At 51.2% G+C, this 270143-nt stretch overlaps 8 protein-coding genes and 1 long non-coding RNA gene across 23 annotated transcripts in view; 5 read left to right on the top strand and 4 right to left on the bottom strand.

Moving 5' to 3' along the window:
* Window positions 1-8165, bottom strand: part of SNTA1 (syntrophin alpha 1) — a 13272-nt gene extending 5107 nt beyond the window's left edge. Inside the window, exons 1-2 of the mRNA XM_071446735.1 lie at window positions 7857-8165; window positions 5435-5620 (exon numbers count right to left, since the gene is read on the bottom strand). Of these exons, the coding sequence (XP_071302836.1) occupies window positions 5435-5620; window positions 7857-8121 (451 nt within the window). The 5' untranslated portion in view covers window positions 8122-8165. The remainder of the gene's footprint in view (window positions 1-5434; window positions 5621-7856) is intronic.
* Window positions 8166-34620: 26455 nt separating this feature from the next.
* On the top strand, window positions 34621-97357 carry CBFA2T2 (CBFA2/RUNX1 partner transcriptional co-repressor 2). Of its 5 annotated transcripts, none has more exons than XM_071446634.1 (11): window positions 34621-34703; window positions 79357-79500; window positions 82595-82836; window positions 84391-84480; window positions 85183-85364; window positions 85983-86236; window positions 86870-86955; window positions 89097-89292; window positions 91537-91605; window positions 92350-92537; window positions 94883-97357. In XM_071446634.1, exons 1-11 carry the CDS (start codon window positions 34676-34678, stop codon window positions 95168-95170), a joined length of 1767 nt encoding a protein of 588 aa, XP_071302735.1. In that variant the 5' UTR covers window positions 34621-34675; the 3' UTR covers window positions 95171-97357. The 5 variants fall into 5 exon arrangements, with proteins under 5 accessions (XP_071302735.1, XP_071302733.1, XP_071302734.1 ...); XM_071446632.1 differs by having other exon boundaries at window positions 92347-92537; XM_071446633.1 differs by having other exon boundaries at window positions 91534-91605.
* A 1900-nt stretch (window positions 97358-99257) lies between these two features.
* On the bottom strand, window positions 99258-131001 carry NECAB3 (N-terminal EF-hand calcium binding protein 3). 2 transcript variants are annotated; one of them, XM_071446636.1, is made up of 13 exons: window positions 130780-131001; window positions 124482-124506; window positions 123248-123356; window positions 116584-116609; window positions 115248-115345; window positions 104587-104723; window positions 103956-104077; window positions 103477-103556; window positions 102889-102942; window positions 102128-102240; window positions 100564-100641; window positions 100230-100321; window positions 99258-99465 (listed from the first exon to the last, which is right to left on the bottom strand). In XM_071446636.1, the coding sequence occupies exons 1-13, from the start codon at window positions 130870-130872 to the stop codon at window positions 99437-99439; spliced, it is 1056 nt and encodes a 351-aa protein (XP_071302737.1). In that variant the 5' UTR covers window positions 130873-131001; the 3' UTR covers window positions 99258-99436. The 2 variants fall into 2 exon arrangements, 1 of the variants encoding a protein (XP_071302737.1); XR_011682221.1 differs by lacking the exons at window positions 99258-99465; window positions 100230-100321 and adding an exon at window positions 101012-101515 and having other exon boundaries at window positions 100569-100641; window positions 130780-130915.
* Window positions 106576-107852, top strand: ACTL10 (actin like 10). Its single transcript, XM_071446842.1, has one exon. The coding sequence runs from the start codon at window positions 106716-106718 to the stop codon at window positions 107850-107852; it is 1137 nt and encodes a 378-aa protein (XP_071302943.1). The 5' UTR covers window positions 106576-106715.
* A 6030-nt stretch (window positions 131002-137031) lies between the features above and the next one.
* E2F1 (E2F transcription factor 1) lies at window positions 137032-142443 on the bottom strand. Its single transcript, XM_071446637.1, has 7 exons — window positions 141917-142443; window positions 141125-141215; window positions 140349-140568; window positions 139883-140035; window positions 139652-139766; window positions 138703-138907; window positions 137032-138285 (listed from the first exon to the last, which is right to left on the bottom strand). Exons 1-7 carry the CDS (start codon window positions 142109-142111, stop codon window positions 138011-138013), a joined length of 1254 nt encoding a protein of 417 aa, XP_071302738.1. The 5' UTR covers window positions 142112-142443; the 3' UTR covers window positions 137032-138010.
* PXMP4 (peroxisomal membrane protein 4) lies at window positions 141197-157442 on the bottom strand. 10 transcript variants are annotated; one of them, XR_011682222.1, is made up of 6 exons: window positions 157283-157442; window positions 156877-156939; window positions 156153-156351; window positions 154052-154311; window positions 150476-151772; window positions 149913-150077 (listed from the first exon to the last, which is right to left on the bottom strand). XR_011682222.1 is itself a non-coding variant. In XM_071446643.1 (5 exons), exons 1-5 carry the CDS (start codon window positions 157396-157398, stop codon window positions 141212-141214), a joined length of 642 nt encoding a protein of 213 aa, XP_071302744.1. In that variant the 5' UTR covers window positions 157399-157442; the 3' UTR covers window positions 141197-141211. The 10 variants fall into 10 exon arrangements, 7 of the variants coding, with proteins under 7 accessions (XP_071302744.1, XP_071302740.1, XP_071302739.1 ...); XR_011682224.1 differs by having other exon boundaries at window positions 150863-151772; XR_011682223.1 differs by having other exon boundaries at window positions 149913-150291; window positions 150877-151772.
* LOC139599383 (uncharacterized) lies at window positions 150635-152140 on the top strand. Its single transcript, XR_011682225.1, has 2 exons — window positions 150635-150736; window positions 151138-152140. It is a non-coding gene; the product is annotated as an uncharacterized lncRNA (long non-coding RNA).
* Window positions 157308-179379, top strand: ZNF341 (zinc finger protein 341). Its single transcript, XM_071446629.1, has 15 exons — window positions 157308-157899; window positions 161823-161933; window positions 162974-163161; window positions 164229-164381; window positions 165281-165505; window positions 166679-166874; window positions 167735-167819; window positions 168784-168974; window positions 170249-170436; window positions 171361-171569; window positions 174193-174289; window positions 175304-175436; window positions 176210-176321; window positions 177085-177155; window positions 178305-179379. Exons 1-15 carry the CDS (start codon window positions 157869-157871, stop codon window positions 178802-178804), a joined length of 2490 nt encoding a protein of 829 aa, XP_071302730.1. The 5' UTR covers window positions 157308-157868; the 3' UTR covers window positions 178805-179379.
* Window positions 179380-184862: 5483 nt separating this feature from the next.
* CHMP4B (charged multivesicular body protein 4B) lies at window positions 184863-214192 on the top strand. Its single transcript, XM_071447087.1, has 5 exons — window positions 184863-185184; window positions 208390-208567; window positions 209260-209374; window positions 209882-210008; window positions 213369-214192. Exons 1-5 carry the CDS (start codon window positions 184989-184991, stop codon window positions 213434-213436), a joined length of 684 nt encoding a protein of 227 aa, XP_071303188.1. The 5' UTR covers window positions 184863-184988; the 3' UTR covers window positions 213437-214192.
* Window positions 214193-270143: the final 55951 nt, after the last annotated feature.

Genomic DNA, 270143 nt, shown 5'->3' with positions numbered 1-270143 from the left:
GAGATCTCCCACCCATCTTCCCTTGAGGTCACAGCCCCAAGGCTGCCAGAGCTCCAGGAGTGTTTGAACAATGCTCTCAGGGGTGCACAGGGTGAGATTGTTGGGATGTCTGTGCAGGGCCGGGGCTTGGACTGGATGATCCTGGTGGGTCCCTTCCAACTCGGCCGCTTCTGTGCTCTCCCCTTTCATTGCTATCCCATGAGCTCCCTAAACCCCCTAAACCCCGATAGGCCGGCAGGAGCTGCGTGGAGCTGGAGCCCCGCGGGTGCTGAGCGGGACACAGCTATAAATGGCCACGGTGCTGTGCCACGTGGGCCGGGTCACCCCGCGGTGGCCCCGGGGCCAAGGCGGCGGCGGGGGGCCACCAGCCTCGTGCCCCGCGCCTCCCGTTACAAAAATAGCCACGTTCCCGCAGGCATCCGAGCCGCGCTGCATCTCACCCGAGCCATTAATCTTGGCAGCGGGGACCTGCCATTATGCCGGTGCCTGGGAACTAATTGGAGTTCAGAAAGATGCCATTGAGCCGCTGAAACCCGAGCGGCGTCCCTGCGCCAGCCCCTGGCTCCCCGGGCACGCGGGGGACGTCACCGGCATTAGCTGGGCGGTGGCGGGGTCACGTCCCGAGGGAGCCGCGGAGGACAGGGGCAGTGCCCAGTGCGGGACAGGCCACGGAGAATGAGGCAAAAGGCAGGGTCTGATGTCTCGGCTACGTGGCTTTAAGGAGGCTTCAGGCTGGTCGCAAAGCACGGGGGGTCCCGAGCGAGCACGGGGAGCTGGGAGGTGCTGGAGGCTGTGACACTGCCTGGCCAAGGCCAGGTCACCATCCCATGAGAGCTGCTGTCCCCTCCAGTGACCCCAGCACTGGCTTCACAGCGGGCTGACTTACACTCCTGCCAGTCCCTTCACTGCAGTTGGTATTGAATGGATTAATTAATTACCTCCATCTCATTAAAGCAAACAACTCAGACCATATCATGCATCGCCTCTGCTAGTGGTAACTGTAATTCTTGAACTGTTTTTTGTTTTTAATTACCACCTTGCAGTGCTGGGGTTCCTGCCTGCTCCCTGGCAGCCTGCACCCTCCAAAAACCCCTGGGCAGCAACACTGCCTGGCTGCTGTTGATTGAAGTCACCTGCAGCAGGCACACAGCCCTGGGGGGCTGCTGGGCTAATCCATGTGGCCACCAAAGCCATGTGGGCTCTCCAGGGAGGGAGCCTGTCCCACTGATCCTCTCCAGAACAGAGGACAGGGGACAAATAGGACCTACCTTTAACTGCTCAGGGCTTTGCACCAAGGAAAACTTTATTTTAGGGTTTTAGGGAACAGCTAAAGTCTCTGGGTGCGCAGCCACCCATCCCATGCCAGGATGGTGCCTCTGCAGGGGCCCAGGTGGTGGCACAGGGGCTCCCAATCACTGGAGCATCCCATGTGTCCTGAACCCTGGAGTGAGCTGCACCAGGGACATGTTTAACCAAAGGCCCTGGCTCTGCCTCTGTGTTGCAGCTATTTTTTTTCTCCCTGGTATGCCAGAAAGGGGCAGAACCATCAAAATTCCTTGGTTTGACTTCTGGGGTAGAAATTCTCCCTCCCCATCAGCCCATTCCTCACAAGGATGGAGAACAATCACAAACCAACCACTCCTGGCACCCTGGATCCTGAGTCAGCACAACCTGCCCCATGCATCCTCACTGCTCAGAGCCAAGCCTGACCCCACAGAGCTTCACTGAGGAGCCACAATGATTCCTCCAGGCAGGAAAACAGACATGGACACCCAGAGCAGGGTCAAGAACACCCTCTCACTGCTTGGGTCACCAGCACACTCTGCTTCAGCCTGGAGATCATGGTGTGGATTCAAAGAGGAGGTTCCAGATTCCATTTCTGGTCAGGAGTAGGATGGTGCTGCTGTTTCTTCTGCCATAATCTTCCCAACAGCATCCACACAGCTCAACAAGGCCATCATATCAGGAAATCTTCCATAGAGCTCCTGGAGATTGAGTGCTGGCCCTACAGAGATGCTAATCCCACCTCCAGCTGGTCCCTCTCTGCCTCAGGATTAATGAGCCAAAATTGGCATGTTAAACTGGAGGGCTGAGCAAACCCACACCCCAAACAGACACCCTGAAATGACCTGCCAGCTCCAACCCCATGCTCTGATGTGCTTCCAGAGCAGCCAGCACAGTCCCCAGCACCCACCCTGGGACCATGCCCTGCCCCTGGCTCCAAGCATGAACACGGCAGCAGCTCCTGCCCCAGCTGCCCCAGCTCAAGTCCTTCTACCCCAGGGAGGAAGATGCCATAGGGTGCTGCAGGGTGAGGCTGCTGCTGTCCCTCCTGCCCCAGGATCCTGTTCCAGCACTCAGTGCCACATTCCATGCCCCAGCTCTTTGCTAAACATTCCCCAGTGCTGCACTGTCAGCAGGGAGATCATGGGACAGCCCTCTGTGTTTCCAGGGAGGAGAAACAAACCCAGGAAACTCCCCAGGGAAAGCAAAGCTTCAGAGCAGAGAGGTGTGGAGGTGGCAGATGTGCCCCATCACCTCTTGGCATCATCCCCAGGGCAGATCCAAAGCCCTCCTTCCCACAGTTATGGCAACCAGCACTCTGGAGAATCCCCAGCCCCACTCTCTCCCAGCACCCATTTTTCTGAATTTCAAACTTCCAAGCAATTTCTTGACCAAGCAAGTCCTAAAGAGCAGAGACAGCCCCAGGAGCACCCCTGTGGCAAATAAGTTATGGATGTGAGATGTCCACAGCTCCCCCAACTCCTCCTCCCCACTGTTTCCAGTTCTTCCCCCAGGACAATACAGCACAGGGGCCTCACCAGGAAAACCACTCCTGACCCCAGAGCCCTTCCCAGGGCAGCTGGAAGGATGTTCACCAGCCCTCCCCCTACCACGGAGTCTCTGCCATGGAGATTCCAAGCAATGAAAATAAGGGCAAAAAAAAAACAAGGGAAAAATAAGGCAAGGGAGAACGACTCTCCCTGAAATAACAATGTAATATAAATACAGTCCAACTCCTCCTGTAAATACCAAGAGAGTAGTTTGGCACATTCAAAAAGAATCTTGGCAGGACACAGGGAGAGGTATCTGCATGTCCTCACGCCTGGGCAGCAATGACACCCAGGAGCCTGAGGCCACACTGAGCAGCCCAGGGTGAAATCTGGCATGGGGAGGCACTGCTGATGCTCACATTAGAGCACATCACCACCTCCCAGCTCTGCCACTTTGGGGAGTCTCTCCTCACTGCTCTCTGAGGAGGTGCCAGCTCTCCCAGTTTTGTTACCTGCTGCAATGCCACCTGCAAACCTCCCAAAAAACTCCAAACCCTAGCAACGACTGCAGCCAGGAGCAGCAAGGAGTGAACAGACACTGGCTGTGCCAAATACACTGGTTTAGCACTCAGAGCACCATAAGGAAAGCTGGAGTCACACCTGGCAGCATGTGGGGAGCAGAAAGTGGCTAAGTAATGTTAAAGTGCTCTTTTTAAAGCTCAGCCTTCTCCAAGCAGGAGAAGGCAGCAGAGGGTATGCAATTTAACACCCTTCAGGCACTTGAGGCCACCCCCTGCCCCTTGCCCTATCACCTCTCCCTGGGGCAGGGTGTTTGGAAGCCAGCTCCTGGAGAGCCACAGGGGTGGCAGGTACAGGCAGGGCCACCATCTCCACAGGGCAGGGACAGCCTGACCATGGCACAGCCCCATGGCAGAGCTGCACTGTGCCAGCAAACCCAAAACCAGGGAGGGCATGGAGATGGACCACGTTTATCAGTGACATCAGTGATCAGACAAGCAGCAGAGATCCCTTCCCTGCTTTGCCTGGACCCCAAACAACATCAGATACAAACTCATCCCAGAGCTCCAGAGTGCTCTAGTGGGAGCACAGCCCCAGTCTCCTCCCAAGGGTACCTGCTGGGAGTTTGAATTTATTAAGAAGCCCAGCAGGTCATACCTGAGCTCAGCAAGCTACAGCAAAGGCCCTGCCTGCAACTGCCTCCCAGGAGGGGGACCTGGATCCCAGGGGATGGAGGAGGAGCAGGAGGGCTTCAGGGAGGAAATTCTTCTCTCCAGAAAGGGCAGCTCCTCTCCACCTCTGGCAGGAGCTCTGGCAGAAGGGAAACCCACACCAAAGGATGAACAGAAAATAATGGAAGGAGGGTGGTCCAAGAGCAGCGGCTCCAGGCAGGAATTTCACAGACTCACAAAGAAAGAAGCTCTTGTATTTTTCTTTGGTCAGAAAAAAACAACAAAACCACCCCACCACCAACCCTATCTGCTCCCAGCAGCTGTGCAGAGCAGCACATTCCTCCAGCTGAACCGTGGTCCTCAGGCTCCCAGGAGAGGAGGAACCCACAGCAGAAAGGGCTGAGCAAAGCTAAAAATGAAAATCTGGAGCTGAGACAATCTGGGGAAGGCACAGAAAAGCTGGAGCCACGGTGGTCGCTGGCAGCACAGCACACAGAACTGCTTTGTTCAGGGACAGCCCCGAGCACTGCCCCCAAACCAAACCTCCCTTTGGGCTCTGGGAAGGGTCTCTGGTGCCAGGACCCCCCTGTTAAACAGGGTGACCCCAGGGCCTGGTTGGAAGTGAGGGGAGGGGAAGGCTCTTTTCCTGAGGGACAGATCTGGGATGCTCATCCCAGCCTGGCCAAGCTGGCAGAGGGTGGGCAAACATGGACAGATGTGAGGTGAAGGGTAGCCAAAGAATGGAGTCTCTCCCTCAGGACTCCCGTGGTCCCAACCCATCAACCCTCACCCAGTCCTCAAGCAGGGCTTGAGGGACTCCTACAGTGTGCAGCCCCCTCAGGGCTGGGACACACCAGGGACCATCTGTCTGGTACTGAGAGGGAAGGCAGGGAACAGCCTGCTCCAGGGTGGTGAAGGCTGCATCCCTGGCATGGCTGTGGCCTCAGCTTCCAGGGATCCCCTCAGTGGGCAGCATCCCCTGGATGGGGAGTTCCTGAGCAGGCCCTGCCCCACCCTCCACCTGCCCAAAACCCACCCAGCAAACCCCAAGGTGCTCAGCAGGAGTGGGCCCTCCCCACTGGCATAAACCTACAGCAGCCAGGGATGTGGGTTTAAATTAAAACCTCGAGAAAAGCAGAAAATGTTTTCTCTTGCCCCAAGAACTGCAGACGTGGGGGTGATGCTGTGCAATGAAAGAATCCCAAATCCCAAATCCCAGAAACTTGTCCCACACCTCCCACTGCTGCCTGCCTGAGGTCCCACAGCGGGGAGACAGAGCCTCTGGGCACGGAGACAGGGAGATCCCAGCAGTTACCTCCAGCTCTCCGGATGAGCAGACAAATTACTCTGCATATGTTGTTTTCCATTTGAAAGAGTATGCAAATGCAGCTGCAGATGAGATGCCACCCCTGTGTCATCCCCGTACAGGAAGGAGAACCCTTCTGCCCCCATCACATCCTTGTCTCCTACCTTCCAAGATCACTTCCTTGCCCGTCTTCTTCAAGGCCTGCACGGCCTCGTCGTGGGTGGCCTCGGACAGGTCGGTGCCATTGACGGCGAGGATGGCATCCCCCACGAACAGCGCCTCCGTCTGGTCGGCTGCCAGCCCCTTAAAGATCTTGGAGATCAAGATGGGCATTTTATTCTCTCGGCCACCTTGAAACAGAAGAGACAGGGAGCGGTTGTGGCTGTAGGAGCGCTTGGAGGGGTGGGTGGGGAGGGGGATGCTCTGGTACCAGATGGTCCCAGCAAGGCTGAGCCTTTCTGCTGGCACTCAGTGCACTGTGCCAGGTCAGCCCACTCCCCCAGATACCCACAGGACACCTGTACCAACCATAGCTGCCAAAGTACCATGATGCTGTACAGCTGATGAAGTGATTGCTCCAAAACCACTCAGATTGGTCACAGATTATTCACAGAGCGAACACATAACCTGGCCATCTCCCCATCAGTTTTGGCAGGAAAGTGTATCGTTATTTGCATTATTAATCATGTGTGCTGAGCGACTATCCTGGCTCCAAGGACTTCATGATCTCAACACATAAGACAGCTGAATGCTTTTGGAGAGGCCAAAGAGCCAGGGAGAGGTGAACCAATCTGGCTGCATGTTCCTGTCCACACAGCAGCCCTGATACCGGCTGCTCCCCGCCGTCCTGACTAAAAGAATGCTATTCAAACTCCCTGCGGCTTCAGGAGATCAATTTGCACATCGACTTTTGAACCCGCGGGGAGATCTGAGCTGCCTCCGTGCCAGGGCTCAGGGATGCAGCAGCCACTGCCCGTGGCAGCCTGTGGGGATCAGCAGTGCCCGATGTGCCCTGTGCCCGGGGACAGCCTGTCCCGAGGAGTCTCCAAGAGATAATCCTCATCCCAGAGGGAGATGCTGAGCCCAGCCCGCTGTCACTGCCCGCCCCGGGCTGCTCCCAGCCGGTGCCACAGGCATTTCCTCGCTCAGTCGCTGCCAAGCCAGCGAGGGCTCCGGTTATCAGCTGTCAGAGGCCCCGGCGGGGGCTGCTCCGTCCTTGCACCAGAGCTAAGAACCTCTGCCAGCCCGGCTCCCGCTCGGCTCCCCGCTGTCCTGCCAGCCCCAGGCCACGTCCTGTGGCAGGACACTCGTCCCCCCGGGTGACACCCTGCGTGAAACACGGCTGGCCCATGAACAGTGACATGCCAGCAGCCCGGTGAGGAGCGATGCCCTGCCCTACAAGGCTGCCCCACCCTCCACAGCACCTTCCACTGCCCAGTTTTGATGGCAACTACTTCTTTTCCACATACGTCACTGGAAAAGTAAAGTTTTAACTGAACCAAGGGAAGCTTCTCCTTTCCTGGGAGAGCCACAGAGCAAGCAATAACTTGGCAGCCAAGGGGCGGTTACGAAAGGGGGTTTGTGCTTCCCAAAAAAAGGGCTGGCACGCTGGGGCACCCTGCAGACACGGCCAGCAGTGTCGATCCAGTTCCAGCACCCGCACATTCGCATTGCAAAACCTCCCCGCTTCAAGAGGGAGCCGGAGGCTGCGTCTGTGTCCCCTCAGAGCTGGAAGGAGAAGCCACGTCAGGAGGCGAGAGCTGCCCTGTCAGTGCCCCCGGGGCGGCCGAGCCCGCTGCCTCTCACAGCCACGCTCCGTGACAGCCCTGTCCCTGTCTCCCCGCTGCCCTTTTCATCCTGCTTTCACAGCTCCCTACACGCTCGGAGCCGCGTGAAAATCAAAGGCAGGCAGAAAGGCAGGAACGCCATCACTGCCCTAAGAAGTTTCCAGCCTGAAGTTCAGGCGAGTCACCAAGGAGCGGGATAGCTCGGGAGGGAAAACAGCCATTGAACAGGGAGGCTTCCCGGGAGCACACATCTTCAGTCAAACCCGAGCGCGCTGCTTTAACACCGCACCCAGCGCCGGCAGATCTCCAGGGGCTTTTACATCGCTCCCTTCGTTTTGCTGACAGTTTTAAAGGGGCATTTCCCAACTAAGGAGCACGGTGGGACAAGGACACGCCGGCCCAGCCCTCACTTTGGCTGCAAAAGGGCAACTTTGGTGTAACCGGGTGCCCCCCTGCACCCCAGCTGCCCCGTGAGACAGCACCATACCCGTGTGTCCCCTTCGGCTCACAAACCCTGAGGGCCCTCACCCCGGCGGGGGCACGGCGGGCAGGCACTGGCCGGTCACTCCTCACCCCAAATCATCGCTCTTTCCGTAGGCTGGCAATGGTTCGGGTCCCGTCACTGCCACGTATCCCCCTCCCCGTCCTGAGCTGGGGCTGGGGGCTGTGAGGATCCCGACCCCAGCCTCGCTCCCCGCGGGGTCCGCTCCGAGCGAGCCGCGGGACGGCAGCAGCAACAGGTCCCGGTGCCGATGCCCGTCTCCCCCCGCCGCCCCGGGACCCCCGGGCCCGGCCTCACCTTTGATGCTGATGCCGAGCCCCCCCACGTCCTGCTTGACGACGCGCACGGTGCGCCTGATGTTGGCGAGCGCCTCGGGCGCGGCGGAGCCCGGCTCGCCGCCGTTCAGCTGCGCCGCCGGGGCCTCGGGGCCGGGCCCGGGGCCGTCTGCAGGGCTGACCCCCAGCACGTCCTCGGCCAGGGTGAGCAGGACGCGGAGCCACTGCCCGCTGGGGCCGCGCAGCTCCAGCAGCCCGGTGCGCGGGGCGCGCCTGCCCGCCGCCATCTTCGCGCGCTCCGCGTCCCACACCGCCCCGCGCCGCCCCTCAGCGCCCCGCGCACCGCCCGTCCCACACCGCCCCTCACCGCCCCTCACCGCACCGCCCGTCCCCGTCCCTCACCGCTCCGCACCGCCCCTCAGCGCCCGTCCCACACCGCCCCTCACCGCACCGCCCGTCCCACACTACCCGTCCCACACCGCCCCTCACCGCACCGCCCGTCCCACACCGCCCCTCACCGCCCCTCACCGCACCGCCCGTCCCACACCGCCCCTCACCGCCCCGCACCGCCCGTCCCTGTCCCACGCCGCCCTCACCGCCCGTCCCACACCGCCCCTCACCGCCCCGCACCGCCTATCCCCGTCCCACACCGCCCCGCACCGCCTGTCCCGCACCACCCCTCAGCGCCCCGCACCGCCTGTCCCTGTCCCGCACCGCTCCGCCCATTGCCCCGCACCGCCTCTCCACACCCGGCACAGCCTCTCCCATCACCGCTCCGCACCGCCCCTTAGTTCCCCGCACCGCTCCACGCCCCGTCCCTCCACACACCGCCCGCCGGACCGGGACGGAGCCCCGGGAGAGAGCGGGATCCCGGCCTCGCCCCGGACAGGGCACCGGGATGCTCCCCAGCGCTCCCCGCACCAACTGTGGACGGGGCACCAGGAGGGGACGCGGCTCCCCAGTGCTCCCCATCATGGAATGGGGCACAGGGAAGAGCACAGCTCCCCGGTGCTCCCCGCTCCATCCTGGGACAGGCACCGGGAAGATACGATGCTCCCAGTGCTCCCCAGGACTCCCTCCTCCAGCCCGGATGGAGGGGCTCCAGAGGGACATGGTGCTCCCCAGCGCTTCCCACGCCTGCCCACGAGGGACACAACTCTCCTCTCCACCCTGGGATGGGCACAGGGAGGGACACACGGCTCCCCACTGATCCTAGGACAGGCACCTGGAGGGGCCAGCACTCCTTAGCTCTCCCCATTCCAGCCTTCTCCCCAGCCTATTGGGATGGGGCAACAGGAGAGACACGGCTCTGGCCTGGATGGAGCATGGGGAGAGACCAGGACACCAAGGCTCCAGTGCTCCATCCTGGGATGGGGCTCTGGAAAAGCCTGGTTCTCCCCTCACCATGTGGGGATGGGGCATGAGAAAGGACACTGCTCTCCAGAGCTCCCCAGAGCTCCTCAGTGCTCCTCAGTGATCCCCAGAGCTCCTCAGAGCTCCTCAGTGCTCCTCAGTGATCCCCAGTGATCCCAAATACTCCTCAGTGATCCCCAGTGCTCCTCAGTGATCCCCAGTGATCCCCAGTGCTCCCCAGTTCTCCCCAATGCTCCCCAGTGCTCCTCAGTGATCCCCAGAGCTCCTCAGAGCTCCTCAGTGCTCCTCAGTGATCCCCAGTGCTCCCCAGTGCTCCCCAGTGCTCCCCAGAGCTCCCCAGTGATCCCCAGAGCTCCCCAGTGCTCTTTGTTCTGGCCTGACACAGGGCACCAGGAGAACCTGGTGCTTCCCAGTGCTCCCACCCCATCCTGGGACTGGCATGGGGAGGGACACAGGCCCTGGACAGTTGCTTGTCCCCAGTCTGGCCCTGGACATTTTGGGTGTCCCTGTGCTGGGCTGTCACAGGAGGAGCAGTGGGAGCTGGGCACAGAGCTGTGGCTCATCCCAGCAGCCACAGCCAGGGCAGGAACCTCCCAAGAGTGCCAATGGGTTAAACAAGAGCCAGGCAGGGGGAGATGGTGTCTGCAGACATTCAGACGGGTCTGCATTGCTTTTTCCTTACTTGCCCTGGTTCTTGAAAACCAGAATATTTTTACTTTCTTGGCAGATACCCATTTTTACTGCATTAATTAGGAGTAGAAAATACCTCCAGGAGTAGCAAACCACTCTTGGCACATCCCCTCTGCCCCTTGCAGAGTGCTTCAAGCAGCTCCAGGAGCCTCTGGGACAGGACTACTGAGGTCTCAGCCCCTCTGGAAAGCACAGGGATTTGTAAGAATTCTGTAACATTTTTGGCTGGCTGGGAAGGGGGTGGAGAGAAGCTCTGGGCACCTGAGGCAGGGGGGCTGCAGCATGTGCTGCTCAGCACAGCCCTCCCTGGCCAGGGGCTGTGGCCAGCCCTGAGCATCAGCCTCACACAGAGGAGAAAAATGCTCCCTGGGCTCCCTCCCACGCAGCAGCAGCTGTGGAATTTCTTGAGGTTGCAGCAGAGGAAACCCTGAAGGTTACTTCTTTACAAAACAGGCGCTTTACATATCCCTGATTTTCTCTTTGCTAAAATGTCCGGGGTTTAAGTGACACTTTGCCTTTGCAGTATGGTGCTGCTCACTGTGGCAAGCACTTCTACATCACCCCAAGGGTATTTCCCTCTGATCCCACCCCCTGTCCAGCCCCATTCTGGCTGCCAGTGCCTCTTGGTTTGGGAGCAGCAAGGGGAATTTGGTCTTTCAGTCCCCAAGTGCACACAGAGCTCATTCCCCCTGAGCCACATGCCCTGGGAGCACTCACTTTATTTTCCAGCTAGGGAGCTGCAATCAGCAATTTGTCCAGCTTTTTTTCATTCCCAAGAGCTGCTTTTGATAATTTCAGCCTCTAAGGGCCCATTCCCATCTGAGCCAGCAGTGGGATCACTAAATATCTCTCTCAGTGCAGCAGAACTCAGTGCTCGTTTGGGTTGTTCCCTTTCATTTCTCACTCTGTGCCCCGAGGCACGGATGCTGATAAGCATGGCCTGGATGCATGGAAGCCATCCAGATGGTTCCAACCTTTCCCTGTGCTGCTGCTGGGATGGAGAAAGCACCATGGTCCTTGGATCCAGGTCACAGCACTCTGACTTCACCTCCTTTGGGAAAACAGCCTCACCCTGTGAGTGCAGCGAGGCTGAGCCTCAGTGACCCCAGCAGAGAGAGAGCACATCCCCAGCCACCACTTCTGCCCTGCTTCAGCAATTAATATTCCTATGATGCAGCAATTAATATTCCTATGACAACTTAAGTGGAATAGAGACCCCAGGCAAGTACTGCAGGTGGTGTCTTCTAATGGAAACAGGGAATCCAAAGTGCCCTTAAGACCCTGGTCCCAAACTGGGAGGCTCACCCTGAGCAGGGAGTCCATCAGGAGGGGACAAATCGGGCTGACAGACTGGTGGAGGACTGGGGGCTTGGCTCCAGGTTTAATCAAACACAGGAACCATTTGCTGGCTCCTCTGCACAGCTGGGCCTGGCAGGAGCTGTGGCTGAGAAACTGGGACATGCCAGGATGTTCTTGGAGGTCTCAGTGTCCCCCAAGCAGAGGTGCTGCTGTTTTGGGGTTTTCCTGCAGGCTTGTCTCCCCCAGGCTTCCCCACTTCTTTTTATCCCTTTCCTGTCCCAGGGCACACGGTGAGCACCGGGAGCCCAGCACATGGAGTGGTCCCAGCTCGATTGGAGCCTCCCAAGACACCACGAGGACAATTCCGTGCCGTGGAGCTGCAGGACAGGCGCTGGGATGGGACGGGAGGGCAGAGGGCGGAGGCTCCGGCCGGGGCTGGCCCGCAGCAGTGAGTGAGTGAGCCGCAGCTTCCAGGCATGCCAGCGGCGTTCGTCAGGGCTCCTGTGAAAGCGAGCAGGCGGGGGAGGAGTTGCTTGAAAAATTGCTATTCACAGAAATAGAAACTTCCCGCAGAAACACGCGTGCGTCGGTGACAAAAGCCCAGCTGGGAATTTCTCCTGGCAGCAGGAGCAGTGGGAGGGAAAGGGGCTGGGGAGTGCAGGAGGCTGAGGTGCAGGACTGGGGGTGCTGCCAGGGCCCTGACCTTGGCCCTGAGGGAAATTGCTGCTTTTTAGCTGGAAAAAGCATCTCTTGGCTCCATTATCCTCCAAACGGTCCCCAGGAGCAGGAGCTGGCAGTGTGGCAGCCATGGGCTCTGTGCCCCCCACTCTGAGCCATCCCCTCCAGCAGAGCTTCCTCCGTGGCTGTTGGGATCCTGCAGAGAGTGCTGAGGCCCTGGCACAGGGTGCCCAGAGAAGCTGGGGCTGCACCTGGATCCCTGGAAGTGTCCAAGGCCATGTTGGATGAGGCTTGGAGCACCCTGGGATAGAGGAAAGTGTCCCTGCCCATGGCAGGGGGTGGGATGGGATGAGATGAAATTTAAGATTCCTTCCAATCCAGACCATTGTGGGATTCCACACTTCCCCAGCTGATTTCATGGCAGGTTTCAGCCATCCTGGCATTTTCTCTGCCTATTCTCTCCAGCCCCCTGAACCCTGCCGTTGAGCAGCTATTATTAGTCCCATTTCTTGGCATAGCCAGGAGCTGTGTCAAAGCCCACCAGTCTATTTATAGAGTGCTGTGAGCTGGTTTGTTACTTGTGTTAATTGAATTAATCCCTTCTGAAGAAAAGACTTGAAGAGCTCAAGTTCAGTCTCTGGGACAACATTCCCAAACTGTGGGGATCCAGGCAGCATCTCAGGCTGCTGGATACCCTGACAATTCTTAGCCCTCAGCACCAGGGAAGGGCTGCTGAGCTCAGTGTTCCAGGAATTCATGGAAGGGGATGATACCAACCCTGCCCTGCAGGACTGAGACTCGTGAAACCCTGCAAGGGATGGAAGGGAAATAGCTTTTATTATCTAGATAGATTTTAGTCTTGATATTAACAGATTTAGATATGCAATATGTACTTAACAGATGGGTTCATCCATCACTATGCAGAAAACATAGAAAAAAATGTGATTCTAAAGTACCTGACTTTAGAATCACTGGGATTTCCAAGTCCTTTAGAGTGTTTCTGTCTGCTTTGGGGCATAATTAGTCCGTACAAAGTTTCTTCCATCTCATGCAGGCTCTTCCCTTATGTATTCCTGTTAGATAACCACAATCAGCTGGGCTTTCACAGTGGCAAAATGCTTATGCCACTGCATGGCAGCTCCTATGTTATCAGGGCAGGATCATTTAATCAATCAAGGAACAAGAGACTGCATAGGAAAAAGCAGCACCCAGAAGCTAAAATGATTTCAGAAAGGCAAAAGTTGTTGCACATTAACACCCAGTCACTACCCCTGCAGCTTTGGCTCTCTGATGCTCTTAATACCAAGTGGTATCAGTAGCTGGGGTGTCAATCAGATAATGGACATAAATTATTAATAAAATCAGCACATGACCTGCAGAATGTAAAATCCACCATCATGTTTGCAGTTTGACTGGGCCATTTTTTGGTTTAATTCACAACTTGCAAATGAAAATGCTGTTTCCTTCCTGCCTGGCACTGGGAATAAGCACCTCTTGCACTGCAGAGTTGGTCAGATACACTGCCCATGAATCTGGATTCTGCAGCTCTCCTGGAGTTTTTATAACTCGACAGGTAGAGCTTTGATAAATGTCACCTCTCTCTGCTGCTGCCACCTCTCTCTGATGGCCTGTCAACGTGACACCACCAAGGCTGTGGACACCCCATGCCCAGAGGTGTGCAAGGCCAGCTTGGATGGGGCTTGGACAGCCTGGTCTGGTGGAAGGTGTCCCTGCCTGTGGCAGGGGGGTTGGACTGGGTGAATTTTAAGGTCCCTTCCAACCCAAACCATTCTATGATTTATTATTCCAAGAGGTTGTCTGTTGTCTGGGGCACAAGGAGACCTTGATGGATGTGATTTCATTCCCTGACTCAGAGGACATTGCAGGAAGAGCTTCCTGTGCTAAGCCCATAAGAGAGGCACGGGAGGGATGGAAGAGACTTCTATCCCAGGAAAAGGCTGTGTTTGAAGCCTGAGGGACGTTTCTCCATTTCTAGCTGGAAAGCCACCTTCAGCATCAGGGTTTTGAGTTAAGTGCATCCTTCAGTGCGGCTGCACCTTCCCTGCAAGGCCCCATCCCCGCGGGGCGCTCCTGGCAGGTGCTGGGTTACAGCCCCACGCTCCAGGGACCTTCTCCTTCCCAGGAGCGGGGCCGGGGCCGTGCCCGGGCCGAGATTCAGCGTCGCTCCCTGGGAAGAGCTGCAGGATCTCCCGCTGTCAGCAGATGCCAGCAAAGAGCCGCTGTGCAGCCACCGGCGCTGCCGCGGGCTGCGGGTGGCCGGGGACCCCCGGGCACCTTCTGTCCCCACCCCACCGTCCGGCTGGGCGCTGCCTGCCGAGGGACAAAGCCCTGCGGGGATCCGGGGACTTTGCCACCAGCTGAGAACCCCCAGGCTCAGCTCACGAACCGTAGCGTCTGCGGCTGCTGCAGAACTGGTGGCACAAGCAGAGGGAGGGGACAGGGTGACCCTCTGGCCATGTCACCACTTGGTGCCACACGGGGGGCAGGGGACACGCTGCCCGCTCAGCCTGCTGGCTTTGACAGTCACAGACTGGTTTGGGATGGAAGGGACCTTAAAAACCATCTAATCCAACCCCCTGCCATAGCAGGGACACACTTCTGCTAAACGAGGCTGCTGGAAGCCCCAGCCAAGCTGGCCCTGAAGTCCCAACTCTGCGGCATCCACATCTTCTCTGGGAAACCGTGTCCTGTGTCTCAGTACTGCCGTTGTACCAATATTCCCTCTTTATCTGGGCTAAGAGGGTACTGGGGAGGAATCCTCACCTCTCCTCACTGCTCTCAGTTATTTTGGGCTCTGGGTCGGCCCCAGCGCCGTTTTTGGGGGGCGGTGTCCAACAGGATCCTCCCACATGCCCTGACTTTCTGCTCAGCACCCAGGGCACAAACCCCACCCTCCTCTCAACCCACCCTCCCCTTCCTCACCCAATTCCTCTCCTAAACACTTGGGAGGCACCTCCTGCTCCCTCCCAGCTTGGCAGGCGTGTGTGACGCCCCTGCTCCACAACAAGAGCTATTTTTATCTTTAAATATTCACTCTCCCCCGGCTCAGCCTCGTGCACTCCCCGTGTCCCCAGTTCCTGGCTGGGTCCCTGCTGCAGCTGGGATCAGGCTCTGCTCGTGTCCCCAGGCACCCTGCAGCTGAGGGGGATGCAGGAGGAGCCCATCCACTGCCCCATAAAAAGCTCTTTTCCAGCCTGACAAGTAGCTGGAACTTGTTTTACAGGAGGATGTACACATACATATATGGTTCCTGATATTTCCCCTTCCCTCCCTGCTATTTTCCTCTTCCTCGTGGTCTTCTCAGGTCTCTCAAGTGAGCTCAGGGCTGACCAGGAGAGCAGTGCTGGCAGCTTTGCCAGATCTTTTTCATGGTGAGGGAAGGGTGATAGACCTGGAAAAGGCTCAGTTCCTTGGATATGGATGCCAGGAAGGGTCTGTGATCACTCCCCATCCTCTCCTGAGTTGCTGGACCCCACATGCCTCGAGGGAGCCCAGCACTGTCCCATGCCCTGGGGACACACTGCCCATTTCAGTGCTGCTTTGTGGGGCACCCTCAATCAAACACCAGGGCAGCAGCTCAAACCCACAAGGCTCCAGGAAGGCTGAGCAAGGGGATACCTCTGTATTCCAGGGTACAATCCTTAGGGGGGTTTTGCAGGGGCTGGAGGGGCTGCAGAAAGGGAATGGGGGGGCATCAACCCTGCTGTGAGCTCCCCATCAGCTCATGGCATCTCCAGAGGAGTCCCCTGGCATGAGGGGATGGCAGGGGTGACCCCCAGTGACCCCCCCAGGGGAAGGACACCCGTGACCATCCCCCCTGCCCCAGGCTGGCCCCCTCTCACCTCTGCTCCAGCCCTTTGCTCCTCTCCAAAGGGAGGTTTTAATTTCCCCTCTTGGCTGGCGAAACCCTATCCCGAGCAATTCCCCAGCCGTTCCTCCCAATCGCAGTAACTACCTCATTACTTTGATATTAATAGAATTCATATGGCCTGCAGGAGATAATTGAAATTAGCCTCGTGGTGAGGGGGAGCCGAGGGGCCTGGGGCTGAGCTGTGGCAGGGGGTGAGCCCTGACCCCTGGCTGGTTCCTGGCCTCCAGAGTGGGTCCTGGGGCCAGCAGTGCCCACAGGGATGAAGTATTGCCTGTGGTTTGTACAAAACTGGGGAGCATTGACACAAACAGGAGGATGGACACCCATCCCGCTGTCCATCAGACTGTGAGGATGCCCAGCCAGCCCCTGTCCTGGCTATCAAACCTTTGACCCTCCCACTGTCCCCTGTCTTGTCCCAGCTCCATGCAATAACCCCCATCAGCATCTCCATTGCCATTCTTGCTGGGACCAAAAAAGGGGGGGAAGAAGGGTTCATTATGTGCATAAGCACAAAGGCAGAGCGAGCATGGCTGTCACAGGCCATGCCACTGCCCGGCAGGACCCTGAGGGAGCCGTCCCGCCGCCCCTCCGGGCCCGGTCCCTGCGGCTCCCACCCCACCTGCTCCCCGTCAGATGGGAGGTGACCCCCACAAAGGCCTGGCCGCGTCTGCCCCCCTCGGGCTTTGCCCTGACACGTGTCACCTTAACCTCTTCCTCGGGACCAGCTGCTGCCAGGGGAGCCTCCTTTGTGGCCCCGGCGAGCGGCAGACGAGTCTCCCTCCCCATCTGGCCGGCGAGGCCTCGTCTGTTGGAGACCCCTGCCCCGGCTGCTAACGGCGTTAACCTCGCCCTGCCCCGCTGCCACCCCCTCAACTGTCACCGAGCGCCCCAGGTCCCCAGGCTGGGGACAGACTGCATCCCACAGGGACTTATCCCACCCCTGGCACCTCAGCGGGCATTCCTGGCTGCACCTCTGCCCCTGCCTGAGGGTACCCCGGGCATCCCTTCCTGCCCCTCCAGCCTCCTCTGTCTGCACGGATCGGGCAGGACAAGGCAGGACGAGGAATTTGCCTCCAGGGGCTTCAAAAATTCCCGCACACCTGTGACTGCAGATGGGGCCAGTCCAGCCTTGGGGCTCAGGTCCAGCACAGGGGCTCCATCCCAACCCCAACCACCGACCCACATCCCTGTGTCCCTTGTTGGGTCCAGCATGAGCTCCCATGAGGAGTGGGGGATGTGCCCGGGGTGCCCGGCAAGCAGGGGATTATCGGGGATGGTGTGTGAGGAGCAGCAGGGTCAGGAATGCAGCATGAAGGAACAGCAGAATAGGTGAGGGAACAGGAGAGTGGCAGCGTGGATTCGGTGAAGGAGCCGAGGCAGGGTCTGGCATTCTCTGGCTGCCCTCTCAGAGAAGTCCCCGGGCCAGGACAAGGCAGGCGAGACTCCCCCTCCGCCCTTCCCTCCCTCCTCCCCAGCCAGCCATCCCCGAGGGGTTCTTATCTGCCGCTAATGCTTCGCAGCAGCCGCCCTCTCCAAAGCTTGTGGGCTTGGCAAGATGCTCCGAGACTGCATTTGCTCCAAATGGATTGTATCAGGGGGAGAACAAAGCACTGGAGAGTTTTCAAAGCGAACTTGTGATCGCAGCCCGCGGCACAGGCGGCCAGTCCCCTCTGCTGGCACCTCACAGGGGACACTCCAGGCTCTGTCCCAAAGCCCACAGGCAGTGGCTGCTGCCCCTCAGCCCAATGTCCCAGCCCTGGCTCTGCTATCCCCAGTGGTGCCCAGGCAGGGGCCATTCAACAAGTGCTGGCCAGAAGACAATGGCTCCATTTTCACCAAAAAATATTCTGCTGCAAAATCTGGCCTTGATCCAGCAGCAAATGAAAAAAATAGGTTGGTTTTTTGTTTTTGTTTTTTTTTTTTTCTTTCCTGCTGCAGAATTTCTTGGAAAGCTGGTATGGGGCAGGCACTGGAGCACACGCTGACCTTGGCATCATGCCCTTGCCCACTTGTCTCCCCATCCCTGGTGCAGGAAGCTCCAGCCAGAGCAGCTGGCAGAGTGGATTTTTTTTCTCTAACCCCCTCAAGAGCCTGGGGAGAAAAAGGGAAATATTCTGTCCTCTGTTGATGTGAACATAAATTGCAATCACAGTCAGGAAGGGTGATAGTGGAGAGCATCCCCTGCCCAGTCTGTCCCTTTGGAAAGGGATACAGGTGATGGCAGGACTGACCCAGGGCATGAACCAAGGAGTGCTCCATGCTCATGGGGAGGTGTCCCAAGGAAGCACTGGCACACAGGGAACCTTGTCAGGAAGGGCTAGAGCAGAAGGAACCAAGGAATGAGACCAGTAAGTCATGTTGGCTTGGCTTTCCCTCAGATCCTCAGAAAAGGTGGTGTCAGCAGTGAGTCAGCTCCTGGAAGTATGTGAAATCATAATTGAAGAATGCTGAGAAAACAGCAAAATCCCACAGGAAAAAAAAAAAAATTGTGGGGTAAAAATATCCCGAACAATCTTCAAGCAAAAGCAAGTGGGGATCCTGGAGCCTCAGTGCTGGGCAGAGTCATGAAAGAGAAGGAGTTTAGCAACTGGACACATTTCAGGGAGCAAAGGGATAACTGCAGGATTGCATCAGGGCTGGGGAAGAAGGAAAAGCCAGCCCTGGGGCAGTGGCACTCTGCTCTGGGACACTCACAGGGCACCACATGGCCCCACAGGGGATCCCAGAGGCTCTCCAAATGCATTCCCAGCCTGTGGGAAGTGTCACAAGGATTCCTCTGGACAAGGGTCACAGAGAATCTGAGGAAACAACGGATCTGCCCAAGGCCAGGCTCTGTAAGTGTGGCTGTCACATCTTGAGGGACACAATCATCTGTGCCACTTTAGCAGGAGGGACAGGGCAGGGGCTGGGCCAGGAGGCTCCAACATCCCCATGGCCATGGCAAAAGAGACTCAGAGCAGGCAAGGAGCCTTCTGCAGAAGGCATGGGGTGGTTCACTGGGAGCCAGAGGGGAAAAAGGGGAAAATCAAGCAAAATTGTCACAAATTCAGAAACTCCAAGGAAAAGGAGGTCTGTGTGTCCTGTGGGGAGATGCTGAGAGGGGAAGAGGAGCTCAGGGGGAACACTCCTGGATGGTGGGACTGGGGAGAGGAGTCCTGCCCATTGCTGCTGGGGATCAAAACCAACCACAGCCTTCCAGCCCTCCTGGAGAGCTCCAACACCTGGCCAGGAAGGGGAGCTGGGCTCAAAGGCTGCACCAGGGATGTACAGTCCTGGTGAAAATGCAGGGAAACGACAGAGCCAAACTCCAAGCAGCAGAGAAATGGCAGCAGAGTGAACTTTGACAGAGTGTCCATGTAAACAGGGCTGTGAAACCTCCCCCTGCACACTGGAGAGAGCCCAAGGGTAGGGAAAAAACAGATGGAAACTCCACCAAAACCCAGCCCAGGTGGGTACCACAGGTACCAGCAGGGCCTCAGGCTTCTGTCCCATCAGCAGCACCACGAGCTGCATCAGGTGAGATCAGGGCACAGCTGGGGGTGGGAATTCATCCATGCAGACACAACCTCCCCTGCCCTCTGGGACAGCACCTCCTGCCTGTGTGTCCCCATGGGAGTGAGAGCTGAGCACCAAAACATGGCTGAAGAGACCCAGGTGGCAACAGGGACTGTGCTGGGGGCCAAACAAGTGTGAAACAGCAAGAAAAAAGTTATTTTGTTATCACAGATAAATCAAACAGTCCACCTCATTCAGTGTACCCTTCAAAGTGTGTGCACTGCATCAGACAAAAAGGATGGCAGTAAGGGCTGTGTCACAGCAGTGATGGCTGTGTCACAGGGGCTCCCAGCCCACACTAAGAGCAAGCACAGGTAGGAGGAGCACCCTAGCCTGCACTGCCCCTGGGTGAAGGCACTGCAGTGGTGATGCTGCACTGTCACAGCTCTCATTGAGGATGCTGCTGAGACCTGACACCACATTCCCTGTGCTCCCCTCTGCAGGTGGCCACTGCCCACAGCTCTGGGAGGGAGCAGAGCCCCTGGCACAGCTGGCCTGAGCTCTGGCTTGCTGCTGGATCCTCGCTGGGCTCCCAAGAGCTAACAGCAATGAGAAACTTTGGGACAGGGAGTCAGGGGATGTCCTCCTCCGGTGGCTGGAGCCCCAGTGTCACCATCTGTGCTGCAGATGTCCCCCCCAAACTGTCCTGGCCCCACAGAGCTCTTTGCCCTTGACAGGGAGGATGAACAAAGAGATTTTGCATAATCCCCCATGATCTGCATAATGCACAGCCCCAAAACCTGCTGCTCTCACCCGCCACAGTGCAAGGAGCTGCTGGACCTTCCTCTCTCTTCTCAGCCTGATTCCTCTTCCCTGGTGATGTCCCAGTGCCAGGAGTGAAATCCTGCATTAGGGACCCACAGCCCAACATGTTTGGGGTGCTGCTGGAGGCACCCACATCCCAACAGGAAGCTTTTGCTCCAGCTGGGGAGAGAAAAAACGTGAAAATGTGCAGAGATATTTTCACAGGAACACTTTGAGGGTGCTCATGGCTCGTCCTGAAAGGTGACCTCTACTCACCCCATCACCTCTATCCCACCCCCAGGGAAGGAAAATCCTGCTGGAGCTCAGGTGCTGAGCTTTAGCTGGAGCTGAGCACTTCAGAGCCACAAAATCCTGCTGCCTCGAGCGAGGAAAGAAATCCTCTCTGGGTGATGGCTGATTTTGCTTAAAAACACAAAAGCAAAGCAAAAAGTAAAGCCCAGCAGTCCCTGCAGCCAATGGCTGTGGTGCAGTGCCTGGATGTGTTTGCAGGGCTGGGAATGGCACATCCAGCACAGCCCTTTCCCTCAGCGCCGTGCACAGTGACGCTGTGACAGATACACCATGCAGTGGTGCCACATGGAAGTGGCCAGGCACAAAATCACCAGAAATCATCCAAAAATCATCTCCAAGGAAGAGTCCATCCAGTTGGGAATCACCTTGGGATTCTCCCAAGCTCCTGCTCACCGCAGGATGGGCACAAGCAGAGCTGGCAGCATCGCAGCATCTCCAATGACACCACCCGTAGGCTCCAAAATGTTGGGGAAAAAATAAATATAGCTCAAAGGAGACTCAGAGATCGAAGGGAAATGGCCATTAGCAACCCTCCATCTGCAGTAAAGAGCCAGCCATGTCCGGCACTCCGGATCTAATGGGTTTTTAATATTCTCGTGGCACGCACTGGGGTATAGATGGGAAGAGACACTTGGAGGTCTTGCATGAGCACCAGTACTCGGGGGGCTGCTCACAGAGTTCAGGCTCATCCTTTCCCTGCCAGCTGCCTCAGAGATGTAGATGTTTCAATTATTCTGTCAAGCTGCATATTCCAAATTGAGGCCAGAGAAGTGTCTCTGTCTTATATAGAAAGAAAGGAAAAAATATATCCCTAAAAGGAAAAGAAATGAACTCAGAAATTAATAAGGCTGATTGACAATGCTGCTTTGGAAACTCTGGTACCATATGGCATCCTTGAATGGCTGCAGTGCTGTTAGGATGGAGCTGACCAGCTGGAGAGTTACTGTGGGTTGTTTGTAATTGTAATAATGGATATCAGATGGCTGGTGTGGAGCAGTTTATAAATGAGAACAGACAATGAGCCGCACTGTTTGTCAGGAAATCATTGCTGATATGGGCTTTGTGCTCCCCACCACTCCCGGGTGGAGCTGCCTGCTCCCAGGGCACCCTGGGCTGCCCCTGGGTCCGGCTCTGGCCGGGAAAGGCACAATCCTGGGGCAGGTACTGCATGGCTGATCCACCAGGGTGGTCCAGCCAGGACTCCCAAAACCACCCCCTCGCCCTCCTGATGCCATGGGCAGAGCCCCAGGTGCCACTGGGACACGGCAGCAAGGCTGATGTCCTTCTGCTAAAGATGTGGGGTGCAGCCAAGGGGCCTCCCTGCAAAGCAAAAAGGATCCAACAGGATCCACCAGAGCCTCTGGAGCCAGTCAGGACCACAGGGCTGCTGGGGGCTCGGATACTGACACTTCCAGATTGGTTTTTGTGCTGAACAGCCGGAAAAATCATGACATTTCAGAATTTGCCAGTTAATGGATTTTTTTTTTTTTTAAAGTCAGTAACAGTGAAATTCATTATTTCAATTTCTGCTGATTTCCAACTCCACGGTTGAGCACATAAAGCGAAGCCTGTGTTTGGAACGAAAATGTCACACACTTGTTCGCTCCTCTTTTCCAAAACGAACTTCCATCCAAATTGACACAGGACATTGCCCAGCTGGAATGTCCCCTTGCTCCAGCTGAAGCCACCCTGTGCCACATGGCCCAGCAGCCTAGGGCAGCGAGCCCCAGCCCAGAGAACCTAGGGCAGGAGAGAGCTGGGAGAGAAGGCTGGGAGAGAAAGCTGCCTTCAAGGCTCAGATATTACAACTATTGTTAATTCCTGAGTGGTCCTGGATTATATTTTTTACCCTAAAAGCTGTTAAAAAATGATTATTTTTTACCCCAAAAGCTATTAAAAAAGAAGTGATAACCAAACTGCATTGTGCATATTTCCTCATCACCTGAAGCCCGTTGGCAGTGCCAGATGATGTTGCCTGGCAGGACAGGCACACCCACGTGTCCATCCACACTCAAACCCAAGCACAGCTGGGCGGTCCAGCAGGTCTTATTTTGGGATCATCAGCCCCTGGGCAGGGATGGAAGGATCCTGGCACTGCTGGGCCTCCTCCTGCTCGCCTTCAGGCTGATGGCATCTCTGGAGAGGGGGCCAGGGCACGGCAGCAGGCAGAGCTTTCTAGGAAAGCCATCTCCATGGGAAGGAGGCCAGGCCTGGAGCTGCGGCCAGGGCACGTGCCAAGCGCTGGGCAGAGCATCCCCAAGCTGCCATGCCCCTCTGCAGGGCATCTCCACAGCCTGGAAACGCTCCCACTGCTCCTTCTGGCTGCACAGAGAGACTGCAGGTGCTCAGGGAACCCCCAGCCAGGACAGCAGCTGCCCTGGGCCCTCCTGGGCCTGGGGGCACAGGGAAGGCTAGGCAGAGGTGCTGGAGGTGCAAGGGAACAGCCTGGGGGGGATCATATCCAACACATCACCCTCAGCTAAACCCCTCCCTCGGCTCCATCCTTTTCAGCCCTCCCTACCTGTAACAGAATTGCTGCTCTCTGGTTTGGTTTGGATAAGAAATTAAATCTCTCATATCTATCTATATCTATATCTATATCTATATCTATATCTATATCTATATCTATCTATCTATCTATCTATCTATAGCTATAGCTATATTCTACATAGATATTATATATTATATTATAAACATTATATATTCATATTTAAATGTTTTATATTCTTATAGATAAAGGTTTCTTTTATATTATTCTTCGTAGTATAAAATTATTCCTTGGAAACCCCAGGGTGCTGAAATCCTCACGCAAAACACTTGGTGAAGCTGGACACAGGCAGGGCAAAGTAACTGAAGTTCATGGTCAAAATCAGCAGGCAGAAAACCTTCTTCTAATTCATCACCTATAACCAAGCTCTGTGGATAATTCCCTGAAGAAATATGGAGTCCTGCTCCCTGCCAGTTCTGAAAACATCCCTGTTTATATGGGGCATGGCTCCTCCTCAAAACTCCAGTATTTGTTTTTTCCAGTTCAGAGAGGATTATTTGAATCTGCCTATTAGCAACCTTGGTTTTTAGACTTTCATGTAAAATGCAACTTACCCATTCATTTTAATAGCAGAGATTACAGGTCTGGTTTTTATATATCAACCACTACTCAGGGAAAATTGACACCCCATTACCACGCACCAAACATCATAATTGAGTTTTAATTTATTTGTAAAGGGGTCCTGAGGTGTGGTGCAGACACAGGAGTGTTTTGGACACCCCCTTTTGGAGCTGGACCTGAGAAGCAGGAGGGCTGATGGCATTCCCCAGACCCACCCATGGTGTCCTGTCCCCATGTCCCCACAGACTGCCAGCGACCTGATCACATCCTCCCAGGTTTAGCCTGAAGTTGTCACTCAGTAGAAAAACTCCCCCTCTTTTTCCAGCTCCACTTTAGCTGACTTCATCAGCAAAGGGAGCTGATTGTAGGAAGGTGTCCTAGGGTGATGTTGTGATGCTTGTATCCCCATTTGTGTGTTCTGTTCCTGCTGGATATCATGTTCTGTGCCATCAAGACTGACTTTGGAGAGCGAAGTTTTGTTTTGGTTTTGTTATCAGCCGCTCCCCCATGGCTGGTGGGACACACAGACAGGGCAGTACACGGTGCTGCTTTTGCTTTTTGCTTTTGTTTTTTGCTTTGCTTCTGCTTTGCTCCTGCTTTTGCTCCTGCTCATTAGTTAGTTTAGCTGAGCAGTCCGAATTTTCCTGGACTGTTTTTCCTTTCCCTTTCTTGGAACCCCTCGAGCCTGCTCTGGTCTGGGACCTGGCAAACACCGAGAGTTTGCACCTTGTGGCTGCAGCAGCTGCCCCAGCACCAGATGGACTGATAACAAAGTGACCACCTCCAAAAGAGACTTTGTGAATTTGTCATCTTTGTCAGAGCAGTGACAGAGTGGTGTCACCCGGTATTGTTCATTTTGTGTGCTGGGGGTGCTGTGCCTGTTAAATAAACAGGTTCTTTCCACTTCTCTCCAAGGAATCCTTCCCAAACCGGCTGTGGGCAGGGGCTGTGTGGGTTTGCTTTCTGGAGGGGCCCCTTTGGAGGCTTTCTCCCAAGTTTTCCCTAAACTGGGACAGAAGTCGGGGAGCAGCCAGGGCCGGTCCTGCCGGGGTGGGGCTGTCACAGCGCCTTGGTGGCATCGCCAGCCCCGCTGCCCAGCGCTGAGCCGCAGCTCCCGTGTGACACCGGCGGGGCTGATGGGTTCCTTAGCGCTGCTATCACCTTTTAAATCACCGCCCCTGCAAGCCCTGACAAGCACTGTCAGCAGTTCCAATGCAAAGAGGATTAGGTTTCAAAAGAAAGAGGTATTCAACACGAACACAAACACACTCGTTTTTCCAGCACAGCCACTCTGGAAAGGCTGAACACCCCAGGCTGGCTGCAGCCCCTCCCTGGCACCCTAAACTTCATGTGGTTTAGTGAGCTCAGCTTGCCTTGCTGTCACTTTTGGGGTGTCATCTGTTTGATCAGCCCCCATCACCCCTGTGCCCGTGGCAGGGCCCCATGGCAGCCAGGCTGGTGTCGTTGCTGGTTTTTGCTTTACAGGGGTGACAGAGCCTGCCCACATCCTCCCACCCACGCACTGTTGCTGGGTTTGCTTTGCCCTGCCTGGCAGGTAACAACCCCCAGAAGTGCTGTCACTTTGTCATCCCACAGCAGGTGTCCCATGTCCCCTCACACAGGGTGCAATATCTGTGGGATCTATGTGCTCCTGGAGGGATGGATTTGGGATTCCCAGCTCTGCTCCGAGCCCTGTGCATCCCTGGCCTATCAGTATCCCATGTCTCCTTTCTCCCCTTCCATGGGAGGTTGAAAATTCACCAAGAATCTGCTGGAGGGAGTTGAAAATCCAAAGCAGGAGCCAGCTGAGCACCAGAACAGGCACATGGTGGCTGTGAGCATGGACCCTGCACAGCCACACCACCCCAAAATCCTCTGGGAAAAGTGCACCCAGAGGCAGAGGCAGGATTGTGAGGGGATCAGAACCTTAGCCAAGAGGGAAGAATCAGCCTGAGCTGGGAGGAGGAGGATGGAAGCATCATGGGATGAAGGTGTGTTAGGAGCAGAGGGCTCAAATAAAATCCAACAGGGAATGATGGTAGAAGTCATGAGCTGCAAAATGCACCAAAGATTCCTTCTGCTTCAGACATCTACAGAAAATATCCTATTAAACCCAAAATCAGGCTCCTACCCCAGCCTCTACTCATTTGCTGTTTACTGCCACACACCTCCACAGTGGCAGCTGACTTTTGCTTTGTGGCTGTGGCCGCTCACATCCTGTTGCTGGAAAATGGTAAAAAATGTTTTAAAATAACCTAGCAAACCCCATAAACTGCTGGGTGCTCACATGAGGATGGGCATGGCCACAATGGAGGAGCAGCAGAAGCCCCAGACATCCCCAAGCCTGGCTGTGCTCTGGCAGGGGCCGTGGTGGTGATTTCCAAAGCCATCGCTCCTTAGGGAAACAATGGGATTTCCCCGCAGGTGCAGGTCTGGCTGGAAGGGGAGCACAGCGGCCAGGCTGGTGGCGATGCTGCCACCCGAGGAGCACCACGGGACTGCCCTTCTGCCTGCCCAGGGCCCCTGTGGACCAGGGACTGCTCTGAGCATCCCCAAACCTCCGTCCCCAGCCCATCTGCCGCTGCAATCCCGCTCCCCGCCTGCGACTCGGGGTGGCTCCTGCTCCTCATTAGAGGTCGCAGCCCCTGAGCAAAGATTAATCTGGCACTTGTGCGAATTTATCTGCTTGAAAAGAGAGGGACTGGCTCTGACCTCGCAGTCTGGAGACTGGTGGGGAGTTTACTGTCCCCTGAGCTGTCAAGCCAATTCCCTGCAGTACCAAGCTGTTGTTCTTGGCATCTGCTAGGCAGAAAGGCTGTGAAACACCCCAAATATCTGTTTGTTTTAAAAGGTAAATATTAATTTCAGGATGCTGTTTACATAAGCAGACTCTTGCAGCTTGAACTCACTGCCTTTTGCTGGTGTCACATGGCATTAGTGTGTATTTAACATTTATTTAACTCTCCTTGGCCCTGCTCGTGCCAGATGGCAGGCAGCCTGCACGGCCAGGCAGGGCTGAGCTTGGGGCTGCTCTGAGCGTGACAAGGGGCTGGGTTGAGGCTGCAAATTTAAAAGTTTGAGCAGTTTTGTGGCTGCAGGTTCCTGAATGACACCAAAACACGCTGTGGGTTTGTGTCCCCGAGGCTGGGTGGTGTCCCTGCCTCCAGACAGCAAAAGCAAGGCAACCAGGGAATCACCCTCTGACAAGTCCAAACCTGTGTGAGGGCTGGCCTTTCCTCAACTCTTGCCAGGCACTGGAGTCTGATCACCTTGGCCTGATCCTGCCTGGCACTGAGCTCCCTCACTGCTCCCTTGGGAGCAGATCTGTGGATCCCAGCAGCCATCCCAGTCTGCTTGCACTGGGTGGGACGCCCAGAGCTGAAACCCTGAGCTGCACAAGCTGGGGGGTGCCTGGCCAGCCCGTGACATGGACGAGCTGATGACATGGCACAGGAGCTGATGACATGGCACAGGAGCTGCTGGCTGGCTCCTGGGGTCCTGAGCAGTGAATTTGCTCCTCTCAGGGAGATGCTGAGAGATCTCACAGAGTCATGCACAGCCCTGATGCGCAGCCGCAACTGCTGAGTGCTCACACGTCCTGCCTCTCCAGTCACTCACTCTCCCAGCACAGGGCATTTTTTGGGTAATGCAGCACTGACGGTGTCACTGCTTTCTCAAACAATGAAGAAATGCAGCCAGATGGCCTCTGGAAAACAAATAAGATATTCAAAACAGTATCAGCCTCTTTATGGCTGCAGCAGGCACCCATCAGCTTGAATATACAAATGAGGAAGATCTGAGATGGTTTCAGGGACAGGATTACAGCTTCTGAGCTGGGCTGGACACCCTCATGCTCAAACATTGGTGTTTGAAGAAAGGGACCAGCATGGTAAATAATGTCCCAAGATTTTATCACAGAATTATTGCCTGTTTGGGCTCGACAGCCGCTGTGTGCTCTGTCTCCCACCTGCTGAACAGGTCTCATCCCACCCACCCCCTCCTCCTGAAGTTTTTGCTCAATGAGATCCCATCCCCTCCCCCTGGACACAGTGCCTCTCCTGGCAGTGCTGACCACTCACACTGTGCCAGGAGAAACTCTGACCAGCCACCAGGCCTGACCTTGGGAAACTCCAGACCTCCCTTCTGGCACCATCTGCCTCGCTCTCCTTTCACTCAGTTCTCACCCTGTTAATGATGCCTGCACTGAACTTTCTCTTTTCCTTGTTTGGAAAACCAGTTCCCAGTGAAGGGAGCAAGCAGGGTGCTCTGGCCTGCCCTGTGAGAGAAATCCTTTATCTCATTTCTCACTCATTTCTATGACAGTAATGGCTTTTTTTCAGCATTTTTAGAGCTACAAATTCTGTGAGATGAGAGATTTCCAGACAACGCTCCCTCTTGCTTTTGTTTTTGCTGTTCTTTGACCAAAGCCATCAATCCTTGCCACAGATCTGCCCTCCCTGTAGAGGAAATGGAAGGGCAGAGCTGGTGTGGGAACTGGGAGGGGGCAGGATTGGGGTGAGGAAGGGCAGGACAAGGCTGGGGGGAGCAAGGCTGGCCATACATCTTTGCCTGACAGAGCTTGTTCCACCCAGGGCCACAGCCATCAGCTGAGACCTTCCCTCCCTCCAGCTCAGCCTGCAGCCCCCTGTGTCATGTTGGTTTTATTCAAGGCTACGAGGTCTCATAAAATGAGAGAATTAGAATAAGTTTGAGTTTAAAGATCATCTCATTCCCATCATGGGCAGGGACACCTTCCACCATCCCAGGGTGCTCCAAGCCCTGTCCAGCCTGGCCTTGGACATTTCCAGGGATCCAGGGGCAGCCCCAGCTGCTCTGGGCACCCTGTGCCAGGGCCTCAGCACCCTCACAGGGAAGAATATTTTCCCAGTATCCCAATCTAAGCCTGTTCTCTTTCAGTTTGAAGCCATTCCCCATTGTCCTGTCCCTCCAGGCCCTTGTAAACAGTGTCTCTTTATCTTTCTTACAGGCTCCCTTCAGGTACTGAAAGGACACAATCATCCTCTCTTCTCCAGGCTGTTTCCAGGATTGTTTCCAGGAACAATCCCAGCTCTCTCAGCCTTTCCTCACAGCAGAGCTGCTCCATTCCTCTGATCACCTTGGTCTGGACATGATCACTCCCCTGGACTGGCTCCAGCAGCCCCATGTCCCTCCTGCCCATGCTGTTCCCTTTGGTAGAACTTCTGCATGAGCTGAAGGATGGGGACCAAACCCAGAATGGTGCTTTTGATCAGTGCTCAGGGAGGGGTAAGGATGTGGCAGGACAGAAAACAGAACTGAAAAACCCCATCCTCAGAGCACAGCTCACTCAGCATGGCACGAGCTGAGCTGTGGGATGGCAGCAAATAACCAGAGAAGAGTCCAAGCACCTGCTCATGCAGCAAGCACCATTCCCTGTGCACCTGATAGAGAATTCACCATGGAAAAAGTGTCTGTGACCCGACTGCCTGAGATCCAATTCAATGTTCCAAGGAGAGGGGAAGAAGCTCTTGTCTTTTAGAGGGCATGTATGAATATTTTCGTGGTTTGCTGGCCATACATACATACCCTGTATAGTGGCTGTGTATTTATAGTCCTAAAAATGCTGTTTGCAAAACTGTGGCTGCTCACTGGGGTGTGATAGAGGTATATAAATACTGAGACATATATATCTATTATATATCTACCTCTCCAGCATGTGTGTCCCCACACATTGCACTGAGTTAGGTCTTTTTCTTGTCCCAAATACATGGTGTGTTCAAGTGATAAAAAGAAAAGGGTTCCAAATGAGGTCCACATGCCTGTAGAGTCTCTTGTCTCATCCACCAGCCTATTTCAAGGACATACAGCAGCATCAGCTGAGTGAACAGGTGTTGCTCAGTTGGATGCAGCACAGAAATCCAGACTCATAAAGCCTGGGTGGGTTTTTTTCTCTTGGAGCAAATAAACCCTGCTCTGTCTACCAATGTACCAGCAGAGGAAAAATTGCATCTGCCACCTTCATGTGATGGCTGTTCTTCCACAGAGCTTGAGACAAGCTCAGCTCTCTATACAGCTAAAATCTGGGGAGGTGGAGGTGGGGAAGGAGAGCTCCCTGCAGGGCAGGCTGTGGCAGAGGGCATCTCCATGAGGTGTGCCCCCCTTGCTCACAGAACATCAGGGTCTGGAGCTCATCCTCCCTGCAAGGACCATGCCCACAACTCACCCATGACCTGGTATTGCAATGCTGTGAGGGCCCTGCTGAGGGGAGAGAATGATGCATCTGACTCCATGGATAGCAGAAGGGTAATTCATTATTTTATTGTACTATATTATTCTATACATCTAAAACTGAACCTGCCAAGCACTCAACCCTGCTCACACTGCACTGCATCTCGTGACTGTCACCCAACAGTCCCCACACACACCTGGCACTGATGGGCCAAGGAAACAAAACACCATCATTTTGGATAAACAATCTCCATACTGTATTCTACTTTTGCATAACACAGGCACAGCAAATGATAAGAATTATGGTTTTTTCTCTCAGGTTCAGAGAATGTGAATCCCAGAAATATTCTTGGGAAGAATTGTGCCTTGCTTTTCTCTGTGAAGAGAAATGTGGGGCTACGACCTGGCACCACTCATCTCAGGTCTGAGAAAGAGCACAGAGATCCCATTCCCTGCTCACCATCTCCTCTCCCTAGAAGACACTTGCTGGAGGAGCAGCAGGATGGCCTCATTTCAACCATGACCCTGCTTTTGTGGGGAAGTCACATAAACCTATGGAAATGTCCCCAGAACTGCTGTCCTGAGCAGCTACACCCTTCATCAGCATTGAGGCCTGCCAGACCAAGCTTCAGTGTAGCTTTCCCTGGTATTCCAGGGCTATTATTTAGACAATCCTCTCCTCTTTGGGGTTTCCAAAGAAGCTGTTCCATCTTTAGAAACCAAGCAGCAATGCAGACCCTGTCATGGAGCTGCCCTGTGCCCTCCATGGCTTCAGCAAAGCTGTGGAAGAGAAAGGAAGATGAAAATACATTTGCTGCTCCTTCAAAGCTTTCCCCGGCACATCCCAGTGCTCTGCTTTGCTCTCCCAGTCCTCATCACCCTCTCCTCAAGCTGAGCAGTGACACTTCACACCAGGGCTGGTCTCTCAGGGTTGTGGTGCTCTGGAGGGATGGGACACGGAGCAGGGCAGCAACAGCCCCACACTGTCACCACAGCAGCTCCATCAGCACAAAGAGGGCTCCAGCCTGGGGGAGCCTCAGGGAGGTGCCAGGGAGATTCAGGTGTCTTGGGAAGCTGCTCCCATCATGGTGGGCTAGCCACTCTCCAAGGAGCTTCACAGGCTTTAAGGAGCAGCTAAATAAAAACAAAGCCCTTATCGGCGCCCCACACAATGGCCCTTTCTGCCTGACCGGTGTCAAGCTGGCTCCAGCGAGGCTGTGGATGACACAGGAATGAAGTGGTGGCAAACACAGGCCAGAGCCAAGCTGCAGCCAGCAGGGCAGGAGATAAGAGCAGCATGGGGAGTATGGGCTCTGGCAGAGAGGGGCTGGGGAGGAGGCAAAGCCACAAAGTTAAAACCAGGACAATGGCACTGCATGGATGGTCCTGTTGTTCTAGTGTAAATTTGGATCTGCTCCATCCTGGGCCATCTGGGCCCAAGAGATTCCTGCTCCTGGCCAGCAAACTCCAACGGAGCCTGTGGCTTGCTGAGCATCAGGGGTGAAACTGCTGAGCTGCAGGGCTGGGGCTGCTGCCAGCAACCACAGCCCAGAGCTGGGGCAGGTCACACCAGTCTGCTGGGAGCATGGTCCTGCTGGAAACTGCACTCCTGACCCCTGTGCCCCTTTGTCCCCTGTTGGGGAAGATGAAACAGGAAAGCCTTATAAACATAATTGCCTGGCAAAAGATTTTGAGACTATGGAAACTATAAGTGAGATTGAAATGAAAGCAAGCTTTGAGATCCCTCAGTTACTGAACAACTGGAAAACAATGGTGTGGCCGGCTGAAGGTGATCCCCTTTTGATGGAACAACACCCTCTGCTTGCAGACAGGCCCAAGGGTCAGAGCAGACCCCACTGGCTGGGCAGAAGGGGTCCAAAAAGGAGTTTTTAGGGTTTAAAATGTAACACAGGATGGTGATGTAGTGATTCTTACAGGCTGTATGGAAATGCTATAGGATTTGTATCTTGTACTAGATTGGTTAGTGAGAATCAGAATATTCAACACAGAAGAAGATTTATGGTATTGTAATGGGAACTTTGCTCTCTTAGCCTTTTACTCCCTTACCCTTTTACTCTCTTTCCCTCTCATCCTCTCTCCCCCTCTCTTCTCTCAGGCCTGCTCTGAGCTGTGGCTGGCAGCTCCCAGCAGGGCCCTGCCCCCAGGCCCTTTGCAATAACCCCCAAGTTCCAGCCCTGGCTGCAGAGATCTCTCGTGTCCGTCTGTCCTGACCGTCCCACCCCCATCGCTCCTACAGTCCCGAGGAGAGCTCACAGATCTCAAGGCCTTGGTTATACAGGCAGTGACTTGAGGGCATGGACAGTGCCCTAGGGCAGCCAGGTTGATCTCCTGCCACATCCCAAGAGCTCTCTTTCACTGGAGTGAGCTCTTCCCAGGCTGAAGCAGCGCATCCATAGCCACACTGGTACCAGCATGACTTGGTAACTGGTGAGGACAATTCCCTAGGGCAGGAGACTGGGTCCTGACCCTGCTTCCAGGACCTGCTGGGAAGGGAAACCCCAGCTATAACCCAATTTGCAGGCACGTATCTTCCTCCTACACCTACTCCCAAGTCTTTTGGGGCATTCCTGACCTAGCTGGCATATTTTCAGCTTCCCAGAGAACACCTAAAATGGCAAATCCCTCCAGGATGGGAGCAAAGATGTGCTTCATTTTCAGATGCTGATTGGACTTCAGCATAAAGAAAATGTTCTTCCCCAGAGGGTGCTGGCACTGCCCAGGCTGCCCAGGGAATGGGCACGGCCCCGAGGCTGCCAGAGCTGCAGGAGCTGCCAGGGATGCCCAGGGTGGGGCTGTTGGGGGGTCTGGGCAGGGCTGCCATGGGTGATCCTGGGGGTCCCATCCAGCACAGGGATATTCCATGATTCTGTGAGGCTGCAGCCTTGACAAGCCCTGAATAGAAGTCTCTGAATAGTGAAACTTTCATGATCCCAACCTCTGGCATTTCCAGGTTTTGAGGTATCCAAACAGTGAAAGCTTTGGCTTGTAGGAGTGGAAACACATCTCACCTTTGCCAAGGGTGTCTGACTGCAGCACGACTCCCTAGGACACACTGGGGATGTGATTTAGAGCTGGACTTGGAATATGGGAAGTGCCAGGAGAGAGCAAAACCACTTTGGTAACAGCACCTTGTGGCAGCTGCTCTCTGCACAGAGAGCCACAGGCACACAGCTTTCCCAGGCACTGTCCTGGGGAAGGCTGTGAGAAGATCAGAGAAAAGAATGAGAAACAATTTTTATCTCCACTCGCTGCACCTGTTGTTGTGAACATGTAGAATGTGTTATGGAGATTTGTTTACCAAAGGGTGATTTCTGAATTAGCCAGTGGTGATGGTGTTTGGATTTCAAGGACCAATTAGGTCCAAACTGTATTGGACTGCCTGTAAGGCAATGGGTTTCTCAATAAATATAGTATAATAAATTAGTGATTGATCAGCCTTCTGCAATCATGGAGTCAATGCTAATTATTACCTGGCCAGGGCTGTCAGGCTACAACACCTGAGGAGCTGAGACTGGGATGGGGACAAACCTGTCTGTCCTCAGGTATTGTAACACTTTGGGGACTACAGGTATTGTAAAACCTTTGGGGGTTGTGCACAGGTAATTTAACATCTTTTGGAGGTGTACAGGTATTGTAACAGCTTTGGGGATGTGTGTAATGGTCTTTTAACATCTTTCGAGGGTTTACAGGTATTGTAGCACCTTTATGGATCTGTGTACAGGAATTTTTACATCTTTTGGGGGTGTAGAGGTATTGTAGCACCTTTGGGGATGTGTGTACAGGAATTTTAACAGCTTTTGGGGTGTGTACAGGTATCGTAACAGCTTTGGGGATGCGTGTAAAGGTCTGTTAACATCTTTTGGGGACATGTTTAGAGGACTTGTAATATCTTTTGGGTGTACAGGTATGATAGCACCTTTGGGGACATGTATAGAGGAATTTTAACATCTTTTGGGGGCTTACAGGTAGTATAGCTCCTTTGGGGGACGTGTATAGAGGAATTTTAACATCTTTTGGGGTGTACAGGTATTATAGCACCTTTGGGGACATGTATAGAGAAATTTTAACATCTTTTGGGGTGTACAGGTATTATAGCACCTTTGGGGACACGTATAGAGGAATTTTAACATCTTTTGGGGGCATACAGGTATTATAGCTCCTTTGGGGATGTGTATAGATGAATTTTAACACCTTTTGGGGGTGTACAGGTACTGTAGCACTTTTGGGGATGCGTGTACAGGAATTGTAACACCTTTGGGGTTGTACAGGTATTATAGCACTTTTTTGAAGGTGTATATAGGTATTTTAACATCTTTTGGGGTTGTACAGGTACTGTAGCACCTTTGGGGATGTGTGTACAGGAATTGTAACACCTTTGGGGTCGTACAGGTATTGTAGCACCTCCTGCCCTCCTCAGAGCCTCCTGCCCTCCGCTCGGCCCCTCCTGCCCTCCTCAGAGCCCCCTGCCCTCCGCTCGGCCCCTCCTGCCCTCCTCGGAGCCCCGTGCCCTGCTCGGAGCCCCCTGCCCTCCTCTCGGCCCCTCCTGCCCTCCTCGGAGCCCCCTGCCCGGCTCGGAGCCCCCTGCCCTGCTCGGAGCCCCCTGCCCTCCGCTCGGCTCCTCCTGCCCTCCGCTCGGCCCCTCCTGCCCTGCTCGGAGCCCCCTGCCCTCCGCTCGGCTCCTCCTGCCCTCCGCTCGGCCCCTCCTGCCCGGCTCGGAGCCCCCTGCCCTCCGCTCGGCTCCTCCTGCCCTCCGCTCGGCCCCTCCTGCCCGGCTCGGAGCCCGCTGCCCTGCTCGGAGCCCCCTGCCCTCCGCTCGGTCCCTCCTGCCCTGCTCGGAGCCCCCTGCCCTCCGCTCGGCCCCTCCTGCCCGGCTCGGGGCGGGCCGGGGAAAGCCGCGCCCCCGCTCTCGTCACGGCGAGGGCCGGGCCGGGCCGGGCAGGAGGCGCCGAGGATCCGGGCCATGGTGGGGATCCCGGGAAGCTGCCAGTGTAAGAGCCGGGAGCGGGGCACGGGCGGGAGGCAGCGCCGGGCCGGGCCGGGGGGAGCGGGCCGAGCCCCCGAGCGGGCCGGGGGAAGGGGACTCGCGCTTTGTGTCATAGTCCATAATTGCACCTCTGATTAATGTGTGTTTCTCAGCGTGCGGGTTCACTGCCCCGCAGTGTGGGCCTGGGGACCCCCAGCCGCAATCCCAGCCCGCAGTGCCCGGGTTTGTGCGGGATTTCCTGGCTGGAGGGGTTCCGGAACAAGGGGTGCAGCCCCTCGGCAGGGCTGGGGCCGGCAGAGCCCGACCGCGGTGCTGCAGCCAAAGCGGGCTTTGCTTTGCACCCTCCTGGCACTGCCCGCATTGCCAGCCCAGCCCCGGAACACCTCCGTGAGGGGTCTGGGACACTTTTGGAAACAGCCACAGTGAAATATCCACGGCAGAGCTGGGCACGAGTGTTTGCCCTGCTGCAAACTGCGGGCACACAGCGACCTGGCACCCGCGTGTGCGAGCCCTGTGCACGTAAATGCTGCTCCCAGCAGCGCCTCTCCTCCGTGCAGCTGGGAGGGTGGCAGTGGGGAGCTGGATCTTCATCCCCCTTTGCGTTAATTTGCCCAAAATCCCGCGTTTGTTGCCAGAAGTGTTGTGCCCTCCGAAAGCTTTGAGGTTGGTAAGAGAGCACGTGGTGCTTCTCACCGTATTTCAGCTTCCTGAGAGTTTTTGTGGCCTGTGCTGGTTTGTCCACGATTGGGATGGAAATTGAGCCATCCTGGATGGGGAGTGAGGTACCAGATGGAGCCGGGATGTCTGTGTGTGCAATGGCCATCACACATGGGCTGGATCACGGCCCCTCGGTGACTCTGTGGCTAAGCCATTGCTCAGGAAAGGGAGAAAAGCAGTTAAAAACTCACCCCAAAGCTCAGGAAATTCAGGAATCTTCAAATGAAGTGTGATTGCTCATAGGGAAGCAGTGTAAAGATAGATGCTGATGCTAATGTGGAAACCACTCTGAAAGCTGCATTCCCGATTTGGAGAAGGAATTACCAAGTGACGGAAGTTGGTTTTATACTTTATGGTGCTGCATAGGGCAGAATGTGCGGAGATGATGGGGTGAAGCTGTTCCCCCTCGAGGCAGTGGGAAATATGAGTCTGTGGAGGCGTGTGGAGTTGAGCCAGCTGGTGTCCCAGGTGCCTGGAGAGCACCATGGTGGCAGAGCCGTGTCCACGTCCACGTGGCTTTGGAGAGCCCGGGCACCTGGCTCCTGACCTTCATCTTGTCAGCTCTGAAGAAAAGGCCCCACAGAAGGAGCTTGGGTGAGATCATGTGTTTTACCCCTGCCGTCCAAAGTCTGTGCCCAGTCTCCTTTCCCCAAGCTCCCTTTGAAGTCAGTCACAACAGGCACTGCTGAGGGTGATTCATCTCTCCAGTCTTGGACACCTCTCTCTGAATGAGACAAATTCCTCACTGGAGGTGCCTGGGCTTTTTCATTGACTGCAAGGGGAGTGCAGGAGAGCCTGGCTGAGGCTTTGGCAGTGAGGAGCTGGATGAAACCAATCCCACCCAGTGTGTCTGCTCATGGTGCAGCTCAGCGGTGTGTGCAGAGACTGGTCACATTCCCCCCTGCTTCCCTCACACTGAGCACAGGGAGGAGAGTCACACCTTTGAAATCCTGCTAAAAATGTTTGAAGCTAAGGGAGACAGGGATCTTGTGCCTCAGTCATAGCTTCAGGGTGGGTACATGAAACTGGTTCCTCTCAGCTGGGACACTTTCTGCAACATGGGATGAGTTGTTTGAATATTTTATTGGATCCTGCCAGGAATGTATAGATGTGTATGTGGCTGTTGAGTTTTGCAATATTAAAGCATGTCTGAAATTAGGAAGAAATTCCTTCCTGTGAGGGTGGGCAGGCCCTGGCACAGGTGCCCAGAGCAGCTGTGGCTGCCCCTGGATCCCTGGCAGTGCCCAAGGCCAGGCTGGACAGGGCTTGGAGCAACCTCGGACAGTGGGAGGTGTCCCTGCCATGGCAGGGTGTGGAACAAAGTGATCTTTCAGGTTCTTTGCAGCCCAAACCAGTCTATTATTCTGTGATTAGGGCTTTTCATCTGGTTCCTGCTGACAGAACTGAGCAAACAATCACTGACCCAATGGCAGCAAGGACAGCAAGGCGCCTGGCAGGAGAGGGTGAGGGCACCTGGAATGCTTGGAGTGACTCAGTGGGAGCTAAAGTGAAGTTTTTTACTCAGTTTAATGTGTCTGTGGCCCAGCATCCATTGGGGAATGCTAAGGATAAGGCTGGTGAGCCCTGCAGCTGCTTTATAAAGATAAGCACACAGATATGTGCTGAAGTTATCAGGACCTTTGTGGATAGATCAGGTGAGGATGCCCTGTTAGTGCCAGCTATTGAACACTTGCACGAGACATCACTCAATTCTTGGGCCCAGTGTCAGCCCAAGAACACTGTTGGGGTTATCCCAAAAGTGAATAATCAGCTGTAGACTCATAATCTTTATAAATCTAATCATCTGCATAGCCCAACGATTTCTGATTTTTACAGATCCTGGCAATGTCAGGATGTTGCTTGATTTCTTTGGGTGTGTGTTACAGGGAAGTGGATCAGTGCTCAGTGTGAAACTAACAATGGGGAAGGAAAGAAGAAATGTGGGACTGCTTTGAAACTTTGGGATGTTCCCGTTCATTTAAGGCACATACTGGCTCTCATGAATATGCTCTTCTTATGTGGATATTTCCAATGGCCAGAAATTGAAATGCATCATTCAGGGACTTGATTTTCATATGCTGTAAAATGAAAGGCTTTACGTGTTCCTCTCCCTTTGTGCCAGTGTTCAGGAGAATGAAATAAATTGAAATTTTAAAGCAGTCAGGGAAAAGAAAAAGAGTTTTTCGATTTGCTGGCACTCTGAGGATTGAAAAGAGTTTGTACTTGAGGAAGGGCTTGTGGAGTGGACTCTTTTGGAAGCAGGACTGGAGTGGAATAGTGAGCAGAGTGCTTTCCATCATCCTGAGCTGCCAAGGAGTCACAGGCACCTCAAGAGGCTGTCATGAGCCACTGGAGAAGGGGGGAACTGCTCAGGTTTCCCTCTTGCTGGCAAGAATCAGAGGTGAACTCTTCCCCTTCAGAAGAAGGAGGTGGCTGTAAGACCCAGAAAGGTGAGAAGTGAATCCACCTCTCCCTCTCTGACGTAAAAAGTCCCAGGGGAAGGGTTTCTACCCAGGCTTAAAATTCTCCTGTGTCCCTGTCACCTTCCCATCTCTTTGTGCCACATCCTCTGTGCGTGCACACCCTTGTTTCATTCAGCTACAACATATCCTGGACATAATTTTGGCTGTATTTGTGCACTCCAGGTTAATCAACCCTGACTTTGGAAGTCAATTAAAATGTTCTTTACTCCATTTCATGAGAGAGCAGTACTAACTTCTACAGGTAGCAGTTTTTCTGGGACTGCACTTGGAGGTCAAAATCTGCACATTTTCCTCAATGACATGCTTGGCACACTTGGGATAATTTAAAGGATCAGACTGTTCAGGCAGGGATTTTCTCCAGTGTAGATTTATGTTGGTATTTAAGGTTGTCATTGCTCACAGCCCTCAGCCTTGGGTAGCAAGGGTGTTTTCACAAGATACTTGGCATGCTCTTGGCTTGGCTTTGGGGCCATAGGTGACACTTCAAAGCTCGCTAAAAATACTTGAAAAATATTACAGAATTCTCTCATTACAGGTACATTACAGGAAAATGCAGGATTAGCCTTTTTTAGCCTGTGGATATAAAATAATCAGACAAATACTTCATGAATGCTTGCAGACTTATTGCTATAAGATTGGACTGGATAGACACACCATTTGTTTGCATCAATACCAGCTTCTCCCTGCTTATCTGTACTTTTTAATCCTCATGGTCTCTTGGGAGTTGGCTTTCACTCCCTAGCAGTGCACCTGGTTGCTGCAGCAGGAAGTTTCTCCAAATCTGTCACCTGACACGCTCCCACCTGGCCTTTGTGTGTGTTTGATCCCGCCTTTTCTGCCAGGAGGCAGCAGGAGGAGGAGGAGAAGAGGGATAAAGCCCTAAAGGAGATACAGCAGGGGGGCTGTACGTGTTTGGGGTGTGTGGGAGTGGGCTGGGGAGGGGTGGCTGGGTCGAGCAGTTCCTGGCACTGGTGGGACTGGGCTGGTGGCACACAGCAGCCTGGCAGCGCTGAGGAACCAGTCCAGGCACCCTTCCTAACCCCCACCTGGTCAGCAGAGACTCTTCAGTCGCCTTAACAGCAGTGGTGAGCACACAAACGGGCTTGACAGCTCATTGCATCCCGGCTATCTTTTGTTTGTTGGTAAAAACCAAATATTTGCTTTCTGCTTTAAAGCTGTGCATGCGGAGCCTCTCTGGATCTGGCTGCCGGTGTTGGATCAAACAGAGGTGGAACGGTGGCTGTAGTGTGGGGTACAGCTGTAGGGTCACACCTGGGCAGGCAGAACTCCTGGTTGTCTGCTTGGGGCACAGGCAGCTTCCTTTTCTTAGGTGGGTATTGTGGGCTGCAGAATTTTGTGGCTGTATTCCTGAGAGAGCGAGCACTTCCCTGGGTCTTGGCTAAGCAGAAAGTTAATTTAACACTTTTTCAGAGTGTGGGGACAGCTCAGCCTGCGGCATTTCCAGGTGCAGATGAGATTAATTTGCTTATCTTAGTTGAGGGCAGGTAGTTGTGCAGGGGAGGTACCAGAGCCAGGATGTTAAAACATAAAGAAGTCAAATGTTCCTCTGTTCCTCCCCCGTTTGTGCGAGCTCGTTTGCATGAAAACACCCGTCTGGCAGATCTGCTGCAGGAGCCTTCCCTCCATCTCCTCCTCCTCTTCCTTCAGGATTAGCTTTGTTGGGGGCCAAGAAGCCACCGATGAATTGTGACTGGAAAGGGCTGAACTTGAAGGGAAGGTGAAAAAAATCCTTCGAAACATTTGCAGCCCTGGCAGCGGGTCCGCGGGTCGCTGATGGGGTTTATCCTCTGACATCATGAGGATCTCTGACATTTCTAGCTTAGAAACAATAACTCGCCTTATCCGTCGTCATGTTTTTCTAATTAAAGACAAAGCTTGGTAAATATTTTTTAAATGATTGAATTTCCCAAGTATGGAAAACACATGTCGGGAGTCAGGCTGGCTGCGTCCGACGCGCCTTTTCCCACCGCGTCCCTCGGAGCACGCAAGTGCAAATACAGATTTAGAGCTGCGGGTGACCCGTTTATCTGAGATGATTGGCAAAGATTTATAAACCAGGAGGGGATTTACTTTGCTCTCCCTCCCTCCTCTTCCCCCTTCTTCCCCCACCTCCCCGACCCCCGTCTCAGAAATAGGAAATTGGGATCACATTAAACCCTAATTGGTTTGGCTCCAGCGCTGGTTCGGTGGCTGCCAAATAGTTAATTTATTGCGTGAGAGTTTGGCCATGTGTTGAGAGGCAAATTTGCTCGAAGCAAGGCATCTCTGTAAACTCTACATCCATTCCTGTGCCAGGTCCTGTTTACAGCATCTCCAGAGTGGGGTGCAGGGGTTGCTTTCCGTGCCCATCGCGGCAGGACAGCTCAGGGGGACCCCGCCTCCCTCGCTCCCCTGCCAAAACGCTTTCAGGAATTGTTGCCTAAAAGAGCTTAAAGTGGTTTTAGCTGGACTTGGCGCTCGACGTTTGGAAACTGCCAGCTAGATAAGACGTGGGAGGCTCTCAGGAGAATAAATGCATCTGTTTGGGAGATAGCAGCAGGCCTGGGCTGTCACCGCGGAGCAGGGCCAGGTGGGGAGTCCCCGGGGGTGGCAAGATGGCTTTTCCTGCATTATGTCAGCAGGGCAAGTGGGAAGCTGGCATATCTGGCTGCCCCGCTGAAGTCCTCCTCATTCCTGCCCTTCTCCACGTGGCTGTCGGACATCCAGGATTTGTTGTCACTTGCCCACAGACCCATGGCACCTAGTGGTGTTTGGCTCCTGTGAAGTTTTCTGGAAGATGGGCTCCAGCAGAAGAGTTTGCAGAGGTTTGCAGGACAAGCAGCCCTTGCTCAGGCCGTCACTGCCTTCCCCAGCACTTGACAGGGAATTATTTGGATTTGAGAGGATACAGCAGCCAGAGTTAAAGACTCACTGCTAGCACGTCTCTGGTGTGGAGTATGATTTGAAAGAGGCTGTGTAAGGAATAAATCCATGGCTGTGGCATTTTGTTTCGTTCCTCGCTGAGTTAAATAACAAACTTTGTGTAAGTGAGCTGCTTCCAGCTCCGAGGCAACAGAATTATCACTGCCGTGCTCAGCAGAGCCCTTTCTGTGTCAGCTGCTATTTCCATTGTGAACTTGATACCTGAAGGCTCAATATTGTGACCCTTTAATTTTCAGCTGCTGAAACGTCTCCTGTGAGCTGGCTAAAGGGGAAGAGCTCAGAGGGGAACTTGCAGTGGTTATGCAGTAGGAGCAGTGTGTTTCTTTGGCTATTTCTAAAGTGCTCAGTGTTTAGAAGAAATTGATAGGTAGTAGCAGAGCACATTTAGCAATACTTTTCTTTCTGTAGCTCTTGCTTCCTGGGACGTAATAAAATCCATTAAGTTCTATTTATGATCAAAGGCCCAGTATAGTAATAGTTTTATTTGGATAATTATGGCTGTTCTACCAATAATGAAAATACTGCACACTTGCAAATACTGCAGTGCTTAGAGGGGTGCAAGGTTGGCACAGCCAAATGTTTGCAAGTTGTGCTGAGGAGTCAGAGAGATACCAGTTAAAAGCATCTTGGATCTCGCTGAGTCCCTGTAGGAAGGCATGTCCTGCCCACAGGTGCCACGTTGGGCCATTCTGCCCTGGCTTTTCCAGCCATTCCATGCCTAACCCCTGCAGCAGGGTTAGGCAGACCAGAAGGGGACAAATTGGGCAGATATCAGAAACAAGTGTGTTTTGTTTTGGAGAGAACCTTTTCATCCCCAGGTCTGAAGGCAGGTTCAACATTCAGCTGGGAGCAGCCACTCCCCGCTTGTGCATCTCCTGCCTCGTTTGAAATGCAGCCACTTCTGGGATGAGCTGCTGTAATTACTTTAAAGCACATCGTACTTCCACCACTTTTGGCAGGAAGGAAGGAGGAATACTGTACTCCATCGCCAGACAAAATAGAAATCAACAATTGGGATTTTTCTCAAAGAGCAGATCTATCTTCTGTGCCATTAAACCCGAGTTGGATGGGAGCCTTGTACCCATTTTGCTTTCCCGGTGCGAGTGTGGCGTTCTGCAGCTCACAGCCACGTTCATGGGAAGATTTAAAGCAGCAAATTCTAGCCAGGAATTCTTTCTAGCACTTTGCTTTCCTTCTGCTGTTTGCCTCCCTCTTCACACTACAGATGCTGATGGATCACCTTCAGTGGTGAGTAACGGGATATGCTGTGCTTCAGTGCTGCTGGGAACGCGTGTGTGTCCTCAGGAATGTTCTTGCAGAGAGGCACTGCCTGTGTGGCACAGCTCCTGACCTGTGCTGCTCCAGGACTGGCAGTGCCTTGTTCTTGTGGCTCTGCAAGTCTGCTCACACTGGAACTGTGAGTGGATCACCTGCATCCCTTTACTGGTGTTTATTCACCCCTCTGCTGCAAAACACCTGACTTCAGATCACTGCCCTTGGCCCAGCTGAGTTTCCACATTCCACAATGCACTGGTGGTGTCCTTTTATCTCCCCAAGGGGGTGATTTTTTTTTCCATGAAAGCTTGGTTTTCCCTCTTTATCTAGGCATGCTGAGCACCTAGAAGTTAATTTGATGGAATCTTCTGAGGGAGAGTCTTGGTTTTGCAGTGCACTACTCCAGAAACATTCCCAGGTGCTTATCTGTTTTCTTCTTGAATATTTGAATATTTGTCTTTTTTTTCCTGTGTGGTGTTGATTTTAGCAAGAGGGAGAATAAAACCTCTTTGTGCATGTGAATAGGTAAATAACTGTTAGAGCACACAAACTGTTGAGCAGGTGATTTTTAGATAGTTCTAGTACCAGTTTTATTTAAGTTTTCAATCACTGTAGTTACTGTGTTCATCAGATTGTATTTCCCATTTAATAATTACAGCAGTTTCCCTCGAGCCCTGTACTTCTAATTAAGAAAGCTGAGTTTGAGATAAAACTAATGGAATTAAATTTGTTATGTTTTTATGGTAAAATATGCTCAGAAAAGAACACTTGTAGGATCAGTCACTGCTCCTGAGCATTGTTTACCACATCTTGATCCTCCATCAGTGCTGAGGATTTTCCTGGTGGCATAAGGACACTAGAACACCAAAGACCAGGAGCTGATCCATGCAGGAATTCTTGCCTTCAGTCTCACAGGTATCAAACAAACAAAGTTAGTTTGGTTGGCACAGAATCTCCCCTTTTCCCTTGTGCCTGTGTAGGGATTGCCTCAGTTTCCACCAGCACTGCATTTTGCTGTCCTGCTGCTGCTCCTGCTGGTCTGAGGTGGCCCAGGAAGCTCTGGAGAACCTGGCAGCACCACTCAGAGCTGGTCCAGCTTCAGGTGGGCTCTGGGCAGGTGTGACCCCATCCCCATCCAGGCTCTGAGAGCCTCTTCTGGTGAAGGGCAAGCCAGGGGACAGCTCTGCCTGAGCACATGCAGCACACCAGGAATTTAGATCTGTCCAAAAAGCCCTGCTGCTCCAAGGATGGAGATGCACCTCTTCACACCTGTTTTATAACACAGGAGCAAAATATTCAGGGCATCTAAATAGTTTATGGCCTGACAAACAAATTCTGGCAGTGGGAGCACGAGTTTCCATCTCATTAAATTGTTGGCAAAGCCCTGGTAATTCCAGTCACTGATACAGCACAGGAATTATCCCTCAACACGACTGGTCGTGTCAGGTCAGAGCATCACTGCTTTTTCTCAGCAGTTGTGTGTTTGTACTTGAGGGGAAAAGAAAGTGTTGAAATGCCAATTCATTGGGCTCTTCTCTGGAGCTGCAGCAAGGTCTTGTGAGGTCAGAAAAAAGTGTTTGTGGATTTCTACACCTAAGTTGTAATGAAGAATTGTTCTCAAATTTTTTTTTTGTCATACAAAACCTGACACAGATTCCCAGTTTGGCAGAGGCTCTGAGGTTTATCTTGGAGCTCAGCAGCTGTTCTGCAGCCCAAGACACAGTTCCTGCCATCTCCCAGCTCTTTGTTGGGCTGTAGGGGGTTACTTGACCTTTGGAGCCCTGACTGGGGCAGGTCAGTTATATCATGGCCATTCCCATTTGGGGACGTGTGCTGTGAGCTGGAGAAAAGCAGTGGGAGATGCCAGTGTCCTCTGGCTCCTGTGGCAGGCAGAGGATGAGCTGTTTTGTTGATGGGGTGGCACACATGTCCAGAGGCATGGGAAATTTGCCTCCAGCACTGTTCCAGATTTGATGGTGCCTTGCAAGCAAGAGGGAGCAGTTTGCTCTCCCTGCCCTGTGTTACCTTCCTCAGCTTGGAGACAGCCACATGCAAAATTCATTTTCGAGGTCGGTCACCCGGTCCCAGAGACTAAGGAATGTTGTAGTAGGGCTTTTATAAGATTGATATGCTTTATCAAAGGTCCTATAGTTTTCTCATTAAAGCAGGATTATCCTGCTGGGATTAGCTGTTCTGCATGGGTGAGGAAGACAGGCACTCTGCATTTTCATAGTGAGATGCACTGAGGAACACGAGAGCAGGGGGGCCCAGGGATGCAGGTGTTTGGAAACGGGGCCCAAGAGGGGCTTTTACAAATGTTGCCTTGATTTGACTTGACTCCTGAGCACGTGGGAGAACAGCAGCAGGCTGCACCTCCAGCACTCCTTAGCATCCAAATATCCCAGGCCTGAGACTCCTCCTGGCATTTAACAGCTTCCTCAGTGCAAACCTCAGGGAGTGAATTTGCAGCTTTTCCATATGCTGAAACAAACAGGCAGGGAAACCTTTTAATTTGCACAAGGATCTTCTGTCGTCGATGGAAGTTGACCCTGCAGGCTTTCTGGAACTGATTCCTGTCAGTTTGGCCTTGCAAGATTTAATTTAACCCTTGAATTTTCTCCTTTTCCCCCAACATTTTATTACATAGACTCCCAGAATGGTTGGGTTGGAAGGGACCTTAAGGACCATTATGTTCCAAACCCCTGCTGTGGGCAGGGACACCTTCCCCCATCCCAGGTTGCTGAGAGCCCATTCCAACCTGGCCTTGAGCATTTCTCATGGATTTTTTTTTCCTGTGTGACTACAATACTGAATTCAGCTCAAGTCACTTGAAAATTACTGCTTAAGTAACAAACAGCTTCTTTTGCTGGTTCTTTGGTGACCATAAATGTCTGGATCTTGTTGGGAAGTGGGTTTGGGGTTTTTTTAATGCACTGTCTGCCTCTCTAGTTTGTAGTCTTATAGTTATATACCCTTGTGTTCTTAATAGAAATATTATTAATATTTATGTTCTTAATAGAAATATTATTAATATTGCCATCACTGAGCAAGAACTTGGAGGAAAATGGTACAAAGAAATGCTGAAGCAGCACTGCTAACCAGGTAATTGTATGACACTGCTGCTTAGTTGTAAGGAGTCTCCAAGAGGAATGAACTGTTGGACTAAAAGCCTGCTCAGACTCTAGTATTGACTTGAAGAGGGATGTTACTTGATGTGACTGCAGTAAAAATCCCTTAAAAAACAGCCCTAGGACTTCTCTTGCTCTGCTCATCATGACATTCCCTACAGGATGGGTATTTGTCAAATGTTTTTCTAGAGAAGTGAATTTCCAAGTATTCACCAGGTCAGGCATCAGCAGTGAACAGGACAGGAGTCTCCCTTCCTGTGTCCCAGGGGAGCCTCCTGCCAGCCTGGAGCCCCTCAGGGACCTGGACTCATGTGCAGCTCCTGTGGTTGGGTTGGTGCAGCCCAAAGCTGCTGTGTGAGAAATGCAGCTGTTGCAGAGGTACAGTCAGTGGAGCATGCAGTGGTGCTGTACTCTGAGCAGGACCTGTGCTGGATTTTTCCCTCCTTTCCACATCTTCAGGAGGTTCTTGGTGCCTGGTCAGTGCAAAGCTGCCCAGCTGAGCTTTTCAGATTCCCTGGGCTCAAGGGGAGCAGATTATGAACCACAAGCACAGCACTTAAAACTCTGATAAGGCCTTAAATAGGGCAGGAGCTGCTGTAGCTGTGCTCTCCCCCTGGAAGCAGAGCAGGGCTGTGGCTCACCAGGTGTTTGCCTTCAGCTGCAGCTGCTCCATCTGCAGCCCCAGGTGGAGACGTTTGGGGCATGGGGAAAACACAGCTGGGAGAAGTTAAGAGCAGCCCTGGGAGGGGCTGGCTCACCTGGGCAGAGCAGGCTCAGGGCAATAAACTCAGCTTCACCTTGGCCACAGCCCTGGGTAGCATTAATCAAACGAAGAGGAAGTAAATGTCTTTGAGCTGCTTTAGTTTTGTTGGGTTTTTTTTTCCCCCCACTAGTCACAGCCAAATCAAATTAGCTCTTCCCAGAATGCTGCAGTTTAGCTGCCTCTGCCATCAACTCCAACCTCACTTTAGAGGAGCTTTGCTGATGAATCTCTCTTTTTTTATCTCCTGCTTGAGGTTTTTATTGTTTTTTTTTTAAGTTGTCTTTTTCTTCTCCCTGAGTTTTGTTTTTTTTTAATATAACTCATGCTGTAGAAAATGAAGATTTTTGATGACTTTTGAAGTTTCAAGTTTAGTAAACCTGAGGTTTGGATTGAAGGTAATAATTTTCTTGTTTTTTCCTTCTCTGTGCATGGAAATTAATTTCACCATACAGGTGTTTAGGTTCTCCTGGCTCTTGAAGTTGTCTGAACAAGTATGTCCAGGGTGTGGGGTAGAAGACACCTGCCTGCTTTGATGGGAGGCTTTCAGCAAATGTTCCTTTCAGCCTATTGCAAAATCTTCCCTTTGAGCTTCCATCCTCCAGCACAGGGCTGGTGACACCTGGGTGTGAAATGCTTGGATCCAGGGCAGGCAGCTCCTCACTAATGGTTTCCTGATAAGGACTCAGGGTGGAAAAATAAATTTTGGAAGCTTTGCATGATACTCTCCTCCCTATCTCTCTGATTTTATGGGAATTTTGTTCTTAGTGCTGCTGGTTGGTGTGAAAAGAGCACTCAAAGGAATGAGTGCAGTTCTGGGTGAGGGGGTCACCCTAAATCTATGCTGGGCACCCCTGTGGTGGTGTTGGAAGGACCTGATGCCTGCACCAGGTCTGAGTTTCCTCTTCAGCTCAGTTTTTTCCAGCTTTTGCATGTTAAATGCTGGAAGTTGGTAAGGCTGGGTGGGCTGAGTGCTTTGTCAGCTTGGTTTTCTCCAGCCCTTTGTCTGGGGAGAAGCTGAGTGTGGCTTTTTGAGACTTGGTTTTCTGTACCTGTTGTGAGTTGTTGAATGAGTTTGTGTCACAGGGATCTTGTGATTGAATCATCCTTCTGTTGGAAAATGTCCATCTGTCGAGGCAGAAGCTTTCCTTGGGAGCAGTGTGTTCCCTCTCAGGAGATCAGATACCACCCTAAGCACTCCATAGCTGTCTTTGCTAAACTCTGCAGCGTGGCCTAAATAAATATTTGGGTCTTTGGCATCCTGGTAGAGCTCTGGCTGCTTGACCTCTGGCTGTCCTCATGTCCTCTTGTTTTGTGTAATTTTGGAACAAATACTGGGGTTTTTTGTGTAGTTTCAGTTTTGGTTTTTGGTGTTTTTTTGGTTTTTGTTTTTTTAATAACCATATGAAAGGGGAAGATTTTAAATCCAGCTTTCACAAGATAGGGCTGTTTAGGCCCAGGGCTCCAGTTTGTGAAGGCAGTAAACAATGTCCTCAGCTCCATCTGGGGCTGAGTTTGGGGATGGATGGATCCTGGCAGGTCCTGGTGGATCCAGCAGCACCACCAGACACACTGTGGTCCCATTAATGCCTTTACTGGGAGAGGAGGGCCCACCCCAGTGTGACCAGCTGAGCTTGGCTGTGACTCCTGGAGGAACAGTGTAATGGGAATGACAGAAGAGTTGGGCCAGAAGAGAAAAATTCATGTTAGCCTGAATATAGCTTTTCATCCTCTTAAAATTCTTCTGCTTCTTTGAAGTGTGAATCCCAGATGCTACAAAAGTATTTTTCCAGACACGGCTGTGCTGTCTTGCTGTGCATTTTCCACCAAATTGCTGAATTACTGTTCTCCTTCTGGTCTTCAGTTTTTTTTTTTTCTTTTTTTCATAGCTTTATCTATTTGTCTGTATGTTTTACATGGCCAAAACTCATTCCTGTCTCCCCTACCCATCTGAGCACTCCCCCACGAGGCAGCATTCTCACCAGGCTGTGGTGGAGGACAGGAATGCTGGCTTTTTTTCCAGGAAACTTGTAAACACCAACTTCCTGTTGACACGAGCTGTAAATCTGCAAATAGGCTCTGCTTCCGGCAGGAGGGGAAGGTAATAAAATTTCAGGTCCTTGTTCACTGTGCCTGGTCCTCCTTGAGCTGCATCCAAACACTCCAGAGCACAGAGAACCTGCTGATTGCTCTGTACCTCTGGAAATGAGTCTTGCCTTTGATTTTTTTTCTCCTTCAGGCACCCAAACAGATGCAATGCTAATAGAAGCCAATTGGAGAATGTCAAAACCCCGATGACTCCAAAATGATGCTTCATTTGCTTGTTTTCCCCTTTCCTTTCTCACTGCCTCTCCCACCACTGAGCTGATCTTCAGTTTTGGGGAGTTAACTCTGTCTTACATCCACACCAGGCATTTTGGGATAATGAACTGGCCCAAATCTGGCCAGCCATTAATTTCCCCATGGCTCACCTTTTTGGGAGGTTGATGCACACTTTAATTCTGGGAGGGTAGCAGGGTCAGGTAGCAGACACCTGGGCAGGTGGCTGAGCTTGCTCAGCAGATTGCAATGGTTGGGATGACAGTGATGATTTTCAGGATCAGGTGTTGGGGCTACTGAGGCAGATGAGGAGCCTGGAGATGGTGGAAGCAGACAGTGGAGAAGGGAATCAAACATGTGAAAAACACCAATCACTTGTTTTTAAATTTTTAAAAGTTTAATAGTAATAAAATTGCTATAAAACTAGTAATACAATTAGAGTAATAATAATTTGGACAATTTGAATTAGGACAATATGAGACAATAGAGACAAAGAGTTATGGACAGTCCAGGTACCTTTTCAGGGCAGCACGAGCCCGAAAAAGGACACACATTAACAAAGGATTAACCCTTAAAAGCAACAGCCTGTTGCATATTCATACACCTCATCCATGATGCATAAATTCCATTCAAACACAGGATTCTGTCTGGGCAGTGTCAGCTTCTTCCTCTGAATCCTAACAGTGCCTTTCGTTTCTTCTGATAAGAGGGCAATAAATTCTCTTTCTCTGAAAGATTCAGGTGTCCTGTGGCTGCTATTTCTCTGCAAGTCCTTTCTTTAAAAAAAGTATCTCACATAGCATAGTTTCTATTTTAACATTTTTTAGAACCTAAAACTATATTTAACACACTACTTAAGAGAATTAATACAACATTACTTTCTAACGCAACACATATAATATTCATTTGAATATTTGCAAAAAGCCAATCATAAAATACATGCATTTTTCATAAAAAAAGAGATTAAAACCATAGTAGTGGAAACAAAAAGGATACAAAAAGGAAGAAGTGGTTACAGGACACGGCAACAAGGAGCACCAGGCAGGTGCAACCTCCTAAAGGGAGGTTTAGACAGGTGGGGTCGGTCTCTTCTACTGGGCAGCACTGACAGAACCAGAGGACACAGTCTCAAGCTGTCAGGGAAGGTATAGGTTGGATATTACGAAGAAATTTTTCACCCAAAGAATAATAAAGCACTGGAATGCTCTTCCCAGGGAGGTGGTGGAATCACCATCTCTGGGTGTGTTTAAAAAAACACTGGCCATGGCACTGGGTGCTATAGTCTGGTTGAGGTGTTAGTGCATAGGTTGGACTCAATGACCTTAGAGGTCTCTTCCAACCTCATTATTCTGTGATTCTGTGATCCCTACCCTCAGATGGGCCTGGCAGTGCTTCTGAGTGGAGACAACACAGTGTGATCCCAGAAGCAAAGATGCTGCCCTGCCCACAGCAGCCTGGGATTTGGAGAGGAGGAACAGCAACATCCTTGCCCTCCTGGTGAATTGGGTTTGCATGGCCAGGTTTTGGTGGTGGGAGGGTACAGGGATGGTATTTTCAGAAGTTTCCCCCTTGAGAAGGAGGGAAGGGTGGGGGAAGGAGGTTTTGAAGATTGATTCCGCTTCTCATTACCCTGCTCTGATTTTGTGTGGCCAGCAGGAGCAGGGAGCTCGTTCCTCCCCTGTACTCAGCTCTGGTGAGGGCACACCTCGAGTGCTGTGTCCAGTTCTGGCCCCTCAGCTTGGGAAGGATGTTGAGGTGCTTGAGCACATCCAGAGGGGGCAACAAGGCTGGTGAGGGGCTGGGAACACAAACCCTGTGAGGAACGTTAGAAGGAACTGGGGCTGTTCAGCCTGGAGAAGAGGAGGCTTAGAGGTGACCTTATTGCTCTCTGCACCTTCCTGAAGGGAGGTTGAGGACAGGTGGGGGTCAGTGTCTTCCACCAGGCAGCACTGACAGAACCAGAGGACACAGTCTCAAGCTACAGCAGGGAAGGTACAGGTTGGTTATTAGGAAGAAATTTTTCACTGAAAGAATAATAAATACTAGAATGCTCTCCCCAGGGAGGTGGTAGAATCACCATCTCTGGATGTGTTTAAAAAAAACACTGGCCATGGTCTGGTTGAGGTGTTAGGGCATAGGTTGGACTCGATGCTCTTAGAGATGTCTTCCAACCTCATTACTGTGTGATGAAAGGAGAGCGTGGATGGAGGCTGGGCTCTCACTAAGCATCCCATGAATGAATCTCCTGTGCTGTGGCTGATGTCCAGCCCTGTCCCCTGCGCTCCCCGCCCGGGCTGGCTCTGCCTTGGCTCCGCCTTGGCTCCGTGCCCTGCCGAGCGCTGCAGCCGGGATGGGAGGCACATGGCAGCGGTGAAAGGGGAGCCTCTCGCCGCCCCTGAGCCTGGGTGGGCGTGCTGGGCCTTTCGTAAACTAATAGCTCCCAGCAGTGCTCCTAAATCAGACTTTGTGGAGCCGGCAGCGCGGCGCTGGAATGCCGGGCCAGGCGCAAAGGGCTGCGCTGGGCTCTTTCTTCTTTCTGCTCCCCCCCAAAGGCAGCGTTTGTTAGGTCTAAAGGGTCAGCGGGAAGCAGGAGAAGGGAGCTGGCAAAGAAAAATGGGGGAAAAGTAAATGGAGGAAAAAACTAGCCAAAAACCACCTTTGAACTGTGGTTTTTGTGATTGGTTGAGGCTGGAAGGAAGGGAGCCCTGCTCGGTGCTAAACTGGGATGCTACTGGGAAGCCTTGCTTAAAATGCACAGTTGGTGGTTTTGCTGGGTGTAATGAACAAAACTTGAGATTTATTTTTTTTTTAAAGGGAGATGGGAATTTGGATATTCTTAATCAAGGTTACCAGGTTAGTGACATCTAATTAATGAGAAAATAACCCTCCTTGGTGGCTGTGTGGTGGCGAGGTACCACTTTCCTCCTCTGAAGCACTGGGAAAGGAGCAGAGCCCCAGCAGCCCCCACAGATAAGGGCCTGGAGCAGAGGGAAGCTCAGGGTGAAATTGGGAAAAAGAGCATGAGATAAAGAAGGAAAAGTTCTTTCTGTTAAAAGAGCCTGAGATAAAGAAGGAAAATCCATTCTCAGGGGAAGAGCCAGGGGTTGTGGCAAGGAAGGCACCAGTGGAGGGAGGTGCTGGAAGCAAACTGGGATATAGTGAGCCTGCTGTAGGGAAGGGGCTTGAGATCCATCACCTGCATTTTATTGCTCACAGTGGCCCCTGGGATGAGGGAAAAACCCCAAATTCTGCTGCTTTGTTAGGCTTTAACCTGTGCTTTCTTAATTGTAAATGGTCTTCCACATCTGCTGGTGAGAGCACTGGGAGCCTGGAGTAGGGTGCCTGATCCAGGACAGGGCTCTCAAAGCCATCACCTCACGTGAAAAAGGGAGGATTTTGGCTTTCAAAGCTTATCTGCACCCAAAACAGGTGCTAAAGAGGATGGTCTTGCAAGAACTGGGGCAAAACTGTCAGATGTAGACAGGAAATTGGGTTTTCTAAAGTAGGGGAGAGGTGGCTGAGAGCTGCAGCAGAGCTGCATCCACACAGCCTCCAGTGCCAGGAAAGCTCCTGGTCTGGGTGTTGGGCAACTAAAGTTGAGAATCACTGAAATGACAATTGGAGGGGAGTGGATGTATGTATTTGAACAAATCTCTGTAATCAAATGGCACTGCTATTGATCTGGAAAATACTGTCAAGCTGCAGGGCTGTTGGACTAGAATTAATCCTCTGCAGGCTGGATTTTACTCTCTCTCCAAATAGGATTACTCATTTTTTCCATATTTCTGTGTTTGGTTTAAATACCCGTGACAGCTACAGAAGCTTGGATTTCTAATCAGAGCAAGGGTGTTAGATTTAGGAATTGGTTTGTTGTTTTAGAGGGGATATTTTTGCATAGGACATCAGTTCCTTCATGTTTTTTCTTTACTTATGTGGCCACAGGAATAAAGCATCATGTGCTTAGGTGATGTGTGTTCCCTCCCTTAATGGCTGGCCAGGAGTAGTTTCAGTAACTTCCTCAGATTGTGTTTAATTCCTTGTTGCATCTTTGCTCCCCCTGATTGTTTGGGGGATTTTTTTTTTTTTGGCAATGTCTGATTGTGGATGTTCTGGGTGTAAAGTTCTTCCAGCTCAGTTAAGGCCAACTTTTAATGTGGTTTTCCCCCTCTATGGGGAGGATTAAAATGGCACAAAAGCCAAACACTGCTCATGTTCACTCCTGAAGGAGGCAATGTGATTGGATTTGGATTTTGTTGAGGGCTGGAGCTCTTCTGCTCTGGGGAGAGGCTGGGAATGCTGGGGACGTCCAGCCTGGAGAAGAGAAAGTTCCAGGGAGACCTCAGAGCCCTTTCCAGTGCCTAACAGGGCTCCAAGAGAGCTGGAGAGGGACTGGAAGATCTGGGTGTGCCTTAGCAGGGTTAGATGGGATTTTAGGAGGGAATTGTTCCCTGTGAAGGTGAGCAGGCCCTGGCACAGGTGCCCAGAGCAGCTGTGGCTGCCCCTGGATCCCTGGCAGTGCCCCAGGCCTGGTTGGACATTGGGGCTTGGAGCAGCCTGGGACAGTGGGAGGTGTCCCTGGCAGGGCATGGAATGAGATGAGCTTTAAGATCCCTTCTAACCCAAACCTTTCTCCATGATTCTGTGACAAATTAAGCTTGTTAACATAATCTGCCACGTGCTAATTCAAATAATGGATGTATTGAAAAGAGGATGTTTGTTAAATGTGATAAATTTGGCAGGAATGGAGAGGTCTAAACTCTATTTTGGGGCTTGAGCTTGAACTCAAGTCACTGAGTGTCCCTTGCAACCCCACCAGCATTGCTTCAAAGAGAGCAGTCCCTTCTTGGCTCCACTGTCTTGTAAGGCATAAAGAAGGCAATAAAATGTTTGACTTTCCTGCCAGACCTGAGCCTGGAGGAGGAGGAGGATCCCAATTGGTTTCCATCAGATTCCAGTTAGCATGAATTTACAGTTCCTACTTAGCCTGATAAATGGCTTTGGCTGCCTTAGTGCATTTGGATTTATTTTTCTGTGCAATGGAAAGTGGTCAGCTTAAAAAGGCAAAGGCTTTCCAGGGTTGCCTTGAATTCAAGAGAAGCTTCTTTCTGAGGTAAGAACACAGCAGGCAAAAAATAAATCCAAGGCACATCATGAACTATCTGTGGAATAGCAGAGAATCAGAAGCAGTTTGGGTCTCTTGTGCTTGCTGTGGCAATGGGCTGTGATAGGCATAAAAATTCCACTGCAAACTGGAAAAATTCTTCAGATTTCCTTGCTTTCCTCAGAAACCACACTGAGCAGCAGGTATCAATAGCTCCCAGTGTTCAAACTTTGCTTGCATCGTTCTTTCCATGGAACATTCCCAGGAGAAGAAAGCAGAAGCAGATTAGCATGATGAGCTGGGGAAAGAAGTTCTCTCCATGCTGCCTGCACTTCTGCTTCCTTCCACTGTGCTGGTGATGTCTGGGCTGCAACATCTGCTTCAATGCATTTTTAGGAGCAGACAAGCCTCTTGGGAACAGTGAGAGGGGTCAGTAGATGGCATGTGGATGGACTCCCTGTCCCAGGTTGGATGGGGTTGGAGCAACCTGGGGCTGCCCCTGGATCCCTGGCAGTGTCCAAGGCCAGGCTGGACAGGGCTTGGAGCACCCTGGGATAGTGGAAGGTGCCCCTGCCCATGGCAGGGGGTGGGATGAGCTGTAAAGTCCCTTCCAACCCAAACCACTCTGGCATTTTGTGGTTCTATACTTCATGGACCTGCCTCTGAACTTAGGGATAGGTCATGGTTTGGGTGAGCTGAGCACTTGGATCATATGTAAGACATGATCCATGAGCCTTTCAAAGAAGGTTTGGCAATGACTTCCACTCAGGGCACCCTGCTGTCCGTAGTTTTTGTACCTGGAGAACCCAAAGGCACCCATCCATCTTTCTTACTCTAATGGTGAGCCATGACGTCTGCCTTATTCCCTAGCAAGAAGTGGGGATGTCTTCCCTGAGGATGGTGGGGTTTTAGGCACTGGGCTGTGGACATGGTGACAAAGAGTTATGTGCCTTTTGATAAAGGTTTATAAAGTCTTTGTAACTGTACTTAAAATACTTGCAGTGACCTGAGTTCTTGACGTTTCAAAGTGCTTTAGGTTGTAAAAACATTGAAGAGATTTATTTAGCCATGGTTGACAAAGGGTAGTTAGAACCCAGTTGTCACATTTGGGGACAGCTTTTGTTTGTGTGAAGTGTTACAAGCTGTTCAGGTCCTTAAACTGAAATATGGTTAAAAAAGCAGGCAAGGGAACACCTCATGCTGGTTACCTATTTCACATAAAGCTCCTTTATCCCACCCCCAGGATGTCCCTGTGCCTTCTGAGGGTGCTTCTCTTATGGCTTTGACCCAAAGACCTGACAGATCCCAGGTGGCATCTGGAGTTCACTGCCCGGTTCAGGCTGCTCTGGGGGTGGTGGGACAGGGCAGCACAGGGAGCAGCAGTGTCTGATGCTGGATTCTTAACTCTGGGAGCACAGGGCTGCATCCATCTGCCTGGGACCATCTCCACTGGGGACAGAGCTGCAACATGAGCTTGCTTCTTGGAAGACATCAGAGAATCCACATGAGAGCCACCGCTGTCGCCACGGCCTGGCTGGGGATGGCTCCTGTTGGGGACCTCACAGCGTGAGGTGCCAGGGAGCCAACCATCAGATGCAAGTCCATAGGAAAATAACTTTATTAGTTCTGGTGTTGGTGGAGCTGCTTGGGTTGTGCCTCCCTTCATTGTCTGTGTAATTTAGAGATGGTTTTTCCATCTCAGCTTATGAAATATTGAGAGCTTCGCTATTTTGCGCAACCTCCATCAGAAGTGTCAGAAGCCCCAGCGAGCTGAACTTTCTGAACCTGAATGATTTATTGATGTGTCTTGCCAGCAGCCCCTCCAGTGGGGACTGGGGTGCTGGGAGGCACTGTTGGATCTGCCTGTTCCCACCCTGTTTTGCTGCCTGAGCATCATCTCATGGGATGCTCCAGGTGTTTGTGTGCTGATACTTGAATGTGATTCACTTCTTTTCTCCTAACTGCAGCATGTGGAAACCTCACCTTTTGGGTGAGGTTTGGAGGAGGGAGAGCTGCTGTAAACCTGTGTCCCCTCTGCCTGCAGCCAGGCTGCTCTTCTCAGAGTGATGTGTTTGCCCAGCCAGGGAAGCAGCAGCTTCATGTGCTCTTACAACAGCCCAAAAATCTCCTGCCCAAATTGCCCCCCAATTATCACACACCATCCTCTGCAGCAGGAGATTGTGGCCCCTGTGTTCATGGACTCATGCCGTGCCTGCTTGCAGAATGCTTTTTAATGCTTCCTTTAAAGCACTTTTCTCCCTTTACAGCCTTTTCTCCCTCCCAAAGGGAAGCAGAGGTACCTTAAACTAATTAGGAATAAGCAGCAGAGAAGCCAGGGTGAAGGGTTAGGTGAGATGCCGGGGGGCAGTACCTCCAGAAGGTTTATGGGCACTGCAGTTAGCAGAAGCCTGCCAGAGCCATGGGAATTTCAGAAAAAGGAGCATTTTGCTGCCTGTGAACAAGTAACTATCCTGTCGTGCCTACACCAACTGTGGAGAATTTGGCATGTATGATTTTTGGACTTGTGAAAAAGCAGCATCCCCCAGCTTGAGCAGTGTCAGGCTCTTAGTTTGCTGGCTGGGGAAATATTGAGGTCCCTGGCTCTCTAAAAAAGTAGCTGGAGAGAGAGGTGTTGTTGACTGCAGAGATTTGGAAAGGATCAAGTCCTGAACCTGCTAAGCTGTAAGGACTGGAGCAGTGGATCCCTTCTGAGATGTTAAAATGTGCCTGTGCATGGTCTGCAGGCAAAAAGCAGGCATTGCTTCTTCTCCTGGGGTGTAAATTCTGCCTGTGCATGGTCTGCAGGCAAAAAGCAGGCATTGCTTCTCCTTGTAGGGTGTAAAATGTGCCTGTGCATGGTCTGCAGGCAAAATGCAAGCACTGCTGCTCCTCGTGGGGTGTAAACTGTGCCTGTGCATGGTCTGCAGGCAAAATGCAACCATTGCTTCTCCTCCTGGGGTGTAAACTGTGCCTGTGCATGGTCTGCAGGCAAAATGCAAGCACTGCTGCTCCTCGTGGGGTGTAAACTGTGCCTGTGCATGGTCTGCAGGCAAAATGCAAGCACTGCTGCTCCTCGTGGGGCAGTTTGAGGGGAGCTGGCAGTGGGCTGGTGTGGAGCAGGCTGGTTTGGGCACTCTGGAGGGGGGGTTGTCCCTGCTCGGGGCAGTCCCCGGCAGGCAGGGCCGTGGCCAGGAACGCTGTTGTGTAAATCCGTGTTTGCCCAGCGCCGGGCTGGCGGTGAATGGTGCGGGGCTGATGGGATTAGTCAGGGGCCTCCTGTTAATATCTGTTGTTGACGCCGCACCTCGGGGAGAGCCTGTCAGGATTACCAGGAGGTTTGTAGGTGGCACAGCAGCCACGGCTGTGCATTAATGGGAGGGGGGAAATGGTCAAATGTGGTCCTGCCCAGCGGGTTCCTGCTCCGGGCCTCCCTCAGTGCTCTGAGATCTCTGGTGGAGTTTACTCCCGGTATAAAACATTTCGGATTTACATTTTCCTTTAACACTTCCTCTTCGAGCCGGGTAGTATGTTACACATTTAATTGCTCTTCCTTTGAATTTTCCAGTCCGCGTTTGGTACCCTTGCAACATCAGTATCTTGTTATCTTGTTGTTGCTTCTAATTGCTACCACATGCCAGTTTTCCAGCGCCGCAAACTCCAGCCTTGCTGGGGACGGGGAGGGGGGAGTTTGCAGCCAAGATTTACGTGCATGGGGAAACCTTCGGAAAATTAACCAAGAGCTCATCCCGGTTTCCAAACGCGGGGCTGGGGCAGAGGCTGCCGTGAAAGGCGGCTCTGGGGAGGGGGGCGGCGAAGCTGCTTCTGCCTCGCAGTTCCTGCCGGCCATAAACAAATTCGGTGTATTTAACAAGTTAATGTCAGGCGGGCGGCGAGGCGCTGGTAGGTGTGTGCCTGGTGACATCAGCTGGCGAGCAGCCTGGCAGCAGCGCGGCGCAGGCAGGGAGCAGGCAGCGAGCCGAGGGTGTGTTGCCTCTAAGCTGGGTATTCTGGCAAGGTGGAGAGCTGGTCTGTTTGGCAGGACCTTCCCATCTGGGATCCATCTGTGTTTCCCTGGAATCGGACAGGCGGCTCCAGGCAGTGAGAAATCGCAGATGTGCGGGACCTGACACATGTCCAGCTAATGAAAGGAGAAGGCAGGCTGGGCTCCGGCTGCGCTCGAAGATCACGGGCGGAGGAGGAGGAGGAGGAAGAGCGCTTTTCTTTCTATTTGAAAGAAACGAGGTGTATTGCACAGCAGCTGGATTCTTGCAACCTCGCTGGCTAGGGTAAGCAAAGAACGGGATTATTTTGAAGCGGGGCGGCGGGGGATGCTCGGGGGCATGCTGAGCCCTGCGAGGTTTGGGGAGCGCCTTGGCTTGTGCAGGAGGGCTGGGGAGAGCTCCGAGCTCCGGCTCGGCACCAGGTACGGGCACAGGCGGGGAGCGGCGGCCGCAGCGCTCTGCCAGCCTTGCCTCGCTCCTCTGCAGTGCTGGGGAAAACTTCAATAGCCCAGCCGGCTGCATGCGAGGATTCTGCAGCTGAAAAAACACTAAACTCTCTCTGAGGAGAGCTGCGGTACAGCTCGTTCTGGGTTGCTATGGAATGGGTATTTTTTTTTTTTATTCCTTCCCCCCCCACCACCCCCTCCGTGAGCAGAGGGCTGGGATTTGGCGTTTTCTGGGGAAATGGCAATGCAGGAAGGGGTTTGTGTGTTTTAGCAGAACGTGGTTTTTTGCTGTGCCTGGGCTTACTCTGGTTTCTGCATGCCGGTATTGAAGCTGGGGGGGGGGGGGTGTAAACTGCAGAGGTGGATTTCTTCCATTGGCTCCCAAATTTCCTTAATTTCCCCCGTGTTTTCAGGGCTTCTCTGCATTGTGTCAGAGGCTGCTCCCTTTTTGTCTTTGCACTCTTTGAGCAGCAACTGATGCTCCCAGCATCTAAATCTCCCAGATCAATCTTGTGATACCAGAACACACCTCCCCTATATATTTTCACTGTCGGGCTGTAGACAGGCTGTATTTTCTCTTTTTCTTTTGTAATCCCTGGACCTTGCATATTTAGTTTAAACCTGCCCTTTTGCCCCCTCCCTGTGTTTTGGGAAGGTTCAGCAGTTGAAATTACTCCTCTGACCCTCTGGTGTAGCTTGTTGTAGAGATCCCTCTGTTGCATGTTTAAGCTGCTCCCCCAAATATGATCAGCTTTTTCTGCTCCCTACACCACTCAGCTCCTGTGCAACGATACTCAGTCCATTTTATGTGCTGGAGAAATCCTGCCCAGCCACAGGCAATGCACCAAAATCAGCACTCAAAGTTTGGGGAGCTGAAATGTGGCTGAGCATTGCTTGCTGTCAGGCTGGAAAAAGAGAGAGGAATATTTGCTGGGCTGCCTGCTTGGTGCAGGATGATTCTCTTTGGTGTTGCTTTGTCCAGGTTAGCTTTAAACATGCCAAATGATGGGGGTTCCTGAGGGAGAGCCTGGGTGGGCTCCCTGGCAGCTTGCTTGGGCTGCAGCTCTGTGCTTGGTCAGTTTGGCCGCTCCATGGGCCACCCTAAGGTTTTCCTTCTCTTGCAGCATGTAAGCATTTGGGTAGAGGCTTTAAAAAATACTATCTATTATAAATCTGCTTCTAGAGACACAATAAACACCTCCTGTGTGTCCCTGGAGAGGAGGCAGAAGGAGTGTGCGCGCTTCAATGTCTCAAAGTGCACCAGCACAAAGGAGTTTGAAACCCCAAAAACGTCCAGCAAAGCCATACAGGCTGTGATGATATCTAGGAGCAAAGAGCAGTGCTCCTCTGCTGCAGCTCTCCTGGAGACTTCCCGAGTTTGTGAAGGCAGTGCAGGGTGTTGGAGCAGCTGCTGCTGCGGTCTCCTTGCGGGCTGAGCCCTGATTAAGCAAACGGAAGTTCTGCCGGCATCAGGGCAGCACGATTTGCCCATTAAATAACTAATTTAGTAGAGTCTTGCTCAAGCCCTGCAGGAAACTTTCTTTTTTTCCTCTGGCTCCTTTATTTTTAAAAAGGATTTAGGGTGCCTGATGAGCCGAGTGCTTAGATGAGAGAGGTGGTTGTATTTTGGGGAAGAGGGTGGCTTGAAACTCTGTCACCAGACCTAATAATTTTATAGAAATAGTACAGGACATCCAAGTGAAGACACTTTTTCCCCCCTGCTATTGTCTGCTGGATGACATGATTTTCACTATTAATATGGAAAAGATGTTCTGTCTGATTTTTGGAACTACCTGGGCTTCATCTAAATGACTGTGTATCTTTCACAGCCAGGTAGCCCAGCCCATCCAGCAGTTAGAGAAACACACAAATAATGCAAAACTCAGAGACTCCAGTGTGGGAAACAAGGAAAAAAGAGTAAAGCAAAGGCAGTTTGAGCAAATACTGCCAACAGGAAAGTGCAGCTAAGCCAAGAGAAGGATTTGAAGGGTTTGAGGAAGGAGCAGAATTGCTAAAGGCAAGGAGAATAGATTGTTAATCTGAGAACTCTATTAGACAGGGAATGCCCCCAGGAAAAGAGCAGAAACTCCATTTAATAGTGAAAATGCCAAGCCAGGCTCTGCTCTGCCCAGGGACTGGAGCCACAGCCCCTGCTTACTTCCAAGATGCTGCTATTTTTGCAACTTGCATCTGCTGGTGTTGCAGAGGCTTGTTTAAACCTGCCAAAGCAAAGGGAGCTTGCTCACGTGAATCCTGGGTCAGGCTGTTGGGTTTGGGTTTTTTTTCTGATTTATTCTTCTCAGTCTTATAGGACCAGGGTCCCCAAGAGAGTGGGATTTCACTTAATGCTGCCTTTCCTGCCACATGGAGTGTGAGTCCCAAATGATTTTACTGCTGCTTTACAGAGCTTTGTCTTGCATCACCCACGGCGCAGTTTGGCTTGTAGAGGTTATCACTGGTTTGACAGGTTTGTGTGGTTTAACTGCAGGAGCTGAGTTTTCAAGTCAATCAGTCCTCCAGTCCCCAGATTGACCCATAAATGCAGTAACCACCAGCAGCATTTAGCAGGAGGCAGTGCTCTCCCACGGTTATGGGATGGGATAGGGGAGCCAGGTGGCCTCTTGTTTTTCCCAGATCTGATTTTTTAAGGTTTGGACAAAAAACAAGATTTGTTTGACGTGTATGTGTGATGTTTATAGTGTAGCTGGAGAGCTGAACACAGTCATTTGAGGACTTGGGCACATGCAGCAGATTTAAGTCAATGCTGGCTAGTTTTTAAATCTGAGCAGAAGATGGTCATAATCTGTTGCCTGTTGGGTTTTTTCCCATTATAAGAACTGGCTTATCCATACTTGTTCTGGGCTGGATTGTAAGCTTGCCTTTATCTAGTGACTATTTCCATATCTGATTGCTTGTTAGGAGCTAGGTATGAAATGTGTTTCGACAGACACTCCAGAGCAGTCCCCGGGGGCAGCGTCACTGCAGGTCTCTGGGAGTCTGTTCAACTTTTATTTTTATGATGGAGACTGCCTTAATTCATGCAGCGTTCAGAGAATGGCTGGAAAAACCTTTGTTTAGAGCAGGAGCAGCAGCCAGGAAGAAATGGTGAGCAGTGATCCCACAGTTAAAGTGCAGCACGGAGAGGCTTGGGTTCAGTTCCTGGGTCTGCAAGCAATTTTCTGAGGCAGGACCTTGACCTTAGCACGGCTTTGTGTGTCAGCAGCTTATGTCCAACAGGACAATAGCGATTTCAGAGGTTTCAAAGCATTTTAAAGTGTAACTATCATGCCTTTTATTGGGCTGGGCAGTGGCATTTTTATAAGCTAAGCTGAAGGTTTTAGAATAATGCGTATTGAATTTCCTCGGGCGCGCTGCCGGCCGCGGGATTCCCATCTCTGCTGCCTGCAGGATTCCCATCTCTGCTGCTGCAGCACCACTTGGGCTATTGAAGGGGGACACTCACAGGTGGCCAGAAGAACCATTTAGAAGAGCCAACACTTGCAGATCTTCAAAGCCAAGAGTCAGTTTTCCTTCCTCTCCTCGTCTGTAGCAGCGGGATGCCGCAACCTGCCGGCGGGATGCTGTGCAACCATCCCTTTCACCAAAAAAAAAAAAACAAAAAACCAACCAACCAAACCCTGGAAAGCCCCAAAAGTGTGGCTAACGGATGTGGAGGGAGGATGAGGAGGGCTGCAGCTCGGACCTGTTGCAGGGGGAGGGCATTGTGTGAACAGATGTGCCGGGCGCTGCCACTCCGTGCGCTGCCCGCAGCGCCAGGTGCAGCCATTGTTCCGCTGCTCCCCATTCAGCCGCTCCGCGCCCGCTCCCGCATTGTTCCTCCAGGAAATTAGCATTAAAAACCCATCCCAAACCCCCACGTCCCTCAACTGCAGGTGACTGTTATTGGCCCCAGCTGCCACCCTTGTGCTTGATTACTTCCATATGGGGCTGTGGCAAGATGTAGGATCCACTTATTGATTTTTTTTTAATATTTTTCCTCTTTTTTTTTTTTTATTCCCAGCCTTTCCCCCCCCCCCCGCCCCACACAGACCCTTCAGCTTCAACAAAACCCTGAAATCTATTAAGCCCCCCAATAGGCTCCAGTTGCTGTTACAACTGGGATGAACATTTTACAAGCAAAGCTAATTACACCCTCTCTGCTTTCTTCCTTTCTTCAGCCCCCACCCCATAAATGTAAAATAACCAGAGGGCAATTGGTAGTAAATTAAATCTTTGCAGTGTCCTGAGAGGAGGTTTCCTTGCTAGCAGGAAGAAGTCTGCTGGGCTTTAGATGTTTTGTTATCTGGGTTTGGGCTTGTTTTTTGGCTTTTTTTTTTTAACTAGAAAATGGGGAACTCTGGCATACTGCTGTGACACACCTATTAAAGGGACACACAGATCCCAGCCTGGGTCTGCATAGGAAAGGAAAACACAATTTAACAAGTGGGATGTTAATTTGTGAGTGTAGTCAGCTGTTGAGAGGAGCCAAGGAGAAACTCCATGCCAACTGAGGTTACAAATTTCTAGGAGCAATGTGATTTTCTCCTGGTACCATTTATCTACAGGGCAGCAGGTTCCATAAAAGTCCAAACCTCCTAAAATATCCCCTGGGGTAGTGCTGGCATGGAGCATCCTGGGTTTTCCTCAAGACAAGATGGGCTGCAGTTGGTAAGAGGAGGAGGGAGGGAGCATCCCTTGCTGCCCTACCTGGGAAATGCCCCTGCTTTTCAAAGGCATGGTGGGAGCACAGGTGGGTCACATCCTGTGACGTGCCATCAGCCCACACAGCCCTGACCCATTTGTGCCAGGCAGGAGAAAAGGAGGGTGGCAGCTCATGCCTGTGCTGGAAGCATCAGGCAGAGCTTGCCTCTGTGCCCCTCCTGGAGGCACCAGGCAGAGCTTCCCTCTGTGCCCACCCTGGAGGCATCAGGCAGAGCTTCCCTCTGTGCCCATCCTGGAGGCATCAGGCAGAGCTTCCCTCTGTGCCTGTGCTGGGGCCATCAGGCAGAGCTTCCCTCTGTGCCCATCCTGGAAGCATCAGGCAGAGCTTCCCTCTGTGCCCATCCTGGAGGCACCAGGCAGAGCTTCCCTCTGTGCCCATCCTGGAGGCACCAGGCAGAGCTTCCCTCTGTGCCCATCCTGGAGGCACCAGGCAGAGCTTCCCTCTGTGCCCATCCATGCTGGAGGCACCAGGCAGAGCTTCCCTCTGTGCCCATCCTGGAGGCACCAGACAGAGCTTCCCTCTGTGCCTGTGCTGGAGGCACCAGACAGAGCTTCCCTGTGTGCCCATCCTGGAGGCACCAGGCAGAGCTTCCCTCTGTGCCCATCCTGGAGGCACCAGGCAGAGCTTCCCTGTGTGCCCCTCCTGGAAGCATCAGGCAGAGCTTCCCTCTGTGCCCATCCATGCTGGAGGCACCAGGCAGAGCTTCCCTCTGTGCCTGTGCTGGAGGCACCAGGCAGAGCTTCCCTCTGTGCCCATCCATGCTGGAGGCATCAGGCAGAGCTTCCCTCTGTGCCCATCCTGGAGGCACCAGGCAGAGCTTCCCTCTGTGCCCATCCATGCTGGAGGCATCAGGCAGAGCTTCCCTCTGTGCCCCTGCCCGAGCAGCCTGGATGCCAAAGCCCTGACCCAGGCCTGAGGTAGGTTGGTGGCACCTCTCTGGAGAAGTGTTGGGTTTCCCTCACCCAGCTGGGGCCCCCAGGGCTGTGCTGGTGGGGTTTGTGCTGGAGGCTCTTGCCAGAGCAGCTCCTGAGGGGATGGATGGTGGTCCTTGGAGCACCATGGAGATGTTCCTGCTGCTGCCTGGGCCTCAGGGGCTGCTGAAGGTGACACCTACAGGAGCCTTGTCAGCCTCAGCTCTTCCAGCTTGGGAGGCCATTCCTCAGGGAATCATCACCTTTTGTGGCTTTGCATCCTTGCTGGTGCCCCAGCAGCCACTTCCATGGGGTCTCTCTTGTTCCTGCTGGTGATGCACTGAGCAGTTTGTGCAGAGAGCTGGCAGTGGTGCTGCAGTGTCCCATGGTGGTACACATGCAGGAAAGCAAACCCCTAACTGGAAATGATCCTAGGAATGCCCTCTCTGCTCACAGAGACATGGAATATATATCCATAATGGAGAATGACATTTTATTCAGCACTGCACTGAGAGCTTGCTCAGATACAAAAGTCTTTAGGGACAGTTGGAGCTTGGTTGGTTGATCTCAAGATTACAGATGCAAACTTACTTATGGATGGGGAGTGGACTTGGCCTGGGGCTTTGTGTCTCACCATTGGTGTTCCACCATTTGCCAGGCTGACCTTCAGCACGAGCTGCATCCTGTCTTTGACAGGTGGGACCCGCCAATGTAGATTGTGAGGATTTAAAATAAAAATTCTGCTTGCTATCTGAGAATATTGTTCAGCTGAAGTACTTGCTTTATTCACTGTACTTCCCTCCTTCCTGATCCAGCCCTCTCCTGGCTTGGCTGCCTGGCAGTGACCACCCAGATCTTCCTGGGAGGCATCTGTGCAGGTGCAGTGGTGGGAAAGGTGGTGGACTTCCAAAAAAATTCCAACTTTTTAGGGGGATGTGTGCAGCCTGGGGGAGCACCAGGCCTTACACCAGGTACAGCAGGTCAGAATGTGGATGAAGGAGGCAAGGCAACCTCATGGAATATCTCGAGTGATTTTCCTCAGACTTGTTTTAAACCCTTCAAAGTCAAATCTCAAACTTAGGGGGTTTCTTCTCCCTAATTAAATTAACAGGCCATATGGTGTTTACTGTGAGTGCCTGCAATATGGAAGGAGCTACCTCCTGGATCACTTTCTTTTTTCAAAAGCTGCTGCTTTACCTGATGTCACTGTTCTGAAATGTTCTTTTCAGCAGAGGGCATGAGGGGTTATTTCTGCCACCTCAGTGCTCTTGGTGTCACCTTCTGATCCCAGGGTTGAGCTGTACCATAACTTGTTTCTGCAGCTTTCTTTGGTTTTTCTTGGCTTTTGTCAGGCCATTTTGCTGCTTAGTGGGGACTGTGTATAAGTCAGGGGTTTTTTCATGCTTTTTCACATGCAGGTGATGATTCTTGTTCTTGGAGCTGAGGAGAATAGAAAACAGCTCAGGGTGGGTTTTTTGAGGGGTGCTGCTGTTTTCTATTAACAACTGCTACAGTTTTTTTTCATTGAAGGTAACATGACTATCTCAGGAATATGTCAAACTGCAAGTTTTGTAGAGTTTTGTTCTTTATTAATGGGTTAGTTTTAAAGAACTTAGTTTGCATGTGCTGCTTTTATCTTTGCATGAGATGTGGAGGAGGAAGTGAAGACCTTGAGGAAGAAAAATCACTGGGTTTTTATAAGATCCTTGCAGTTAGCTGAAGAGGAAATAGGGTAAGAATCTCTAAACTTGTAGGAGAAGTCAAGGAATGGAAAGTTTCAGATTTTGCTGTCTGTTTTGAGCTGCCCTCACCCATTTAGTAGAGTTTTTTTGTAATCATCACTTGTGTTTGAGTGCACTTGCTGTGAGCTCACCCTGCCTCTCTCCAGTGGTGTAATTTAACCTTTCTCTGCAATTTTTAACTTCTTGGTGCCTCTTTTCCATGGGAGCTGGGTGACCCTTCATCTCCAGCCAGTCTCAGCTTGTTGTGGGGTGTCTGAGCTCCCAGGAACAGATCCATTTGTGGCCACTGAAAACACCCTGCCACATTAGCATATTCCTGCAACGTATGCTCCAAGGGTGTTTCTTTGCAGAGAAGCCTATCTAAAGATAGCATCGTGAAGTTCTGTGTTGTCAACCAGGGACACTTGATCTAAAAAACAACATTTGATACACAGACAAGGTTTGCAAGTGCCATCTGGATTCTGGGAGATGAGCTAGGTTGTCTCTGTTTTGCATACACTCACCAGGAAAAAAAAAACAAGCATGTGCAGGCGGATGAATTCTTCAGAATCACCTGAGCAGAACTGTTTAGTCCACATGGGTGTCCTCAGTGACATGGGACACCTGTGTAATGCCATACCACTGGCTATCATGTCCCTCTGGACCTTCTTAGGGTGCTGGAAATAATTCTGTACTTCAGTGATATGTTATTGAAACCCAGGTGGGATCAATTGAAATTCTCACACCAGCAGTATTTTAATCTCCTTTCCAGCATACTGCAAGGCAGAACCTGCAAATGATGCATTTCCCTGCAGAAACGGGCATCTTTTTAGGGAGATAGGGATGCAGGGAACACAGATGTCTTTGTCTGCCTCCAGTTCTGCCTGGTGAAGAGGCTGTCCTCAAACCCATGCCAGCACTGAGAGAAACCTGAACACCATGAAAACCTAAAGTAGCCCTAGAGGGATGGACAGCAAACTCCTTGTCCACATCTTCCCAGGGATATGTAGCTTATAGAATGTATCTTCCTTCAGGGCCTATTTCTTGACTTTCTAGTTATCCTCTCATATGCAAATCTAATTTGCCTAATGGGCTGGTGAGTGTAATTGAAAGGCAGCCTGCACTTACACGATAGTGAAAAGTCTCACCTGTGCCCAGGCACAGATGGGGCTCTGCCTCACTGCTGCATCATTAGAGGAAATTTATAGGCACGGTGTCACAGGCTTTGCTGTGACCAGGGAAGGAAAATGGCAGTTTAGAACAAACTTGGAGGTTTGCTGCGTCGTTCTGTGCCCTGGTCTCACAATTTTGAGCTTTTTGGGTTTTTGTCTTTCCCCTGTGCTCCAGTTGGTGGGGAGCAGGTTAATGCAGATTACTGGTAACTATCTGAGGACAACCCTAAGAATGATGAATTAGAAAGTCTTGTCTGTGCTGTGTTGCTGTGTGATGGGTTGAAAGTGAGTGCAGCAGCAGCTGAGCCAGCCTTCCCTCTCCAGTCCCTGTGCATCACTGAATCTCCAGAGGTTATCCATGGAAATTCTCCACCTCTGCTGCTCATGAGAGGGAGGGGAAGGAGGCACACAGAAACAGTCACTGCTGTGCTTCCTGAGCAGACCAAGAAGTTGTGGGTCCCCCATCCCTGGCAGTGTCCATGTTCCAGTTGGACAGGGCTTGGAGTGACCTGGTCTGGTGGAAGGTGTTCAGGGGTTTGGAACAGAGTGATCTTCAAGGTCCCTTCCAACCCAAACCATTCCATGATTCTAAACACTGAACTTTGATGGTTCTCCTGTCCATCCTCACCTCTCTGTGCCTGGACTCTGCAGGGGATGCTGCCTCTTGGGGCTCCAGGTGTGTACAGACCCCTCTACACCATCAGGGCCCCACACCCCTCCAAACACACCCTGAGTGTGTTCCTCCTGTGCTTCCAGCTCTGGGGAATGGTGGAAATTTCCCACAGGCTGGTCAGGCTTGGGGCACAGAGGAGAAGCCATTTGTGTAGTGGTGTGAGGAGTGTTTTTAAGAGGCAGAATTGTCATCTTGGCAGGGCTCCTGTGTGTGCCACTGATGGCAGGGACTATTGGCTGGGCAGCACTGAATGCACTTAGCGCCCAAGTGAATGAAGTGAGCTCTCCACAGAGCCAGGGAGCTGGGGACTCATTAGTGAGGCTTGGCTACCTCAGCAATAGCAGCAGGGCACTCAGAGGGGTGTTGGTGTGGGCAGCAGTGCCAGGGCTGCTGGCAGAGCCAGCCTGGCTGTGGGGCAAGGGACACTCCTGCTCGGGGTCATCCCAGAGCACGTGGCACAGGGTTGTGTCCAGACAGTTCTGGAACACCTCCAGTGAGGGAGATATTTGCCCTCCCTGAGCATTCCCACACAGTAAAGAAGTTCTCATGCTCAGGTGTGACTTCCTGGGCATCGTTTCCTGCCCATTCCTCTTGTCCCCACAGAGCAGAGTCTGTCCCTGCTGTGACCCTTCCCTGCAGACACTCACTGACAGAGGGATGGAGTCCCCTCTGGCACTTGGAAATAGTGAGGGTGGAAGAGATTTCTCAAACCTTTCCCAAGTTCCTCCTTGATTTCTTGGACAACTTCCCCACTTTTGGACAAAGCCTGGTGGAGCTTTAGCCCTGGGCTGGCTGGCAGTGATGAGCTCCTGCTCTTCAGCCTCCATCTGGAGAAGGGAGACTCTGTGTTAGAGTCTGCTTTATATTTGGAAATGCTATGACTTCAGACACCCAAGGGGGATGTTTTTCTGTATCCTTCCTTGATTGCTTCATTTTGGGTTTGTGGTAGAACTTGGTTAGTGGTTTGTTTTGCACTGCATTTGGTTTCTGTTTTGTTTTTTGCTGAAATGACCATTGTTTTCATCTAAACTGGCCCATCTGACTATGAGTTTCTGGACTGCTTCCTTCTCCAGATGGTCAGGATTTGTACCTGGTCTGTGCTTAACAAACAGGTTTGTTGTTAGTTTGGGGTTTTTTTTCCTAGTTTATAATAAGCTTTTGTAATAGCTTGGGTGTCCTTGGTATTATTTGTGCCTCTCTGCGGTCACGTTGGTTGTTATGGATTAAATGTGGTTTTCTGCCTTGAGATCTCACTTCTTTCAGAAGTGCCCTTGTTTGTTTTTTGTTTTTTTTTTAATTGCTGTTATTTACAGTTATTGGTAGTGGTGCTTGAGCTGCTAGCACTGCTGCTTTGTGTCTGCCTGGTATGCAGAAACTTTTTTATCCCAGATTGTGCTTTACTCATTTGGAGTACTCTCTACTCACTGGATACCCCTGCTCTTAAACCCCAGAGCTGCTGCTCCTGTTCTCCTTAGCCCAGATCTCTGTGCTCAGTGATATTCATGATGCTCTAAGAAATCCAGATTTGCTCAGTACTGGTTGTTTTCTGAGGTCAGTGCTGGTTTTAAGGTTCATTTATAGTGTTGGGCACCAAACCATCAAGCAGCAGCATTTGGAAGATGGAGGACAGCAAGAGGGATGTCTTCTTAAATGGTTTTAAAGCTTGACTTTAAACTCCTCCTGTATGTCTTTAGTAATCAGGTTTAAAGCTCCCAAATCTTCAGTCACTGGGTGATTTTAAGGTGGGTTTGATTTCATCCTTTTATTTTGAAAGATGTAATGATTTTTCAGGCTGTTCCCTTTTTTCCTTGTGTTGCTTGAACTTCCAAGGTGCTCCAGGCTGGCTCTGCCCTGCTGTGCAGATCCTGGGGTGTGTCAGTGTGGGATGGGGACCTGTCCAAGTCATGGACAGTGCCTGTGTTTGTTGTACCCAGCGAGGCAGGAGCACTGTGGATCTCAGGGATCCTGGGGGAAGGACATGATGGCACAGACAAGGCTGTCCCTCCTGAAGGAGCTGCTGTGGCTGAGGGATTTCTGGGTTCTCTGATGACAAAAAACTGGAGTAAACCTTGCTGCCCTCATAACAATCTGTGGGAGCTTTTGTACAGACCATGCACATCTCTGTAGGAACTTGTCCTGTGTGTGGCCAAACTTATTCCCAGCAGCTAACTGGGAGCAGAGGTACAGAGGTAGGCAGGATCTGAAGTGCCAGGAGCTGTGGGATTGGGATCTGAGCTCACCTGGCACTGTGATAAGGGGTATCACATCGTCCCTCAGCTGCTTGGGGTTAAAACTGCACCAGGCAGTGCAGTGGCCTCTGCTCAATGGGATGCTTTTCTCAGAGGAAACTCCCAAAATTATTATCCTTGGAGAGGCAGGGATCCTGCACTGTGGTGGGGAGCCTTCAGCAAAGGGGCTCACTGTGCTGACCCAGAAACAGCATCCTTCTCAGCACCTCCTCAGTTTCTCATGGCTAGAACATGTCCTCCTTTTACACAACTTTTCCTACTGGAACTGAGAGCTGGGACATAAAACACCAGGCAGTGAAAAAGGAGGCTCACCCACCTTTTGGGTGGGTGACCATCACTTTTGGGATGAGCCAGGCTCACAGTGCAGAAGCTGCAGGATTCCCTTGGGAAGGGGTTGTCCTGGGGAAGCCATGGGAATGCCAGACCTGCAGTGCTGCCCTGGGTTTCCTGGAGCAGTGAGCAGGGAGCAGGGCAGTGCTGCAGAGTGGCAGCTGTGGCCTCACTGCACTGGTGGCCAGCAGCTCCTGCTGGGCTCTGCTCTGTGCTCATTGCCCTCTCCTCAGCTCTTCTGGTAAAGCTGTGCAGTGAGGAGGCTCAGGGTCCTAATGGAGCTTGTGGGGTGGTGGTGGGATGAATTTGTGCCTTAAATCTCTTATGATGGATTTTTCAACCACAAACACTGCTCGGCCACCTCTAATTGCAGCATCTGTGTGAGAGGTGCAGGAGAAGCTGCAGAGCAGCCAGAACCCCCTGGGAATGCTCCCCTGGGAGGAGAGAACCCTGTAACCCTCCCTGAGGCTCCTCCAGAGCTGCTCCTGGGAAGCCCAGCAAGGGCTGCAGTGGTGGTGGCCCCGTGCTGGCTCCTCCTTGGGGAGCTGTGGGTTCCCTGTGAGTTCCCTGGGTCACTCCTCAGAGCCTGCTCCAGCAGCTCTGCTTTTCCCAAGCCTGTTTAAATCAGTGGATGCATTCCCATTGACTGTTTGGAGCTGCAGAGAGCCCCTTGGAGCTAATTAGTAATTAGAGGATGCCAATTAACCACGGTTCCCCAGGCTCTGCTGCTTTGCTGGTACTGCTGGGTTGGAGAAGGAGGGAACAAAATGGAGCCCAGTGTGAATGTGTTTCATCTGGAGAGCAGGAGAAGGGTGGAGCTGCTTGTTAAATGGCCAGCAGTCCAAGTTTTAAAAGGATTTATGAGGGCTAGATAAAATCATGTCCTAAAGGCTGTCTCGAAGCCTCTGTTAAGGTGGAAAATGTTTTCTAAACTTAGAGCTTGTTTCACTGTGTTTTCCCTCTTTTGGACCTCCCAGAATTTTACAGGTACAAAAGTTCCAGCTTTATTTACTCCATGGTGTTTAGCCTAGGCAGAATGAAAAACAGATTTGCACTCTCAAAATTACAGTGCTCAGTTGTTCTTGTGTATAACCTGTGGATTATGGGCCTGCCCACCTTTGGAAATGTGGTCCCTAAACTGTGGCAGAATTTAAGGAATGCTTCTAAGGGAAATGGGTTTTTACTGCCATTGCCAGGGGAGACTTGGTCATTCAACCATGAGTTTCCCACTTGTTGGATCACTGCTTACTCTCTGGTGTAAACTTGGTGTTCACTGGACCCCAGAGGGGTGAATCCAGGACCTTGATGCTCTGGGCAGGGAGCAATTTCAAACCTTTTAGGAGTGTAACCCCTTAAAGCCAACTCTAAAATGAATTTTTCTATCTAAAAATAGCTGAGATGGTAAAAGTGCTGCTTTTATTTTATTTTTTTAATACAAACGTAATTAACTCAACTCTTACTTTCACTCTACACAGCATTTACAACAAGCAAAACCCAAACTCTCTTTTGCCCTGACATCTCACTTCCCCACGTGTAGAAGCACCGCAGAATAATCATGAAATACAAACACCCAATCTTTGCTAGCAGGCTGCTGCTCCAAGCCTTTCTCCATGGTATCCCCTCCTGTACGTGTTGTGTCTGGGCTCCACCAGCCTCAGGAGCCGTAAATCTTCCTGGTGTTTTCTTCCCTGAGGCAAATGAGACACAGATGTTCCCATCTGGAAACTTTGCTCCCGCCACCGTTGTTCTGCTCAGAGTCAGAGGCTTTGGAGAGCAGTGCAGCAAGCTGAGACTTTGAAGATGTCATTTTTTGCCATGATTGTGATAATTGCCCGTTTGATATCTGTAACTGCTTTCATTTTTCATTCCCAGTGCTTTAGCCCAAGGAGTAGATAGTGCGGAGGAGGAAATATTGCTTAATATTGTTATGGGAGTGGGTGATTTAAAAAAAAAAAAAAAATAGTCTTGATTCTGTGATGTTAAATGGAACAAGGAATTAATGAAAAATTACCAAAATACTTAGCAGTATCTAAGCAAATGAATTAGTGAGGAATTCTGGCTTTGCTGAACGAGTGCCCTGTCCCAGGTTATAGCCCAGCCAAAGGGATGGTTTGGGGAGGCTGCATCACTCCCTTCAATCCCCAAAGTGCTTCCTATCCAAAAACTGCAATGCAGGCCTTGGTTTCCAGGAATGTTTTCTCCTGGGCTATATTCCAGGAGTGTATGCCTCCCTCTGGGATGGCTGTCTCTGATGAGAGCAGAGCAATCAGCTGGTGAGGATGAGGAGGGTTCCATGACCCAGGGCAGCTCGGGCTCCCTGGCAGAGCTCACAGCATCCCTTTGAGACAGTGATGAGCAAAAGCTGCTGCCAGGGACATCAAGGGATGGACTTGGGTCCCCAGAATTTACTGGTAGGGATGCTGGTGGTGTGGGAAGGGAATGGCTGTGGTTACAGCAGCCACAGCTCCTGGGTGGAAATGGCTGTCAGGGTAAATATTCCCTGCCTCCTTCATGGAAGGAGAGCAGGAGAGTGGGGATTACCACAACAGGGTGGTTTGTGTTCTTCTAGAAGCAAGATGAGTTTGGGGGCTTGATGTACAACAGCTGTGGGGTGTGTTGGATGTGATAGTTTGTGGGGTGAATCCCACATGCAGGGCTGGTCCTGGCCGGAGTCTGTGGCCCCAGAGGAAGGCTCTGGAGGCAGGAGTGCCCTGCAGGCAGGTTTGTGCTGCTGGGTCTGCCATGGCCGTGGCACAGGCAGAGCTGGAGCTGCCGCCGCCTTGTCTGCCTGGGAGCTGCCCCAACTCCAACCTGTGCTACTGCTGAGTTCCTAGAGCCAGGCACATTAATAGGATTTTATAAAAATCACTGAAGGGCAAGACGGATAAAGATCTGCAGTCTGCCTTCAGGAATAAATTATTAATCTTATTTCCCTTATTAACTGCTTTCTGGACTGCTTGTGAACGATAACATACTTTGCTCTTTCAAGTTCTTCTATCTGAGTTTCACATTGAATTGAGATTTAAAGTGAAACAGCTGTGTGTGGGAGAGGACTAGATGGCAATGGAGATACACGCGTTTATTTTTGATTTATAAAATGCCTCTCCCAGGCTCAGCAGCTCCCTCCTGTGTGATGCAAGGCTCTCCTGAGAGGTGCCTAGCCCTCTCCACTCCCACAGCATCTTACAGCTCAGGAGCTGGGATGTGCCATAAACCCGAGCTAAATGGGGTAAAAATAGGCTGATCACATGGAATGGGGGAAATATCTGTACAGGGACCTGAGTTACCCACTGCCACTGGTGCTGTAGTAGCATCTTGGCCAACTGCGTGGCATGGAGGGAGGAGGGTGGTCAGGGACCTCCTGTGACCAGCCCTTGCTGGTGACCTGGTTATGCCACACACTCGTGTCCCCCAGTGCTGGTTGTAAATCACCTTTTGTTGACTCAAGCAAAGAAAGACCTCTAGAAACCACCCCACAAGCAAATAAATGTCAATATTTGTAGAGAGAAGTCATCCTGACTACAGACCTCCCAGTGGCTCACTCTCCTCCAAATTGGGACAGACCCAACCATCCTTTTTTTTCTGAAAGCTGCTGTGTTGGCTGCCTTGTTCCTGATGCTTATCTTCCCTCTCCATCGCTTTTTGATGCAGCAATGCTGCAAAAAGATAAAATATTACTTCTCCCTTGACGATGTGATTGGAGTTTGAGCTTGGGGGAAGCTGTCTGGAAGCAGGTGAGGGAGGGAATTGTGGTGGAGAAGCAGTAAATGGCATCTTCTGGAAGCCTGAGTAACGATGCTCTTGCTTTGCATGTAGATCACCTCTCATCTGCATGCCTTGGAGAGCTGCAAAGGTGCTCTACAGATGGCTTAGAGCCATCAAGGGGAGGGAAAGGCAACCTTGGAGCGGAGGAAAGATGTTAATAAAATTTAAATGTAATTCTTCCCATTTCTCAGTTCCTAAATGTGAAAAATATTAGCTTGGTGGAGACTGAAAACAGATGGTGAGCAGTTGGAGCAGATAAGCATGTTATTCAAAATAAACATTCGCCAAAGCTGGGGAGGTGGCGAACCATATTTCATTTCACCCTATTTACATTATCAGGTCAGGTTACACTGATGCTGCCTCTCGTCTGCATTCAGATGATCAACAGGGACCCTGTGACGAGCCAACTGCAGCACATCCTCCTCACTGGGGATGTCAGGGCTGGCCTGGGGCACTCCCTGGCCTGCCCTCCAGCATGAGACATGGAGCTGCTTGCAGAGTTAGAGAATAGTTTGGGTCAGAGGGGGCTGTTAAAGGTCTGTCCCTCCTTCTTTTCCCTCTCTCCAGTGGCCTCTCTATCCATTTAGCCAAGTTTGGCATTGCTCTATCTAAATCCATATAAACAGTGGGGGAAGAAGTTCCCAGGAAGGGTCCATTTTGCTGACTTGTAGGTGGGCTATAATTAATTCATGCCAAGTGCTCACCTGAGGTGGCAGAGCCAGAGGAAAGAGAGGTGTGGCAGATCTCCCTTGCTTTGAGGGATGTTTTGGGAAGGGCTGGATCACCTTTGGGGTGTCTGGTTGTTCACTGGCTCTGGAATAAGCTCAGACCTGGCTCGTGGGTGACCAAAGAATTTCTCCTGCTGGACCTGACCTTGGCTGTTGTTACTGGGACAGTTCTCCAGTCCCTTGCTCTCAAGAGGCAGGGATGAATTTGGGGCTTTTAACTTTTTGGGGTGAGGAGAGGCCTTTTAGGTTATGAATATGTTCTGCCTGATCCAGATGAAAGTTGAAAACATCTGCTTTGATTAAACTACTTCTTTCTGTCTGAAACCATGTCATGCTTTCCCTCCTGAGACTGAACCACTGGGCAAACCCTTGTACACAGCCTTTTACTCAAAAGCCACCTTTGTTAATTTACAGGTTTGCAATATAACCACTTAGTGGTAAAAATTTTGTTGACAAGATCTGATTTTGAGCCTGTTCTGTGTCCTGCAAGCTGCCAAAGAGAAAAGCAAACTCTTACCTGGGCATAGCTGCTGGTGGTGCAGGGCTGCCTCATGTTTAATGTAGTTTTCTCTTATTTCTTCCAAGATATTTCACTGTTTGACTTCTACAGAAAGCTGGAGAGCTCGAGTCTGGCACATGGGTTGGTGAGACACAGTTCTGACTCTTTGCAGCTTATTTACAAATGACAGCTCCAAAATCACTCCACAGTTCATCCTTCCTGCTTAACTCTCGTGCCATGGAACCAAGGGGAATCCTAGCTGTGCATCAGGAATGTGCTCTCAGGGAGGTGACTGGATTAAAGTGTGCCCATGCAGACACTGCAGTGTAAATTCATATGAAGCATCCCCATTTTCTGCTCTGTGGCAGTGGCTCTTCCTCTCTTCCTCTCTTCCTCTCTTCCTCTCTTCCTCTCTTCCTCTCTTCCTCTCTTCCTCTCTTCCTCTCCTCCTCTCCTCCTCTCCTCCTCTCCTCCTCTCCTCCTCTCCTCCTCTCCTCCTCTCCTCCTCTCCTCCTCTCCTCCTCTCCTCCTCTCCTCCTCTCCTCCTCTCCTCCTCTCCTCCTCTCTTCCTCTCTTCCTCTCTTCCTCTCTTCCTCTCTTCCCTTGGTCTCAGCAAATCCATGGCTCTGCCAGGGCATCTAGATCAAGGCTTTGTCTTGAGCAGAGTGGAGCACCTCCTGGTACTGCCTTGAATTATATTTTGAGTTTTGGGAAGAGGATGAGGAGGAGACTATTTGTGTTTGTCTGCCTCACTGTCACTCTTCTCCAGTTCCCAATCTTGCTTTTTTGGGGAAGGTAACATCCAGTTCTCCTCATGCACTGTTTTACTTCTTTTTCATCACTTAGTTTATTCTCTAATTGCCAGAGGAATTTAGGATTAATTTAAATTCCAGTGTAGTTGAGATACTCCCTAACTTGTTGCTGTTTTTTTTTTCTTCTGCCTTTTCCCTTTTCTCAAGCCCACAGGCATGAAGAGATTAATAAAGCAGTTTCTTTATACAGTTTATAGTGCCAGTAAATGCTGAGGTTACCTGTCACAGCAACACTCTTTGTACTGAACACCATAGGTGGAGGAGGACTTCTTTAAAGAAAATAAATAGGATGAGATCTGTCTGGAGCTGGTGTTGAAACTGCCCCTCTGAAATGTGCTGGGAGAGCTGGGAATGCAGGAGTGGGACCTCTCTGAGCGTCACTTGAGACCCCAGATTTTTTCTTGGCCTCTCGTCCCATTGTCTCACTTAGCTCTTTCTCCTCTCCAGAAAGAAAAATCATCAGCTGCACTTAATCCTGACATATGTTCCTTTTTAATTTGTTACGCCAGGATGGCGACTGGAGCGGCGAAGGAAATCTGGTGCACACGGACAGCCTGAGCAGAGGCAGATGAACCCAGGGCCTTGCAGCTTCTCAGGGAGGGAGGGAGGGAGGGCTCCAGGTGTACTCACAGCCCTGGGGCTTTCTGGGCTCTTGCACACCTGGGCTCCTTAAATGGGCCACAGGAATATCTAGGGCAGGAGCACAGGCTGCTCTGTGCTGCAGCTGCCCATCCCAGCTGGGAGCTGCAGAATCCATGCTGCAAACCCTCCACTGATGGGGAGATGGAATTCCTGCATGGAGCCAGGACTAAAGCAGCACCTCATTGGGTTTATTTTCTCTGAGTCCTCCTCCCATGGGGAATTCCAGTGTGTCTGAGGCTGGGAAGGCAGCTCTCCCACCCAGTGTCCACATCACTGCTGCCTCTGTCCCTGGTCACCTTGGGCAGGTCCTGGTGCAGAGCTGAGCACGTGGCACTGCAAACTTTGGGCATTTGGCAGCTTGACAAACAAAGTGTTGTGCCATAAATATGTCTGGCCTGCTCCTGCAGGCACTGCTTGAGAAGGAACAACAGCATTTGTGTTTCTGATCCAGGTAAGGTTTGGAAGGAGTTTTTGAAGGAGAGCAGTGCAGTGTTTCCAGTTGGGGCAGGTGTCTTGCTCTGGTGCTCAGAGCATTCAGGCATTGACAACAATTATTCTTGTTAGAGTATCATCCAAAGTCTGTGATGACATTTGACTCTTTAGGTGAGTGACACAGCTGAGGGACTTGCACACATTTTGAGGAGCATCTCTGCATCCTCCCTGTGCAAATGGAGGCAGCACTGAAAAGCTGCTCTTGGTAAATATTTCTGAGTGGTGGAAGTGAAAGAATGAGTCCAGGAAGGCAGCCTTTCTCCAGGGAGCTGCTCACTGGCTCAGTTTTAGCCCCAGGTCAGCTCAAGGCTGACTCATGCCCTTGGTCACAGCCTGGTTTGCTCAGATGATTCTCATTAAATGGACATGTTTAGGCTAAAAAAGGAGAGCTTCAGAAAGATGGTTTTTATCTGCATTTATAGATGCCCCAGGTCATTAGCAGGAAGCTTTTAAATTTAACAATCCTGTTTGCTTCTTGTCTGTTGGAGTGGGCTTGGAAGGGAAGGTGTTGGCTTCTTGTGGGCTTCAGTTTTGGTGTCTGACACAGTAGCTGGTTTTATTTTGGGGTTATAAATTCCATGCAAAATTTATCTCCCTCTCTGTAAATTAACCAAATTAGTTATGCTTTCTTAATGTGCCCTAGGAACATTTTAGGAAGGAATAGGAGAAGAGTTAAGGATTTCATGCTCTCCAGAGTATGGCAATATCAGATTGGCCATGTGCACCTGGAAAAGGGGGTTTCATGGGAAGGGGGAGAAGAGGAAGAGGCAGGTGGGTGACAGTGGGACCCTGGATGGTCATTGGGCAGCTGAAACCGAGTGCTGGGGAGGCACAATTAGTGCTGCTTTGATTGAATAATTTGGGTCATTTAGCAATGTGTCCCTTCCTTGCCTGAGTGAGGGAACTCAGACTTTTTGTGGTAGAAATACCCCTAACTTTGTGTACAAAATTTCACTGTTTTGCTGCATTTATTTAGAGAGGAAAGTCATGGGGTTTTCCTTGCTCTTGGTGATAAACTCACCTGCTGGAATAGGTGCCTACATATATAAATGATGTCATGTTCCTACATCAATGCATGGTTATTCATCTGAATATCATATTCATGCATGGGAATGACAGGGAGGGTCTGCACATCAGGGTTCAATTGTATGGAAGCTGGGCCACATGTACAGTAGTTTGCAATATGGGATTAATGTAGTTCTTATAAGTTAAAATTAATAGTAGTTTCCCATGGCTTCAATATCTCCCCACTTCATGAAAGCAGAGCCTGGAATTTTTTCCTTTTCTTGAAAGCAGGTTTAGATAAATGAAGACACAATTGTTCTGGGATGTGGGTTTTGTAGCAATTCCAACCCAAGTTATTCCACCTGTACTGACAGGGCAGGAAAACATGGATTTTCATTCAGAGTGTATCATCCTTGCTCCCCCTTCCTGCAAACAGCAGAAAGAAATGCTGGGAATAACAAAGTTCATTTGTTACCTCTCTGGCATTCCCCATGACTTGCCATAAGGAAAATAAATGAGGCAGCTCGGTGGCAGAGCAGGTGCTGGGGCTGACAGAGCAGATTCCAGGCAGCAGCACGAGGGCTCAGGTGCCAGTTTCTGTTTTCTCTGCTCTCAAAAGCAGCGTTTTTGTTGTTGGGAGTCAAGAAGTAGCAGGTTTGGGTTGTATTTCAGTGCAGAATTTTGCCACCTATTCAGTGCTGTATGGGAATGCAGCATTTAATCGTTTGCCTGGGCTCAAAAGCTGAATTTCTTGCAGCTGACAGATACTGGTAAGAGCTGTGGATAACAAATTCCATGTTAATGGTCCCAAGCCCAGTTTGCACCACTGGAGAGGTGGAAGTTGGGTTGAGCTCCCTCACAGCCTGAGCTGGGGTGCAGCTGGAGACCTGGCTGTGTTCCTGGGGGAGACAAGCTGCTCTCATCTCGTTAGTGAGTTAATTGAGCGAGGAGAGGGCCAGCTTGAAGAGCAGAGAGTGGGGACCATCATGTCTGAGGGGTGGTTTCTTTGGGGTCATGGACACTGGAGATGCTGGCAGTGCAACACAAAGCACCCCTGGCATGGGACTGGCTCCCACGGGAGCCGCGCTTTGGAGATCCTTAGGCTTTGTCTGCTGAGCTGTCTGCACTTTAAAAACCAAAAATACCCCAAAACACCCCTCTCAAAAAAACAAAAACATCCCACTATTACATCAGGATGTTTCTTCCTTTTTGTCTCATGAAGCTGATGCCAGCCACTGGAGCTGGGAGTATGGTCACACTGCTCCCCTGAGCTGGGGCATCCCTCAAGGCTGCAAAGGAAGCTGCAGTTTGAGCTGGTCATAGGCTGTACACAGGAGTGGGGCTGTGAGTAGCTGATATCAGCTCATCTCTACAACCCCAGGCTCCTTCCAGTCACTTCTGGCCCAGCCCAAGTCCCCATTACTGCTTGCATGGCTCCCAGAGGTTGTGATTCCTCTGGAAAGGCTCAGCGAGGTGTGTATCAGAGAGATCTTAAACAGGGGCAGAGCAAATCGACAGAAACACTTTGAACAGGATCTTTGGGCATGAGGGATGAGGAGATGGAGTCAGGAGACTGGGATGGTGAGCACAGACACCACAGACAGACCCCTGGTGCCTGTCCCCAGCTCGGGGCCCTCCAGAGCAGCGCTTGCGTGACTTCCCCCAGCTCTTATCTTCACCCTTGCAACTGTTCCCGGCGTGCTGGGCGGGGAAATGCGTGTCAGGGACTGTCACTAAGCCTTGCCACCTTCTCTTGGTACAGTTGCTGGTGAGAAGAGGGTGCCAGTGATGCCCGGATCGCCCGTGGAAGTGAAGATCCAGTCCAGGTCCTCTCCTCCCAACATGCCGCCGCTGCCCCCCGTCAACGCCGGCGGCCCCCGGCCCGTGTCCTTCACTCCAACTGCACGTAAGCCCAGTGTTGCTGCTTGTCCTGGGACCAGCTCCAGCCAGCAGGGCAGGCTCTGCTCCTAGAACCCACTGGGATGTCCCAGCCATCAGCCAGGGCACGGCGGGTGATGCTGCCTGGCTATGTGGGAGGGGGGACCGGGGCTTTCCTGCAGTTCTGTACTGCATGCAGGACATAAAACAGGCTGTGTAATCCCCCTTTGCCCCCCTGCCTGCTCCTGCCTTGCTCCTGGTGCTGCCTTGAGTCTTTCTCTTTGCAGGTGCAGCCTTGATTTCCACCATAAACTCCTTAAGAAATTGAATCTTTTATCAGGTCAGCTTCAAGCGAGCCAAGAGCTGGGCTTTCCTCTTTATCTTTTGGAGGAGTTAATTCCCACTCTGCTGTATCTCACTTTGCAGGCAGCATTCCTGCAGCTGAGATTAGAAAGTTTTTCATTTTTTTAATTTCCCAGCCTTGAAAATTCCTTGCTGTCCATCCAGATTCTCTTTTTTCCATCTTCTCTTCATAATCTTTCCTATTAAGCCACAGTCAGTCCTGATCCTACCCAGCTGTAGCACAGCCTTGCACCCACTTCTTCTAGCTGAGTGTTGCTCAGAGGTGACTCTGTGGATGGAAAGGACCTTCAGCCTTTTCTTACAGCCTAGAAAGGCTCTTCTTTTCCTTCTTTAGCCAACATTTAAGCCATTTAACGTCTTTTTAAAAGCATTGTTCCGGAGCAAAGCTGCTTTACTTTGTTGGGCATGGAGTTATCTGACCCCCACACATGGCATGTACATATTTTCCATGCTCTCCTCACCCCTTTTCCTTGCACAGAGTGTTCCCTAGCTGGTTCTGTGTTGCTGTGCTGTCCATGACAGTGTCTGGGCTATCTCAGAGTTCCATGCTGGCACTGGGATTTGGAGATTTCCAGCCCAGCCTCCTGGAGGACACACTGTGATGTGCTGGCAGCAGCACTAATCACTGGGTTATCCCGCCAGACACATTGTCCCCATCTTTATGTGCTCAGGCGTTTTTAATGGCTCTCCTTTTGCTCAGGCAGAAAAAGACCATTAGCAAAGTGACAGAAATTAATTTTTCCAATGAGGATGCTTGGCACGCTGTTAAGGGCCAAGAAGCCTGAATCTGCTGATTGCAGATGACTTAATTGCCTCTTTCCAAGACACGTGAGAGATGTGACCTATGGTGAAGTTCATTCTTGCTTTTTCATTTCTCAGTTGCACCAGAGGGTCTTGGTCACTCAGTGGGGGAGTGACCTGCCCTGGCTTGGGTAGGTGAGGTGGAGCAGTTGGAACAAAGGGATCATTAACACAGGGTTGGATCATTAACACAGGGTTGGAGAAGCAGCAAAACCTTTGACTGTGGAGGACCTAAGGCAGAATTTAAGAGTAGCCTTGGGTGATGACTTTGTTCCCAGGAATTTTATCACCCTGCTGTCCCCAAACCAGCAATCCCGCAGGTCATGGTGCTCTGCCTCGCTTGCTGCAGCGCTGTGCTCTCACCTGGCAGTCGAGGTGCCAGCCCTGCTGTGTGCTGTGTGGTGGAGCAGGTCCTGGTGATGTGCAGGATCAGATGAGTGCCAGCTGCCCTGTGGTGGTGCCGTTGGCAGAGGGTCAGGAGGGCTGAGCCCAGAAAGGCAGAGCGCGGTTACGGGGCCGTGTCTAACGGCATCCCCCATCCACCAGCATCCCCTGCTCCCTCCTTGGCAGCCTCTCCCCAGGGTCCCCCACAGCCCCAGGGGTGTCACACAGCCCCTCTTTCTCCTGAGGTATAAATAGAGCCCGTTGCTCTCCCCAGGCTTTCATCTGAAAGAATAAGAGGAAGTGAAATAGAGAAGGGGGAAAGCGCCTCGGTTGTGGCCGCCGGAGAGCACGGAGCTGCACAGCCTTTGCTGTTTGAGAGGAGCTTCTCTTGGCAGCTTCACCCTATCTGTAGCCCTTTTATAGTGAAATAAAGGCCTTTATGAGTAATTACCAGAAGGGCCTTGCCTTTCACACAGCTCTGGTGTACTCTGTGGAGCTGTACCTGTGGGTGCATCCTGACGTCCCTGTTGCTTTGCTGCTTTGGGAGTGGGTGTGAAAAACAGGAGTTTTTCAGGTTGCTTTGCTCCATAACAAAAGGCATGAGCTCACATTGCCTTTGTACCTCCATCCTCTCAGTGCTGGCCTTCACCTTCATCTCATCATCTGTCTGTGAGGGCTGTCACCCCTTGGTTGGCAGGAGCCACCTTTGTTGGTCTCTGTAGCCTTATCTTTCCTTGCATCTTAACTGACTCTGGTTAAGTTTCCCTCCTGTGCTCACCACGAAGGTCCAGGTGTGTGGAGCCTTTCCAGCCTCCGACCCTGGCATGCCCCAGAGTGGTTTAACTGTTCAAGTACCTCCTGTCTTCTGTGAAAAACCCCACACTGGGTTCATCAGGATTTGGTATGATCCTCATGAAGCTGCAGCAGAAATTTTGGCATCTTTTCTAGCAAGTTTCTGCTCTTCCCACAGGCAAGGGGCAGCTCTGCCAGGTGGTTTCAGGGCTTCTCTGAACACCATCACTTGAAATGTTTTTTATACCTTGTGGTCCCCTTGTCAGCAGTTAAATCCATAAGGGATTCAGGGCTGGGTTTTTAAGGATAAGCCCTGTGGATCAGCTATGACTCTCTTTCCAATGATGTGCTTTTCACTCTGAAATTCTGGGTTTATACCAAGCTGGGGCCCCAGTGCACAGCTGCTCATCAGACAGGGCTTGACATTGCACAACCACAGCGTGGGGATGTCAACAATTTATCCTAATCCCTTGCTGAGTTCCCAAACTTCCAGCCCTTCAGTCTGTTTCAACATGCTCACCACTTACAGGAGGCAAAATTGCAGATGGGACCAGGTTGGATAAAAACAACTGTGTTTGTGAAACTCCCTGTAAATCCCCAGGGAGGGATGGCAGGCACAGGGTAGGCTCTGCCAGCCCTCCTTGGGTGAGGTGGAGCCACCTGAGCTGCCCCTCAGCAGCAGCAGCAGCAGCCTCCTGGCTGGAGGATGGATCCACTTCAGCACCAGGGCACAGGGATGTGCCCACCTGGTGCTCAGCATGGCTTCTGTCTGCCCTTTGCAGTGCCCAACGGAATCAACCATTCCCCCCCGACCCTGAACGGGGCCCCATCCCCACCCCAGAGGTTCAGCAACGGCCCTTCCTCATCCTCCTCCTCCTCACTGACCAACCAGCAGCTCCCAGCCACATGTGGAGCCCGGCAGCTGAGCAAGCTGAAGCGTTTCCTCACCACCCTGCAGCAGTTTGGGAATGACATCTCACCAGAGATCGGGGAGAAGGTCCGGACCCTCGTCCTGGCACTCGTGGTAAGTCCTGAACCATCCCAGGCTGCCTGGCTTTTCCCAGGTCCTGGCACACAGTGTTTGTTTGCATCTTTGCTAAGCCAGACTCTTATGTTTGTGCTTCCTGAGAAAATGAATGATTTAATTTTTCTTTGCTGTGTTTCAAAAAGCTGTTGGTCCAGTGGCTTAGGCACGAGATTGTGTGCAGCCAAACTTAAGGAAAGCTGGAAGGAATTGGACAAAGCCTTTCTGTAAATCATGGAATCACAGAATGGTTTGATTTGGGACCTTAAAGATCACCTCATTCCTAACCCCTGCCATGAGAACACCCTTCAAACCCAAATGAACAGGTCTTGCTGCAGAATTGTATCCAGTGTTTGCATTTATACAGAATAACTGGGAGAAATGCTGTCCAGTGCATTAGACATGATACTCCATATGCACAAAGGCATGGAGTGACAGGACAAGGGGGAATGGCTTTAAACTGAAAAAGAGGAGGTTTGGATTGCATATTAGGAAGAAATTCTTCCCTGTGAGGGAGCTGAGGCCCTGGCACAGGGTGCCCAGAGCAGCTGGGGCTGCCCCTGGATCCCTGGCAGTGCCCAAGGCCAGGCTGGACAGGGCTGGGAGCACCTGGGACAGTGGAAGGTGTCCCTGCCATGGCAGGGGTGGAATGAGATGGCTTTTGAGGATGCTTCCAACCCAACCCATTCTGTGACCTTGGACTGAGGCTCTGGAGCCCTGGGCAGCTGTGGTCCCCTGGAGCTCCTGCACTGATCTCTGCTTTTTGGTACGTGTTCTTTTGAGGCTCAGCAGGCACTGAAGGGAGCTAGACTGCAGCAGCATGGAGCATTTCTGCTTCCAAGGCAAACCTGAGTCTGTCCATGTCCTCTGGGTCACTCCCAGAGCTTAAGCACTGGATGTAAAATGCTGCTGCTGCATTTATATAGCCTATTTCATTCCATGGATGTAGGGTAGTGCCTTAGCCTACCCTTTTGGGGAAGGAAGGAGAAGCTGTCCAGGTCCCTTTGGCTGTTGTTCTCACCCCAGATCGTGCTTGTTGCTGCAGGGGTGCATTTTGTACATGCAGATTATCAAATGCTGCTGTCCCAGGCATTCCCCAGCCTGAGCAGCCCCAGGGGAGGCAGGGCTGGACCAGGAGGGGACCACAGTAAACAGAGGGCTGCTGAGACTCCATGGATAGGTTAGATGAGGAGAACTGAAGGGGAGGAAGGTGTGCAGTTCTGAGCAGCTGGGATCAAAGTCTGACTCCCCACAGCCTGCCCCAGCATGCAGTAGGTGCCAGCTGGGTCCTGCTGCCCTGGAGTCAGCCTCTGCCTCCCACTCTGGAGCTGGGGGAGTGCTGAGCCAGGCAGTTCCCACCCCTCTCCTAGTGCAGCATTCCTGCTCTGCTGGCCTGAGCCTTGCTGGCTGCATCCAGCAGGATCCAATGCAAACACTGTCAGCCCTGGAGCAGCAGATGCTGTCTCCCTCCCAGTTCTGTTCATTTGGAGCCATTTCCCACATGTCTAAAAATAAGAAATAATTGCCATTTCATTTCTTAATTTCTTTTCTCAGAACTCAACGGTGACAATCGAGGAATTTCACTGCAAGCTGCAAGAGGCGACCAACTTCCCCCTGCGGCCATTTGTGATCCCCTTCCTGAAGGTGACAGGGAGCTGCTGGGGCTTGCTGCCACTCTGTGTGCCTGCCTGTGCCTCTTGGCACTGTGACATTGCTGGGAAAGCTCTCCTTGCAAGCACCACAGCATTCTGCTGGAGCCCAAGACAGACTGCACAGAGCTGGCCGTGTGGGACTGGCTGACGTTGTGCTGTGAGCCACATATGTCTGCTTGTGTGCTGGAGATAAAGGAGGCAAACCAAGCTCCATGTGGCAGCTTCTGAGCCTATAATCTTATTTGCAAATGTTCAGATCTAGAATGTTTGAAGTGCTGGCACACGGAGTCTGTCTGGGATGGTTAAATCACAGAATCACAGGGTGGTTTGGGTTGGAAGGGACCTTAAAGCTCATCTCATTCCAGCCCCAGCCATGGGCAGGGACACCTTCCACTAGACCTGGTTGCACCAAGCCCTGTCCAACTTTGCCTTGAGCATTCTAGGGACGGGGATTCCACAACACCTCTGGGTAACCAGATGCTGGAAGCACACAGTGCTTCCTGTAACACTTGGATTTTGGGTTACCAACATCAGGCTCCTGGGAAAATACAGCTAAATCTGCCAGTGCAGACACCAGGAGCTGGGGGATCCTGAGTGGGGGTCATGGGTCACAGGTGTTACTGCTCTGAGCTATTAATGAAAGCCAAACCTTTTGGAACAGCTGCTGTAACCCAGCTCTGTGCTTGTTTTCCAGGCCAACCTCCCTCTGCTGCAGCGGGAGCTGCTGCACTGTGCCCGTGCTGCCAAGCAAACGCCCTCCCAGTACCTGGCCCAGCACGAGCACATCCTGCTCAACACCAACACCACATCTCCTGCTGACTCCTCTGAGCTGCTCATCGAGGTCAATGGCAATGGCAAGAGGCACAGTCCAGACAGGTGACAGCTTTTGTCCCTCTGCTCAGTTGTTGAAGTAGTGACTCCTGTTTTATCTTTGCTGCTGACAAAGCTTTAAGGATCAGGATCTTATCACTCTCAACAACAAATTCTGGCTGTTCTAAGACTTCAATGACTGTTCCTACTGCACTATGAATTCAGGTTGGGTTCCTCTTTCAGGCAGGGTGTGTCCCAGAGGGACTTTTGGGTAGCACTGCAAAGCCTGAGCCAGAGAGCTGAGCAGTTTCCCACCCCCAAGGCAAGGAGCGGAGGCATTGGCAGGGCTGGGAAGGATGCGCTTCATTTTCACCACGTTTTATTCCAAGATAAAAGTTGTTATGCAATTATGTGGAGCATGCCTCAAATTTATAAAAACTGTGAAATTTTAATTTGGTCATGCTCAGAGAGATGAATCACAACACTCAGGCATCCTGAACCCTTTTCTTTGACGGGGTCACTTTGTGCGTCGCCTCACAAATTGAGCGCATTTGTTTGAGCTCTCTGCATTTACCCCGTGGTAAAATCCTTGCTGCCCAAACCCTGCTGATTCTAAATCTGCATCTTTCTGAGTTACATGTATGGGATGCTAAGGAATGCCTGTCTGTGCTGGTGTGATTGCAGGAGGGAAGACAGCAGCTTTGAGAGGGAGCCGCTGCCGACAGAGCCTCCGGCCAAGAGGGTTTGCACCATCAGCCCCGCGCCCCGGCACAGCCCTGCCCTCACCATCCCCCTGATGAACCCCAGTGGGCAGTTCCACCCCACCCCACCACCCCTCCAGCACTACACCTTGGAAGATATTGCCACCTCCCACCTCTACAGGGACCCCAGCAAGATGTTGGAGCACAGAGAGATCCGGGACAGGCACGGCGGGCTTGGTGAGAGCCTGGAGGGTTCCTGGTTGAGCTTTGGTGTTGGTCTTTGCTTGGCCACTCGTGCCAAAGATGGTTGATGCTGGGCATATCCTCACAGCTGAGTCTTTGCAGGGAGTTCAGAGGAAACAGCTCTCCATGGGAAGTTACAAACAGGAAGATTGAGTGTTTGTATTTCCCTGTATGAAGGCTGGAGGAAGGACTTAGTGTGTGAGTTGAGTGTAGCCAACCCAGCAGGCAGGAAGAGAGGGCAGGGAAATAGAAACTAACTTTTCCAAGATCTCTAAAGCAGGAGAGTAGAGATTGACCCCCTGCCCTGTTTCTCCAAGGGATGTGTGGGAGGTGCATGATGTGTTTCCAGCACAACAGCCTGAATCACAGGCTCTGAGCTGCTGTGGGTTTATAACAGGAGAACCAGCTCCACAAGCAGGTCAGAGCTGGAGCCACAAGTGGATTGTAGCAGACAGGGATATAAAAGCACCAGCATGGAATTACCCCTGTAGAGCTGCCACCTGGAGATGTGTTTTAAAATCCCAGCTCTGTGGAGCTGGAAATAGAGCTCTTTATTCTTGCTTTGGGGCCACTTCTCTCCCCACTGGCCCATCTAATCAGTCCCTGTGTGGCTGTGTTTTGTTGCAGGGTTGAATGGAGGCTACCAGGACGAGCTGGTGGATCACCGCCTGACAGAGAGGGAGTGGGCGGATGAGTGGAAGCATCTCGATCACGTAAGGAACTGCAGGGGCTGTGGGAAGCTCTGTGGGAAGCAGCAACCCAGTGTTCCACCTGCTCCAGTTGGTGATTTCCTTGTTGATACCATAGCCAGGCTCTCCTGGTGGCTGGTGGTGGAACAAGCCACCACAAGCAGGTGGATGGTGGGGAGGGCTGAGAGGAGCTGTAGTGCTTTCCTGGCAGGTTTCCTCTGCCCGTGGTCAGTGGAGACTAAAATTGGTGTGGCTGAAGTGTCTAGAGCTGGGGAGCTTCTCCTACAGAGCATGGCCAGGTGCTGCCATGGCTGGCTGAGCAACCAACCCCAGCTTTATCCCCACTGGGATCTTTTCTGCCCCAGCCCTGGCCAGCACAAGTGCACAGATGCACTAAGTGCAGTCAGGATATGGACTTACTTACAAAATGAGTAAACCTATCATTACTGTATTTTAAGACTTTTTTTCCCCGAGGTGCCAGCCTTTTATGGACCAAAAAAAGCACCAACAGCAAGACCTGGTGCTTCTGGCAGATTTTATGCTGAGCTTTTTCCTTCTGAGCAAGGCAGCTCCTCCAGGCACTTCACTGCTGTTTCTGTCAGAGATGGGATTAAAATTCAGCTTTGATCATAAATGCAGAGAGACCTCACGGTTTAAAGCTAATGGGTTTTTTTGAGGGGATGGTGTTGAGGTGGAGCAGAGGCCCTGTAGCTGAATATTTGGAGTTGGACTGTGACTGCAGCACTGACACCAGGATCATAACCAAGTCCCATAGGAAAGTGGTGGGGTTTTCCTCTCCACTTTTAGGAGCATGTCCTGGAGGTGTTGAGCTGCCTCTTGTGGTGACCCAACCTAGTGCTGTATCCTTGGGCATGACACCATCCCAAATCCAGGGAAACCACCTCACTCTTGTCTCATCTGCCTGGTATGGTCCCTCCACAGTGAAACCTGTGATGATTGAAATATGATTCTCTTCAAGCCAGGTCTCATGAGCTCTTGGAGATCTATTTCACACCCAAGATAGCTCAGCTACCTTAGAAGGCATAAAATCAGCAGGATGGATTCTGTGGCAGTGTTGGAAACAAAAAGGTTTTAATAAAAGGCAAAATAACAAAACTCTTTACAGAGAAAAACAGATCCAGGTGCAAGAGGCCCTCCTGCCCCTGGTAAAACACCCCACAAAAGCCATTAGTTTCTTTGTTCTCTTCTTTTTCTACTATTATTTTATCTCTTCTATTTCTAGTATTTATCTATATTCTAGTATTATATCTAGTAATTGCTCAGGCGGGAGTTTTGGCTCCTGTCCAATTAGCTATCCTTAAGTTTGAGGTGAAATCCTCCAGATCTTATGAGATGCCTTTTCAGCTCATTGAGGAGAGAAACTTCTGGCCTTATTTCCTTTTTAAGAGCACAAATTATAGTTTTGTGTCTTGGTTTGGAAAGACAGGAGTCTGCTAAGGAAGGCTGGAGCCTCCCCTGAAATGGAGAATGTAAACCCTACCCACCCCTCTGAATTGCTATCAATTTTAAATTAAGGGGCTCTCAGGCAAAAATATGGGAGCAGGAAATAACAGTTCTTTAATAGGGAAGAAAAAAAATAAAGGATAAAATAAACAATGCAGTAAACTAAACCAACCCTGCCAGAGTCAGAACCCAGCCTGACACCCTGTGGGTCAGGCTGTTGGCAGCAGAACCATTGGAATTGTGGCTCAGCCCTCCTGCAGTGTCAGGGCTGGTTCTGCTGGAGCAGGGATCCTGGAGAAAGGTGCAGTCTCTGCCTCTGAAGATCCAGGGCAAGAGGCAGCTGCTGTTCCTCTGGGCAATCCAGTGCAGAAGCTGTGCTGGTGTTCCAGAATCTCCAGATTCTATCCAGGTAGGAATGCTTGGCTCCTCCCTCTGGGCTCCCATCTGCCAATGGGATGCTGTAGTTCTTATCAGCCATGCAGGGACATTCAATGGCTGTTATCAGCAGGTGTCCCCCTGAGGGAGGAGTGATTGTGGTCACTCAAAGAGAGAGATAAGGCAAACTGCCCACTTGACAAGATAATCTGCCATACAGATGGTAATAATAGAAAACATCTTTCATTGCAGTCTGGAACATTATGTCACTCTGTTAACAAGAGACACATTCCTATAACCATTGAGACCCTTTCCCCGCCCCGCAGGCCCTGAACTGCATCATGGAGATGGTGGAGAAGACGCGGCGCTCCATGGCGGTGCTGCGGCGCTGCCAGGAGGCCGACAGGGAGGAGCTCAACTACTGGAAGAGACGCTGCTCCGAGACGGCCGAGCCGCGCAAGGCGGGCACTGAGCTGCTCAGCCGCCAGCACAGCCCCGCCAGCGCCGACTCTGCGGGCAGCGGTGAGCGGGCAGGGAGGGCTGGTCCTGTGTGCCACTCGTGGGATGGGTTTGGTTGAGCACTGCTGTGGATGGCACAGATGTGTTTGCCCTCGCTCAAAGTGCCTGGGTGACACTTGGCTGTCTCTGGGATGAGCTGGGTGGCCTCTGGGACACCTGGAGCCACACGAGCCATGTGTCCCTCTGATGACACACAGCTCTGCAGGATGAAGCTTCTCCCTTGATGGAGAGTCCATGGCCCACGGGTGTGGCATTCAGATTCTCTGGAAAAATCCCTTCACCCAGGATTTTTCTCCTGGGAAGCTGAGAAGCCTCAGAGAAAAGGAAAACAATTCTGATCTCATTTGCTTCTCCTGTGTTGTGCTCACATGGGGAATGTGTTTGGAGATTGTTTGCCCACAGGTGAGTGTTCCATTGCATTCTGCTGGGAGTTGTTTTCACTCTTTGGCCAATCAGGGCCAAGCTGTGTCAGGACTCTGGAGAGAGTCACCAGTTTTCATTATTATCTTTTTAGCATTTAGTAAATATCCTTTCTGTAATCTTTAGTATAGTATAGTATTCTTTAATATAATATAGTATCATAAAGTAATAAATGAGCCTTCTGAGAACATGGAGTCAGATTCATCATTCCTGCCTTTGTTGGGGCACTTCCCAACAAATACTCTAACAGCCTGGTCAGAGAGAGAAAAAGCTGAATACGTTTTCCCATGAATTGGCCTGGGAAGCTTTAGGGAGCTGGAGATAACTAATGATAGTCAAAAACTAAAACAGTCTGCAGGTGGTGTTTTTTAACAATCTGTTTTGCTGTTTTTCTCATAAGGTTGTTTACAAATGGGTGTCTTGTTAATTAGGCAATCATGTGAAATATATTGATTAAATGACCAATCAGGTGCACCTGTAGCAAACTAAGGTATAAATGAAGAGAGGATCAAATAAACAGGGCTTTTGCCATTTTGCCTTCTGGAAAAAAAACCAAACCAACAAAACAAAAAAAAAAAAAAAAAACCCAGGCTGTCACATCCACACAGTGCTTAAGTATTTTTCTCAAGGATTTGAAAAGAGGTGACACAGGAAGCAGTTTTTTGTCAGTGTCTAAAGGCACCTTTGCTCATGCTTTCCTTGTCACTGCTGGCCAAAGTTGGTCCAAAGCTGGGGGTGAAAAGGCAGGGAGGAGGTGTTAGTCTCCACCATTCTCTCCCTTCCAGTCCCTCTTGCCTGAAGGATTTTAAATGTTGAGGTCTATTTATTCTAAAAATACCAAAGGCTTTTGTAAGTGTAATAGCTACCTGTGTTACTAATTCTATTTTTGTATCATGAGTCAACTTTATTGAAGCTGACTGGTTTCCCCATCCAGTATGCAGGGGTTTGACCCTATAGAAAAAAACAAGTCTAAAATGCTGATTTATTACAATGTAATTCAGATTTCCATACAACCAAACCCACTGCAATTCAAGTTCTGGGGGGAAAAACCTCTCATTATTCAGTAATAAAAATGGATTTCTTCTAGCAAAAATAAATATCAATTTGATGTATATTCTACTTGTTTGTATACAAAATATAGAGTAAATTCTCCTGCAAGAAATCCAAGTGTCCCTGGCTCCAGTTGCCACCAAGCCTGAGGAGCAGTGGGTGTATGTGACAGCCTGGGGGGCACAGCCAGCTTTTAGCCCTTCTGTATTTAAGTATATCATGACTAATACACTTCCAGCCTCGTGTTGATATAATTAAAATTTTTATATAAATTTGGAAAGCTGTTGCTTTCTCCCTTGGTGGGACCTAGGGATAATTTTCAAGCTCTATTGCTCTTGTGAGAAGGTTCAGTTAAGCATCAAGCAGCATCTCCAGGTGTCTTGGAGGACAGTTTGTCCATAAGTTCAAGCCTTTGAATTGCCCTGGGATGGGGAAGTGCTGTGATTGATGTAAACTGCTGGTGTACAGACTGATGCTCACAGCCTGTGGACAGTGCAGAAGTTGGATAACATACATTTATAAGCATTGCCTGTTGTTTTAGAGTACCAGGAGATAGGTTATACAGTGTCATAAATTATGCAAGGTGCTAATTAAGTGTTGTAATTTATCATGTCAGTGTTTGAGGATTGGCTTTACCCGTAGGAATCCTCTGCTTGGAGTTTTAGCTGGTCAATCCTTCCCTGCCCCGTGATGTCCTGAGCTACCACTGGGCACATCAGCTGCAGCTGGGTGGGATGAGGCTTTGCCAACCTTTCCCTGTATCCCTTCCTCCAGCAGATTCCCTGAGGGAGTTCAGCAGCAGGTCGGGGACGGGCTACGTCACGGAGGAGATTTGGAAAAAGGCCGGTGAGTGTTCACAGTGACCATGGCTAGGATCCTGCTGGATCACCCAAGCTAAACACAAAACTGGGGTTTGCTGTGCAGAAACAGCAGGAACCCAGCTGCAGCAACACCCCAGGATGTGCACATCTGGCTGCCATCATCCCCACCCTGCCTTTCCCTAAGGGCTCTGCTCCTCTGTGAATGCATGGGGATCCCATGGCTGTCATGGGGGAGATTTGGAAAAAACCCGGTGAATGTTCACAGTGACCACGGCTGGGATCCTGCTGGATCACCCAAGCTAAACACAAAGCTGGGGTTTGCTGTGCAGAAACAGCAGGAACCCAGCTGCAGCAGTGCCCCAGGACATGCACATCTGGCTGCCATCATCCCCACCCTGCCTTTCCCAAAGGGCTCTGCTCCTCTGGGATGCCATAAGGATCCCATGGCTGTCATGGGGGAGATTTGGAAAAAACCCGGTGAATGTTCGCAGTGACCACGGCTGGGATCCTGCTGGATCACCCAAGCTAAGCACAAAACTGGGGGTTTGCTGGATGTGCAGGATGTGCACATCTGGCTGCCATCATCCCCACCCTGGCTTTCCCAAAGGGCTCTGCTCCTCTGTGATGCCACGGGGATCCCATGGTGCTGAGCCTGGCCTCGCCGTGCGTTGGATGCTGTGCTGTGAACGTGCTGCCGGAGCTGTGTTTCTCTGGGAGGCTCTCCTCACTGCCAGGGTGGGTGTGTGAGGCTGCTCTTTCCTTCCAGAAGAAGCTGTGAACGAGGTGAAGCGGCAGGCCATGTCGGAGGTGCAGAAGGCGGTGGCCGAGGCGGAGCAGAAGGCCTTTGAGATGATCGCGTCGGAGCGGGCGCGCATGGAGCAGACCATCGCCGACGCCAAGCGCCAGGCCACCGAGGATGCCTTCCTGGTCATCAACGAGCAGGAGGAGTCCACGGAGGTGAGCGGTGAGGGCACAGCCTGGCCAGGGCTTGCCAAGGCTGCAGAGTCTCCAGGTCAAACCTGCAGGTCCCCCCTGCCTTTTCACAGAGTCATAGATCACACCATGGGTTGGGTTGGAAGAGACCTCAAAGATCATCCCATTCCAAGCCCCTGCCATGAACAGGGACACCTGCTACTAGACCAGAATGCTCCAAACTCCAGTCTTCAACCCCTTTTCCTTTTAGAAGTCTCTCTCCAATCAATAGCTAAAGCAATGCACCAGTATAATCAAAAATTCTTTTTAGGTTTTGCTGGCAGGGAGTCAGCCTGAACAATGTCTGTGGACACGAGTGTGTGCAGCCACTGGGCACCCTGAGCTGGACTCAGTGTAATGACCAGAGATTTTGTGGGATTGAAAGAGGTGTAGAAGCAAAGAGAAAAGGATGCTGGTGCATGCAGCAGTTTAGCTCAGAAATTGTGGTGGAGTTACTTGATCTTTGCAAAAAAGAAATTGCTGTTTGTGGGCTTGAAAATAGGGCAGGGCAGAAGCTGGGCTGCAGGAAAAGCCCTTGCACATTCCTGGTGGTCTGTGCCACACTTGCATGTTGGATAAGAAGAGATGGATCTTGGTTTGTCATAGCCAGTGCCACGTGCTGAATGGGTTCCTCAGAGAATCTCTTTCTACTCTTCAATCATCAATCATCCTTCCTGTTGCTTAACAGGAAGTTCACTTGGGTAGAACTTTTTGAGATTTTGGGCAAGGGGAATCACATGGCTCATTCCTGCACTACCACATCCCATCCATGTGGGCTTTGCTCCCTATTTTAATTTCTCTACATGTACAAGAGCAGAGGGTTTGTGTCTGCTGTGCAGAAATCTGATGGGACTGTGCTGTTCATGTCTGCTGAGATGTAGGGACAGCAGGTCCAAACCTCCTGGTGGGTTTCAGCTCAGCTGGGGCTTGGGAAGTGTGGCCAGAACCATGGAATTCTAGGTGTTATTCCAGAGAATTATGTCCATAGTGCAATTCCCAGTGAAATTGCTGAGGGTTGAACACAGCAGTCGCATGATGGGAGTGGGTGGAACTGCTCAGGAAGCCATGGAAGGAATGAGGCAAGTAGTGATTTCTCCATAGAGGAATAGCAGAGGAGTGTTCTCCTCATCCAGCTGTGCTGAGGAGCAGTCTGGGACCTCGGGAGCTGCTGAGCACCCCTGTGCAAGCCCTGGAGCCCTTGTGTAAAAGCTGTCCTGTTTCTGGCACATCTTGTAACCTTTGCAACACAGTTGAAAAACACTTGAAGTGTAAACAGCTGCGAAGCAGTGACCCAGTTTTCAAAGAACTACCACATCCTTTGGTAGGGGCTTTTTGGTCTCAAGTCCTGCTTCTCCTGGAAGGTGGAGGATCTTTGGGGACACAGAGGCTCTGGAGCACCTCACTCCAAAGTGAACTGGTCAGGTGCTTCACTGCCAGCCCATAAATCACCACCATGGGCTGGTGGCTCCAGTGCTGGGGAATCTCCCAGCCCTTCCCCACAGCAGGGCTGCCTGCTGGAGCCCAGCACCCCCCTCCCACAGCTCTCTGCTGGTGGTCACAGCAGCCGTGTGCCCACAAAGGCCAGCTCTGACAGAAGCTGCGTTCCCACAGCTGAGCTGCCCTCCCCAGTGTGTGTTTGCTACGCCCTGCTCCAGCTGCAGGGAAGCTGCTCTGCTGTCCCTCCCCTCCCCAGAGCAGCTGCAGCCCTGATCCGGGGCTGGCCCCTTGCCCCGCGCTCCGAGGGAAGCGGTGGCACACGGGAGCCACCAGCTGACGCCTCTCCCTGCGGCCAGAGGGGCTTTGCTCTGCTTCCAGACTGAAGCTCGGGCTCTGGCAGTGCTTCCACCTGGCTGGGAGGCTTTCAAATGAGCATTTGCTTTTCCAAATTGGCCTGCTTCAACCTCTTGTGCGGCGAGGCAGGGTGCGGAGCAAATGGTGCCTGTGCAGCGCGCCCTGATCCCCGCAGAGAGCACTTGGCTGGGAGGGAGACCAAAATAGAGCTGCTTAAAACAGGAAATAAAAAGGCCCAATAGCAGCATCTGCAGAGTGTTTTTCAGTCCCTGCCTGCTGTTTCCTGTCTGCATTCGGGTGGGTCTAGGGCAGAGGATGTGCCTGGAGCAGTGTGACAGAGGCTGTGGGCAACGAGCAGTGGGGGTTAGAACCGTTGGCAAAGAGCTGGGAAATAGCAACAATTAATGGCTTGCTCATTTTCACATTCTCAAATCTGGGCCAGAGGGGATGAACAGCCCCCTCCAGAGCTGAGTCAGCACCATCCTGCAGCTCCTAGAGAAGCGAACCCCCTTTCAAGCCCAGTGTCTTTGGTCTTGCAGAGCTGCTGGAACTGTGGCCGCAAGGCCAGCGAGACGTGCAGCGGCTGCAACATCGCCCGCTACTGCGGCTCCTTCTGCCAGCACAAGGACTGGGAGAGGCACCACCGCATCTGTGGGCAAGGCCTGCACGGCCAGAGCAAGCCCCTGGCACTGCCCACGGGCCGGGTGGCAGCAGCAGCCAAGAGCCTGGATGGCATCCCCAGCCCAGCCCTGGAGAAGAGCTCGGCCACCACCTCGCGCTCCTCCACGCCGGCGTCCGTGACAGCCATAGACACCAACGGGCTCTAGGAGGGAGGCTTGGCTTCACTCCACTGGATGAGTTCCCTGGGGTTTTTAAAGCTGAAAAAGCCCCTGCAGCAACTGTTATCACTTGATATATTTGACACATCGGGGCACCGACACTCCGGCCTTGCCCTCTCATCCTGCCTTTTCCTTTGTGGCTCGTGGACTGGGGTGAGCCTCGCCTGCAGCATCTCCCTGCTCCTCTCAGGGGGACACCAGAGCAGTGTCAGGACCTGGGGGACACTGGGCACCCACTCAGGGGACCTGGACTATGGGGAGAGCACTGGCACATGCCAGAGGTGCTGAGAGTGTGGTGCCCAAGCAGGGAGCCCTGTCCTCGTGGCATGCTCAGACTCGCTTCCCGAGGTGCCAGAGCCACCACTGCCTCCTCCTGCCACCTTTCCTCCATCATTTCCATGTTTTTTCCCTGCTCCCAGGCAGCTGTGCCTCAGGTGGCTGTGTGGGCTGGTTGTTGCTGTGAACAGACCAGAGCCAATTTCCCAGCGGGAGCATCTCATCCTCTGTGGATGGCAAAAGCTGAGCCCACTTCTCCTGCCTCCAGGCTGGCAGCTGAGGGTTGCAGAGAGGGAGGAAGGGATTTGTCTGCTCTGAAACAAGAGGCAGTGGCAGGGAGGTAGTGCTGGATGGCCTGGATTTCATCCCAGTCTGTGGTGAGACAGACAGTTGGGTGTTTCCTGGGTGGGGCCTGTGCTGGGGGAACACGTGCACAGCAGATCTGGGCTGGCTGCAGGTGCCCTTTCCACCTGGGGGCAGTTGTTTTGTTTTTTCACTGCCTGGAAGCTGCTGGTTTGTGAGTTCCTGCTGTTGTTTTTGAGCCCAGGGATCCTCACTGGTGCAAGGGGTTGTTTACAGCCTGTGCTCTCCACTCACACTGCTGAAAGAAAGGCAGGACTGGGTGTCCTGTGTGGATTTTTATCCCCTGCTCCAGGGGATTCCTGCAGTGCTGCATCCAGAGATGCCCAGGGATGTGCATCCACCTTCAGAGATGGTCCTGAAACCCCAGGATCAGAGGATCTCAAAACCAGAGGATCACGAGGTCCCTGGGGAATGGGGCCAGCCTGGGGAGCTCTGTCCATCCCAGAGTCCCTGCTGTGGGGTGGAAGAAGGGACTGGGCGCCCCCAGGGCAGTGCAGGCTGTGGCAGCACAGCCCTGCAGCAGGGCTGGCCAGGAGTGTCACACAGGGTGGCAGTGGCACAGCCCATGGCAGGGAGAGGATGTGCCCTCCAGGAGCTGCTCCCCACTCCCACAGGGGCTCTAGAAATCCTCCTCTTCAGGAAAGCCATGTCTGGGACTGTGTGTGTGCCACTGCTGGGCTGGAGCCCAATGAGGCAAGTCATTCCCTAATTATTTCTGATCACTTTTTTAATGGGAGGCCAATAATGAGCTGTAATGAGTTGTCACAGGGGTGAGCAGGGAACCTGCTGCTCCATGCCTGGCCCCTTTGGAAGCTGCTCTTGTGGCATGGAGCTGGTCTGCAAGGTTTTGTTAAAAAGCCACAAGGTCTCCTGGTGTTGAAGTGAATCCCACAGCTCCAGTGGCCCTGGGGATGTGTCCCCTGTGTCCCCAGGAGTTGGTGCTGGAGCACACTGGCATTGAGGCAGCTCCCAGGGGGGTGGCACTGGAGCCACCCTGACCTGCAGCAGCCCATCCTGGGGCTGGCAGGAAGGGATTTTCTGCCCTAAGGGACACTTTTGGAACAGCCTCAGGTCAATCCCAGGTCCCCTCCTCACCTGCAGCCCCAGGCTCGTGCTGTGGGTGAGTGGTGGCAGTGCCAGGCTGGGGTGGGGAGGGGGAGCAGGGCAGGGCTGGGAGGAATTGCTTGTAAATAGATTGTCTTCCATAATTCTCATGCAACTTTGATGGCTGTGTATTAAAATTAACCCCAGTGTAAATGAATGAAATACTAACAGTCATGATTAGAATGATTGCTTCTTTCCTTTTTTGTTGTTTTTTTAAAAGATGGAATGATAAATGTGAACTTGGGGAGTGGGAAGACATTGGGTTAAGGTTTCTATTTTTTTTTTGACATTTAATTCTGTAATAGAAATTTGTTACTTCATTCCTGTGCATAACTTATTTAATGTCCTGTATAAAGGAACCCAAACTGTTACAGATGTATTTAGTTTGTTCTACTCAAAAGTAGTCAATAAAAAGACTATATTCATCCTCCAGCTCCCCTTCTCTCTGGGAAGGGGCAGAGGTTTTCAGCAGTGCTCAGGCAGCTCTTGGGGTTTTTGGGGGATGCTGCCACACCCTGGGCTTTTAGGGACAGAAATTGCCTCCCCTGTGGTGGTGATGCTCTGGGCAAAGCCTGGGAGCAAGTGAGGCAGAGCTGGAGTTCAGCCCTGTCCTCAGTGATTCCTTTGGCTTTATAGCTCAGTGTGTTGTTTTCTGAGCTTTGTATAAATGATCTTTTTTATGTGAGCACAGAGCAGCCTGCAGGGTGCTGTCCCAGCTGGCTGCCACTGCCAGCCCTGTGCCCCCCAGCCCCTGCCCACACCTTGGCTTGAACAGAGCATTTTGATCTCCAGGCTGCTGCAACATTAATCCAGTGGTGAAAAAACCCCAAAACTGAGGGGTGAACCCTACATGGGGCTGGGGAGGCAGCTCAGGAATCCCAAACCAGTGCCTGCTGCAGGGCTGCCTCTGTCTGACCCCCCTGGCAGTGCCCTGGCACAGCCTGGCCCTTCCTGATGGTGCTGCTGTGGCTGCACCATCCCTGCAGCCCTTGTTTGTCACCCCAGGGCCAGGAGTGTGGCCCTGCAGCTGCCCCTGCCCTGGGCTGAGCCACTTCTGCTGCCCCATGGTCCCAGCAAATCCTGGCTTTGGCCAGGGCAAGCCCAGGGATTGGTAATCAGACAAACAATGGGGGGCTTGGGGATGGGGACAGGGACAGGCTCTGCCCCCCACCCCTCATTTGTGTCTGTGTGCTGAGCCTGCCCCGGGCTGGGCTGGCAGGGGCTGCTGCTGTCCCTCCAGCAGGAGCTTCCCTGCTCCCTGCAGGTTCCTCCTGCCATCAGCCAGGCCAGCCCCTGGCACCCCAACCCAGGCAGCTCCTGCTGGAGCAAAACAAACACCCTAAAACCCTGTGAGCCCTGCTGTGCTGTCACCCCTGGGTCAGAGCCACCCAGCACAGCCTGTCTGGGGTCCCCAGGAGGGAGCTGCACCCCAGGTAATGGTTCTGCTGGAGCAGCACCCACAGGGACTGGGAGAGGAGCCTGGGGTGGCAGCAGGTGCTGGGTGGGTGAGCACTGGGGCTGCAGGCACCCCTGTGCCACGCTGGTGCTGAGGACAGGCAGGGCACAAGGATGATGTTCTCCAGGCCAGCATGGGTGGCTGGCTGTGGGAATCTGACCAATCTCATGGCTGCTGCTCAGCTCTAATCACAGTTCTGCTGTGTCTGAGGCCTGCCTTTTGCAGCTTTCCCCAAACCCTCTGATTTGATAGATTCCCACAGCTGGTGTCCCTCCTGTCCCATCCCACTCCCTCCACATGCCTGTGACAATGCATTTTTTCCCAGCTCAGCAGAGGCTCTGCTGCTGCAGCAGCACCAAGGAAAGCCCCAGAGCCACCCTGGAGCAGGTGGGATCTGCCCCAGCCTTCCCCCCTCACTTATTCCCCAGCCCAGACCCCTCCCCGCTGCCTCAGCTCCACTCCTGGCACCACTGCCCGGTGCCAAGGCTGGGTTTGGGAGCTGGGCAGGGACTGGAGCCTCTCTGGGATGTGCTGGGGACAGGTTCAGCCATGGGCACAGCTGCTGGGGCACAAAGCCAGCCCCAAAGGCACATGCTGCCAGCGTGGCAGGCCATGAGCAGATACACCTTGCCAGAAGCACTTCAGGAAATATTTTCCCCTATAAAACACTCTTGCCAATCCATATCAGGCCACCTGGCTCCCTGGGCTGGATGTCACAGCTGGCCAGTGCTGTGTCCCTGCCCACCCCTGGGCAGCTCAGAGCCAGGAGGAAGAGGAGCTGAGTGCAAGAGGGACTGAAGGCCCCCCCTGGGATGCTCCCCCAGGGGCAGGGCTGCCACCCCACCCAGAGCCCCCCCAGGCAGCTCAGACACCGGCTTGGGAGCAGGAGAAATAAATAAATTAACATGAAAAGAGCAAAACACTGGCAGGGCCGATGGCAGGCAGCCCCCGCTGGCCACAGGAGGGAATGGAGAGACAGGGAGGTGACAGAGGTGACAAAGGCTGTGCCCACGTCCTCCCGCATGCTGATGGTGTCCTGGAGACGCTGCCCCGGGTCAGTTGTTGTTCATGATCCACCAGGAAGCTGGGAAGAGAGGGAAAGCAGGGAGCTGAGGGCAGTGTGAGACTGGGAATGGGGATTTGGGGTGGCAGAGATGGGGGACCTGACCCTGCAGGTCCCTAAAGCACCCACCCCCACCCTGGGCAGGGAGCCTGAGAGGGGTGAGCCCCTGGCACTGTGGCAATTCCTGCAGCAGAGCACTGGGAATGTGGTCAGTGGCACTGGCAACTCAGGAGCAGCAGGGTTCAGTCCAAATTAATCCATCTTTTATGGACTATTATTTTCCAAGACCCTGAAGTGATCCCTGAAAGCAAACTGGGGCTGAATTTGGTTCCCAGTCCCCACAGCTGGGTACCCTGGGAATGTCCCCACAGCTGGTCCCACTTCCATGGGTACCCTGGGAATGGCACATTCCCTGTGCTGGCCTCCCCCTGGCCCAGCTGGGCTGGAACCCCTGGCCCTGAGCTGGGAGCAGCAGCACTTTGCAGAGCAGCTTCAGGGCTCAGGAGAAACACAAAATGAGGCACCAGCTGTATTTGGGCCAGGACTCAGCTCATCTGCTACCTGGGCAGTGTCCCTGCTCCTGGCTGTCCCCACCCTTGGGCAGGGGACAGAGCCCAGCTGACACAGCCAGACCTGCTGGGGACAACAGGTCTCACCCTGAGGCTTGAAGAAGCTCATTCAGGTAACCCCAAAGCCATTTTGTGCTCTGGAGGGAGCCCCAGTGCCCGCTCCTGCCCTGCTCCTGCCCTGTGCAGCCCATCAGAGCAGGACTGGGGCAGCCTCACCTGGGAACAGCATGGTGGTCAGCAGCTCTGGGGACTCCAGCAGGCTGAGGATGGACTGCTGGAAAGTCTTGCTGCAGCTGGACTGCAAATGGCTGTAAAGCAGGGTGTGGGGTCAGGGGGATGTGGTGCCAGGGCCCTGTGCCCACCCAGAGCAGCTTCTGCACCCCCAGCACCAGCCCCTGCTCCCCAAAGCCTTTCTGGGTGTGTTCAGCCCTGTGAGCTGCAGCTGTGCCCCAGGGCACACAGGGCAGGGCAGGGGGACAGGCTGGGCAGGGGAAGGGAGCAGGGGGCACCCCCTGTGAGCCCCCCAGCCCTCACGTGGGCACTGCCCCACCTTCTCCACGAGGTCACGTCCTGCCAGAACTCGTACAGGATGAAGCAGGCCTCGTCAGTCAGCTTGCAGGCAGAGACACTGTGGGGACAGAGGGACCCTGAGCCCTGGGCAGGCTGGCATGGCCCTGGCACGGCCCTGGCACAGCCCTGGCATGGCCCTGGCACAGCCCTGGCATGGTTCTGGCACAGCCCTGGCATTGCTGTGCCCATCACTCTCCCCACAAGGCTCCCAAAGCACAGTTTGGGTGCATTCCCAGCTCCAGAGGATCCCAAACCCAAATCCTGCTCCACAGTTCCTGGGTCCAGGAGGCAGAGGAGCTGTACAGCTCTCACACAGCTCTTTGCTGCTGCCCAGGAGCCAGCACCTTCTGTGGTTTATTATTTCTTACTGTATTTTATTATTTCTTACTGTATTTTATTATTTCTTACTGTATTTTATTATTTCTTACCGTGTTTTATTATTTCTTACTCCTCCCCAGCACTGCCACAGCTCATCCTTCCAGCCCCTTGGAGCAGGTTGGTGTCACCCTTCACACGGGGGGAAACTGAGGCACGGGGGCAGGAGCTGAGCCCACAGCACAGACCCCCAGCTCTCTGCCCCCACAGTGATAATTCCACATTCCCAGGAGAGGCTGGGGCTGCTGGGGGAGGCAGCCAGGGCTCCCTGCAGTGCTGGGGTGCAGGGCCAGGGGAAGCAGCTGTGCTGGGCAGCAGCAGCAGCAATTCCAGCTGAGGCCAAGCCTTTCCTGCAGCTGCTGGAGGGGGCCAAGCCCGGGGGCACAGCACAGAATGTCACCCAGCAGCTCTGGGGCTGTGTGCCCTGCCCCACACGGGGCTCTGTGATGCCCTGCAGGGACCCAGCCCCATGGAATGTCCCCAGGCTCAGCTCCAGCTTTGTGCTCCCATGGAGAGCCAGCCCACACAACAGCACCCTGCTGCCTCCACAAATAACCCTGATGAGAGAAAAAAACATCAATTCCAAAGGAAAACCCTCCCATTCTCTCCACCACACGTGTCACAGCCAGCATCTTCCTTTTGTTTGGACTGAAAATGTGAATTTGTGCTGTTGAAAGTGAAGAGCTGAGGAAGGACACTTGAAACGGGAACAGCAGGAACATTCCCTGCTGGAGGCAGCCTGGAGTGTCCCGTGGGACAGGGGAGGGAGCAGCTGTGCCATCAGGGCCAGCCTGGCACTGCCATGGCCCTGCAGGGCTCTGGGGCAGCCTTGGCCTCCCCAGGGGCAGCTTCCCACAGGCTCTCCATCAACCAGAGCACGGCAGGAGCCCTGCCCTTGACCTTCCCACTGCTGCTGAGTCCTGCAGCGCTGCGGGAGCTCCTGCATTCACTCACAGGAACACACCACAGCCACAAAGCCCCCACTCCTCCGCAGGCACTGGTTCTTACTGGGAACACCTGCAGCAGATGGGATGGCACTGGGGGCACACTGCCTGCCACAAAACACCCCACACATACCCTTGTGTCCCCCGAGGGGCAAAAACCCGCATTTCTGGGGGGGAACCCCCCAACCACCCCCAAAACACCCCGAAAGCAAAGCCCCCACTCACTGCAGGCAGCTGCTGTGGCCGGCCGTGCCCTCGGTGTAGGAGCGGACCGCCCGCCGGAACTGCTCGATGCTGCTCGTGGCCACGGAGATCTGCCTCTTGGCCACCAGGATGTGCTGCCAGGGACAGCACGGGCTCAGGGGCTGTCCCCTCCCGCCCCCTGCTCCCCCCCGGTGCCACCGCAGCGCTGGGGACAGCGGGGACACCAAGCGCTGCTGCCCACCTGGACAGGAGATGCTGCAGATGCCCCCAGAAAGGGGCTCGGGGACCCCTCCCCTGGCTCTGTGGGCACCCTCGGGGCTGGCAGGGGGCACTGCCCGGGGCTGGCAGGGACACGGGGGAGCTGCACTTGTCCCCTGGATGGACCCAGCCCGGGAGCCCAGGCTGCTCCATCAGCGAGGAACAGCAGAGCTGCCAGGATGGACAGCGGGGGACAGGGGGCACTGCACACCAGGGACAGGGATGGGGACGGGGACGGGGATGGGGACAGGGACGGGGACAGGGACAGGGACAGGGATGGGGATGGGGACGGGGACAGGGACAGGGAAATGACAGGAGCAGGGACAGGGACAGGGATGGGGACATGGACAGGACGGGGACGGGGATAGGGACAGGGATAGGGATGGGGACAGGGATGGGGATGGGGACAGGGATGGGGATGGGGACAGGAAAATGACAGGGAGAGGGGCAGGGACGAGGATGGGGACAGGGATAGGGATGGGGACAGGGACAGGGAAATGACAGGGGCAGGGACAGGGACTCACTGCATCCTGTCCCTTGCACATGGCTTCCTCCTTCAGCGGCTCCAGGCGGGGGCTCTGCGTTAGCAACAGGGAAAAACAAGATTTACCAGGAAAACCAGAGTTACTGAGATAAACCAGAGTCACTGGGATAAACCAGAGTCACTGGGTAGAACCAGACTTACTGGGTAAAACCAGAGTTACTGGGATAAACCAGAATTACTGGGATAAACCAGAGTTACTGGGATGAACCAGAGTTACTGGGATAAACCAGAGTTACTGGGTAGAACCAGAGTCACTGGGAGAGCTCTGCAGCAGGAGTGGCCCGGGGACAGCTGGGGACCACCCCAGGGACACTCCCTGTGGCACCTGGGCAGAGCAGGCTGTGCCCTGCACACCTGCGGGGTCACTGGGGCCTGGGGGAGTCCTCAGCCCCCCGGGAAAGGCAGGACAGGGTCAGCAGAGCTGGGGGCAAGGGCACGCAGGGCTGGGGCAGCTCTGTGACAATGCCAGGGCTGGAGAGGGGGTGCTGGCACTGATGGGAGGGGGGTCCCAGCACTGATGAGGCCATGTCCAGGTGTGGGGCAGCCCCAGCACCCCCTGGGCACACACCTTGCACTCCAGTTTCTCAATGAGCTGCTGGAGCCTGTTGATCTGAGCCATCCACTGGCTGTTGTCCTCGACACAAACGCCTGCAGGGCAAAGGGCACAGAGGTGTCACCCAAAAACAGCTCAGTTTTGTCACAGCCAAAGCTTGCTTAAGACCCAAACACCACAAAATCTTCTAAACCTCGGATTTAATCCAAAAAACTTGATTTATTTTCTACTGCCCAAGAGACACAGCATCCCCCAGAAGCTCCAGCTGGCACCTGGGTGAGATGCTCCGGGCTCCATCCTGGAGGAGCCCTCACTGCCCAGTGCTGCTGGAGATGTGGCACTTGGGCACACAGCTTAGAGGTGGCCTTGGTAGTGCTGGGGGAATGGCTGGACTCAACCTTGGAGATCTTTTCCCACCTTATTGTGATTCTGTGCTGGTCCCACACCCCCTCCAGGCTCCAGCAGGACACAAAGAACTGAGGAACAGCAGGTACCTGTTGTCAGCATCCCAGAGTAGGGGTCTGTTGGGGACAGACAGACGTTCTTCTGTCCCCTGCGCCCACAGCGCCTCCCTGCCCTCAGGCCAACCGAAGTCTCCGACTTCTTGATCTCCTTTCTGGAATTAAAACAAAAAAAATTCAAAAGGAGGGGTTGAAGCCATTCCTAGAGGTGTCAGCTCAGCACTGGGCTGGGAAAAGGGCTCCTGGCTCTCTGTCCCAGTGAGGAGCGGGACTGGGGACAGAGGCTGGGCATGTTCACCTGGTACCTCTCCCATCCCACCCCAGTACCTCTCCCATCCCATCCCATCCCATCCCATCCCATCCCATCCCATCCCATCCTGCCTGGTACCTCCCCCATCCCATCCTGGTACCGCTCCCATTCCCATCCCCGTACCTCTCCCATCCCACCCTGTCCCACCACTCCCATCCCACCCTGGTACCTCTCCTGTCCTACCCTGGAACCTCTCGTGTCCCACCCCGGTACCTCTCTTCTCCCATCCCATCCCATCCCATCCCATCCCATCCCATCCCATCCCATCCCACCCCATCCCATCCCATCCCATCCCATCCCATCCCATCCCATCCCATCCCATCCCATCCCATTCCATCCCATCGATCCCGGTACCTCTCCCGTCCCGCCTGCTCCTCCACGGTGTCCACAGCGCACTCGAGGGACGCCTGCAGGGACTGCAGCTGGTGCATGGTTTCCCGCAGCAGGAACCGCGTCAGGAACTGCTCCATCTTGGAGGCTGTCTCGTACCTCTGGGGAGAGGGGACAGGATCTGTCAGATCTGCCTCTGTGCAGGGGCAACAGAGCCATATTTAAGGGGCTGTCCCTTAAATAAAGCAAACGAGGTTTATTTTTTATCAAATTTTAATTATCCCCACAAGTGACACTTGGGGGTAGAAGTGAGGCTGTGGGGCAGAAGAACCCCGGGGTGCATTGCTGTGAGATCACAGCAGGGCACACAGCCATGGTTCCATGGGCACTCCTGCCCAGCACCCACAGCCCAGCCCTGCCAGCCCTGGCCCAGCACTGCCAGCTCCAGGAGGGCACATGGACACGAGCCACAAGGTCAGGGTCACTGTCAGGGACAGCCCCCAGCCCCAGGCAGGGCCCCACAGCATCCCCTGTGCCCCCTGCTCACACACTGCTCTGCTCACTGCAGGGCTTGGGGACAAGGCTGGGAGCCTGTGGTGGCCCCTGGGTGCTGGCAGCTCCTCCAGGGACCCCCCCAGCACTGGCAGGCCCAGGCAGGGCTGGCTTTGTGCCCTCTCTGCCCAGGGAAACAGTGCCAGCCTGTCTGCTCCCATGAGACACTCCCTGAGGAATTTCTGATGGGTGGTGTAAGAGTGCATCCAGAGGGGCATCTGAGACGCTTGGGGAAGAACAAATCACAGAATCAGAGAATCACAGAATCACAGAATAATGAGGTTGGAAGAGACCTCTAAGATCATTGAGTCCAACCTATGCCCTAACACCTCAACCAGACTATAGCACCCAGTGCCATGGCCAGTGTTTTTTTAAACACACCCAGAGATGGTGATTCCACCACCTCCCTGGGAAGAGCATTCCAGTGCTTTATTATTCTTTTGTGAAAAATTTCTTCCTAATATCCAATCTATACCTTCCCTGACCTAGCTTGAGACTGTGTCTTCTGAAGGGTCACCTGGCCTGGAGAGTGCCCAAAGAACAGGTCAAGAGACACACCATGCCACAGGGGCAGGTCTGGGAGGCACAGAGAGCCAGGGAAGGGCCTGGACACACACAGAGGCACCCCAAACTCCTGCCCTTCTCTGCCAGCTGGGATCACAGATCCTCTCAGCTCCTCTCCATGTGCTATGGGCTCTGCTGGCAGCAGCATTCACAGAATCTGTGGATGTTAAGGGATTGGAATGGACCTCAGAGATCATCCAGTTCCAATCCCCCCCTGCCATGGCAGGGACACCTCCCACTGTCCCAGGCTGCTCCAAGCCCTGTTCAGCCTGGCCTTGGGCACTGCCAGGGATCCAGGGGCAGCCCCAGCTGCTCTGGGCACCTGTGCCAGGGCCTCCCCACCCTCACAGTAAAGAACTTCTTGCATTTAATACCCAGCATAAATTTATCCTCCTTCAGTTTGATCCCATTCCCCTTATCCTGTCACCATAGTTCCTGACAAAGAATCCTCTCCTGCTTCCCTGTAGCCCCTTCACACCCTGGGAAGGTGCTGGGAGGTCTCCACACAACCTTCTCTTCTCCAGCCTCAACAGCCCCAGCTCTCTCAGCCTGTCTCCAGAGGGGAGGTGCTCCAGTACCCTCAGAAACTCTGTGGCCTCCTGTGGAATGGTTCCAACAGTTCCATGTCCTCCTTGTGCTGGAGATGCCAGAACTGTGCACAGTATTCCAAATGGGGTCTCACAAGAGCGGAGTAGATGAGCAGAGTCACCTCCTTTGACCTTCTGGCCCCTGTCCCTCAGATACAGCCCAGGATTTGGTCCAACCACTCAGCCTTCCTGTCCCGTGCTCCCTTGCTTCCTTAAAACCACCTCAAGTTCTCTCCTTGCACTGTCAGAGAACCTCAGGGGATGGAGACAAGGAGGGATGCCCAGCAAGACAGGGAGTGACGAGGGACAAACCCAATCACCTCTAGAGCAGACACTGCTGTCCCCCAGAGGGGCAGAGCAGGCACCTGAGCCTGCTTTGCCCTCACCAGACCCCTCCTGTCCCGCTGCAGGCTGTCCCTCCATGCCTGTTACCCCTGTGGAGCACCAGCCATGCTGAAGCCTGCGGTGGTCATCGACAGCGGCAGCCGCTTCACCCGGGGCGGCTTTGCAGGCCAGGAGCAGCCCCAGAGCGTGCTGAGGACACTGCTGCCCTGCAGCCTGGGCACCCCCTGGGACCCCTGGCAGCCCTGCAGCCTGGGCACCCCCTGGCAGCCCTGCCCCGGCACGGAGAGCCCACAGTGCTCGGCCCCGCGGCGCTGCCCGCTCAAGTACGGCCTGGTTGAGGACTGGGATGGCATGAGAACCCTGTGGAGCCACCTGTTCCGCTGCTGCCTCAAAGCGTCCCCAGAGGAGCACCCGGTGCTGCTGGCCGAGTCCCCGTCCTGCCCTGGCACTGCCCGGGCCAAGGCGGCCGAGGTGCTGATCGAGGGCCTGGGGGTGCCCGCGCTGCACCTGGCCAACACCGGGTTCCTGTCACTCTGCGCCCACGGCAGGGTCACTGGGCTGGCCGTGGAGGCTGGGGCAGGCCTGTCCCATGTCACCTCCGTCTGGGAGGGCCAGACCCTGAGGAAGGGCACCCACAGCCTGGGGGTGGCCGGGGATCACCTGTCCAGGCACCTGCACCAGCTGCTGCAGCAGCAGAGCCACACGGAGCCCTCAGCAATGCAGGCCCTGACAAAGAAGGTGCTGACCCGGCTGAAGGAGCAGTGCTGCTACGTGTCCTTGGACTACGAGGGAGACCTCCAGGAGGAGGGATCCCATCATCCAGCCAGATTCCAGACCCCTGACGGGCACTGGATCACCCTGGGCAAGGAGCGTTTCTGCTGCCCCGAGCCGCTGTTCCGGCCCGAGCTGCTGCAGCTCAGCAGCCCCGGGCTGCACCAGCTGGCCTGGCAGAGCCTGCAGGCCGTGCCTCAGCAGGCCAGGAGACACGTGCTGGGCAACATCGTGCTCTCAGGGGGCTCCTCCATGTTCCCTGGCTTTCCTGAGAGGATGTGCTTGGAGCTGAACCTGCTGTTCCGAGGAGCAGGTGTGCACGTCGAGGTGCTGGCCAGCCCCAGGAGGGCCACGGCAGCCTGGGCTGGGGGCTCCATGGCAGCCTCGCTCACCTCCTTCCAGCACACCTGGATGACAAAGGGAGAGTACCAGGAGCACGGGGCCCACTATGTGCACACAAAATTCCAGTAGAGAGGTGGCAGCCATCCCCTGTGTCACTGCAGGAGTGCACACGAAATTGCAGCAGAGAGGTGGCAGCCATCCCGCTGTGTCACTGAAACACTGCCCTGCCCCTGGGGCAGCTGCAGCACTGCCTGAGTGGCTCCTGTGCTGCTGCAGGGGTGCAAAGTCAATAAAATGCCCCAGAAGAAGCAAAGTGCTTTTCACTGACACTCCAGGTTATTTCCTGTCTAATAAGAGTGTGTCCCATCGGGGTGGAAAACAATTGGGGCTCATGCTGGGGATCCAGGCCATGCTGACTGCCTGGTCTGGGTATATTTAGGCAATCCCAATGCTCCAGGCTGCATTTCCCAGCTGGAATGGGAGGGACCTTCTCCAGCTGTCAGCACTGCAGGACCCCCAAGGGGAGCCACAGGTGTGGGAGGAAGGAGCTGAGCAGGACAAGGTCCACAGAGCACCTGCATTGCAGCCACTCCCTGCAGGAGGTGATTCCTCACCTGGCACAGGGAACAGGTCAGCACTGGCTGGGAAGATGAGCTGAATACCAGGGGACTGCTTTCACTCCTTCAGTTTTGGTCTAAAGGTCATTTGGTGCTGCAGGGAGTCGCTTCAGCTCCCTGAGCAGGCATTTCCTCCCCTGGCACTGCCTGCCTGAACTGACTCAGCTGGGCAGATGACTAGAAAGGGATCAGAGGTGGTGAAGGAAGCAGCTGGGGAGCACAGCCCAGCTGTCACAGCAGACTGCTGTCCCCATGGCCAGCCCCGTGCCAGCTCCCCAAGGGACACAGAAACCACAGGAGTCACTGTGAGCTCTGAGACAGACAGGAGCAGCAGTGGGAGGCCGAGGAAGGAGCCTCCACGTGATGCAGGAGGGCTGGCTGCTCCCCAGGAGCATCCACCAGGAGAAATCCACCCCTTTCCTGGACACAGACAAGGCTGGAGCAGCATCCCTGCCCTCCCTGTGTGTCCTCGTGTGACCCCAAGGCTGCAGCACCCAGAGCTGCCCTCACCCCCCCAGGCTCCATGAACCATGTCCAAAATAATGTCCAGCAATGCCACCCCATCACTGGGGTCAAATATTTCCAATTCCTGCTGTGTTTCTCTCCAGCACACTGAGGATCTGGAATTCCAGAAGCTCTGCACAGAAGGATTTCCTTGTAACCCTTCCACTGCTGGTGCCAAAGAAAGGGAGCAGTGGGGCAGCTCCTCGTGGTTCTCTGGTTGCTCTGTGCCAGTCCAGGAGCTGTGTCTGACTGGGCACAGCTGTGCCTGGATGGGAAAGGAGGGGAAGGGGAGAGAGTGGAGAGGATGGATGCTCATCCCCCAAGCTCTGGGCTCATGCTGGAGCCAGCAAAGGATGGTCACAGCCCCCTACCCCCAGCACTGGGGGCCAGGGGGATGGGGGTTCCATCCCTGCTGGAAAATGAATCTCATTTTCCTGCCTCAGGAAGAGGATGGCAGCCACACTGACAAGATGCAGCCACAGCAAACTGAGTTCCAGCTCTGCATCTCCAGCCTCTCCCAGCCAAGCATCCCACGTGTTCCCACAAATCCTTCTGTGCCCACAACCCCAAAAATGGAGAGCCCAGGGCTGGGGATCCCTGCCCACTATTCCCCTCCTCATTCCAGGGTGTGCAGGCACTGAAAGCCCTCCCAGCACTGCCTCTCTGTGCCTGCCCAGCTCCTGCCACGGCCTGGACCCACTCCCTGCTTGAAGGGGAACAAAGACACTCCAGCCTCCCCAGGACACACCTGGAGGGAGAGAGTGCTCAAGGGGCACAGCAGGAACATTATTCACCCACCACAGAGCCCTGCACAGTCTGTTCTGATGCCTCAGGTTTAGCTTTTATATTTTTCAGATTCTGTGCTGCTTTAATGTGTAATTCTGAGCTTCATATCAGAGCAGGGAGACAAAACAATTCCTGCTCCAGCTGGGCACCAAGGACAAATGATCCAAATCTCAGCCCCAAGAGCACAAACACCGTGGGCTGGAGAGAGAAAAACAAGCAGGGTGGGACTGCAGGGGCTAAAGCTGGAATGGGACAATGAACTGCAAGATGCAAATGGAGCAGAACTGATCCCAGGGAGAGACCCCGTGCCCAGCCGTGCATTTTGGGGCCATTTTGGTTCATCTTGGGTGCAGCCCTGGCTGGGCTCTTGTGCTGCCCAAGGTGGATCCATGGAGGAGATCCTTTGAATAAATCCCTGCTTTATTCTTTAGCTCTGTCCAGTCTCTGTTCTAGGTCAGCCCTCACAAGGCACCAATTTCAGTGCCCAAAATCCAAACCCAAGCCCTGTCATGCCTCTGGCACCTCCCAGGGCCCTTCCCCCAGCATCAGCCAAATGAGGTGTGCTCCCATCTCTGAGGTGTCCTTCCAGCCTGGGCACACAAACACTTCCCCTGCCCTGGGGCTTGGAGGCTTCTCCCCAAGCACATCACTCCCCTTCCTGTGGGAATTTATTTAGGTTAGTAATTTTATTTTTAGGGGGTACTGGGCTAGTACAATTGCACTACAAACCTGAGTTTCTGTATATAGGTGATGGGGAGTAACATTTAATTATGGAATTTTTTTAGTACTGAAACTCAGTACAAAATTTTATTGTTAAAGTAGAATATTGTTATTGTACTGTTAAAAATAAAATAAAAATTTTTAAAACACCTCTCAGTTGCCCCATCTCTGGGTCAGAAAAGAGCATAATCTGGCACCTTCCCAGGGCCAGGTTCTGGGAGAAGCACCAACCCTTCATCCCAGCACTCCTCATCCTCTCAGCTCCCACCCTGAATGCCCCAAGCCCCACATCCCCCATGGATGGAGTTTTATGGCAGGGACAGAGCTGCTCTCACCAACAGCACATTCCACCTGCCCTGAGCCCCACAGCCCATCCAGGACAGCCCCTACACCCTGAGAGGAACAGCAGATTTGTGTTTCCAAACAAGCTGTGGGTCTGCTGGTAGATAAACGATGAAAGAAACAATGGGAAGGATTGCACTGATTGATGAATGGAAGAAGATATTTGCCTTTACAAATAAACTGTAGGTTTGCTGATAAATGAAATTGGATATTGAAAGATGAAAGAAACAATGGAGAGGAAAAAACCCTAAATTCCCTAAGAATTAAAAATTAAAAGGGAGGGTTATACATCAGAGGGAAATCTTTGGTATCAGGAGTTCTGGGAAATCTGTACCTCCCAAGTACCTCAGCCAATGGGGAAAGAGAGAAGGGAAATGTGGCTGGGAAACTGGGATACAAAGGAGGCTGAGTCCTCCAAAAATTAGAGAGACCCAAGAGGAATGCCCCATGGCCTCTCCCTTTATTCCAATAAAGTAAAAGGACTCCTCTGTCTCCTTTTTGGACATAAACCTCTGGTATTTGTGGATGAATTTTCCAAACACCCCCAAACACACAGGCAGCAGTGTAGGGTGGCAGCCCCCAGTCCCCCCTGGCAGCCCAGGGCAGGCTGTGCCAGGAGGGGACATGGCAGCAGTGCCAGCTGCCTCATCAAACCCAGCACACCCAGGGGAACGTGCTGGAGACAGGATGGAAATAACCATCCCCAGGAGAGCTCCAAATGCTGCTCTACATTGCAGCAGCAGCAATTTGGGAAAATTTGTGCCAGGGGAGAGAAAGAACTTAAAATTCGGCCCCCACTGCACTCCTCATTTTGGGGCAAAAACCCAAAATCCTCTCATCAGATACTGCACAGAGGTCAAACCCTCTTATCAATAAACTCAGCAAGCACAGCATTTCTGCTCATGGCAAAGCCCTGTGGCTGGGAGTCACAAAGGAAATAACTCAGCAAGCTCAAGACAAGGAATTTTGGTCCTGCACTGGTATTTCAGCTCTGTTTATCCAGATGAAAATCACCAAGTTTCCAGGAGCTGCTATAATTCTGCTTTTGAGGGGTTTCAGTGATTTCTTATGATGATATTTAAGCTCAGGACAGAATGGAATGGGTGGCCACATAATTCCTGTCAAAGGGTCAATGAGGCTGCCTGGCCTGGAGAGGTATTGATGTGAGGTTTGCAGTGTTTGCACACTGAGGAATGGAAAGATTTCAGCATACAGACCCCCTGTGAGAAACATCAGGCTGTTTTCTATTTCCTCTGTTCACCTCCTATCCCTACACAATTATATTGCAAACATGAAGTTCAGCCACAAAATAAGGTGTAATTAGCACACTACAGCACAGCTACCAAGTTATATTTTACAAATAAGTAGGAATGTGAAGGAAAAACTCTCTTTTTTGACAAGGCAAATTTTCTTCAGCAGGTTCCAAGTGAGGGAGGATGGAGGCATGGGAACCCCTAATGGTTTGGTTTCCTCCTGCTGACCTGTAGATCCATAAAAGCAACCAGGAGCAGGTTTGCTGCTCACACACACACAGAGCTTCCTGAAGTGTGGGATTTATAGAAAATTCTTAAAATCTGACAGAAGGCTCACATAGTACATATTTGTATGTAAACATTGAGATAAGAAATGTTAACTTATAAATATTATAGAATAAGATAGATATTGTTGAGAGAGAGATGAAACTACAACTAAGTTTTAAAAGTGTTAGTATAAGTATAAACTATATAAGTATATATTTTATATATATAAGTATAAATTAAAATACATATAGTATATATTATATATACTATATATTTTATATATTATATATAAAATATATTATCTAATATTTATATATTATATAGAAAATATATATTATTATACTCTATATTAATATAGTATATTATTATATATACTATATAGACACTATACCTATTGTATATAGTATATATAAAAATATATAGTATATAAAAATATAAAGTATATCTACACTATATACATATAGTGTATATATACTATATATACATATTAAAAAGTATATATAAAGTATATATATTTAAGTATGAAGTATAGTATAAGTTTTAAAATATATATATTTTATATATTATATATATTTAATATATAATATTTGTTTTATATATTATATACTTATATTCTAAAACCTTAAATTATAAGTTTTCTACTACATGATATTACACACTTCTATTTAAATTACACACTCATAATATTAGTTATATTCTTTAATTTTGGAACTTTCTCCATGGCCTCAGGTCAAATGCAGTTTTCTCCTGGGGGTCAGTGCCTGTCAGCACAGAAAGTCTGAAATTCTCAGTATTTAGGTTTCCAACACTGCAGTTTTCTCAGTGCTCAAGCAGCTCCCTGGGGTGAAAGTTCATCTGGTTCTTCCACGAGGCTGCTCTCTCTGCCAAGGGGGGCCCAGAGGGGTGTTTGAGCCAGAAGAATTGAGGGGCAGGTGTAATGTGGTGTAAAATTCTGAGGGGCAGGTGTAAAATTCTCTGCCCTGGCTCACAGAGGTGTGAGCTTTGGCTAAAATCCAACCCACTCATCCCATCACAACTCAACCTCGAGTGCAACTCTGGAAATGCAAATGTGGGAACACGTTCAGGTGCCAGCAGGTAGGAATGCAGCATTTATCATCTCTGCAGCCTCCAGCAGGGGCAGGCATCCCTCCCACAGCTCCTGCCCAGAGCAGAGCCCAGCAGAGCAGGGAGTGCAGGGAAGGGACCCCAGGAGCATCAATTCCTGCACTGGGCACAGCAGGGCTGGGTCAGAGCTCCTGATCAGCACAGACCCCTCCTGGGTGGGAGCAGTGCTGGGAACACTGCACTGCCCTGGCTCCAGGCACATCCAAACATGTGGAGAAACGACTCCAGCAAAATTTGCTTCAACAGGAAAAACCTGCTTCTCTTTTCCAGAGAACAGCAGTGGCACAGGAGCCTCAGAGGGAGCGAATGCCTCACAGCAATACTGGGGAGCAGAGAGTGACTGTGCTGCCCTTTGGAGAAACACCAGTGTACACATTCAATACCCAAAAAACAGAACAGAAAGGAGCTGAAATAAAGCCCAGCTCTCTGGAGAGGATTCCTCCTCTCCCTCTGGACTTGTATTGAATAACTGTGAGTGAGGCCAGGGACTTGAGCCAATGAGAAAATGCATTTTCAGGAGATTCCCTCTCCTGGCATGAAATTTCCACACGTAGGTTTGAAAACACCTCTCAGTCGCCCATCTCTGGGTCAGAAAAGGGCTCAATCAGACACTGCAGTGACTGCAGGCACACAGGACAAACTCAGGCTGGGTTTGGCCAGAGGAAAGCCCAGAGAGGGACTGACACTACAGAGGCACAAACACCACTCTGGTGAGCGTGGGGCTGCTCCCCCTTTCCTTGTCTGTCTGACCAAGAGCTCAGAGGAGCACTCACACAGATGATGCCCCTCACCTGCTTCCAAGGAAGGGTGTTCTGGCTCAGCAGCAGCCCAAGCACACAGCTGAGCCCTCTGACACAGCTCAGGTGCAGAAGGAGCTGCTGGTCCCTGGGCAGGGCCCTCCCAGCGCTGCCTTTCCCCACTGTCCTTACCCTGAGGCTGCCCAGCCCAGCTGGGGCTCAGAGCCTGCCCTAATCAGCAGCCTCCAAACTACTTCCATCAGCACAGGGTGAGCACAGGGGCAGGAATGAGCCCTGCACCAGGCTGGGAGAGCAGGAACTGCAGCTGCTCCTGCCCCTCCTCTGCAGCACAGCTGGCTGGGCTCCATCCCGAGCACCACCAGCCCTGCAGGGCAGTTTGGAGCCTCACTGCTGGGGGGAAACACTTTGTTCTGGCTCAGAACCCACCACAGGCTTTCAGTGATGCTCCATGAAAGTGTCTGTGGGCAGGACACTGCAGGGAGCTGCTGGAACAGGCACTGCCAGAGCCCTGCAAGGGGGGGTGATGTCCCCAGAATGCAGATAAGGTCTCCAAAGCACAAAAGTTTTGGATTTACCCTTCTCTGTGAACACCTTTGAGCCTGTTAGGGAAACTTCTAGGATGCTGCCCTGGAAGAATTCACCACAGGCTTTGAGAGTGCCTCTCACCTAAGGATGAGTGTAAAGGGGCTTCTCCCATGGTGTCCTGCAGCAATGTTAATCTGCCCTTTCTCACAGGTCACTGCTGTACTGTCCCTGTGTCCCCAAACCATTGTTCCTGACCCCATACTTAACCAAGGACACTCACTGTTTGCCCTGTCCTTGTCCCTGGGTTCCTTCAGTGGGATTGTACAACAAACCTCACTGGAACTCTATACAGAGACCCTTTCTGTCTTTTTTTACTGATCTAGCTGTGCTGAGAGTGTGGATTGAGTCTGTGCTTGCCCAAGCAGTTTTCTCAGAAGATGCTTTTGGGAAAGGTAGCAGCAAACACCATCCATTGATACCAGGCTGCTGCCCTTGCCCTCCTCCAGGCTGTGTGCCCTGATTTGAGGGGTTTGCTGCCTCCAACCCTGAAATTCCACACTAAGAAGCAGCTGAGCTCACCACAGCTCCAATTTCCCACCCAGCTGCCCTCCCCTGTGCCATCCTTACCAGCTTGGTTTTGTCCATGGCTGCCAGCACTGCAGCGTTGAGCGTTTCCAGGGCAGAGAGAACGTTCCTGTATTCCCCCAGGTATGATGAGAAATAATCTGCAGCAGGACAGAACACCATGGTCAGGCTCCTGAGCACCTCCATCCCTGCCTCCCCTGCTCCTGCTCCCCACACTCAGCCCAGAGCTGCAAGGGGGGAATTCACTTCCCTTTCCAGAATCATTCTCCCACTTGGACTGAAATTAAAAATCCTTCCCTATTGTCCTGTGTTGTAAGATGTGATTTGGGGCTGTGGTTTGGTAAATTCTATTCCCATGTGTCAGAGCTGGGGCAGTTCTCTGCTGTTCTTGGGGCAGTTTTTTCTTGATCTCTGCCACAGCCAATCCTCCCTGCAGGAGATCTCTGCTGTCCATGGCCACTGAGTGTCCCTGCAGGGCTGATCCAATTCCAGCATCCCATGGGGAGATGCTGCATTGCCCAGGGCAGGAGCCAAGCATTCCTCCCTGGATCCAATGTGAGCCTGGCACAGCCCAGCAGCCTTTGCCCAGTGCATTGCCAGAGGAGCAGCTTCTGCTGCCCTGCATGGCCAGAGGGAGCCCAGGCCCATCTGCAGCAGCCCTGGAGCTGCAGAGGAAAACTCCCCCCTTGTGCAGGATCCCTGCTCCAGCAGAGCCACAGCTGGCACTGCAGGAGGGCTGAGCCCCCATGGGATGGGGCTGTGCCACCCCCTGACACACAGGGGACAGGGCATGTGCTCACTCTGGCAGCGGAGTTTTGTATTACTGCATTGTTTATTTTATTTTTATTTTCTTCCCTGATACAGAACTGTTATTCCTGCTCCCATATCTTTTCCTGAGAGACCCTTAATTTCAAAATTATAATAATTAGAATATAAATATTAAAAATATTTAAATGTTAAAATAGAATTATAATTAAATTATATAATTAATTATATATAATTAATTATAATTAATTAAATTATTTAATATTATTAAATATAATTAAATATCATTAAAATAATAAAATATTACAAATAAAATTTATTGTGATTTTGAAATTATAATAATAATTTTGAAATAACTATTATTATGATTTCAAAATTATAATAATTCAGAGGGAAAATGCATTTTCCATTTCAGGGGAAGCTCCTGCTTTCCTTAGCAGACACCTGGCTTTTCAAACCAAGACACCTCTCCCCTTGGGAAAAGCACCTCTGTGCTGGGATCCAGCCCCAGGGGCCTTTGAGCCACCCAGTCCAGCCCAGGTCAGACACACACAAACCCCACCACACACCTGGGGAGGGGAAGCTCTCCAGGGCAGGAACATCCCTGACTTACCACACAACTTCTCCGTGTCCACGTTGCTGCAAGAAACACAGAAAAGCTCCTGTTAGATAGTGGGGCTGGTGTGGGGGAAACAGTGGTGGTGAGCAGGGGTCTGGGGGCTTGTCTTGTGTGCTGGTGGATTTTCATGTTCATGTATTTTCACAAGCTGCACTAGAAAAAGAAGGAGCTGCACAGGTTCAGAGCCAGCAGCTCAGGAGCCATTCCCAGGCCCTGCAGCACCCAGGGGCTGAAGGAGCAGGAAAATCTGCTCCACCACCATCTCCTGGAGCTGGAGGGTGCTGGGAGAGCACCTGTGACAACAGAGTGGGGCTGGCATGGAGGTGCCCCACACCTGCCTGGCCATTCCTGAGCCTGGAGCTGCTTCTGCAACCCAACCTCTTCCCCCAGAGCTGGGGAGCATCGAGCCAGGACTCCCTCCTTGTTCATCCCTGACCTCAGCCCAGGTCCCCCCATGGCCAGACCCCCTCCTCCTCCTCCTCCTCCCTCAGAGCCCAGGTGCTGTGGGGCTGTCTGCAGGCTCCCAGGGGCTGGGTGACTTCCCAGCCCTCCAGAGCAGCTGTTCCTGCCCTGAAGGTCATTAAAGCAGGGATCTGGCTCCAAAACCCTGGAGGCAGGGGCCAGACCCCCACCCTTTTTACTAACAGAGAGCACAATCCCCCCTGGCATCCCTGCAGGGCTGGGACAGGTCCCTCCTGAGGCTGCTAAAGGTGCTGCTGGGTTGAGAGGTGTGGGAATCCACAAAATCAGAGGTTTTGGGAAAGCTGCAAAAGGCAGCACTCAGAGACAGCAGAACTGTGAGTAGAGCTAAGCAGCAGCCATGAGATTGGTCAGCAGAAAAATTATTTAAACTGTAGAAAAGCAAGGACAAATAGAACAATGGTCTGTGTATTAATGCTTGTCTAGAATAACTCCCTAAGCTACAGAAAAGTTTATCTAGAGAGATATTAGGGAGTTTGAAGGTTAATAATGGAGCTCTGTGCATTGTGCTTTAAGGCTCACAAGCAGGTATTGTATTTGAAATAAGCAAGCATTGTTTAACCAAAGGTACCTGTGCTTATAGTGGTTGGATAGAACTACTGTCAATGTGCTTTTGCTTTGTGGGATTGGTCAGAAAACTTATAAAGTGAGTTGTAACATGAAGTTCTGGGTCTGCTGCCTGGGATGTGAGCTGGTGGCATCTTCCCATTGTCATAGTCATGGAATGAGAGTGATGCTGGAAAATAAAACAGCTCAAGGCACGTTCCAGCAGTCCTGTCCATTTGTGATTTGTACAGAGACCCCAGCTGGCAATAGAGAGGGAGGAGGGAATGCTCAGAAGCAGCCCCAGGTTTTGGGATGGGTCTGCAGGGTGCTGCAGGAGCTGCTCAGGTGGCCAAAGGCACAGAGGCAGAGCTGCTCTCCACGCCCAGAGCCTGCAGGGACAGACCCCAGCGTGGCATTGATTCAAATCAGCCTCTGCTCCAGGCCTTCTGCTGCCTCAAAATCCCCCAGATGATTACAACCAATTTTAATCCTGATTGGGAAAGTGGAAGAGAGCCCCAAAGAGAGCTTTTCAAGTGGTTTTCAAGTGTTTAAGTGCTGTCACACATGGGGGAAGTGGAAGTACCTGGAGTTTGCCAGGCTCCCAGCACAGGGAATGCTGCAGTGCTGCTGCTGCCCAGGGGTGGGAAACCATCACCCTGTCCCCTCCTGACACTGCTCACAGGGCAAAGGGACAAAAACACCCCCATGTAAAATTAGAGAACACTGTGTGAACTGTCTAAAATGCCATTTAAGGTGAAATAATTAAGGCAAAAATCTTCCTACAGCTTTTCCTGAGACATCAAAGGCTGTTTGTGTCTTTCCCTTTCTCCTGGGCTCCATTGAGAGCACTTTAACAGTGGGCAGTGGCTCAAAGCAGGGCAATATTTTGGTGTGAGGGGTGGCAGAGCCAGGGCAGGGGGCTGCAGGCTGCTCTGGGACTGCACCTGGAGCTCTGAGCAGCACAGAGGGACAGGAACGTTCAGCTCAGCTATTTTAAACACACAGCAGCTGATTCAGGCAGGGCTCTGTGCACTGACCTGGCACTGCAGGCACTTTGTAAAGTGGAGAAAAAAATCCTGTTTTCCTTGAGACTCAATCCAGATAAACCTGCAAAGCCACAGCCCCTCACTCTGCCCAACTCTGCTGATCCCATCTCTGGGCAGCTCTGCCTGACACAGACATTGGGGTTTGGGGCACCAGTAGGCACTGGAAAAAGGTTTGGCTACTTGTGAAGTTTCCTCCTTTATTTCTGGCAGCTGCCTGGAGGCTGCAGAGCTGCTGCAGTGCTGCAAGAGCCCTGGCACTGCAGCATCCACAGCACAGCCCCAGAGCTGCAGGGAAACCTGGCTCCCACCTAAGAGAGGGGTAAAAATCACCCCAGAGGGGATGTGGACACTTTGTGCACACATTATCCAGGCATTTGCACTGGTCCCAGTGAGCACCTGGGGCTGGGACTGGTTTCAGCAGGAACAAGGAGCCACGAGCTCAACTCACTGCCATCCCAGCTCCAGCAAGGTGTGACAGGAGCTGCCATCAACTCCCACCCTGTGGCTCCCAAGGTTATTAATAACTCTTTATATCTTTATATATATATATGTAAAATATATATAAGATATATATTTATATATTTTTAATATATATAAGATATATTTTTACATGTATCTTTATATATAGATATATATAGCTTTATATATATAAAGATAATTTTTATATATTTATATATATAATTTTTATATGTATATAAAAGTTACATGTATATAAAAATTATATATATAAAAAAAAATATATATAAAGAGATATATATAAAAATATATAAAGATAGATATACATAAAGATATATAAAGATATATATATATATAAAGGTATATATCTTTCTATCTTGGCTGCTTAAAAAGAAATGTTAACTAATCAATCACTAAAGCACTGACCACTGAACCAATCAATGACAGCTCGTGGCAGAAATCCCCCCTGTGGGAGCTGTCCAGGGGAGGCTCTGTAGCCAGTTCCAGCAGCAGCCCTGCAGGGGAACCTCTCCCATGTCCCAGAGGCTGCAGCAGCCCCCTGGCACAGCAGGGGCAGGACAGAGCACAGCAGGCAAACCCTGGGCTGCTGGGGCCATTCTGATGCTGCCAGAACTGATTCACCCCCAAACCAGGGTGGAGCTCACCCACAGAGTGTGCACACCAAATGCTGACCCACTTTGCAGGGCTGCCAGGGGCAGCAGGCTTCCCTCTCTGCCATTCCCACTCCAGGAGAAGAGCCATCCTCTGCCTCCAAAGCACTCATCCTGAGACTCTCCACATCTCCCAGAGCTGTATTTTGACTGTGCTCAAACCACTGATTAACTGTAATTAAGCCTGAACTGATGATGGAGGAGCTTGTCATCATTATGCTGTTGGGATTTTGTCAGAATGTGCCTGGAATTTATGCAAGGAAACAGCAATCAGCTGCAGAAAAGCAGACGGGGTTTGGGTTTTTTATTATTATTTTTATCATTTATCATGTTGGGAACCTCCACTGCCATCACAGATCTGCTTTCCAAACCTTTTTTGTGTGACACAGAGTGTTTCAGTCACTCTCCATCATCTGGGGCTGGCAGATGCTGCAGTCTCTGAGTAAAGAGAGGAGAGGGAATCCACTCAAATCCCTTCTTCCAGACAATCACAGGCTTGAGGTTATTTCCACCAAGAGACTTCAGGAGGCACCAGGTCAGCACTTCCATCCTTGTGTCTCCAGGCCAAAGGCTCTGAGCAATCTGCACCAAATTCCTGAACACTCCCATGGAAAGATGCATTTCCAGACCTTATTTTTCTAGATTTCCCCAACAGGTGCAGGACAGAAGGACGGGTAAAATCCAGACAGCAATTCCCTGGGCAGGTTTCACAGGGCTGGCATTCAACCCCTGCAATTCTGGATGCAGCTATGGAGCTCTCATACCTCCAAAAACATCAGTCTCTCCTCACCCAGACATTTCAGAGGATGAAAATGCCCTTCTCCAGGAAGATGAACCTCACTGTGCCACTGCCAGAGCTGTGTGGAGCTCTGGACCAGCCACACAAAGCCATGGACCTGCTGCTGTCCCAGCTGCCTTCCAGAGCTGAATTTGGCTTCAACATAAACTTTGAAATGTCACAGAATTAAAGTGAGGGGATACTTTATGCCAAAATGGAACCATTTTCTGAAATGCAGAACAAAACCAGCCTGCTGTGGAGATGTAGAATGTGAAGTGACCCCAGCAGAGGTGTGTGATGCACAGGCCCAGTGTCCCTCCTGAGAGCCAGAGGGGTGGGAGGTGGACTGAAAAGGGCATGGGGCTCTCTGGAAGGGGAACAAGAAATGTGGGAGAGCTCTGAAATGTGGAGAGCTCTGAAATATTCATGTTCCCAGCAGCTGCAGGTTCCAGGGGTGGGTGAGGGTAAGGAGGGGTCTGGGCATGGAGATCTCTGCTACTGCCCCTCCTCAGATCAGCCTGGCAGGGATGAGGAAACACCAATTCCAGCCTGGACATGACAAACACAGCACCAAACCCACCTGCTGGATTGAGGGTGAAACTTTCCCATCACCACTAAAGCTTCAGGACACAAAGGCATCACAGCAGATCTGCTTGCAGAGCTTGGAGCTGCTTCCCAGCTTTGTAATATTCTTCAGTCTGGCAGCAAATTTGGGCCAGCTCTCTGAAATATTAAGTTCCTGACAGTGCAAGGGACAAGGCCAGGGGAGAAGGGCTGTCCAAGCCACCATGGGGACAGCAGGGCACCAGCACAGCCCTCAAACAACACCAAATCCTGCACTCCCCAAAGGCCATGTTTCCTGCATTTGCAGGAATTTGCAAGCAGCTCTGTCTGAGGGTCCCTTCTGCTCTTGGTGGCAGGAAGAGAAGCCAAGGCTCACACCCTGCTAAAGGTGTCACCAGCTCAGTGCTGTCACTGCTGCCCTCGTTGGGTAACGAGCTCTGGGGGCTCTGCTGCAGCCACGGCTCCCCGGGCAGCCCAGCCCAGTCAGGCCCCCTCAGCTGCTCCAGATGGATGGAACAAGCCCCACCTGAAGGTAGGAGACCTTCCCTGCTCAGTTTTGAGCTGGGTTAAAGCTCTCAGCTTCACTGAATTCCCAGAATGCCCAGGTTGGAAGAGACCTTCAAGATCACTGAGTCCAACCCAGCCCCAAGCCCTCAACTGAACCCTGGCACCCAGTGCCACATCCAGGCTTTGTTAAACACCCCCAGGGATGGGGACTCCACCACCTCCCTGGGCAGCCATTCCAGAACTTTATCACTCTTTCTGTGTAAAATCTTTCCCTAATATCCAACCTGTATTTCCCTTGACACATCTTTTGCTGCTCCCTGTGTTTTCCAGGGCTGTTGTGACTCTGAGATCACCCCAAAATGGAGCAAGAGGAAAGGAGCATTTCCAGAGGAAAGGGCACACTCACTGCAGCTTCCTGGGATCACAGCCCAGAGACAGAGAGGTTTCAGAGATGTTTTCCTGCTGCCCACACCCACAAGCCCAACCAGCAGGCTCCAAGGAAAGCAGCACAAGGCTGCCCACCCCTGCTGTGGGAACCAAACCCAGCTCCACCAGCACTGGGAGTTCACCATTCCCACTGCCCCAGTCCTGAGTGGGTGGTGACACTGGGTGTCTGCTGTTGGTGGCATTTGGTGGCTGTTGGCATCTCAGGGGGACAAGTGCCCTCTGTGCCACCACCCTGGCTCCCTGCAAAGCCCTGGGACAGTGTGTGCAGCTCAGGCTGCCCCAGATTTCCTCACCCTGGCAGGGACCTGTGCCCTGGTCAAGGGTGTCAGAGGTGCAGGGGAAGCCAAAGCTGCCCCCCAGCCTGGGGAGAAGCTGCAGCCCCTTGTCCCCCAGCAGCACCCAGTGTGTGGACAGACCCCAGCCATGCAATGCAGCAGCACCCAGCTCCTCCCAGTGCCAGGACAGACTCACCCACAGCACCCAGCTGGGCATAGAGACCCCAGTGAGGCCAAAATACCCAAAAAGCTGGGATGAGAATCCCAGACAAGCCCAGCAGAGCCCTCTGGATAGCACCACTCATGAGGAAACCAGAACTAAACTCAATTCCTTCTCCTGATCTGTGGGGCTTTTTTTTTCACAAGTAGCTGCCCTAAATTCCCTGTTAGGAGACCAGAGCTAAACTCAATTCCTTCTCCTGATCTGTGGGGCTTTTTTTTTTTACAAGTAGCTGTCCTAAATTCCCTTCTACATGCACCAGGCCCACTTGTGTGGAAAGCAGCTCTTACATAAGTGCCAAGCAGCTCCTGAGTCAGCAGTGGCAGAGTCTGTGACTTTGTGTGTCCCCACACCAGCACAGGCTCCTGCAGGCACACAGCCTGCTCCACGGGCTGCCTATTCCTGGAGCACATTTCCCAAACCACAAGAATGGCATTTTCAATGCTTGCTTGCCTTCTGGAGCTGCAGGAAATCCATGGCTGCTCTCAAAATGTCTGGCTGCTCTCAGCACTCCCAGGGCTCACTGCTGGTTTCAGTGGCTCTGTGGCAAGAGGTGGGTTTGTCTCACCCTGATTATTTATCACACCTGCCTCCCAAGCTCCTCCACCTCCAGTCAGGCAGTTTTAGCTTCTCCTGCATCTCCTCAGTGCCACCACCATGGTACTCACTCTGAGTGACGCCTGTCAATGCCACTGAACAACTCCCACAGCTCCTCCGAGCTCAGGATGCCATCAGAGAAATAGTTCTTGAACTCCTCAAATGACAGCTTCCCATCATCTGCATTCAAAGGAAAGGGAAGAATAATTATATATCTGTGGAAAGCAGCATCCCAGCCCTGCGTGGGATGGGGCTGGGCATGTTCTGCATCATAATTACAGCACAATCTCCCTGAGAGCCTGGCCCACCAGCCCAGCAAAGACACTGGGTGCTGCTGGAAGTGCAGGTGGGAATTTCAGCCCTTCCCTAAAGGCCCCACTGTGGTGTTCTCAGAAAGGCACACAGACTGTCCAAGAACAGCACACTGAGGGCAGCACCAGATTTCCATGGAAAGAAAGTGCTCTCCATGGACTCAAGAGCCTTTTCCTTCCTCTCTGTGGAGGACTGCAGCTCCTGGGCTGCATTTTGATCTGCAATAAAAGCATCTCCTGTGCTACCATGAAGGAAAAGAGCCAAGAGAGTGTGGGAAGACTCAGGGATATCCCTTGTGATTTTGGACCTCTTGGTTTATGGGTGCTGGATTAAAAACTGGGTGGCAGAGCCTAATTCCCAAATGCCAGGGGCTGCAGGGGCACCCAGAAACAGAATCCCTCAGCCAGGAGGGTGAAACTTTCCCATCACCACTAAAGCTTCAGGACACAAAGGCAGCACACCACATCTGCTTGCAGAGCTTGGAGCTGCTTCCCAGCTTTGTAATATTCTTCAGTCTGGCAGCAAATTTGGGCCAGCTCTCTGAAATATTAAGTTCCTGACAGTGCAAGGGACAAGGCCAGGGGAGAAGGGCTGTCCAAGCCACCATGGGGACAGCAGGGCACCAGCACAGCCCTCATACAACACCAAATGCTGCACTCCCCAAAGCCCACGTTTCCTACATTTGCAGGAATTTGCAAACAGCTCTGTCTGAGGGTCCCTTCTGCTCTGTAAAACCCTGCACTGAGCACGGAGACAGAACCAATCCTGTGAGGGACCCAGCAGAAGCCTGGCAGGCCCTGGGCAGGAGAAGGGCTTGGAAGGGGCTGTGTCCTGCACGGATGGGAACTGGGAGAGCCATTCCCCATGCCCTGGGCAGGCTCTGGGATCCAGGTGAAGCAGAAAAGCCTTTCCCACCCTCCCTCTCCCAGCCAAACCTCCCAGTGGGAAGGAGCCAGGCAGGAGGGGGAGGCAGCAGAGGAACAAAGCACTCACCATTCTTGTCGGCTCGCCGGAAAATCTGCAAGACAAAACACAAGAGGAGAGAAGGGCAGCTGAGCAGTGAGGCAGGCAACAGCCAGCAGCACGGAAAAACACCTCCAGGAGCTCAGGGAGAACAGCTCCAGCTGTTGGGACTGCACAGGCTGCCCTGGGAAATGCCCCTTTGCCAATGATTAAACCCATTTCTTGCCCTTAATGCACAGAGCTCTTGGCTGAGTGAGCCCAGCACTCATAGCAAGCACCTTTAGAGAACACACAGGCAAAGCAGAAAGGACTTTGCTGCATCCTGTGATGGCAACTGTTTCATTTTTCAGTCCATTTAAAGGAAAGAACATTAGGGATAAACCCAGTCTGTAAGGAAGCACTTTGTGCATCACCAACACTCCAGCACCTGCATCAAGGAGCAGCTCCTGCCCTGAGCTTTGTAACCAGCCCTCAGCACAGCCCTTCCCACAGCTCCTCGGCATGCACACTCACTGTAATTAATCATTAATGAGTTAATTAATCTGTAACTGCTTCTGCCACAGGGCACAGCTGGAGAGCTGCTCCAGTTCAGGGTCTCAGCACAGATTCCCAACCATGAGGCTTCTCCCATGACCCAGGAGAAAGCTGGGGCTGCTCAGCCCTACTGGGACCTGATTCACCAGGAATTATTTGGGCTGACTCTAGTGAGGAACAGCATCACCTCTGAAGCCTGGCAACGTTTTTCCAGACCAAAATGTACAAGGTTTTGTCCAGCACGTCCTAATGGAGCCAACAACAGAAAATTTTCTATGTGGAAACCATCCTTTATCTCATCCTGGCTTGTGGCCACATTTCTCTTCACAGAGAAAAGCAAGGCACAACTTCCCAAGGACATTTCTGGGAATCACAGAGAGGAACCTCAGAGAAAGAAAGAACAATTCTTATCTCATTTACTGCTCCTGTGTTGTTCACAAGTGGAATGCATTGTGGAAGATTGTTTACCTGAAGGGAATTGGTAATTGGATTCGGGTGTGAGTGTTTTGATTCACTGACCAATTGAATCCAGGGGTGTGTGTCAGGACTGTCACTGACAGGAGATTCTGGGCAGTTGAGTGGAGTGTTTGTGCAGATTCAGTGTAATATAACATAGAAAAATATGGTATAATAAAATAATTCATTAATTAGCCTATATATAATAGAATAATAATTAATTAGCCTTCTGAATAGAGTCCTCCTCATCAATCCTCCCTTTGTTGGGGTTGCCCTGATTTACTATACTGGCTGATGAAGGAATCTGCAGGTCTGAAGAAAGATTAGGAAAGAAAAAAGGCCGGGAAAGGAGACAGAACTTTTCTATTCTTGCCCCCATGCCCAGAGCAGCCCTCTGCACAGGCAGAGGCACCACTGCTCCTCCTGCACTGCCCACCACCAGCTCTGTGCATGTCCCCAGGCCCTGACATCCCCCTGAGAACCTGAGGCAAAGGAGGAGCTGCCCAGGAAAACCCCCTGAGCCTCTGGCTTACAGCTGGGTTGAGGTTTTTGTAGGGCTGGAGCTCCCTGGTTCCTTCCCTAGGAATCAGGAGCAGGAGGAGCTCCTTGGAGGATGCTCCTGTGAGCACAGCGAGCTCCTCCTGCCCCAAGCTGAAGAGCAGGGGCTGCCTTGGGCCAGGCAGCATCAGGGAACCATCCCCAGGGTCCCAGCTGGCCAGGAAAGGGGGTGGGCACCCCCTGAGCACCACACAGCACACACTGAGCTGAGAGGGAAACCTGCAGCTCCCAAACGCTGGTGATTCCTCTGGATTTTAGAGCAAAGCTTTCTCCAGGCTAATGGGTCACAGAAAGGATACTTACAGAATGCTAAAAGATAATAATGAAAACTGGTGACTCTCTCCAGAGTCCTGACACAGCTTGGCCCTGATTGGCCAAAGAGTGAAAACAACTCCCAGCAGAATGCAATGGAACAATCACCTGTGGGTGAACAATCTCCAAACACATTCCACATGTGAGCACAACACAGGAGAAGCAAATGAGATCAGAATTGTTTTCCTTTTCTCTGAGGCTTCTCAGCTTCCCAGGAGAAAAATCCTGGGCATGAAGGAATTTTTCCAGAGAATGCGAATGCCACACCCGTGGGCCATGGACTCTCCATCAAGGGAGAAGCTTCATCCTGCAGAGCTGTGTGTCATCAGAGGGACACATGGCTCGTGTGGCTCCAGGTGTCCCAGAGGCCACCCAGCTCATCCCAGAGACAGCCAAGTGTCACCCAGGCACTTCGAGCGAGGGCAAACATTTCCCTCTCTCAGGCTGGCCTTGCTCAGCAGGGCTTATCTGTGGGCTCAGAGGCAGAACTCAGCTTCAGGGGAGACCAGAGACCTGAGCTGTGGTGGTGTTCTCAGGGTTCCCAGGACAGAGAAGAGATGAGAATGTTGACTTTATGTTTCAGAAGGGTGGTTTATTATTTTATGATATATATTATATTAAAACTATACTAAAAGAATAGAAGAAAGGGTTTCATCAGAAGACTTGCCAGGGAAGCAGAGAGAATGGAATGATAACAAAATCCTGTGACTGACTGAGATAGTCCAGACAGCTGGACTGTCTGGATTGGCCATTAATTAGAAACAATCACATGAGACCAATCACAGATCCACCTGTTGCATTCTACAGATAATCATTGTTTACATTTTGTTCCTGAAGCCTCTCAGCTTCTCAAGAGAAAAAGGGAAAATCACAGCAAAGGGATTTTTCAGAAAACTACACTGAGGTGGTCTCTAATCTGGGGTGAGCCCATCCTGGCTTCAGCAGGAGCCTCAGCTGAAGAGAGTGGGTACACAGAGTGGGTACCTGTTCCTCACAAGGCTCAGTGAGTTACAGGAGCCAGTGCACAAAGGACAGCTGCCTGGAGCTCCAGAGGAACGTGGCACAGGCAGGAGCTGTGAGTGCCCCCGGGGCAAGGCCATGTCTGCTGCAGGGCTCCATGTTGTGTTGTGATGTCAGGGTTTACCCCAGAACCCCGGGTCCCTCCCCTGATAATTCCCTCCCAGCTGTGTCAGTCTCCTCTCCTTTCCCTCGCTGACCCCTCCCAGCACTGTCTGTCAGTCCTGGCATTCCAGAAGGGCATTGAGTGATTGGCAGAGTCACAGGATGCCCTCTACCCCTGGGGGGCACTGGGCCATCCAGGTGTCCTTTGTCCCTTTGTCCCTCCCCTCCTGTCCCTGCTTGGTGGCTCCCTGCCCCTTCCCTGCCCTCTCCCCGGGGTTAAAGGAGCAGCAGCCACGGGCTCAGGGAGTTCTGTGGGAGCTGGTGCTGCATTCAGAGGCCTGAGGGCCAGAATAAAGCTCTGGATCCAAAGCCTCCATCAGAACCGACTCCTTTCCTTCACCATGGCCTCAAAGCTTCTCTGCCACAGGGAAACCTGAGGAGCAGCCCCTGGTATGGGGGGAAGCTCCATCCCAGCACCACCAGAGCTCCTGCAGGCCTGGACCTGTCCCCAGTGCCAACTGCAGCCCCCAGCCAGGCAAAAGTGTCTGTGGGGTGAAACACCACACACCCAGCCAGGCAAAAGTGTCTATGGGGTGAAACACCACACACCCAGCCAGGCAAAAGTGTCTGTGGGGTCAAACACCACACACCCAGCCAGGCAAAAGTGTCTGTGGGGTGAAACACCACACACCCAGCAGCCAAAAGTGTCTGTGGGGTCAAACACCAGAGTTGCCACCTTTTGGTCAAGCAGCAATGGCCAGACAAGCTCAGGCACGTCCTGTCCTGCTATATTGGTAATAATTTACCAATACAGCCTGGCATGGCAGGGCTCTGGCTGCCTGCAGCCAGCCCATCCCAGTCTGAGCCCAGCTCCAGCCCAGCCAGCACAGAGCCCTTTCCACGCTCCACAGGGCCAGTGCTGTCCCCTCCCTGGGCTCAGGGATGGCAGCTGAGCGCTGTCCCCAGTCAGGACAACACCCTGGGACAAAGCCAGGGGAAGGTGATGAAAAGCCAGGCTGGGAGAGGGATTAGGGCCCTACAGGGAATCTCTCTCTTGCCTCAGGGTGCAGCCCCAGAGGCACTGCCTGGAGCCCGGGATGTTTCCCTCAGCCCTTGGGCTTGTGCCCAAGCAGCTGCAGCCTCACCAATACCAATGGAAGAGGCACTGAAACACCATTTATTCATGGGATGAGCCCCACACGCACCCCAGAAAGGATGGAGATTATAGGATTCCTCCCTGCCCGGAGGTGTGGAGGCAGCTGCAGTGCTGGGGAGGGGACAGCTGCCCTGGGGACATGGACAGGCTGTGGCCAGGCAGCGCCGTCCTTGTGCAGCTCCCGTGTCCCAGGAGGGCACAGAGCAAGCCCCAGGCCTGAGGGATGAATCTCCCTGAGGCTGGAGATGCTGCACAGGGCCATGGCAGCACTGCGGCTCACACCCTGCCTGCAGCAAAGCCCTCCTCCTCCTCCTCCTCACTGCTCCCAAAGGCAGGAGATGTGCTGGCAGGTCCCAGAGGAGCAGCAGCCACCGGGATGTGCAGTGGGCAGTGCTGCCAGGGGCAGGCAGGGATCCTGCCCTGCTGCCAAGGGATGCTCACTCACCCCGACCAGCCTGGCTGTCACAGACATCTTTTATGGAAAATCCTTCCCTTAGGATTTTTCCTCCTGAGAAGCTGAGAGGCCTCAGGAACAAAACATAAACATTGATTATCTGCTGCTGTGGAATGCAACAGGTGGATCTTTGATTAGCCCATGTTAGTTGTTTCTAATTAATGGCCAATCACAGTCAGCTGGCTCGGACAGAGAGTCCGAGACTGAGCCTTTGTTATCATTCTTTCTTATTCTATTCTTAGCCAGCCTTCTGATGAAATCCTTTCTTTTATTCTTTTAGTATAGTTTTAATATAATATATATCATCAAATAATAAATCAGCCTTCTGAAACATGGAGTCAGATCCTCATCTCCTCCCTCATCCTCAGACCCCTGTGAACGCCAAGTGCCCAGAGCCAAAGGTGCAGAGATGAAACTCACCCTGCCAAGCTCTGGAGCAAAGGTGGGAGCAAAGGAGTCACAGGGTAGAGGAAGAGAAGCCGCCAGAACCCGGAAAGCAGCTGCTAGCGTTGTTAACATTTCCCATTTTAATAGCTTTAATGACACCCTGAGGGATGGATGTGCGACTCAGCGAGTGCCCTGAGGAGCTGAGCTGGAACACAGCTGTCACCACCGCCCCCTCCTGCCCACCTCCCCTCAGCCGAGTAATTAGCGCGGTTAATGATGCTGGCTGGAGAGCCTGGCAGCCCGAGCCCCCCAGGCAGGAGAGAGACCCCGACCCCAGCTGGCAGCTGAGCGGCACCTCGGCTTCCCAGCGCCTCCCTGGCCATGCCGGGGGGGGGCTGGACTGGACCAGACGTGGCTGGTCCACACCGGGATCTACTGTTCCCCTCCTCTGGCATGGGCTGGTGCACGGGGGTGAACGGGAGCGGGTCAGGACGGAGATGGCAGCTGGGACCAACCTGGGCTGTGCCAGTGCCCGGGCACCTCATCCTCGCTGCCTTTCTCCTCCTCCCCGGGCACCATCCTCGCTGCCTTTCTCCTCCTCCTCCTCCTCCCTGCGGCAGGGCAGGGACAGCACCTGTGTCCCCGCACGTCCCTGGTCCCCAGGGTGGCTCAGAGCGCAGCAGTGCCGGACACTCGGCAATGCCAGGGCTCTGTCACCACGGCGATTTGGACAGGAGCAGGAGGGCCGGAGGTGCTCCAGGGGTGGCTGTGGCCCGGGCTGTGCCCCTGGTCCATGGCCGGCATGCAGCCGCCTCCCCCGGAGCCCTGGCCCCTGGCATAGGAGGGGACGCGGTGTGACAGGAGGAACTGTGCCAGCATCCCCGAGCACAAAGAGAGCCACCACCTGCATTTCCCACTCCCCCGTGCCACCCACAGCCGCCAGGATGCCGAGGCAACCTCCAACCCGCACGGAGCATCCTCCTCCACAATCCCGGAGCGTCGGGAGCGGGCAGGGACAGGGCTGCACCCGGGGGCTGCGGCAGGCAACGCTCTGCTGGATCCCATGGCTGTGAACAGCTCCAGGGAACCTTCTACGGCGTTCCTGCCACACAGCTCCCGCTCCGGGAGTCATGACAGCCAGCTCTGGATGAGGCGTGGGCTGTTCCCAGCCACCAGAGGCCCAGCATTCGGCAGAAGGACACGACATCATTACTGAAGCCATCACGACCACGCTGGCACGGGCGCATCCCCCGGGCCGGTTCCTGCGGGAAGGAGCCTCACCCGATCCCAGCCGTGCGGCGGCTCCCGAGCGGGGCACGGGCTGCGGGGGTCCCGCCCGCGGTACTCACGTCGTGGAAGATGGGCAGCGGCTGGCGGCGGGGCTTGGGGCCGCGATCTGCGGAGAGCAGGCACACGGCCAGCAGCTCGGCACACGACATCATGGTCCCGCCGGGCGCGGTGCTGCGGGCACCGGGGAGCGGAGCGGTACCGGAGGGTGCGGTGCGGTACCCGGGATGCGGTGCGGTACTGCAGGGCACAGGTTCGGTGCGGTACCCGGGATGAGGTGCGGTGCCCTGGGATGCAGTGTGGTACTGCAGGGCACAGGTTCGGTGCGGTGCCCCGGGATGCGGTGCGGTGCCCGGGATGCGGTGCGGTGCCCCGGGATGCGGTGCGGTGCCGCAGGGCAGGGGCGCTGCTGTACGGATGGGTTCGGTGCAGTGCCGGGGGGCACGGCTCGGTGCGGTACCGTAGAGATGGGCTGGGTGCGAAAAGAATGGCCTCGGTGCGGTAGGGATGGGTCTGGTTCCGTGCCTAAGGGATCAGATGCGTGCTGGAGGGACGGGTTCGGCTCTCCTCGGTTCGGCTGGGCTCAGTTGGGTTCGGCAGGGTGGCTCGGCTCGGTTTTGTTAGCTCGGTTTGGTTGGCTCGGTTCGGCCCGGCTCGGTTGGGCTCGCTCCGTGCGCAGGTCGCGCCCCCGCCGATCCCGACTCAGCCGAGCGGCTCCGCCGCCCCAGCCAACTTTGCCTCCGCGGAGGGCCCGCCCCCGCCGCCATCCTATTGGCCACGAGCTGTGATTGACACCAATAACCACCAATGGGTTTTGCGTAGGGGAGAGGGGCGGGGCCGCGCTGGGTCCCGGTGCCCGCTCGCCGCTGGGGCGGTCCCGGTGGACCCAGAACAGCCCCGTGGGGTCCCACCCCTGGGTTGTGTGACCATAGCTATCAGTGCTGGCCCCACAGCAGCCCTGGGTGCCCCAGCTGATCCCAGTGTGGCCACAGGTGGTCTCGGTGTGGTCACTGTTGGCCCCACAGCAGCCCTGGGTGCCTCAGCTGGCCCTGGGGTGGCTCTAGTCTGGTGATGGATGGTCCCAGTGTGGTCGTTGTGGACCCCACCGTAGCCCTGGGTGCCCTAAGCGAGGCCCCAGGTGGTCCCAGTTTGACTGTGGGTGGTCCCAGTGTGGTTGCTGTTGGCCCCAGGGTAGCTCTGGTCTGCCCCAGATGGCCCTGGGTCTGCCCCAGTTTGACCATGGGTGGTCATAGTGGGGTCATGGCTGGTCCTAGCATGGCTTTGTTTGTCCCACTGTGGCTCCAGTTGTCCCAGTTTGTCCACAGGCGGTCCCAGTGCAGTCACTGTTGGCTTTGGGACAGCCCTGATTGTCCCAGTTGGTCCCAGTTTGACCACAGGTGGTCCCAACATGGACACGGATGGCACTGGGAAAGTCCTGGTTGCCTCAGTTGGCCCTGGGTTGGCCCCAGTTTGACCACAGGTGGTCCCACTGTGGTTTTGGTGGCCCTAGATCCCAGGGTGGCTCCAAATGAGTGCCTGGTGGTGCCAGCTCCTCCAGTGCCAGGCAGCCTTTGCTCCGAGCTGCTTCCCTCTGGAGCAACATGCAGGATCCTGGTACCTCCAGAGATGGGAACCCCCCCTGCCTCAGCAGGCTGGGGGACAGGAGGAGGAGGAGAAGGAGGGGGGGGAGGAAGAGCAGCTGCCCCCATCCCTTGCCTGGCACAGGCACTTGGGGGTTTGTGCCTCCATTCCAGGATTTCACTTTATGAGAAAGGGCCACGAACCAGTTTTGCTTGGATTTTGCAGAATCCCAGGCAGGCTTTGCCTCCCTCAGCACCACCTCTGCTTTCACCTGGAGCTCTGCAGGACACCCTGACTGCTGAGCTCAGCTCTGCTTGGGCCAGGTCTCAGATCCCAGCTCCTTCCCCACCCCAACGTGACCCACTGCAGCACGTGGAGCTCGCTCACCTCCTGCTCCCCCTGGGACAATGTGCTCCAAACTCAGCCCACGGCATCACAGCTATTTTTACCATCTCCCAGCTGTTCCAGGTGTGTGCAAAGCAAAAGAGGTGGAAAAAGCACAGCTGGGCCCTGGCAGGGGCATCCAAGGGCTCCAGGATGCTCGTGCACTCCCTGCCCTTGGCACGGGGCTGCCCCTGTCCCCAGGGAGGCACAGAGCTCCAAGGGCTGGAGCTGCTGAGCATGGCCATCCTCAAATCCATCTGAAATGGGAGCAGGAACAGAACACAGGCCAGGGGTGCAGCAGGGACAGGGGCTCACCTTGCCAGGGAGCATGGAAGGGTCTTGGGTAATGGTGAGGATCAAAATCCCCCCCTTGGAAGGGCTTCCCACACTCCCCTCTGCCCCAAAAATCCACACTTGGTGCCCAGTGGGATCCCTGGGAGTCAGCATGGGTTTCCAGGTGGGAAGGAGCAGCTTGAGAGTGAGGGTGAAGTCCAGGCTGATGGCAGGAGGTGACAGGAGCTCCCAATCCCAGAAAGCCACGGCTGGGAAGGGGGACATGGCCCAGCTGGGGGGGACACCAGGGCTCTGCTCCCCAGCACCTCAGGGGGGAGGGATTAAAGGGAGCAGCCACTCTACAGCATCCCAGGAATAAACAATGCTGCTCTTCAGCTCCCTGAGCTCCCTCCTTTGCAGGAAACAGGAGGGATTTTTGGAAGTGGAGATAGGGAAGGGGAGGGTGGGATGCAGAGGTGGGGCAGGACACCCCTGCCTAGAGAGACCCCAAAGCCCCCTAGGACCCTCTGAGGGGGATCAGGTTGAAGATACAAACCCCTTATGGGGGGCATTAATGCCACTGCCAGCCTGTCCTGGAGCTCACCCCACTATGGAGCTCCCCTGACCCCCCAGATCCCAACCCTACAGCCCAGGGCCAGGACACCCCGGGGCTGCCTGGGCTCAGCACATCCTGCCCAGCATTTTCCAATGCCAGGGGGTCACCACTGCAGCCCCAGGCTGGTTGGACATTGTCCCTGTGGGGTGACACTCCTGGCAATGAGAGCCCAAGGATGAGTGCAAGGTGCCCATCCCCTGACCTGCTGCCTTCACCTGCCAGAGAAAAGCAGCTTTGCAGCAGAAAAATCAAACCAGGCAGTGCCTGGGGCTGCTTCCCAATGCTGCCATGTGCTCTTCTACCATCAGCTCCCTCTCCAGGCACCCGAAATAGCAGAGGGAAGCCCTTGAGCTGCATCATGAATCATCCTGGGAGGCACAGTGGTTATTTTTACGTGGCTCACGTGGAGCTGGCAGTGCAGCCCCCAGGGGGACACAGCCCTGTCCCTGTGGTGGTGCTCACAGGGGTCCCAGGATGAGGGAAGAGATGAGAATCTTGACTCCATGTTTCAGAAGGCTGATTTATTATTTTATTATATATATTATATTAAAAGAAAATGATATATTAAAACTATACTAAAAGAATAGAAGAAAGGATTTCATCAAAAGGCTTGAAAGGAATAGAAAGGAATGGAATGATAATAAAATTTTGTGACTGCTCACAGCCTCACACAGGTGGCTGTCATTGGTCATCAGGTAAAAACAGTTTCACATGCTGGGTAAACAATTCTCCAAACCACATTCCAAAGCAGCAAAACATGGAGAAGCTGAAGCTTCTCAGCTTCTCAGGAGAAAAGATCCTGGCAAAAGGATTTTTCAGAAAATATGTCTGTGGCACTTTGCCTTCTCTTGGGGGAAAGGGGCAGAGCTGTGCTGGGGCTGGGGCTGGGCTGGCTGTGGGAGCAGCCCCCTGGAGCTGGGGATGGCAGTGCAAATGCTCTCCCCTCTCCTTGTGCCCCCTCCATAAAACCATTCCCTGTGCCGGGGTGTAGGAGCAATGGGGGTGGGATGGTCAGGACAGACGGACACGAGAGATCTCTGCAGCCAGGGCTGGAACTTGGGGTTATTGCAAAGGGCCTGGGGGCAGGGCCCTGCTGGGAGCTGCCAAACACAGCTGAGAGCAGGCTCCAAAGAGGGAGAGAGGTAAAGAGAGAGAGCAAGAGCGTGGTAAAGAGAAAATGAGAGAGCAAAAGAGTAAAAGAGAGTGAGAGGATGAGTGAAAGAGAGGATAAGAGAGCAAGAGAGCAAGGTTCCTGTTACAATACCATAAATCTTCTTCTGTGTTGAATATTCTGATTCTCACTAACCAATCTAGTACAAGATACAAATCCTATAGCATTTCCATACAGCCTATAAGAATCATTACATTACCATCCTGTGTTACATTTTAAACCCTAAAAACTCCTCTTTGGGCCCCTTCTGCCCAGCCAGTGGGGTCTGCTCTGCCCCTTGGGCCTGTCTGCAAGCAGAGGCTGTTGTTCCATCAAAAGGGGATCACCTTCAGCTGGCCACACCATTGTTTTCCAGTTGTTCAGTAACTGAGGGATCTCAAAGCTTGCTTTCATTTCAATCTCACTTATAGTTTCCATGTTCTCAAAATCTTTTGCCAGGCAATCATATTGATAAGGCTTTCCTGTTTCCAACACTGGGGTCTCTCCCCTTTGCAGCACTGCAGGTCACCATCACCATCACCATCACCATCACCCTCACCATCACCATCAGCATCCATCCCCACGGGACTGAGCAGAGGAGGGGGGGATGGCTGGGGAGGAGCTGGCATGGGCTGGGCTGGGCACCCTGCAGTGTCAGGGTATCTGTTGCCGATTCCCCGACTTCTGGGTTATGGCTGGGCCCTCCCTGGGGGCTCCCCTGTCAGGGGAGACCCTCCTGGGCTGGTTCTGTGTCAGGAAAGAGAGATGCACGGGTTTATTTTTGGTCTTCAGGTTCTTGTTTATTGTTATCTTATCTAGAGTTTTGCACGCTGCCCACACCAGGCTCAGCACGCTGGAAAAGCACCACAAAAATGGCCAACAATCTCTGGTTACAAGGTCTTTTAAGGCTAAACTATCCCATTAAGAACTGACACCTGGATTATTTTCCCTTTTAACCCAATAACTGATCCCACAGAGCCCACAATGGGGACTTTTCTGCCCAATTACAAAATGCCACCCAAACCCATGAAGAAGAAGGTGTGGGAAGAGAGGCACAAGGATGCAGGCAGGATGCCAGGCAGTGCAATGGGCTCTCTGTGCCACCAGCAGCCTGTCCTGACGTGGGATCCCATTGCCTGCTGCTGCAGGAGCAGGGGCAGTTTACACAACGTGCTCAGGGTGAAATATTTATCAGGCTGTTTAAAGGAAAACCAGGCAGGAGGAGGGGAGAAAGGGCACAAACAGGGGCAGGAAGCAGCACAGCCCTGGCTGCCACCAGGGAGCCCCTGAGCCCCATCCTGGCTGCCAGGAGCCCCTGGGAGCTCCAAGCACCCCTCCCTGGGGTCCCCAGTGCCCCTCAGTGCTGCAGAGGGATCAGGGCAGGCAGGGCAGGGCTGCTGCTGCTGGCAGTGAGTCCCCAGCCAGCAAGGACATGGGGACCTCGAACCTTGGGCCAGAAACCTGTGCCAGCAGGTGCCTTGAGGCAGCAGCAAGAGCTGGGTGAACAGAGAAAGCTGGGAACTCAGTGGATGGAGTGGCTTCACACTGGCCCCATGCTGCAGGAAAATGCTGCCCCAAAACCAGGGTGAAGGTGGGGAGGGAACCAGGTGTCACAGACATCTTTTATGAAAAATCCCTTCCTTAGGATTTTTCCTCCTGAGAAGCTGAGAGGCCTCAGGAACAAAATGTAACCAATGGTTATCTGCTGCTGTGGAATGCAACAGGGGCATCTGTGACTGGCCCATGTTGGTTTGTTTGTAATTGATGGCCAATCACAGCCCAGCTGGCTCGGACAGAGAGTCAGAGCCACAAACCTTTGTTATCATTCTTTGCTATTCTATTCTTAGCCAGCCTTCTGATGAAATCCTTTCTTCTATTCTTTTAGTATAGTTTTAATGTAATATATATCATAAAATAATAAATCAGCCCTGTGAAACATGGAGTCAGATTCTCTTCTCTTCCCTCATCCTCAGACCCCTATGAACATGGTCACAGCCAGGCAGGAGAGGAGCCAGGTGGGGACAGGGGCTGCTGAAAGGAAAGCAAACCCCATCCAGACCCATCACCCCCATCCTCCTGCAGCTCAGTCTCTTTGGAGGAGCAGGGAGGGCAGGATCAGGCCCAGATCCCACCCTGTGTGGGACCAAGCACCAAAGCACCTTTGGCAGCCCCAGGTATGGACATACCTGGTCATGGATTTCAAGTTCAAAGTGGAGAACAGAGCACAGAACAACCCCAAACATCTTGGTTTTACAGCTGAGGTTCCCCACCACCCCTCCCAGCCCCAGGCACCTGAACACAGCCAAAGGGCAGAGTCAGTAGAAACCTTTATTAAACACAAAGCTCAGAGGAACACAAGCTTGTTAAATGGCAGTAAAAGTGAAAGTGCGTCTCCAGCTCGGCCCAGGGGGACCCCAGGATCCCCCTCCCCTCCTCTCCCAGCCCCAGTGGCCTGGGCTTGGGGAGCCAGAGCCAAAGGGCTGCACAGGGAGGGGAAGGAAAGCCTGGAGACAGCATTGGGTGCTCACCTGCAGAGACGCTCCCCCTGGCCACCTCTGTGTCCCCTGAGGGGACAAGCACACGGTCCCAGGGCCACCAGCCCCCCCAGCCCTGTCCCCACTGCCACCTGCCACAGCCGTGGCCTTGCCAGCCCCCTTCTGGACACAAGCAAAGCCAGGATGTGCTGGTGAGACTCTGGTCACACCCTCCATGTCCCACCAGCACCGTCCTCCTGCTCCCTCCTGCCCCCTCCATGTCCTGGGAGAGCTCCACATGCCATAAATAATAAATAAATACCCCACGCTCAGCCAGGCTGTGGGCAGCCCCCAGGCAGGGGGACAGCCCTAAGCCAGCACCCCCACACCTCCACCACCCCCTCCCAGCACAACAAAAACTCTCAGCACCCCCACTCTGCTGTACAGCCCCCCAAACCCCCATGGAAATGAAACGCTGTCCCCAGGGGACAATAATAAATTAATCAAATCATTAATCTATACACAGGACTGCTTAAAGCTCTGGAACGGGCTCCTGGGGGGCAGTGGCTCTGCCCTGGGCAGTGCCCCTGATCAGGGCCCTATGGGGGGGTCCCCCAAGTTGGGAACCCCACCCTGGCATCCTCCTGGTGGGGCTGGAGCTGGGGATGCCACCGGGCTGGAGGGATAACGAGAAAATATTGCAAAAAGGGATGGGGGAGAACAGGGAGCGCTGGAGCCAGAGGGGCTGCCCTGCCCTGCCCTGCCAGGGCTGCCCCTCCCCTGGCACTGCCCCAAACACCCAGGTGGGCTCAGCCTCAGAAGTCCAAGGGGGTGAAGTCCCCAAAGTTGCAGTCGAAGAGCTCGCTGATGCCCTCGCCCTCCTCCAGCCCAAAGTGATAGTCCTGTGCCTGGGGTGGCGACAGGTTGATGAACTCATCGGGCAGGAAACCCGCCAGGTCCTCCCTGCTCTGCTCCAGCAGCATGTCCATGGAGGCCAGGGGAGACAGGCTCACCTCCTCCTCCTCCTGCTCCTCCTCCTCCTCCTCCGGGCCCTTGCTGGGCAGCGCGCTCGGCCCTGGCAGCAGCGCTTCTGTGGGCATGACAACAGCTGTAAATCCCATAATACTCTCCAAAGAAACCCCCAAAAAAGCTTTTTTGGCTAAGGAGATCCTGCCTTCCCACCTCCCTGCCTTGTTGGGGTGCCTGAGCAGCCTGCCAGCTCCTTGCTTGGGCCACTTCTGAGGGGCTGAGAGCCACCGTGACATCCCACTAGCTCCTCCCTTGTGTCCCCAGCCCCCTTGTGTCCCCAGCTTCCTCATGTCCCCAGCTCCTCCCTCCTGTCCCCAGCCTCTTTGTGTCCCCAAATCTCTCGTGTCCCCCAGCCCCTTCGTGTCCAGAGCCTCCTTGTGTCCCCAGCCCCCTCCCTCATGTCTCCAGCTCTCTCATGTCCCCAGCTCTCTCATGTCCCCAGCTCGTGTTCCCTGCTCCCTCGTGTCCCCAGCCCCACCTTGCTCTCCAGGCAGCAGAGGCATGTTCACATCCTGGGCAGGATGCAGGAGCAGGGGGGCTCTGGGCTGTGAATGGCTGGGAGGAGAGTCCTCAGCAGGGGCTTTGAAGGGGCTCTTGACAGGGCTGCAGACCCCCGAGCTGTCCTCGGGGCACAGGAACACATCAATGGGGCCCTGAGTGCTTCTCACGGAGACCTGGAACGCCTGGGGAGGGGACAGGAGTGACACAAGGTGGCACAGGGACACGCAGAGTGTTGGGGAAGATGAAACAGGAAAGTCTTATCAATATGATTGTCTGGCAAAAGATTTTGAGAATATGGAAACTATAAGCGAGATTGAAATGAAAGCAAGCTTTGAGATCCCTCAGTTACTGAACAACTGGAAAACAATGGTGTGGTCAGCTGAAGGTGATCCCCTTTGATGGAACAACAGCCTCTGCTTGCAGACAGGCCCAAGGGTCAGAGCAGACACCACTGGCTGGGCAGAAGGGGCCCAAAGAGGAGTTTTTAGGGTTTAAAATGTAACACAGTGTGGTAATGTAATGATTCTTATAGGCTGTATGGAAATGCTATAGGATTTGTATCTTGTACTAGATTGGCTAGTGAGAATCAGAATATTCAGCACAGAAGATTTATTGTATTGTAATGGGAACCTTGCTCTCTTACCCTTTTTACTCTCTTACCTTTTTTACTCCCTTACCCTTTTCCTCTCTTTTCCTCTCATCCTCTCTCCCCCTCTCTTCTCTCAGTCCTGCTCTGGGCTGTGTTTGGCAGCTCCCAGCAGGGCCCTGCCCCCAGGCCCTTTGCAATAAACCCCAAGTTCCAGCCCTGGCTGCAGAGATCTCTCATGTCCGTCTGTCCTGACCATCACCCCCTGACACTCTGACAGCAGAGAACACTGGGCTGCTCAGGGAGGGCACAGGAGGAGCAGAGCGTGACCCCAACTCACCTCTGCAGGGTCTGACACCTGCAGCTGGGTCTCTGGGGGGGCTTTGATCACCATCACCATTTGCTCCGCGGGGTCCACGATGCTGCGGAGGTCCTGGCAGGTGACATAGGCTGCGGTGGGGTGGGTCAAGGAAGGGACACGGGGATGTGGGCTGAGAACCGCCCTGCCTGTGCCTCCAGGGCTCAACCACAGCCACCACCCAGCCAGCCCCGCCCCTCAACCAAAGGATATTGCTGGTTGGCGGGGTCCTCGGTGAGCAGGCGCAGCTGCACCGTGCACATCTGGATGAGGTCATCCAGCTGCCGCTCGGCCGCCTGCAGCTCCCGCAGCTCCTTCTCCAGCAGCCGGTGCCGGCCTGGTGCTCCCACGGTGGCCTGGCTGCCCCTGGGGAGCACCGTGTCCATCAGCAACCAGCCCCCACAGCTTCCTGTGCCCCAGCCCACAGCCAGGGAAGCAGCCCTGCAGGGATTTTAGCAGCAGAGCCCTCCCCAAGGCTGGAGGCAGCCCCCCCACCCAATCCCCTGGATGACTTGGGGGTCCCAGGGGGACTCACAGGAGCCTTGTGCCACTGAGCACAGCCTTCCGCTGCAGCAGAAGCTCTGGTGACCCCACCCTGAAATTCTCCACCCAAGTAAGACCCTCCTCCACCCAGACAGCTCCCCCACCCCAGGCACACCCCATGAGGCCAGGGACATACAGCCACTGGATGTGGTTCTTGGATTTCTTGGTGATGAGCTGTATGCCCTCCAGGACGTTGGTGATGTCGTAGATGCGCCTCTTCTGCACCTTCAGCACCTCGGCCGCCCAGTTGAGGTCCACCACACCATCTGGGGACTGGCTCAGCAGCTCCAGGAAGCGCTTGGTGGTGAGGTTCAGGGAGGTTTCATACCGGGACTTCTCTCCAGGAGACTTTGCCCCTGCCAGACGTGAAGGACAAGTGTCATTCAGCCACAAGGGAAAGCCAGAGCTGAAAGGTCACAAAACTCCTGCCACCCGCTTGCAGGTGGCTTATGGATCAGTGACCAGGACTGGCACCCCAAACCCAATCTGTTTTGTCAGGGCAATGGGGTGAGTGCCCAAATGCCCTGCAGGAAGGATGTTGCAGCACCTGGCACAGGCTGTGACACCTGTGCTCTGTGGTGACCGCAGCTGTGACTGAGACACCGAAGGGGGAGATAGCATCAGGTCCTCCTGGGACACTGCACTGACACCATGCTGGCACCTTCAGCTCCATCCCACAGGGAGGGACAGAGCCAGTGTGACACCCAGCAGAAGGGCAGGACAACCGTGCCACCAGCACAGGGCACAGCAGCGAGTGTGGAGAGTGGACAGCCCCAGGGACAGCCCATCCACACCGACACAAAGGGCCTGGAAGAACCTGCCAGGGATGAGCCTGGGAGAGCAGAGTGGGGCTGCTGGAGCTCTGCTCTGAGCTGGGCTGGCAAGGAGGGCCAGGGGGAGTGGAGCTGATACCTTTAGCAGGGTTCCTGGCCTTGCCCCGGCTCACTGGCAAACTCTCCGCTATGTACTGGTGATCCGTCTCCAAGTTCAGCTTCCTCTTCACCTGCAAGGGACGGGGTCAGCATAGGCTCAGCCCCTCCAGGCTCCCGAAGGGTGTCCGTGAGGAACCCCCCCAGCACCGTGGGGTACGGACACCCCAGATCCCAGCAGGAAGGGGGTGACGGGAGCTGTCACACACCCCGGCGGGGATGGGGGGCTGTCCCCACCGCGGGGGCCCTGCCACGCTGCGGGGAGCGCCCCAAAGCCGGCCTGGGCCGTGGGTGGGGAGCAAAGCACGGCCCGGCGCCCGGGCCTGCGGCTTCCGGAGCGGCGGCGGGGCAGGGCCGGCCCGGCAGGTGCTGCGTGGCACGGCCCGGCCGTACAGCCTGGCACAGCCGGGAGCACCGGGCACGGGCTGACACCGAGCGGGGCACGGCATATGGCACGGGGCACAGCACGGAGCAGTACAGTACGGCCCGGCCCGGCCCGGTACGGAGCCCTGTCCGGGATACAGCACGGCTCGATGTACAGCCCGGCTCGGTACGGCACGGCTCGCTACAAAGCACGGCCCGGGATCCAACCGGGCCCATTGTACAGCCCGGCTCGGGTATATGGCCCGATGTACCCCGTCGGGTATACGGCCCGGTCGGTACACGGCCGGTTCGAGGCTCAATACTGCACAGCCCGGAACACAGCCCGGGCCCGCCGGTCCCCGGAGCCCCCGCCCGGCCCCCGCCCCCTCCCCATCCCGCTCGCGGGGGTTACCGGCGGGCGGCCCAGCGCGGGCCGTCTGGGCGCGGCGCCGGGGCGGGCGGGCTGCGGCGTGGCAAAGAGCAGGAGGTCGGTATCGGGGTGGCCGCCGCCCGCGGGCTCCTCGGCGGCGGCGGAGACGATCAGGAGGTGCGGGGAGGCGCTGCCCAGCAGCGCCGCCAGCCCCGCCGCGCCGCCCGCCGCCGCCATGGCTCACATGGCAGCCCGTGCCGCCGGTGCGGCGGGCGGCGCAGCGGGCAGGGCGCGGACAGGGGCGCGGCCCATGGCGGGCGCGGGGCCGCTGCGCTCCGGCTCCGGTTCCGGCTCCGCTGCGCCCGCCGCCGGATTGTTCGGCGCGCCGGCCCCGCGCGCCTTTGCGCGCCAAATCCTTTTTGCCGCGAAAAGCGGCGCGAGCCGCCCCGCCGCCCGCCCATTGGCTGCGTCCGCCGCGGCGGGGAGGCGAGGGCGCGCTGCCATTGGCTGAAGCGAGCGGGGGGGCGGGCGGTGCCGCGCGGCCATTGGCGGGCGGGGGCCGCGCTGACAGGCGGCCAATCAGCGGCGCCGCGCCGGGGCGGCAGCCAATGGGAGCGCGGCTCGGGGACGCGGCGGGGGCGGCGCGTGGGTGCGGCGCGCGCTGTGTGTATCCCCTCCCCTGTCCCTGTTTGTGTCCCCCGGGTTCCCCCCGGGGGTGTCCCCTCCTGTGTCCCTCTTTGTGTCGCCCATTGAGGTGCTGCCAAGTCCCTGTTTGTGTCCCCCGTGTCCCCCTATAGGGGTGTCCCCTCCCCTGTCCCTCTTTGTGTCCCTCCGGGGGTGTCCCCTCCCGTGTCCCTCTTTGTGTCCCCCATATGTGTGTCCCCTCCTGTGTTCCTGTTTGTGTCCCCCCGAGGGTGTGCCCTCCCGTGTTCCTCTTTGTGCCCCCCACGGGGGTGTCCCTCTTTGTGTCCCCCCCGGAGATGTCCCCTCCCGTGTCCCTCTTTGTGTCCCCCACGGAGGTGTCCCCTCCTGTGTGCCGCCGCGGATTCCTCGCTCCGCCCCGGCCCCAGCTCCCGGTTTTCCCCCGTGGGGAGTTCCAGGCTCAGGCGGAGCCGGTCCCGGCCCGGGCTCAGCCCCGCCGGGCTGATGGGCTCTGGCTGCGGCCGCTCCCCGCCCTGGCTGCCCGGGAGGACGGGCCACGCACCCACGAGCAAAGTTCAGCTCGCTCCGTGCCCTGCACGGTGTGAGCCACGCTCCTCCCACGCACGGGTGTCACTGCTGGGGAGGAGGAGGGTGGCTTTGGGCTCTGCAGGGTGTCCCAGGCTGTCCCCGTGTGTTCCCCTGGCCCGGGGGTGACAGCCAGCCCAGCCTGCCCTGCTTTGGGGACATCACTGGTGCTCAGCCGTGCTGGGGCGGGCGCTCTCCTGTCTTGCAGGGCCAGGCGCCCGCAGGATTTTAGTCTAAAAGTGCTGGAGCGATGGAGGGCTCAGCTCAGGGTTGCCCTTGTTCAAAGCAGCCCCGAGACCATGGGTGAGGCTGTCGGGCAAGTCTGGAGGTTTCAGGCTCACGCTGCTCCAGGGGTGCACCGGGATGCTGCAATCTGCTCCATCCGTTCGGCCGCTGATTCACGGCATTCTGTGTTTCCAAACACCAAACAGCTGCGGATCTCGGCAGCTCCTTCAGGACTGCCTGATAACCCCTCAGAGGGCAGAGGAAAAGCTCTGCCGGCAGCACAACCTGCACTTGACCGTGCCAGGCGCTATCTCCGGCCGTGGCACCGTGTGGCAGGGGAGAGGCAGGGACACAGGGACGGCAGCCGGAGCAGGGAGTGGCCCCATATGCTGAGAGAGATGAGAGTCCACCCACGAGACACGGGACAGGCGGCTCCCAGCGCCACTATCTCCTGCCTGCAGGACACCGATAACCTCCTGCTGCATGAGGAAGCAAAATTAAAAAGGAAAAAAGTACATCCTGCTAATAATAATTTTTAAAAAACATTTCGAGATTAGGCCTTTTGCAGGGGAAGCTCATGAGGAAAGTGTGGAGTGGGCTCCGAGCAAGGCACCCAAGCCAGGGTTTCACCCCTCTGTGCCCCCCAGGAGCTGTCCCACGTGTCCCCATGGTGGAGCACAGTGGCCCCCAGCCCGCTGTGCTGCCAGGCAGGGCTGGGAGCCAGCCCTGGCTCCTGCCCCAGCCCTGCTGCCAAGCCTGACCTGCCTGGGATGCAGGAGAAGGAAGGGCTGGGCAGGAGAAAGAAGGGCTGTGCAGGAGAAGGGCTGGACAGGAGAAAGAAGGGCTGTTTTTCCCAGCAGTGCCAAGCCTGACCTGCCTGGGATGCAGGAGAAGGAAGGGCTGGGCAGGAGAAGGGCTGTGCAGGAGAAAGAAGGGTTGTTTTTCCCAGCAGTGCGTGGGATGCAGGAGGCATTTGCAGGGATGAGTTAACTCCTCTGCTGCAGAGCAGATCCTGACATGCAGTGCCCCTGTGCTGGCCTAACAGGTTTCTGGCTTTAAAGGATTTTATGCTGGATATTTTGGCAGCCGTTGAAATTCCCATGGGGATGGCCAACACTGAGCAGGGCTGTGATTTCCCTGGATCTCTCCATCCTTAAATACAGCAGGAACGTGGTGCATGTCCGTGACCAATCAAATCAACTCGCTGTGCCTCATTTCTTCATCAGCAGAGAGCAAATAGAAACGCTGCTTTGCTTAAAGGAAATTAATACAGTTAATTAACACTTGGCCCTTCTAATATTCCAGGCCCCACTCTCCAGAGCCCTTCCACTGCAATATCATCATTACTAGGAAGCATAAGCAACAGTTAGACCAGATGTTTGCACACAGTTAATGCTTCTTCCATCTGGGGAAGGGGGAAGAGGCAAGCCCAGCAGCCGGGCGGGAGCGCATGGCTGGCGGTGCTCTCCCCATCCCTGGGGAGCCCCAGCCCGGCGTTTCCTGGGATGAGGCAGGGTTTGGGACACAGCTGCCGCACCAGCTGCTCCCTCTCGGCTCACAAAGGCCGCCTTCACCCCCCCTAATTCATGCAGGAGCTGTTCGGGGGGAGCAGGCTCTGCCCCCTCTGCCGGAGCCTCTCCGAGGCTTTCAGCGCGAAAAGGGCTGGCAGTGGAGACAAATGAAAGGCAAACGCTGGTGGGAGAAGGGCGGGCAGGGCCTTTGCTTGCATGTGGATGAGGGGAAGCAGATGAATTCTGTCTCCTGCACAACTGCAGCCCCGCTAAGGAGTGCAGACGTGCTCCCTAGATTAGCAGTGCGGCAGGTGCTGCTCGCAGATAAAGCCCTGTCTGCACAGCCCTGCTCGGCCTGGAGAGCATCAGGAGGCTGCTCAGACACTCTGTGCCCCAGCAGGATTCAGCCCGTGGGAGTTTGGGTGGGTTTGGCACTGTGGGATGGACTCAGAGCAAGGGGTGTGTGCTGGGGAAAGGCTGCAGCTGGAGCACAGCTGGTACCTGTGCTGGAAAATCACCTGGCAGCAGGAGCAGGGGGAGGAGAGCTGGCAGGATGGCAACAGCCCTGGGCTCAGTCACTGTCCCTGCCCTGGCAGTCTGTCCTGCCTCCAGCAGCTCCCATTGGGTGTCCCAGGAGCACAGTCACTGTCCCTGCCGTCGCACTCCTGCCTCCAGCAGCTCCCACATGGAGTGTTCTTGGGTTTCTGTGGATGAGATGACCCCAAGGTATCAGAAAGTCTCTTTTTTCCCAGCCCCATGACTGAAGAAGAAGTTGAGATTCGTCAGTTCTGCTTTTCAAAGTTGTTTATCTTTTCTTATCTATCACATTCTTTCTCTGACCTGCTGAGATCTGTCCAGCAGGTCAGGTTGTGGCACAGTCCCTGCCCTTGGGGTGGTGTTGGCTTTTTATACTAAGAACTACATGTGCTTTATTTACAATAATTTTCCAATACCTATCACCTATGTTAGACAGTTTGTCTCTACTCTAAACCAATCCAAAAGTGCCACCATCACAGCAGAAGATGGAGGAGGAGGAGGAGGAGGAGGAGGAGGAGGAGGAGGAGGAGAGGACATGCCCAGATTCCTCCATCTTGCTTCTTGAACCCCCATTCTAAAACCCCAAAATTCTACTTTTTTCACCCTGTGACAAATTCACTGTCATTCTATTCAAACTCTTGTGGCTTGTAAATCCTCACACAAAGTTGGGAATTGTTTCCATGGGCTAAAATCAAAGGCATGGGTGTCTTTGACTCCGTGCCAAGGTCTCTGAGCCCCCTGCCAGGGTCTCGAGTCCTGCAGGGCAGCCAGAGGAATGTGCTGGGTTCTGACAGAGTGTGCTGAGCTGGCACATGGAAGGACAGTAGGACTTCCCTGGGGTCTCCAGCCAATGCCCCTGTTCCCAGGTCACTGGTTTGCTCACAAGAGGGTGAATTGGCAGTGTGGCACAATCTGCCTGAGGTGGCACCAGGCAGCTGGGGAAAGCCCAGAGCCCCCCAGTTGTGCTGCCCTGACCCTGCAGTCCCTCAGCTCTGCCCCTGAGCCATCACTGTTGCTCTGTGCAAACCAAAGCAATTTTCTGGAAGCATAAACAATGTCTAAAGCTGGCTTGTGGCAGAAGGGAGCAGCCCTGGCTTAGGTGTCTCCTCTCAGACCCCATCCCAAAAGCCAGGCAGTGCCTGTTCCCTTGCATCTTTACAGAAGATAACCCAGTTCTTTCCACAGGACACCAGGTCAGCTCCTCTTCTGGATGCTGGGCACACCAGACTCAGCAGTGCCATCTCCTCCTCTCCTGTGGTGGCATCTGCTTTTAAAGCTCACATCAGGCAGGGTCTCTCAGGGAAGCCATGGGCACAGAGCCTGTTCCCCTCCTGCTCTGCTCCACACCCAGCCAGAGCAGCCTTGTCTCATGCTCTGAGCCAAAACACCACAAACACTGAGAGCCACTCCATTCCACAAGGCTCTTGCATTTCCTTCACTCAAACCCCATGGAAGAACAGAGAGGCTGAAGTGTTTCTGGGAGCCTGGGGCTTTTATCCAGGAGTGATTTGGGAATATGCCAGGCTCTGACTTCTACCTCTCCTGAGTGTCTGCAGCCAGTCCAGGTTCACTTCCCACCACATGGTCATTGGCACTGAGAACCCAAAAGTGTTGGGAACACTTTTGCTTTTGTCAGAATAAAACCTACATACACCCAGAGCTTCACCTGGAGCAGAACAAGGGCTCAGACAGAGTGAGACACTCTGTAAGGAGGAAAAAAACCACTTGAAGGTAGCACTGGCATCAGTTTGGAGGTGTTGATTTGGCTTCTCATGGCCCAGGCTGGACACTCCAGCATTCCAACAGCTACAAAGCTGCAGGTTTGGTCTTACAGACACTCAGCAACTGCTTCATCCCCACCACCACAGCAGTCAGTGACCTCTACAGCACATTCCCTCTCAACTTTTAGCTTGGAAAAGGCAGAAAAATCATCCATAGATCGACTTATTTTCTCTGTTTTTCATATTAAAAAACTAAAAAGGGGTGTCAGCCATCCCAGTTTGTTTCTGCAGCTGGTACCCTTACCCCTGCAGGAATTAAATCTGATGCTGGGGTCAAAGCAGCACTGCCTGTTGTTTCCAAGCTGGTAACACCAGAGCCCAAACCATGCCAAAACTGCACCTTGTGCATGGCTTCTCTACATCTAGGACTACAGACATGCAGTAATCAAGCATTGCTTCACAGATTTTAGCTTAAAAATGAGGACAGTAAAAAAAAGACAAAAAATTAGGATTTTTATTTGTAGACAAAGCACAGTATTGTAATATTCAAAGAGTGATTATACAGAAATAATGGCCACAAGAAGGTGATTCATAGTGGATAGAGCCACATCAATAACCCCCTGCCCTCTCTTTTTATTGTTTTAAACCCAAAACCCAAGATATTTCTACAAGCATTCTGATCAGTGTCACATAAGTTACCTGAGTTTATGTTCTTTATTTTATTCTATGCTGTCAGAAAATCAAGGCCTGGATTACACAGTAATTATGAATACAAAATATATCTCAAAAGCAGAGGTAATAATACCTGTATTATAGAGCTTTTAGTTTGTTTTTCTCCCTCCTCACCAGCAGAGACATGAAAATTCTTCTAAGTAAAGAAAAAAGTTACCTCCTCCACCAATCTGGTAGGAACACACAGGTTGAAAACTCAAGATTAACACCCCAAAAATATTAACAGTGGCAGACAGACATGATGCCTTATTTTCCCTCCTCCCTTATCTGTTGGGTTTCAAAAACAGCATCAGAAAACACATCCAGCTTCAGGCTGCCATGAGCCAGGGAGACAAACACAGCCTGACAAACAGGGAGCAGCACCCAGCTTGGGGTATTAACCAAAGGTCACCTTTGTGCTGATGCAGGGAAAATGAGTTGGAGCTCCCCAGCAGCTCCTCCTGGTGAGGGATCTGCACAGGGTTCTGGTGGCTCCAGCAGAGCTCACTCTGCACAGAGGGCTCCTTCCAGCAGCCAGGGATCATCTCTGCCCTTCCACACACACCCAGCTGGGTGTAAAGCAGAGCCTGAGCTACTCCAGCAGGGCAGCAAAGTCTCACAGCACCAATATCAAAGCTGCTCTACACCCTCCCCACCCTGGCACAGGGTGCCCAGAGCAGCTGTGGCTGCTCCATCCCTGGCAGTGCCCAAGGCCAGGCTGGATGGGGTTTGGAGCAACCTGGGATAGGGGAAGGTGTCCCTGCCCATGGCAGGGGTGGGATGGTTTTTGAGGTCCCATCCAACCTGAACCATCCCACAATTCTCTGAGAAATGCCCTGAGCAGGGCCAGTTCTCTGGGTATTGCACAGACACAGGGATGGTGGCCAGGACAAATGCACTGTCCCACTACAGACACAGGGTCACAGCTCCCAGCAGCCTCCTCAAACCCTCCTCTGCAGCACTGAATGGCCAAACACAGGTTCAAACACCCTCTCCTTCACTGCCAGCATCAAACACAGCCCAGAAAAGCTTCCCTAACCCAAATGTCAGGCAGCTGTCTCATTTTCACCTTTGTTAAATAATGCAATTGTCCCGGAAAGGGTTCTCCAGCCCAGCACACAAGCTGTCCTCCAAAGGCAAGGGAAGCACAGTGGGTATGCCAGGGCAGCAGGCAGCAGCAGTAAATAACCTTGAGCCTGCTTTGTTCCTTCATAAAATAAATGATTAATAGGCCAGGATAGTCAATCTGCTTGATAAGCTCAGGATTGCTGAAAACTTTTGATCAGTTCGATTCATTAACCTTTAAAACTGCCTCTAAGAGAGGCTTAAAATGTGAGGGAGAAGCATCATTTTAAACACTTCAATTTTATGCAGGGTTCCTTGCTTTTGACAAACTGAGCAAAGATAGAGACACTCAGCATCAGTCAGGTGTCAAGGGAAAAATAACAGGGGGGAAAATAAAGTTGTTGTAGACAAACAACCCCATGCTCATCTTAAAATTCAAAACCAGTCAGGGCTGGGAGAAGAAAATGACCCTTCTTTGTGATCCTTAAGCACTTGGCCATATGCAGGTGGCTTCCCAACTGTCTCTTTATTTCTTTTGCTTTTAATGCTAATAAAAACAGAACCCAAACAGGGCACTCCATTCCCCAAACAATGCCCTGGGGGAGGGCAGGGAGTGTCACTTACATATCCCAAAAGTCTGACTCAGACAAATTACTTCTAGTTCACTTCCCCACGACACTCCTGCATTGTTCCAACACCTTGGCAGCAGAAGGGGCTCATCCCCAGCTATCTGCTCCCAGGAACAGCCAGGGGGGCTGATGTCATTAAGGAGCTGTCCCAGTTACTTCCCTGGGGAAAGCAGGGACTTGCAGCTTAACGTCCTGGCCCAGCCCAGCAGGAAAACCAACGGCAGCAGAGCCCCAGGGGCTGGGATCCCGGCAGGAGCTGGGATCCAGGGATGGCAGCTGCCCCCTGCAGCTCAGCCAGGGCTTCCTTAGAGAGTGCCAAGAGAAAAAGGGAGTTTTGGACCAAGGAGAAGTCATGGTCACTGCTGCCAGGCTGACTGCAAACATTGGTTTTTGGCTGGGATTTGTTTTCTGGAGAGGACACAGAGCAGTGTGAAAAGGTCAGAGCTGGGATCCAGGGATGGCAGCTGCCTCCTGCAGCTCCACTGCACATGGCTGCAGGTTCAGCCATGGCTTTCTTACAAAGACAGAGATTCCCAAGAGAAAAAGGGAGTTTTGAACCAAGGAGAAGTCATGGTCACTGACTGCATGATTCCATACATTGGTTTTTGGCTGGGATTTGTTTTCTGGAGAGGACACAGAGCAGTCAGGAACTGGCCTTCCAGGGATGGCAGCTGCCCCCTGCAGCTCCACTGCACATGGCTCAGCCATGGCTTCCTCAGAAAAGGAGAGATTTCTAATAGAAAAAGGGAGTTTTGAACCAAGGAGAAGTCATGGTACTGCTGCCAGGCTGACTGCAAACACTGGTTTTTGGCTGGGATTTGTTTTCTGGAGAGGACACAGAGCAGTGTGAAAAGGTCAGAGCTGGGATCCAGGGATGGCAGCTCCACTGCACATGGCTCAGCCATGGCTTCCTTAGAAAGGAAGAGATTGCCAAGAGAAAAAGGGCATTTTGAACCAAGGAGAAGTCATGGTCACTGCTGCCGGGCTGATTGAGACTTTGGTTTTTGGCTGGGATTTGTTTTCTGCAGAGGACACAGAGCAGTGTGAAAAGGTCAGGAGCTGGGATGGCAGCTCCACTGCAGGCTCAGCCATGGCTTTCTGAGAAAAGGAGAGATTTCTAATAGAAAAAGGGAGTTTTGAACCAAGGAGAAGTCATGGTCACTGATTGCATGATTCCATACACTGGTTTTTGGCTGGGATTTGTTTTCTGGAGAGGACACAGAGCAGTGTGAAAAGGTCAGAGCTGGGATCCAGGGATGGCAGCTCCACTGCACATGGTTCAGCCATGGCTTCCTTAGAAAGGAGAGATTCCCAAGAGAAAAAGGGAGATGTGAACCAAGGAGACCAACCAACCATGGTCACTGCTGCCAGGCTGCTTGAGACATTGGTTTTTGGGTGGGATTTATTTTCTAGAGAGGACAGAGAGCAGTCAGGAACTGGCCTTCCAGGGATGGCAGCTGCCCCCTGCAGCTCCACTGCACATGGCTCAGCCATGGCTTCCTTAGAAAGGAAGAGATTCCCAAGAGAAAAAGGGCATTTTGAACCAAGGAGAAGTCATGGTCACTGTGCCAGGCTGATTGAGACTTTGGTTTCTGGCTGGGATTTATTTTCTAGAGGACACAGAGCAGTGTGAAAAGGTCAGAGCTGGGATCCAGGGATGGCAGCTGCCTCCTGCAGCTCCACTGCACATGGCTGCAGGCTCAGCCATGGCTTCTTAGAAAGGAAGAGATTCCCAAGAGAAAAAGGGAGTTTTGAACCAAGGAGAAGTCATGGTCACTGACTGCATGATTCCATACACTGGTTTTTGGCTGGGATTTATTTTCCTGAGGACAGAGAGCAGTGAAAAGGTCAGGAAAGGCCACTGGTCCTTCCACCAGCAGCCACAGTGGTCCAATGCCCAGCAGAGGAAGGTTATTCCACCTCTAAAGGAACCACAAGCTACAAATTTAACAGATCAAAACCTTCTCAGAGACACCCAGCCCAGAGCTTTTTTTGCTGCAATAATTATACATGGTCAAGGATTTGTGAGTTTAATAGTTTTAGGGAGCAATTCCCAAGGCACAGCTGTCAGCTCTCTGAAATCCCATCAAAGCTTGCAGGAATTCAGCAATTTTAGCAGAATATCAATGCTCTTAGTTGGAGCAATACTGAGGTTTCTGACAGAAAAACTGAGATGCTTCAAACAGCCAAAAGTGGTGGAAAGATGTTTATAAAGTAATCAGACCTCACCTGTATCTCCAGCAGTTTTTCTGTAGTGAATCTTTATGTTTCTCTAAACAGAGAAAAATATTTAAGCAAAAGAAAGAAACCAAATTCCTAATTTTACAGCTTTCATGGGGTCTGATGGATTTCAATTCAATTATTCAGTCCAGACTGTAACAGCAGTTAATTAGAAGTTAGCAATGAAATTAGAAGTTGAAGGGATCATAGAGAGTTATTATGACAAAGAAGTATCTTGGTTTTTGGGCACCATGTACATCATGGACAAATAAAAGGGGAAAAATAAAGAGAAGCAAAAAATAAAAGGGGAAAAATAAAGAAAAGCAAAAAAAAAAGGGGAAAAATAAAGAAAAGCAAAAAAATAAAAGGGGAAAAATAAAGAAAAGCAAAAAAATAAAAGGGGAAAAATAAAGAAAAGCAGCACTCTGAATATGTGCAACAGTAATAAAGGAGTTTAGGAGGACAAGGAAAAATGACTTAAGAAGAAATTGAGAATTTTTTTTTTAATTAGAAGCTCCCTGAAGTTAAATGTACCATTTCAGCTGTATATAGAGAAAAATATTTAGCTAAAAGAAACAAACCAAATTCCTAATTTTACAGCTTTCATGGGGTCTGATGGATTCCAACTCAATTATTCAGTCCAGACTGTAACAGCAGTTAATTAGAAGTTAGCAATGAAATTAGAAGTTGAAGGGATCATAGAAAGTTATTATGACAAAGAATTATCTTGGTTTTTGGGCACCATGTACATCATGGATTTGCATGGACAAAGAAAAGTGGGAAAATAAAAGAGTAAAGAGGACTCTGAATATATGCAGCAGTAATAAAGGAGGTTAGGAGGACAAGGAAAAATGACTTAAGAAGAAATTGAGAATTTTTTTAAAATCAGAAGCTCCCTGAAGTGAAATGTACCATTTCAGCTGTAGCATTGAATAGCAGAAATTGCCAGAGCCTGGAGGGTAAAGAATTGAAAGGATGATGAAGAGAGCATCAGCAGGATTATGAAATGCCATGGGCAGGTCAGGGAAAAGCAGGTGGAGACAGGGAAAGTGAACCAAACAGTCCCAACTGAGCCAAAAGGGAGCAGGGAATTGAATGATTCTTTTGGAAATATCACCACATCAAACCAGGAATTGTTTCAATGCACATCATTGAGTGAACTGTGTAGTGTTACATGGCAGGTGAGTGCCTTGCACTGTGAGGAGTTTGAATTTATTAATTGATTATTTAAATCAGTTTTTGTGCTTTCTCAGCTATCTAGTCAATCTTCTGCCATAACCCAGGGTGTGCTGCCCTGTCCTGGGGCTCAGCAGTGTTCTGAGAGGAAGATAATTAATAAATTAATCAATTAAATTAATCCATGAACCCTGCACAAACTACAGGTACAAAATCAGATTCAAATCTGGTTACAGCCAACACTTTCCACTGCTGTGGAGAGCAGACTCTGGACCTCAGAGAAACCCTTCTCATGCTCCACCAAAATAAAATAAATAAAAGTGCTTGGGAAATGTTGCTCCCTGTGACACACAAAATCCCCAGCATGAGATCTGAGGCCTGGTCATAGAGGAGCCCAAGTTGTGTAACTGTTTTTGGTATTTAGTTCAAGCAGCTTTTAAAAGCTTTACAAATGAGTTTAAAATAATTACAGGGTATTCATTAGTGCACTTTATAGAGGCACAGATTCAGCCCAAGTGCAGGGAAGAAACCAAGCAAAAATAGTCTTTCCAAGCCTGATTTACCAGGCTGGTCCAAGACAATCCTAACAGTTCTAGTCTCACACATTTTATTGTCTCCCTGAGGGAAAATTGCAGAGGAACTCTCTCAAGGAGCACCTAACTGTCCTTATAATAGTTTAAACAGGATTCTCAGCCATTCACAGCAATGAAGAAATGATGGCCCTGCTCTCAGAGCTCAAGCAGGTCCCCCACTCCCTTCACCCTCAATCACACCACAGTGAGCACAACAGCACAGAAAAAACCACTTGTGAACATTCAGATGAGCCCTAGAACATGGTTTCATACTCTCCATTGAGTGTCAGGCTGTCATTTTATAAATATATTTAGCTTTTAAAGAACAAACCCCAATGCCACACTTGTAGGGAAAATAAGGCCTCTTAAAAACAGACTGCAACAAGTTTCTGTGGAGGCTGAGCTTGCTCTAAAAGGAGCCAAAAACCTTATCAGAACATTCTGCCCTGCAGACAAGAGCCAACTCTGCTTGATAGATGGTAATTTTAAAAAAATCACAGGTCAAAAGCAACAGAATAACCTTTTCCCCCAGCTGCTGGGAGGTCCCATCCCATTCCAAGGTGGTTTAGAGTGAAGCACCTACTTGCTGTCTGTCCTTTTGTTGTAGATGAGGAAGTCAGACACGTCGTGCCACACCTCACTGTCCTCGTACAGGTAGGTCATGGAGGACTGCAGGGAGGGCTGCAGAGTGTGCCTGTGGTATTCAAAGAGCCACAGGACTGTCCCCCAGACCAGGGCAGCCAGCAGAGGGAAGGGGTCCTGCCTGGGCTGGGGGATGTAGCCCTTCTCCACAGCCAGCCGGGACAGCCCAAACAGGATGCGGGACAGCAGGTACATGATGATCTGCAGAGGAGAAATGTGGGGATCCACAAAATCAGAGGGTTTGGGGAAAGCTGCAAAAGGCAGCCCTCAGAGACAGCAGAACTGTGGTTAGAACTAAGCAGCAGCCATGAGATTGGTCAGCAGAAAAATTATTTAAAAAGTAGAAAAGCAAGGACAAATAGAACAATGGTCTGTGTATTAACAGTTGTCTAGAATAACTGCCTAAGCTACAGAAAAGTTTATCTAGAGAGATATTAGGGAGTTCTAAGCTTAATAATGGAGCTCTGTGCATTGTGCTTTAAGGCTCACAAGCAGGTATTGTATTTGAAATAAGCAAGCATTGTTTAACCAAAGGTACCTGTGCTTATAGTGGTTGGATAGAACTACTGTCAATGGGCTTTTGCTTTGTGGGATTGGTTAAAAAACTTATAAAGTGAGATGTAACATTAAGTTCTGGGTCTGCTGCCTGGGATGTGAGCTGGTGGCATCTTCCCATTGTCATAACCATGGAATGAGAGTGATGCTGGAAAATCAAACAGCTCAAGGCACGTTCCAGCAGTCCTGTCCTGTTGGTGATTTGTACAGAGACCCCAGCTGGCGATAGAGAAAGCCAGGGAGCAGGGTGAGAACTGAGCACAGCCACCTCCAGGGCTTCACAAGTGACAATGCAGCCAGAAGGGACAGGAACAACTCCCCCACTTCAAAGCAAACAGGCTGTCATTGCCCCTACCAGCACTCTGCCAAAACTCTGTGTCTCCTGCAGGGCCTGCTGCTCTGACTTGGCAATCACAGGCTGCATTGCATGCAGCACTGCTGGGCACTTGCACAACTTCTGTCTCTGCCCAGCTCATTCCACCTCAGACAGTGCTGATAGAACAGTCCTGCCAAGCAGATGGGAGCTCAGGAGGCTGGACACAGCCTAACACCAGGCCTGGCTTAAGTCAAGCACTTGGGATTAATCTGCAGCTGTTTTACTCCCTGGTTTGTGACTGTGTGTTAACAACCAGCTTTAAATCAAACACCCCCTGAGCAGCTCTCATCAGTTTAACCAGTTTAGTGGTGAGTTTGACCAGTTTAGTGGTGAGTTTAGCTGTCAGATTAATCAGTTTAGCTGTCAGTTTAACCACTTTAGCTGTCAGTTTAGCTGTCAGTTAAACCATTTTAGTTGTCAGTTTAGCTGTCATTTTAGTTGCCAGTTTAGCTGTCAGATTAACCAGTTTATTTATCATTTTAGTTGTCAGTTTGGCCAGTTTAGTTGCCAGTTTAGTGGTCAGTTTACCCAGTTTAGTGGTCAGTTTAACCAGTTTAGCTGTTAGATCAACCAGTTTAGTGGTCAGTTTAGTTGCCAGTTTAACCAGTTTAGTTGTCAATTTATCTGTCAGATTAACCAGTTTAGTGGTCAGTTTAGTTGCCAGTTTAACCAGTTTAGTTGTCAGTTTATCTGTCAGATTAACCAGTTTAGTGGTCACTTTAACCAGTTTAGTTCAGTCCAGCTCTAACTGATCAAGTTCTACACTCACAACACTTCAGGTGAGGAGTTTAACCCTGTGATGGCCAGACAGGAACACACAGGTAGTGAGCACAGCTCAGGTGACAGGGGGGATAACCCCACAGCTCTGGGTTTGACTGCCTTCCCACAAACCCAGTGCAGCTCTGGAGGCAAACCTGGGTTTCCAGCACTGCAACTGGAGACACACAGCCACAGCTGGGACTTGAGTGCAGAGCAGTCAAAACTGCAATTTGTGCAGAGAAAAAGGAGCTCCTGTTTCTGGTCAGAACCACCAGAAATAGGTGCCCCCAACCAGTTCCTGGCACACCTGTTGTTTTTCCTGGCCAGAGAAACTTTCAGCAAGTGCCTTTACCTGGCTGTTGATGGGATTGTTGTCACCAAACACCAGCCAGCCCCCAATGCAGGCTGCAAGGAAGGAATGGAATGGGATTTTTTTCCCCTGCAGGCGGGACTGGGCTGCCAGGAGCCCTTTGTAGGTGAACACAAAATAAGCCAGGTTCCGGGAGTGAGCGTACGTGGCCTGGGCAATGGACTTCAGCTTCTCCCTGAAACTGAGGGAAAGAGACAATCACAGGAGAGAAAAGGCAAGATCCTGCACCCACAGCCTAGGCACTGCACTCCCCACCTGCACTGATGGTTTGGGCACCCCAGGAATGTCTTAGGAAGGAGCTCTGGCTTCCCTCATCAGAGCACAGCCCTGCCCACACTGTGGACTGTGTTTTATTTTCTCACTACTCAAACAGCCCTTTTAAAACTTTTTTACTGCTAAATACAAACCTCTGGCACTCAGGGAAAGGCACAACGTGCACTGCTATAGCCTGGGTTCCCTTATTTCAACACAGGACAGAACATTGCTATTGGCATCTGTTAATTCTCCCTCTGTCCTCAGCAACCATTGCATGAGTGATTCAATCCCTCAATTATATATATTTGTGTGTGCTTCACTATCAGGACAAGGCTCAACCATGGTTCACACATTTTTCTGCTTTTTAAACCCCCTCCAAACATAGAAAACGAACAGCTGTGATGAAAACGTTCTAAGCAGCAACACAAAACCACAGAATTAGTGTTTGTACCTTCCACTCTTGAACAGGAAAGTCATCACCAGGGCGTGTGGGGCACGGATTTTGGCTCCATAACTGTAAAGGTGGACAAATATTTCACAGGGTTCGTTTTACACTACGAAATTCTTTTATTTCTAGTCTACTAACAGACAAAAAAAAGGTTATTTAGCCAAGTATCTATTACTTTTAAGCCAGCCCAGCAGCAGCAGCACAGCAAAGCGGGGGGAGCCGAGCAGGAGGGAGAAGAGTACACGGACCTCAGCGAGCCAGACCCCAACGTGACTCTAAACTCTCAGGCCCCAAGGGGGCCCTAACCCAGCCCAGGCCACCCCAACTGCGGCTGAGGGGAGCGGAACCGCCTCCCCCTCACAGCCCCCCGGGAGGGATGGAGACGCCGCGGCCCGGGCCCGGCACTCACACGGCGCCGTTTCGGAAGCCCTTGATGACGGCGAGCGCGGCGTGGTAGCGGCGCTGCTGCAGGAGCGCGTTGGCGGCGCGGAGCAGAGCGCGAAGCGAATCCCCGCCGCCCGCCATGGCCCCGCCGGCCACAGCGCCCTGCCGCACGCCGCTTCCGGGGCGCCGCTCCGCCCGCCGCTCCCATAGGCCGGCACTGCTGTCAATCATGGCTCTCGGCCAATAAACGGCACCACCTCACTCTCTCATTGGTGCGGATAGTCTGTCCTGCAGCCAATGGGAGCCGAGCGAGGCGTCCCGCCCATCCGCTCCGTGAGGGCGGCGGGCGCCGCTGTGAGCCCGGCCCGGCACAGCCCGGTCATGGGCCGGGGGTCGTGGCCGCCGCGGCCACGCCGGGAGCCCCAACAGGGCAGGGGCGGCCACCGGGCGGTCCCTGCCCGGTCTGCGCGGGCTGTCGCAGTGCCGGTCCGCCGCGCCCCGAGTTGAACACGACCCCCCGCCCCCGGGGCCTCCCCCACCTCTCCCGCGCTGTGGGCCCGTAGCGGGCGGCGGGCGCCCCCTGGCGGCGCCGCTGCCGCCGCCGCTCCAAGATGGCGCAGGCGATCTTCGAGGCGCTGGAAGGTAACGGGGCCAGACCGGGGCCGTGCCGGGACCTCCCGGGCCGCGGCCACAGCCGGGGTGCGCGACCCCCGCTCCTCCGAGCTCCCCCTGTCCAGCGCCGCTGCCGCGCGGGTCGCGGGGCCGCCGCGGGGCTGCCCCGTGAGGCCCGGCCCGGCGCGGCGTGTGGCGCTCCCGGGAGCCCCGCGCTGTCTCCCGCGCTGCTGCTCCGCTGCCCGCACCGTACGCACGGCTGCAGCCCCCGCCGGCAGCCCCCGCCGCAGCCCGGGGCTCGCCACGCCGTCCGCGGCTCCGTGCGGCGCCGCTGTCACCTACGGTCCCCCGGCCCTGTGCCACCTCCTGCCTGTGCACCGCGGTGCACCGCATCCCTACCCTGTGCCAGTGCCCGACGGCACAAGGCATTCTATGCTTTCCTTGCCCTGTGCCTGCTGCTCTGGGGCGCCTCATCCCCACCCTGTCCCTGCTGCTCTGGGGCGCCTCATCCCCACCCTGCCCCTATCCCTGCTGCTCCTGGACACTCCATCCCCATCCTGTCCCTGCTGCTCCTGGACACTCCATCCCCATCCTGTCCCCGCTGCTCCTGGATATTCTATTCCCATCCTGCCCCTGCTGCTCCTGGACACTTCATCCCTATCTTGTCCCTGCTGCTCCTGGATATTCCATCCCCATCCTGCCCCTGGTGCTCCAGGCCCTCTGACCCCCTCCCTGCTCCTGTGCCCACCAGGGCATTCCCATCACCCCTGTCTCTGTGCCCAGGAAGCAGCACCAGCAGTGCCCAGGGCACTGTCACCGCCCCTGCACCTCCCGTGTCCCTGCATGCTGGGGTCCCCCATCCTCCCCATGGCCCAGGGCTCACTCTGACAGTCCCTCTGCTGTGCCATGCTCCGTGCCAGCCCCTGGGATAGTGCCTGGGTGGGTGCTTGCCCCTGCATGTGTGTTTTGAGGGGTGTGCTCTTGGCACAGCCCGGGCAGTGCCTGTTGTGTGGGTGAACAGGTTGTGCTCAGATCCATCTCACTTTAGTGCTGGGACACTGTTACAGCCAGGTGCCATCCGAGGATGAGGTGCCAAGCTGTGGCAGTCTTACATTGGGCCAGGGGCTACTTTCTTTGGAGAGAAACTATTTCATAGGTATTGATTTCCTAAATTGGATTACAGGAGTATTTTCCTTTACATGCCAGCACTGCCTGGAAGGTGTGACATGGAGATTGTTACTTGTGCCTTTGAGTATCACCTGTGACCACACCAGCAGAGAATAAATATTTTTTTCTCTCTTTTGTCAGGTTACTTGGTGCATTTGCCAGCACCCTCGTGTAGAATCAGGTCCCTATTTCCTCTCTGCAATCGGCTCCTCATTGTGTTAGTTTCCCTGCAGCATTTAGGACAGCAAAGCTTTTTAGCAAATTGAAAAAGAGTGGGGGTTTTTTAAGCCCGCAGCAATTGGCAGCTTTTAGTGCCTGAGCTTGTTTGTTTTGTCTTGTTGATTGGATTACAAGTCGATGGTGACTTGGCATTCTTAGAGCAGCCTGGTCTCAGAGTGCTGCAGGGCACAGGTGCATTTTTACCTGTCCCTAAAGCACCTGGTGCTCCTGTCAGAAAAAAAGGCTTTATCACAGGGGTAAATTAGCACCTGGACACTCCTGCTTCATCTCCAGCTGAGAGAAATTTGAAAGGGAAGACAAAAAGGACAGATCAGTCAGTAGTCCTGTGCTTTTATCTTGGCTTCCCCAAATCACTTTGGTTTTGTCAGGCTCTGGGCACCTCAGCTCCTGCTGCTGCCAGGAGAGAGGAGCTGGGATTTTTCAGTTCCATGGCTGAAGAGCATCTTGCAGGCTGGTGCTGGCTGTAGGCAGGGCAGGATCGATGCAGAGCTTTCTCCTGGAGTGTGCATGGCTGTGACTGGCATCCATGTAACCAAGTAACTGCCAGCTTGGCTCCATGCCTTGCTAGCCATGTCCTCAGGGGTTTCCCCCTGGGAAGTGTGGTGCTGTGCAGTTACTGGGTGAAGTGCAGGGGCTCTGAATTGCCAAAGAAATATTTCTGTTGTGCTGGGCCATTTCTCTCCATCAAGAGGCTGAGTGCAACACTGACAGTGTTGCTGCATCATTGTGTTCAGATCTTGGCCTCTCCTGAAGCTTCTTCCTCTTCGTGGCATCAAGGCAATTGTTTGGCTTTTTTCCTTGGAGGATCTGACTGTGCCAGAAGGAAACCCAGTGCCAGGCATACCAAGAGTGGCACTGTTTGTGCAGTAGCAATTATCCCCATACTACACTTCACCTGAATTTTTGATCCTTATTTTCCCCCCTAGCTTATTTTTGCTGCAGAAATGCTGCTCCATGCCACTGTGTGCTTTAAGGCTGCAGTGCTCCCTTTGCAGTTGCCCAGAGGTTCTTGGTGCAGGGAGGTGAATTTTAGAGCAGGGCTTTGGCTGGAGAGAGGAATCCTCCCAGCACTGTTCTGCCAGCGGGGCTGAGCTGCAGGGCTGCCTCCAGCTCTCCCTGCAAGCCAGGGCTTGCTCAACTGGACCTGCAGCTTTGCTGTGCCTCTGATCTGTGTGAAAGGCTTCCCATAGGCATGGTGGGAATTTGATGGGAGTGTGTGATGTACTGGGATCTGCTGCCTCCCAGCAGCTGCTTGTGCCCTTGGAGGATGGTGCTCTGCTCTCTCCCAGGGACACGGGCAGGGCTTGCAGCATCTCCTCAGTGAAAGGATGAAAAAGGTGTTCACAGAATCTTAATGTGACATACAGGAGAAATGAGTGTTTAGGGTATCTTTAAAAGACTGTAGTTTATATGGGTACTCCCCACCAGGAAGGTAACATTCCAGTTGTTCAGGAGGAATTCTGGGAGAGGAACTTGGGGTGGTGGATGCTCCTGCTGTGCTGATCCCTTATGCTGTGGTCTGCTGTGGTATTTCACTGTCTTTCCTGCTGCTGTCTGCTGAGCAACCTCCCCCCATCTCAGCACAGTCCTCACCTCACTGCTTAGGAGTGATCAAACCCATTGATTTCCCTTTCCTGTGGCACATCATTCTGAGTTCAGAGCTTTGCACTTTTGTTTTGCAAAGATCTGGAAGTGAAAAATCACCTAAGAACCCCCCAGCTTTCTTCTCTCCCTTAATCCACAAGATCTAACATACAACCTTGCTGTTCCATTTGCTTCCTTTGTGAGTTCTGTGTCATAAAAGAGTGATAGGAAGGAGTGGTAAAAATCACTCCTTTTTGCTCTTTTTCTCCCAAAATCAGGTTGTCCTTTGTGTCTTTACATCCAATTTCTAAATAGAGTGTGTCATGCTTAATCCACAATCCCATGCTGCTGGCCAGGTTGTCTCTCTAGATGAGCAGTCCCAATCTTCTGTATTTATCTGGAATATTGGAAAACATTTTAGCTGTAGTGAAAAATGTTTGTGCCAAAGCTGACTCTAACAACAAATCAGGCTGGGTGTGTGTGCCCTGTGTCTGATCAGATCTGGGAGTGCTGGCCTTGGGAGCAGGGAGGCATTTGTGACACTGCTGCTGGGAGAGCAGGAGGGGAGCACAAGGATTTTGTGTGCCCTGAGCTTGGTGTCTGTGCTGCATCCCCAGGCAGTTCCACCCAGGCTTCTGCCCTGTGACATCCCCACATTCCTGTGACATTCTCAGCTCCTCTCATACCCAGGGTTATAAACATCCTTCCTTTCTGCAGCAAGTGCCTGAAACCAAACCCCCTGTTGGCTTTCCCTGCCCTTCTTCCCTTCTCTTTTTGCACCAAAGGACTCCTGCAGACAGGTGGAGGTGTTGCTGTTGTGTGGGAGCTGGTGCTGTGGGGTAGAGGGTGACAAGGTGACAGTGGCTCAGGGAGGAGGGAGCAGCAGCTGCAGGGTGTCCCAGTGCCCAGACAGCCCAGTGTGGCTGTGTTCAGTTCACCACCCATGCTTTGTCTCCTTTCAGGGATGGATAACCAGACAGTGCTGGCTGTGCAGTCCTTACTGGATGGGCAAGGAGGTGTCACGGACCCGTCTGCTGCCACTGTCAACTCCTCCGCCGCCATCCAGCCCATGGGTGAGTCCTGCTGGCACTGGGACAGAGGCCAGGCAGGAGGGCTGCACAACAGCTGGGTGTGTAGGGCACTGCTGTGAGTGTTGGGAGCCCTCAGCAGGACCACACTGAGCAGGAGGAAGGGACAAGTGCCCAAGCGAGCAGTGATGTTTTTGGAGAGAGTCATGGCAACAGACTTGACCATGAGCTTCCAATAAAGACACAAAGGGAGGGAGAAGCCACTGTCCCCACATCTAGTGCCTGTTACTGTTCATGTTTTTTATTTAATATCCACTCCTCCTCTAGAGATGCTCAAGTGCTCCAGTCCTGGAACATCTCTGTGGTAATGGCTATGGAAACTGGTCATTTATGTGCATGTGGACCCTCACAGTGCTGGCCTAGAATGTGTTGGGTGGATGGGGAGTTATCCCCCAAGGAGTTACAGTCTGTGTCCCCAAAAAGATCAACTTCAGGCTGTGACTTAGGCAGGGAACAGCCTTGTGAGTCTGCCTGGATGGAGTGCAAATGGTGTGTGGTTTGCTAACGCTGCAGATTTCAGCTGGGACATGTAACTGGGTTGTCTTCTTTCTGCTTCTAATGTCAGGCATAGGTGCCAAAACCCAGCAGTGTTGTGGAGGGGTGTTAGGACACAAGCTGACAGTGACTCTGTGCCCTTATCCAAGGTACTTCTTGTGCTTTGTGCAGTCTGGATAATAAAATCTGCCTCAGCCAGCATAATGCTGATGTTTTGGAAGGAACTGCTTTGACTAAAAGCAGAGGGTGCTATGGGAGCAAGGTTGGTTGTTCCTGTATTTGGGATGAGAAGACAGACAGTGGGATTAGTGTGTCCCAGGGAGACAGTGGGGTTTGTGTGTGGGAGCAGGGCTAAGATGGGCTCAGTCACATCACCTGGCTTTAGGGAGGGGAGGAGGGACAGCTTGGCCCTTGCAGCTGCTCTCTCCTGACAAGGATGTTCTCAAGGTGCTGAGATCCAAAGGTGAGTGCTGGGTGGAGCACTGGGGAATGCAGGAGAAGGCCTGAAGCTCTGCTCTTCCTCACTGCAGATGATGAAGACGTGTTCCTGTGTGGGAAGTGTAAGAAGCAGTTCAACTCCCTGCCTGCCTTCATGACCCACAAGAGAGAGCAGTGCCAGGGCAGTGCCCCATCGCTCTCCTCAGTGTCCCTGGCCACCAACAGTGTGTACACCCCGTCCATCACCTCGGTGCAGCAGGCTCCCAGTGCTGCCCGCCAGGTACCGTGCTCAGGCACAGCTTCTGCTGCTGGGATTTGGGGCTGGGGGGCATTGGGGTGGTGGGTTTATGTCCACTGGTGTCTCATGACTGAGCTCTTTTCTAGGAGGCTCAGCTGTTGTCCCTTTGTTGGCTTTTCACCTCGTGGTTAAAGTGGGGCCCTCTGCAATGAGGTGACACAGCAGAAGAGTCTGACAGCCTTTTTTCAGGACAGGACACAAGGGGTTTCATGTTCTGTTTGTGCTGCAGCCAGACCTTGGCTTTACTGAGCAGCCCCAGTGTCAGAGCCTGGCCACAAGCCTGGGTGCACTCTCACAGTGCTCTTGCTGTCCCCTGGGCTGTGGTCTGGCTCGTGGGCAGAAGTGGAGCAGCTTTGTTCCTGCATCCCTTCTCTCTCACTCTTGCAATAAGCCACATAATGTAGTGTGATGAGTGCTGGGGGAATATCCCCTCTGGAGTAATTCTCATTCCCTAGAGAATCCTCCAGTGGGAGTCCCTGGTGCATGACATGTAATGTGCCTGCAGTTGTGGCTTCCAAAGTGCTTTCAAACCAGCTGCTTTTTTGCAAATTAATGTAGTCCCAGTGGATGGTGCTTCTTCACAGGGCTGTAAACACAGGTTATTTACTGCCAAGAAATTCAACAGCCTCCCTCCCCTCCTATAACCTGAGTCCAGTCTGGAGAGATGAGCCTGACATTCACTGCCTGAGCCAGAGCAGCCTCCCTGAGTTTTCCACCTTCCCTTGCTGGGGCAAGCACTCAGGAGAGGCCTGAACTTGTCCATGACCAGTTTGTCCTGCAGATCTTGTTTAATAACCCCTGATTTGACTTGCAGCCAGTGGCCACTTTCTGAGCCACTCTGATATTTTTTTCCTCCTTTCTGAAGAACGTTTGTGGAGCTAAAAACTCCCACTGACTCAGCAGGAAGCTGCAGATAATTACTGTGGCTCAGTGCTGACCAGAGGCAGTGAGAGCAGAGACCCTGAGGCTCAGGAAAAAGCAGTGTCATTGTTTTTTGGGTATTGTTTTGTCCTGTTGCTGGTTAACAGTGTATCTTTCTTTTCTTTCAGCAAATCTCTACATACATCACAGTTCCCCCATCACCTTTGATTCAGACCCTGGTGCAGGGGAACATCTTGGTCAGTGACGAGGTGCTGATGTCAGCCATGTCTGCTTTCACCTCCTTGGACCAGCCCATGCCAGCAGTGCAGCCCCCAGTGCAGGTAAGGGCCACGTGTGGATCCAGGGAGTCACTGGTAAAGCTCTCCCAGTTCCAGCCCCTTGGCCATGGGAGTGGCACCTTCCACTGTCCCAGGTTGCTCCAAGCCCTGTCCAGCCTGGCCTTGACCACTGCCAGGGACACTGCCCACACTGCTGAGGATGCCTCCCAGGACATGGCTGGCTTTCAGGGCTGCCAGTGCCCACAGCTGGGTCATTTTTGGCTTCTCATGCACCAACACTCCCAAGTCTTTCCCCTCAGGGCTGCCCTCAATCCATTCACTGCCCCATCTGTGCTTGGGATCGCCCTGATCCAGGTGCAGCACTTTGCATTTGGTCTGGTTGAAGTCCCTGAGGTTCACACAGACACACCTCTCAAGCCTGTCCAGATCCCTCTGGATGCCCATTCCTTCCCTCCAGTGTTTGGACTGCAGCACACAGCTTGGTGTTGCTCACAAACCCGTTTGTTGCTGGATGCTCAGATCTTTGTAATGTGGTCTCCCCAGCTTTTTTGAGCCCTCATATCATGATTGGCTTCCAGGGTCCTTGTCAGCTTACTCCATGGATTCCTCTCCTCCTGGGAGCTTTCTTTGGGCTCTCCCCAGACTGCCTGGGCTGTACACACTCTCCATGCTCTAAACTATTCCTTGTAACCAGAATGATTAAAACCTTTAAAAATAAATCAATAAAAGCAGTGGCACTTGAGGGCTGGGTTTGGAGGAGGCAGTGTGTACCTGCAGATCATTCCAGGCCTCCAGCACAGCACAGTGTGGTCCAACCTGCCAGGGGGATGTGCTGTGGTGTGCTGAGACATCCCTGCTGTTCCCGCAGGCAGATTGGGATGGGGAATGTGTGCAGCTCCTGGCTGCTGCATTTCCAACGCGCCGTGTCTCTGTGCTTGCAGAGCAGCCTGAGTATGCACGCCGGGGCTGGCTACCTGTCCCAGCCGCCGCCGCCGCCGCCGCCCCCGCCGCCGCAGCCCCCGCCTCCCCCGCCCAGCCTGGCGGCTCCCGGGCAGCCCGGCGGCGGCAGCGGCGTGGTGGAGGTGTACAGCGGCCCTGCTCCCATGGCAGCATCCAGCACCGTGGAGATCCAGAGCCTGGGCATGCAGCCGTACCCGCCCATGGAGGTAAGGCCAGGGCTGCTCCTAAGGATGTGTCCTTAGAGAATCACACAATGGCTTGGGTTGAAGGGACCTTAAAACTCATCCCCTGCCTTTGGGATGGACGCCTCCCACTGGATCAGATTGCTCCAAGCCTCATCCAATCTGGCCTTGAGGAGTGTGGAATTACAGTGTGGGAAGATGGGCTGGGTTATTTGACAACAATTATTTTCTCTGGGAGAAAGCAGCAAACAGAAGGAGATCAGTAAGATGATGATGATTCTGAGAACAGGAGAAACAGCTAAGAGAGACAGAGGACAGGCTTAGGAGACCTGAACATTTGTTTCTGGCCAAGGGATACCTGCATATGTTGGGAGTGAGAGGGAGTAGAGGTGAGGGCCTCACCTTCTGTAGAAGCACAGAGCATCACACTGCACACTTCAGCTTAGGTGGAGAGAAGAATCCAGTCTAAATCTCAATGAGCTTGTTTGCAGTCTGTACATTTGCACTGCCCTTCACAACAGGAGCTGCTGGGTGTGGCTGAGGTGTGGCATCCTTACCTGTGTAACTGGAATCTGATCTGGAAGTGCCAGTGGACAGGAATGGATGGGGATGTTGGATAAGTAGTGGTCTGTGTTAATTTATCAGGATGGGCAGCAGAAATGCCTTTAAACTATCACCCCAGACTGATCACTCTGTCTCTTAAGTGTTCTTTCCTAATTTTGATGCTGACATAAACAGCTGTGCTTTGGCACCTGGAGTTTCCTTGTGCCTTCCTTCCCTTCTGCAGTCCTGCCAGGACAGACAGCAGGACCTGGAGATCCCTGCTTCAGGACTGGTGTGAACCCACAGGGTCAGCAGTGACCGTTCTGGTAACCTGCTCCAGAGGGATGAGAGACTCTTCCAGGCATGAGGCACACATGGGGCACAAGACAGCTCCCTCAGAGTGTTTCTTTGCTGCCCTGTTCCTGCTGTAATAACTTCTGGATGCTTTTGATGTTCAGCAGGAGAGTTCCACACTGTGCAGGGTGTCAGTTTTGGTTAGAGAGACACTGGTAGCCTGGGGAACCAGAAATTTGATCCACTTTGGCAGAAGAAGAGTCAACCCAAGTGCAGCCTGGTGTGGGTGGAGATGGAAGTTAGGGCATGGTATAATTCTCTGTAGCAAACCTGTTCCACTGATGAACTGCCCTCTCACAGGTACCAAGCCAGTGTGTGGAAAGCCCAGTGTACCCCTCTCCCCCTGTGTACAGCCCTGGGAAGCAGGGGTTCAAGGCCAAGACCACCAGTGCTCCCACCCCCCTGAGCAGTGCAGGAGGAGGCTCTGTGGTTGCCTTTGATTCCCCTGCTGCTGCCAAAACTCGCCGCTGCAAGAACGAGAGTGGGCTGCAGGAAGGTGAGTCCCTGAGTCCCTTCCAACCCTGCCCTGAGGGTCACTGGGTTTGTCCCAGCTGGGCTGCACTAAGGTGAGTCCCTGAGTCCCTTCCAGCCCTGCCCTGAGGGTCACTGGGTTTGTCCTGAGTGGGCTGCAGGAAGGTGAGTCCCTGAGTCCCTTCCAACCCTGCCCTGAGGGTCACTGGGCTTGTCCTGAGTGGGCTGCAGGAAGGTGAGTCCCTGAGTCCCTTCCAGCCCTGCCCTGAGGGTCACTGGGCTTGTCCTGAGTGGGCTGCAGGAAGGTGAGTCCCTGAGTCCCTTCCAGCCCCTGCCCTGAGGGTCACTGGGCTTGTCCTGAGTGGGCTTCAGGAAGGTGAGTCCCTGAGTCCCTTCCAACCCTGCCCTGAGGATCACTGGGCTTGTCCTGAGTGGGCTCCTGAGCCATGGGCTCCCTGAGGGGTGGCATTGGCTGTGCAGCTCTGGAAGGGGAACACAAGGCCTTGCATGAAATTGGTGGATGACCTGGGGGGTTCATAGCAGAGACAGGGCTGAGGCCCTTCCTCTCACTCGTGCTGTGTCTTTTCCCAATGCCCAGAGCACCTTTAAGGCTGGTGCTTTGTAGGTCCCTGTAAGGCAGTGGTTGTTGCCTGAGGGGATGCCCTCCCCAGCAGACTGCACTGCTCAGGATGTGTAGATTTGTCTCAGGCTGTGTTAATGAATGTTTGTGCCTGTAACCACTTCCCAGTCTGGCCAGGCAGATCTTATCTTCCTATAAGCTCTTTATTGGTCTTGAGCAGTCATGTCTTGAGGTGAGGGCCCTGTGAGCTGTGGGGACAGGGCTGTGCCACGTGATCTCATTCTTGTGTGTGCTCTTCCTTTCAGGCAAACCCAAGTCCCCCAAGCTGAAATGCACATACTGTGACAAGGCCTTTACCAAGAACTTTGACCTGCAGCAGCACATCAGGAGGTAACAGTGCCCTGCCCTGCACACAGCAGAGTCACTGGGCTGGGGCAGGGCACAGCTCTGCTGAGGGAGTCTGTGCAGCCCAGTTTGTAATGTCCCAGAATCTGTGCTGCAATGGGAGGGATTCTTCATTCTTCTCACCCCAGGAGACTGGAGTGAAGGCTGTATTGTGGATGTAATCTTCATGCTGATTATGTGCTGGGACTGGAGGCTTATTTTCCTTGCTGATGAGACCTTGACAGCCAAACCTCTTGCCACCTGATCACTGGAGTAGCAGCATTCCCACTGCTTGCCTCTGCTCTTCCCTTTCCTCTCCCTCCCTAGCAAGCTGCAGCCTTCCTGTTTGCTGCTGTTAGCAAAGTGTAAGGCAAGCTCAGTGTCTATACAGGGAGCTCTAATCACAGAGCTTTTCCCTAGCAGGAGGAAGCTGAAATCTGCAGAGTTCTTTCCCCCAGTGGAGTCAGCTGGACTCAGAACAGATGGGAAGGAACAAGTGGTGGTTTTTGCACCTCTTCCCAGCCTGGACTCTTACTTTTTCTTGAAGCAGAAGGGCAGAGTAGAAAGACCTTTTTGCTATGGACAAAGGAGGGCACATTCATGCAGATCTGGGGGCTTCAAGCTAGAAAAGATGTGTGCAGGAGAGAGAAGGGTGACAGGGAAGGAAAGGCTTGTAACCTTGAGAAAATGATGAGGTCCCCAAGGTCTGTGCAGGGACCCTGATGTTGCTGCAGAGCTGTTTTCCTCTCTGCTTCTTCCTTTGATCCCCTGTCATTCCCAGACCACAGGTGTTTTATCTGTGCACCAGCCTCATTTCCCCAGGCCTCTCCCACTGCACCTCCTCTGGTGAATCAGGTCTCAAAGCCTTGTTTGGTGTGTCCAGGTGTGATCAGCCCAGCACTGTCCTTGTCCCCCACAGGCAGGGCTGTCTCCTGCCTCCACCACTGCTGACCTGGTGCCTTTCCTTCAGTCACACAGGTGAGAAGCCCTTCCAGTGCATTGTGTGTGGCCGTGCCTTTGCCCAGAAGTCCAACGTGAAGAAGCACATGCAGACCCATAAGGTGTGGCCTCCAGGCCTGGGCTGCACCATCTCCCGCAACTCCATCACTGTGCAGGTCATGGCCCTGAACCCCAGCCAGCCTGAGGACGAGGAGAACACAGGTGTGGTGCCTGGCCATGGTGTGTGTGGGGCACAGCACTGGTGTGAGGAGGCTGCAGGTCTCTGCACCTCCACACAGGGAGGGAGGGGAGCTGTGTGTGCTGTCTGCATTCCTTGGTAGTGTTTAGCATCTCACACTAACAGTGGCATTTCCTGAGCTCCAGCTCATTTCACACCCCTGTGGTGGGTGCAGGTGCTGGTGGGGACAGTGGCTCCAAACTCTGTCCCAGTATGTGCACAAACAGGGCCAGGTGTCTTCCCCTTCTCACTCCCTGGCAGTACAGCTTTGGCAGTGCACAAGCCACACCTGGCAGCTCTGGCCCAGGGGACACACAGCTGCTGGTTTAGGATAGCCCAGTGCTCTGGCTTTGCACTGTGCAGGTTGTGCCAGGCTGGATCTGCCCTCCTGTAAATACTTGAGGCAGAGGAGAGCTCCTTGCTCGTGTCTGGATGCCCCTTCTGCTGGTGGCCTCAGACCTGGTAGGGGAGGGGATGCAGTGGCAATGTCATGTCTAAGATAAGGAACAACTGGAGCTCTGTGTGCATCATGGACTGTGAACCACTGGCTGGATCTTACCTCCTGTCTCCTGCCAGTGGTGGGAGTAGATCTGGTTCTGGTTCACTGGTGGAGGCTGTGGTGGTGTTCACAGGGGTTCTAGGATGAGGGAAAAGACAAGAATGTTGACTCTATGTTTTAGAAGGTTTGATTTATTATTTTATGATATATATTATATTAAAACTATACTAAAAGAATAGAAGAAAGGATTTCATCAGAAGGCTGGCTAAGAATAGAAAAGGAATGATAACAAAGGTTTGTGATTGACTGAGACAGTCTGAGACAGCTGGACTGTGATTGGCCACTAATTAGAAACAACTACATGAGACTAATTATAGATCTACCTGTTGCATTCTACAGCAGCAGATAACCATTGTTTACATTTTGTTTTTGAGGCCTCTTGGCTTCTCAGGAGAAAAAATCCTAAGGAAAGGATTTTTTATAAAAGATGTCTGTGACAGGAGGCCTGTTCTGACTGCTCCACAAAGCACAGTTATATCCCTGGAAAAAGAATGGGCTAGGGAGGGGAAGATGGAGTGGTCAGAGCCCTTAATAATCTGTCAACCAATTTTCAACAACCCTGTTAGTGAGATTTATGCAATCTGAAAAGGCTGTCTTTGAAGGGGGAGGAGGGCCTGGCCTGGTGTGTGCTGGCAGCACAGGGCTTGCAGAGCAGCTTGCAGAGCTGTCTCATGGCAGGCTGGGACTCTCCCTCTCCAGGTTTGCCCCCCAGGAACGCGGTGCCCCCGGCCCAGGAGCTGAGCCCCTTGGAGGAGAGCGAGGCAGCCAAGCTGGAGGCCAAGCAGGTTGTCCTCATTGACAGCTCCTACCAGTGCCAGTTCTGCCCCAGCAAGTTCAACACCTACTTCCAGCTCAAGTCACACATGACACAGCACAAGAATGAGCAGGTAGGGACTGAGGGTGCCTGGCTGGGTGGCATATTGGGATTGGCTCCATATAATGCACCCATTACCAGGGTCTGACCTGAGCCTTTTGGTCTGCAGAGCTGCCAGTTCTTCACATGCAGCTCAGCTCTCAGGGTTGTAGCTGGGTGGCTTTGGAAACTCCTTTGAAAACTGAGTGAGAAATTCAGCCAAGCAGGTTTGGGTGGCTAAAGGGGAAGCAAAGAAGTGAAGTGTGTCCAGTTCTGGGCCCTTCACTTCCAGAAAGACATAGAGGTGCTGGAGCCTGCCCACAGAAGGGCAGTGGAGCAGGGAAGGGTTCTAGAGAGTAAGGCAGAGGAGAGGGGCTGGGGGAGCTGGGGAGGCTCAGAGGGGACCTTCTCATTCTCCACAACTCTTGAGAGGAGTCAGGCTCAGTTCCCACAAGGGACAGGACAAGAGGAAACAGCCTCAAGCTGTGCCAGGGGAGGTTCAGGTTGGACATCAGGAGGAATTGCTTTACTGAGAGGGTTGTCAGGCATTGGACTGGGCTGTCCAGGGAGCTGGTGCAGTCATTCTCCCTGGAAGTGTTCAATAACTGACTGCACTTGGTGCTGTAGTTTAGTTAACCAGGTGGTGTTCTGTCAAAGATTGGACTCGCTGACCTTGGAGGTCTTTTCCAACCTTTGTGATTCTGTAAAGTCCAAAATTTTCAGTGTAAATGGCAGCTCTTGGGTCCTGGGACAATCACTTTGGGGTGTTGTGGTCCCACCCACTCAAGTGGTTTCAGGCCCTCACATCAACACCCTTATGTCCCACCTTGCTTTCTCAGGGGTGTGCCCTGACAGTGTGTGCTTCTTCCCAGAAAGGAAGGCAGTTCTGCCTGTTGGCAGAGGGCTTTCCCTGCCTGTTTCCATGGTGAGCCTCTCCAGTTGCTCTCCCTTCCCCCAGGTGTACAAATGTGTGGTGAAGACCTGTGCCCAGACCTTCCAGAAGCTGGAGTCCTTCCTTGAGCACATCAAGAGCCACCAGGAGGAGCTGAGTTACCGCTGCCACCTGTGCAGCAAGGACTTCCCCTCACTGTACGAGCTGGGCGTGCACCAGTACTCACACAGCCTGCTGCCCCAGCACAGCCCCAAGAAGGACATGGCCGTGTACAAGTACAGTACAATCGCTGCTCACAAGGCTTGTAGGAGTGAGTGGGTGCAGAGCATGCTTGGTGGGACCTTAGAGGGGACAGGGGGCCCTGTGTCCAGTGGCCCTGGTGGTTTTGGACACCCAGGTGGCACATGGGGGGTTCCCTCCATCAGACTGCAAAGGCCAAGCACTTTGAATGCAGGGAGTTGTGCTGGTGTTCACAGGGGTCCCAGGACCAGGGAAGAGATGAGAATCTTGACTCCATGTTCCAGAAGGCTGATTTATTATTTTATGATATATATTATATTAAAACCATACTAAAAGAATAGAAGAAAGGATTTCATAAGAAGGTTAACAAGGAAAGAAGTGGAATGGAATGATAATAAAATCTTGTGACTGACCAGAGTCTGAGACAGCTGGACTGTGATTGGCCATTAATTAGAAACAACCACATGAGACCAATCACAGATGCACCTGTTGCATTCCACAGCAGCAGATAATTATTGGTTTTCTTTTCCTCTGAGGCTTCTCAGCTTCTCAGGAGAAAAATCCTGGCAAAGGGATTTTTCAGAAAATATCATGGCTACAGGGAGTCTCTTTGAATGACAGTGAAAAGCTGGGATTGGTTATATGGGAAGATCCTGTCACTGCAACTCCTCTTATCACCAGTCAAGAGTGAGATGGTGTCCTGGGGTGACTTTATGATACTGAATTGTATCCCCATTCATCTGTTTAGCCCAGAAATAAGTTTTGCACCTTTAAGACTGGTTCTGAGAGCCAAGGAGGGGGGAGACAAGTAGTGCACAGTTTGTTTTCAGAAGCTGCACTCACTCCTCCACAATCCTTCTCCTGGACAGTGTTTTCTGTGGACAGTGAGAGAGAGCTTTCCTTTGCATTTAGTTGGTTTTTGCTGGCTGAGGCAGCAAAGTTCCCAGGGAACCAGGACCCTAAACCAGGACAAATACACACAGCTGAACCTGCCCTGGGCTGGGTCAGAGAGCCAGGGAAGCCCTTCCCAGCCTTTCCTTGATTCTTCACCTGCAGCAAAGGGATTGTGGGTTGTTGTCTTGGTTTGGAAAGCCAGGTGTCTGCTAAGGAAGGCAGGAGCCTCCCCTGAAATGGAGAGTATAAACCCTCCCCACCCCTCTGAATTGCTATAAATTTTAAATTAAGGGGCTCTCAGGCAAAAAATATAGGAGCAGGAATAACAGTTCTTTACTAGGGAAGAAAATAAAAAGATAAAATAAACAATGCAGTAAACTAAACCAACAGTGCCAGAGTCAGAACCCAGCCTGACACCCTGTGGGTCAGGCTGTTGGCAGCAGAACCATTGGAATTGTGGCTCAGCCCTCCTGCAGTGTCAGGGCTGGTTCTGCTGGAGCAGGGATCCTGGAGAAAGGTGCAGTCTCTGCCTCTGAAGATCCAGGGCAAGAGGCAGCTGCTGTTCCTCTGGGCAATCCAGTGCAGAAGCTGTGCTGGTGTTCCAGAAGCTCCAGATTCTATCCAGGTAGGAATGCTTGGCTCCTCCCTCTGGGCTCCCATCTGCCAATGGGATGCTGTAGTTCTTATCAGCCATGCAGGGACATTCAATGGCTGTTATCAGCAGGTGTCCCCCTGAGGGAGGAGTGGGTGTGGAAGAGATAAGGAAAACTGCCCACTGACCAGAAGAGAGCTGCCACACAGATGGTGATAGAATACAGCTTGCCTTGCACTCTGGAACAGTTGTAGAAGCTGTGCCCAGAAAAAAGTTTCCTATCCCTTTGCTGCCAAAGGGTCTGTTCCTTGGAAAGCTTTTCTACTCCCATGGAGGGAAGGTGTGAGGAGTTCCACAAAGAGCTCCACATAGCTTTTGGAATGCCCATGGAAATGTTCAGGGGGAGTAGGAAGCCCAGGAGACAATGGAGTCACTTGGGAGCTTCATGGAATAAATATCTGCTAATTCTTGCTTAGACCATGGTTTCTAGTTATCCTTGCACTACAGAGCTTTGTTCTACTGCTTTGTGTGTTCCAGGTGTTCCCTGATCTCTGTGTGGAGATCCCTGAGATCAGAGCCCTGCTTGAGCTTGAGGAGGTTTTAGTCTGTCCTAGGGAGAAGGGGTTTCACAGCAGGAGCAGGGTGTGAGTGCTCCTGTCCTCACTGCTGGTGGTGCCTGTCCCAGTGCCTGCTGTCAGCCAGCTTTGGCAGAGCCCTCTGGCAGAAGCACTGCCAGCATGTGTGACCCTGCCATGCTGTGTCCCCACTCTCAGCTCCTTCTCTGGGGGCTGATGCCTTCAAGCAGTGAAGATGGAAGGAAGGAGGTGTTTGAAGGAAAGTGAAGTCCTTACCTAAGGCTTGTCTCCCTAAGGAAGCAGTGTGGAATATGTGCTCAAGTCTGGCTGCTCCCATGGCAGCCTGTGGCAAGTGCACTAGCATTTAAAGGCTTCTCCACCCACTTTTCCAGCATCTCCCTCTCTGAAGGCTGCTAAGTGTGAGTGTGAACTGGCATGTGGGTTGCTGAGGTTTTAGAGCACCTGAGTGGTTATTTTCTGTATCAGTCCTGTCAAAGATCACCCTGGAAGGTGGCTGGGCTGGGCAGGTGTGCCTGTGGTGTGGGGTTTGCTGCAGTAGCCTTGCTCACAGGCTCTGTCCTTTCTCTCCACATGCAGGTGTGTGAAGTGTGTCAATAAATACTCCACCCCAGAAGCCCTGGAGCACCATCTGCAGACAGCAACGCACAACTTCCCCTGCCCTCACTGCCAGAAGGTGAGTGCTGACCATGGATGGTCAGCATGGCTTGCTGAGCCAGGCCTGGACACCTGGCAAGGGCTCTGAGGGGGACAGGAACCCTCAGCTCCATGAGTAGGAGCTTGGATAACAGATGATGATGAAGCAGAAAGTGAAGTTAACTCTGTGGGGAAGGTAGGAATTGCTGGGGATCCTTGCCCAGCCCATCCTGCTGCTGGCTTTGGGGGCAGACTGGGCATCCCTCTGAGATGCTGGTGCTCAGCACAGTGTTACATAATTGACAGCAAGCTTTCAGCTTCTGGGTTTCTTAAGAAATTTTTGGCGCTTTTTCTGTTTTGAATTTTTGTTGGCTTATTTTTAAAGCCCTATCTCTACCTTCATTATACAATCCTGAAGGTTTTCACAGTGCATCCTTCCTGGGAAAGCAGTGACTGAGCTTCTTGCTCAGGTTGCCCAGAGAAGCTGTGGCTGCCCCAGCCCTGGCAGTGTCCAAGGCCAGGCTGGCCAGGGCTTGGAGCAGCCTGGGATAGTGGAAGGTGTCCCTGCTTACAGCAGCAGGACTGGTTGATCTTTAAGATCCCTTCCAACCCAAACCATTCCATGATTTTTACGTGTTTTATCCTGGCTACACCCCCTGTGCCAGCTCTGCGGTGTCCTGTGTGTGGTGCTGGCTCTGAGCTGTGTGTTTGTGTGTTCCAGGTGTGTGTTGCAGGTGTCCCCCTGAGCTCTGGGTGTGTGTGCTGCAGGTGTTCCCTGATCTCTGTGTGTGTGTGTTCCAGGTGTTCCCTGATCTCTGTGTGTGTGTGTTCCAGCTGTCCCCTGATCTCTGTGTGTGTGTGTGTGTTCCAGCTGTCCCCTGATCTCTGTGTGTGTGTGTGTGTTCCAGCTGTCCCCTGATCTCTGTGTGTGTGTGTGTGTTCCAGCTGTCCCCTGATCTCTGTGTGTGTGTGTGTGTTCCAGCTGTCCCCTGATCTCTCTGTGTGTGTGTGTTCCAGCTGTCCCCTGATCTCTGTGTGTGTGTGTGTGTTGCAGGTGTTCCCCTGTGAGCGGTACCTGCGCCGCCACATCCCCACGCACGGCGGGGGCAGCAAGTTCAAGTGCCAGATCTGTAAGAAGTTCTTCCGGCGGGAGCACTACCTCAAGCTGCACGCCCACATCCACTCGGGTACGCCTGCCCTGCTGCCAGTGCTCCTCACTCTGTGCCACAGCCCTGGCTGCCCTGTGCCCTGGCAGCAGGAGTGACAGAGTTGTTTGTTGTAATGTGGTATCAGATCAGTGGGTTTGGTTCAGCACTGCACTCGTTAGAAATGGGGGACACAGGGGGCTTTCCCACTTGCTGTGCTGGCACAGCTAAGGAGTCTGGCCCTGGAGAGCAGGAGCAGTGTGCAGCACAGATTGTGCTCATCCATTTGTTATTTTATTGAGAAGCAGCTGAGGGAGTTTGGGTTGTTTGGCCTGGAGAAAAGGAGGCTCAGGGGAGACCTTATCACTGTCTACACCTCCCTGACAGGAGGGTGTAGCCAGGTAGGGGTCAGTCTCTTCTCCCAGGCAACCAGCAACAGGACAGGAGGACACAGCATAAAGCTGTGCCAGGTTGACCAGGGGAAGTTTAGGCTGGAAGTTTAGGCTGGACATAGGAAGAATTTCACAGAAAGGGTGATGGAGCACTGGAATGGGCTACTCAGGGAAGTGGTGGAGTCGCCATCCCTGGAGGTGTTTGAGAAAAGCCTGGATGTGGCACTCAGTGCCATGGTCTAGTTGACAAGGTGGTGTTATAGATTATAATTTGGACTCTATCCCAAAGGTCTTTTCCAACCAAATTCTGTGTGATTTATCCATAGGGCAGGGAAGTTTCTAGTGTGGCACAGCTGGCCTGTCCCTGGCCAGAGCAGCCTGTGTGGCTGCAGTGTCCCTGAGGCCTGCTCTGTTCCTCCCCAGGTGAGAAGCCCTTCAAGTGCTCGGTGTGTGAGGCAGCGTTCAATCGCAAGGACAAGCTCAAGCGCCACATGCTCATCCACGAGCCCTTCAAGAAATACAAATGTCCCTTCTCGTATGTAGTGTGTCTGAGTGGGGTTGGGAGGGGGGAATGTGTCCTGCATGTGTCCTAGGGGACACTGTGGCACCTCCCAGGCTGCCTGGGGAGGTTGGAATGTTGTGTGCTGTTAACTGGAACCCAAGAGTCTCAACTCTTTGTCACTGACTTCCTGTAGGGCCACATTTTATTGCTTTATCAGCTCTGTAAAATAACTGCTACCTTCATGGGAGGCTTGGGGGGGGCACTAGAGAGAGAAGGAGCATTATTTGACCACAGAGATTCCCTGGATGATGAGCTCTCACTCACTGTCACAAAATCATGTGACATGATTTTGTCACATCCAAGAGCATGTGACAGCCTAGGACCTAATGTCCAAGCCAGAGGAGCTGAGTTTTGGCAGGTGCAGTCCCAAATCCATGGACTTTCTGAGAGAGCCAAGGCTGACTGGCTTCTCCCTGCTCCAACCAACCTCATGCCTCCTTCCAAAATGCTTCTATCTCCACCTGGGATCTTGAACCTGCTGCATTTTAGAGCATTCATAGTGAGACACAGACCATGTGTAGTTTAGGAAAAGCCACATGTCCCTGTGGCAGCCTGTTTAGTCCTTGCTCCTCCCCAGAAAGGCTGAGATGGTGGAACTCCTGCTGAGGCTGCACCAAGAGGAACATCTAGGTGCTGCTGAGGAGAGGGGTCATGGATGTCCTTATGGTCTGGGGTCTGTCTGTACATTGCTCCTCAGCTGGTTCCCACACCTCACCAGCATTTGTTGTTGTTGCAGAAGCCACACAGGCTGCAATAAAGAATTCAACAGGCCTGACAAGCTGAAGGCTCACATTCTGTCCCATTCAGGTGAGTGATGGGAATGCAGTCACTGGGATTCCCTGTGGTGCTGTAGGAGCATGTGACAGAAGGACTAAGTCTGAGAAATAGGAATCATTTACTAACTTTAGATTTTTTCTCTTTGTTTTGCTGCAGGCCTGTTTGAGTGTCTATTCAGGATTATGTCTAAACTTTGGGCTGGTTTCTAAGACAATATAATCTGTAGGCAGGACCTGCAGATGAGACTCAGGAGCTGAGCTGCATTATTTGGTCTGCTTGCTGTCAAGTGAACATTCAGAGTGCTCTGTCCACTCCTCCCCAGTCCCATCTCACATGCAAAAGAAAATCTCATGGGATTTGATTGCCTTCTTGTGTTCTAAAAATGATGCTCCCAATTCTTATAAAGACAAATAGTTATTCCTAGGCCCCAAGGGAACAATCAGACTTTGATCTCTTGGGGTAAAACTGGACATCTTTCCTTGTGCCCAAGGCCCTGCAGAGTGGGATCAGATGGGATGGGCTGATAGTGCAGTCATGGGTTCTTTCAAACTGTACATTCCCATATTTTGGAGGGGGAAAAAAGTGAAAATTTCTTTATTTACTAAATGCACTTGGAAAAAACGGTATTTCAAGATTGTTTTGCATTTTCATCACAATTAACTTGACATGTTTTTCTGGTGCTATTTTAATGCTCTTACTTGAGGCAAGAATATTTATTTGCAGACTGCAGCTTCCTCCTGAGGGACAATGAAGGGACAGGCACTGCCCTCTGTGACAGTGACAGGACCCAGGGAATGGCTGGAGCTATGTCAGAGGGGTTTAGGTTGGACATCAGGGAAAGGTTCTTCCCCAGAGGGTGCTGGCACTGCCCAGGCTGCCCAGGGAATGGGCACAGCCCCGAGGCTGCCAGAGCTGCAGGAGCTGCCAGGGATGCCCAGGGTGGGGCTGTTGGGGTGTCTGGGCAGGGCTGGGGCTGCCATGGGTGATCCTGGGGGTCCCTCCCAGCCCAGGACATGTTTTGACTTTACAAAGTCACGAGTGGTTATGGTTAAACACAGACATTGAAGCTGTAGCCACCAAGCTTTATTTACTGTGTGTGGCACAGCCTGTGTGGCACCCAGAGCTGTCCTGCTCTCCCTGGGGCATGGCTGGCTGTAACTCGACTCCCTCTGTGTGCAGGGATGAAGATCCACAAGTGCCAGTACTGTAACAAGTCCTTCAGCCGCCGCGCCCACATGGTGGAGCACCAGCGCTCGCACACCGGCAACTACAAATACCGCTGTCCCACGTGCAGCAAGGGCTTCACCCGCCACAAGTACATGAGGGAGCACAAGTGCCGCCTGGGCTCGCCCAAGGACAAGGAGCTGCAGCTCAGGAAGGCCCAGAAGAAGCGGGCGGCGCGGGGCCGCAAGGCGGGGCTGCCGCTGGGGCTGCCCGAGCTCAAGGACGGCGCTGCCGGGGACAGCTCCCCCGAGGGGGGCCCCAACAAGGAGCCCTTCCAGGAGTCAGACGCTGTCCTGTCCATCGTGGTTGGTGGGTCAGGAGCTGCGGACCCTGAGCTAGTTCCAGGCCAGCCCAACAGCATGGGCTCCAACCTGGCCCTGGCAGAGCTGCAGACAGCCTCGGATGGGCCCTGCACCATGCTGGCTGTGCCTGTGTACATCCAGACCTCTGAGTGACAATGCCCAGAGCCACTGTGTGGCTGGGGGCTGCTGCTGGCACTGTCCCACTTGGTGCTCAAGTTTATCCCTGTGGAAAAGACCAAAGCTCTTCTGGGGAGGTAGATGGATATGGGAGGGAATGGCTTCCATCTCCACTGGTTCTTCCCATCCTTGGGCAGAGGACTGCTTGGAGGCCACTGATGCCTACAAGGCACTGGAGAGGGTGGCTCCCTTATTTCTTGTCCCTCTGTACCACGGGTCAGCTTAGGGCAAGAAAGACAAAGATCCCTGAATCAGGGAAGAAGAAGGACCATGCAGACTTGCAACAAACAGAGCTGCTGAAATCAGGTGGCTTTGCAAATCACAGCCTGTCCCATCTGTGGTTTTTCTGCCTAAAAACTGTATTGCCCAGTATTTGGGTGGCCCTTCTGAGAGCAAACATCCTTCCTAGTGGAAGCAAGTTCATCCTGAGATCCTTTGGGAACACTGTTCAGAAATATCCCAATAGACTTCTGTCTGGTATCTTCTCTCTGTCTGTCTCAGTAGAAAGATCACCGTGTCTGTACTACAAGTTATAAACACCCTGGACCTCACCTGTGGAGTCAGTGTGTGGGAACCTGTGTGTGTGTGTGTGTGGGAACCTGGGTACTGTTCTCTCCACAGTGTTTGCTCATGGTTTTTCCCCAGATCCAGGGATTTCTGAGTGCCTTTAACATCAATGAGTCAATCCCTGGGAACAGTTCAATGTGACCTCTCTGTTCACCAAGGGCTGGGTGAGGTTAGCTGGACCTGTGATGCCTCCAGGAGCCAATGTTCCAGTGTCAGCTCTGGGCCAGGTGCTGCAGAGAAGCTCTGGCAGCTGCTTCCCAGCCTCTACATTCCCTCAGCTCAGTGCTTGTCAGCAGTTTCAGTGGGGAGCTGGTGTGCTTCAGCAGCAAGGAAATCTGGTGTCACATCTGGGACATTTGTTGTCCTCTTGGCTTCTCTGATTTCCTAAGCAGGAGTCCCAAAGCCAGAAACTGAAAATTCCCATTGTGCAGGGGTGGGTCTGGAGCCACAGGGGCAGGGGTGCTGCTGCCTGCTCCAGTGCCCTGCCAGGCTCCTTGTCCCTGTCCTGCCCTCAGCCTCTGCTTTTGCACTGCCACAGGATGCACTGGCTTTAGAGGAAGGATCTGCACCCAGACCTGCTCATCCCTGCTGCCTGCTGGGATTTGTGTCCCCATGCTCTGCTCTCCCACGCTTTCTCCCTGCTCCAAGGGGAGGGCAAGCCAAGCTGAGCTTTGCCAGGTGAGTTTGTGTGATGAGCTGCTGAGGTGTCTGTGGCTGCAAAGTGCTGCATTCCCAGCCTGGTTATCCAGAATTCAGTCAGTCCTGGGTCTGGAAATCCTGGCAGGGGTCAGCCAGTTCTAGCTATGGAAATCCTGGCAGGGTTCAGGCAGTCCTGGCTATGGAAATCCTGGCAGGGTTCAGTCAGTCCTGGCTATGGAAATCCTGGCAGGGTTCAGTCAGTCCTGGCTATGGAAATCCTGGCAGGGTTCAGTCAGTTCTAGCTATGGAAATCCTGGCAGGGTTCAGTCAGTTCTAGCTATGGAAATCCTGGCAGGGTTCAATCAGTCCTGGGTCTGGAAATCCTGGCAGGGTTCAGGCAGTTCTAGCTATGGAAATCCTGGCAGGGTTCAGTCAGTCCTGGCTATGGAAATCCTGGCTGTGTCTGGGACTCTGTGGCTGTTCTGGCCACTGCAGCAGTCAGCCCAGCATTACTGGTCTGACTGGTCTGATCCAAGCCATTTTTTGACCTCAAGGTGTTCTTGTCTCCTTATTTAATTCTTAAAATCTTGAAACCAGCAGCTTGAAGAGGAGTGTACACTGTGCTCCCTGTCTGCTCTGTGTAATGATGGCTTACACTGTCACTCCTGGGACACTGTCACACAGTGACAGTCTGCATGGGTCTGCCATCAGATCACTTTGCTCACTCACTTCCTGAGTTACTTTCTGCTCATTTCACTTTTTTGATGCTGTTTGTGCACCTCTTGTTGGTGGGTGGGAGGAAATGGAGCTCAGGTCTTCCAGGGGAGGCTGGGAGAAAGGGTTATTGAGGATTTACATGGGGCTAAGGAGAAGTCTTGCCCCTGCCTCATCGAAGGGGGTGGAGAAGGTGGAGCCAGGCTGCAGGGGTGCACAGGGATGGGAAGAGAGGTGACAGGGATGTGTTGAAACATGGCAACTTCCAGTACTTAAAGGGGATTACAAGAAGGCTAGAGAGGGACTTTTCACCAGGGCCTGGAGTGACAGGACAAGGGGGAATGGCCTCAAGCTGATGGAAGATTTAAATGTGGTATTAGGAAGAAATTCTTCCCTGTGAGGGTGCTGAGGCCCTGGCACAGGGTGCCCAGAGCAGCTGGGGCTGCCCCTGGATCCCTGGCAGTGCCCAAGGCCAGGCTGGGCAGGGCTTGGAGCAGTCTGGGACAGTGGGAGGTGTCCCTGCCATGGCAGGGGTGGAATGAGGTGATTTTTGGGGTCCCTTCCAACCCAAACCACTCCTTGATTCCATCATCTGACTCAGTATAAGGAAGGGGGCTGCAGAGAGGTCCTGAGACCTCATTACCAATTTGCACAGGTTGTCCTGCCCTGGGTGGATATGCTTGGCATGAGCTGACTGGGCTGGGGACATCCAGGTGGTCCTTCCTCCTTAGGTGTGCCTGTGCTTCCGTGAAAGCTCCTGTCTGCTTTGAAGGGCAGTTTGTTTACCCACAGTGTTTGTTTTACCCTGCTCTCCCAGGAGGGGAACAGGATCAGGAAACAGTTGGCTAAATTTACTTGTCCTATTTCCCTGCCCTCTGTCCCACGCTGTCGGTGTCATTATGTGTCCTGTGCACTCAGGTCTATTTTGGGGTGCTGATGTGTGGGTGCAGCTCCTCCAGCTCAGAAGCCCTGTCTGGGCTGGTGTCACTGGGACATTTGTTGTCCTCTTGGCTTCTCTGATTTCCTAAGCAGGAGTCCCAAAGCCAGCATGGGAGCAGCAAACCCAGAAACTGAAAATTCCATTGGCAGGGCAATGGAAGTGTTGGAAAGTGCCTCTGCTTTTGCACTGCCACAGGGTGCACTGGCTTCAGGGGAAGGATCTGTCTGGAGACCTGGCCTGCCCTTCCCAAATGCTGCTTTCCCCCAGCTCAGTGGGATGCTGGAACCCAGCTGGCCACACTGGGGATGGGAGCAGAGCCACCCAGCTGAGTGTGACTGCTGAGGAATACAAGGCTGGGGACTTCCCCTGACATGACTGTGGGACACCTGTGGGACACCAAGGCTCAGAGATGCCACCCTAGGTGTTTGATAGGTGTTTGCACATGGGGTGGTGTTGAACCACAACAAGTTTTATCCTGGACAAAATGATTGTCCTCTTGGAGTAAACCTTGGAGTGATTGTCCTCCCTGCCCTGCTCTTGTCCAGCTGCCTCAGCTCCTGCAAACTCAGATGTCTACAGGCTCTTCCATTTGCTGCAGGGAAGATTTCTGCCCAAATTCCCTCTGTTTCTGTTTCCCTGGCACAGCCCTGCCCACTGGCTGGGTGGATCAGAGGTGCTCAGGGCACTGGTTTTCTCCCTGTGTCCTGGGTGTGGGTTTCTCTGGGTCTGGATTGAAGGCACTTGAGGCAGTAATTCGTGTTGGCACTCAAGTGTTTATTATTTTTTATCAGTAAAACATTCTCACTACTGTGAGTCCAAGAGCTTTTCATTAGAAGGCACAAAATGGCCAACAATCTCTGGTTCCAAGGTCTTTTAAGGCTAAACTATCCCATTAAGAACTGACACCTGGATTATTTTCCCTTTTAACCCAATAACTGATCCCCAAGAGCCCCCAGTGCAGACTTTTCTGCCCAATTACAAAATGCCACCCAAACCCAAGAAGAAGAAGGAAGAAGCAGCCCAGGATGACACCCTGTGCCCTCCATCTTGCTTCCATCCACAGCACACTAAAAATCCCAAACCCTCAATTTCTCACCAAGTAACACACCTACACTGCTCTCTACAATCTATTTCACACTTTTGTGGATTCCAGTCTATTCTGGAGTTTAGGAAACTTTCTCCATGGATGAGGGTCAAAGTCAGTGCTGCCCTGGGGGTCAGGGCACCCCAGAGCAGACACAGAAACATTCCCAGTGGTGCCCTGGGTTTGCACACCTAGCACTGCTATTTTCTTTACAAACCCAGCTCTAGAAGCATCTTGGCATTTTCTGGAAGTTCCCAGGAGAACCCCAGCACCAGAGCCATGCCTGGGGAGAAGTGGATCAGAGCAAAGGTGACAGCAGTGACACTTGTGTGGGAGGAAGCAAGGCATGTAAAAGCCATCCCTCCCCTGTTCTCCTCAGCCTCCTGTGCTGTCAGCTGGAGCTCTCCTGCCCTGGCAGTGTTTCCATCAGCCTCAGTGATTTTTTGTGTGATTTGCCTTTCCCACCCACCTGCAGTGTCAGGGAGGTGGAATGGGGCAGGAGCCCTTACAGGGCTCTTGCTCAACTGGCACCTGCTACGTGGGACATTCTTTGTGTTTCCCAGAGCACTGCTTTTCCCTCTTATTCAGGGCACAAAAAAGCTCTCTTACCCAACCAGCATTTGTTTGGGTCATTTTTCCTGTTTTTCATGTGGTGTGTGATATCCCAGCCCTGCTCCAAAGCAGTGATTAATTTTCCTGGGTGATTTCCAATGACAAACATTATTATTGCCTAAGTCTGTTATCAGTGATCTGTTGTCACAACCCTGCTGTGACTGGAGATGGGGGGGGATTATCATTTTACAGATGATTGAGGCCAAGCACAAAGAAAGAGAAGTGGAAAGTATCCAGTTGTCAGCAGGCTGAGGGACTCAGGACTCGATTTCCATATGGGATTTTGTCTGTAGGTACTGTGAAATTATGAATTCCATCACGGAATGATGTCCAATGTCCTGTGAAATTATGGATTACATCATGGACTGATGCCCGTGCTGCCCCCACAGCTCAGAGCATGTGCCTCAAGTGTCCAGGAAGTGACAGTGAGTCACCACCCACTAAACATCCCTGCTGGTAATTGTGCATTTAAACACTTGCCTCTGTATAGTTGGCACACCAGAAAAGGAGGTTTGAAAGAATAAATATCTCAGCACTGGAGCAAGCTTGAGGGGTACCTAGAGGGGAGTCACCCTGGCTGTGGGGATGGGTGCTGGAGGAGGATTGGCACTGACATGGGGCTCTGCTCCTGGCCAGGCTCCCCTGGGCACTTCTTGGGCACTTCAGGCATGTCCAGGGAAGGGAATGGAGCACCAGGAGCAGCTGGGAAAGGGGCTCAGCCTGAGCAAAGGAGGATCAGGGGGGACCTTGTGGCTCTGCACAACTCCTGCCAGGAGGGGACAGCCAGGGGACAGTCGGGCTGTGTTCCCAGGGAACAGGGACAGGAGGAGAGGGAACGGCCTCAGGCTGGGACAGGGGAAGGTCAGGCTGGATATTATGAAGAATTTATTGATGGAAAAAGTTGTCAGATGTTAAAAATAGGTTAGAAACTGTTGTAAAATAGTTGATAGCTCATTTTTAACATCAGGCATTGTCAGGGGCTGCCCAGGGAGGTTCGGAGTCCCGTCCCTGGAGGTGTCCAAGGAAGGCCTGGAGTGGCACTGGGCTGGGGACACGGTGTGGATCAGGCCCAGGTTAACCCCTCAGTGACCTTGCCGGGCTTTTCCAACTCCACAGTGACTCCGTGGCGCCTCACCCGCGGCTCCCTGGGCCGTGCCCTCGTGTGTCCCCTGCCCGCCGGAGCCGCTCCTCGGGCCGGGCCGGGCCGGGGCCGCAGCCGCCCCCGCTCCATCCCCCGCTCCGGCCCGGCCCCGAGCGTGACGTCACGCCTTCCGTGACGTCACCACCCACGTAACGGAACACGCCCCAGCGCCACTGCCGGGTTCTGCTCCGGAGGCACCGCCTTCCCGGCGTGCCCCGCGTCTCGCTGCGGCCGCGCCTCAATCTCCCAGCAGCCCCCGCGCGCGGAGCCCGCCGGCGCGCGCGGCGCTGCGGCGCAAGGCACGCCGGGAGGTGTAGGCGGTGCGGGGGCGGCGGGGCGAGGCGAGCGGGCGGAGTCGGGCGGCGGCAGCGGCGGCGTCGGGCCTCGGGTCGGTGTGTGCGGGGAGCGGAGCGAGGGGAGCGGGCACCGCAGCTGCACGGCCTCGGCCCGGCCCCGCGCAGCCATGTCGGGGCTCCTGGGGAAGCTGTTCGGGACGGGCGCCGGCGGGAAGGGCGGCGGGAAGGGCCCGTCCCCGCAGGAGGCGATCCAGCGGCTCCGCGACACGGAGGAGATGCTGAGCAAGAAGCAGGAGTTCCTGGAAAAGAAGATCGAGCAGGAGCTGGCGGCCGCCCGCAAGCACGGCACCAAAAACAAGCGCGGTGAGCGGGGGGGGGGCCGGGCCGCGCCGCGCCGAACCCGGGCAACAGGTCGGGAGGGCCTTGGCCAGCGCAGACGCGGCTGTGCTGCTGTATTTTACACCCGGAGCCTTTATTTTTATACCGTAGTACCTTTATTTTGTACTTACTGGCATTATCCCACCTCTCCGCGGCCGTACCGCCCTCCCGGCGCGGTTCCCGCCCCAGCCGGGTTTCCTCACTCTGAGGGGAGGACACTTCCCCTTCCCCTTCCCTGCGGCTGCCCCGTGTGGGGGTCCCGTCACTCTCTCGTGACTCCCATGTCGCGATAGTGCCCGGCTCCTCCGTGGTGTTCCTGCCCCTCACCGTGGCGAGAGCTCAGGGAAATATCCCTGAAAAGGAAAGGGAAAAGCCGGGCAGCACCTCGCCATCAGCTCTTGATTTGCCCTGCTGGTGGTTTTAATTCCAACCCACAAAAGTCTTTACTATCTATGTTTATTTTCATCAAAAGTGAAAGTCTTACCAAAAGTTCTGAGCGTGCTAGGGAGGGCAGGAGTTACAGCCTGAATGTTTGTGTTGGTTGTTTTTTGTTGTTGGGATGAAGAATTTCCAGGGAGAAAATTAGCCAGCATTAAAAGGGTTTCTATAAAATAGGTAAGTTAATATCCCACAGACAACAACCAGCACACACGTTCAGGCTGCAGCTCCTGCTCTCCCCAACATGCTCAGAACTTTAGGTAAGAGCTGATGAAAATAAACATAGATTTAATAGTTAATATTTCCTCTTCTGGGAATAACTTGGGTTATGCTTGTGTTTTGTTTTGTGTTCTCACGGAAATATTCATTCTTTTGGAAGCAGTGTTTGTTCTGGGGTTTATTCCCACTGCTCAGCCCCCTCCAAGAGGCTCTTCCACACACACTCTTAAGTTAATTAATGGAATTGCTGTTTCCCAGGTGGAATTTGACTTCCCCAGACAGGTCTGGCTGTGTTTTCCAGGCAGTGCTTGATGAGTCTGGAGATAAGGCAGTTGTCACATTACATATTCCAGTGCTCTGAAAACAAACTTCTTCCTTGTTTTAGCTTGGTCAGTAAAAGTTTCCAGGAAAGCACATCCTGATTTCTGTGTGGATGTTGTTGCCTTCTCTGTGCAGGAGCAGGAGTGGCTCTGCCTGTGGCACAGGGAGCTGCAAACACAGGTCTGGCAAGGGTTCATTGGCAGTAATTACCCTCAGGAGTTTCATGTCACTCCTTCCGTCAGCACTTTTAGCTCCTTGCAGACTCCAGAACTTCCTTGTGTGTGGGTGACGTGGATGGAGCTGGCTCATGAGGGCTCAGGGATTATCAGAGACCTCAGCAGAGCCTGACTTCAGGCTTAACCAACTCAGTTCTAAATCAAATACATTGCAGCAATTCTAAGAAGTGAGCCTGGGCTGTGGTTTTTGTGGCAGCGAGCTCAGAATGAGAACTAAAATGTGTCTCTGCAGTTTCTTCATCTTCTGGGTCACACTGGCCTTTGAACTGCTAAACTTTCTGTTGAGCTTTGTCTCTCTCCTGTAAAGGCATCTCTCTGTCTGCTGCCCTTCAGAACCTGGCCAGGGAGGGATTAAATTTCCTTGGAGGTGGAGGAAGGAGGAAAACCTGCCCATTCACGGCGGGGTTCTGGCTCACACTAATTGAGGGCTTGCAGCAGCACAGGAGCCTGAGGAGTAATTAAAGAGCCGTGAATAGGAGAAGGGCAGGGATGGGTTTCTGCTGGAAGAGGAAACCACTCTTTTTCCATTTCTGGAACTGAGAGGCCAACTGTTCTTACTGGGCTGGGAGTTAAGGCAGCTGATTGTCTGTGCCTTGCTGGGAACTGAATTCCCCTCAGGACACACTCAGTTTTTCTGAGTTCTACAAATTGCATTTTTGATATCCAGATACTGGATTTTCTCTGACCTTAGCTTGGTTTATAATCCATTATCTATGCGATTTTGATGCAAAGTCACTTAAATCCATATTTTACCTGAATATAAAAATATATCGGTTTTATATGCGAAAGTCTGTCATTTTAATATAAATACTTTGATATAGTTAAAATGCTTTCAAGTAAAATTGAACGAAAGATAATTAGCTAGAGATTATTTTAAGTGTTGGATCAACTTTTAAAAAATTATATTTGGAGAATCCTTAGGCTTAGTTTCCAAGATTTGATCACTTCCCTCTGGAATCCCTGCTGTTCCTGGAGGATCCCCTGTGGATGCTGCACATTTGTGATCTCAGCTGGGCACTCCTGCCTGGTGGCCCCGGAAGCTGCTGTGGGACAGCCAAAAGAAGGTGAAAGAATGGGGCAGGGAGTTTACCTGGAAGCTTAAATCACCTTGGGAAAACCTGGAATGGCGTTTTTGTTGTCCCAGAGGAAAGGCGGGTGTCTGAAACCCTTGAGGAAACAAAAGGAAACATTCTCAGCTCCCCAGCACACTGGGTGATTGTTCAGGTGCCAAGCGAGCCGCTTTCCAAAGGCTCATTCACTCATTCCTGCAGCACTTCTGGAGTCTAAGGAAAGCTTAATCTAAAATTTAGAGGCTTCTGCTTCCTGTGCCCGCCCCAAGCACGTGCAGGGTTTTGTTAATTTATGAAATTGTTTCCCGTGGGTATTTTTTGTAATCTGTATTTAGGGTATCCAGGCTGTGTAACCAAACAACTCAGGACATTCTGAGGTTATAATAAGGAACTTTGCAGTATAAATTTCCTCAGTCTGTGTTGTTTCTTGGCATGGGAGGCTTTAATCTTGTATGAAAAGTTCTGAGTGTGCTGGGGAGAGCAGCAGTGATGGCTTGAATGTGCTTGCCGTGTTTTGTCCATGGGATGAAAAACTCTCAAGATTAATCATCATTGGAAGGGTTGTTTGAAAACAGGCAAGTTACTCTTCCCTCTTCTGGGAGGAACTTGGGCTGTGCTTGTGCTTTGTGTTCTCATGGAAACGTTCAAGCTTTTGAAAACAGCGTTCTGGTTGTCCCCACCCCTCTGAGAAACCCTCCCACACTCCAGCTCTACCTCACGAGTAGTGATTTACTCAATGAATTCCTCACAACAGCAGCAATGCTGACTAATTTGAACACTGCTCAGCCAGGATCTCACTCGTTTTACATCTGCCCTGAAAATCAACTTTGCTCTAACAAAAGCAGAGTGCAGTTGTGAGCCTGATGCCCTGGGAGCCCCGTGCTGCTGCTGCTGCCTCCTTTTATTCCGCTCCAGTTTGTCCGTGCCGTTGTTTGTTTCATCTGGGATGTTTTCTCAGCGCTCCAACCTCGTGATACAAACTAAGCTGCTCCATCTACTCCAACGGTTCTGGGTTCAGTTTCAGGGGAGTTGAAGCTGATCCTAATCTCTGCTGCTCTGGTGTTTCTGTTCCTGTGGCTGATCATGCAAAGCTGAGCTGCCAGTGCCCCGGTTTAGGGCAAATTTGGGAGAAAGCCTCCAAAGGGGCCCCTTCAGAAAGCAAACCCACACAGCCCCTGCCCCCAGGCAGTTTGGGAAGGATTCCTTGGAGAGAAGTGGAAAGAACCTGTTTATTTAACAGGCACAGCACCCCCAGCACACAAAATGAACAATACCGGGTGACACCACTCTGTCACTGCTCTGACAAAGATGACAAATTCAGAAAGTCTCTCTGGGGGTGGTCGCTCTGTTCTCAGTCCCTCCTGTGCTGGGGCAGCTGCTGCAGCCACAAGGTGCAAACTCTCGGTGTTTCCAGGTCCCAGTCTGGAGCAGGTTTGAGTGGTTCCAAAAAAGGGAAAGGAGAAACAGTCCAGGAAAATTCGGACTGCTCAGCTAAACTAACGAATGAGCAGGAGCCAAAGCAGGAGCAAAGCAAAAAGCCAAGCAAAAAACAAAAGCAAAAGCAGCACCATGCACTGCCCTGTCTGTGTGTCCCACCAGCCGTGGGGGAGTGGCTGATAACAAAACCAAAACAAAACTCTCACTCTTCAGAGCCAGTCGTGAAGGCACAGAACATGATATCCAGCATGAACAGAACACACAAATGGGGATACAAACAACATAACATCACCCTGGGACACCGAGGAATAGCACAGGCACACAGACAACAAAGGGTTAATGCCTTGAGCTCTGCCTACCTCGGGTATTACAGTTCCACAGTCTGTTTCTCCTGCAGCCCGAAGCTCGAGCTGTGTCTCCGTGTGAAGATTACAGGAGGGAGAGAGGCTCAGGGCTGCTTTAGAGTGCCAGTGTTAAAAGCAGCTCACTCAGGTGCAGATCTGGGCTGAGTGGATGCATTTTTCTGCCTGCCTGCCACTGATCTTACCTGTCTGTTAGTTAACACTAGGGCTACAAACAGTAGAATGGGTGAAAAGCCGATTTTGTGTCAAAATATATTCAGGCTTTAGCAGGAGAGTGACATTCCATGGATTTTCCCTCTGCTCAGGTTTCTGTTAGCGAGCAGTTTTTCTTTCCTGATGTCAGTTGTTCTTTTCACTGTACATAAATATAGTGTTAGGTTTTTCCCCAGCACTAAGTACACAAAATAGATGCAAACCCACTGCTGGATTCCTGCTGGATAATTCAGGCTTTTCCTGGAGAGAGAACACTCCTGTTCTCCACCCAGCACCAAAACCAAACAAACCAGGAGCTTGGGCTTGGCTGAACTCCTGACTTTGGGCCCACCTGGGGCTCTCAGTGCTGCCTCAGGTGATGGTTTGTAATGGAAATCAACTGCTTACATCCCTTTACCTGTTTTAAAGGTAAAGTTGTGTTGATGTGATTGCCCTGCAGCTGGAGGGTCCTGGTGTCAGAGCTGGCACTGGCTGAGTGAGGCTGCTCCAGGAGTGGCCCTGCCTGTTCCTCTGTGCTGCTCTTGCTGTTTGTGTGGGCAGGCCATGGCTTGGATTAACTTGCTGAGCCAGACAAAACCCAACTCTTACAAAAAAAAAAAAAAAAAAGAGAGAAAAGTTGTTTTCCACACTTAACCACACAAATGCTGGAGCTGGCTGGGAGAGGGAAGCAGGAATTTGATGGGAAGGAGGAGGGAGGGCAGTTGTGCCTCTCCTGGCAGCAATCCCGGTTCAGAGGGCAGCTCTGTTATCACAGTACCTGTGCTAACATCTGAGGGACACAGGGCTCATTATTGAGCTCGTGGCAGCACTGAGGAGGGCCAGGATGCTGCTGTGTGCAGGGCTGGGTGCTTCAAAGCTGGCAGGGAGGCAGGGGAAGTGCAGCCTCAGCTCTGGGCACAGGCAGGGATTCAGAGGGTGAAACCCTGTGAGTGTGTGGGAGGCCTCTGACAGGTTTGGGAGTGTGCCTAAAGCTCCTGCTTGCCAGCAGAAGTGATTCTCCTCTCAGAACCAAATGGGACCCTGGTTTTGTTTCCATGAAGCATCAGGTGCTGTGTAGGGAGTCCTGCAGCACTTCCAGCCCACCTCAGCCTGCCCTCTCTGTGTTTTAAGTCACAGTTTAATGGGAAATTGATGTTTGAGTTCCAGGTGCTTCTCCATAACCCAGGGCTTCAGTGCAGGAATATTGATGGCAGTGCAGGCCTGAGTCCTTCATCTTCCCCCGAGGTTAATGAGAAGGGCATTCACCACCTGCCTTGGGAAAAGTGATAATTGCTCTTTTTAATTAGATCTTCTTCTTTGCATTTTACCCTACCTATGTTTAGCAGGGGTTTTTGGAGACAAGACACTCGGGTCTAAAACAGTTTGGGAGCAATGGTGGGATTCACAAACACCTTTCTAAAAACTGTTTTTAAAAGTAACATAAAAAAAACCCCAAACCCCGTGATTCTGAAATGATTTGGTAACTGTATTTGATGCAATACATCCTTCCTCTGTTCCTGTACCCTGTCAGGAGGGAAACTTGGCATGATTGCAGCTACTGACTTTGTGTTATTACTTTTTCTCTCCAAATGTATTAGATGTTGGATTCTAGTATCTCATTAAACTCCAGGCCTAATTACTGAATCCTGCTCCTAGGCTAATTCAAAACCTATAATTTGCAGATGATACAAATCATCAATTTGGTTTAACCCTCTTTTACTTAGACTTGTGCTGAGTTGTGGAGAGTTTATCTCGACTGGGATGTGTTGGGCTTTGCTTTTGTATCATTCAGGTCTCTCTGTCAATCCCTTATTGCTCCCAAAAACCCAAAATTACATTGCCATTTCTGGTTTTTGGGGATGTGATGTTTGTCCCAGAGACTTTGGGTAGCAGGTTGTGGCCTGAATTTTTCAGCCAGCAAACTGTGGATGTGAGTGGGGTTTTAAGTAAAATCTTGTCACTGCTTAAAAATGGATGATTTTTGCCAAGCTAAAAGCTGGAGCAATCTCATCCTTGACTTCCCATCATGTTTGCAGCCAGGTGTTGAACAAACTGGAACTCCTGGCACAAAGTGTGTGAAACAAACAGGATGCACTTGGAGAATCCAGAACAGGCCAGGCATCAATGTTTGTCAGGGTTTTGCCTCTCCCTGAGACAGCCCAAGGCTGCAGCAGAGCTGCTGATCAGGAGCTTGGATCTGCTCTCAGTCATCCCCCAGAGTCTGGAGCAGGGATCCAGATCCTGAAGGAAGGGCTGGAGCTGGGGGTGCTCACCTGGACAGGTGAGGAGAGCCCAGAGCCCCTTCCAGGGCCTAGAGGGGCTCCAGGAGAGCTGGAGAGGGACTGGGGACAAGGGATGGAGGGACAGGATAACCAGGAATGGCTTCCCACTGCCAGAGTGGGACATTGGGAAGGAATTCCTCACTCTGAGGGTGGGCAGGCCCTGGCACAGGTGCCCAGAGCAGCTGGGGCTGCCCCTGGATCCCTGGCAGTGCCCAAGGCCAGGCTGGACAGGGCTGGGAGCAGCCTGGGACAGTGGAAGGTGTCCCTGCCATGGCAGGGGTGGCACTGGGTGATCTTTCAAGTCCCCTTTAACCCAAACCACTGTGGTCCCATGGAACCTTCCTTGTGGCCATTCCCAAGGGCACTGGGGTGGCCAAAGTGGCCCAGCAGTGGTGGGACCCAGAAGAGCTCAGTGCCAGGCTGTGGCCAAGGCAGCAACAGTTGTGTCCATGGTGTCCTTCCAGGTGGAAGCCCAGTTGGAAAAATTCTGCTGTGCCTTCCCCTGGTTCAGTGTTGAGATGAAGCTTTGTTAATTAGCAGTTTCTAGGAGCTATCACAGTTACAGGGTAATTCTGTGGGCAGCTGTTGTCTTGCAGCTCTTGACTGGTGGCGGTGAATTTGGTAATAGTACAATACTTTAGATACTAATAATAATTTATTTTCACACATGTTACTTATTCTGGCTTATTCTAAGTTTCTTATTTCACTGTATAAATTGTTATTAAACAATTAAAAATTATTTTATTGTTGGAAAACAAAAGAAGGAAATTAGCCCCTCAAAACACTTATAAAAGGCACTGTATGTTTTGAATTTTTTGAACTGCTCTTTGATAAATTCTAACTTTCTAACTATTAAGCATGTTAGTAGTAATTTGCATCTACAGCTCAAACAGAAAACCCCCTGAAGTTTGGAGGTGTCCAAATAACCAGTATGACATGTCTGGGATGTGATCAGTGTCATTTCCTGGGATGTGCAGTGCTGGGGTGAAAGTGTCACCAAACATCCACACTGTGTGTGCTCCTCATGGCCTGGCAGGATTTCAGCCAGATTTAGGCATTCTGTGTACAGAGCTTGCTCAGATGTTGTGGAACTGAAAAGAGAAATGGCAGAATGACAGCAATCAGTGGTATTCAAACATTTGGAGGTGATTTTGGTTGGTTATAAAATAAAACAGATGAATAGAAAGCTTCATTGTGGGCTCCCTGGGAACTGCATCTCCAGGGAAGGTAATGATTTTACCTCCTGAAAGTGCCTTGGGGCTCTCCATGGTGGGCTCTGCCCCTGCCCTGTCCTGGGGGACAGTGAGAGGCAGAAAGGCTTTTTTGGGACTGCATCCCTGGCAGCCCCATCAGCAGGAGCTGAGTTTGGAGCTGATGCCAGCCTCAGAGCAGGGCATTGCCCTTCCAAACTGCAATTCAGCCTCAACACAGCACTGCAGTGTTTTGCCTCTGGAGTGTTTGGAGGTTGAGTCAAGAAGTATAAATTTTATAAAAATAAATATGGGTTGTCTTATGTGCTTTATAACTTTTGGCTTTCTAAAGGTTTGTGTTCTCAGCTTTCCCCCCCTCCCCAGTCAGTGTTGGAATCTCAGCATTCACCAAAAAAGTGCTTTTTCACATCCCAAAATATCTCATCTGAGGAAGTCAGGCTGTTAAGAGAAATGCTAAATATTATGACAGCATCAATGAAATTTTTAGACTTGGCAAGGCTCTAATAATAATGGTCCAAGGCTGGAAAATGCCTGATGGATTCCCAGGCAGCCACTCTTTGAATTGCCCAGCAAGAAAAGGTCTTAAATGTGCCACTTCAGGGTAGGATCTTCTCAGTTTGTGAATTAATTACAAAAACACTGGTCAGCTTAGAGAACTGGGTTGTTTGGTTTTTGGTTTTTTTTTTTTTTTCCTGTGAGAAACCAGCATTTTGAGATACTTAAGAGCTTTTCCTGCAAAGCTGAACCTGATGCGTTTCTGGCAGGGATTCTGAGTTTTCACTGGCATTCTTTTTAACAAGGTACCTTCAGCAACTACAAAATAAAAGAGAAAACCCATAAAGAGTATTTGCAGGCTGTGAGAATCTCAGGGACACCTTAGGGAACACACATTTCTCATCCTAAAAGTTCAAACTTTGGTTGAATACTGAATAATTACCTCATTTCACACCAGAATTTTATGTGTGTACCAAAGAATTTTATGTGTGTTGCTTTCACACTTGCAAGGCTGCAGGAACCCCTGGGTGTGGAACATCAGCAGTGCAGGGGCTGAGCCAGGGGGGTGTGAAGGTGCTGCTTCCTCTTGTGTTTGGGTGTTGCTGTATCACAGCCCTGACTGCTGCTCTACAAATGCTTTGTTCTTTATCTCTTTGGGCTTTTTCTTCTGTACATTTATAGATTTTTAGAGCAGGAGTGTTTCTTGTTTTGTTTCATCTCTTGCACACTAGACTAAATGTTCTGGCACTGCTTTGCTCAAGAGGAAGTTGTAATCTTGTATTTTAAAAGGCAAAAACTTTGTATTCTCTGCTTTTTTGAAGTAGTTTAATCAGTCCCAATCTCTGAGCTGGGAATAGTTGCCTTCCTTTGAGGGCAGGGTTTGGAAACTTTATTAGAAATTTAATAAACAGGCAGAAAAAGATAAGGGAAGGACCAAGCCTTAACTCTGCCCATGATTCTCTGCTAAAAGTGCACATTTCCCAAAAGAAAAGCACAGGAGGCTGCTGAGACAGGCTCTGCATCAGGGACAAATGTGGATCATGGCTTTAGAGCTGAACACATCCTGAGACAGCAGAGCTCTCAGGAGGTGAGCAACAGGAAAGGAGCTGCTGCTGTGCACAGCATCATAAATATTGATTTCTAACCATCCTTTGGTACCCCTGTGTCCCTTGGACACCACAGTGCTTAAAGTCACACCTGGCTGCTTGGAGCTTAAAATCACACCTGGTTTTTGGGCCTTAAAATCACACCTGGCTGCTTGGAGCTTAAAATCACACCTGTTTTTTTTGATTTTAAAATCACACCTGGCTGCTTGGAGCTTAAAGTCACACCTGTTTTTTTTTGATTTTAAAATCACACCTGGCTGCTTGGAGCTTAAAGTCACACCTGGCTGCTTGGAGCTTAAAATCACACCAGGTTTTCTTTGATTTTAAAATCACACCTGGCTGTTTGGAGCTTAAAATCACACCAGGTTTTTGGAGCTTAAAATCACACCTGGTTTTTGGGCCTTAAAATCACACCAGGTTTTTGGGCCTTAAAATCACACCTGGCTCTTTGGAGCTTAAAATCACACCTGGCTACTTAGAGCTTAAAATCACACCTGGCTGCTTGGAGCTTAAAATCACACCTGGTTTTTGGGCCTTAAAGTCACACCTGGCTGTTTGGAGCTTAAAATCACACCTGGTTTTTGGAGCTTAAAATCACACCAGGTTTTTGGAGCTTAAAATCACACCTGGCTGCTTGGAGCTTAAAATCACACCAGGTTTTTGGGCCTTAAAATCACACCTGGCTGCTTGGAGCTTAAAATCACACCAGGTTTTCTTTGATTTTAAAATCACACCTGGCTGCTTGGAGCTTAAAGTCACACCTGGCTGCTTGGAGCTTAAAATCACACCAGGTTTTCTTTGATTTTAAAATCACACCTGGCTGTTTGGAGCTTAAAATCACACCAGGTTTTTGGAGCTTAAAATCACACCTGGTTTTTGGGCCTTAAAATCACACCAGGTTTTTGGAGCTTAAAATCACACCTGGCTGCTTGGAGCTTAAAATCACACCAGGTTTTTTTGATTTTAAAATCACACCTGGCTGTTTGGACATTAAAATCACACCTGGCTCTTTGGAGCTTAAAATCACACCTGGCTGCTTGGACACCACAGTGCTTAAAATCACACCAGGTTTTTGGATTTTAAAATCACACCTGGCTCTTTGGATCTTAAAATCACACCTGGCTTTTTGGGGCCTTAAAATCACACCAGGTGTTTTGGATTTTAAAATCACACCTGGTTGTTAGGGCCTTAAAATCACATTGGGTATTTTGGACTTTAAAATCACACCATTTTTTTTTGATTTTAAAATCATACCTGGCTGTTTGGATCTTAAAATCACACCTGATTTTTTGGAGCTTAAAATCACACCTGGTTGTTAGGGCCTTAAAATCACACTGGGTATTTTGGACTTTAAAATCACACCAGGTTTTTTGGACCTTAAAATCACACCAGGTTTCTTGGACTTTAAAATCACACCAGGTTTTTTGGAGCTTAAAATCACACCAGGTTTTTTGGATTTTAAAATCACACCTGGCTGTTTGGAGCTCTGACATTTTGTGTTCTGAGACTCACCTGGGATGAGCCATCCTTGCTATGGCCCGGATGCCTCTGTATGGAACCAACATGGGCAGTCCTGGTGTGACAGCTCCTGGAGCCATCTGCACAAAGGTTCTTATTCAGAGGCAAAAATCAGAGTTTGATCAGTCTGTAGTCACCAGTCTTTATCTGCTCACAGACACATTTATCTGTTATTGGGGGATAACTTGTCAATGGCTTTAAATTCTCTTTTTAGGGTTTTTTTGAGATCTGTAGGCAGTTTGCTGGACCTCAGCAGTGAGAGATGAGCAGCTGCTGCCCAGGATAAAGCTCCTCACTGCAGGCAATTCCTTGTTTATCCCATTCCAAGGACAGCCAGGATGTTGTTCCTGATGAAATTTGCTGCCCAGGCGAGTGCCAGGAAGATGGAATGGGATTTTCAGAAGCAGCAAAAACAAAGCTGCTGCTTTCTGCAGAGCAAATTCCAGCTGGATGCACAGAGTAATGTGCAAAATGCTCTTCCACTATTAAGTTGATTATCTCAATCCTATTTAGTGCCTGGGTTTGCAGCTTCAGGGGCCAAGGCACCCCAGTTTGGGCAGTTCCTCTGCAGCTCCTGCACTCTTGATGATTTTGGTGTGGCTGACATTTGGTGCACATCATTTCCTGAGGCTGCTCTGGAGCTCTCTCATGCTCAATATTAAATTCATTAAATTCATTAAAATTCAATATTCAAATTGCTGCTGTCCCTGGGCCCTGGCATCTCGGCTGCTGCCATTTCTGCCAGAGAGAATGCAAGAATTAGCTGTGAGGTGGAGTTGTTTTTCCCCTCAGTTGGAATAATCAGAATTAACTGTAGTGTCTACCCCTGGAGGAGAAGCCTCTCTCTCTATTTTAGACAAAAATTTACACCCCTATTTTAGGTGTCAGTGTGAGTTTTGGGAGGGTTTTACAGAGGAAGGAAACACCTGCACTGTGTGGGGACAAATCCTGTGGCATCATCAACACTTCACCTTGGTTGGGTGTATTTTTGAATTCAGTGAAACTTGGTGAGGTGTATTCTTAAATTCAGTGAAACTTGTTTCAGGTGTATTCTTAAATTCAGTGAAAATTGTTTCAGGTGTATTTTTGAATTCAGTGAAACTTGGTGAGGTGTATTCTTAAATTCAGTGAAAATTGGTCAGGTGTATTTTTGAATTCAGTGACACTTGGTCAGGTGTATTTTTGAATTCAGTGAAACTTGTTTCAGGTGTATTCTTGAATTCAATGAAACTTGGTCAGTTATATTCCTAAATTCAGTGAAACTTGGTGAGGTGTATTCTTGAATTCAGTGAAACTTGGTCAGTTATATTCTTGAATTCAATGAAAATTGGTCAGGTGTATTTTTGAATTCAGTGAAACTTGGTCAGGTGTATTCTTGAATTCAGTGAAACTTGGTCAGTTATATTCTTGAATTCAATGAAAATTGGTCAGGTGTATTCTTGAATTCAGTGAAACTCGGTCAGTTATATTCTTGAATTCAATGAAACTTGGTGAGGTGTATTCTTAAATTCAGTGAAACTTGGTCAGGTGTATTTTTGAATTCAGTGAAACTTGTTTCAGGTGTATTCTAAAATTCAGTGAAACTTGGTCAATTATATTCTTGAATTCAGTGGAACTTGGTCAGGTGTATTTTTGAATTCAGTGACACTTGGCCAGGTGTTTTCTTGAATTCAGTGAAACTTGGTCAGGTGTATTTTTGAATTCAGTGACACTTGGCCAGGTGTATTCTTGAATTCAATGAAACTTGGTCAGTTATATTCCTAAATTCAGTGAAACTTGGTCAGGTGTATTCTTGAATTCAGTGAAACTTGGTCAGGTGTATTCTTAAATTCAGTGAAACTTGGTCAGGTGTATTTTTGAATTCAGTGAAACTTGTTTCAGGTGTATTCTAAAATTCAGTGAAACTTGGTCAATTATATTCTTGAATTCAGTGACACTTGGCCAGGTGTTTTCTTGAATTCAGTGAAACTTGGTCAGTTATATTCCTAAATTCAGTGAAAGTTGGCCAGGTGTATTCTTAAATTCAATGAAACTTGTTTCAGGTGTATTCTTGAATTCAATGAAACTTGGTCAGTTATATTCCTAAATTCAGTGAAACTTGGTCAGGTGTATTCTTGAATTCAGTGAAACTTGGTCAGGTGTATTCTAAAATTCAGTGAAACTTGGCCAGGTGTTTTCTTGAATTCAGTGAAACTTGGTCAGTTATATTCCTAAATTCAGTGAAACTTGGTCAGTTATATTCTTAAATTCAGTCAAACTTGTTTCAGGTATATTCTTGAATTCAGTGAAACTTGGTCAGGTGTTTTCTTAAATTCAGTGAAATTCCTCAGTTCTATTCCCAGTGCTCTTTGCTCCTCTCAAGCTGAAATGTGTTTTTGCCAGCAAAACTTGAAGTTCCAATTATGTAAGAAAGCCTTGTTCTTCCAGGTTTTTATCTGCTGATCTTCTCTTTTCCACTAATGATATTTAAAAGCATTAATTCCACAGCTTTGCTGTGTACATAAATATCCCAGGAACACTGCCTGTCCTGCCAGTGTGTAAGGAATATTTATTTGCAGGAGAGCTGTTGATTTTTAACAAAACCACTGACATTCATAGTCAGTTTTCCCTCTCTGAATGCATTCCCATGTAGTAAAATTCTATTTTTATTATCCTGCAAGCTGCTTATCACAGTGAATATTTGCCTCATTTGACTAACAAACTGCTGTAAATATTGCAAAGAAAATCCTCAGACTTAGAACAGTTCATTTAATATTAATAATTTGCCTATACACGGGTTAAAATAATTCAAAATACATCAAATTCTTACAGATAGCATTTCTGGAGGACAAAATGAAATTATCTGGGTGAGCAGTTGTGTTTTTCTGACTGATGTGCTGGCAGAGCAGGAGAGTGGCTGAGTGACTCTGCTCTTTGCATTCCTGGCTGTTCTTCAGTAGGAGGAGGGACTGGAAACAGTGACAGAGTTCTGCTGCTCACTGGTGTCACCTGCCATGGTGACATCCCAGTGACACCCTGGAGGCTTGGCAATCACCATGGCCAAACAGGAGGTGCAGAACTTCTGCTGGAATTTCTAGCGGGGGGGATACTACAGAAATTCAAATAAATAGACAATTAAAATAGTATTTACCACAGAAATTCAAATAAATAGACAATTATAATAGTATTTATCACAGAAATTCAAATAAATAGACAATTAAAATAGTATTTAGCACAGAAATTCAAATAAATAGACAATTAAAATAGTATTTAGCACAGAAATTCAAATAAATAGACAATTAAAGTAGTATTTATCACAGAAATTCAAATAAACAGACAATTAAAATAGTATTTAGCACAGAAATTCAAATAAATAGACAATTAAAGTAGTATTTAGCACAGAAATTCAAATAAATAGACAAAACAGTATTTAGCACAGAAATTCAAATAAATAGACAATTATAATAGTATTTAGCACAGAAATTCAAATAAATAGATAATTAAAATAGTATTTACTACAGAAATTCAAATAAATAGACAATTATAATAGTATTTAGCACAGAAATTCAAATAAATAGACAATTAAAATAGTATTTATCACAGAAATTCAAATAAATAGACAATTATAATAGTATTTAGCACAGAAATTCAAAGAAATAGACAATTAAAACATTATTTTATAGTTCAATCAAAGACTGGAAATAAAAAAAACTCAACCAGCCAACAATCAAGGACAAACCATCTTCCAAAAAACCCCAAAAAGCAGAGGAAGGAATAGGTTTGTAAGTGTTAAAAAGCTTGAAAAATGTTCTTTGAATGTAGTTTTAGGCAGGTTTTACATTGAAGAAATTGAAGCAGCCAGCTCAGATCTGACTGGACTCAGCTGCAGTTTTATTCCTCTCTTGGATGTGGTGTTTTCTTTGTGAGAGTTTCTCTGTAAAAAGGAACTGCAGAGATCACAGTCTGATGCTCATTAACACAGAGAAATTTTAATTCCTTTGCCAATGAAAAAGAGATAAGAAACTCTTGATGCCCATTTTAACTGCTCAGGGCTCTGTGGGGCAATCATTTTAATCTTTGTGAATAAAAATTGCTTCCAACATCCCTGTCACAGCTGATAATAAAGACAATTAATATATCAAAATGTCACATGGGAAAGGGCATTTGGAGCCTACTCATGGATGGCAGAAGTCACCCAGGTAGTATGAAATATATTACCTTTAATTCAATTATAAAAATAATTATATACAAATATATCTAACTGCATTTCCCTCAGTCATATGTATTCTCTGAGAGGTTTATTATAATTCAGATAAAGTACAGTTTGTTATCTGCTGATTGGCTTTTTTAGAGGATCTTTTAAGTGCTTGTGATTCATGCTGCACATTGGACTTACAAGTTAAACCACCAGTGTGCCTGGTAAGGAGAAGGTGTGGAAAACCTTCATTATTGGTAGGTTCTTGTTCTGGTCTTGTGAAAACTGCCATGGAATGATCAGATGGTTCTGCTGGCATTGAGGGCTGTTAAATCCCCTCCCACAGCAGCTGGTTTTTATGTCAGGGGGATATTCCAGAGTGAGTTCAGCCACTGAGCTGTGGCACAAAAAGAGCTGTTGGGAGTCTTTTTGGGGAAGCCAGAGTATAAAATTATCATTGCAGTCTGCTTTTTGTCATTGCAGTCTGCTTTATAGTGATGAACAAACCTTTTACTCCTGTGTTTTGTCAAAGCAGCATTGTTGGGTGGTAGCAGAGTCAGCTTTTGTGTGCTCATGGTCCTGGTTTTATGTCAGGGGGATTTTCCAGAGTGAGTTCAGCCACTGAGCTGTGGCACAAGAGCTGTTGGGGAACCCAGAGTATAAAATTATCATTGCAGTTTGCTTTATAGTGATGAACAAACCTTTTACTCCTGTGTAGTAAAAGCAAGTGTTGTTGGGTGTTAGCAGAGTAAGTTTTTGTGTGCTCCATGGTCCTCATGGTCCTGATTTTTATGTCAGGGGGATATTCCAGAGTGAGTTCAGCCATTGAGCTGTGGCAGAAGAGCTTTTTAGGGAACTCAAGATATGAAGTTATCATTACAGTCTGCTCTGTAGTGATGAACAAACCTTTTACTCCTGTGTTTTGTCAAAGCAGCATTGTTGGGTGGTAGCAGAGTAAGTTTTTGTGTGCTCCATGGTCCTCATGGTCCTGATTTTTATGTCAGGGGGATATTCCAGAGTGAGTTCAGCCATTGAGCTGTGGCAGAAGAGCTTTTTGGGGAACCCAAGGTATGAAATTATCATTGCAGTCTGCTTTATAGTGATGAACAAACCTTTTACTCCTGTGTTTTGTCAAAGCAGCATTGTTGGGTGGTAGCAGAGTAAGTTTTTGTGTGCTCCATGGTCCTGATTTTTATGTCAGGGGGATTTTCCAGAGTGAGTTCAGCCACTGAGCTGTGGCACAAGAGCTTTTTGGGGAACCCAGAGTATAAAATTATCATTGCAGTTTGCTTTATAGTGATGAACAAACCTTTTACTCCTGTGTAGTAAAAGCAAGTGTTGTTAGGTGGTAGCAGAGTAAGTTTTTGTGTGCTCCATGGTCCTCATGGTCCTGATTTTTATGTCAGGGGGATATTCCAGAGTGAGTTCAGCCTTTGAGCTGTGGCAGAAGAGCTTTTTGGGGAACCCAGAGTATAAAATTATCATTGCAGTTTGCTTTATAATGATGAACAAATCTTTTACTCCTGTGTAGTAAAAGCAAGTGTTGTTGGGTGTTAGCAGAGTAAGTTTTTGTGTACTCCATGGTCCTGGTTTTTATGTCAGAAGGATATTCCAGAGTGAGTTCAGCCACTGAGCTGTGGCACAAGAGCTTTTTAAGGAACTCAAGGTATGAAATTATCATTGCAGTTTGCTTTATAGTGATGAACAAACCTTTTCCTCCTGTGTTTTGTCAAAGCAGCATTGTTGGGTGGTAGCAGAGTCAGCTTTTGGATGCTCCATGGTCCTGGTTTTTATGTCAGGGGGATTTTCCAGAGTGAGTTCAGCCATTGAGCTGTGGCACAAGAGCTGTTGGGGAACCCAGAGTATAAAATTATCATTGCAGTCTGCTTTATAGTGATGAACAAACCTTTTACTCCTGTGTAGTAAAAGCAAGTGTTGTTGGGTGTTAGCAGAGTAAGGTTTTGTGTGCTCCATGGTCCTCATGATCCTGATTTTTATGTCAGGGGGATTTTCCAGAGTGAGTTCAGCCTTTGAGCTGTGGCACAAGAGCTTTTTAGGGAATTCAAGGTATGAAATTATCATTGCAGCTTGCTTTATAGTGATGAACAAACCTTTTACTCCTGTGTTTTGTCAAAGCAGCATTGTTGGGTAGTAGCAGAGTCAGCTTTTGTGTGCTCCATGGTCCTCATGGTCCTGGTTTTTATGTCAGGGAGATATTCCAGATTGACTTCAGCCACTGAGCTGTGGCACAAGAGCTTTTTGGGGAACCCAAGGTATGAAATTATCATTGCAGCTTGCTTTATAGTGATGAACAAACCTTTTCCTCCTGTGTTTTGTAAAAGCAGCATTGTTGGGTAGCAGCAGAGTCAGCTTTTGTGTGCTCCATGGTGCTGGTTTTTATGTCCCAGGATATTCCAGGGGAGTTCGGCCCAGCTGGACTCTGCATCTCAGGCCCTGTGCAGGAGCTGCTGGGAGAGGCTGGCCCTGGAAACCCTGCAAGGCTTTTGGGTGCAAGATAAGGAGTGTGTCCCACTGCTGGACTGCTGGGATCAGCTGTTTCTAGAACACTCTGCTGGGTGATCTGTACAGCACGTTCTGGGGCATCAGTGCACTCTGGCTGGCCAGGGATGAATGTTCTTAACCTCCTGTATGGTTACAGGTCCTGCTGAAGCAGCTCCACAGCAATTCAAGCTGGCTGTAAACTGCATTTCTGCCTCTAATTAGTGCCTTGGCAGCAGTAAAGGCATCGTTTGGGGTGTGGGTGCTGAGCAGAGCCTCTGCCGTGGCTGTGGGATGTGATAGCAGCCTGGGAGGAGGGCACAGGGAGGCCCTGTCCCACCCCGAATTCAGACACACCCAACTCTTGCATGGCACAGTGCTAGGCCATTTGTACCCCACTGTCTCTGGTGCTTATTTAATGGTTGGTTTGTTTGTTTTTTTGTTAAGATTGGGATTAAATGTATTTTTTTGTTTGGACTTGGATGTTTATTCGTTTTTATTTATATTACAGTCTTATAAGTTGTGAGTTTTGTAGCGCTTAATTCTAATAAGTTAAAAATGCTACAGGACATTTGTACCCCACTGTCTCTGGTGCTTATTTAATGGCTTGTTTGGTTTTTTTTTTTGGTTAAGGTTGGGATTAAATGTATTTTTTGTTTGGACTTAGATATTTCTTAGTTCTTATTTATATTATAGTCTTATAAATAGTGAGTTTTGTAGTGCTTAATTCTAATAAGTTAAAAATGCTACAGGACATTTGTACCCCACTGTCTCTGGTGCTTATTTAATGGCTTGTTTGTTTTTTTTTTTTTTTTGTTAAGGTTGGGATTAAATGTATTTTTTGTTTGGACTTAGATATTTCTTAGTTCTTATTTATATTATAGTCTTATAAATAGTGAGTTTTGTAGTTAAGTTCAAAATGGAGAGGTATGTCTCTAGAAGGTCTTTTAAGGATAAACTTTATTTAAGAAATGGCACTTAAAATAATTTTACTTTTAACTTAATAATTATTTGCGGCTTGCAATGTGGATTTTTTAAAATTTAATTACATAATACTACTCAAATTTATGCAGAAGAAGGTGAAGAAGAAGGTAAAGAAGCACTAGGCTCTACCCTAAAACTTCTGTCTTGTTTTATATATATTACTATATTCTAAAACTTGAAACTTTTAATTTTTCTACTATGTGATATTACACACTTCTATTCAAGCTACCCACTCATAATCTTAGTTCTATTATTTAATTTTGGAAACTTTCTCTATGGTTTCAGGTCAAATGCAGTGTTCTCTTGAAGGTCAGTGCCTGTCAGCACAGAAAGGCTGAAATTCTCAGCAACCAGGTTCCAAGACTTTTAGTTATTTCTGATTTAGTTTTTATAGCTTTGACTTTAATAAAAACTTGACAGAAACATGTTACCTCTGGCAATTCATAAGATTTCAGTAGGTTCCTGATCTTTGGCCTTAGGGAGGAGAAAATAAGAATTTTTCTTGGTCTGAAGGGGTGGCAAACAGAAAATACCACAAATCATGTGCAGTTTAGGGCAGTTGTGGTGCACAAGAGGTGTGGGTGGCAATGGGAGGGACAGGGTTTCCCAACAATCCTGATAAGAACTTGTGATCCTGATAAGATCCTGTGATCACTCACAGTGATGCTGCAGTGTTGGTGTCTGAGCAGCTGCTTTTAAACACTGCATGAAATGCAGACAAACTCCAGTTGTTCTCAGTGGAAGCTGGAGTGGAGAGCTGTACAGAAATTGTGGCACTTGGCTTTGTATAATGTTATATAATGCTTAAAAATCTCTGGTTTTGCTGGTAATTCTCTATGAGGCACAAAATTCTCACATCCCCTTGTTGTGGGACATTTCCCCAGCATCTGTCACTATATAAACACAGCTATTAACAGGTTTTAAATCTTTCTGAGTAAGAAAACTTCCTATATCCTTAATGCAACCATTAGTGCAGAATGAAGCAGCCTAAATATCCCAGCAATGTGTTGCTCATCACTTGATGATCTGGCCCAAAGCTGGAACGTTTGGGATGTTTGTGTTGTGCCTCATTCTGCAGATCAAACATTGGCCTTTGCAAACCCCCTGTTCTCAGTCCTGTCACACCCAGAAATGCTGGACTGGCTCAAAACTGGGCAGATTCCCTGGCCACTGGAGAGAGAGGCAGTGCAGAGGCACTGATTGTGTTGCACTCACTGTTTGTGAGTGCTTTGGTTTGGGTCCTTGGCTTCTCTTGCAGCAGTTGAGCTGTTTGTAGTGGCTTCTCCTAAATAATCCTGTGTGGATAGGGCTAACAGCAGGCTTGTTAGCTAAAGGAGCGAGAAGAAGCTGAGAAGTAAGAAGAAGCTGATAAGGAGCTCTTTCTAAGGCTGTAACTAAAGAGACTGAGAGAAGAAAGATAAGAGAATTTTGCAGCTAGATGAAGCATTTTTAGAAAGTTAGTTGAAGTTACTATAACTTCTCACTAACAGTATTATGTTGTCTTATTGTAGCTAATAGTAAAGATAGAAGAAGCATAAACAATTAGAAAGTGTATAAAAGTCAACCATATTCAATAATAAAAAGTTGCCAACTAAGACTGCTGGTAGTCTCTGCTTTGTGTCGTGACTGCCTCGACAGCAACAATCCTGCTTTGTGTACTTGGCATCCTTAGCTGGGCCTTCCCATAAAAATGTGCTTTTTTTGTTCTCTAACACATTAGTTAATTTGAAAAGAACCAAATACAGCATATTCCTAACCAGTTACAGAGCTGGAGCTCTGTTTGGGACTTTACCTTGCAGGACTGTCAGCATCTCACCTGGGGTGCCTGTGGGCTCCATCAGCAGCCACTTTATAAATTTATTCATCACATCCCTGAGTTAGCAGCCCTCTGCAGGGGGAGGTAAGGGAAGCTGTTACATGTCAGGATTTCCTACTCCTTGTTTCCTGCTCTGAAAGCAGGAAAGCATCTCTCTCAGAGATGCAAAGACTTAAAGCTTTTATTTGCCACCATTCCTGGTGTGTGTGACTGAGATTTGGGAGGGCCAAGCCTGTTTTTTAGCAGAGCCAGTCGTGTGTGACATGAAGTGGTTTCTGCTGTGAGACTCTGAGAGATCAGAGCACTGAAGAAATGAAGATTGTGTGTGGCTGAGGCTGCTGGAGCAGCACTGGGGCCCAGGCAAGGGTCAGGGTATTGCATGAGCAGGGCTGTCCTGGAGAGGGCAGGGCAGTGCTATGTAGGAGGGACAGGGCAGTGCCATGCAGGGGGACAGGGCAGTGCCATGCAGGGAGAACAAGGCAGTGCCATGCAGGGGGACAGGGCAGTGCCATGCAGGGGGACAGGGCAGAGGACAGGGCAGTGCCATGCAGGGGGACAGGGCAGTGCCATGCAGGGAGGACAGGGCAGTGCCATGCAGGGGGGACAGGGCAGTGCCATGCAGGGAGGACAGGGCAGTGCCATGCAGGGAGGACAGGGCAGTGCCATGCAGGGAGGGCAGGGCAGTGCCATGCAGGGGGGACAGGGCAGAGGACAGGGCAGTGCCATGCAGGGAGAACAAGGCAGTGCCATGCAGGGAGGACAGGGCTGTCCTGGAGAGGGCAGGGCAGTGCCATGCCGGGGGGACAGGGCAGTGACATGCAGGGAGGACAGGGCAGTGTCATGCAGGGAGGGCAGGGCAGAGGACAAGGCAGTGCCATGCAGGGAGGGCAGGGCAGAGGACAAGGCAGTGCCATGCAGGGAGGACAGGGCAGTGACATGCAGGGGGACAGGGCAGTGCCATGCAGGAAGGACAAGGCAGTGCCATGCAGGGAGGACAGGGCAGTGCCATGCAGGGGAACAGGGCAATGCCATGCAGGGGGGACAGGGCAGTGCCATGCAGGGAGGACAGGGCAGTGCCATGCAGGGGGACAGGGCAGTGCCATGCAGGGAGGCTGTGCTTGTGCCAAACTCCCAGTGCCACCAGGTGTTTGTTGCTCTGAGCCCTGCCCAGCCTGGCCTTGGGCACTGCCAGGGCTGTGGCATTGAGCTCATCTTGTACAGCTCTGTGTAAAGGTGGTTGGTGTTCCCTGGGTTATACATACATATTAGAATATTGGCTTTTCACAAGTATTAAAATGGATTTTATATGTGTGGTGTTAAAGTAACTTTGCTATAAAGATATCATTTTTATTGATGTTGATAACTAAGCTTAGACATAGTAGTGAAATAGCTGATAAAAGTATGCTTATGTTAAAATACCTACTTAGATAACATCCAATAAACATATGAAGAAGACACCTACTACAGATATACCAAGTATCAACACTCACCATCTAAAGACAATATGGACCAAAGCCCAAAATAAAAGTTATAATAAGAATAGACTAAAACCACAGCCAAAGAATACACATGCTCCAAAGAAACAAATCTGAAACAGGACCATACTAAACACTTCTTAGAATATGTAAACTAATTTGAAGAAAGTTTACTATGCATAATTGTTTACAAATCTGTAACAAACTAATGCGGTAAAAATAGGATATAAAGAGTGTTTCCAAAATAGCAAATGTGCTCTTAGCTGAGTGCAGGACACACCTGACTCTAATAATCTTTGCTTTATAATCTTTATCTCCTATTAAACTTCTTTAAACTTTTTTAAAGTTCTTTGTTAAACTTCTTAAATTTTTCCAAGAGTGTGAACGTGTTTTTCACACCTGTCTGTCTCAGGAATGGCCATGGCCATGGTTTCTGCCCAGGTGCCTTGGGAAGAGCTGCCTGTGGGCTGTTGGCACCTGCTGGCTGCTCCCTGGCTGGGTGGAGCAGGTTGGGGTTGGACCAGTCCTCCTACACTGGTGCCAGGGGTGGGAGCTGTGCTGGGGAGGCTCCTCCTGCACAGCCCACAACAGCAAATTGCTCAAACCACCTTCAGTGAGGCTTCTCCCAGCTCAGGCTGTTGGGTAAACACCTTCTAGGAGGAGTAACACAGAACATGCAGAAATACCAACATTGTAGGATGTGTATTTCACATGTAAGTGCAAAGCTGAGGGAACATTTCTGCTTGGATTTGAACAGGGGTTCAGCAGGAGGGGGGGATCTGCAGCAGCACAAAGATGCTCACCTGGCAGGAGCTGCACCAGCACTGCTGCCTTCCTGTGATGGGGTGAGGGTGAACAAGGCTGGTTTTGGTGGATGAGCCTGGATATTGAAGCTTTCTGTTTGCTGTAGCAACCACCCCCAAACAAACATTGAATTAACCCCAGAACTAACCCCCCCAAAAAAACCAAACAAAAATACAAACCATGATGATGAATCATCAACCAATCACCCACCAAATTTTACTTTCTTGTAGCTTATCAAAAGCATGACACTGAAGATGTCAAGATGGCTGCCACACACACCCAAAGAGAAAAGACTCAGGCCTAACCTTACTGTGGTGTGTCAGGAGTGAGTCTGGGCTGGCATCCTGCAGGGACAGGTGACAGCCACAGGGCAGCAGCCACCTCTGTGCCACCCATGAAGGATGGCAAATCAAGGGTTGGGCAGCACAGGTGATCTCTGTAGGCAGCAAACAGCAGAACATGCTAAATGTCTCCCTGTGCTGAGTGGCACTTGGTGCAAAGTGTGAGTGGGCACACAGCTCACCAGTGCCACCCTGTCCTTTGCTGTGCAGCTGCCCTGCAGGCCCTGAAGCGCAAGAAGAGGTATGAGAAGCAGCTGGCACAGATAGATGGCACGTTATCAACAATTGAATTCCAGAGGGAAGCCCTGGAGAATGCCAACACCAACACTGAAGTGCTCAAGAACATGGGGTTTGCTGCTAAGGCCATGAAAGCTGCTCATGACAACATGTAAGTCACTCCCTCCTGCATTTCCCACGGGATCTGTCGTTTGGCATTTGTCACATCTGCTGTTCCAAACCAAAGGTGCAGCTGGAGCAGCAATACCTTGTGAAAGGCTCTGACTTAAAACTGAAATTGGACAAAACACACAAATATGATGCTTCCTCAGTTTACTGCTGTTTTATTTTCTATATTTATCCAAAAGCTGGGTAGCACCAGTGTGGTCTAAAGAAAATGGGAGCCTGCAGCAGTTACAGATCCATCTTGTAACAGCAAGAATTTTAAGCCTCAAGGGGGGGTCTTAAAATTTGTTTTTCTTCAGTGGAGTTGGTGTATGTAGCAATAATTAAAGGTAAAAGTGCATTATGGGAATGTTGTGCTTACTCCACAAGCAAATATTGTGGATGTAATAATGCTGAATCAGGGAAGAGAGCAAGTTATTATTAATATCAGTGGTGCAGAACAGCAGCTCTCCCTGGTGTCTGTATAACTGCTGGGAGCTAGGTTTGCAGGAAGAGTTAAAAATACATCTCTAATTGTGTTGAAACCAGGGGGATAAAACCCAGACTTGCATGCAAAGTGTATTTTGGGAAAGGGCCTTGGAAATGTCACCGTGGTGGGGCATTTCTACAGAAGGCAGGAAATGCAGTGTTGATTGGGAAGGTGCCTGCTGATACTGAATTCTTTCCTTTCTTTTCCAGGGACATTGATAAAGTAGATGAATTAATGCAGGACATTGCAGAACAGCAAGAGCTGGCAGATGAGATCTCTACAGCCATCTCCAAGCCAGTAGGATTTGGGGAGGAATTTGATGAGGTATGGCTTTTAATTTGCTTCCCTTTGTACCAGTGAGTGATGGAATCCTCTGGGTTGGGAAGATCAGGGAGTCCAGCACTGCCCAGCACTGCCAGCCCCATCACCAACCCTGAGCACCACATCTTCTTGTGAAGGCTTTGAAATGCCTGCAGGAATTCTGTGTCCCCAGGATCTTTCTCTGGAAATCTGCACGTTGTGTGTGCCTGGCTGCAGGCCTGGGCTCTGAAATCTCTCTTGCAGTTGTTTCTGGCTGTAACCTGGACTTTTTGCTCAGAATGGTCTGGATGACCTGACCTTGGAATATTTGGACTTGGATTTCTCCTTCCCTCCTCTGCTTTCCCTCCAAGAGATGAAGTACAGGAATCCCATCAGAATCAGACTCCTCATCTCCTCACTTTGCGCTGACCCTGTGCATTTGTGCTCTTTTCTTTAATAATATGATCAGCTATATCTGATTGCTCATAAATATAACTTAAAGTTCCTTCTTTTTTCTCCTTGAAATCCTAGGATGAACTCATGGCAGAGCTAGAGGAACTAGAACAAGAAGAACTAGACAAAAACTTGCTGGAAATCAGTGGTCCCGAGACAGTACCACTACCAAATGTGCCCTCAATATCAATACCCTCCAAGCCAGGTATGGATCAACCTTTACTGCAACATCCTGCATCATTAAAAGTGTGCTTATTCATCTGCCTGCTCCTTGCATTTGGGAGATCTGGCTGCAGGCAGCACAGACATTTTGCTTGGAATTGCTTTCTGAATCCCAAATCACACCCAGTGATCGCCATTTCTCTGTGAGGGGCACCTGCCTTTCAGAAGCAGCACAAAAATCACTCTCTGTCACAGGAGCAGCTGTTTTCTGCTCCAGCTTTTCCAGGTACTCTGGATGATGCTCAGGGTGCAGTGGAGGTGTGGAAGAAGGAGCCTTTTTCCAGGTACTGCTGGGCCAACAAGGAAAAAATCTTGATAAGACACCCTGAGGTGGTAAAAGGGAGGGCAGTGTGAATTAACTCATAAAATCATTGCAGATGGAAAAGACCTCCAGGGTCATCCAGTCCCAGGCAGGTTCACATTTCCCCATGGATCCATGTTTCCTTTGGGTTTTAATTTGATCCCTGCTTTTCTGGCCTTTGGGGGATCTTTCTTTGGGGTCCCCTCTTTGGTGAGGCTGGGGGCTCCTCTGCAGTACCCAAAGCAGGCAGCCCCAAAGTCAGGGTCATCCCAATCCTAGAGCACACATACCCAGGGAATTTTAGGTGATGTGAGCATTTTCCCTGAAGGATGAACAAGAAGTGTATTTACACAGAGGGTTCAAAGCTGCTCTTAAATCTGAACTGGTCCCTCTTGCATGAACATTCCCCATGGAATTCAGCTGAGCTGGGACACCTCTGGCAGCACTAATGGGATATGAAGCTTTTACAAGCCCATTTTGCTGAATCTGCCTGACTATGATGAATAACTTACAGACTTTGCAGCTCTGTTCCATGTCCTTACTTGGAACAGGAAAAAAACTCCAAAAAAGCAGTGGATGCAAATAATGCCAGTTGGTCAGTGTATCTGTAATTATCCTGCTTGGATGGGTGTGGGAAGCAGCAGCACTGCCTGAGCAGGTTCTGCTTTGTGCCACTGCTCCTGGTGTTCCTCTGGTTTTATTCTGACACCACTGACTCTGTGTGTTCCTCTGGTTTTATTCTGACACCACTGACTCTGTGTGTTCCTCTGGTTTTATTCTGACACCACTGATTTTGTGTGTTCCTTATTCTGACACCACTGATTTTGTGTGTAACTCTGGTTTTATTCTGACACCATTGACTCTGTGTGTTCCTCTGGTTTTATTCTGACACCACTGACTCTGTGTGTTCCTCTGTTTTTATTCTGACACCACTGACTCTGTGTGTTCCTTATTCTGCCACCACTGATTTTGTGTGTTCCTTATTCTGACACCACTGATTTTGTGTGTTCCTCTGGTTTTATTCTGACACCACTGACTTTGTGTGTTCCTCTGGTTTTTTTCTGACACCCACTGATTTTGTGTGTTCCTCTGGTTTTATTCTGACACCACTGATTTTGTGTGTTCCTTATTCTGACACCATTGACTTTGTGTGTTCCTTATTCTGACACCATTGACTTTGTGTGTTCCTCTGGTTTTATTCTGACACCATTGACTCTGTGTGTTCCTTATTCTGCCACCACTGATTTTGTGTGTTACTCTGGTTTTATTCTGCCACCACTGATTTTGTGTGTTCCTTATTCTGCCACCACTGATTTTGTGTGTTCCTCTGGTTTTATTCTGCCACCACTGACTCTGTGTGTTCCTTATTCTGACACCACTGATTTTGTGTGCTCCTGGTTGTGTTTTACCAGGCAGAGCTGCTGACCAGAGTTGATGAGAGGGGAGGGAGTTCTAGCAGAGTATCTGAAATCTGAGACTTTATCAAATTCAGGAGAAATAGATGAAATGAACCAGTGCATTGCCTTTTTATTGCCTGGCTGGTTTAATGAGGTTTGTTCTCTAAATAGTCTTAAAACACAATGTCTGGACCCAGATCTACTCTTTGCATTTTGTGGCTGCACACAAGTAAGAGGTGTTGCAATTGTGGATATATTTAAGGAGCTACACACCTTAAAACTTAGGCAAAGTCCCTAAAATAATACAAATTGTGTACAAGTTTGGTAGTAAAAACTGCAAGCATAAAGCTCAGTGTTTCACAGGATTTATGCTAAGCTGCTTTTGGATGGAAATGAGAATTCCATGAATTCCATGAATGTATTTAAGTGGCACTTTTTGCTTCAATAAAGCTGCCTCCAAGGCTGGCACTTGAAAAAAATTGGGATTCTGGGATGGTGTTAGGTGGGGATTTTGTGTGGGTTTATTTTTTGAACCTAATTTTTTTTTCACTTAAAACTGACTTAACACTGGGATTAAAAGTTTGCTTGTGATTGCCATGGTCAGACCTCCAAAGGGAATACTGCCCCTAATGGTTCAGGTTCATGTGTAATTGTCTTTTTGGGAGTAATAATGTGTCTTTTGAGGAAGAGCTGACTCTGTTACCTCCTTTTTATCCATTGAAGGGGAGATTACCACGAGCTTTCCTGCTTTTTCACTTCTCAGGGGCAGTCTGGACTTTGGCTTTAATCAGATCAGCCTGAGTGAGGAATTTTGTTCTTGGTGGTGTCAGGAGGAATTCAGGCAGAAGCTGGTTTTGTTTAATGGAGCCTGGAGGAGCTTCATATAGAAAACCAAATTCCAGCCTGGTACAGATGAGGGGTCTGGAGCTTGGAGCTGGCTCAGTTTTCCTGATGTAAACATTTCTTTTGGAATGACACACACCACTTGGACCAGGAATTGTTTCACTTTTTGGTTTTGTTTTTTTTTTTTTTTTACATTTTCCAGAATTATTGCAGCTATTTGTGGGTTCATACCTTTTTTGCTGTGTTAATGGAAAGTGAATTTGTCAGGTTCTAACAAAGAGCAGCATTTTCTGCCCTGGAACAACCAGGAAGGAGGAGAGGGCAGTGTCCAGGCTGCTCCCTCCCATCCACATCCAGGGAGCACAGGAGAGGGGAGTGGGATGTTCCCAGGGCTCTCCAGCCCCTCCACATTCTGTACCTGACCCAAACACCTCATTTCTTGCATTCACAGTACTCAGTGATGGAACAAGGACTTTCATTTGGATTCATACTGGAGACATCAGATGAATTTCTGTAAGAAGCTGCTGCATCCCTCTGAAAGAGGCTTGGAAATGTTGGGAAAATATTACACTTGAACTTTCATGCCCACTGCCTTCTTCCTGTGGGAGCTGTTGTTTTTTTCCACTCAGGAAGTTTAGCCCATGCTGACTCTTTCAGCAAAGCACTTTTTACTTCAGTACAAAAAGATTTTATGTATTTTTTGTCCACAGCTTGCCTTAGGTGCTTCATTTACTGGTTTGTCACTGGCACAGAGGGCTCTGTCAGGATTCCCACTCACTTGTTCTCTTTTGTGCTTTTGCAGCCAAGAAGAAAGAGGAAGAAGAGGATGATGACATGAAAGAGCTGGAAGCTTGGGCAGGAACCATGTAACCACAGCAGCTCCTGGCTGGAAAAAAGACTTTGGTTACCTATTCTGGGTGCAAATGTGTTTTGTTGAGGAGAAAGCATAAGCAAAATGTCTTTTATCTTTCATTTAACCCAGAGCAGTGGGAACTGCATTGCTGTTTTCTGCATAGCATGGAAAAAAGTCTGCCCAGAGGAGAGAAGGGGGAGCAGGGGAATTGCCTGCTGTCGATACGGTTGAATTTCTGTAGAAAAGGTATTTGCAAAATCAAACACTCAGCTTTGGGACTGTGCTCCTGCCACTGCTGGATCTTCATCTTCAATTTGGGCCATATATTGAATTGAAATAAGCTGCAAAACACTCTGTAATTTTAAGTCAGTTTAAGTGTGTCTAGGAGTCTTGTAAGGCATTTAAAAACCAGGAAAAGTCGTAAGCCCCCATTGGCTTCTTTATTGTGTTTTAGGTGCAAGAATGCTTTAGGTTTTTAGTTCTTTGCCAGGTCTATTTATATCCCTTGACTGCTGTGTGCCAGCCCTGTGTCTGTCACTGCAATGACGTAGTCACTGTGCCCATTTTAATTGCTGAGAATGATCTGCAGTTGATCCACACCCTCTTGGAAGTAGGGAAGGTTTCAAGTTCTGTTGTACATTTTTCTACACAGCACTACAATGTTTATTGCTTTTTTGTGATAATTGATAACCCATTCAGATACATGCACACAATTATTTTAATTAAGAAACTACTATGGATTGCACTGTATTAAATATCTCGATTAATTTTCACCTGTGGCTGCTGTGGTCAATTCTGTGTCCTGTTTAGGTGCTCTGGCTGTGCTTTAGGTGGAGTTTGGCCTCTTTCTGCAGGAGGGACATCCACTCTAAAGCCTGCTGAGCTATGGCTGGGCTCTGCTCCCAGGGAACAAGAGGTGAGAACCTCAAGCTGTGCCCAGGGAGGTTCAGGTTGGACATCAGGAGGAATTTCTTTCTTCATGGAAGGGGTTGTCAGGCTTTGGAAGGGGCTGCCCAGGAAAGTGGTGGAGTCCCCATCCCTGGAGAGACTCAAGGAACAGCTGGATGTGAACAAGTGCTGTGGGCTGGTCACAAGGTGGGGATCAGTCACACGTTGGGCTCAGTGATTTTGGAGATCTTTTCCAACCTCAGTGATCCTGGGATTCTGTTCTGTGTGAAAATCCCCACTCCAAGGAGAAATCAGCTGAATTAGGGTGTTAAGAATTAGGGTGTTAGAATTAAGTTCAAAGCAAGAGGTTTAGGGACAGAGCTTGGGCCCTTGGCTTTGTTTTTCATCATGGAAATCACCTCTACTGTGCACTGTGCTAAGAGATGTTGTTAAAGCAGCTCTGTTTTATTCTGGCAGTTCCAGGGAGCATCTCAAATGCAGTGAAATGTCCCAAGAGGAGCATTCAGGTGGAGCTGGGAGGGGAAAGCCCAGCCCCATCAGCACCATTCATGCTGTGCAGTGCTGGGGATGGCAGAGGCAGCCCTGGCAGCCAGACAGGGGCCAGTGATGCCCCTGGCATTGGTGATGGGATTTCTCTCATTGGCAGCTTTATCCTAATAATTGTTACCATTGGGTATTGGCCACTCCTTGGTTGGCTCTGGTACACTGACTAAGCAGGTCCTAAAGAGGTTGGTCTGGCTTTGAATTGGTTAAACATAGGGTGTCTGAGTTTGATGACTTGGTTAAAGTAACTTAAACATTCCTTTTTGATTGATTTATAGGTTTATCTGTATTGCAAAAGTAAAGTTAACAAGTGTTAATATGGTACTTGATTCAACTCGATGGTTTTGTTTAGTTACTTTTTGTAAAAGCTTTCTTATATATTTCAATTCTTAAGTATTTTTTTTAGTACTTGTTCAGGGACTGGTTAACTATAAGGCACTAAGCTGTCCCTCTAACATTTCATTTTTAAGCTTAGCTGTTCACTCAGCTGTACCCAAGCACAGGGGAGATACAGAGTGTGTGTTGGGTGTCCTGGTTACTCTGAGGGATGACAACCTCAGCCCCTACAGCCTCTTCTTTCTTCATCCTTTTCATCACTGCTGGGGTGGTTCTTATTCCTTCAGTTCCACAGTATGTCTGAGGACTGAGCACCTTTCTGCTTTGGGTATCCCTGAATTCCTTATCCCTGCCTTAGTGAACAGCTGGATGTTTCCAGGGACCATTTTCTGCCTTGCTCAGAGGTTCTGAGGGAAGAACTTCCCTGTCCAGAGCACCTTGGGGCAGTGCAGGAGGGAGCAGCTGTGCCTGCCAGCACTTTCAGTGGGTGCCACTCAGTCCCTTTTCCTGGCAAAGCCACTCCAGTTCCTGCTGGGAAACTCTGCTCAATTCACTTGGCCCCAGCAACTCAAGTGCAGCTGTGCCAGTGTTTTCTTGTGGAGGTGTTAAAGGAGGCAAGCAGAAATCTGGGATCCAGGGGTGTTGCACACATCTTTTCACTAAAAATCCTTTTCTTTAGGATTTTTCCTTCTGAGAAGCTGAGAGGCCTCAGAGACAGAATGTAACCAATGTTATCTGCTGCTGTGGAATGCAACAGGGGGATCTTTGATTGGCCCATCTTGGATGTGTATAATTAATGGCCAATCAAGGACCAAGCTATCTTGGCCCCAGGAGAGCTGCCTTTGTTATCATTCTTTTCTATTCTTAGCTTAGCAAGCTTCTGAGAAAACCTGTCCTTTTTCTTTTTAGTATAGTTATAATGTAATATATATATATATATATCATGAAATAATAAATCAAGCCTTCTGATCATGGAGTCAACATTGTCGTCTCTTCCCTCATCCAAGAACCCCTGTGAACACACCAGGGGTTTTCAGTTTAGAGAAAATTCTTGTTTTTTTCTCTGGGGAAGGTGGAAAGGCTTGTCACTGCTGTATGTGTGTGTGAGAATGATTCATTTAAAGCAGAGTGAAAAGTTGGGGCTGCCCCTGGATCCTTGGCAGTGCCCAAGGCCAGGTTGGACAGGGCTTGGAGCAGCCTGGGACAGTGGGAGGTGTCCCTGCCATGGCAGGGGTGGCACTGGATGGGCTTTAGGGTCCCCTCCAACCCAAACCATTCTGGGATTCTGTGAAAATACAGACTGGGCTGAAGGGTTTCATCATCCCTGCTTTTCCCTTGGAATGCTTTCAGTACAGAGAGAGTGGCTGTTGTGCAGCTGGAGAAGCCAGGACATGGCATTTGTATGGGATCCAAGGGCAGCACAGCCCTGGCAGGGACAGGGAAGGGTTTTGTATTTGTGCTGCACATTTGGGTCAGGGGAACAGGAAGGAGATCCCTCCTTGATGGCTCCTCAAGGCTCAGAGTCCACTGACACCAAGAATCTTTGTACCTTTGGAACAGGGTGAACACTCACACAACACTTGGAAAAGCTGGACCAGAGAGGCCAAGGTGAGGTGGATAAACCAGGATAAATAAACCTGAGGGTAAATAAATCTGAGCAGACATCACCCCTGGGGCTGCAGCAGCTGGGACATTGTTCCCTCCAGGAATAATGGGAATCCATGGCTCTGCCCAGTGCTGCCCTGTCAGACTGGATCCAGCTGGATCTTTCCCTTCCCAGGTGGATAAATGGCTCTCCTGTGGGCCTCTCCTGCTCTTTGGGGCTAAGGCACAGACATTGAACTTCAGTGCAGTGTTAAAGAGGCAGGGAATGGGGGCTCCATCAGCCACTGGGAGGCAAATTGCTGCTCAGTTGCTTCACTGGTGAGTTGTTAATGTGTGTGTGGGTTAGTAATGGATTAGTAATGGGTTAGTAGGGGGTTCTGAGGAGCTGAGAGCTCTCTGGAGAGCCTTTGGTCTCACATGGAAGCAGGTGGGTGCAGGAGCATGCCAGGGCGAATGTCCTCACTAAAATCTGTCATTCTCCAATTTGGTACTTGAAGCATTTGAGGGAAAGCACACCTCCACACACTGCCATCAATCAGACAGATCCCTGTGTGCTCTGCCTGCAGGGCAGCGTCCCCTGGAACAACACAAAGGCCAGGGCATTTCCTGTGAGAGCTCGGGGCTGCCAGTGCCATAAATCAGGTGCCTTCCCCCGTGTCACATTCCCCCATCCTGTGACATCTCACCCTCGGGTTCTGCTCTGTGGGAACTCAGCACATCGTTCCCGATGTCCAGAGATGCCAGGAGAACCCTTGGGGGTCTCAGAAATCCTGGAATGTTGCCAAGAGTGCTTGGTGGCTTGATTTTGATCCATCCACAGAAGTGACAGCAGTTTGAGGACTTGAGAATCACTTTAGAGTGAAGGGTGTAAAAGGGACACATTTAGAGGGTGAAATATAAACTTTAAGGTTTTTGGTACAGGGGGGTTATGGAGACAAGATGGAGGGATCAGGGCGTGTCTCGTCCTTCTTCTTTCTTCTTCTTGTCTTCCATCTCCTGTGGTGATGTTGGCACTTGGGGATTGGTTTATGGTGAAGGTGCACTTGCTAATGTGGGTGAAAGGTATTGGAAAATAAAGGTAAATATCATGTATGTAGATTTTAGTATAAAAGGACATGACCGCCCCGTGGGTGGTCACGAGTGGGTCACGAGTGCCCTTGGCTGCCTTGCAGATCAGACCTCTGTTGGGCAGACAGAAAATTTTGTAGATAAGAAACAATAAACAATCTGAAGATCGAAAAGCTGAAGAGTCCAGACTCGTCCTTTGAAACGCGGGCTGCCCCAGAACCACCCTACCCATGTCGGGGCAGAGACAGACAGACAGACGGACCCGACACTGCTCCTGCTCTGGGGCCAGCTGACCTTGTCCCACTGCTGCAGCTCTCACAGCAGCTCATCCCAGCTCCCTGGCTCTGCCCCACCCAAGTCACTGCCTGCTTCCATCTGCTCCCAGTTCTCCCAGCCCTAACTGCACCCTCAGGCTCTGGAGTCCTGCAGGTGTCCTGTGCTTGCTCTGGAGGGACAGAGCTGGTGGCCTGGAGCTCACAGCCTGGGCTGAGCTGCTTGTGCTTCTCTCCTGCTGCTCTCCCCACCTCAGACCTGCACCCTCTGCTAAACCCCACCCCAAAAGCCCCCAGGGCACTCAGGTGATGCTGCAGCTCCTCCACCCCCAGGCACAGCCCCAGGGCCACATCCTGGGGTGCTGGGGACACCTCTGTCACTCCGGGCTGCTGCTGCCAGCTGAGGGTTTGACAGCTCAGGGCACCCAAACAGCAGAGAGGGCTGGGGACCCCCTTGGCTGCCCTGGCTGTGGGTTCTCCAGGGGGTTCCATCCCTCCACAGCTCCCCTGGGATGCACTCCCCACTCTGGGGTGCCCCCATTGCATCTCAGCCTTTAGGGTTATTATGGCCACTCTCTCTAATCCCTTTGCAGAGAGGTGTGTGTTTAAATCTCATTTGTGTTTACCTCTCTTTCCTTTCATTAAAAGCACTGAAGGCTCACTGAAGGCTCACTGAAGGCCCTGAGTGCAGTGTGTTTATGGAATTAGTCTGTAAGGATGAGTTTATTCCCACTGGAGAGGTGTAACACCACTAATTGATAGAACAGGTTAATCCCTTTATTAAGGTGCTGCTGAGAGGACCCTCAGGTTAACAATTGTATGAGCCCAGTTCTCCCTCCCTCCCTCCCTCCCTCCCTCCCTCCCCTGCTCATTATTTTTATCATTATTTTGGTTCTTATGACAAAATTGCACGGCTCATCTGGAAAGCTCTTGCCCTTCTAAATCCTGCTGGCTGCTCAGCCCTGTGGCAAAGAAAAGAGCTCTCAACTTAATTTTCAAACATCAAGGCCCATTAAATCAAAGTGATGCTTTCCAAATCTTGTGGCTCTCAGTGGCCCAGCCCGATCCCTTCCTCCCTCCTTCCCTTCCTCCTCTTCCTGCCCTTCGTCCCCTGGCTCCAGGGCTTCAGCTCAGCTGGACATCTCCCAGTCTGTTCAGCTGGCAGGATTTTGAGGCCACATTTTAGGGCATTATCAGAGGTTTCTTTTTCCTTGTGTGTGCTGTGGGAACCTGGTGACCTCCTCTGGGTCACCTCAGAGCTGTGGCCAGAGCTGGCTGTCCCTTGGGAGTGAAGGAGGGGTGGATCCAGCTGGGGCTGCCTCATGTCACCCTCCTGCTGTCCTTGGGCTTCTCCTGCTGTCCTTGAGGTTCTCCTGCTGTCCTTGAGGTTCTCCTGCCGTCCCTGGGGTTCTCCTGCCGTCCTTGGGTTTCTCCTGCCGTCCTTGGGGTTCTCCTTCTGTCCTTGGGGTTCTCCTGCCATCCTTGGGTTTCTCCTGCCATCCTTGGGGTTCTCCTGCCGTCCTTGGGGTTCTCCTGCCGTCCTTGGGGTTCTCCTGCCATCCTTGGAGTTCTCCTGCCATCCTTGGGCTTCTCCTGCTGTCCTTGAGGTTCTCCTGCCGTCCTTGGGGTTCTCCTGCCGTCCTTGGGGTTCTCCTGCCATCCTTGGGCTTCTCCTGCCATCCTTGGGCTTCTCCTGCCGTCCTTGGGCTTCTCCTGCCATCCTTGGGTTTCTCCTGCCGTCCTTGGGGTTCTCCTGCTGTCCTTGGAGTTCTCCTGCCATCCTTGGGGTTCTCCTGCCATCCTTGGTGTTCTCCTGCCCTCTGCTGAACTGTTCCCCTGCTCTGGCCCATCCTCCTCTGTGTGTGATGGGAGGAGGTCCCAGAGGAGTTTGCTCAGCAGAACAGGAACATGATGTGCAGGGCTTGGGCAGATCTTCCCCATCCACAGTGAGTTTTCCAAAACCTCTGCAGCTCCTGGGACTCCCCTGTGGGCATTAGGGAGGAGATGGCTTTGGGATGAGGTAGAACTGAGGCTTCTGGGGCTTTCTAGGGTGCTGGCTTGACAATACCCTGGCTTCAGGATCCCAAATGTCCCAGGCACCAGTGGGGTTTAGGCTGGGCTGTCCAGCAGAGACACAGCCTAAAAGCTTGTCCTGCTGCCCTGCCTTGGCCCATCATCTCTGCTGTGCCTGCAGAATCCTCGGATTTGTTTGGGAAGGGACCTTAAATCCCATCTCATCCCACCCCCTGCCATGGCAGGGACACCTCCCACTGTCCCAGGCTGCTCCCAGCCCTGTCCAGCCTGGCCTTGGGCACTGCCAGGGATGCAGGGGCAGCCCCAGCTGCTCTGGGCACCTGTGCCAGGGCCTCAGCACCCTCACAGGAAGGATTCCTGCCCAGCATCCCCTCCCCAGCCGCTGCAGTGACACACAAACCCCCTCCAAGCAACGCCGGAGCCGGTCCCTGCAATTTCCCACTCGAACACATGGAGGCAAAGCTGGACAGACAGACAGACAGACAGACAGACAGACAGACGTGGCACAGCAGGGGCTCCTGCCCACCCTTCCTGGCTCTTCCCCTGACATTCGGGGGTCACTAACCCCAGCTCCTGGGCACCAGGCACTTGTCCTGAATGCAGGGCCTGGCCCGGGGGGCTCTGCCATCCCCCGACCTTCACCCGGGGGGACAAAGGTGATGGGGCACAGGTGACCCTGCTGAGGCCACCCTGACAAGGTCCCCCACACCCTAAATAACGGTGTCAATCACCCAGCATCCCAGTTCTCTGGAAAACCATCTCCCAACAAACCACTCTATGTGTCTCTCCTGAGCACCATCAAACTTCTTTACATTAAATATTTCCCTGCTGTGACGGGGTCACTGGCTGCCACTTTTAATCAAAACATTTCCCCCCACTTTAATTTCGGGCTCCCTTTTCCCCGGGGGAAGGTCCAGCCCTGAAGGGCTCCAGTCCCTGTTTCTGGTCACTGAGCTGCTTTCCTGACCCTGCTCCAAGCCCCAGGGAAGGTCCTCCTTGCCCAATCCCTCCGGCTGAGGCCGCTGGTGCCACCAGCCGGGATTTGGGGACGCTGCGGGTGCCCAGATGCACATCCAGAGCCAGCGCAGCTGCTCCCCAGCATATTTTGGAGAGCACAGCGGAGGAAAAGCTCATCCGAGAGAGATTTGCCAGCAGAGGGCAATGCCGGGATGGGTTTCCCTCCCTGCGCAGCTCAGGGCGCTGAACCAGCTCCAGTGCGGGAGGAGAAGGTGACAGATGCGGGGGTCCCCAAGTGCCTCAGCCCCGCAGGAGGGGACAGCCCAGCTTAGCCTTGTCCCTGGAGGTGACACCGGCAGTGCGATGGGGTGTCCCAAAGCAGGCTGGGGATGATGCTCAGTGTGGGGAGCTCACACAGATCCAGGCTGGGCCTTTCTGCTTAGTGCTGGGTTTGGCAAGGCCGGGTTCATGGCTGGACTCGATGATCTTGGGGCTCTTTTCCAACCTAAAGGATTCTGTGATTCCCAGTGCCAGAGCCTCTGGGGTCAGGCATGGCCTCTCCTGGCTCTTGTCCTCTCATGCCAGGGATGGTTTGGTATCAGCTCCACCTGACCAGCAATGACACAGAGATAAAATGCAAAACACCCTTATTTAGTGCATGCAACAGGGAGCAGCTCTGCTGGCATGTAAGTTAAAATACAAAATTAAAGTTCAAATATAAAGAAGAGGGAGAAAAAGGAAAAAAAAAGAGCATTTTTAGTTGAACAGCTGGTGATGCCTCAGTAGCACCTCCATGGGCTGTCACAGCACTTGCCAATACAATACCTGACATAATTCTTCAGCCTCGTTCAGTTCAGTTCCACCTCAGTCCTGAGCAAATATTGACAAATCTGATCTAATCCCACCAGCACAGTCCTGGAGAACTTCCTTTTGTTTGCAGGGAGCTTGTTGCCCTCCACATCCCCTGGCCAGGAGCCAAGGGACACGAGCAGAGTTAAATTGGAAAATAAAGAAAAGGGTAGAGGGGCTGTGTGTGCATGTGGTTTGCTGAGAGGGCTTTTGGGATGCTCTTCCCACATGTGTGCTCAGAACAGGGCTGTCAGTGCTGGGTGGCTGTGGGGGCACCCCCTGTGCCCAGGGACTCACTCCAGTGTCCTGCTCCAGCTGCAAAACCCTCCAGGACACATTTGCTATCAGAGAATGTGACAAATCTTCCCTCACCTACCTCTTCACCCCTCACCTGATGTTATTCTCCCCTGCCAAACCATCCCTCAGCAAGGTCAGGAGGTCCTAACTCAGCTCCTCAGCAGGGCTCACCTTATTGCTTGGAAAATTCGGGGTGCTTTTGTTTTATCAATCCACCAAACAGCAATTCCAGCTCAGGGAGAGCCATGGGAGCATTGGGATAGAGACAGGGAGTGCTGCAGCTTCTCCTGCACAAATACTGACAGGGTTCCCACCCCTTCTGTGGCCAGCAAGGGGCTGGAGCTGTCCCTGCTGGGGCTCTGGGGTTTGGTGACACTGTGGGCATGAACTGCCTCAAATCTGTTGCCCTGAACTGCAGCCAAAGGTTTTGGCTTAGGCAGGGTGAAGGTCCCACTGCTCCCACCCCTGATCTACAATCAGCATGGCTTCCCAGCATGGGCACACATACACTGACCCTGCAGCTGGGGCTTCATCTCCAGATGGTCACTCTCAATTTAAGGTCTCACTTAAGTCTTCACCTTAAATTCCTTTAAAAGCTCCCTTCAATCCACCTGTGACCTGCTCCCATGCATTGGGGTGTCCCCCTCTGTGACACCCACTGCTCCCACACCCCACAAACCATCCCAGCTTCACCCACAGGTGATGTTCTCTTCTAGCAACGTCCAAAACACCAGGACAGAGCCATACTAAGGGCTTGCTTTGGCATTTATTTATGGAGGCAGTTTTGTATTTAACCTCCCAGCAGCCTGGTGGAGATGGGCTGTGTTAGTACATGGTTATGGAAACGTGGAGAGGAGCTGCTGTGCAGATGAAAGGGTGATTTTAGCCTGGGACAGCAGGGAGAGAAAAGCCATAAAGACTCAGAGGAAGGTGGCTTCTGAGAAAGGAGCACCAGCAAAGGCAAGGTCAGGGAGCCTGGGAGGCCTCACAGCAGCTGAGGAAAGGCCCAAAGGAAAGATGGGGACAGAGTGTTCAGCAGCACCTGTGGAGAGAGGAGAAGGGGGAATGGCTGAAAACTGAGGGGAGGAAGATGATTTTTTCCAGTGTGGCTGGTGAGACATTGGCACAAACTGTGGATGCCCCATCCCTGGGAGCATTCAACATGATGAAAGCCGGATGGGGCCCCGAGCAACCTAGCTTGCAGGGAGGCTGCTCAGCATGGAATGGGATTATCTTGAGGGTCTCATCCAAGCCAAACCATTCAAGGATTCGATCATTCTGCGATCTCTGTCTCTCACTGTGGAGCGGCCCTAGGACTTCTGTGGAGGGCCCAGCGCTGGCCGTGCTGGGCAGGGCCGGGGGCTCCGTGCCCCGCGGTGCCGGTGGCTGCAGGGTCGCTGTGGGAGCGCTGGGTGCTGGCACCGAGCCCCGGCGGCTGCGATGGGTAGGGCAGGGCTGCGGGCTGCCACAGCAGCCGAGGCGACTCCGCAACGAGCCCGGGGCCCAGCAGTGCCCGAACTCGGCCCCTTCCCGGGCAGCTTCCCCCAGGCGCTCCCCGAGCACCCCGGGGCAGCCAGGAGCTCCCCGGCAGCCCCTGCCCGGAGCAGGGGACCGGCAGCACCGGGGGCATCACGGGGGGTTCGGCCGGCCCCGCTGGAGGCTCCGGGGCAGTCCCGGGGGCTCTGCTCGGCCCGACCCCGCTGGAGGCTCCAGGGGCAGTCCCGGGGCTCGACTCGGCAGCGCTGGAGGCTCCGGGGACAGCCCTGGGGGGTCGGCGCTAGAGGCTCCGGGGACAGCCCTGGGGCCTCGGCCGGCCCAGCTGGAGGCTCTGGGGCAGTCCCAGGGGCTCTGCTCGGCCCGGCGGGCGCTGGAGGCTCCGGGGCAGCGGGGCAGCCCTGCCGGCCCTGCCCGCCCGCTCCGCTGCCGCTGCCCTCGCTGCAGCCCCCTCAGCCCTCGCTGCAGGGAGCAGAGCCCGGGCCCCGCACCCGGCGCTCTCCTGCCTTGGCTGCTCCGCTCCCCGGCCCCTGGCCCGGCCCGTCCTGCCCGCTGTCCTGCGGATCCGCAGCCGGGCCGGTCCCGCACCAAACCCTGCTGCTCCCGCTGCTCCGCTCCCACCCCGCCGCGCACTCGGCCCGCAGCTTCCTCAGGGTTTGCAGCTTCCTTAGTAAGACTTTACAAATACCCTGTGCCCCACCGTGAGAGAGAGTAAGCAGGACCCTCATTGACTCTGCTCTGCTCCTCGTGGTCTCGTCTAAGCGACGAAGTCCCCAGGGAATCAGCCCTGCAGAGTAGAGGCTTTGACAGCTGCTGGCATTTCCACCCAGGAGCTGCTGAGAAGCTTTGGGAGCGTGGGGAGCAGTCCAGGGTGGGTATGGAGGACAGGCAGGAGACCAGCAAAGGGACACTGGAACGGTGTGACACAGCTCAGAGACAAGTCCCAGGGAAAGGCTGCTCTGTCCACACCAAGACAGGGCCTCTTACCACCCCAGAAAACATCGAGTCTTTTGACTCTACCCTTCAGTAGGCAACAAAGTGAAAAGCCAAGGGATTATTGGGCTGACCTCCCTCTTTGCCTGGCCTGCTGCTGTGCTTCCAGCACCACTCCCTGCCTGCTGCAGAGCCTGCACACCCCACGAGCTGCCCACAGGGGACACCATGGTCTGGCAGCAAGTTTGCTCGGCTTCCCTTTTCCAAAATGGAACCACTTCCCATCCCAAAAAAAATCAATCTCTGCCTCTTCCAAAGCTCATTTCCTGCACATCACTGATGAAAAATGTGCACTCCTGACCCAGTGAAGATACAGTGCCATTCCAGGGAAGGGGGTGCCCCCTGACTGCCTGGGCAGGCTGGAGCAAAGTGTCCCTGGTGTGGAACAGAGACTCCCTCTGAGGCACCTTCCTGATATAGCCTGGGAGAGACACCCAAGAGGACATGAAAGTGGATATGGATAGTGAAGAGAGTATGGAAGTAGATGTAGAAGACACTGCAGAGGAGATGGAGGTTGATGAGGTAGAGGAGCTGGAGGAGATGATGGAGGTTGATATGGAGGAAGAAATGGAAGACATAGAGGTTGATGAGGAAGATGAGGAGAAGCCCATGATGAGGAAGATGAGGAGAAGCCCATGATGCTGGGATGAAGATGGAGCCCCAGCAGCAGCACAGGCAGGTGCTGGCCATGCCCTGCCCCTGATGGAGGTGGATGTTGAAGAGTTTGTTGAGGAGCTGGAGCTTGATATGGAGGAAGAAATGGAAGACATAGAGGTTGATGAGGAAGATGAGGAGGAGCCCATGATGCTGGGATGAAGATGGAGCCCCACAGCAGCACAGGCAGGTGCTGGCCATGCTCTGCCCACAGGCAGGGTGGGTCCCCTGCTGCCAGGCTGGGGCTGGGCTGGGTGGCACAGTGACACGGTGCCCAGGGGGCTGTGGATTGTGGTGGCACAAACACCACCCCAGCCTGCCCTGTGCTTGCTCTGGGCCACACCAGCCCCGTCCCAGAGCCTGGGGCCCGGCTCCCAGCCCAGCTGGGCTCAGTGCTGGCAGCAGAGTCCCACTGTGCCAGCGTGTGCCAGCCTGGGGGCACAGGGAACAGCCCTCAGGGCCGGGCTGGAATGGTCCTGTGCTGCTTTCCTCTCTTCCAGAACTGACAGAGATGCTGCACACAGTCCCTTCTGTATATAAGTTCTATAAGCTGTAGTTAGGTTCTTCTGTAAATATGTTTCTTTGCTATATATAGATCTATATATATAGATCCTTTTACTGTAAATACACTTCATGGATTGTTGTTGTTATAAAGATTCTTATAATGTAAATACATTCTGTAGTTCGTTGTTGTTGCTGCTGTTCTGTAAATACATTGTCCTTGTTTGCCACAGCTCTCTTTGCGTTTGCTTTGGGCACAAGCAGCGTTTGCAGAGTTGTGGTTTCCATTTTCTCTGGGTTCCTGGGGCTGGAGGTCCCTGGGGGTGCTGCCACGGACACCTGGGGCTGGGATTCCCTGTGCACAGGGGGTCCCATTGACAGAAGTCCCTCTGTCCCTGCAGTTGCTGGTCAAACCCCAGTGGGCTGTGGGCCATGGGAGCCCATGAGAGAGCGGGGCTGAGCCTGCGTGGTCCTGCAGAGCCTCAGCCATGGCTCCTCCCTCGATGTCCCCAGTGCCACCGAGGCTGTGCTGGGCTGTGGGCACTCCCTGCTCCCCCCGAGGGGCTGGAGCCAGAAGGGAGTCTCAGTCCCGGGGCCTCTGGCTTGGGCTCAGGCTCCAGGAAGCCCCGGGGACAATCTGGGCTGTGTGGGCACCCCAGAGAGCCAGCATGGCATGGCTGCTGTGTCCCCATGGGCAGGGTTTGCTTTGGAGCCTGTGCTTGAGGGAGCACAGGGAGCTCTGAGCCAGGCATGGACCCACAGCACAGGGAGCTCTGAGCTGAGCCAGGCATGGACCCACGGCACAGGGAGCTCTGAGCTGGGCATGGACCCATGGCACAGGGAGCTCTGAGCTGAGCCAGGCATGGACCCATGGCACAGGGAGCTCTGAGCTGGGCATGGACCCACAGCACAGGGAGCTCTGAGCTGGACATGGACCCACGGCACAGGGAGCTCTGAGCTGGGCATGGACCCATGGTACAGGGAGCTCTGAGCTGGGCTGGGCATGGACCCACAGCACAGGGAGCTCTGAGCTGAGCCAGGCATGGACCCATGGCACAGGGAGCTCTGAGCTGGGCTGGGCATGGACCCACGGCACAGGGAGCTCTAAGCTGGGCTGGGCATGGACCCATGGCCTGGCCCTGCTGCTCCTTGCAGCCACTTTGGGCTGGGGGCTGTGACAAGGGGAGCCCCAGGATCTGCCCCTGCCAGATCCCTTCAGCCTCCACAAGGAACTGCCCAGCACATTCATCCCTTTCATTTTATCCCTCAGCATCCAAGCACACTTCGTTCCTCTCTAGGGATAACAAAATTCCCCGCTGGTGCCCATGAAGCTGCAGCCCCTCCCAGGCTCAGCCCTGCCCCAGCTCTGGGTTCTGAGCACGGGAAGCACCTGGAGCTGTTGGAGGGAGTGCAGAGGAGGCCCCAGAGATGCTGCAGGGGCTGGAGCCCCTCTGCTCTGAGGAAAGGCTGAGAGAGTTGGGGTTGCTCAGTCAGGAGGAGAGAAGGCCCTGGGGAGGCCTCACTGTGGCCTCCCTGGCTGGGGGAGGGCATGGGGGTGTCCCTGGGCACCCATGAATCTCTCCTTAAGTAGAAAAAAGAAAGAAAAAAAAATTAAATGGGCAAAGAAAAGGGGGAAATGTGTTTATTTGTGTATCAAAAACTCGGGGTGATAAAATGAGCCCCAATGTCCTCAGGCCCTTTGTGTGATGCAAAGGACAGGCACAATAAATCCAGGTACTCAGCTGTGGAACCGCTGTGGTTCCTTGGAGGCCATGCTGGGGACAGCCAGATGCCTGTGTTGGGGACACCAGCCCCGAGGGCTCCAGGGTTTTCTGAGGTTTGGGAGCATTTTTCCTCCAGCTTGTTTTCCTGCTGGCAGGTGAACAACTTCCAGGCCATTTCCACTCTCCCAGGCAAGGGCATCAGAGGGATTTAATGCAAGTTGTGATAAAACGTCTGTCTTTACATACAGCCATAAACTAATCAAGGAAAGCTGAACTCCTGGTAAAAGTCATTGGATCACTTTGGACTTCAGGATTTAGTTTTATTCAGATCATCTGACATTTAGGACATACATCAAGCTTTCATTTTTATCAGACAGGAGCTGCTGGTGGAAGCTCAATGTGCTGATCATGGGTGGGTTCTGGTGAGGGTGGTGGGCCTGAGCCTCGAGGGTGTCTCACTGCATTCCCTGGCCCAGACAAGCTGCTGTTGTGTCCCCAGCCAGAAGCCTGATGAGGAGAAAGGCTTATGGGAAAACAAGTTTCAACAAAACCTTCGAGTGCTCATTATAAATGTTGGGAAGAGGTGCTGGATATTCCTTGCTCCCCAGGTAAAGCCAGAAGAGTCTTTTAAGCATGGAGCTGAGAATAGCAGATTGGCTGGGGAAAAAGATGCTGCTAAGACATAGACACTGCCCACCAAGGCAGGAGAGGAGCTTGCCCCTTCACCCCATGAGGACACCCTGGTGGCTGTGCTGACCCTCTGCCAGGATTCCCTGGGGCTGCTCTGCCTGAGCCCCCCTCTCCTGGCTCTGCTTGTCCTTCCTCCTTCCTCCTGTGCTTGCACTCCCAGAGGGATGTTTGTGAGGGGCCCTTGGAAAAGCAGATTAATGAGTGAGACACTGGGAATTAAAGCAATCCACATCCACACACTAAGCAGGGCTGCTGTCAAGTGCTGCTCCCGAGGGAGATAATATCCCTTCCCCCTTAATTTCTTAGTAAATCCATTATGATTAATGCTATTACAGTGGGAACACTATTATTATAAATACAAGGGTGATGGCAGAGCTGCAGCATTAATAACGCTGGGTATTACTTTAATTAGTTGCTGGTTTTGATAGGACTCTTTCCCAGCTGCATTAAGCTGAGCCTTGCATTGCAGCCTTCTCTGGGCTTGTCTGCTGCAAGGACACAAAATGAGAAGCATCTCCTTCCTTCTGGCCAAAAGCCAGCTCCCCGTGGCACTGTCACTCAGCTGAGCTCCCAGTGGGTTGGTGGCACCTGTGGAAAGCCTGGGACAGTGCTGATGGAGTTTGGAGATCAGCAACAAGTGGAGGTGGAAATGGAAGCAGGACCTGGCACCTCCAGGTGAGGACACGAGAGGCCTCTGCAGCCCATGGGGATCTGGGATACCTTGGGAATATTCTCATCCCTCCTTGTTGGCCTCATGGCTTCAGAGCTTCTCTGAAGGACTTTCCAACACCTTTTTTTTTTCTGCTTTTCATAGATCTGTAGAGTCATTAAGGTTGGAAAAGCCCTCTCTGATCATTGACTGCCAGCTGTTCTCCCAGCACTGCCAGGCCCACCACTAAACCATGTTCCCAAGTGCCACATGCACAGGGGTTTGAAGTTCTTGCAGGGATGGAGACTCCACACTGCCCTGGGCAGCTGTTCCAATGTTTGACAGCCCTTTCCATGATGAAATTTTCCCAAACATCCAACTAAAGCTGCCCTGGTGCAACTTGAGGCCTACTCCTTTTGTCCTGAGCCCGACTAGCTCCGGGCTCCAGCCTCCCTCAGGAATGGAGTCAGCAGAGCCCTCCTTAGCTGGCTCTGCTTTTTGCTGTGTTACAGATGGATAATGAGATGATTGGCTCTGGCAATTCAGGGATAACTATTGTGTGAATATTAAGAAAAGCTTTAATGATGTATAGTTATGTTATTGTAGTTTAGATGTCCTCTGCTCTCCCCATAGTTCCCTTTTCCCCCCCTGTATTGTTACCATCAGACAGCTGGGGTTGTCTAGGACAGGTACAAAGAAGGCTGCACATGTGCCCCTTGCATGGGGCAGTTGGGAATGGATAAGCTTGGTGCTTAAGGGGGGTGGCATGGCAACACCTGATCTCCAATCCAGTTACAAGAAAGCAGTCTCCAATGATAAATGGCAAAGAAGAGCTGGCTGACAGACCTTGGGAGGGGCCAGGGCTGGCTGATGCAACCCCCAGGGCTATAAAAGACTGAGCATCCATCTTGAAGATGAACCAGCCATGGTGGTATTCATGAGGGGCAGTTCCCAGCGCTGCAGCTTTTTCCTTATGTAGTCCTTTGTTGTAGTTTTGTTAAGGTTTAATAAACCTCTTTAAATTTTCAAAGTGAGCAGTTGTTTCTCACAGCTGCCTTTGTGCCCTGTCCCTGCTCCCCAGGGACCCTCTGCTGTCCCCAGGGGATGCAGAGGGCCCTTCCCCTCTCCATTCCCATCCCCTGCTGCTCCTGACACAAACAGGCCTCAGGGCTCTTTTTCATGCCTTCAAATTAGCACCTACTTAAAATTCCAACGCAAATACATTTTTAATTTCCTTAATTAAAATTATTTCCTCGTTAGAGCTGAATAATGGGATTTGAAGCATGGGAAGTAATGGGGTGTGCCAGGCTGCATGGGAGCCGAGGCACTGGTGAGCACAGTGAGGTCCTGGCAGTGATGGCATCATGTCCCACATATTTAGGGAGCCAGAATGAGCCAGAGCTCAGCATCCCTGGTGTGAAAAATGTGTATTATATGATTGGCTTTTTGCAAATACTAAAATGAATATTATATGTGTTATGTTAGAAAGTTATGCTGTATTAATTCTCTTAAGTAGTGTGTTAAATATAGTTTTAGGTTATAACATAATGTTAAAATAGAAACTATGCTCTGTAAGATACTTTTTAACTAGCTCAAGAAAGAGATGAGATAATCAAGAAATTCTTCACACAGATATAACAACAACAAGACACTAGGAGTCCAAAAGAGAAGAATTCTTGCCCCCTTATTGGAAAAGACAAACTTTCTTCCACCTCCTTCTCACCTTTGAGGCACCAACAGGATTAATGGGGAGAAATTGGCAATAACCAGAGAACACCCTTTGTTTGAAAAGAGTTTTTGAATCATGTATGAGATACATGAATATGCAACAGGCTGTTGCTTTTAAGGGTTAATCCTTTGTTAGTGAGCCATGCTTTCAACAGGAAAGTGTCCAAATGTTCATAATTCTTTGCTTTTATTGTCCTTTATTGTCCTAACTCTGATTGTCCAAATTCTTATTGCTCTAATTTGTATTACTACTTTATAACCATTTTATTACTATTAAACCTTTAAAATTTTAAAACAAGTGATTGGCATTTTTCACACCTGGCACCTCCAGTGAGTAAAATTCACCCAAGTGGCAGCTTAGGATGATATCCCAGCTGGTTTTCCAAAGGCTGAGGGTGATGGATTGCTCCCACTGCCTCCCCTCCAGCCCAAAATGACACCCAAAGGGGATGCTGAGGGGGCTGAGCCCCTCTCACTGTGGGGGACTGTGGGAGTCAAGGTCTGGGGTGAACGTGGAGGAAAATCACAGCAGGACCCCAACACGACATGGGGTGACCTCCTCCCTGTGTGCTGCTTTGCCCCAAGATGCCTCTGCCCAGAAGAACTCTGGGGTTTGGCTTTGCAGGGCTTTCTCAGACTGGAAATTGTGCTGGTGAGATGCTGGAAAGCTGCATGCTGGGGCTCTGGTGAACGTGGGACAGGGGAGGAAAAGGGAGAATACATGATGATGATGATGATGATGATGATGATGATGATGATGATGAGCTAAAATGCATTTAACAAGCTCCTGCTGTCCTTACACACCCCAGTGCCAGGGCACGTGGATGGGAGGTTCTGTAGCAAAGAGATGGATTAGTCCTGCTTGGATCTCACTGAAAGAGAGAGAAAAGCACAGATTTCCCACTCCAATCTCCAAACCCTCTCTGCTGTTTCTGTCTGGATGCCTCCTACCCCTTCCCAAACTCTCCCCTCTGCTGTATTTGGGAGTTATTAATGTATTTATTTAAATTAACAATAATTTACTCATTAAAATGCTGCAGATCAGTAGGTTCTTCCTGAAGGAGGAGCGTGTTCAGCTCCAGAGGATTCATTAGCTGCATGTTGGGACTGGGAGGTGCTGTGCACAGAATGATTTATACACATCCCTGCCACTCAAGCCAATCCAGCCCAGAATAATTCAAAACCAATCCCATAAATCACTTATAAATTATTACTGAAGTATTTATGCAGCAGAGGTGCCTTCCTGTGAATTGTTGGGGGTTTTACCATAATTTTCTGCACAGACAAAAGAATGTTGATTTTTTGGTGCATCCTGAGTGCAAGAAGATCCAAATCTTTGGAGTGACCCTGCTCTGCCTGCCTGGGGTTTGAGCAGAGCCTGTCACTGCAGCCTCAAGCCTGACCACAGCATGTGTGCCTGCTCCCTGAGTAAGGAGCAGGTATCCTAATTAATCCTCATTTCCAGCAGCAGCCCGAAGGAGCTGCAGGATGAGCACGGTGCTGTTTGATGCAGATGAAGTGTGCTTTGGTGGGAATTCAATTACACAGCTTTTCCTTGCTGAACATAATGCATTTGGACGATACAGTAGTTTCTGTGTTAATGAGATGCATTTTCACTGCTGTGAAGTCTGTATTTCTCCCTGCACTTAGTGCACAGCATCCACATTAATTACAGTTCCAGTGGAGGAAAACCCACAGAGTTACTACCTGCATTTTCCTCCTGGTAATAGCAGTTTCCTTACATGGCCAGGAACATTATGGATTCACTTCTCAGCCACATTTTATACCAAACAACTTGATTGTGATAGCAGGGAGAAAACAACCCTGCTTCCCTTTGGCTGCTCAGGCTGTGCTGTAAAAGGGTCATTTAGAGGGGGGATGCATCAGATGCATTCAAGACAGAACATCCTCAGAATAAAAGCATTTCTGGAAGTTGTTTTAAGAGGGTTTTGTGAGACATGGAGCTGAAGGCCAAATGAAACCAGCAGCTGATGGGCTCACAGAAAATGGAGCATCCCCCTGGGATGGGGGGCTGTGTCTGGCTGGAGCCCACCCTGCAGGGCACTCCCCAGCCCTGGAGCCAGCATGGGGAACCACAGACATTTTATATTCCATTTGTGCTTTGATTTCTTTCTTGTTTTTGAGAGTTTTCAAACTCCCAAGCCTGACAGCATGGAGTTTCCCTGATATTTCTCCAGCAGAAGTTGTGCATTGGGGGATATCCCACTGTTTGCTGCAAAACCCCACATTTTGGCCACAGATTTTGTTGTCACCTTCCCTGGAAGTGTTCATAAAACAAGTAGTTATGGCACTTGGCAAAACACTTTAGTGGGAATGGTGGTATTTGGTTAAAAATCAGACTTGATCTTGGAGGTCTTTTCCAACCTTAATGACCCCGTGATTCCATGGAAAGCTGAGCAGTTGTGAGGTGTGTAAAGCAGGAGTTCCCAGGGAATAGCACTGCAGAGATATTTAATAAAAAAGTGAGCAAAAGTGTTGTAGCATTTTGTATAAATCACTCTGTGACCTTCATTTAACACCACTGCCTCCCCACCTGGAGGTGTGGAAATAATAGCTAATGGCTGGAAATCCCTTGTAGCCTCTTTAATGCCTCTTGGCAAGTGGCATGGAAACAATTAACAGTTATTAACAGTTATTTCTGTTAATCATTCATGTCTTTATTCAGGTATTTACACATCTCCCTTTGTTTAAATCTCCCCTCCCTCTCAGGAGTTGAAACTCTGTGAATATCGGGGGTGGTTAAAAATATAATGATGTGCACAAAGTCTTGGCTTCCCTGAGGAGCAACTGTGCAGGAGGAGGGGAAAACTCTGCAATTTGGGGCTGTTGTGGTGGGCATGGATGGAGAGGGGCTTTAGGAAAAGGATTTGCATGAGGTACTGGGGAGAGAGATCCTTGGTCTCTGTGTCCAGCTGAGTGCATTTAGAGAAAAAGCAGTGAGAAGGGTCTCATCCCACTTTTTCCTTTATTCCTTTGAAAATTAACCTTACCCTTTTTCCAAAAAGGCTTCTTTATTTTTCTTCCCCCCCCCAATTTGATAGTGGTGTTTAAAACAAAACGGGGAGCTCATGCTCATGGTGCAGTTCCCTGTTTGCTGACAGCTTCCAGCAAGAATTTCAGGGGAAATCACCTTTTTCTGGAGCTCTGAGCACTTCTGCTGTGGTGGAGGCTTTCAGAGACAATGGAGCAGGTCTAAGACATGAAAAGTGTGAATCCTTCAAAAACCAGAGCTGTGTTTCAGCCACCCAGCCCCGGTGCTGCTCTGCACTTTCAGAGGTTGCAGTGCTTGTGAGCAACACCTTTTGCACTCCCAAGTACTTCCAAGTCAAAAACTAGCCAGAGGATTGAAAAAACCAGAGAATCTCTGTATGTTTGTTACCTCCTAGCTGTAAATGCACCTGAACTGTGCTTTTATGGTGTCACCTGCAGCAGCAACAGCTGAAAAAGGACTCACGTCCTGATGGGAGGACTCTGAAGCACAAGTCTCTGGAAATCCTGACTCCAGGAGCCAGAGCTTCCCAAATGTGGAGACAGGAATAAACCCAGGGTGCCTTGCACTAGATGGAGCTCCAGGACAGCTGGCTCTCCTTGGTACCCTGCTCCTGCTCCTGCCCAGCTCTGCAAGGTGCCTGGGCACAGGGAGCTGCTGGAGGTGACCTGCCCCAGGCCATCAGTGACCACCCTGCCCATCCCTGCAAAGCCCCCAGGATGCCTTTAGCTGATGTTGTTTGGTGCCTCCAGGCTGGTTTGGCTGCCTGCAAAACGAAAAAAAGTCTCAACAAGTCACAGAATTCACAGAATCACTGGGTTGGAAGAGACCTTCAAGATCACTGAGTCCAACCCAGCCCCACCCCTCAAGTAAATCATGGCACCCTATTGTAAATGCAGGCAAGCCTGACGAGGGGAGAGATGATGCATCTGACTCCATCTTATCAAAAGGCTCATTTATTACTTTATGATACTATATTATATTAAAGAATACTAAACTATACTAAAGAATACAGAAAGGATACAGACAGAAGGCTAAAAAGATAATAATGAAAACTGGTGACTCTCTCCAGAGTCCTGACACAGCTTGGCCCTGATTGGCCAAAGAGTGAAAACAACTCCCAGCAGAATGCAATGGAACAATCACCTGTGGGTGAACAATCTCCAAACACATTCCCCATGTGAGCACAACACAGGAGAAGCAAATGAGATCAGAATTGTTTTCCTTTTCTCTGAGGCTTCTCAGCTCCCCAGGAGAAGAATCCTGGGCAAAGGGATTTTTTCAGAGAATGTGAATGCCACAGCACCCAGTGCCACATCCAGGCTTTGTTAAACACACCCAGGGATGGGGACTCCACCACCTCCCTGGGCAGCCATGCCAGAACTTTTCACTCTTTCCATGAAAAACTTTTTCCCAATCTCCAGCCTGCATTTCCCTTGGTGCAGCTTGAGGCTGTGTGCTCTGGTTGTGTCAGTGCTGCTGGAGAAAGAGCCCAGCCCCAGCTGAGCACAGGCACCTTTCAGGAGCTGTGAGAGTGATGAGGGCAGCCCTGAGTCTCCTTTTCTCCAGGCTGAGCACCCCCAGCTCCCTCAGGGCTTCCTCACTCTCAGGATTTGTGTCCCCAGCCCCTCTCCAGCCTCATTGTCCCCTCTGGATGCTTCTCCTTCCCTCTTCCATCCCTTTGGTCAGCCCAAAGGCAGAGCATCCCATCCTCCTGGGAATCAGGACAGAGAAGGGCTGGTAGATCTTGCCCTCAGCTCACCTGCTGCTGGCTGAATCTGGAGGAATTTACTTGAGGGTGGAGGTTTCTCTGCTTCTTTAAATAAAACTTGCTGGCAGGTTCTTGTGGTGCAAATTTCCCTTCAATCTGGCTTAGTAGACACCTATGGAGGTTTGATTGGAGCTAATGGAAGTGCTGGGTTTGGTAATTAGGGGGAAATGAATGGAAGTGCAGCAGGTGAATGGTTGGGGTGGAACTTTGCAATCTTTATGAAGTTCTTGGGCTCTCAGCAAGATCCTGCTCTCCAGGCAGGAGTGGTTTTACTAAAAATTCAACTTATAAATGGTACTAAAGCCTCTGTTAACACTCCAAAACATTGACTGTGATTATTTTTGTAGCTCTTCTGAGTACAGTGCTACTGAGGGGCTCAAGAAATGGAAGCATTGTATATTAAGGGAAGGTGTGGGGCTGTGCAGAGGCTGCTGTTGGAATGGGGCTTCTCTCAGGTTAGGAATGTCTGGTATTCACTATGGCCCCTCAGTAGGAGAGTAGGACAGTACAAAGCAGGTTTTGCTCTCTAAGAGATCAGCTATTCCTGTGGGGAGCAGGGAATTGTGTCTCAGCCAAAGCTTTGCTTCCAGGGAAGGCTCCAAGCCCAGCTCTGGGTTATTTTTTAGGTGAAACTTTGCTAATTTTGTGGCTGGTTTTGTTTGCCTCTGGAAACTTTCACGGAACCATGGGAACTATGGCCTTTCTGGGGATGGGGGAGAGGGAGCAGCTCCATGGGGTGAGGGCTGGTCACCCCTGGACTGGCTCTGGGCAGGGCTGGGGATGGTCCCTCTGGGTGATCTCCCTTTGGGTGCTGGGAAGGAAGAGCCAGAGGGGTTCTTTAATCCTGTCCAAAAGCTCAGTGCCTGTGTCTGGGCTGGAGTTTGGCTGAGGTCCTGCTGCTCAGATCCTGTCCTGCTGCAGGTGGAGATGGGGATGGGCAGGGCTGGAGCCCCTCTGATCTGTCGAGACAGACCTGGAGAGCTGGGGAGGTTCAGCCTGGAGGAGAGAAGGTTCTGGGGAGTTCTCAGAGCCCCTTCCCGTGCCTGAAGTGGGTTATAAAAGGAGGAAAAGGGGCTTTTCATAGGGGCAGACAGTGACAGACAAGGGGAATGGTTTTAAACTGAAGGAGGACAAGCTTAGATTGGATATTGGGAAGAAATGTTTTACTCTGGGTGGGGAGGCCCTGGATCCCTGGCAGTGCCCAAGGCCAGGCTGGATGGGGCTTGGAGCAGCCTGGGACAGTGGAAGGTGTCCCTGCCATGGCAGGGGGTGACCTTTAAGGTCCCTTCCAATCCAGTCTGAGGTTCCAAGAGCAGTTTCTTACCTGGGAACACATCTGCCTTTGTTGAGCTTATGCTGGGAATTGGATGTGAAGCCCAGCCCTGTGTCCTGAGTCATCCCAGGCTCCTCTAACCCCTCCCACCTTTCTCCCCCCAAACTTAGGTCCTCTCCAGGGTTTTTGTTGCCAAGAGCCCGCAGCCATGTGCTCAGCCTGCCTGAACTTCTCTGTTCCTTCTCCTTCCCACATGTCCTGCACTAAGGATCTCCCTGGGAGGAGACAGTACCTTACAAATGCCATATGCCCAGGGCTGTGCCACTGAGCTTTCCCACAAGCACAAAAATCTCATCAGCAACCTGCTCAGACACGAGTGCCAGCCCTGCTTCCCTCACCAGAGGGGAATGGAGATTTGCATCTATTTCAGAGAGGCAGCAGTGATTTTGATTCTTTTTGTGAGATTAATTGAACCATGACAAGTTTTCTGGCTCACCAGCTCCAGAACTGTAGGAATGCTTCCTCTTCTCCTTCTTGGAAGCAGATGGCAATTTATTCCATAGTCATGTTGGAATAATGTGTGTTTCTGTGCCTCTCTGGTTGGATGGTCAATAGGGAGCAGTCCATCTTCATGTGATTTTAAATAGTTTGGAGGACCCAAAGGCACAGAGCTGCACTTGGGGACTTTGTGTAGATTTGTGATCCTTTTCAGAGAAGCTGGGGCCATAAAATAGTGACTGGGATTCAGGGGGCCATAAATAGCATGTTTTCATCTGTGGCAGCTCTAACTTTGCTTGACTGCTGTTGGTGTTATTTAGAGGGAACATGGACACATTCGGGTTATTTAAACAGTCTGGAAGCTCCAAGATGGGATAGAGGAAGGAACTCTGATAATGGAATAAACTGCACAAGGCTTGGAAAGCAGCTGAATGTCCTCTGGAAGGAAAAAAAATGTTATATTTAGGCCTTTCTAGTGGTTTATTTATGGAGAGAGCACTGGAATGGGGCTGGGTTGGTGAGAAGAGCATCTCTGCCTTCATGGGAGTCACATGCCATGTTTTAATGATTTTTGGTGGTGACTGTGGGTGAAAGTCAGGTTTTCCATAGTTCAGAGCTGGAAATCTGTTTTCCATAGTCCCAGAGATGGAAAGCATGAGGTGGCTTTAAGATAAGCCCAGCTCTGGCACTTCTTGCTCCTCTGCAAGGTCAGCTCTCTATTTTGGGTTTTAGGGAGTCAAATCATACATATGAATTACTTCTTGTACAAAGTTTTCAATTGTCAACAGAGTGATTTGTGAATAAATGTTTTCATTACTTGGCTGGCTCCATGGATGGATGAATAATATCCATCAAATAAATTATTCATCCCTTTCTCTCCTTGCCATCATCAGATAAATTCCTTGTGATTTATATTTGTTCATTATTCATCTGGCTATGAGGAGCAGACATTTTAGAGATGGGTTAGGAGCTAAATCTGCTTTATGGAGCCCAAGAAGGGAGCTCTGGTTGATATTGGGGTCTGTATCCACACAAACCTCATCCCATGGCGTCCCAGTGGCTTCTGCATGCTCCCAGTGGCTCCATGGGTGATGAGAGTCCCCAGGAGCTGAGCTGAGGGCAGAGCCCTCATTCCTGAAAGAAATCTGCTGTGTTTAATGGTGGGGAGGAGGGGAATGACCAGTTTTTATGGCAGTTTTTGCAGTATTTTACACAGCACACAGCCTGAGGCTGCAGACCTTCCTTCCTTTCCCAGGCTCCCAATTTTCAACTTCCTCAGGCTGCTTGTGCCCCTGACAAAGCCCCAGCAGCCTCCTGCAGAACACTCCAGCAGCAGGGCTGGGCGAAGATTTTCCACCGGTGCCAGAGGAGGAATGGAGGGGAATGGAATTAGTTTGGCTCCTCTACACAAAGAAACAAAGAAAACCATCACACAGAAGCTGACTGAAGGGACAGAGATCACCTACTCCTGCTCCTGCTCCTGAAGTGACCTGATTTATTCATCTGATTTTCAAGTGTTTTGCTTGAAACGTAACCAATTTCAAGCTTTTGTGGGTTTTTTTGTTTGTTTGGTTTTGTTTTGGTTTTTTTGTTTGTTTGGTTTTGGGTTTTTTTTGTTTGGTTTGGTTTTTTTTTTTGTGTGTGTGTTATTCCAGTTCTGAAAAATGCATCTATTGTACTTGCAGGGTGCCCCAATGAAGGCAGGAATGATGAATCTGACTCCATGTTCTTAGAAGGCTCATTTATTATTTTATGATACTATATTATATTAAAGAATACTGTACTAAACTATACTAAAGGATACCGAAAGGATACAGACAGAAGGCTAAAAAGATAATAATGAAAACTGGTGACTCTTTCCAGAGTCCTGACACAGCTTGGCCCTGATTGGCCAAAGAGTGCAAACAACTCCCAGCAGAATGCAATGGAACAATCACCTGTGGGTGAACAATCTCCAAACACATTCCCCATGTGAGCACAACACAGGAGAAGCAAATGAGATCAGAATTGTTTTCCTTTTCTCTGAGGCTTCTCAGCTTTCCAGGAGAAGAATCCTGGGCAAAGGGATTTTTCAGAAAATATGACTGTGACATGCATCTATGGTTATTTTCTTTTTAAACCACTGGGGAAAGCATCTTTCAATTCCCAAAAAATTACCCCACAAAAGACAATATATTCTTCAAACCATTTTCCTTCTCAAACAGTTCAGGCAGACACAAAATACAGGAACTTTCACCCTTAAATAAAGAATGAAGAGCTGGTAAAGTTGCCTGGCTGTGAAAAGCAAGATGATAACAGCTCTTGTTTGTATCCTTAACTCGAGGGTGCTGTGACAGACCTGGCTGATCCCTGTGAGGGGTTTGCAGCCAGCCCTGAAACACCAGGAAAGCTTTGATTTTTCATTCCCAACATCAAAAACAAACACAAGCACTGGGATGCAGCTCAAGAGCAGGAATGCCAATGGGGGAAAAGCCCTGGGACTGAGGGGATGAAGGGAAGCCCATCCTCTGCAGGGAGGGAGGAGAGGGAGATGGCTCAGGGGTTCCTCCCAGCGCTTCCCAGCCCATGCTGCTCTTCTCAGTGTGTTGTGCTGCAGAGAGGAGCCCAGAGATGCTCTGGGATGATCCTATGGCTCCCATAGAACACCACACAGCCATGCTCTGGGGTTTGTGTTGCTGAAATGGCTCCCGAGGTATTAAAGTCTCTTTTTCCCCAGCCCCGCGACTGAAGAAGAAGTCGAGATTCCTCAGCTCTGCTTTTCAAGGTTGTTTATTCTCTCTTATCTATCATATTCTTTCTCTGAGCTGCTGAGATCTGTCCAGCAGGTCGGGTTGTGGCACAGTCCCTGCCCTTGGGGTGGTGTTGGCTTTTTATACTAAAAACTAGGTGTGCTTTATTTACAATAATTTTCCAATACCTTTCACCTATGTTAGACAGTTTGTCTCTACTCTAATAAAGCAATGCAAAAGTGCCACCATCACAGCAGAAGATGGAGGCTAAGAAGAAGAAGAAGAAGGAGAAGAAGGGCAGGACATGCCCAGATTCCTCCATCTTGCCTCTTGAACCCCCATTCTAAAACCCTAAAATTCTACATTTTTACCCGGTGCTAAATTCACTGTCATTCTATTCAAACCCTTGTGGCTTGTAAATCCTCACACAAAGTTGGGAATTGGTTCCATGGGTTAAAATCAAAGGCACGGGTGTCTTTGACTTCATGCCAAGGTCTCTGAGCCCCCTGCCAGGGTCTGGAGTCCTCCAGGGCAATCAGAGAAATCTCCTGGGTTCCAACACCGTGCCCCACACAGTTTTTGTGTCTGTTATGTGCAGGATCCACTTAAAGGATCCACTCAGCTGCTGCAATCCATGTGTTCCCTAAAAAAAGAGAATCCCAAAGAAAGAGAATATAGCACCAAGCAGGGGACCTTCCTGCCTGAAGGATGTATTGGAGTATAATTTGTGGAATGATTGATGTATTTTATTTTTAATAATATTTTCCCCTTTTGCCAGCTTTCTCAGCCAGGGGACACATCAATCTTTGAGCCCTTTCCAATTCAGAATTGGATTTCAGCAGGAATGGTTTGCCTTGCCCAGCTGGTGAGAGTGGGAAGGGGAAGGAGCAGGGTTTGCTCTGCTTGTTTTCTTTGGCTTTGGCCTTGGAATTCAGGGTGCCAGGTAATGCAGGGGCTCTCACTCAGCCTGGTGGGCATCCTGATGGCTGATCCATTAAAACTTGGTGCTGGAGAAGATGTGAGAGAATTTTGAACAAAATTAGGTCTATTTCAGTGTCCTTTTCAAAGCTCAGCAGGTTTTGGGAGGAATCATGGGGTACAAGGGTGTCCTGAGCCTCAGTCAGGGAGCTCAACTCTTGCTTGGACTTCCTCAGGTTGAATTTTACTTTTTTCTTTTCTCCTGCTTTTTCCCCCCTCCATCCATGGCAAATGAAGCACTTTGACACCAAGAACTTGGAGTTGTGTGTAGGATGGAGGGGTGAGGAGTGTCCCACTGGCTGCTCTGTGTCCAGCAGTGCCCATCTCTCCAGCTGCAGTCATGGCAGGCCTGGCTGGCAGTGGCTGCACTTGGGATTCTCTTTGTGCTGCCTCTCTGGTGCCCCAGCTCCATTTAACAGCTGGGATTTGCTGATTTAGGCACTTCCCTGCTCTTCCCAGAGGCCACAGGGAGCTGAGGTGTGTTGGAGGGAGGGCAAGCACAGATGAAGCCAGCACTGGGTATGTTTGGGGTACCTGATGTGAGCACCCCCTCACAGGATCCCAGGATCATTTGGGTTGGAAAAGAACTCCAAGGTCACTGGGTCCAACCTGTGCCTGATCCACCTTGTCCCCAGCACTGAGTGCCACATCCAGGCCTTCCTTGGACATCTCCAGGGATGGGGACTCCAAATCTCCCTGGGGAGCCCCTGCCAGTGCCTGAGCATCCTTTCCAGGAAGAAATCCTCCCAGATATCAAACCTGAAAGCCCATCCTAGAATCCCAGACATCCCACTGGAGACAACCATTGTTGCATTTTTGTTCTGTATTAAATTCCTGCTTTTGGACCCACTTTTATTCTCTGCCAGCTTCATGGTGCTGGGGAAGGATTGGAATTGATGGTCTTGGAGGTCTTTTCTAGCCCTTCCCAGTGCTAAACCAGCCTTTGCATGAAGAAATTCCTCCTGATGCCCAACCTGAGCCTGCCCTGGCCCAGCCTGAGGCTGTTCCCTCTCCTCCTGTCCCTGTCCCTGGAGCAGAGCCCAACTCTCACCTGGCTGTCCCCTCCTGTCAGGAGCTGTGCAGAGCCACAAGGGCCCCCCTGAGCCTCCTTTTCTCCAGGCTGAGCCCCTGCCCAGCTCCCTCAGCCTCTCCTGGGGCTCCAGACCCTTCCCAGCTCTGCTCCCATCTCTGGACACTCCAGCCCCTCAATGCCTTTCTCATGAGGGGCCCAGAACTGGGCACAGCACTCGAGGTGCCCCAGCAGTGCCAGCACAGGGACAATCACTGTCCTAGTCACACTGGCCACTCTGTTTTGGGTACAACCTGGGATTGTTCTCCTTGCCCACCTGGGCTCGTGTCCAGCTGGGTTGTCTTGGTTTGAACAGACAGGTGTCTGCTAAGGAAGGCAGGAGCCTCCCCTGAAATGGAAAATGTAAACCCCCTCCCTCTGAATGATTGTAATTTTGAAATTAAGGGGCTCTCAGGCAAAGATATGGGAACAGGAATAGCAGTTCTTTATTAGGAAAATTAAAAATACAAATGCAACAGTACAAAAAAAACCCCCACAGCCAGAGTGAGAGCAGTCCCTGTCCCCTGTGTGTCAGGGGGTGGCACAGCCCCATCCCATGGGGGCTCAGCCCTCCTGCAGTGCCAGCTGTGGCTCTGCTGGAGCAGGGATCCTGCACAAGGGGGGAGTTTTCCTCTGCAGCTCCAGGGCTGCTGGAGATGGGCCTGGGCTCCCTCTGGCCATGCAGGGCAGCAGAAGCTGCTCCTCTGGCAATGCACTGGGCAAAGGCTGCTGGGCTGGGCCAGGCTCCCATTGGATCCAGGTAGGAATGCTTGGCTCCTGCCCTGGGCAATGCAGCATCTCCCCATGGGATGCTGGAATTGGATCAGCCCTGCAGGGACACTCAGTGGCCATGGACAGCAGAGATCTCCTGCAGGGAGGATTGGCTGGGGCAGAGATCAAGAAAAAACTGCCCCAAGAACAGCAGAGAACTGCCCCAGCTCTGACACATGGGGACAGAGCACACACAGCCCCATTTCCAGCCTAAGACAATCGTGCAGAGGCTGGGGACACTGCAGGGCAGCACTGCAGCTCCCACCCATCCCTTGGTGCCTTCCTGGCAGGGAATTCCCCCTGGTCAGCATGGATCTGGGGGCAGGGGGAGGGGTGGCACCTTTCCCCATGGAGCTGAGGGTGGCTGGGCAGCCCATGCAGGTGTTTCTGGCTGGGCAGCCCATGCAGGTGTTTGTTGTGGAGCCTCACAAGGCACAGGGCAGAGCTGCTGGGGTGACCTGCCCAGGGGCTGCTTGCTCTGTCTCTGGAGTGCATGATAACATTTTTGGACCTGTTTTTTTGCACCCAAGAAAGTGGCAGAGGCTGGACAGGCTCATGGGGATGCTGAGAGGCAGCTTTGCCTCAGGCAGACCCCGGGGCTGCTCCTGGAAAAACATCATTTTCTTTTGGCTGCAAAGGGCTCTTCCCACACAGAGCCCCATGGGGCAGGGTCACTTTTACAGGGATGTTTAATCCTTTTTCTTTTGCTAATAGGAGCTCCAGGAGGCTTCTGCTGAGACTCCCCCCTCTTGTGCAGCCCAGGTGTTTCCAGCTCAGCTGCTGGAGATTCCAGTAACAGCTTTGGTAACACTTGTTTCACCCAGAATATTCTGTAACTCACTTAAAATTAAAAATGTAAGAGTTGAGTAAAACAAATTGTATTTAATATCAACTTAATTAGCCCAATGATATTACACAGATGGCATTCTGGATCTTCATGTTTTATTAAAGAAACCTTTTGAGTTTGGGATAATATATCTGGAACTGAGGCAGAATTCAGCAGCCTCACCTTGGCAGTTAAACCAAGTCTGCTGCAGAGCTCAGGGGGCCTGGGCTGGGCTCTCTGGTTCTGGTGGGGTTTTCTGGTCTTGGGTGGGAAGAGGAAATGTGGAGATTCCCAGCTGGACTCACAGGCAGGGATAAAGCTGGATGATGGAAGACAGCCTAATAGAGAGCCAATGATAAACAGCCATTTGAAGAGGAAAGAAAGATGAAAAGCTGCATTTCTTGGAGACTAAGCAGGAGCTCTGGGAGTTTCTGTGAGCTGAGTAACTGCTTGGGCCAGCAGAAATTAAGAGAAGGCTTCAGGGAGAGCTCAGAGCCCCTTCCAGGGCCTAAAGGGGCTCCAGGAGAGCTGGAAAGGGACTGGGGACAAGGGATGGAGGGACAGGACACGGGGAATGGCTCCCAGTGCCAGAGGGCAGGGATGGATGGGAGATTGGGAGGGAATTCCTGCCTGTGAAGGAGGTGAGGCCCTGACACAGGGTGCCCATAGAAACTGTGGCTGCCCCTGGATCCCCTGAGGCTGCAAAGAACAGAAGAGCAGCTGCAGAAGTCCATTGGAGATGCTTCATGGGATACTACAAGCAGCTGTGAACTGTAGGGAGGCACAGGGTGAGGGACAGTGTCTTGGTTTGGGAAGCCAGGTGTCTGCTGAGGAGGGCAGGAGCCTCCCCTGAAATGGAGAATGTAAACCCTCCCCACCCCTCTGAATTGCTATAAATTTTAAATTAAGGGGCTCTCAGGCAAAAATATGGGAGCAGGACATAACAGTTCTTTAATAGGGAAGAAAATAAAAAGATAAAATAAACAATGCAGTGAACTAAACCAACACTGCCAGAGTCAGAACCCAGCCTGACACCCTGTGGGTCAGGCTGTTGGCAGCAGAACCATTGGAATTGTGGCTCAGCCCTCCTGCAGTGCCAGGGCTGGTTCTGCTGGAGCAGGGATCCTGGAGAAAGGTGCAGTCTCTGCCTCTGAAGATCCAGGGCAAGAGGCAGCTGCTGTTCCTCTGGGCAATGCAGTGCAGAAGCTGTGCTGGTGTTCCAGAAGCTCCAGATTCTATCCAGGTAGGAATGCTTGGCTCCTCCCTCTGGGCTCCCATCTGCCAATGGGATGCTGTAGTTCTTATCAGCCATGCAGGGACATTCAATGGCTGTTATCAGCAGGTGTCCCCCTGAGGGAGGAGTGGGTGTGGAAGAGATAAGGAAAACTGCCCACTGACCAGAAGAGAACTGCCACACAGATGGTGATAGAACACAATTTGCTTGGCAGTCCAGGACAGGCAGGAGCACGGGTGGATACTCCAAGGCACAGGAAGAGGGGATGTGCTGGGGGTAACAGCAGAAGGCAGCAGTTTGGGTGAGCCCAGACAAGATCCTGCAGCCTCTGGCCCTGGCTCTTCCCAGGGCTGGGCTGGCATCTGGGGACAGCCTGGTCTTGATTTGGTGCCATGGAACACTCAAAACTCTTCATGCTCAATTCCCACACTCTTCAGAACTGCAATTATCCTGATAGATTAAGTCACTTTCTGTCCATGAAGGTCCATTTTTGCTGCTGACCCATCCATCAGGACAGTACAGTTCTGTTTTCGTGGTCCGTCTAATTTGTAATTTTCATGGCTATTTGAGCAGTCATTTCCACCTTTCTGGGTGCAGAGGGGAGTGCTGGAAGTCAGGAATGCCAGAGTTACACGTGTCTATTTTAGGCATTTCTCTAATCACTGCCTGCTGCTGCTGCAAGACTCCTCTGCCCCTCCAGAGGCACAGAAAAAACATCTCCCAACATCCCTGAAGGGCAAACAAGACTGAAGCTGTGCTTTGAATTCTGGGATGTTCTCCTCCTTCCAACACTCAGAGTGGCAGGGAAAGGGCTGATGAAAGCCCTGGAGCTGCCTCAACAGAGGAGCAACCACATCCAGCCTCTTTCCTGGTGCTTCCTCAATGTGTAGATCCAGGAGTTACCAAATGTGTGTAGGAGCAAGATTTGGATGTAATCATGATTTACACCCCCAGCAATAAATCACTTGTTGGGGGTTTAAATCAGGATTACATCCAAATCTTGCTCCTACACACATTTTTTACTGATGCTTTGCCACAGAAGCTGTGTCCTGTCCATGCCCACCCCCAGCTTGTTCCGTGCTGCAGATTTCCTTGGCAATCTTTGCCTTGGATTTGGCCCCTTGCTGCCTGCAGTGAATGAACCCCTTTGTGTGCTGGGTTCAGCTTGCCACCAGCATCCAACTGAAGCTCAGGAGCTCCTGAGAGCAATTGGAATTATTTTTTATTTTGGCCAAGGCAGTAGAGAGGGGTGGTCACCCCAGAGGGCAGCAGGACTAATTTGGAGGTTGATGTCTGGAGAGAGCTGGGCTGGGTGGCTCTGGGTGCCCCCAGAAGCTCCTGGGGACTGAGGGAGATTGGGTGGGCAGGGGGAATCTGCACCACCCAACTCTGTGCATCTCCAGTGCAGGCAGAGTGTCTGAGTGAGTTATCCAGGCTTTCTTTGGAGCTGAGAGAGAGAAACAAACTTTTCTGGAGTGCCATTCACCACCCAGATTTTAGAATGAGAATGTGTGTCCTGAAAAAGCCTTTTTTTTTGTTAACATAAAGCTAGCTTGGACAGAGACACATGAGTAGTTAATATCTAAATTCAGGCAAATTTAAATGTGTTTCTTCCCTGCCCAGGTATATCCACCCAGCTAAGGCAGACCAAAGCTCGCTGTTCTTTCCAATCCTCTTTCCTCTGCCCCCAAACATGATGTGAAACACTATTTTAGAATGTTTTACCCTGTAAAACAACATATTGCACTGTTCCCTGTTCGCTTTCAATTTTATGCAACTTTCTCTGCTGGAATAGGCTCAGTGATCCCAAGAAATAATTGGTGAGCTTGTTAGACTAATGGGATTTTTATTTTCAAGGCTATAGATCAAACAAGTATGCCTGCAAATTCATTATACATGCAGTGAGCACAAAATAATTATTCCTTCCCATGGAAGTGCTGGAGGAGAGACTGTGATAAGGTGGAACTTGAAAATACCTGCTTGATTTATCATTTCTGAGGCCAAGTTCCTGTGAGATGCTCTAGCTCAGTATTCAGAGACAGTCACCTGGCTGGCCAGGGGCAGGGGACAACCTGGCAAGGACTCTGCTTGCTTCTTGGACTTTATTTTTGGTCTGGAGCTGAGCAGTCCCTGAGTTCTGCTTCTCTTTTTTAGCAAAGAGCCCCAGATGTTGTTGAGCAGCAGAATTTTGTGTTGCTTCCAGGTGATGAAAAGGGGATGATTTCCCACCTCTCTGTTCTCCAGGGCTTTGGTTTTCCATCTTCCCCTGTGGGAAAGCAAAGGAAACCTCAGAGGAGGGAAGATTCACTCAGTCTTGCAGGTGGACACGTGAAAAAGGAGACGTCAGCTATTGTATTTGCAGGGATGCCCCAACACAGGCAGGAATGATGAATCTGACTCCATGTTCTCAGAAGGCTCATTTATTACTTTATGATACTATATTATATTAAAGAATACTATACTATACTAAAGAACACAGAAAGGATACTTACTGAATGCTAAAAAGATAACAATGAAAACTGGTGACTCTCTCCAGAGTCCTGACACAGCTTGGCCCTGATTGGCCAAAGAGTGAAAACAACTCCCAGCAGAATGCAATGGAACAATCACCTGTGGGTAACCAATCTCCAAACACATTCCACATGTGAGCACAACACAGGAGAAGCAAATGAGATCAGAATTGTTTTCCTTTTCTCTGAGGCTTCTCAGCTTCCCAGGAGAAAACCCTGGGTGAAGGGATTTTTCAGAAACTATGAATGTGACACATGTCAGCAGTGGAGACTCCATCCCAGGACGAAATGATGGATATTGACTGAGATGAGGGCTGGGCTGGCTCATGTTCAGCCTCACCATCCTGAGCATTGGGGTCTAAATTGCAGTGTCTGGGACTGTCCTGGTCAGGGCTGCTGGGATCTTGTCCATGAGCTGAGCTTGAGCAATGCCATGGGTTGTGACCTGTGAGGAACCAGGTGGAGATGTTGGCAAAGAGACTGGAGCACCTTCCCTATGGGGACAGGCTGGGAAAGGAGAAGAGAAGAGAAGAGAAGAGAAGAGAAGAGAAGATTGTGAGGAGACTTCTCAGCACCTTCCCAGTGAGTGAAGGGGCTGCAGGGAAGCAGGAGAGTGACTTCCTCAGGAACTGCAGTGACAGGACAAGGGGGAATGGGATCAAACTAAAAGAGGGGAAATTTAGGTTAGAAATACACAAGAAGTTGTTCCCTGTGAGGGTGGGCAGGCCCTGGCACAGGTGCCCAGAGCAGCTGGGGCTGCCCCTGGATCCCTGGCAGTGCCCAAGGCCAGGCTGGGCAGGGCTGGGAGCAGCCTGGGACAGTGGGAGGTGTCCCTGCCATGGCAGGAGGTTGGAATAAAATGAGCTTTAAGGTCCCTCCCAATCCAACCCATTCTGTGGGTGAATTTTACCCTCAGTGTATTTGCAAATTGCAATTTTATTTTATCTTTGTTTGAAAACGAATTTGTCTCAAGGATATTTTGTATGTCTGTGTTGGAGATGTCCGTGTATTGCTGCTCTTCGATCAAGTATTTTTCATTTGTAGAACTGGCCAAAGAATTAATTGTTTACTGAGAATTTTCACAGGAAACCCTTTTATAAAAAAATCACAAGTGGATAGATACTGTCTTTGTGGGGAAAATTGGTGAATGTTTGGGATATGACAGGAGGAAAAAAAAAGGCAAAAAAGCAAAGGCAAGTCATAAAAAGGATCAAAAGCACAAGCTGTGACATCTCTGAAAGGAAAATGCTTGATATACCTTGAAAAAGCTTGAAAACAAATCTCCAACATAACTTAAAAATAGTTCTTCTCATTCTGCAGGCACAAAGACTAATTGGAAGTGACACCATTTAAGAATGTCACTTCCAGTGTCTCATCCCCTTGTGTTTGTCTGTTGGGCCTCCCATCCTGTGCTCTGTGAGCAGGCAGAGGGAATTGTAAGAGCCTGAATGAGGGGTGTGGGACTCCAGGGGCTCTCCAAAATGCAGTTTATTCCATCCAAGGTGTTCCAGCAGCCCAGGGTTGTGGGTGACAGAGCTGTGCCCACAGCTGTCAGCTCCAGCTGCAGGCAGCCCTGCAGACCCTTTGGTTTAGGTTACAATGCATTATAGACTTTTCTTTGCTGAGCATCTTAACACAGTAGAACCAATCTAAAACCTTAACTATTATCTATAGCCCATCATAACTACTGTAATTACCATATTCATGTTACTGTTCTCCAGTCACTAACAGTCAGTACATTACAGTTTAAGCTAGAAGTTGTTTTTCAGTTTTCTTGCAGTGGAACATTCTGAGACCCTTTTTCTACTTGCAGCTTTGCTGCCTTGTTTGCCTGTGCTCTCTTCCTGCTTGGTGAAAACATCTTCTTGTTTGGGGTGGGTTTATCCTTTGCTCTAAGCCATAAAAACCCCTTCTAACTCACACACCCTTTGCCTCCTTGGTTAGCCAGTGAGACTGGCTCAGCAATTCTTTTCTTCTGTATCAAAACTTGCTTTCATTCCTATTCCTTCATCAGGCTCTGCATTCAAAAATCTTTCTGCTAAGCACACATATCTGTGAGACTCTTGTCAAACTTTCACCCTTCCCTGCAGGGAATTCTGTCCCGCACTGGAGACTGGGCTTGGTGCCCCAGCTCCTCCTGGGCAAGCAGCTCCTGATGCCCATGCATACAGCCCCAAGTGCAGAGCAGGGCCCTGGACTTGGCATTTCCAAGCCAGGATCTGCTCATTGATCTGTTTTCCACACGTGCTAATAATTTAATAAATGATTCAATCATTCATCAGCTCCTGATAGGAAAAGCTGCTCTGCAGAGCTGAGCTGTGCCAGCTGGGCACCTGGGGCAGCCCAAGCTCAGCCACAGCAGCACCTTTGAGGAACCCCCAGTTTGTAGCAAATTGCACGAGATTACTCTGCAGTGCATAAGCAACAAGCAATCAAATGTGCTAATGACCAGCATCATTAATTACTGGCCATTTCCCCATTTGTTCCCAGCCTCTGGTCCCAGCTGCAAAACCAGCTCACATTGTGCAACAACTGCATTTAGAGGTTTAGAACATCCCTGGCCTTTGGCCGACTGGGTATAAGTCAGGTGGCAATTTGTATCTCCACAGGGGAATTTTAAAGCGTCACTAATTAACCCCTGAGTGGTGTGAATTCTCTGCTGAAGGACTGTGTGAGTGTGAAAAGCTGCTGATAAAGCTCTAAGTTGGTGTTGGGGCTTCACAAAGGAGCCTGGACACCTTCCCCTACCCCAGGGTGCTCCAAGCCCCATCCAGCCTGGCCTTGGACACTTCCAGGGATGGGACAGCCACAGGAAACCTGTGCCAGGGCCTCAGCCCCCTCACACAGAAAAACTGACATAATTAATGTAATTAACATAGTTCCTTCTGAAGGTCCAATGATGAAAAGCATCTCTGTAGCTTTAGCTGATGAATTTCAACACTGAAAGGCACAAAAAAACCCAGAAGAAATGGACCTCAAGCTGGCCAGGAGGAACATTTCCTCTCCTGCTGCCAATTATTGGGCAAGGATTACACTGCAGTGCATTACTAGAATTAAATATCTATTTGAACTTTGCTTCCCGTGTACTTTTTAATTTTAATATTATTTATTCTTTGACTTTCAATAATTCATTGAGATGCATCCATACTGGTAATTAAAACATGTAGAGTAAGAAACAGAGCTCCCATAAATTATTCCAGGACATTCATTATTTATTTGGCCACTTAAAGCTGTGCAAAATTTACTGAGAAAATATGTACATTAATTAAGGTGTACATTACAATTTCATTAGTGCACTTTTGTGATGAGCAAAGATACCCAGATTTGGGTGTGTGAGCAGCTAGAGAGGTCTTGCTTGTGCCTTTGAAATGACTTAGATTTTAAAAGAGGTCTGTGCTTGGAATCCAGGAGGAGCTGCTTGAGGGAAGCCTCTCTGCTGGCCTTATACATGTGGTGGCAAAATGGTTTTTTCCAAAGCTGCCAAACTGAGCCAACCTCAGGGACGGGTGTTTGGCTGTGTTGGGCAACCACTGCCATTTGAGTAGGGCAAGGAACAAGAACAAATCTGATATTTCAGACCCTCTGGTTTAATTTCCTGTGGTTGAGTCTATCAGGGAGTGCTGGTGCCATGGTGGTCCCACTGCATTCCTTGGCTGGTGCATCCTGGAGGAGGAGGCTCAGGACAAGGCCTGGAGAAGACTCTCAGAGGGGTTCTGGAGGCACCACTGTTGAATTTTACAGACTCCAGCTGAGGCTGCTGTGAAGTGACCCCAGTTCCAACTGCACCTCTGGAAAAGGTTCTGTGCATCATCACTGAGGCACAGCTCAAAAAATGAGGAATTTCTTTGTGCCAAGTGGATTGAAAATACCCAACCCAACCAAACAACTCACACATTCTAGTGTAGTCTGAAAGGGAAGAGAAACATTTTTAATCAGTGCCACAAAATTCACATCAATAACAAGTCCAGCAGAGCACCAGGAAATTTCCACATGAGTAAACTCCACTCAGTGCAAAAAGGCTTGTTTCTACTCCTGGAATTTAATGGTTCAGCTGGCATGTGAAAGCTGTTATTTGGAAGCTTAATTATTAAGGTCAAATTAAATTTCAGCTATTGGAACAACGAGCTCCCTCCCTCTGCAGGTTCCAGCTGAGGGATTCCTCATTGAGGAATACTGGAGAGGATTTTGGTATATCCACTTAAAATGCATTTCCCATGGGAGCCTCCTGCTAGGAGCAGGTTCAGAAGGCATCATGCCTTGGATAATGAACTAATTAGGAGGCACAACTCATTTTGGGGGTCCCAGGGGTGCCTTTTCCTGGTTATGAACTACTCCTGGTGAAATCTTGCAATGAACTTCCTCATGGTGACCTGTGGAGTTCCTGGTCAATGGAAGGAATGAAAGGAGTGCTCCACTTCATGGTTATGGAGCTTCTCCTTCCCCCAGCAGGAGCTCTGGCTGGGGCTTGTTATGGCACATGGGGGTGTTGCTGTGTGAAGACCTGTCCAGGCTGGTCACCAGAGGCAGATGAAGAGCAAAGAGAGCAAAGACCTCCAAAACTCGCTCTGTATTTCCAACCAACCCCAATCCCATGGAATATGTCTGTGAGCTTTCATAGCTTTTGAATTACCAGCCACAAAACAACTCTAATTATTTGGGCCTGGCTGTGAGTGCACTCAGGGGTGAGCAGATGAAGAGACACACAGGTTTGGGGAAGCGGAGTAGGAGAAAGTAAAACTCTCTGCTTCCTGGAAGGCTGGAATGAGATCTTGGAGGAAACCTGCCTGATCTTCCCCTGCCTCCCACAGAGACTGGACAAGAGCCCTGAGGCTCTGGATCATCCTCCCTAAACTGCCTGGACATGGGAGCTCCATCCCTCTGTCCCACAGGGAGGCAAACTCCAGAACCCCCCCAGCCTTCCCCAAACACCTGCCCTCAGGGCATTGAGGAGCTGATTTCCCAAGGCAGGGCTACACTTTGGACATTTGTTTGTTTTGCCTTTACAGCTCAGCTGCCAGGATGCAAAAAAGAGATTGGTTTGGATGGACACAAAAGACATTTTTTGTGTGTGCAGTGAAAGTCTGAAGGAATTCCCATTGGACTGAACCATCTGCTCTGCTGTGAGTGCCTGACACTGCACAGGGCCAAAGGTGGGGATCTCTGGATGTCCTGGGCTGTAAGGTCTGTCTGTATTGGATCTGCCAGAGCTGGGGCAGTTCTCTGCTGTTCTTGGGGCAGTTTTCTTGATCTCTGCCCCAGCCAATCCTCCCTGCAGGAGATCTCTGCTGTCCATGGCCACTGAGTGTCCCTGCAGGGCTGATCCAATTCCAGCATCCCATGGGGAGATGCTGCATTGCCCAGGGCAGGAGCCAAGCATTCCTCCCTGGATCCAATGGGAGCCTGGCACAGCCCAGCAGCCTTTGCCCAGTGCATTGCCAGAGGAGCAGCTTCTGCTGCCCTGCATGGCCAGAGGGAGCCCAGGCCCATCTGCAGCAGCCCTGGAGCTGCAGAGGAAAACTCCCCCCTTGTGCAGGATCCCTGCTCCAGCAGAGCCACAGCTGGCACTGCAGGAGGGCTGAGCCCCCATGGGATGGGGCTGTGCCACCCCCTGACACACAGGGGACAGGGCCTGCTCTCACTCTGGCAGGGGTTTGTTTTGTACTATTGCATTTGTACTTTTAGTTTTCCTAATACAGAACTGTTATTCCTGTTTCCACATCTTTGCCTGAGAGCCCCTTAATTTCAAGATTATAATAATTCAGAGGGAGGGGCTTTAAATTTTCCATTTCAGGGGAAGCTCCTGCCTTCCTTAGCAGACACCTGTCTGTTCAAACCAAGACAGTAGAAAAGCATCTTCTCTTCCTCCTTTTTCTCTTCATCATCCTTTCAGGGAACTTGGAGGTTGGGACTCTTCACCCAGGCTGAGTTAGAAATGGCCACTCCCCACTTCTCTTACATCCTCATGATGGTGACCCTACAAAGACACATCCCAGAGGAGCCTGTTGCTTCCTGACAGGCGGTGGAAGGAAGTGGAAGCATTCCCAAGGAAAAGGGGGAGAAACTGAGTCCATCCCACCAGTGCCTCAGAGCAAAACTTTAGATGGCATTATCTGTGTATTCCCAACTTCATGGCCAGAGCTGAGGCTGGGTTTGAAAAATGTGGATTTACTTCTTTTATAGAGGAACACTTATTTTTTCATAGCAGAGGGAACTCTTTTGAGTTTCCTACTTGAGACAAGAGTTTGAAAAATGCAGTGCCTTGTCTTTCAAAAATACTCTGAGGAGCCACTGCAAGGTTTCAGATGAGGGCCACAATTATGCTCTGGAGGTTGTCAGAGTGGAGGATGCTGCTCAGTCTTTCCCTGTTCTCTTTACTGGAGCTGGCATGAAAATGGATTATTCTAAACCATCTCTCTGTGTGGCTGTCCCATTTGTCAGGTTCCTGCAGGCACATTCCCTGCTTGATGTTTTCATAAAGTGCACTTCTTTTCCTTGGCTTCTGGTGATTAATTGTAATGGCAAGTGAAAATATTCCAAAATAAATCTGTTTTCATGGCCCTCTGCAAAGTCCACTCTGAGAAGCCTCTGCAGCTGTAGCAGTTTGGGAGGAGGTGGGGCAGCACCAGATGCACATCACAGCAGCAGCCCTGTGCTGTCCACATTTTTCAAACCCAGCCTCAACTCTGGTCATGAAGTTGGGAATGCACAGGAAATGCCTCTAAATTTAGAGGAAATGCCTCTGAAGTTTTGCTCTGAGGACACAGGTGAGATGAACTGAATTTCTCCTCCAGAGAATACTTCCACTTCCTGCAGTTATTTTGGCAGGGTCTGTATTTTTAACTAAGGGGCAAATTATTATTATTCGGTCCAGGAAACTAAAGGAAAATAAGCAGGAATCACAGAAATTTTTAGGTTGGAAAAGACATCTAAGATCTCATCCAAATATGAACTCAGCCTTTCCAGGCCCACCAGTGATCCCATGGACAGGGAGGTGCCAGCAGCAGCCCCAGAGCTGGGCTGTGACAGAGCAGGGGTGGGGCCAACTCCAGAACTGCTTGGGGGGATTGTTTGCAATGACCCCTCCTGTCCTGGATTGCCAAGCAAATTGTGTTCTATTACCATCTGTGTGGCAGTTCTCTTCTGGTCAGTGGGCAGTTTTCCTTATCTCTTCCACACCCACTCCTCCCTCAGGGGGACACCTGCTGATAACAGCTATGGAATGTCCCTGCATGGCTGATAAGAACTACAGCATCCCATTGGCAGATGGGAGCCCAGAGGGAGGAGCCAAGCATTCCTACCTGGATAGAATCTGGAGCTTCTGGAACACCAGCACAGCTTCTGCACTGGATTGCCCAGAGGAACAGCAGCTGCCTCTTGCCCTGGATCTTCAGAGGCAGAGACTGCACCTTTCTCCAGGATCCCTGCTCCAGCAGAACCAGCCCTGACACTGCAGGAGGGCTGAGCCACAATTCCAATGGTTCTGCTGCCAACAGCCTGACCCACAGGGTGTCAGGCTGGGTTCTGACTCTGGCACTGTTGGTTTAGTTTACTGCATTGTTTATTTTATCCTTTTATTTTCTTCCTAATAAAGAACTGTTGTTCCTGCTCCCATATTTTTTGCCTGAGGGCCCCTTTATTTAAAATTTATAGCAATTTTGGTGTGTGTGGGGGGTGTTTACATTTTCCATTTCAGGGGAGGCTCCTGCCTTCCTTAGCAGACACCTGGCTTTCCAAACCAAGACACCTCCACAATCCTATACCCTCTACTGGAAATGTGTCTTTCCAGCCTGGAACCTCCTCTCCAGAGGAGAAGTCCCAGCAGCAGTGCCCTTCTTGCACTCTGTGGACACTGCAGGGCAAAGCCCCTTGGTTTGGGTTCACCACCCAAAAGAAGCTCTGCCAACACCTCCTGCTTCTCCTGCATCCTTGCACACTGTCTGATCATCTAAGAGCTTTTCCCAACCCCAATGATCTGCAGTGAGCACAGCAAGAGGTGAGAATGAACTCCAGTGATGCCTTTTTCCTGCAGGAAGATGAGGATGGGCAGGTCCTTCTGCTGAGGTGCCCTTCAGCCCAGCACTGGGACACTGCTGCTGTGCTGGGCTCAGCTTTATTTGCTCTCCCAAAGTAAAAGATGGGCTAAAACTAGGACAAAACAACAAAGAGGGTGTGACAAAGAGGGAAGGCCTAGATTTGAGTTGATAGAAACCCCAGGAACAGTATGCAGCCCAGTAAATATTGGAATGACATTACCTGAGTTGAGAAAAAATTGACAAATTGTTAGGCTGAATTCCTATCTCTAGTGGAACTGGAGAGCAAACACCATGAGATATCATTATTTCCTTTAATCATTTTCTTTGGCATCAGAATCAGAAGGAAAAAGCTCCAGAGTGACTCTTTTATATTTTCCCTCCCTCTGCCTTTTCTTTCTGATTCTCTCAATTGTTCCCAGCTCTGTCAAGATTGTGACAAACTTAATTACCAGCAAACAGCAGGAATCCCAGATGACATATCCATGATTTTTTCTTTCTTCTGCCTTCATGAGAGCTCTCTAGTCTTTAATGTAGAGTGAATAAGGACGAGGAGCAGATGGTGCTGGTGTCCAATATCAGCAGCATCTGAGCCCTTATCTCCTGGAGATCTTCAGTGTCAAGACAAGATGTGATAACAAAACCTCCCAGAGCTGTGAGGTTGGGGGTTGGAGATTCAGAAATGGGATTGTGCATGGACAAACACAGAGCTGCCATTTGGGGGGCTGGCATCTGCCAACCTGTTCTGGCAAACCTGCACTAATTCCAGTCACAGCAGTGACTGCAGAGCCCAGGGCTCTTGCTCAGAGCTCCTGGCACATTTGTGCCTCCTGCATCTGTACATTTGATGCTTGGTTGGCTATAAAACAAGAGCTGGGTGAAACATTGCCATGCACAGGGTGTTTGCCCTAAAACCATGTTTCTGAGGTGTGAAACAGCCCAGGGTGAGGCTCAGTGAATGGTTTTGAGTGAGAAAAAAGATTTAAAAGAAAAATGCCCTAAAATACTTTGAGCATTTTTAAATGACGTTTTGCCCTTTGATCTTTTCAGAGGGAATTTTATTGTCTTGCTTTCTCAAAGATGTTTTTGGCTGCAGGGGTCTGGAGTGGAGGGGCTTTTCAGAGTCCTCAGCAGTTCTCCAAGTTCACTAGGGAAGCTTGTGGCCAGCCAGGTTTTGGGCACCTGTGCTCCCATTGCTGCAGAAACAGGGAGCCATTATTATTATTATTATTATTATTATTATTATTATTATTATTATTATTATTATCATTATCATCATTATTATTATTATTATTATATTAATAATATCTAAAATATTATTATTAGAATATAATTTTTTTTAAAATTTTTTTTAAACTTTCATTTTCATTATGACACCCAGGCAATCCACTGCTTTGCAGGAAATGTCAAGATTTGCCACACAGGCAGCTCTTTCCCCTGTGCTCCTCTTGAGAGAGGGAAAATCCTCATGTGCCACTCAGCCAAAGCAAGGGCTTTGCAAACACACCAGCCACTGGAGGTTTGGTAGAAAGAAGCAGCAAATCTCTGTTTTATCTTAGTTTTACCTTCTCCAAACCTCCTCTGAACAGCTGCCCCCCTCCTGCATTAATTCCCTCAGGCTGGATATCTCTGTGGCTCCTGACTTGCAGAGCAGCTCCTGCTTGGAATCTTCTGGGCCAGCTTCTTCTGCCTGCAAGGAAATAAATTTTCTGCCAGGATTTGTTTTCCTGGGCCCTGCTGGGGCTCAGAGCATGGCTGGGGCCCTGTGCCAGCTGCACCTCAGTAAATCATTGCTCTGAGCATGATGCAGCAGGGCTGGGGCAAGGAGAACGTGGACAAGTTTGGCTTTGGGCTGTTCATCAGCCTCTCAGCTGATCCCAAACCATGAGAATGATTTAAAGTGAAATCCTGGACTCCTGGGTGATGAAAGGGCTCATGTGGGGGTGAGGACTTAACAGGACTCTGGGTGTGTCTCACTGCCCAGCAGTTTGGGCGCTGGAACTTCTGGTAAAACCCAAATTTTACGGATGTTTGGCACAGCTGGGACTTGTGTCACCTCCAGGCTTCCTAAAGGAAACCCCAGTTTGTTATTTGCAATTAAACAAAGGCAGCAGATGTGCAAAAGAACCCAAATCTAAAATTGTCTCCTAAGCAAAAATGCTACATCATCTTATGATTTTCTAAAATCCATTTTTTCCCCTTTTATTCTTTTTCCTCCATCTAAAGAGAATGGGGAAGTTGCAGGAGAAGGTGGTGGAAACCTCTCCTCCCCTGGGATTGTTGAGTGCAATGTTTGTTCTTGCCTTTAGATGAGTCCTCAGGGAGGGCCAGGCCAGGCTTGCCAAGGACTGGGAGAAAAGACTCTGCAAGTGGCATCTTCCAGCAGAATTCCCAAGTGTGACACATTCCTGTCGCTTCCTCCTTTGTTCTAGCCCCAACAGCTGAGTTATAACTTCTTTTAAGCTGGCTCTTGAATGAGAAAGCAGGGAATGGATGGAGGCTGTGCCTGATCAGCAGCAGGGGCTGATTCTTGGAAACATGGAGAGAAGGACTCAGGATATTCCTGATCCTCAGGGAACAATTTCTCTGTGGCTGGCTTGGTTTCCTCACACAGCAAACAGCCCTGTTGAAAGGTTGTATTGCTGCTCAGTTTTCCTTTGGGAGCCCTGGCATTTTCCCCTTAACAGGGAGGAAAGGATGGTTTAAAATGAGCAGCTCTTGAGCCAAGGGGGCTCTGGGGAGATGCTGCTGAGGGATGGGGAAGTTCAGCATTTTGGAAAAAAAAAGAAAACTATTCTGTTGCAGTGAGGTAGAAAAATTATAAAGAAAGGCTTCATAAAATCAAGCCTGCTCTCCTAAAATCAGTCTCTGGCCTTGTCAAGGTAGCCCTTTGCAAGTTCCCATGAGAAAGCAATGCTGGTGTGAGCAGTTCATTAACAGAACAACCAGCACCTGTAGAAACTGGTTTTACACTGTTAGATAGAAAAATGAAAACTATCTCTCACAAACAACTTTTCCTCATGTACACACTGAGAGTTTGAGTGACCAATCAATACAGGATAACAACTTGGTACTGACCAGTAAAGTAATTGGCAAGAAAGCTCCCGACCAGTTGGAGTCACACACAAGGTCTGTAAAACTGGATAAAATCCAGTTATGTGAATAAAGAAGGGTTTTTTCCACCATGAAGAAAATGGAGTCTGTGTAATTTATTCCCATACTATTCCATGCCTTTCCTGGCTGCAATTACTGCAAGGAGAGCAGCTCTTTTTGCCTTGCTGCTCCAGAGGGATCTCATGCCATCCCTGTCCCTCCAGGGCACTCCCAGGCTGACACCTCCTCTGCCAGCTCTCCCACACCTCTCACCCACTGATGTCCTGTCCCAGTTTAGGGCAGATTTGGGAGAAATCCTCCAAAGGGGCCCCTCCAGAAAGCAAACCCACACAGCCCCTGCCCACAACTGGCTTGGGAAGGATTCCTCGGAGAGAAGTGGAAAGAACCTGTTTATTTAACAGGCACAGCACCCCCAGCACACAAAATGAACAACACTGGGTGACACCACTCTGTCACTGCTCTGACAAAGATGACAAATTCAGAAAGTCTCTTTGGGAATGGTCACTTATTGCAATGCTGCACTGTGAGGGCCTTGATGAAGGAGGAATGAATGATGCATCTGACTCCATGGATATCAGAAGGTTAATTAATTACTTTATTATACTATATTATTCTATACATTTAAAACTGAACCTGCCAAGCACTCAACCCTGCACACACTGCACTGAATCTCGTGACTGTCACCCAACAGTCCCCACACACACCTGGCCCTGACAGGCCAAGGAAACAAAACCCCATCACTGTGGGTGAACAATCTCCATGTTGCATTCTACTTTGGCACAAACACAGGCACAGCAAATGATAAGAATTGTGCTTTCTTTCTCTGAGATTCAGAGAATGTGAAACCCAGAAATATTCTTGGGAAGATTTGTGCCTTGCTTTTCTCTGTGAAGAGAAATGTGGCTGCAGTCGCTCTGTTCTCAGTCCCTCCTGTGCTGGGGCAGCTGCTGCAGCCACAAGGTGCAAACTCTCGGTGTTCCCAGGTCCCAGTCCAGAGCAGGTTTGAGTGGTTCCAAAAAAGGGAAAGAAAAACAGTCCAGGGAAAAATTCGAACTGCTCAGCTAAACTAACTAATGAGCAGAAGTCAAAAGCAAGAGCAAAAAAAGACAGAAGCAAAAAACAGAAGCAAGAGCAAGAGCAAAGCAAAAAGCCAAGCAAAAAGCAAAAGCAGCACCATGTCCTGCCCTGTCTCTGTGTCCCACCAGCCGTGGGGGGGCAGGCTGATAACAAAACCAAACCAAACCAAACCAAACCAAACCAAACCAAACCAAACCAAACAAACCATTCACCTTCTAGAGCCAGTCCTGAAGGCCCAGAACATGATATCCAGCATGAACAGAACACACAACTGGGGGTACAAGCATCATAACATCACCCTAGGACAAGTCCCCAGCTGACCCCTTGGTGTGGCTGGGACTGTCCCAGCTCCCTGCCCTGCACTGCCGCTCCTGACTGGATTTATCACCAACAGCTCAAGATATCCTGACATTTCTCTGCTTGCTGCCTGCCCTGCCATGCTTGGAGGGTTTGTGCATCACCCTGTGGGAAACAGTAAAGGTAAGAAGGTTTTCAGAAAGCTGTAAAAGCTTAGAAACAGAAAGAACAGAAAACGTAGACCTAGCTGCATCTGCAAAGTCTGAAAGTAGAAAAATAGTACAGCAATAGTATAGCAAGCAAGGATGTGAAACAATAGCTTGAGTTTTAGGCTTGGCTAAGATAGACCTTAAGACTGCAGGAAAATATGCCTAGCAAGATGGTAGAAGGTTTTAAGCTTAATAATGAAGTATTGTGTATAATAATTATATAATAATGGTAATGGTAATGGTATTGGTAATAATAATATAATAATGGTATAATAATGGTATATTGTATTGTTAATAGAAAGCATACAAGCAGCATTGTGTGCAGCAGTGTACATGTACTTTTAGTAATTGGCTAGAACAATTGTCTGTAAGCTTTAGCAATGTGCTATTGGCTGGACAGTTTTTAAAATGCTCTGTAACAAAGAAATCTTTGGCTGCTGCTGGTTGTAGGTGAGCTTTTACCATCTTCCTATTGTTTTAAGCATGTGATGAGGCTGATACTGCAATAAAAGCCCAAGGAACAAATCCCAGCAGTCGTGAAAAAACCTCCAAACGCAAATGGTGCCCCTAGAGGCAGAGGATTCCTGTGTGTGTGTGAGCACAGCACAGCCCAGACTCTCAGTTCCACATCAGTGCTGCACATACAGATTTCATGGATTAAACAGTGAAGGAGGAATGGTTTAGGAGTGCCTCTCCCTGATCTTGGGCTGCATGGGGACGTGCAGAAAAGATCCAAAACAAAGAGAATGGCAAGGAAGGGAAGGAACAAGCAGAGCATGAGGAATGGAAACAGCAGCAGCTGGGCATGAGCCAGCCCAGCCTTCCTCAGCAGCTGGATGCTGAGTTTTTCCAAACTGCTCATTAATTTTTCACATCACTCTTCAGTGAGTCTATTATTGGAGTTGGAATTTCAGCCTGCTGTGTGACAAATCCCTCTTGCTGAATTCTTCTGGGAAGGGAGTGAAGAGATCCATCACTACCCAGACCTAAACACAGCATATATCAGAGTCTCCAATTCTCCTCCTTTTGGACCACGCTCTCATGGATGGATTGTTGGGGTGTCTGTGCAGGGCCAGGGGCTGGACTGGATGTTTTCTGTGGGTTCCTTCCAGCTCAGAGCATTCCATGAGTCTATGATTCCTGAAACAGAGATGTACTTTGTAATGCAATTTATTTATGTTCCCAATCTGGCTTGACTGGATCCACACCTTGATGATGTTCCTTGGATGTCACTCGTATTTTTCAGGCACATTCTCTTCCCATTACAAGGAACCTGTAGGATTTCTGAGGAGCTGCAGGGTGTGGTTTGTTCCACCTCTTATTAGATGTCAAACCAGCAGAAAATCTATCACGTTTCTTCTGCTTTTCTTCCATATCAACAGTTCTTAAAGAAAGGCGATCAAGTGGAAATTAAAGAAATTTAGTTATAAAACTCATAGGGAAGCACCAACAGCAAAGATCAAAAAAGCAGAGAACAAAGAAAGCAGGAATAAAATGGTCTGACAAACATTAGAATCAATATTAAAAGGGGAGAAAAAAAGTACAAAAGGCTCAAAAAGCCCCACAGAAACCCCGTAAAAAAAGCAATGCCTGGCTTTAGAAATGAGAAATGCAAGGAATGTAACAAATGATTTCAGATCTGATTCTATCAGAGAGAAATCTGATTTAAAAAAAAAAAAGCAGCAGCTATAGAGACAGTTTGATAAAAGGCTGTACAATAAAAGATTTGAAAATTGCATCTTCCAACTACTTTAGAGAATGGCAAAAGAAAAGGATACATATTAAAATACACTAATGCTGCAACATTGAATACAAAATGTTCTGTTAGTGGGGAAAAAAAGGTATTTTGACAGGTGTATCAAGATTTACCAGCAATCTCAATGACCCCATCAGAAAAAAAAGGCACTGAAAGAATAATTTTAGAATAGCTCCAACAACAGACTGGGAAGAGCATGGAAGCAAACAGCTCACGATTATTTCTGTGGCTGGAAAAAGATCAAACCTTATTTCAGGGCTATTTTTATGGGAGGCAAAGTAGGGCAGTCCTATCCCACTGCTTGGGATAATAATGCAAACAAAGGCTCCTTCAGAGCAGCACTGGGATAAAACCCCAGCACCTCCCTGGAACACAGGGATTTCTGGAAAAGTCTGCAATCCCATGGAGCAGGAGAGGAGCTCCTGGCCATGGCTCACCACTGCCAGGAGCTCTGAGCCTCCAGGCACTCAGAAAGAAGATTTACAGCAAGGAAAATGCACCTTCACCTCCCAGAGCATCCTGCAGGATGCTGGGGCAGCGTGGCCATGAAGCCACGGCAGCATTGGCTTGGAAATGGGGCTGCTGGAAAATCCCTCTTTGGAGCTGAAGGCATCACTCCAAACTCAGCTGTAGCATCTTTAATTTCTGCCTTCAAAAATGCAAACCACTAAAAAAAGCAATGAAAAAGCTGCTGGGACATGGGAAAGCAATATGTGAGGGTTACAGGGAAGTCACCTTTGATTGCATCAGGGTTATCCCATAATATTCCTGCATTTATAAGTTATCTTGGCTGTCTGGCATCGTGTAGCCATGTAAGATTCGATGTTTATTTGCAGTACCAAGCATTAAAACTGTTATAGCCCTCAGACCTCCAGGTCTGAAATTCAAATGCAAAATAGCTGGGCTGGTGCACAGGCTGCTGCTGCTGCTTCCATACTGTGATATTCCCAAAACCTTGGAATTCAGCAAGGTGATATTCCCAAAACCTTCCTGGAATTTGTGATATTCCCAAAACCTTCCTGGAATTCAGCAAGGGGATATTCCCAAAACCTTCCTGGAATTTGTGATATTCCCAAAACCTTCCTGGAATTCAGCAAGGTGATATTCCCAAAACCTTCCTGGAATTGTGCTATTCCCAAAACCTTCCTGGAATTTGTGATATTCCTAAAACCTTCCTGGAATTCAGCAAGGTGATATTCCCAAAACCTTCCTGGAATTTGTGATATTCCCAAAACCTCCTGGAATGGAGCAAGGTGATATTCCCAAAACCTTCCTGGAATTTGTGATATTCCTAAAACCTTCCTGGCACTGGAATTGCAGCCCCGGGGCAGAGGGGATGGCTGTGATCCATCCTGCCCCTGATGTCATTAAACTGCAAATTGAACCACAGGGAAATCAATCTCCCAACTGCACTAAAACTGGTGGCAGCACATTCCAGGTGTTCTGTGGAAGTTGAGAGCCTCAGAGTTTGGGTTGGGCAGCTGGAATTCAACTGTTGGAACCCTGGGTGCAGAGAATTCCAGACTTTCTGTGGTTTTAGGCACTGACCCTCAAGAGAACACTGCATTGACCTGAGGCCATGGAGAAAGCTTCCAAAATGGAATGACAGAACTGGGATTGTGGGTGTGGAGTTTGAATAGAAGTGTGTGATATCACAGGGTGGAAACTTAGAATTTAAGGGTTTAGAATACAGTAATAGATATAAAGCAAGATGGAGGTTTTGGGGCAGAGGCTGCTCCTTCTTCTTGACCTTCTTCTCCATGGGTTTGGGTGGTATTTTGTAATTGGACAGAAAAGTCCACACTGTGGGACATGGGTGGTTGGTTATTGGGTTAAAAGTAAAAATAATTTAGGGGTCATTTCTTAATTTGATAGTTTATCCTTAAAGGGCCTTGCAGAGACAGATATGGGGCCATTTTGTAGGTTGTTAGTGAAATGCTGTAGAACCCACAGCTTGTAAGACTGTAATAAAAATAAGAATTAATAAACATCTGAGTCCAAATATGAAATATCATCCTGAGCACTTTCAATCCTGACTCTGACCCAGGTAGAAAAAGAAGATAAAATGTGACAGACAACCTTCATTTGAAGCCACACAATTAATGACTCCCACCCTGTGCCTGTCTGCCAAGGGCACAGCACAGATTGTCCCCTGGGAAATGATGTTTCCAGACCTCCAGGGCTCCACATTTCGTCATCACTGTCCCATGAAAGCCTCAAGCCATGGGGAAGAGAGGCTTCTTTTTGAGATCAGTACAATTCAAAGGGTGGTAATGGTCATGGTAATGGTAATTTTCAAAAAAAGGACCATAAATGGGAGGATTCAAAACACCCAAACCATTCTTATCCATCTCCTGCAGTTACTGGGGTTTCTCCTGCCTGGAAGAGTCATCCCACACTATGAGGGATCAGTGTGAGGGACCCCAGACAGTGGCCATGGATGAAGGGAACAGGGATTTTGTGGGGGTTGAGCATGACTTGAGCCAGGGGAATATTCAAGAGAAGACCCCAACCCAGAGCAGGGCAATGGAAACACCACGGGTGGGAGATGGGGATCATCACACCTGAGTTACCCTCTCACCTCTGGGGCAAAGCCCAGGAGTTCAGGGACAGCTTTTACAATTAAAAAGATAAATATCTAGACATACATACAAAAATTCAGTTAATCATGTGCTTTCTGAGTTTTTCCTTCTCATTTGAGTTATATTTTTTATTTTGTAGATGATGAGCTGAGGCTGCAGCTCTGCCCAGAGAGGAGTCCCTGGCAGGCCTTGAGTGGGGTCATCTCCCTGGTGGTGCCAGGTACTCCAGGAATTTCAATGGAAAATGAGGGGCCATGCAGGACTGGAATAAATTTCTCAAAATTCTGTCAGTCAGAAAATAAGGAAAATTGTAATTTCTGTGGAAGAATGAAACTCAGCTGGATCAGATGTTATTTCACATTGCAGAGTAACTGTCTCCTTTGGGTGGTTAAGTTGTGCTTTCTACATCCATTACTAAATTTCAATCAGGTCTTACAGGGCACGGAAAAGGTTTCAAAGGTAATTAAATTCTTACAAAATGTTCAAGAAATGGGCAGCTGGCCAAGAGACAGGCAGGGGAAGCATCTTAAGTGCTGGAGACAGCACTGTGTGAGCTGGGAGAGCAGCAGCCACTGCAGGGTTGGGTGGAGAGAGTACAAATCCCAGGGGAAGCTCAGCCAGACCTGAGACTAAACCTGCTCCATCAGCCCCAGCATGTGGGGAGAGTGTGGGGCCAAAGGACACAGAACTTCCCCTCAAGTGCTCTACAGGCCTCTGGAGCACCAGGCCAGAGAACTTCTGGTCTTACCCCATGCCCTGGGTTGTAAGAGCTGTGTGTGCTCTGTCCCCATGTGTCAGAGCTGGGGCAGTTCTCTGCTGTTCTTGGGGCAGTTTTTTCTTGATCTCTGCCCCAGCCAATCCTCCCTGCAGGAGATCTCTGCTGTCCATGGCCACTGAGTGTCCCTGCAGGGCTGATCCAATTCCAGCATCCCATGGGGAGATGCTGCATTGCCCAGGGCAGGAGCCAAGCATTCCTCCCTGGATCCAATGGGAGCCTGGCACAGCCCAGCAGCCTTTGCCCAGTGCATTGCCAGAGGAGCAGCTTCTGCTGCCCTGCATGGCCAGAGGGAGCCCAGGCCCATCTCCAGCAGCCCTGGAGCTGCAGAGGAAAACTCCCCCCTTGTGCAGGATCCCTGCTCCAGCAGAGCCACAGCTGGCACTGCAGGAGGGCTGAGCCCCCATGGGATGGGGCTGTGCCACCCCCTGACACACAGGGGACAGGGCATGTGCTCACTCTGGCAGGGTTGGTTTGTATTGCTGCATTGTTTATTTTATTTTTATTTTCTTCCCTAATACCAAACTGTTATTCCTATTCCCACATCTTTGCCTGAGAGCCCCTTAATTTCAAAATTATAATAATTCAGACTGAGGGCATTTACATTTTCCATTTCAAGGAGAGGCTCCTGCCTTCCTTAGCAGACACCTGTCTGTTCAAACCAAGACCACAATCTCCTGGGCCTGGGGGATGTGCAGGGAGCTTGCAGGTCCCCACATTTCCCTGCTCAAAGCCCTGCCCAGGTCCTGCAGATCCCTTCCCTGGGATGTGACTGGGATCTGGCCTGGCACAGCTCCACACCTCCCTGGGGCTGGGATGTTCTCAGGGACACCATTCCACTCTGCAGGCTGGTGACACATGCAGGGCTGTGCAGATTCCCTCATTATCCCTCTCCCTGCTTAAGCCCAGCCCCTCCCCAATGCATCCCAGGAGGGCTCATCCCAGGCTGAGCAGGAATCCCAGCTCAGCAAGGCCTGGCTTGCTAAGGCAAACAAAGTATTGCTGGAATTAATATAGGAAAAAAATGGCCCTGGTGTCCTTCCTATTTTTATTTTCTTTCCCAGCCAAGCTGCCTGCTCCTTGGGATTTGGATTCCTTCAGCTGCACAGAAGGGCACGTGATTTATTGCAATTGGAAAGCTGGCAGACAAAAAAGGCTGTGAAATTATTTTGTATCTGACACAATCATTAGTGGTATTATTTCTTTTGGAGCTGGGAAGGACACTTATAAAACATCTAACAAGCTGCTAAGGAGATTGCCTAAAGCAGTGATTTTCAAAATGTGCTGCTGGAGCCCATTCTTTGTGCTCTGCACATACATCAAACTCCAGTTTCTTTTTATGGAAAGGACTTCAAACAATATTTCTGAGGGGTATTTATGACAGTTTGCTGGTCACCCTCTTGAAATACATGCCACCTGCTGATGGCATGACATGGGGATGACTGAAAGAGGCCAGGACAATCTTAGTGAGTGTGTTGTGGGGCAGAGGGGCACCCAGAGCTCCTCTTCTGCTTTGTGACTCCTTCTGTGCCCATGCACCATGCAAACCCTCCTAATCCAGGCACTGAGCCCAGTATCAGTCTCCAAGGATGCCCTTGGAGGGGTGTGGGTGGTCTCCTGTGGGTGCCCCACTTCACCTGCTGCAGCCACAACCCATCCAGAGGTCCAGCCTGCTTTGGAAGTTCTGCCCCAATACAGGGGGTGCTGGTGGAAGGCCCCTTCTGGGGGACAGGACATATTTCATCACAGAATCATCACAGAATGGGGTGGAAGGACCTTAAAGCCCATCCAGTGCCACCCCTGCCATGGCAGGGACACCTCCCACTGTCCCAGGCTGCTCCAAGCCCTGTCCAGCCTGGCCTTGGGCACTGCCAGGGATCCAGGGGCAGCCCCAGCTGCTCTGGGCACCCTGTGCCAGGGCCTCAGCAGCCTCAGAGGGGAGAATTCCCCCCCAATATCCAACCCAAACCCACTCCCTCTCAGCCTAAAGCCATTCCCCCTTGTCCAGTCACTCCAGGCCCTTGTCAGTAGTTTCTCTCCACCTTTCCTGTTGGCTCCTAACACCCCAGAGCCTTCTCTTTTCCAGGCTGAACAACCCCAGCTCTCTCAGCCTTTCCATCAGAGCTGCTCCATCCCTTTGATCACCTCAGTGCCTGCTCTCGAGCCACTCCAGAAGGTTCCATGCCCTTTTTGGATGTGTTTCCTCAGGGTTTCTGGAGGAGGGGCTGGATGGGCTGGAGAGCAGAGCCCAGCCTGACCTCCTGGCAGCCCTGCTCTCACCTCGAGTGCAGCTCCTGCACAAGAACTCTGCCACATCAGAGACTGCCTGTGCCTCCTCCTCCCCTCCTTGGAGCAAATCCAAGGATTTGGCAGCTTGTTCTGGCCAGATCAGCTCTGGGGAACTCTTATTTCCCTGGCACTGTGAGGGGGCTGTGAGTTGAGCAGGACGTGCTCAGTAACCCCAGCTCTCACCTGGCATTTTGCACCAGCTGATCCCAAAGCCTGTTGTGGAAAAAGGTCAAAGTCATGGACACCACTTAAAAGCTGAGACACAAACCCCAACAGTCTCAGACCAAGACACCCCACAGGCAGCTGGCAGGGCTGAGTCCCACAGTCCTCAAGCCCAGCCCAGTGCTCCAGCCCCATTCCCACCATCAGCACTGGGATGGCCACTTCTCATTGCTGCCAGCTGGCTGAGGGGGGCTGGAAGGAGCTGTTGTCATGGATACAGCATCCACAGGCTGTGCTGCTGCTCTTCCACAGGAGCTCTGTGGGATTCAGACACCAGTGCAGCCAGCAGCACAGGAAGGGTGAGGAATTCACAGCACAGACTGAGCTGGCACCTCTGGGACTGACCCAGCTGCAGGTGTGACCGTGCTCACAGGGGTCTTAGGATGAGGGAAGAGATGAGGATCTGACTCCATGTTTCAGAAGGATGATTTATTATTTTATGATATATATTATATTAAAAAGAATAGAAGAAAGGATTTCATCAGAAGGCTGGCTAAGAATAGAAAAAGAAAGAATGAATAACAAAGGCTTGTGGCTCAGACAGAGTCCAAGCCAGCTGACTGTGATTGGCCATTAATTAGAAATAACCACATGAGACCAATCCCAGATGCACCTGTTGCATTCCACAGCAGCAGATAACCATTGCTTACATTTTGTTTCTGAGGCCTCTCAGCTTCTCAGGAGGAAAAAATCCTGAGGAAAGGATTTTCCATAAAAGATGTCTGTGACAATAAGAGTCACCAATGTCCCCAGCACCAACAGCTACCAGGACATGTGGAGTCACCTCCCATCAGTTCTGTCCAGGATTCACACACAGCTTCTGCCCTTCCCTGTTGTTTTGGGTTTTTTAAAGGTTTTTTAAGCCTTCTGATGTTTACATTTTTTGTAACAAACTTTCTTATGCTTTTTATGTAAAAAAATTATTGTTTTGTATTCTTTTCTGAAAGAAGAGAAATTTGATGAACTGTTAGTTTGTCCAGTGTCATTGGAGAAGTGGCATGGTTGTCCTCCAATTCACTGTTACTTTTAGAAATCTAGAAATGTTAGAATCAGAAATTAAACACTCTCTTTTTTACCTTAGGAAGCCCAGTGTCTGTGTTGTTTTATTTTGTGTCCTAAAGTGACCCTTCCCATCCCCACAGCACCTCCCTGTCCCTGCTCCTGCCTTGGATGGGCCCAGCAGTGGAAACACCCCACCAAACCCACACAAAGCATCCCCTGAGGAGGCTGTAGCTGCAGAGAGCCCCAGGTGAGAACCAAACTGTAACTTGGCTGAAATTGGGTGGATTATGGGGAAAAGGTGCAGCCAATGTCTGTTTGGCCTCTTCCCATGCTCTTTTTCTTTCATAGGATTGTGGAATAACCTCAGCTGGAAGGGACCCAGCAGGATCATGGAGTCCAGCTCCTGCACAGAGACCCAGCAACTCCACCCTGGGCATCCCTGACAGCACTGTTCAAACAATGTCCAAACACTCCTGGAGCTTTGGCAGCCTTGGGGCCCTGGCTTGTGCTGTGCTGATGAGCCAGATAAAGCTCATCCTCTGGAATATGGCAGCTCCCATTTCAACAGGTTCAAAATCCAATTTCCCATGCAAACATTCTCAGAAGATGGGATCAGAATCATGGCATCATGGAATTATTAAGGTTGGAAAAAACACTTCAGATCATTGAGTCCAAACATCCCTCCAGCAAACCATGTCCCCAAGCCCCTTGCAAATAGGACTGGATACTTTGGAAAAATAAGAAATAAAACTATGAAAGATACATTGTACTGGGACCCACAAGGGAGGATTTTAGATGATTGGCTTTAAGGCATCTCCAGCATGGTGTGGCAAAAGCTGATAGGCCAAGAAATGCTTCTATTGTAATTAGGAAATTGTTGGTTTCTGATTGTGTTGGTGTGAGTTAAAACATCTGCATTGTATCACCCTTCACATGAGACTGAAAATGGAGTTAAATTTTTTAAAACACTTCTCAGTTGCCCCATCTCTGGGTCAGGAAAGGGCTGAATCCAACACACACCCACAGGTTTTTGGAGCACTTCCAGGGATGGTGATGCCACCAGTGCCCTGGGCAGCTGTTCTAAAGCCTGACCACCCTTTGGGTGAGGAAATCCCTCCCAACATCCAACCTAAACCTGCCCTGGTGAAACTCAAGGCTGTTCCTGCTGCAGGCAGAGGGACTGCCTGGACATCTCAGGCAACCAAGGACCTTTTAGTCCCTGTAGGAGGTGACAAGCACCACGAGCATGGTCCTCCACAGCCTTACAGGAGCACTGGGAGCTCTGTGCAGGAAGGTGACACAGTCCAGGGCTGCTGCTGTCACAGCCCAAAGCAGAGGGACAAACCTCCAGGCAAAGCACAACCACTGCTCCTCCCTCCAGGCCTTTGGGCTGAGGGAT

The sequence above is a fragment of the Agelaius tricolor genome, unplaced genomic scaffold, assembly GCF_023055355.1.
Source record: "Agelaius tricolor isolate 1412-34295 unplaced genomic scaffold, bAgeTri1.0.p SCAF_23, whole genome shotgun sequence".
NCBI lineage: Eukaryota > Metazoa > Chordata > Aves > Passeriformes > Icteridae > Agelaius > Agelaius tricolor.
The sequence above is the reverse complement of the archived record's forward strand: the minus strand, read 5'-3'. Positions and strand labels throughout refer to the sequence as shown.

Excerpts from the sequence above, each read along its gene's own strand:
- CBFA2T2 (XM_071446630.1), top strand. The coding sequence starts at position 34,676 with ATGGTGGGGATCCCGGGAAGCTGCCAGT. Across the intron at positions 79,501-82,594 it reads GTCCTTCACTCCAACTGCAC|TGCCCAACGGAATCAACCAT; the intron begins GTAAGCCCAGTG and ends TGCCCTTTGCAG. Across the intron at positions 89,293-91,533 it reads CGCCGACTCTGCGGGCAGCG|CAGATTCCCTGAGGGAGTTC; the intron begins GTGAGCGGGCAG and ends CCCTTCCTCCAG.
- ACTL10 (XM_071446842.1), top strand. The coding sequence starts at position 106,716 with ATGCTGAAGCCTGCGGTGGTCATCGACAGCGGCAGCCGCTTCACCCGG.
- NECAB3 (XM_071446636.1), bottom strand. The coding sequence starts at position 130,872 with ATGATGTCGTGTGCCGAGCTGCTGGCCGTGTGCCTGCTCTCCGCAGAT. Across the intron at positions 104,724-115,247 it reads CCATGGACAAAACCAAGCTG|AGGTACGAGACAGCCTCCAA; the intron begins GTAAGGATGGCA and ends CCCTCTCCCCAG. Across the intron at positions 104,078-104,586 it reads GAGCAGGCGGGACGGGAGAG|AAAGGAGATCAAGAAGTCGG; the intron begins GTACCGGGATCG and ends TTTTAATTCCAG.
- E2F1 (XM_071446637.1), bottom strand. The coding sequence starts at position 142,111 with ATGGCGGCGGCGGGCGGCGCGGCGGGGCTGGCGGCGCTGCTGGGCAGC. Across the intron at positions 140,569-141,124 it reads GGCCAGGAACCCTGCTAAAG|GGGCAAAGTCTCCTGGAGAG; the intron begins GTATCAGCTCCA and ends CACGTCTGGCAG. Across the intron at positions 140,036-140,348 it reads AAGAACCACATCCAGTGGCT|GGGCAGCCAGGCCACCGTGG; the intron begins GTATGTCCCTGG and ends GGTGCTCCCCAG.
- PXMP4 (XM_071446638.1), bottom strand. The coding sequence starts at position 157,398 with ATGGCGGGCGGCGGGGATTCGCTTCGCGCTCTGCTCCGCGCCGCCAAC. Across the intron at positions 156,940-157,282 it reads GGCTTCCGAAACGGCGCCGT|TTATGGAGCCAAAATCCGTG; the intron begins GTGAGTGCCGGG and ends CCACCTTTACAG. Across the intron at positions 154,312-156,152 it reads ACAATCCCATCAACAGCCAG|ATCATCATGTACCTGCTGTC; the intron begins GTAAAGGCACTT and ends TCTCCTCTGCAG.
- ZNF341 (XM_071446629.1), top strand. The coding sequence starts at position 157,869 with ATGGCGCAGGCGATCTTCGAGGCGCTGGAAG. Across the intron at positions 171,570-174,192 it reads AAGGACATGGCCGTGTACAA|GTGTGTGAAGTGTGTCAATA; the intron begins GTACAGTACAAT and ends CTCCACATGCAG. Across the intron at positions 175,437-176,209 it reads GCACGCCCACATCCACTCGG|GTGAGAAGCCCTTCAAGTGC; the intron begins GTACGCCTGCCC and ends GTTCCTCCCCAG.
- CHMP4B (XM_071447087.1), top strand. The coding sequence starts at position 184,989 with ATGTCGGGGCTCCTGGGGAAGCTGTTCGGGACGGGCGCCGGCGGGAAG. Across the intron at positions 208,568-209,259 it reads AAAGCTGCTCATGACAACAT|GGACATTGATAAAGTAGATG; the intron begins GTAAGTCACTCC and ends TTTCTTTTCCAG. Across the intron at positions 210,009-213,368 it reads ATCAATACCCTCCAAGCCAG|CCAAGAAGAAAGAGGAAGAA; the intron begins GTATGGATCAAC and ends GTGCTTTTGCAG.